Consider the following 288,358-nt stretch of genomic DNA (forward strand, 5'->3'; position numbering starts at 1 on the left):
TAACAGAAATTCTGCAAGATCAGAATTTTCTTTCTATTTCTTTAGAATAAACAGAAAGTACATGGAAGTAAAGTAGAAATAAATTCTGAAATACGACTCCCACTGATTCCAAAACAAGTTTCTCTTTTATTTTTGCTTCAAAGAAGAAAGGTCAATGCGGACTTCTAGGAAAGGATTAAGTAACATGTGAATAAATCTGCGCTTCAGAGAAAGCAGAAGTTGCCAAAGATAAAACTGGGAACGGCACTCTTATCCTGAGAGGGTGTTGTCTGGTATGTGTGCTGTCTTTCCTGTTGCTGGGCACTATCCTGAAAGGGCTTGAGAACGTGGGAAACTGCACTTGGAACTTCTGCCTTCCCCTGAAGCACTGCCCTGCCAGCCTTTCACTTGTTTTGTTCTCCTTGTCATTTTCTTCCCACTACCCTTCCTCCTCTTCTTCCCTTTACCTTCTTCCTGCTCTTCCTCAGCTTCCTGCTTCTCTGTCTTTTCCACTTTCCTCATTATTGCTCCTACATTCCCACAGCTGCTATTCATTAGAATACAAACCCACTGCCTATTAATTAAAGGATCTCTATTAGTTAGCCTGGTCACCTGCCAATACTTTGAAACTTGACTGTTTGTTTTTTTTTTTTTAATTTTCCAGTATTACTATATAATATTAATTGTTCTGGAAAGAACGATGCAAAATTATTATATTAGTCAGCTCTGTGTAGAATTATGTGTGAATTTTTTTTTTGTTGTTCTTTTCTGCTTATTTGTAATTTCTTTTCATTCCCCCTAGCTTTTAAGAGAAAACTATTAAGTTCTAAGCACTAGAAACTCAAATTTGAATCTTAAAGCCATGTTACAGGGAAATATGTCTAAACTGTCTCCTCTGGGGAAAAACATACTGTCTAAACTGTGTTTTTAAAAAATAAATCATCAAAAAGTGGTTTTAATATTGTTTTTCACATTAATAATTTCTACATTTTTCCAAAGAATATCATGTCATAACTTACATGGCCATTCTGAAAGATCTCTCGAACAGAATCTAATTCCCAAAGGATTTGCTTAAACCAGAGTTCATAAGCTGTTAAAAAAAAATCTCAATTTGAAAATTACAAGAAACTCTTGGACGATAATTATATAAAAGATACATTTAACATATTGAAAAGAAATGAAAATATAACTTTAAAACCAATCAATATCAATATAGACCCATTTAGGCTATAAATATTAATGTTAACATTATAATAGCCTCCATTTATTGATTGTTTTAATATGTCAGGCCTTTTACCTATATACTTTATATTTACTATTATTACACTAGTTCCTCTTAACCAAAATATTGTTTAGGTCTTTTAGAACATAGCATGCAACCTAATTCTCACTTCTTATGTGGAAGCCACAGGCATGCAGGGAAAAAGCAGTGATACTCAACTTCAATTACAAGGTGAGAAATTAATAATCATTAACTTAAATGAAATAGTGTAGGATAGTAAAATTGAAAAATTAAGGTTGAGTTACTTAAAATGCTCTGTTCTGTTTATTTGCAAAAAAAAAAAAAAAAAAAAAATCTAGCAATTCACAGGCACAGGACAAATGGGAAAGTCACCAGATGTTTGTGGTAAAATGATAATGACAAAGCTTTATATTAGTCCTAAGGATAATTCCAGGGGCAACTTCACAGCAATTGATTCATCATTGTCCAGTACATCTTCTCTGATCAAACTCATTTGCTTAAGCCAGAGTTCTGTCAAAGCATCTCTGTTGGAGGATTTAAGCAGGACCTTCTGAATGAATTTGTTTTCCCCTTTCATGGGGAACCACAACAATAAAATTGTCATTAAAGAAAAATGACCTGGCTGGGGATGTGGCTCAAGTGGTAGTGCGCTTGCCTGGCATGCCCAGGTTCAATCCTCAGCACCACATACAAACAGAGATGTTGTGTCCGCCCCAAAAAACTAAAAAATAAATATTAAAATTCTCTCTCTCTCTAAAAAAAAGAAAAGAAAAATGACAGATATACAATCAATCAACAAATATATGAAAAACTGCTCATCATCTCTAGCAATCAGAGAAGTGCAAATCAAAACTACTCTAAGATATCATCTCACTCCAGTCAGAATGGCAGCTATTATGAAGACAAACAACAACAAGTGTTGGCAAGGATGTGGGAAAAAAGGTACACTCGTACACTGCTGGTGGGACTACAAATTGGTGCAACCAATTTGGAAAGCAGTATGAAGATTCCTTGGAAATCTGGGAATGGAACCACCATTTGACCCAGCTATTCCTCTCCTCGGACTATACCCTAAGGACTTAAAAATAGTATACTACAGGGACACAGCCACATCAATGTTTATAGCAGCTAAACTGTGGAGCCAACCTAGATGTCCTTCAGTGGATGAATGGATAAAAAAAAGTGGCATATATACACAATGGAATTTACTCAGCATTAAGAAAGAACAAAATCATGGCATTTGCAGGTAAATGGATGGCATTGGAGAAGATAATGCTAAGTGAAGTTAGCCAATCCCCAAAAAACAAATACAGAATGTTTTCTCTGATATAAGGAGGGTGACTCATAGTGGGGTAGGGAGGGAGAGCATGGGAGGATTAGATTAATTCTAGATAGGGAAGAGGGGTGGGAGGGAAAGGGAGGGGGCAGGGATTTGCAAGAATGGTGGAATATGATGGACATCATTATACAAAGTACATGTATGAAGACTTGAATTGTGTGTCAACATACTTTATATACAGAGATATGAAAAATTGTGTTATATATGTGTATTAAGAATTTAATGCAAAAAAGTACATGTATAAAGGCATAAATTGGCATGAACATACTTTATATACAGAGATACAAAAAAACTGCTCTCTCTATATAATAAGAATTGTAATGCATTCCACTGTTGTCATGTATTTAAAAAATAATAAAATGAATAAAAAACAAAAATGACAGAGCAAGGGGTATTGGAAGAAGCACAGTTAGAATCAATGCATTGGAAGTTATTAACAATTGTAAGTGGGGTGGAAATCTTAATTTTCCTTAACTTCAGTTGACTCACTTGTACAATGATCAATTAAACACCTACACATAAGCCTATGTTTCAAAATATTAAGGCTCGTAGTAACATGATGGAAATTGGAGACATTTTGAATCCTTTGTGTCACTAGACTATCCAGGATAAGCAAAAATGGTTCTCTCCATTAACTTATCCTACCCATAATACTCGAAGTACCTAGAAAGTACAGATTTTGTCATATTCATCTAATATTTTTCCTCAGTACTTAGCACAGTGTTTTACATAATATAAATACTGGGTAATTGTATAACAAATAAATTAATTAAATAGTCAGTCAATGTAATAATTAGTGACCACTGAAGTCAATTATCTTAGATGTCTCTGGTGCATTCTATTTAGCTCTATCATATTGATAAGGGATATGTTTCTATGATAATGGGAAAATCCAGTTATAATCTCAATCTATGTTTAAGGAGATATGGGGGATCTTATTTTCATGTTTGGGTAAAGAGAAAATATTTATTGATAAGATTATTTATCTTCTGTATCCCTTTTTCAGGTCTCACCTTGCAGGTGGCTTGTCCCATAACCTACTGCCTATATACTATACTTAAGGGTGGAAGGAAAGTGTCCCTTTCAAATAATGATAGCCACCATTCATTGCATGCTCATTATGTGCTATAACTCAGGCTAATTGCTTAATGAACATGATCTATTTCATTTTCCTAGAATTTCTATAATGGGAACATACAATTATTCTCTCCATTTTACTGATGGGGGGAAAAGAGGTTCTCAGACCTAAGCAACTTGATTAAGGTCATATAATAGTAGAGATAGTATTCTAAATAGATTCTGAATTCCAAGTTTGTGATACTATGCCATGATTCTTCTCTCATTGATTTTCCCCCCCCTTTGGTATTAGGGATCCAGGGGCCCTTTACTAGTAAGCAATATTGCCAGCGCTTTGTATTTTTATTTTTAAATTTTGAGACAGGGTCTCACAAAATTACTGAGTCTCTTCCTGAGTTGCTGAGGCTGGCCTCAAACTTAAAATCCTCCTGCTTGAGATTCCCAAGTCTCTGGGATTGCAGGTGTGGACCACCATGCCTGGCTTCCTATTGATTTTGTTTTAGGATAAGCAACTAGTAAAAACACACATATAAAAACAGGATTAAAACACATAAAACCAACTATTTTACACCTTTAGTTTCTTTACTTGGCAGAGTTTGCCATTTTAACCGGCCAGTGAGGCAAGCACCAATTTGAGAGAAGAACACAATGAATTAGTAGGAAAGGGGAAGATGTGTAGACATAGGACATGGACAAACATGAGTTACTGGGTCCTGGTCGATACAGGACTGTATTATGGCACTGACAATCATAGAGCAAGTGTTCGTGATATCTTGTGTCATAGAACTCTTTAAGATACATATTCATGGAAATTTGCACACAATTTCAGAGTGCAGGGAACTTCCAAATTTAGAAAGTCTATAACTCCTTAAAACTGCTGCTCAGAAACTGGAAATACATAAAGGATAAACACATTTGATAATAGATTCACATTTTTGCCCAGTACCAGATTTTTCTAAAATTGTGTAAATCTTCAATAAATTTGAATGATTTATTTCTTGAAAGTAGATTTTTAATGTTACAAATCAAGAAATAGCACCATCTTAACTTGCAGATTCTTTGTGAAATTCCAAGCGATGAAAAGTCCCCTTGGAGTTAAGGATAAAACTGAAGTCCTATTTGACCCAATTAGCAGTAAAGGGGCATAAAAATGACTATTGTGATGTCCCAAAAGGATACTATGAGAATTAATCTGTCAGCAAAATATTTTCAAACACCAATAACAAAAACAACTCCTTGATCTTTCACCATCTTCTAGATAAAAGATGGTAGCTGTCCTCATTTTCAATAATAAATACCCAACAAATATTGTCCAGCCCTTTGCAACTTACCTTGATGAGTTATGATAAAAAGATGTTCATCATGGATTTTATTTCCTTTCATTTCACTTTGAAGTTCTTGTGCATTCAAAACTTTATCCAACTTTAAATGAAAAATAGGAAGACTGATTTTAGAATTACAGAACTTGAGTCTTTTTAATCAATTTTAATAAGAAGTAGAGTATAACTCTGGAAAAGGTCCCCAAAGTCCCAGATTCTCAGAAACCAATCTAGTTTCTTTCAAAAAAATGAATGTAGGAAGTTTCATCATAAGAAGTGAGTTGAATTTGGGATTTTTGTCCTTAGAAAAATTTGATTTGGTAGAACTTTGTCATAACAAGTGCTATAACATCACTGAGAAGTCTCATCTTGCATGTCTCATGATGGGAGTGTGACAAAAGCTTAGCTGACTACATCTTCCTGTCCTTTGTTCTTTTATTCTACTAAAGAGCCTGGTCTGCGAAGGTCTTAACATTCTTTATCAGTTCATCCTTAGAAGCCCATTGATGAAAGCATCAAAGTCCCTTATTTTTGCTTTTTTAAAAACAGTTAAAAAGACAAACAGGATGAAATTTAGCTCAGAATAATATCCACATACCTCACTTGTTGAGACTTGAGATTTCTCTTTTATTTACTAATGATTTCAAGAAGATTCTCACTGATCTTTATATTTCTCCTTTAAGAAGAGAGTGTATAAAAATAATTCATTTTTGAGATGCACTTCCATTTACCTAGGTTGAGATTCATTGACCACGTCTTATTTATCTACATTGTGCAATGTCTGCCTGTTATCTAAACTGCAATTTATCTTTTATACTCTTCTGCCCAGATTCTGGATTCTGTGCTTTTTACTCTATCAGAGAGGTGACTTTTCATCTAGAATCTCTTTTTTTTTCAATCAGAAATTGAAAAAGCATAAATTTTCATGAAAATAAGGTATCTTTAAGTCTGGTCTATTGATGATGCATGAAAAACAAAGTCATATAGCAGAATTTAGAACCTAACCCTGGAAGTGAAATATCATTAGGACCCTGCCGCTTACCTGCAGGTAGTCCCCATAAACGAGACCCCCTTTGCTGGCTTTATTAACACCAGCTTGTGATTTGTCTTCTTCACTGCCTTCTATAGATAGATTTTTAAAAGCATATCTGTGGATTTAATAAATGAGGAGAAAAAAAAAACAGAGCTTGAGAAAACACAGTTAACTAATAATTGAGTGATTAAACTTCTAATTTAAGAAAGGTGATAATTTTCAATTCTCCTTAAATTCCGAGATTAAAAATGATCATACCTGGCACCTGTAAGAGCTAAACTCCGCTTAGAATATAGGTCAATACTCACCCAAAGTTGTTTCCTAAAAATGGGCACCCACTCATGTTAAAAAGACACTGAGGAGCAGGGAGTTGAGTCTAGATGGACAGTATCATTGACCTACCCAGATGTTATACAGCTGCCTTTTATGCATCCTGCTTACTGTGACCCAGCCAATCAGCATTCTTCTTATATTCCCAGCTAGTTTCTCATTTCTACTGGTACAGAGAGGGAAATTCAGAGTGGACTTTTATTGGGCACAATTTGTTTGCTAGTACAGCAGCTATTCTGCCAAACTTAATCACCTGATTTGCTAAGTTCTGCTTTTATTTTCAAAGTGAAAAAAATAAATTTAAATAAATCAATAGTCCAATTTAAAAAAAAAAACATTCATTCAGTTTCAAGTAACAATTTGGTGTAGTGTTAGGGTTTGTAATGATGATCAGATTATAAAAAAGAAACAAGTATTTATTTATTCTTTCATATTTGCTTATTCTTTTGAATTTTAAGCCAATAACTGAATTTGAATGTCTCTGGGGAAAAGAAAGCACTCTACAACAGAGGCTAGTACCTGCTCAGAGCTCACTTGCATTTATTATCAGAGTTATCCTGGCCAAAATCTCCTCTAATAATTAGGAGCAGTTAAGCTCTCAACACATTGCACTGTAATTGAAGTGGATTGCTTCATCCTGTCACACCAATGACAGGTAATAGGAGTCATCCACATCAGGACACATTGTCTATAGAGAATTTAAAAACAATAATAGCTGTGGGTCCACAATTTGAAACAATGTCAGCAATAAAAAAAAATGCTTTCTAGAAACAATGAGCTAAATTTCATCCTGTTTGTCTTTTTTACTTTGCTTTTTTTAAAAGCTCTAAAGAATTGTTGTAGGGACCCTCACATCAGGGCAGAAGCTCTTAGCCTTGACCTTAGCCTGCCTTGGCTGCTGCTCACTAAGAACTGTCCTCGGAGACAGCACTTCCTATTTACTCCCCCCCCCCCCCCACTAAAATGATAGGTACTTTTCCACTTTTCCAAAGTCAGAAACATCTTTTCTAGTCTTGACCTTACCATTTACTGTGTGATATGGGGAAACCTGATTAACTTCTGTACCTATCAACTTCCTCAAGAAAAGGTAATGAAAGTGTTCGAATTAATTGTAATTTTGAAGATCCTGTTATACCCTAAAGTGTTGATTTGTATAATAAATTATCATTTTAATGTGTAAACATTGTCGAATAAACGGCATAAAAATGCTATAAGAGAAGCAGGAAATCATCAAAATCATATCCTACACCGGTCATAATTCCTTTGGGATTTTCAGACCCTGGTAATTGATTGCACATGGGACAGGAACTTACATGGGAAAGGGATGGCATCACTGTTCCTTTTTCTGGTGTCCTGGGCCACAGTTTTTGAAAGCAGAGAATATCTGATTGTCCCTCTTTCTCCATTTGGTTTTGCAAGTAGGTATGTGCTTTTAAAGAACAGAGCTAAATAATTTATTGCACTCTCCTTAAGCCTTTTGAGCTGAGAAGTGCTCTTCCCCTATTGGTAAACATACTGGTGAAACTAATAAGGAAATTGGCTTTTCCCCTATAAATTAGAAAGAAATGGATATTCTAGGAAAAAAATAACTTGCCTTTTTAAAAAGTAGCTTTCTACTTGCATCTCCCAAGTGGTATTAGTTTAGTGGTGTGCTTTTATAACTACAAAGTCAGCCTCTCCAGCACATGCACTCCTGTTAATTTTTGTCATTGCAAGCATTATCAAATTTATGATTGGTTATATTCTGGTAATTATCTAGGCAATACAGAAGTTTTTTTAGTTGGAACCCAATTTGTCAATCTGATGTGTACCTCAAATTGGGAGATTTTTCTTCATGATCATGTTTTAAACTTCTTTAAACAATAATATCTACTGTTCCAAGTACATTTCATATACTGATTTTTTTTCTTTATTGCTGGAAATTGAACCCAGAGTCCTGTACGTGCTAGGCAAGCTCTCTATCACTGAGCTACACCCTTAGCTCTTATAATGGATATCTTCCACAGACATTGTGAAAATGCACTTTAACTCATAGAAGCAAATCTAATCAGAAACCTCAGGCATTCTAACAGACTCCAAAGAAAATATGAGTAGAGGCAATGATCTCCAATAATCTTCTAAACTTTTTATAATATATCCACATGCACTAACTCTGTGTACAGATGGATTATGGAAGTAATATGCTAGAAGCAAGACTGGTTGATGATCTAGCTTGAAGAATGCAAATCACAATGAATTCTGGGCTCAAATGGTCCCCAGAAACCATCTAATTTGTTTCAGAAGTAAAACCCCTGAAAAGGTAAGAGATAAAATAACTTTTTTCCTCAGATATGCAGTAAAAGTATCAAAAGAATATGAAAAATAAATTAAGCCCATTAAAACCAAAATGTTCATCTCATGTTTTTATCCTTGTGATTTCTTAAGGCTATGCTATAGAACAGAAGTAAGCTCATGAGAATAGAGCAGAGAAGAATTAACAGAAATTGGTCTTGGGGCTAAATTGGAATGTAAATAGGAATTTGCAAAAACTACTATTTTTTTAGCCATCACAATATTTGTTTCTGCAAAAATCATTTGTAATCTATTGTATTAGGTACATTTTCTTCTTTCATCTACCCCTGATGTATTATAACTGCTAAAATGCAACCCCACCAACCCAGTTGTCCAAATTTTTCCTACTCAACAGGTCACAACAGTCTCAGAAACCTGCCCAGAGGAGCAGTCCGGTGGATAAATGATCCTGTTTTCCAGAGATAATTCTGAAAGGACTATGTTTTAGTCAGCTTTTTGTCACAGTAACCAAGAAATCTGACAGGAACAACATAGAGGAAGAAGAGTTTATTTTGGCTCATAGTTTCAGAGGTCTCATTCCTCAGATGGCTGATTCCAATGCTCTGGGCCCACGGTGAGACAGAACATCATGGTGGAAGGGTGTGTTGGAGGAAAGATGCTCAGGACATGGCAACAAGGAAGTAGAAAGAAAGATCCACCCAGCAGGAACAAAGTGCATACCCCAGTGAACCACCTCCTCCATGCATACCCTACCTGCCTGTAGTTATCACACACTTAATCCATATCAGTGAATTAAGCCATTGATTAGGTCATGCCTCTTATAACCAATTAATTTGCCCCTGAATATTTCTGTATCGTCTCACATAGGAACTTATGGGGAACACCACATATCCAAATCATAACAGAACCTTCCTTCAAATATCTTTGAGGAACTCCTAGCTGCTCACAGTATTGACATAAAGAATTTATTCTTATTTTGCTTTTCCTTCTTGTCTTCCTATTTCTACTTCCCTATCCTTTAGGATTTCTTCCCAGAATCACCTCCTAAATAAATTCTCCCTTTAAGTCCTTATCTCAGGGTCTGCTTGGGTGAAAGCCAAACTGATATATACTTATTTATACTTAGATCATACATTTAGGAATTGAATGGTTACTTTTCTTCAAAACATTTGCTCTTTCTAAGCAAAAAAGCATTTATGAACATAGATGCCATTCAACAAAGTTTACCTGGGACAGTGACTCACCATTTGTCGTGTGAAGTCATTTGTTATTAGTGGTGTTATGTTATTGTCTCATGCCACATCTCAGAATCTGAAGATAATGAAAATTCCTTAGTTAGGTTTTGCCTTAGTCATACATGTAAGAGCTTTTCAAAGTCGTACTTGGTAAAGTCCAGTACCAGCCATTAACAAGTAATGTTTTTTGTTTTGTTTTTTAAATATTTTGCTTTAGTTGGACACAATACCTTTATTTTTTATTTTTAGGTGGTGCTGAGGATTGAACCCAGGGTCCCACACATGCTAGGTGAGCGCTCTACTACTGAGCCACAACCCCAGCCCTAACAAGCATTTTGCTCAGTGATAATCATGGCCTACTCCAGAAAAGGCAGATATCAGCTGTGGGAAGCTGTCGCAGGAGGATGGAAAATTTTGTGGCTACCCTGGGCAAAGTAGTGAAATTATTACAAAACAAAAAACAAAAAGGGCTGAGAACGTAGCTTAGTGGTAGAGCATACCTGAATTCAATACCCAGTCCAAAAAAAAAAGAATTTAGATACTGATTTCAAGTGAAGAGGACTTGCATTGCTAACCATAGATCAATTACCACACCATTTCTTTACTGTTTTCCAAAGGTGGGGGGAAATTCTTGGAAGTTGTGTGTAGATAAGGTTAACTTAAGGAGTCTTATATATAAAGAAATTCAGCTGGGTGTGGTGGCACATGCCTGTAATCCCAGCGGCTTGAGAGGCTGAGGCAGAAGAATCACAAGTTCAAAGCCGGCCTCAGTAACTTAATGAGACCCTATCTCAAAATAAAAAAAATTAAAAAGATCTAATATTTCTCAGTGCTTAAGCAATCCTAGGTTTAATCCCTGGTACCAAAAAAAGGAAAAAGAAAAAAGAAAAAAAATTATATGCCTCACACAGCAAAAATACCACACATACACACACACACACACACACACACACACAAATCTAAATACGAGAGATCCTTTTCTTACTCTGAACTGTGGAATATGTGTTTGCAGATAAATACTTACAGATAAACTTGTATTTTTCTTCTTAACTTATTAAAAGCCATGAATATTACAAAAATAATTCCACTGAGATTTGAAATATAAATTGCAGCTATTTCAAACACAGGCTTATGAAAATTGCTTTTGTTTGCTGTTGATGGAGCACTTTGTGGTAAAATTCGAATCAACATTCATTTTTTTCAAGCCCTACATTTTATATTGCCATTTAAAACTTTCTAATAGATAATGTTCTTCATCTAGTTGATGAATTTTATAAATAAATATATACATTTTCAATTTAGTAGAATTTTTAAAATGAATGTACTATTTGTAAATCAGAAATGATTAAAATTATCTACATAAGGTAAACTGTATACAAATTAGTTAGTATGAAGTTTTCTTGAACTTGCAATCAGATATTATGTAGTTTTTAAAGCAATAAAAAGCATCTTTGTTATCAAAATAAAACTAATTTCATAAAATATGAATAACTATTATGAATTATAAGACAAATTATTTTATTATTATAAAAATCAGAATGATGAAAAAGTTTCAGTCTTGTTGTCATAACATACTGTTGGAAACATATGAAATTTATAACTTAAAGGCCAAAATGTTTAAATATCAGTGATTTCATATGATTCATCCTATTATTACTATTACAGTCATAATAAACATGACACAGGAAAAATAATATTAAAGGCAATTTGAAAGTCAAGCATATTTTCATAGGGCTCAAATAGAGAAGTTTGTTTTTGAAGAGGAAGGGGAAAGCATATTTTGATGCTTCCATGATAAATTATCTCCTTAGAAAATCAACAAAATATGCATGATACCCACATGCATTTAGCAGAGAACCCAAGACTTCTCTCTCTTATAGTAGACTGCATAATTTTCAGATCTGTGTTAGTTAGCTTTTCACCTCTTTAACCAAAATACCTGACATAAACAACTTGAATGAGGAAAGATTTATTTTTGTTCATGGTTTCAGAGCTTTCAGTTCACTGTTGATGGGCTCCATTTTTTTCTGGGCCTGAAGTGAGGCAGAAAATCATGGCAAAAGAGCCTGGCAGAGGAAACCGGAAGCTCATGGCAACCAAAAGGAGAGAGGTTGGGAGGAGAGAAGGAGGAGGAGGAGGAAGGGAGGAGGAGGGGGGGTGAGGGGGAGGAGTGGGGAGGGGGAGGAATAAGAGGAGAGGGAAGAGTGGGAGGAGGGGGGGAGGGGGAGGAAGGGGCAGGGGGAGGAATGGGGAGGGGGAGGAATAAGAGGAGAGGGAAGAGTGGGAGGAGGAGGAGGAGGAGGAGGAGGAGGAGGAGGAGGAAGAGGAGGGGGAGGGAAAGGGGGGAGTGATGTTGAACAAGATACTGTCCCCAACAGCATGCTCCCAGTGACCTATTCCTCCAACTATGCCCCACCTGCCTACAGTTTCCACCACCTCCCAATAGTCCATTAAAATCATAAATCCCTCATTGATGAGTTCAGAGTTCTCTCCATCTGATCACTTGCTGATCTCCATCTGAACATTGGTGAATTAGGAAACAAGCTTTCAAGACATGAGCCTTTCGGGAACATTTCTGATCCACATCATAATGAGATCTTATTTCCCATGGCTTCCCAGTGAAACACCTGATGATGAACCCAGAATATAAGGACTAAGTCCTGGAATCTTCTAAATTCTTCATGCTTAGATTGACCTCCTTCCATTTCATCTGAATTTTACTGTAATTAAAATACATTTCAAATACCCTTTCACTGGGATGCTTTCCAAGGTGCCTCCAAAAAGAGCAATTTCTTCCCTAGTGATTCAGCAAACTTGGTTCCTATTCAAATTCTTAGCACTTATCACATTTGATTCTCATCTTTTGGTTTGTGCCTGACTTGCTCATAAGCCTATATTTCCTTTTAGTCAGCACTATGCATCACTTTTCTTTGAACTCAGCAGAGGTCAGGTATATAAGAACACAAAAAAATTCTCAAGAAAATTGAATCTCATCTTTCCATCACTCTTTGTTCAAACAGAGTCAGGATGAATTCAAAAGCCTCATTCTGCAGCATGCTAATAATATTTGGAATCCTGGGAAGGAATAAACATGGGGACATGCAAAATACATCAGCTGAATTTTGTTTTAAAGTTATGAAGCTTCAAGCATAATGGAGCTCTGTTTATACATAACATTGCAGAGTGGGGTGTCAGTAAGTCTACAACTTTTGCTGAACTCCTTCTCATTAAAAGTTCAGATATAATTAACTCTGATTTGTGCATTTAAAATTCTCATAAGTAAAAGATTAAATTGATTACTTTCAAATAACTGGAAATGTGTGAAATTATGTGGACATATTGGTGCAGAAAATTTAAAAGTGGAAAAAAGAACTATATTTTTGAAATCTCTTTTCATGCCAGACACTATGATAGAGCTATTTCATATGCTCATGCATTTATTTATTAATATAGGTTTTCATTTTTTTATTCTTCAGATGGGGGCTCATTGTGTTATCCAGGCTGACCTTGAACTATCAGGCTCAAATTTTAGCTTTCCTAGTATCTGAGGTATATACCACAGCAACCAAATATATATGTACACTTAGAACTCTCAGAACTGACTTTGTGTGGGTTATATATACGTGGTGCTAATTGATGGAGTCAGACATAAACTTAGAAATTTCTCATCTGAAGTCTGTATTCTTTCTCCTTCAAAGGTTGCCTTAAATTCCCAACTGTTAGACTTCATGACATACTTTTCCAGATTCTGTTACCTGCTACCACGCCAGGGAAGCTGACTAGATCTCAGCTGGCTAGATTGGGTTGCCTATCCCCATAAGAAATAAACAAACAATGTAGAAAGAACAAATAAATATAAGGCAGTTTGTTCAAAATTGGGGAGACTCAGTCTGTCCCTTCTCTGGTTCTATGGAAACAGGTACAATTTATAGAAACAAGAGCCAAGAAATATACATATATAGATTTAACTAGGCCGTGTTAGCCAGAAAACACATTATGAATCTTGTTTTTCTATTCTTGCTGGTACTTTCCATACGTTGAGGTCAAATTTTCACCCTCCACTGAGATATGGAAAATATAAAGGAAAGAATAAAACTTGGAACTTTTAATTTCAGTGGGGCCCTGTTATCATTTTTTGTATCCAACAATAAAACCCAGGTTTTATATTGCTATACATCTAGGAGTATTTCTAATGACCTGTGTAATTTAAAAAATACATTTTTACAATGATTATTTGCTCATTTGACTTAGATTTCAATTTTTATTTATTGCATGATCAAATTTGTAAGATCCACAGTCTCGTTCATATGACAAGTTCACTGGTGTTTGCAGGAAATAAGACATTTGTGAAAAAATAAGTCTCATTCACTCCAAATTTGCCTTAAGAGAGCCTTGTTTAAACAGCCAAATGGAGAGAAATGTTTCCAATGTTAATCGAATAAAATACTAATAGGACACCTAAAGATTCATGTTTCTGATACAATAAAACGTGAGCTGGTTATTATTCTGTACATAATATTACTTTGTACTTTTTAGGCATTTTAAATATGTCACAGGTTGTAGAAAAGTTCATGATCTATCCAATAATGGAGAAACCTTTAAAATAATGTATCAAAATATAATGTGTGTGTGTGTGTGTGTGTGTGTGTGTGTGTTACAGGAGATGGAAGTTAAGGCCTTGAACATGCTGGGCAAGTGCTTTTCCCCTGAGTTACATCTTTAGCTCATATTCTTATGTGTTGTTTTAAATTATATTTCTATTTACCTACAAATGCTATGATTTTTGTTTTCTCTGATATAAAGAAGATGATTCATAGTGGGTTTGGGAGGGGGGAACATGGGAGGATTAGAGGAAGATGGTGGAATGAGATGGACATCATTACCCTAACTATATGTATGAAGACACAAATGGTGTGACTCTACTTTGTGTACAACCAGAGATATGAAAAATTGTGCTCTATATGTGTAATATGAATTGCAATGCATTCCACTGTAACAGAATAAAAAATAAATTAAAAAATCAAACAAAAAATAAATTATATTTCTAAAATATAAATATAGATTTTTTTATACCATGGATCAAACATAGAGGCATTTAACCACTGAGCCACATTCCCAGTCCTTTTCATTTTTTATTTTTTATTTTGAGACAGGGTCCCACTAATTTGCTTATGGCCTCGCTAAGTTGTTGAGGCTGGCTTTGAATTTATGCTACTCCTGCCTCAGCCTCCCAAGCTGCTCAGATTATAGATAGATTTCTACTAAAAATATACACTCAGCTCTTAAAGACAAGCAACCTTCCAGATCTTAAGATTAAAAAGATGAAGCAAGACAGGAAAATAATCTATTCTATCACAAAACTAAAATCCATGAGGGAAATTACAATAAGCTAAGAAAAAAAAAGAAGATGACTTTAGATTACAGTATAGCTATGAGAAAAATGAAACAGTGGATAAGATGAAATAATAGGGGTCAAAGGAGATGAAGAAAGTTCTCTTAGAGAAGGACCCCAAAGGATTAGGAATCAGCCTGGCACAGATCTGAGTGAACATCAGATCCATCAGATCAGATGGAATGATGCTAGTACCTTTTATAGCATTTTAATGTCAAAGCAAATTTATAAAGAAAAGATATACATAGAAAGTTGTACAATCGATACATTTAAATTCACAAATATAATGTCTTGTGTGGTGGAACTGTGGAATAAGCCACAGTGTGACTGTTTACACATATTGCAAAATAAGTTTTCCTGTCCTATAGTAACAGGACCACATGACATCTCAATTATCTCAGTACTTTTGTCTATTCATGCAATTGTGAAACATCTTTTCTGTTAAGGCACAGTGTTGAGATCTGGCTTCTGCTTGCTGTGGGCTGTCATATACCTACTAAGTTCACCTATGTTGTTGCCTCATTTTCCCAGAACAGTTTAGAAATAGGCCCACTGTGTCACTGATAAAATGTAACTTGAGCTTTTCTCTGCCAACATAGAGAGCATCCTCAAGGCTGGGAAGGCTAGGGGAAGAATTCTCATTAGCCCCCATCTATTTGCAGTTGAACATTCTTGGTCATTAGCAGGTATAGTGCAGTCAGCTAAAATGCTGAGACTGAATAAAGCACAAATATTGCTGTTTAGTAGGAATAATCATTTTAATGTCATTTTAATTCTTTTATGCTAGTTTCACAAGAATTTAAAGGTGGAAGAAAAAATAAAGATACTGTTTCTGAAGATTTCCAAACTACTCATTGCATTTCAGATATTGGCAATGAGTTATATGTGAATTTTCACTTATTTATTTTTTGTACCAGGGATTAAACCCAGGGGTACTTAACCACTGAGCCACATTCCAAACCTTTTTTATATTTTTATTTACAGACTTGCTCTGATGAAGTTGCTTATGCCCTTGCTCAGTTGCTGAGGCTGAGGCTGTCTTTAAACTCATGATCCTCCTGCCTTGGCCTCAGAGCTGCTGAGATTACAGGTGTGTGCCACCATGACTGGCTACTGTGAATCTTTTTAAAAACAATTCTGATTCAATGATAACTTGTTTTTCCTTGCTCTTGCCAAAACAAAAAACAAACAACAACAACAAAAACCCCAAGAAATAAAAACAACATGTATGAAGATTTGAATTGAAGTGTCAACATACTTTATATACAAACAGAGATATGAAAAATTGTGGTATATATGTGTATTAAGAATTGTAATGCAAAAAAGTACATGTATAACTGCATAAATTGGCATGAACATACTTTATATACAGAGATATGAAAAATTGTGCTCTATATATGTAATAAGAATTGTAATGCATTCCACTGCTGTCGTGTATTTAAAAAAAAATCAATAAAAAATAAATAAAGCCTGTACAGGCAAAAGGGAAACAAAACAAAAAACTCAATCTATAAAATGTCTATTTAGATAGTTACTAAACTTTTTGCTAACTCTAAGTTACCCACATAGCAGACCAACCCTATTTCTACCCGACATCTGAAAAAAGTTAGCCCCATCTTATTCTATTTTCTTCTCTACACTTGAGGCTTCATTGTGCCTATCAGGCAAAATCACTTGCTCTGTAATCTTTAAAAGAAGTTATCTACTTCTAACACGCTCACTCACTGATAGGAAATGAAAGCCCAGAGAATTTCAGAATAGCACATAAATGCATCAGCTAGGCAGAGGAGGAACCAGAGACAGTCATTCAAAAATGTTCTGGATCCAAGTGCGCAATGATCATTCTCTGTTATCCTCCTTTGCTAAAAGGACAGAGGGCTTCTTAAAGAAAATGTATGTATGCAGGTTCTGTTAAAACAGAGTTGTTGATCATTTATACCCTTTTTGTTCTCCCCCTCTCCCCCCCAAAAAAAAAAGAAAGAAAGAAAGAAAAAGAAATCTTTAAGGACATGTGACAACATACATTTAATGAATATGAAAAAAGAAAAAAATCTAGCCAAAATAAATATGCACAAGGTTAATACCCTTCTGTCTTAAGCATGTAACAAATTTTGTGTTGTCTTTTTCCTATCAAAAAAATAGGCACATAAGGAGGAAAGGGCAAAAGAATAATGAATGTGGAAAAAATATAAATAAATGAGGAATAAGATTGCTGTGATTCAAGATGGAAGAATATGGACAGTTGGTTAGTCATGAGCCACAATATTTTTTCCAGTTTTCTAGAAGCCAAATACAAAGAAGAAAATTGCATAACTATATGATTTACTGTCATTAGAATGAAAACAACCCAATTGTCAGGAAATCCACCAAAGTTACTGCTAGGGATACAAAGTAAAAAATTCTTGTCCTATAATGAAGATAATACTTAGAATATTGGTGATTCAGGCATTAATCTCAATCTGTAGCTCTCTCTTTCTGTCCTCTCTCTCTAACCCAAAACCTCATGTAGTTTAGTCAAGTGCTCTAGCACCAAATTACATCCCAAATCCTCAATTTCTGGCTATTTTTTTTAAGGGTTATGCCTCAAAGTTTTATTAATATGCTATAGTTTTAATTCATTATTTTAGGGAGGGGTCTGGAAAAGGATTTGCCCCATTACCTTTAATAGGAATTATAGAAATAAAGGCTCTATAATCGAAGGTTGGCTCTACACAAGTACACTAAGATCCTGTGAGGTTTCTTAAAACCTTTATAATTGCCAAATATATGGTGAATCTCAAATTTAGGAACTCTTATTTAAAAATTCAAAGGAATTTATCAATGAACTAGTGTTGTATTGGGCACAACTGGGGTAGTCCTCTACTAGAAATTCTAAATACTGCCTCTCTCACATTAGAACCTTGGCATCTCATTTGTAAATTTACATTTTCCTGTGCAGGCAGGGTAAAATAAATGAAAAAAAGAAAAAGGAGAGGAACTATGATTATGCTCCTATTGGTGATTGTTGGTTGGGTGCTGTGAATTTTTCTCCAGGAAGCAGGAGGAAAAGGCAGGGCTGGAGCTTTCTTTGAGAAGTAGGAGTCTCTGGTGTTAGCAGCTTGAATTCATTGGATGTGATCTCCTTTGCTGCAGAAGGAACAAATCTAACCTTGGAAAAGCTCTTCACGTAGTGTGAAATAGTACTGATAACTTTCTAACAGTGTCCTTAACTCTCCAGGATGTGGTTGAAATCCTTCCTTTACCATGATGTCTTCTTGTAGCACCACTAACCCACAGGGAAACAGCTCCAGACTTCAGAGGGCACCTACTTGTAAAACTCATCTGGCAAATGTTTGCTTTACCTCTGGATCCTGAGAGCAGTTTTTGCATCTCTTGGTGAAGACTGAGTTGTTGTTTGCACTGTATAGACTGAACACTCAGAATTGTTATTGACTACCTAGTCATTGTGGTTGACTTTGTATGTATTATCTGAGTGAGTATTTAAAAACGAAAGCAAACTCATTCACTTAGAAATGCTTTTGAAATCCTCAGTATTTCTTCAGGTTATATGAATTCAAAGAACTTCAAGAAAAGACCTGCTATTTGAATTTTTTTAAATTATTGAAACACAAATATACATTTTATGATAAAATAGATTAAAAATATACACAATTTTGAAAATAGAAGTTTCCAAAGTACCACCTTCCAGAAATAAGCAACTATCGAGTTCATTCTTATCTTTTCCAATGTTTCATGCTTAGAAAAAACAATTATTCTTTTTACAGATTAATAATTATAAGAAATTTTATATGATTATAATTATAGGAAAATTTTCATTTCTGTTAAAATTTGTAAAAAGCAGCTCAATTCCTAATAGCTTAGCTATGGAATCAACCTAGGTGCCCTTCAACAGGTGAATGGATAAAGAAGTTGTCACACACACACACACACACATACATACACACATCCACTCAGTCATAAAGAAGAATGGCTTTATGTCATTTGCCCATAAAGGGGAAGGATCTGGAGACTAGCTTGCTAAGTGAAATATCCAAGTCCCCAAAGCCAAAGGTCAGATGCTTTCACTGATACGTATAAGCAAATCCATAATAAAGGTGGGGTGAGGGGGAAGAATAGATATTCATTAAACAAAGAAGAATGAAGGGAAGAAGCAGAGATAGAAAGAGGAAAGTCTTTCTTCATTTGCATTCAAGAATATTTCATTTTCCTGGTTATTCTCATATCTACTGGACATCACATTAATGGTTCTTCCATTTTCCCATAGTATTTTGAAATGGGGGGTTCAATGGTCATCTTCTCCAGTTACATTCCCTGCCTTGGTAATTCATTTAACTAGCCTCAAATCCATCTATTTTCCACCATCTGCCAAATGTCTATCTCCACCTTAGACCTCCTCTTTGGATTCCAGAATTATCTCTCCAACTTTCAACTCAACATCTCTACTTGGATGACTAACACACATTGCAAGCTCAGTGTGTCTAGAATTTAGTTAAATTTTCCCCTTCCACAAAACCTACTGTACAGAAAGCTTTCTCTATTTCATTTAATTTTAATTTTATCTTTCTGAATTCTCAGGTCAGAAATCCCAGACTCAGGGGCTGGGATTGTGGCTCAGCGGTAGAGCACTCCCCTAGAACCGGTGGGACCTGGGTTCCATCTCAGCACCACATAAAAATAAAGGCAAATTGTGTTGTGTCCATCTACACCTAAAAAATAAATATTAAAAAAAAAGTTTCCCAGACTCAACTTGAAGCAGACCCCCTTTAAAATGAAAAGCTCTGAATTGTTTTAATTGTTTCTGGACTTCCTCATAGGGAGAATGAAGGCTGAGGGGCTGCCTCCCGGCCTTGACAAGTGCCAAGGGACTTGAGATTATGACATGTTTCTGATTAATCTAGTCTAGCTAAATCTACACAGTCTATTCCCTAACTTTTGTACCTCTATATGTTCTCTCCTCTTATAAAATGCTAAACTGAGCCCTGGAAGATTGAAATTTAAGAAATAAAAATGTCTCCTATCTCCTATCTTTCTCAAAGACTGCCTTAAAGAAAATTCCTTTTTTTCCCATGTAAATTTGTCTCTTGATTTTTTCATGGGAGCACAAGGAGCAGTAAAGTCTACCCCATCACCCCTCATTCTAATTCCTAACTTGTTTCTCATACAACTAATATGTAATTCACCAGAAAAGCCTCCTTGCTCTACCTCTAAAAATGTATGAAGATTTTTCCCAGAGTGGTGGTGCATGCCTATAATCCCAGGGGCTTGGGAGGCTGAGGCAGGAGGATTGAGAGTTCAAAGCCAGCCTCAGCAATTGCAAGGCGCTAAGCTACTCACTGAGCCCTGTCTTGAAATACAAAATAGGGCTGGGGAAGTGGCTCAGTGGGAGAATGCCCCTGAGTTCAATCCCCTGTACTCCCCCCAAAAAATGTATGAAGTTTTTAATAATGCATTCTCTCTTTCTCTGTCCTCAATAACCCAAGAGTAAATGGAAATTGAATCATATCATTTTTATTTAAACAAACTTTTCAAACAAAGTCAGTAAATCTGACCTTTGGATACTTGTCTGTTCTTCTCTCCTTTCTGTTACTTACTTACTATCTTCCAGTCATATCAGCTTCATTGCTCCTCCTTGAAGCCTGATATCTCCACCCCAGGGCCTTGGCTCTAGCTCTTCAGTGTCCTGGAATGCTTCTCTCTGTTAAACAATTCCCTTGACTCATAAGAATTTTCTCAAATCTCACCTTCCCAAGTAAACCTGACCACCATAATCTGCATTGTCGTCTCAAGCCCAAGACTATCTCTCTCCTACAATGTTACACTTCTATTTCTATAACATGTTCCATCTTTTGACACAGTGGGTCATTTATTTATTTATCAGGTTCAGTGTCATCTGCTAAAGTCAAAAGTTCCAGCAAAATAGAGATCTTTCTTTTGCTCACTGATGAATTCCACACAGCTGAACCCAGTATCTGACCTCCATCAGGTGTTCCATGTTTGTGAATGAAGGTAATTGTCCATGGGAATGCAATGCTAAACCCAAATAAAATGCAAAAGCATTTCACATGATTGGTGATTTACTGAAAACAAAACAAGGATTCAGGCCTCATCCTGTGACTTGAGTGTTCATGAACCATTTCTTGTCATTACATTGTAACAAAATTTATTCAAAATCATTGTGTCTGTATCTATCCCTACATTCTACCAGAATTCTTATGAGTTTTGCTCTGCAGCTGTGCAAGGGATTCATCTAACATAAAGCCTCAGTGGTCATCTTTAAAAGTCCTAGCAAAACTAGATTATATTACAGATAAAAATTCTTACAGTTGCCAAAGGGACTCAAATTGTTTTTTGACTCCCCAGTTAAATTCCATCTGCTCTCTCTTCAGAGAGTGTACTACATTTTTAGGACTACTGTAATAAATTACCACAAATTTGGTGGTCAGAAGTTCAAAATTAAGGTGGCCAGGAATCCAAAAATCAAGTTGCCACCAGGACCATCCTCCCTCCTGTGACTCTAAGGAGGGTGCTTCCTTTGCCTCTTCTAGCTTCTGGTGACTCCTGGTATTCTGACAGGTAGCAGCATTAATCCTAGTATCTGCCTCCTCTTCTGTATATCTATGTTTCCTTATCTCCTTCTCCTGACCTGTCTCTTCTACAAATGCAAGTTGTTGGATCTGCAAGCCACCATAAATTCAGGATGAAGTCCTTAAATAATTATGTACACAAAGACCTTATTTCCAAATGAGGTTCTGGAGAGACATGAATTTTGAGAGATACTATTTCACTATGATGTATAAAATTTACATGGGAAAATTTTAAAATCATTTATAGTATATTATCCTCCATGATTTGTGACTTCTTAATGTTCTATTTTTTTTTATTTTGCCTTATTTTGTTGTTGCTTTGTTTCGTTTTGTGTGTTTCAAAAAAGGAAAATAGCATACTTTATTAGAACAGCCTCCAAAGATTTTAGAATAACAACAAATCAATATTTTTGTTCTAAGTAGTTGGAAGTAGGTAAATTTCTCCCAAATGTTCTATAACCCATAAATAAAAGAGCAGAGTTGAGAAAACAGGGACATAAAATTTCAGGGAGAATACTTGGAGAAACCCTGCTCAGGCAACCTTGACATATGATGTCATGAACTATACAGAGACAACATTTTGCAACATCATGGGTCCCAGGTTAAGCATTAGCGGAGTCCTTCCCCCTACCTTGACCAATGGCAGGATCATTCTCAAAATTCCATGGGAAATCACAGAGGTGTTTAAACAGGAGCTTTCCCATTATGCTTGGCTCTAGCTGAGTGACAAACAGAAACCTCCCACAGACTGAACCAATAGCAGACCACGGCAGAGACCTGGAGTGATAAACCCCTCAGCAGAGTCCCAAAAGCCTTTCATTTTCAGAAGATTGGGCACAATGTCTAGGTATGGACTTTTGGGTTGTACAAATAATTAGGATAAGTCCATGGCACATTCAACACACGTTTATTAATGGCAATGTCACAGTTATGTAATGTTTTCCTATGTATATTACTCTTGTGTATATTATAAAAACAGTTGCTTTCTATATTGAAAGATCCAAAGATGAGGATTTTGTTCAATAAGAATATTCAAGTATAATTGAGAACAATTCTTTTTGGATAGCAAGTTCAACATCTTGTTAGTTACAATGATGTAATAAAAATAGAATAAAGAAATAGAATGAGACTCATTTTTATTCTGACCTGAGAGAGTTTAGAAGTTGGGTTTCTAAACTTATCTGATAGAAAAGTATTATATATATTCTCATAAATATAAATTTATTGAGTTATTTAAAAGAAAATCCAGAAGTTCTTGTGCCTATGTGGAGTCTTATATCTCCATAATCACTCAAATAGGTGAGAACTAAAATGTTCATGAATCCTGTTTCTACAACTAAATATGTTGGTGCTTTAAATTGGTTAACTAGAATGTAAAACATTACAAATTTGAATTCTCAAATGATCAATAAGTTTCTTCTATATCATATTTGAGTTATTTACTATTAATAGGTAATTTGAAAAATAAGACAGCAGTAAGCACAATAAACTTATTTTAATTAGCCCTTTCAGGAAAAGTATCAGTGGAAATAATCTCTTAAAAATTCATTAATGAATTAGGCTACAATGCATAAAACTGGGAAGTAACCCATGAATCCACAAATAAATTAAATTTTGTTTTCATCAGGAAGACCAGAAGATAAAGCTCTTCTTTACAAAAGCATGCCAAAAATACATACAGAGAACAACAGAGTTCAAAAACCATTTTGTGAACACCGTAGTAATAATTCTTTCAGATGAGATTCATTGATTTATACGAGTATTATTGCGTAAAAGATTGGGAACAAGATATTCTTATTTCAAATAACATCCTCTGCAGATTACTTATTAATTACAAAGGGTAAAAGGTACATTCAAAAAGGAGAAACCTGGCAGACATGTCCTTCACGAAGGGTCCAACTTAACCTCCACTAAATGTAGGAGAAACTGAGACCAAACGTTTTTAGACATGAGGAAATGTGAGGGCTACAACAGCACCTGACACCTACTACAGATATTTGACTGGTACCTAATCATGAAAAAGAAACTGCAGGACTCAATTGAAAAGTGTTCTGCAAAACATCTGACGTGGACCCTTTCAAATAACAATGAAAGGAGAAGATAGAAAAACAACAACAACCAAAAAAAAAAAAAATAGATTAGTGCCTGGGGATGACCTCTGGAATATAGAATTGCATTGACATGAAAATTAAATACAATTCATGTTCCATTATTGGTTCTTGGATTGGTGAAATTAAACATCATATGGTTGATTTGGGGAAGAACTTAGAAAACTTGAATACAGATTGCATTTTAAACACTAGTGCTCTGTTCAGGTCAAGTTTTCTGATCGAGATTCTTATATTGTATTTATTTAGGAGGATGTCTTTGCTCTTAAGAGATAAGACTATGCATTTTGAGGTGAAGATAAAACAAAATGTAGGAAAAAAGTTAAAAATTGGTGACTCTGGTGAATTTTGTATGGATATTCGTTGTGTAATTTTTCAGGAGAAAAAGTGAACAGAGTTATTAATATGCCAAATGAGAAAAATCAGATCATAGGGGATAAATCACAGAAGTGTAATTTATTAAAAGCCCAACACAATTCAAAAACTTAAATACCCCTTTTTCTATAGGGCAGGGGAGAAAAGAATATTTCAGAGGAATGATAAATGAGACTCTTATGGGGAGCTTGATGGGTTTGGAAACTGTACACTCTGCTGAGACAAAGTCCATTGGGGCCACAGAACAGAAGATGGATTGTAAGGCTTTTCTTAGACTGAAAATAAAAGGATAATGGTATGTGACAATGTCTGCTCAGGTGTGTTGAGGGAACTTAATCTTTCTTCTTATGATATAAGTTTAGTTAATAAAGCCCAGAGAGGAGACTGTAGAAAATTTTTTCTTCTTGGTGGGTCTGTACTTTGGGCAAATAAGAGAACCCTGCAAAAAGTTTCTTCCTGCACCTTGATTCTAAGGGACCTGGATTCCAAGATTCCAAGGCTGGTTCTACAAGGTCTTTTAATTTCCTTTAGCTCAAATTGCTCAGAGTGAAATACATGTGTGTATATACTATATATTATAGGTGTATATTATAAAAGTATTCTTTACTTTTGTGTATGTTCCCTGAGTTCTAACAGTAATCTTTCCTCTGTTTTTCTTTCACTCAATGTAGTATTTTTTAAATTCACTCATTCTTTTCTTTATATTCACTTTGTTCCTTATTTATCCAAAGTATTCCCTTGTATGGGAATCAACACAAATCATTACCATATAGATGACTTTTATACCAAGCATCTATCTCTCCTTTTTACAGATAAACAGTCAAAAGGAATAAAACTGAAGCTTGGAGAGGGAACACCAGATTCCAAAATGGATGTAAGCATTATATGATAGTAAAAATGAGCTATATGCAGTAGTAATATGAGCTATATTTGAGGTTCCCAGAATGCTCTTGGGAACATAGGTGGGATATATAGTGAACTGGAGTGGAGGGTGCTACCTTACATAAGTTAGGACCACAGGCTCAGAGGACTCAGGCCATCTAGATGAAGTATCCACATGTTGCTGGGGAGACAGGTCTTGGCTCCATCCTTAGGTAACTGGTGGTGTTGAACTTCTTGCTTTTGCTGAATTCTATTAACTTTTGTTTTCTTGAGTTTTTTCCTGTAGTTCTTGAAGAAAACCTGCAGTATTGTTGTATCTATGTTCATCTTTGTGGCCATTTCATTCTTCATGCTGGGGTCTGGGTGTTGTTTTCTTTCTCTTTGTGAATGATTCCAGTCCTTGCCTTTAGGGAGGCCCACAGAGCCTGATATCTTCTCATTCAGATAAGTTTCTATGTTTAGCTCCAGTGGCAAGCCAATTTTTGTAACTTTGTTTGCACTTTTCAAAATGAAATGTAGGAAAAATCACAATGATTTTCTTTAAAGTATTTAATGGAAATAGAATGAGTCTGGAACAAATTTCTTAGTCATTCAGTAAGTTATCTATTGATTGTCTCCTGTCTGCTATACATTTTTCTATACAGTTGGATAGATCAAAAAATAAAGCAGACAAAATACTCACCTTCGTGGAACTTCTATTCTTTCTCCTTATTTCTGAGCTCTCTTGTCTGTTAAATGGGTGAGAATGGGTGATGGCAATAAGGGTTGGACTAATGTCACTTATGCTTGAAACACTATCATTTCAGATACTTGAATTTCTTTAATTTAAATAGATTTGATATATTGGCTAATTTCTTTCTCCTAGTCTCCTATAAAAATAGTATATAACAAACACACTTATATACAACCCACAATAGAACATCATTCTGTCATTCTGTCAGCTCCACTTTTTATCTTATTATGGACCAAATGAGTGCACTATCAGCTATTTATTTCTTTAAACATATGCTAAGCTGTGAGTTCACTTTGGTTTTCTTTTTCAAGATTATTAAGAAAAATAATCTATTTTAGGAAAAAGTAAAGTATTATTTACCTTGTCTAATTTTCCAGTGCCTATAGTCTCAAACTTGTCTGTCTAAATCTAAAAAGAAATAGCATCACTATTAATGGCCATGTATTACCCCTAAGAGAAAATAAAATACAAGATTATAATTCAAAGCCAAGTGTAATAGTAAATCCAAAGATGAATATTTTTATACATTTACATATTTGTTAATTCAACAGAATGGAACTTTTTATTAAAGCACATTAAAAATTAACAGGAAATACTTGTGCTCGAATAACACAAATTTGCTTGTCTGTATAACTTGTACTGGGCCAGAATAAATATACTTTACTAGACATTGCATATTGATGCTCAACTTTGTTAATGCCCTAAGTTCAAGGGCAAGGTCAGATAAAAAGTTTATTTCTCTGTGCACTCCTTTTAGTTCCTCCTTTGCATCTAACAATAGTAATGAGTTGTTTTTTTTTTTCTGTTGGTGCTACTAGTACTAAAGTGGTGGATGATATAAATGCAGAACTCCTTCAGTTCTCATTGGATTCAGGCTTTTAATTTAATTATCCACTATTTGTTTGTTGTTGTTCTTCTTTTTACTTATACCTGACAGTAGAATCTATTTTGATATAGGAATACAAGCACAAAATATATCTTATTCTAATTAAGACTCCATTGTGGTTGTTCATGATGTGCAGATTCACTGTGGTGTATTCATACATGCACATAGGAAAGTTAGGTCAGATTTATTCCACTGTGTTTTTTTATTATGTAGGTATGTGGGGTCGGAACATGCAGGGGAGAGGAAGAAACTTGAAATTTTATCTTACATCATGTGCTTGCTACTCAAATTAGCCATCATGATCAGAGAAAGCAAAAGGCAAGAAAGTGTGAGCTTCCATGTTTATTTTTATGAGATATTGTAGAAAGTTATCAAACTTGTGTTAGCAAAGGAACAAGAGTTAAAAGTGAATGGGGTCCTGAGCTTTGATGTCAATGGAGACAATGTGTGGAAAATAGAGGGGATTTCCTAACTTGTGTTGAAAGTTGAAATTTAAATTTACTAAAGGCAGTAATAAGGTAGGGGTGAAGAGGGTATTTTTTAAATTTAATCATTTTAGATATATATGACAGTAGAGTGTATTTTGACATATTATAGATACATGGAGTACGATTTATTATAATGAGGAACCCATTCCTGTGGTTGTACATGATGTAGAGTTTCACTGGTGGTGTATTCACACGTGAATACAGGAAATTTATTCATATATGAATATAGGAAATCTATTGTCTTTCTTATTTCCATCCCTCCCTTCCCTTCATTCCCCTTTGTCTAATCAAGTAAACTTCCATTCTCCCTACCCCCTTATTATGTGTTAGTATCCAAATATCAGATAAAAACATCTGGACTTTGTTTCTGGGGGGGAATTGGCTTATTTCATTAGCATGATAGTCTCCAGTTCCATCCATTCATCGGGAAAGGCCATAATTTCATTTTTCTTTATAGCTGAGTAGCATTCCTTTGTATATATGCATCACATTTTCTTTATCCATTCACCTGTTGAAGGACTCCTAGGTTGGTTCTATGGTTTAGCTATTGTGAGTTGAGCTGCTATAAATATTAATGTGGCTGCATCACTGTAATATGAGGATTTTAAGTCCTTTGGATATATATTGAGGAGTGGGATAACTTGGTCAAATGGTGGTTTCATCCCAAGTTTTTTGAGGAATCTCCATATTAGTTTCCATAGTGGTTGCACCAATTTGCAGTCCCACCAGCAATATGAGTGAACCCTTTTTCCCACATCTTCACCAACATTTATTGTCACTTGTACTTTTCTTTTTTCTTTTCCTTTTTTTTTTGATATGGCAAAAAATATTTATTTACTATTGAGATTTTTCTTTTTTCTTCTATGACACATTGACTAGAATATTTATTTTAAAACTCATTCAAAGCTCATGATCATATTTTGACATATTATATATACATGGAGTATAACTTTGCATTCTTGTGGTTGTACATAATGTGGAGTTACACTGGTTATGTGTTCATATAAGATATAGGAAAGTTATGTCCAATTTATTCGACGGTTTTTGTATTCCCATTCCTTTCCCTTCCCTTCATTTCCCTTTGTTTAATCCAATGAACTTTCTTCTTCACACCCCTTCTCACTTGTATGCTTGATAATTGCCATTCTGATTGGAGTAAGATGGAATCTCAGTGTAGTTCTAATTTGCATTTCTCTAATTGCTAGAGATGTCAAATTTTTTTCATGTATTTGTTGACAATTCTTATTTTGTCTTCTGTGAAGTGCCTGTTCAGTTCCTTTGTTCATTTATTGAGTGGGTTATCTGTTTTTTTGGTCTTAAGTTTTTTTTAGTTCTTTGTTTATCCTAGAGATTAACGCTCCATCTGAGATGCAGATGGCAAAGACTTTCTCCCATTCTGTAGGCTCTCCCTTCACCTTCTTGATTGTTTCCTTTGATGTGAAGAAGCATTTCAGTTTGATACCATCCCATTTATTGAATCCTAATTTTACTTCTTGTGCTTTAGGAATCTTGGTGAGGAATTCAGTTCCTAAGCTGACATAATGGAGAGTTGGATCTACTTTTTAAAAATATTTTTTTTAGTTGTAGATGAACACACAGTATCTTTATTTTACTTTTATGTGGTTCTGAGGATTGAACCCAGTGCCTCACACATGCAAGGCAAGCATTTTTTAATCACTAAGCTACAGCCCCCGCCCTGGGCCTATTTTTTGTTCTAGTAGATGCAGGGTCTGTGGGCTAATTCCTAGTTTTTTGATTCACATTGAGTGGAGTTTTGTTTAGGGTGAGAGATAGGGGTTCAATTTCATTCTACTACATATTGATTCCAGTTTTCCTAGCACTATTTGTTGAAGAGCCTATCTTTTCTCCAATGTATGTTTATGACACCTTTGTTTAGTATGAGATAACTGTATTTATGTGGGTTTGTGTCTGTGTCTTCATGTTTGTTTTTGTGAGGATGCCATGCATTTTATTACTAGAGCTGCGTAGTGTGTTTACGTTCTGGTATTGTGAGACTTCCTCTTCACTTTTCCCTCTAAGGATTGTTTTGTCTATTCTGGACCTCTTATTTTTCCAAATGAAGTTCATCACTATTGTTTTCTATCTCTATGAAGAACATCCTGGGAATTTTAATAGGCATTGCATTCATATAATTTATACAGTGCCTTTGGTAGAATGGCCATTTTGACAATACTACTAATTCTGCCTATTTAGGAACATAGGAGATCTTTCCGTCCTCTAATCTCTTGTTCAATTTCTTTCTTTACTGTTCTGTAGTTTTCACTGTACAGGCCTTTTACTTCTGTTGTTGGATTGATTCTCAAGTATTTCATTTTATTTTTTGAGTCTACTGTAAATGGAATAGTTTTCTTAATTTCTTTTTCAGCTTTTTCATCATTGATGTATAGGAACACAATTGATTTGTGGGTATTAACTTTATATCCTGCTCCTTTGCTGAATTCCTTTATGAGTTCTAGAAGCTTCCTGGTGAAATTTTTTGGGTCTTCTAAATATAGAAGCATTTCCTAGGAAAAATATGGATAGTTTGAGCTCCTTTTTCCCCCTATTTTTTGTCTAATTGCTCTGGCTAGGGTTTCAAAGACTATGTTGAATAGCAGTGGTGAAATAGGGCATCCCTGTCTTGTTCCAGATTTTAGAGGGAAAATCTTTCCCCATTGAGAATATTGTTGGCTTTGGGTTTAGCATATACAACTTTGACAATGTTGAGGTATATTCCTACTATTCCTATTATTTCTAGTGCTTTGAGCATGAATCAATGCTATATTTTATCAAATGCTTTTTCTGCATCTGTTGAGATAATCATGTGATTCTTGTTTTTAAGTCTATTGATGCAATGAATTATGTTTATTGATTTTCATATGTTTAATTAACCTTGCATCCCTGGGATGAACCCCGCTTAATCATGATGCACTATCTTTTAATATGTTTTCATATGTAATTTGCTTTCATTAAGAATTAGTACTTTATTAAGAATTTTTGCATCTATGTTCATCAGGGATATTGTTCTGAAATTTTCTTTCCTTGATGTGTCTTTGGTACTAAGGTGATACTACTAGCTTTGTAGAATGAGTTTGAAAGGGTTCCCTCTTTTTCTAAACCATGGAATAATTTGAGGATTGGTGGTATTTCTTCTTTGAAGGTTTTGTAGAACTCAACTGAGAATTCATCTGCTTCTGGGCTTTTCTTTGTAGGCTTTTGATGGCATCTTCACATTTCATTGCTTAAAATTGATCTGTTTAAATTTTCTCTGTCTCTAAATAAAATACAAAAAAAAGGGTTGGGATGTGGCTCAGCAGTTGAGCACCCCTGTATTCACTCCTCAGTACCCCCCCCCAAAGAAAAAATTCTATGTCCTCCTAATTCAATTTGTGTAGGTCATATGTCTCTAGAAATTTGTTGATGCCTTCAAGATTTTCTATCTTATGGAGTATAAATTTTCAAAATAGTTTCTGATTGTCATCTTTATTTCAGGTATGTCAGTTGTGACATTTTCTTTTTCATCACTAATTTTTATAATTTGAGTTTATTCTTTCCTTTTTTTCATTAGCATGGTTACGGATTTGTCAATTTTACTTATTTTTTTCAAAGAATAAACTTTTTGTTTTATTGATTTTTTTGAATTGTTTTTGGTTTAATTTTAATTATTTCAGCTCTAATTTTAATTACTTCCTGTCTTCTAAAGCTTTGAGTGTTGGTTTCTTCTCCTTTTTCTAGGGCTTTGAGATGCAAAGTTAGGTTATTTATTTGTTGTCTATTGTTTTCATGAATGAGCTCAATACAATGAACTTTTTTCTTAGAACTACCTTCATAGTGTCCCAGAGATTTTGATATGTTTTGTTGTTATTTTCATTTACCTCTAAGTATTTTTTTTTTTATTTTTAAATCACTCCTGATTTCTTCAGCTAGCCACCGGTCATTCAATAGTATATTATTTAGTCTCAGGTGTTAGAGTAGCTTCTATTTTTTTTTTTTTTATCATTCACTTCTAATTTCATTTCATTATGATCTGATAGAATGCAAGATATCATCTTTATTTTTTTGCATTTGCTGAGAGTTGTTTTGTGGCCTAACATGGTCTATTTTAGAGAAGGATCCATGTGCTGTTGAGAAAAAAAGTGTATTTCAACATTGATAGATAAAATATTTTATATAAGTCTAAATTATTAATTGTAATTTTTTTAGTTTTACAACTTCTTTTTTTAGTTTCTGTTTGGAGGACATACTCAGTGTGAGAGAGGTATGTTAAAGTCACCCAGTATTAATGTGTTATGATCAATTTGATTCTAGAAATTGAGATCTGTTTGATATTTGCAGATATCTAATATTTGGAGCATAAATATTTATCATTCTTTGTTGAATGGCAATTGCTCTGAAAATTTTAAGTCAGCTCACTCCCTGGCCCTGCTGGTTCATGGTGGGAGACTGCCCTCTAGGAAGTTCCCCTGGGTTTCACTCATGGGGTGAAGGAGCTAATCTTTGTTCCCCCAAGTCACTCCTGGACCCTGTTTTCTGGTCTCAGGTTTAGTCTTCAAAATCAGTCGATTCCTCCCCTGCCCTTTAGAGTTTCAGCCCAGGGTCTCTCCTATCCAGTCCTTCAAGTGGCCAGTCTGGAAGGGTAGATTTCCTTGTGATGAACCCAGCCTAATTCCATTCTAAGATTGGAAGCCATCATGTCACAAAGTCAAGAAAAGTTGATTTCTGTTTTACTATAAATTACTGAGATTTCTGAACTTGTTTGGAATTCCTGCCTGTGTTCTGAACTCATCTGTGCCTGGCTCTCCTTGACCATATAACAACCCTCCCTAAAAACTTAGTGGCCCCTCATAAAATTCTGGCTCTCCTTAACCAGATAACAACCTTCCCTAAAACCTCAGCAGCACTTCATAAATTCTGATGTTAAAATCTCAATTTACTCCCTATCTTGAAATGTTAAGCCATGTAGATTATTAACCTGCTATCTGCCTTTGTATTATGCTTGCCAGAATCCTGTTAGCTGTAAATTCCCAAGACATCCCCCTTTGTAACTCTTTGTGCTATAAAACTTTTTACCTAGAGGCTGGGCTGTTGATGTCTAGCCCAGCATTGGGAGAGACAGTTGCTGGTCAGCTTTTGTGTACACAATACAAGCTTGCTTTAATTTGATTTAAAATTGGAGTTGGTGGTCTTTTCTTTGCTTTGTGGCTCAACACTCAAGCCTGTATTCCCATGTGTAAACCTCTCTCCACTTTTGACTTTCTCCTGGTCACTTAGGTTCATTTTATGTTGTGTAGTATGGGTTTACCAGGCCTATATTTTGGGCCATGCTCAGATGCAGGGAAATCATATCCCAGAGCTGCCCCTGCTTCAAAATGGTTCCTTCTCCCATCCTCCCTGGCAGCCTGGAGAGATTCAGCCTCTTTCCCACACCAGGACATTGTGCAGCACAGCTTCCAGGTTAATCCAGCAGTGTCTTTGATCTCTGATCTCTCCATACCCAAGATGTGCCTCAGGACTCCTAGATATGCAGATTCCTTTCATTGATTTATTCTTCCACTATTTTTGCTTGTGCGTTGGGGGGTGAGGAATCACATCTGGGGATTTCTCTTTATTTTGTTATATCCAAACTCCAGAGTCCCCAGTCTGATTGGAATGTCCAGAATTAGTTCCCAGGGAACTCCCCCATTCTCACCTTGCTGCAAACCTGCCTGTCTGCTTTCTTGGTTTCACATCACAGAGCAGCCAGGAAAGCGACCTTCTCCACTCCTCCATTTTGGTCTTCTGGGGTGAAGTGATTTTAAAACTAGAGACAGAAGAAGAAAAGGAAACAGTTTTGGAAAGTTCACTCTAAAGTAAAAGAGAAATGGAAAGTTATCATTGGATCACTGTGATTAGGAGCAAATGCTTTTATTATTTTTTAAACATCATACATGAGAGGAACACGTTTGAACAAGTAAAATTAAGAAGTAGCTTGTTTTCTTTTATTTTTTTTCTAGCAAAGGATAGGCAGGAAGTGGGGAGACCTTGGTGGCATGCCTTTTTTTCTACCTTTCTCACTTTTTTCTCCCTCTTGCACAAAGGAACTGTGAGAAAGTGTTGACAATTTGGGCCAAGAATAAAGAAGTGAAAAGAGTCAATGAAGTTTTAGCCAATCACACTTCTGCCTGAGCTTTGGTTAAATGACAAAGTGTATAGGGTGCAGTTTTGGGGAGGCTCTGTGGTGGTTTTCCTCCTTGGGAGCCCCAGCTGCCTCCTATCTCTTTGTTTCTGTATCTCTAGCCTGGCTGGCCCTTTATGGACTTGTCTTATTTCCTACCAGCAATCTCCAAACTTAGAGCAATTAATCACTCTTCCCCAGAAGGTCAAATGGCAGATAACCAGTTGACAATGAGGCCTACTGAGCATACCAACATATAACTTCATGCATCATAAGGACTCCACCTATGCTGGGGAAAGATGGTGGGAAGGATAAAGGAAGACAGACAAAGCAAGGAAGAGAGGATGGGGAGGTGAGGTGCTTGTTGTTCCTTTAAGGAGTACCCAAATTCTAAGGTTTTATGTCAAGATTTATAGCTTGAACTCAAAGGAGAAATATTTCAAGGAGAGACTCATATATTACGAGATAGACCCCATTCCTGAATTCTTAGAGAGTTGAGGAAGTCCCTCCACTTCAGCTTAGTTTGCCTGCATGTAAGGATAATTTTCAATGTGTAACACTTGGAATTATGAAATTTCCAAATATATGTAAAATATATGTAACCATATCAATAATATTTAGATCTTTATATTATCATGTTAATGCAACAAGATGCAAGTAGAGGTGCATGCAGTTCCTGACATGCGTCAACAGATGGCACCATTTATACATAATTTATTACTTAATATAAAATTCTAAAATTCTCAAAAGGATTAATATAAAAAACTCAAAATGATTAATACGAAAAAAAGAATTAACATGTTTAGTTAAATTTTTATGCTCTCTGTATTCATTTCTTCCAGAGGTAATGTTTCCTGGTCTTTTTCCCAGCCATTGGCAACTACTTCTGTTACAAATAGCTTCATCTGATACTAAGAAAGAAATGTCCAGGGAAAGATACTTTTCCCAGAACACATTTTTTTTCTTTCTTTTTTATCCCACCGGATTTTGATTCACAGTTGTATAAAGATAGAGATAGATATAGAAACTGAGGAGATTTCCAGATTGGCCACTTAAGTACCTGCCTGGTTAGAGGCCACTATTAATGTAGACATTTGACAGGGATTATTCCTTTACTTATGAGAAAATGATTTCCTAATGTTAATTTTTAAAATTTTCACTCTATGATAGCTTCTCATCAGTTCATAAAGTCCCAGAGCTGATTCAGTCAACATTTTTGGTTTGTAGATTATGTGCTTTATGAGGCACAACATAGCAACACAAATATTTAAATTGCCCCCACATTTTACAACCTCAACCTCTGTATTTTATATAAAGGCCACAAAATGAATATTGTCATAATGAAAATTTGATACACCCTGAGGACTCCTGCTTACCGAAATCACAAATGGAGCAGATGGAGAAATCAAAAGGATATGCTGAGAAAGGTAGGCAAAGAGTAAAATCTTCTGAACAGTTTCAATTTTCATTCCTAAAGGCTAAAAATAAGCAAAGGGAAAAGGATTTTTTAATCCATGTAGGAAATTTGATTTTCAATATTATGTGAACATAATGTAAGTAATATGAATTTTTGAAAATAAATAATAGAGTTTTACTCACTTTTTTTTATTGAGAAACTCAAATTTGTATTGAGAAACTCAAAATTAGTTTTAAAATATTATTATATGTTAGAACTCGGTTTTGTTTCTTTCTTTTGGTCTCTATTTGTCATGTGCTGCAAGTTTCACTTTAAATCCAGAATAATTGTGTGATGTTCCTTAAAATGATTCTGTGGTGATCAATGTTCTATGCCAAACCTACCTGAAATACTTACACAGGACATACTTCAGTCAGGAGAGGAAGATTCTGCTTTGTGGACTGGTGGGCAATTTATTTAACCAATTCTGATCTTCCTGAAAGGCATACATCACCATATTTCTTCACTATTCTTCTAAAATAAAAGTTTTGCAAAAACCTTTACTAAATCCCTAGTCAATAGCTGAGAACACTTCAGTAAGGCTAATTCAATGGTTAAGGAGTAGATCTTTATTCAATGAGCTGATTTTTAAAAGCAAACTTGAAACTAAAAATAAAAATTAAACATTACTACAAATAAAGCTTTGCCTTTCCAAGACAATGTTTACCAACAGCTATACTTTGCTTGACCAGTTACTGGTTATTAGACTACTTTTCCTCTTCTCGTAACTTTAATCCCTATAATAAGAAGAATGCTAGTTGCCTAGAGACTGAGTTGACTTTTTATCAGAATGAGTTCTTCATTGTAATTGATGACTAAATAACACAAAGATCATAATTAGATTTACCTTTCTAATTAGTAATGACAATGACTTTTTTCACACTGCCAATTTTTCCATGGGACTCTGTCATATATTTTATATAGATTGCCTAATTTGATACCAAAAATATTATATATTTGTAATATATAATATTACTATATAATATTTTATAGGTATTATTATAAGATTTAAGTACAACTTCAAGCTAATGATATTAATACAAATTTTCCTGCTTAGTGCATAATATCTTTAAAATTATAATAAAATAATTTACAAGTGTCCAATCACTAGACAGTTCATGTCCAAATGAAATGTATCACTATTAGAAAATGTTGATAATTATTTTTTTATGTATATTTACATATCCCATAACTGTACAAAAAGTTTAGTTTATTAAATGCTATTAATTGCAACCTTTGGGAAGTAAATTAATAGTAAATAGTTGACTAAAATAATATTTTTGAAACAAATTATACAAAAGTTAAACATATTGTGAGCATCTTGTGACAATTAAAAATCAATTTTTACGTGAGAATTTTGGGTAGATTCCAAAACCCAGGATATTTTAGCTTTTACTGCATTACTACTAAACTAGTAGAATAAAATTATCAAATACTACTGAGTACTGATCACGGTCTAGGTAATGTGCCAGCCATCTCCAAGTATACTTCAGTTAATACAACAAAGTCATGAGGTCGATGCAATTGCTGCCATTTGATAGAAGAGACATGAGGTTAAGAAACTCAGCTGAGGTCATGCAGGTTGTGAGAGGTGAGGCCTCTGTCAGAAGCCAGAACTTCCCATTGCAAAAGCCATATCATCCTCTTAATTAAATAGTACTCTTCTCCCAGCCAACAGTGTCTTTTCATCTTCTACTGAAAAGCAAAAACAAATTAAACCAAAAGAAAATTCTGAATGTTACATATTGTCAAAAATATCTTAATGCAAACCTCAGTAGTCCCTTCCAACTTATGTCAATAAAAATATTTGATTAATTTTTGATAGCACTGAATGGATGAATTCACTTTCTAAAAAGAAAATAGATTACATAACAAATGATGCAATTTTAATTTAAAACACTAAATAACGAAGAAAGAAATAAAATAGTTCTTTACCAAATCTTACAAAATATGGAAGTTGCAATCACCATAAATTACGACATTGTTGGACAAAGATTAATTGAAGAAGTGACTGTTTAGAGCCTCACTTATTCTCAAAATCAGAATGAGCCTGATTTTTTTCATGACATCTAAAGGATCTTGAGATTCACTAGGGAAAAACACTACTTTAAAAATTCACCCTAATTTTTAAAAAGATTATCATTTATTGTAAGCAACCAATTCAAGATGGATTGATTTTGAAGCTGCAGGTAACAATAATGTTATTAACATCTTTGCTTTAACATTGGGTATTCTTTGAATAGCATTAGCATATTTTCATTAGACCTGACACTAGACTTCTTGACTTTTGAATAAATCACCCAATGAACAGGACATAGAATAATAAAAAGGAAAAAAAAATAATGACAAGGAATAAAAAGAATTGCTTGATCAACCACTTGTCACTTGTGTTTTTCACAGATAGCATTAAGGTTTCCTAACTCATGACTTTTTGTTTAATTATATTTTGGGCAAAATCTTAAGGACTCTTAGGAAAGATAAAGCTTTACCTTTCAAAGAAACCACTGCCATCTGCCACTGACCGAAAGAAGTTTGACCATGACTTTGCCATCTCCACTTCGTTTCACGGGGTGCATAATATTGTTCAGAACCGAAGCAGAATTCGCAAGGTGATCTGGTTGGTGGTGGTGTTGGGCTCCGTCTCACTAGTGGTGTGGCAGATCTACAGCCGCTTGATCAACTATTTCACATGGCCGACCACGACATCTATTGAGGTTCAATATGTGGAAAAAATGGAGTTCCCATCTGTGACATTCTGTAATTTGAACAGGTAAAAATTATTTTTTTAATAATAATTGGTCCTTATAATTTTGCTAATATAACTCTGACAGTTTTCTTATGCAGCATTCCCCATATGTAAATCCAAGGAAATTCTTTAACTATACATAAAAGCACGTGTTTAGGGAAGTAAAGAAACTTATTATCTTCTTTCACTTATTTTTCTTATTGCTTTCCTTCCTCCACAATTATATGCTAGTTTATGTAGCAAGCCTCATGGTTTAAAAGATGTAAAAGTCTTGATTCCTGCACTTAACAATTTTTGTCATAAAAAGGGGAATATGAGTCATTGTGATGCAAATGATGAACACACAGAGAACAGAGGGGCAGTTACTGCCTGGGGTATGGAAGTCTAGGTGTAAGGAGGACTAGAAGATGCTAGGTAGAGATGAGGAAGGACTGAGAGAGGTGACAGGCATGGAAATATGAAAAGTTCTCTTGTACATATGATGACATAGTCAATGTAGCAGACACAGGACCAGCTCCCGGGGAGTTGCACAGGGGCCTGAGCTTAGAAGAGCATTACCCTTGACTTTACACTCTGCTTTCTTTCTTGAGTCCTCCACTGTAGCTCACTGCAGAAAGCTACAGTTCATTGACTGCACCAAGTCTGCTGAGAAAAGGGAAGTTTCCCCTGTGAGGCCTGCAGCCCTGTAGCTGCCTGTGGTGAAACTTAAAAGATTACAAATAGGATTTTTGCCTGGGTAGGCAGAGGAGCTCCTTAAGAACCCCCACTTATCAGCTGTTTGACCATGAAGAAGTCCCTTAATCTTCTTAGCTTCAGTTTTTTCAGTGTGTCAAGTTACAAATCATCTGCTTTACATACTTGCCATTATAGCAGAGGAGGTGATATGTACTTCATATTGTTTTATTTTGGGGGATAATTCCAGGAGAGGTGCTCAATTTTCTAGTATGTGATACAGCATGATTGTGTGACTTAGTATCTTGAGAACTTAAGGTGTATCAAAGGTAGATCAATCCTCTCCCAAGAAAAAGACTTTCAGTACTCACCACCTGTTTTAAATGTGCTCTAACAAAGTTTGTTTGCAGCAACCCTTGTTTGAAAGCAAACGTAGATATCACTTCCAGAAGTACTATGTGAGGGATCCAGATTCTCTCTAGGGAAACAACCATGACCGACTAGTGAAAACTACTTTTAAAAGCAACATTTAAAGTATTTGGAAATATTTATTCAGTAACATATGCTATCTCGGTAAAAACAGGATCTTCAGAACTGGAACCACACACCTGTTTTCTTCCCCCTTTTTATCTCAGAATGACAGAAAATATACTCCAGCTGGGTTTCACTGAGAAGACAGGGCCTCAGTTCCCCTCAGCTCCTAGCCACAGGCCACAGTATGCCCCCCCGGGAGGTTCAGGCTGCCAATATGACTCATCCAATTCAGCTTTGTAGAGAGTAAATTCCCAATTGCAACAACTTACACTCTTCCTCTGTGTGATTCCCATATACACAGTGAGATTATATGAGGAAGAGTAGGAGAATACTCTCCCTCACTCTCACCCAAACCTGCTTTTGTGGAGGTCAGAAGAGGAGAGCCAAGGTCAGAAGACCACAAGTCACTACCCAACACAGAACTTCTAAATATTTTTCCTGGAAGGAGAAGCAGGCCAAAGGTAGAGAGAACTTCAAAGCTCTCCCTAAGGGAACGGATTTTGTAATTGAGTTTGATGAGGTTCAAGTCTAAGGGCACACTTAAAAACCAGTATAGCCAGGAGTGCTAGGGCTTACTTGAAACCCCAGCAACCAAGAAGACTGAGGCAGGAGGATCGCAAGTTCGAGGGCAGCCTCTGCAAATTAGGGAGACCCTGGCTCAAAATAAAAAGGGTTAGTGATGGAGCTCCTTGGTAACACACCTCTGGGTTCAATCCCCAGTGTGGCAAAAATAAATAAATATTAAAAACAATATATATATTTTGGTGGTAAGAAATTAAGAGGAACCTGATAGCTTCATGAGAGCAACAAGCTAAATCATAATGTATCAGTGATAATCTAGGAAAGAAGAGCCCATCTAAAGTCAGAATAACTCTCAAAGCCTGGTCCCAAAAAGTACCCCTGCAAATTTAATCAGATCAGACTCTGGAGAAATTTATGCCCAGAGTATTGGTAAAAACAGCAAAGCTTGAAACGAGTAGATCCTAACAACTACTTGTGCACCCAACAGAGGCAGATAGCTACACAGGTAAATTAGGAACACAGATTAAAATAAACCCTAGAACAAGAGGGTTTATTTTTCACTATAAGCACCAAAGGCTATTCAATAGATTATTTTCTAATCCTATCCTCCCCTACATGACAAAATCATTTTAATAGTCATGCAAACAAGTGATGACAATGTTCTATATACCTTTATTGCAATAAAAATGTTTAAATGAAAATAAATAATATAAAACAAAAATAAGGGAAACAATGCACTAATACTTTCTAACAATCCTCCTGCCTTAGCTCCTGAATCACTAAGATTATAATCATGTGCTACTGTGCCAAAGCCAGTAACAGTTTATTAATGAATACTACTTTAATTTTGAAATGTTTCGTTCATGTAAAGCAGTGCCTATTAAAATAGGAAAACAAACTCATAAAGATGCATTTGTCAAACATTCATTAAAATCATACTTCACAATAAATTCCAGAAGTTGAAATATTCCATGCCCTTTCAAATACCTCTGTGTCAAAAATTTCCACTAAAATATCTTTGCCACAAAATTCACAATAAATTTCCATTATATTTAGTTAAAATTTCTGAAATATATTTTCTTCTATTAAAATAAGAGAAAAAGGCAGATGGAGTGAGTTCTGGTATAAATTAATCCATTATTTTAGAACAAATAACTTCTGTAACTGTATTTTTACAATCTGTGGGCTATTTTCATTGGTTCAAATCTGTGTGAATGAAAAAAAATGTGTGGGTATGCATATTAAAGGAGTTTTAACAAAAGTAAAATCATACCTCTGATACAAATATAAAATAAATGTGTCAAAGATTTTGTCAGTTAATGAAAGAATTGATAAGATGCTGAAATTGGTTCAAAAAGGAATCTAAAGAACAGATATTCTTCCCTATTTTTCACTCCACAAAATTTTCTGTAAAATATAAATTTCTTGTTAATACATGATACACCTGAACCTGGCTTGGCAGGGCTCAATGAAAGTCTGAGTCAGGCATCAATTTTCATATCAGATGAAATTTTGCTTTTGGATCATATAATTTGGGGAAGTGCATTTAGAACCATTAGTTTACATAAGAAGAACAAATCTAGTCTAGTTATTAGTTCACCATTATTAATATAATAGAAATATTTTTAAAGGACATTTTTTAAATGACATCTCTTTCAACAGTTTTACCTATTGCACTTACACCTCCCACAAATGTGGTAATTCCCTCATTTCTCTGCATAATGGTTTTGACAAGAATCTATTGAACTTGATGTGAGGGAGGACTGCCTCTTAGCCTATGCAAGATTCCAAAGTTGCAGAGCTTTGGAACAGATCCCTGGCACCCTGTCAGTCATTCAGAGTTAGGAACTTGAAGTATCTTAGTGGCCCATCCCTCAATACAGAGTTAGCCCTGCACTTTTCTCTCAAGTCTATTGCTAATCTAAACTTGATTCCTGAAAAGATCCCCAGAAATACTTTCAACCATGAAAAGTAAGATTACTAACTATGCTAAGTTAGAAAAAGTTCCACCATTATATAGGCTACTGAGGAAGGCAGAGGAGGTTATTTACAGTTTTTTAAGATGTGGACTGGCTTTATGAGAACCAGAGCTGGTTATATAAGGCACAAATTAAGTGCTTATCATGAAAATAGCTTCTAATCTCTGAAATATAATGTTGGTGTAGGGTTTTGTTTTCTTCTCTCTCTTTTTCTTTTTTCTGTTTTGTGGATACCCTCTCTTGACCAGGAAAGAATTAATCGTGGCTTATATTAGAAAGAAAACTTATGTATGTACAAAAGATAATATAAAGGAAAATGAAAATAAAATATAAGATATAACCATAATGAGATATCAACTCATTCTAGCAAGAACTGATACTAACAAAAATACAAAAGATTATACATACTGGTGAGGATATGGAGAAAAAGGAATCCTTGTCCACTATCGGTGGGAATGTGAATTAATACAGCCATATGGAAAGCAGTGTGGAAGTTCTTCAATATATTGAAAACAGACCTACCATCTGATCCAGCAATCCAACTACTGGGTATTTTCCCTAGTGAAATGAAATCAGTATGTTGAAGAGATATAAAAAATCCTCAAGTTTATTGTAGCACTACTCACTATGGCCAAGAGATGGGAATGACTTACATGCCCATCAGTTGATGAAAGGATAAGTCAAATGTGAGGCATGGACACCATGAAATGCTCAGCCACAAAAAGAATGAAGTTCTGGCATGTGATACAGTGTGGACTTAAACAGAAATCATGTTAAGTGAAATAAGCCAGGCACAGAAAGAAAACTATCCCATGATCTTACTTACATGGAGAATTTTTTAAAGTGATCTCATGAAGATTGAGAGTAGTTACCAGATTCTGGGGAGAACATGGGGGAGGGAGGGATGAGGAATGGTTGACCAGTGGGTACTAAGTTACGCTTAGGAAGAAGAAGTTATGGTGTGCTGTTGCACCAGAAGGTGACTGTAGATAACAATAATGTAGTATTTGAAAATGAGAGAAGAAAGGTTTTGAATGTTTTCTCCATAAAGAAATAACAAATGTTTGAGGAGATAGTTATTTTTAACCTGATTTAAACATTACAGAAATATACAAGTGTTGAAACATCATGTTACTCCATTAAAATGTATAATTTTCATGTACCAGTTGAAAATACATGTAATACTACTTTAAAAAAAAGAAAGCAAAAAAAAAAAAAAAAAAAAACTAATGTAGAAAATAAAGGAGATCCTTGAATGACACACAACTTGACCCTGTAAACTTGCTAGGAGTGGACAACATATTCTGTTCTAGGCTTTATATCAGTTGGAAGAGACAAAAATCTGTTCAAGGTCAAAATATATAATATCCATAAAATTCTCAATTATATTTTGAAAGAAACATAAGGCATGCAAATAAAGAACTCTTTGTAACTATAAGGCAGAATTTGCTTAGCAAAACTAGAGTATTTTAAGGTAATATGGTGGTTGGATTAAGTAGATCATTTCTGCTTTGATTGCCAAGAGGACACTTTGACAATAATGAGACATTTATTTAATAAATATTTACCTAACATTTATTATATTCCAGGCACCTGTCTAAAGGCTTTAAGAAAAATAATTAATTTATAACGCATTGAGGTAGGTTATATTAACATGTATCAATTTTACAGTTGAGAAAATGAAGTGGTAAAAAATGAAGAAATTTGCTAAGTGATACCATTAAGTAGCAGTAACAACCAGAACTCAAAGAAGAAACAGCACTGCCAGGAGTGACATACAATAAAGAATTTACAATGGGGGTTAAGCCCTACACAGTTGTAGGCCTGTAAGTAGCCTTTGTAAATCTGTTGCTCCCGTTTCTGGTGCTGGGCCTGCTCTGGGCAGAAAGAAAAATGGATGTGAAGTGGAGAAAATAAAGAGTAAATGGAATTATGTGCCTATTGTTCACCACTGCCAATCTTCATGGCCTGAGTGACTCAAGAGAAGTTGGCACCTTCATCAAGTTGCACTGTCTCACCTGACTCAGCATTTGATGTGGTTGAAGGGGAGCATACAGGACTGGAAGAATTGCCATCTGGCTGCTGCTCCATTCCAGCAAGTTGAGTTGGTAGCTAAGCTATCATGTTTTGGGGTTCCTGCCCTATAATTCACTTCAGAATGTAGCCACACACATACAAAGAAGGGAATGCTCAGAGATATAGTGACAGCTCAGCTAAGCAGATGTAGAACTAAGATATGAATATAGCAGAGCTGGGATTTGAGCCCAAGAAATATGGCTTCTGAATATTTGTTCTACTTTCTCAACTCTGCCTTTTAAGGAAGAAAGAATTAGGTCTAAGATCCATTAGGATTCATTCAGAAAAAAGGTGTGAGAGGTATTTCAGGGGATTAAAATTATATACTTAAATACAAGATAACTTGTACAGTGTGTTAAAGAACAATTGACCTGAATATCTTGCAAAAGTGAAAGAATGTAGAAGATATGAAGAAATTAATAGAGTCCAGATGTTTGGTTTCTGTCTTCTAGATTGTTCCAAGTCTTTATTTTTCTAATGGTTGCCTTATTCCTACTAATAGGTTCCAAACAGCTGCTGTAGCCAAATTTGGAATCATTGTTTTCTTATGGCATACTGTATCCAAAGTTCTCCATCATCAGGAAATCGGTGCCAATTCTACTGGTTTTAAAGAGGCTATTGATTTTATTGAGAGTCACCAAAACTTCAGTGTCACAGATTTTATCAAGAATAATGGTTTTTATCTCAACAATAGCACTTTGCTGGCATGTGAATTTTTTGGAATACCATGTGGCCCAAAGGTAATGATTTGATAGTTTATCATATGATGAATATAATAAGCTGCTTTTTGGTACTGTTTTACATTGAGATAAAGTTTACTTGCTCATAACACATGTAATTCTGTTATCATCTATGAAATTAATCTACATTTAAGATAAAAAGTAGAATATCTGGAGTCCGCTAATAAAGAGATTTGAAGGCAACTTGGTCCCATATTTTTACTCCACAGCCAATTCTGAAGTCTGTGTTAAAGGAGTCTAAGTAAACTTCACAAATTCATAGTTCTGGGGTACAATTCCTTAACCTTTTGGTAGCATACAGTAGACAAATAGAAATGCCTGAGAGATGGCTGTCAGAGATGAATAAATTGACAAGATATATCCTATATTCTTCTTAAGGAGGTTTTTCTATCTTGCTTTTTACTTACCAATATATTTCAACTCACCACCAGGAAATTTTGTACCAGAAATGAGTTTTTCAGTGGCATATTACAGAAACCCAATTCTGGTAAGCTGAAAAGTACAAGGAATAAACTGGTTTAATTGGGTACTCCTAGAGGAGGAAATAGGTTCAAAAATGGTACATAAAGGGACTACAAGGTTATCCTGTACTTTCTATCATTGTTTCTGTCTCCTAACACAGGTTGGCTTCTTTCTGTATGAGTTCTCCCTCCATAGAGCAAAAATGGCTAAAGGGAACCCTTGACTTTCATTATGATAGGCTAGAGCTCCAGTTTTCTTTCTTTCTTTCTTTTTTTTTATTGGTTGTTCAAAACATTATAAAGCTCTTGACATATCATATTTCATACATTAGATTCAAGTGGGTTATGAACTCCCAATTTTACCCCAAATACAGATTGCAGAATCACATCGGTTACACATCCACATTTTTACATAATGCCCTATTAGTAACTGTTGTATTCTGCTACCTTTCCTATCCTCTACCATCCCCCCTCCCTCCCCTCCCATCTTCTCTCTCTACCCATCCACTGTAATTCATATCTCTCCTTGTTTATTTTCCCATTCCCCTCACAACCTCTTATATGTAATTTTGTATAACAATGAGGGTCTCCCTCCATTACCATGCAATTTCCCTTTTCTCTCCCTTTCCATCCCACCTCATGTATCTGTTTAATGTTAATCTTTTCTTCCTGAAGAGCTCCAGTTTTCAATGCAGTAATTCTATGGAAGATTGATTAGCTCTTATAAGGACACATGAATTCATGAACCAATCACCAAAGCCACAGGGTCAGGGTCAGGTACTGAGATCAGCTCAGCTTATATCACATGCATGCCTCTGGGGTGGCTGGAGGAGGTCAATGGGTAGATAATGTGATGGACACCTCCCCCATAAACCTATGAATGAAGGACAGGTGATTCCTCAAGTGTGGATTATCGAAGCTGTTCTTCACCAGCAAAAGCATGTTTCCAGAAGCCTTGGTAATAAGGTAGGTAATAAAAAGAAGTAATTTCTTAGTAATTTCATAAAAACATGTTAATTTTATGTGAAAATGTCTCATTTAAGGAATAACATGCAAATTCACAAGTATATATTAAAGAGAAATAAAAATTATTAATGAATACACACATAAGTCACCAGAACATTCTATCTAGTATTTCTGTATTGTTTAGACATCATGATTAAAAAAAAAAAAAAAAAAGGTATGGCAATTTAAACCTTAGGAGTGATGAAAATACCCAACTGATTGTGTTGTATTTGGTTCATTTTTATATTGGAGGACTTTAAACATGTCTTCACTGAATATGGAAATTGCTTTACTTTTAATCATGGTGAAAATATCCAAGGATGGAAAAAAGTGAGTGTCTCTGGAAGAGGCTTAAGCCTGCTCTTCGATGTCAATCAGGTATTGAATTTTCTTCAATCTAGCCAGGATTCCAAACAAATAGGGGACACATGTTTGTTTGTTTTTTAAAATATTTTGCCCTGTCAAATATCTCTTAACAGTTGGACATTATTTCTGTTTTTATCAGTTCAGCCTAGTGTCCTCTGGGTTCAATGTAATAATTGACTTAGAGATTAAAAAGGCCTAATTTTGAGGTAGAACCTTAAGAGTTTTAGTTGTCCTACTTATCTCTGTTAATGTAACTCCAAGAATTCTTCTTGCCACAAAATAAGGAAACCAGAGATTTCTAAGTTGCAATGTATAGAGTTAATTTAAGATGACTCTATGCATTTAAGAAATAATTTTGGTTAAGATTTTCATGCAGTATATTTTAGAGAGGAACCATATATTCACATTTGATAAATCATAGAATCTGAATCTGGAAAAATTGATGAGAAAATAATTGCTATTCATATATTATAGACTGGACTTTGCTCAAGTCTAGTTTGGGAAAGTTATAGTTGGACTAAGACATTCTATGAATCTAGACCTCAGAGGCAGATGTTGAGACTCCTGAGAAATGCAGTGGTGATGTCTTCAAGAGTGCCTGGTATAGCTCCAGTTCATGGTTGATTCTCACTTTGTGTCTTGCGAACTTCTTCCACTATTACACATTTAGAGGTTTTCTACTCTGTAGATTTATAAACGAGGATTATAAAATACTTATAGGTTAGAAATTCAGAATTATGCAATCAATTAATGGCAAAGATGACAAATAACCCTGGTCTCTTGAATCCCACCAAATTATATAATCTCCTAATTGACATAAAGGAAGTCATTGGCTATTTTGTTTATGTATGTATGTATGTATGTATGTATGTATTTACTTTTGGTATGGGGAATTGAATCCAGGGGTGTGTAAACACTGATCAACATCCCTAGACCTTTTTATATTTTAATTTTATTTTGAGACAGGGTCTCCCTTAATTGCTTAGGTATTCACTGAGTTTCTGTGGCTGGCTTTGAACTTTTTGCCTCAGCCTCCATTGGCTACTTTTAAGGAATTTCTGTTAAGATACTTGTACTCACATTTTGTATCCAATTAAAGATATTTTTATTTATGTCCAAATACAACACTGCACACTACAATGCCCCTTCCTATACATATATTTCATATATATATGTGTGTGTATATGTATATATATTTGATCAATATTTTCATGTCATTCAAATATTAGCCCTGAGGTCAGTTCAAATATTAATTACAAATTTTACAACCTAAATTTCTTACATAATTTCATAATCCAAATAAAATATACATCTTCAATGCAATGCTGCATAAGTAATCAGCATTGAGATATTTTTCCAGACTTGCCACTTAACTGCTTTTTAGAGGGTTATAACAGCCCCAGGAGATATAGCGTTCTGTGTTGTAAATAAAATATTAAGCCTGTTTATTAAAGTAATTACATAAGCAGTTATTCACTGAAAACAAATCATCTTATCCTCAAGTTTATTCTTGGTACTACGTACAGTCTAAAAGTACAACTAATGACAAAGTCACTGAAAAATCATCTTAAATTTCTTTATGGGGTAGAAATTTTATATCAAAATAACACTAGTGTTACAGAATCAGTGTCAACCTTCACTAACATGGGAAAAATAAATTTGAATTTTGAATAAGGACAGGGTTTTAATACCAAAACAAGTGACAAAAGATTCTCTAAAACACATGAATCAAAGAGAACAGCCAGAGAAAGCAATGAAATGGCAGCTGGGGAGGAGAGGAGCAGAGGAAATCAGATTATTAGCCATGACCAGGGTCCCAGCTTCCAGGTAGGGTGAAAAGTAGAAAAATGCAGAGGTCGAGAGTTGTGATTCAAACATGGAAAGTATGTCGTAGCCATTTAATTTTCATACCTTTTATATAAAAGATTGAATTGGAATATGAAACAATTGATTTTACGTAAGTCCAATACCATCATGAGATTTGATGAAACTCAAGCTGTGTAGAACTGATTTAATTACTCTGCAATTTGAGGAAATGTGCATTTTCATTTCAGGAGGAGTTTACTGACTCCCCAGGCCTGGGTTTTGCTGATGCTGGGATCATCTTTGTTATTCACTCACCCAAGAAGGAGCCACAGTTTGTTGGCCTAGGGTTGTACTCTCCCGTGGGAATGCACACCCGGGTAACAATCCGCCAGCTGAAGGTAAAGATGGGACGGAGAATGAATTAATTTTGTAAAGAGTACTTTTTCACTAGAAATCCTTTTCTTTGTGCTTTTAAACCATGGTGGGAAATTCCAAAGTTTTAATTAAGTTCTTTTCCTCTATCTGGAGACAAATATACAGTAAAAGCAATGAATCTACCTATACAACATAGAGAAAGTTGGGAAGCCTATCCAAACCAAGGTGACTGAGCTTCATTAGAAATTAAGAATGAGGATAGTCAGGAACTGGTGGCACACACCTGTAATCCCAGCTGCTCTGGAGGCGAGTTCAAAGCCAGCCTCAGCAAAAGTGAAGTGCTAAGCCACTCAGTAAGACCCTGTCTCTAAATAAAATACAAAATAGTACTGGGCATGTGGCTTAGTGGTCAAGTGCCTCTGAGTTCAATCCTGGGATCCACCTACCCATGTTCCAAAAAAAAAAAAAATGAGGATAGACCTAAGCTGCTGTGCTGAACTGTGTGTTCTCATTGGAACTATGTGGGAAGGAGAAAATAAAAGAGACAAGTTCAGGCAATCTTGGAGTTGGGGCTGGTCCTCCAGGTTTCCATTTTCCAGCCACTTACAGTCATTTATTTCCTTAATTATATTTATGAGTTTTTCATCTCTTCTCTTTTGCAGTTGAGGAGGGTAATACTTCCCTTTCATAAGTATATGAAGCTTAAGTGAAGTAACACAAAGAAAATACTAGCTTTATTGGCTGGCATATAATTGGTACTCAATAAAAGCTTTTTTGTTTGCGATTTTGGTTTTGTGGTTGGGCTTATCTATATGCTAATATAATATTTACATAAATGAGTTTTTTTTCCTTCTATGTGTCCTTTTTTGAATGATTAGTCTGCTGATATTATAGATTGGCATTTGAGAAAAATGTCAATGAAAGACCACTAAAAATCTTCTGGGACATTCAGGTTAATTGGGTAGAAAAAACAGGCAAATGTACCACATTTAAAAACATCATGGAGCTCTGAGAGAAAATTTTAAAAGTGTCTGGCCTGGTACCATGGTGCATGTCTGTAATCACAGAGGCTCTGGAGGTTGAGATAGGAGGACTGAAAGTTCAAAGCCAGCCTCCACAAAATTGGAAGGACCTAAGCAATTTAGTACAATCCCATCTTAAAATAAAAAGGGCTGAGGATGTGGCTTGGTGTTTAAGAGCCCCTGGGTTCAGGTTCAATCCCTGGTACTACCCTGTCCCACCAAAAACAAAATTAGTGTCTGCTGTCTCTCTAATGGAAAATGGGTAGAATGAGATAAATCTCCTGCTGCATCAGGTCTTAATTTTGATCTTAAGACAGTTCACCAAGAATACCCTTGGGGAGAATGCAAGCCTAACATCAAGCTCCAGAATTTTCGTCACTACAGCACTTATGGTTGTTTGAAGGAATGCAAAGCCCAGCTCATAGAAAAGCGATGCGGATGTTTGCCTTTCCTGCTTCCAGGTAAATAAACAGTGACCCTCCCACACTCAATTATATTTGCTTAATTTGATCCTTAGGAAATCAACATGTAATTAAATTGTTTTCCATTCTGGAAAATCATTCACTTGCCAAATGTAATCTCAACTGATAAATTTGAAATCCTGGAGTCATTGCAGAGATTTAGGGAAAAGAAAATTGTGTTATCAGGATGGATCCTATATTCTTATTCCAAAGGTTAAAATTGGATGCTCTCAAATATTTAAAACAACCACATAAAGGTTTTCATAATTTGAAAGAAAAATAAACTCATGTATGTAGAGTTTTTGACCCTGGAGATTTCTTTGTGAGCGTGAAGGTAGCTTCAAACCTCCTTTGCATACAATTGGAGACATTTCCAGGATCAGGGATATGAGGCAGGCCTTGAAGAGGGGCAGGAGAGCAGGATGGTTATAAATCAAATCCAATTGTGAGGCATCTCAGCCTCACAATTTCTGATCTAGGTGATCTTGACCAAGTCATGTAACCTCTCTATGCTTATAAAATGGGGAGAAGGTTTTTCCACCTTATAGGGTTGTCTCAAAGACGGAAAAAGCATGTAAGTGGTTTTAAAAGTGGCTGACACGGAATAGAATGGAGTCTAGATAAATGCTGGGCATTTTCATTCAGTTTTCTTCACCTTCCTCATGGAGATGGGGGCTGGAGTGGGGCAAGACCTGTTTGGCTATACCAGTTTGCCATTATGCACTCTTTGCTTCCTCTCCCTCTCTCCCCCTCTCTTCTTCTCACACACATACACAAAGACTTATAATAATGCTGCCTCTTATAACACGACTATGTAACTGGCAAACTTTTCCAGGGAGTTCAAATCATCATTTCCTTCCTTCTTTCTAGAATCTAGATGACTTATCTCTGAACACCACCCACATCCCCTGCTCCTCCAAAAAAACTGACGCTTTATAAAACTTCTGTCTCTGGCTCTGATATGCCGTTCCCAATTATATTGGAAACGTTAGTGGAGATAAGTCTGAATTGGTTCATGCTGCATGATGTTTATATTTTGCTGAGAGCCACAGCCGAGTCGGAATGGCCCCTGGCATTTTGCCAGTAGTATTGATTGACAGGCGAGGCATTACTATCTGCCTCGGCCGGCCGCTATTTTGCAGTTCTCACGCTACTTTGGAGTTCTCCTGGGGATTCCCGGAGAATTCCCAATATTTTAAAATTTATTATGTTTTACAAAATACAAACTGAATAATTAATAAGAATCAGCAACTAGGAAAGATGCTGCATAAAATACAGAGCATGGCATCTGTGTGAACCTCAGGATGCATGAAGTGTTTACAGGACTATCATGTGATTTGGTTAAATCCTCACATATCCCTCCCTATACTTACAGAAGAGAAAACTGAGACTTATAAAGTGAATTAGCTAAAGTAACACCGTTAATAATTTGAAGAAGTGCAACCCCAAATCAGACAGGTAGAAAATCTGAAATTATGTACCTTTTATACTGCTGCCTCTAATACATACATCTCAGTATTCCATTGTAAGGTGGGAAACTGATTAGCTTATAGTATTATATTGGTTTTATTTATTTGTTTGTTTATTTATTTATTTCTTGGGTACCAAGAATTAAACTCAGGGGTACATCAACCAATGAGCCACCTCCCCAGCCCTATTTTGTATTTTATTAGAGACAAGTTCTCACTGAGTTGCTTAGTGCCTTACTTTTGCTGAGGCTGGCTTTGAATTTGTGATCCTACTGTCTCCCTCCTGAGCCACTGGGATTACCAGCATGCACCACCTTGCTTGGCTTGTTATATTTAAATATGACTGAGAAACGGAAGTTTTGTGACATTTGGCTGTTCCAGATTCCCTGAGATATGAATTGTTTCCAAAATTCCATTGTCTCTTATCATGGAAGAAATATTATTGTGAAAATTAAGGAACAATCTGGAAAAATCAGGTTTTTTACTGACAATGTCAGAGGCAGATATTCTGTTTTTCATTTCTGGCAGTTCCTTCTCAAAGAACACTTTCTTGTAGTGAGGCAAGCATTTCACAAATTGTTCACAAATTCTAAGCGGACAATATCCTGATTTTCAGGATTATTGAATAAACACTCTGGCTAACCTTAGAGACCACATGGGTTATAGCAATAGAGAAATATTAAAGTTCAAAGTCTAAGGATTTAGAATCATCCCAGGGATAAAACTCAGTTTTAATGTATATTGATTTTGTTATTTATCTCACGATCCACAAAAGGTGCTTAACAAATATTGGTACTTTTCTGCCTCCATCCTACCCCTAGAAGGACCACCAAGCAAGTTGTGTGTGTGTGTGTGTGTGTGTGTGTGTGTGTGTGTTTGTGTGTGTGATGAAGGACCAAGAGAGATGATAACTCTGAAAGCAATTTTAAATTATTATTTAAATATTATCAATTTTAAATTATTTAATTTAAAAATTTAAAAATTTTTAATTATTTAAAAATATTATTCCCACTTAAAGGTTTTAGAATTGTCTAGACAAATGGAAAGAAATAATAAAAAACTATTTTCCTCTCAACTTTAACTTTCATTGGATCCTAACATTTTTTTCATACTCACATTACATAAATATCCATATGCATGGATGGAATCGGTGGATGATTGGAGGGATGTGGGTATGAAATGTATTTTTGCATTAGGCTGCTTTATTTTATAAAATGCAAAGTTCTAGGCCTGGAGGTGTAGCTTAGTGGTAGGGCATGAGGTCCTGGGTTCAATTGCCAGCAGTCAGTCAATCAATCAATCAATCAATAAAAAAAAAGTAAATATATATTACTTGTTTTTAAGGAAATGGGATAGAATGTGACCTACAAAAATACTACAACTGTGTTTCTCCTATGCTTGGTAAGTGGCTTAATTTTTGTTTTCAGGATTTATATTAATGTTACTTAGAGTAATATAAGACCCCAAATCATAGTTTGGATAGCCCAAAAATAAAATAGAAAATAGACAATAGCAGGGAATTTTTAACATTCTTAAACAATTTACATAAACATAGACAAACCAACCAAAACCCCTCTGATTCCAAGAAATATGTCACTGAAATATGCACAGAAGCCAAGTAACAGCACCAGTGTTCTGGCTTTTATTTTTAAATCTTCACGTCGTTTTTCAATTTTTGTTCTTTTAAAATAATAAAATAGACTTACTTTTTACATAAGTAAAATATTTTTGTGAATAGTTTAAATATTACCAAATAGAAAATAAATTATGTAAAAATCAATAGAAGCTCTATCCCTTCAGGAATTATTCTGAGAATTATTCTTTCATTTATTCATTTTATTATATGTTCATATTACATATGAAATTTTTACATAAATGAAATCATAACTGCACACACTTTATTTATTGGGAACAGCTTCTTCCTAAATAGCCTTTTATTTTTCTTACATATCTGTCTTAATTTTGAACCAATGTTAACATTCTTATGGGTTCCTCCATAACTTTCTCCAGATATATAGATTCATATTTATGACCTTAAATCATTGGTTTTTTACTAAATGGAATCCTAATACATATACTTTATGAAAGGTGGTTTTCTAATGCATTATGGAAATATCTCCCGGACAGCAGGAATAGATTTAACAGCTTCTTTTAAATAACTAAAACATTTCAATATATCAGTATGAGTAGAAAGGATCTTATATTTTTCTATAGCCCACAAGCTAAATGTGCAAAGAGTTCAAATTATGTTGCCAAATTTCTTACAATTTCCCATCCCTGTTGGAGGCTGGAAGGAGAGCTGGTGGTGGTGGTGGGGTGTTGTTACTCCCTGTAAGCATTTCTTCAGGGATTGTTGTGGGATGACAGGGTCACAAATGTGTAGGGAGTGTGTGTGTGTGTGTGTGTGTGTGTGTGTGTGTGTGAGAGAGAGAGAGAGAGAGAGAGAGAGAGAGAGAGAGTATGAGTGTATAAGAATATATTAGTGTATGTGAGCATGAGTGAAAGAGTGTAAGGGTATGTGTGCGCATGTGTGAGTGTGTAAACAAACATAGTGACAGTGTGAGTGTATGTGAGTGTAGGCAAAGAGTGATGATTTTACTAATAATCTTAAAGAATAAGAGGATGTATGCAAAGTTACACACCAAAGGAGTATCAGTGTTAGAGAATGGAAAACAAGCCCAAAGGTGGCCCCTGATCAAGGGGTTTTGGTGAACAACAGGTTCACAAAAACAAAGGTTTTCTGCATTAAAACCAAGAGAAAAAGGTGAGTCTGAGTAGAGACAGGGTGAGGAGCAGTGAGAATGGGCTCTGGGAGGTGATGCAAAGGAAACACCTCCTCCAGAGACCCCCTTCCCTCCCCCCAGACACATGTGCATTCATGGCTTGGTGGAACTAAAGGACAGAAGAGAATCTAGTGGCTGATTGAAAAGTTACTGGTCCACAGAAATAGCACTCCAAACACCGGCAACACTGTTTCACACCATTATGTATTGAAACAAGATGAATTCATTTTGTTGAAACAAGATGAATTCAGTTTAAACCCAAGTCATTGGCTTTCTGATTATATTTGAAAATTCCTCTCAAAGTAATACAATGTCACACACACACACACATAAAAAAAAACAAAACAAAAAAAAAACTTCTCATCCCTCTCTTGTGCAAATAGCTGATATTTTATGGAAATATACCCAGACATTTGCTGAAAAGACTTTATTTCTAATGAAGTTTCCAGTGACTCAATGAATTCAAAGTTAGCAACTCTTTGTATCCTGTCTTCTTTGCTGCATTAACAGTGAAATATAAACACCATTTGTTAAGAAAGTAGTGACAATATCTGATACTTTTTTAAAAATTAAAAGTAAAATTAACATTGGACTGGGGTAACATTGGACTGCTCTGTGGTAGAGCAGGCTTGCATAAGGTCCTGGGTCCAATCCCCAGTACTGGGGATACACACACACACTTTTATATATGTGTGTGTATACAAACACACATATATAAATAATCGTGTGTATACATATATAAACATATATATGTATATATACTTTATATATAGAAACATTTTTACATTATTTATTTTAAAAGTTCTGTTCTCCCCATTGTGAAATATTCTTCCCTAATATCCTGTCCTGATTTGCATTTCAGACCACATTGAATTTAAGGGATTATGTACGATGGGAACCCACAATTCTAGCTGCCCTGTTTCTTGTGAAGAAACTGAATACCCTGCTACCATTTCTTATTCATCTTTTCCAAGTCAAAAAGCTTTAAAATATCTTTCCAAGAAGTTGAATCAAAGCCATGATTATATCAGGTAATCTTATTAGTCTCATAAATCATTCATTTTTATCTTCATTGAAAACTTCAAGTTTCAGAAAATAAAATGCTGATCAATCAAGGGAGGGAGTGGCTTACAGAATTGAATTAATAATGACAGCATAGAAATTTATCAGTAGGCAAGATCATGTCTTTCATCTCCTTACTTTAATTGTGTGAAAATCAACTGATACTTGCTGAAAGCATTTGCTCAGTCTGTTATTGCCCTGGACCCAGGAACTTCTCAATCTTCTGCCCTCTCCTGGTGCCTTTAGCTCTATCAAATCATGAAATCATGTCCCAGGACAAGGGCTCTGCTTGTTGATGTCATTTAGGAGGTACAAGATCACACTTTCATCGTCCCAACTGGGGAAATAAGAATGCTAACTAATATCATTTTGATGCCTAAAAATATGAAAATTTCCTAACTTTATATTTTATAGTTTGAGTCTCCTAAGAACTGTGTAAGGTAAATTGGAACAGAAATTACTATTGTCATTGCACAACAGAGGAAATTAAAGTACACTCTAATTCAAGTAACTGACCTATCAAGATAGTCAATTGCACAGAAAGCAATTATGCTTGAAAACTTATCCACAGGTCTTTTTCACAAAGATACCAGATTGCAGTTTCCCTGGTTAACTGAATATTAAATTCTCCAGTTATACCATATTGCTCTTAGAAATTATAAATGAAATGTCTTATGGATTTCTTGCTTATTCTTTTAAACAAGGGAGTAAACTTAACATTTTTCTTTGTTTCTCATTTATATCCTAGACCTGAAACAATGACAATTGCATATTGGTATTTATAATTTTATCTATTAAAATAATTTAATATTAACTAATTTAAACTTGATTTGTATTTGCACAGTCAAGTAACTAACTTTTGAAAGCATGTTTTGATTCAGCTTTACCTTGGAATTTATTTTAATTAAAAATTTAAAAGTTCAACCATGTAAGTAGACAATAAAATTATCTTTACAAATCAGAAAGAAAAATGTATTTGTATCAAGATAGGGCTCTTAGGGTATGATTTCAAATACTTAGTATATTAAATGATAGAGAGGTAGAAATTTGCAATTAGTCTTTATTTATAGTGCTAACTCCAATACAGATATCTTTTTCTATTTCATTTTAATATGGGGAACTGATTCATTTGTAGTATTATGTCTGTTATATTTAAATATGTCTTAGATGATCTCAGCTATTAGAGATCTCCTGAAGTTCAAAATTGTTTAATTTGCAAGGAATGTAGGCATGATTTTGGAGACTTACTGGTGAATTAGAAAAGAAATCCATGAATTCAACAAGATGATACTAGAGAATACTGAACTCAGATTATTATGAATAGTTCTCTAACTAATCCTATCATTAGTGACTTGCAGGGAACTCAGTGGTTGTGAGTAGTGGAGGCTGTTACCACAGGCCTAAGACAGATAGATAGCTGAGCAAAGGTGTGGGACTCAGGGCTTGCCCTGATGCTAGACAGAGAAACTTGTCTGTGTAGTGTTAGCGGAAATAATAGAGTCATAAATCGGCAAACACATATACAATTAGTCAGGAGAGAAAACATGAAATCTTAGCAGAAATATGATTTAAAAAGAAGCAATCTCTAATTTAACAGTTAAGCCTCTGTATGGCAGAAATCAACCCCAGACTATGGCAGTTCCGGGTTTCATGGGGCAGCTGCTGAGCCTCATTATTAAGGGGAGAAGATCAGCCTTACAGAAGCATGCAGTGTGGAGGTGACTAAAGTGGTAAATTTGGCTGAAATAAAATTGATTTCATCAGTTATACAAGTGAAGTTTTAAGGTTTTTCTGTGTTAACAAATTTTTAAATTAAAATTGAATGAAATCAATTTTTACAAAACCAGTTCACTCCCTTTAATGAAGCACTTATGTTCAAGAACCTGGAAGCATTTCCTCTGAATTTGGTAACATAATAAATACTCATTTTTATTTGTTCTCTTTGCCCTTATTAAAACCCAGATTTTATTTTATAATTGTGCCTTTCAAGCACATGTTATTGGACTTCATTGAATAAACTCACTACTACCAGGAGTCACACGTTTGGTGAGACTCAATTATTGGTCATATCAGCTGTCTGAGAGAAGTAGAGTAAATATCACAATATTTTTTATAGGAAAGGAATTTATCTTATATCAGAAACACAGATGGATAATGCCTGGAAATGATTATGAATGTTGTGCTTGTGAAATTAAACAATATTATCAGGGTACATGCAAATTAGAGTACAATGGAGGACAAAATGATTGGAATATTACTAAAATTTCTGAACTTCCAAGACAACTTGATTATTTCTTTCACTTTGCCAACTGCTTTATTATTTGTAAACATTACTATCCCCCCTGATTATCTCTTTAAACGTTGCAAATTCTTCTGTTACTCATGGTTACACCAATGGAAATTAAGTACACATATTAATGATGCATTTTGAATTAAGTGTATTTGGGAATATTGATTAAAAAATCTGTAAACAATAAAGAAAATGATTTACAGCCACACTCCTTAGATATGATAAAGAACATGACATAATTCCAGGAATCATTACTAATAGGATCCATTCTCAGTCATAACTATTATCCAGCTAACAATCATGAGGAAGCTGGTTTCCAGTTCTGCTTATCACATGGAGAAGTTAATATTTATCCACTCATATATTGGTTTCTTCTTTAACTTGTTATCTTCTACCATTTAAAAAAATTTTTAGATGTTGATGGACCTTTGTTTCATTTATTTACTTTTATGTGTTGATGAGGATTGAATCCAGTGCCTCACATATGCTAGGCATGTGCTCTACCACTGAGCCACAACCCCAGCCCATCTTTTACCATTTTTACAAATATAAATGAACACCTCTTATGTGTGTTAAAATTCAAGGGATATTCTAGGCATTAAGGATACCTCAGTATAAGAAAGATAAGAATGCTGCCTTATTATGCCTGATTCCTTTGGGATGGAAATAGACATGAAGTGTACATACTCACATTAGATGGCTCTAGTTGCTATGGCAGGAGAAACGGTAGAAAGTGGTCTAGGAAGCCAGAGTCAGAGAACGTTATTCTTAGGATTATGGATTATGATCAGGAAAGACCTTCCTGAGAAGGTGACAGTGAGCAAAAACCTGAAGCAGTGGTTCTCCAAAGTTCATGGAGGAGTTTCATTAAGATTACATGGGAAGTCTCAGGGCAAGGGTTGGGTTGAGCAAAAGTGTTATGATCCAGCAGTTGCAGAAGTACATTTTGGTTATTATATAAAGAACAGAGCATGTGTATTTGTTGAGATAAAGTACCTTAAAAGTGGAAGTCAGAAGGCTAATGCAAAAATCCAGGTGAAAGACTAGGGCTGTTTGAGCAAAGATGAAGCAATGAATGGGCTGTGAGCTGGTGGGACACTAGAGGTATTCTGAAGATGAGACAAATAGGATTTCCTGTTGAATTGGCTATGGGGTGTGAAACTTTATAAATGGGGAAAATATCAGGAGTTTAATTGGAATGTGTTAAACTGTTAGGCATACAAGTTGAAATACAGGAAGCATTTTAATGTGTTATTGAAGTTCAAAGTAGACTTTTGCAAAAGAGTGAGGATCTCCAAATTATAGACAGCTCTCATTTGCAAATAATGTTTAGCCACTCTGGTCACCTGTAAAGATTTCCAGAGGACATTAACAAAATGGTCTTAGCTCAATTTTATCAATGAAAAAAAAATCAATAACATTTATGGGGCATTCACTGTATGCCATGTTCTTTGCCCATTCTACATATACATTAACTTAATTTCTCCCCAACACAACTGCAATTTCACCTCAAAACTCCTGACCACTGATAAGGAAACCAAGACTTGGGTAAAAATGTGATTTCTCTAGGGTCACATAGTCACAAAGAAAAAAACAAGGATTTAAATTGAAACTAAACACACACATAAATAGTTGTAAATACTTCTTCATTCTATTTACAATTAATGTCTTTTTCTGATAGCTCAGGAATGAGACATGGAAAAATTGTTGGGTCTGGAAAAGAATGTTTCTCTTAATTCCAACAAGACCAAAGTGCCTTTGAAATGATGCTAATTTGAATTAATGATGGATAGACATACTGTGTCTAATTCAACATTAAATAGCATCTGAATTGAAATGAGTGCTACTTTTGTAAGATAGGAAATAAAAGTAGAGCTGTCAGTCTTGAGCTGCATTAATTCTGTTTTCATTCCCAGGGAGAATCTTGTGAACATTGAAATAAACTATAGTGACTTAAACTATAAGATAACTCAGCAACAAAAAGCAGTGAGTGTATCTGAGTTACTTGGTAAGCATTATTTATATCTTCCTGGATGTTCCTCTATTTTCTATTTTCCTTTCATATTTACAGCTTAGCTTATCAATGGAGGAGACATAATCAATAGTAATGTCATTTGACTGCTTTTTAAATCCAACATTTTTGCACTCCCTAGAAACACTGCGAATTGATCCCAAAGGCTTTGACAAAGAAATGGCTGATGCTCAGTATTTCAGACTCACATTTATATTTTATTCTCTTGATGGACAATCCTGTCATCAAGGGTATTGTAATGTTTCAGCAGGAGGAATTCAGCCTCTGCATACCCCTACATGGAGTTCCACCCCAGGGTGGGTTAAAAAGAACATGAGCAAGCAAAATTGGGCATTTGGTTGAACAACCACTGCTCATTTTCTTTCATTATACATCCCCTAACCAACATACTTGCTGACTTCCTAGATCTCATTGCCTTTTCAAGGAAGCCACATAGAAGATAGAAGACAGCATTACAGTCAGGCAAAATACAGCACTCTGATCTAGCAGCTGAGACCCAAGATAGTGAGGAAGTTTACAAACTCTCCAAAGCTCATGGAGAAACCTATACTTCATTACCACACTTTACAAAATTGGCAAGATCCCGAGAATGACTCGTGGCAAGAAAGTAATGATTAATAAAGTAATGTGCGTGAGGAGGTAGTGTTAGAATTGTCAAATTCACTGAGACAAAAAGTAAAAGGGTGATTGACAGGGACTAAAGGAAGCTGGGAGTTACTGTTTAAACAGTTTCCATTAGGGAAAATGAAAATGTTTCAGAGATGCATGTTGGTGATGGGTGTCAAAAAATACAAATATAGTTAATGCCACAGAGCTGTACATTTCAAAATGGTTAAAATGGTAAAATTTAAGACATGGATATTTAATCACAATAAAAGCATAAACAATAAAATAAACATAGATTTAAAGACATTTAGAAAAAGCAATGCTGTGTTGATATATTTTAGTTCAACTAAATATTATAAATGTCTAAAAAGAAATAAAGTATGGACTTTTAAATTCCCAGTTGCTTGGAAATTAATTTTCTAGAAAACTCTAATGTCATATGGATGTCTCATTTCTTTTCATTTAACATATAGAATTGGATTTGAAATTATCTAGGAACCTTAACGAATTTACCTTAGGCTTCTTATCTTCCAAAGTCTGAGTTAGAAATTTGGAAATTTTATGTTTACCTTAATTCTCCATTTAAAGGTGGTTTGGACTAATATTATTGTCACCTGAATTGCTATTACTTTATTTGTACCACATTTTATGGTAATACAATTAACCTATTTTCATATAATGTTATTCATTAGTTTAAAATAATTTCACTTCTAACAATGTTTAATTTTCTTTCTATGAAAAACCATGACAATTTATGTATTGATTTTGATTACAGCAGATGTTGGCGGTCAGCTGGGGCTGTTTTGTGGAGCCAGTATGATCACAATTATAGAAATTATTGAATATTTATTTACCAATTTCTATTGGATATGCATTTTCTTTTTGCTGAAGATACCTGAAATGACTCAGAGGCCTCCTCCATCTCAGAATCATCTGGGGAATAAAAATCAGATAGAAGAGTGCTAATGTTCAGTTAGAATAAATCAGATAGAAGAGTGCTAATGTTCAATTGGAATAAAAGTCTTTGTTTTTTTTTCTTCTCAGTACCTTCAGATTTTTCATGGCTAATTCATTGTTATGTTACTTTATGCGATCATTTTGATAGTTCAATAAAAGGCATTGAAGATATCTATATGTACTTTTATTGTTTTAATTATAGACATAAAAGAAAAAGGCCTTGTCTACATTTTTTTTCCTTAAATGATTAAGGGTTAAATATTTTGACTGTAAACAATAAAATGGAAGGGACTATTTAGAGATGGTGCTAATCTTCAGCTTGTTACAGTACACACAGCATTCAAATAATTCCTCAGAATTTTAAATACATAAATGTTACCATTTAAATATTGGTGAAAGAATCCAGGGAGTTTGTATTTTGAAAGGCAAGATTAAAGTTCTCTTACCTACAGAAAAAAATGGAAGAGATTTATGAAGATTTTAAAATATCATATGTACAAAAGACCTTAGGTTTACAAGATTATCAGCAGTAAGTCCCAGTGATATACCCTGAAACAAACATCATTAGATATCATAACAAAGATAGAGCCCCTTATGCAACACACCTCATAAGAAAAGACGGGTCATATCATAACCTGAATCTGTGAATGACCTGCTGGGCGGCTGCTATGTATATGAATATTAACCTGTAAAAACCAAAAAGACTTGAGTCAACTAACAGAAAGAAAATGTCTGACAGAAAAGCAAGAAAAGTAATAAACTGGAATAAGAAATAGCAAAAACAAGTGGAATTTTTGAGACAGTTGAAAAGGAATGGTATACAGACAGAAAACTGAAAAGATGGTTACAACAGACCCAGTGATGCTTCATTGTCACAATTTGTTTTTCTTGTTATTTGGGGTTTTGCAAGAAAGGAAGAAATCCCATCTGAACTTGGACAATTATTTAGTCTAAAGGGACACATCACATTCATCAATTTACCCCCCATGGATGAATTTAAATATGGTGGTACCAAAGTATAACAGAGAGAAAGGCTTTAGAAGCTGGAGCTATATATGACATGAGCCTAAGTGGACCCAGGACCCCCCCCCCCCCCCAGGAACAGCTTCTCATGTGCTGGAATAACTCTGGGTGATTGTGAAGGTCCTCATTTGAGGCAATCAATTAAAATTGAGTGAAAATTGAAATCGCTCCAATTGAGACTTCAAGCCCAATATGGCAAAGCCCTTACTGGCTTTGCTTGTGCACTGGAAAGCATTGGAGCTAACAAGCAATTGCAGCTTGAACAGGAAGAAAGCAAAAGATACCTTGTGGTGTACTCAACTGTACTCAAGCCCATACATGAAATGTATTCATTATACAAATAGAAGGATTTGCCATTCCTGGCTTATAGTCTTAGGTCAAATTCACTTTTCACTCAGTTTTAATTGGTCACATTAAACAAGGATCTTCACAAATTCCTGCAATAATTCCACCACATTAGAAACTATTACTGGAAGTTGTGAGATTGCTAAAGTCTTTGGTGTAAATTCTTCATTGTTGTGAAGTGTGTATCTCATCTCTAATCATGAAATCTTCCCCTTTCTCCTGGATATTTTCTCCAGTTTCTCATTTTCTTTTCTGCCCCACTGTCACTATCTAATTCCCACCTGGAATTTGAAGCCAATCCCTTGGAACTCTTCATTACTCCTCAGCAATTTATAGCATGTGTGGAACAAGTTTTTAAAATGTTTCTTGTATGATGACATTTCTCTTATTCCAAATCATTTTTTGGCTTTAAGTTTCTTATCATCTTTTATTAGCTATCTATTTTAGATATTCAGCATCATCTTTTACCACTTTTCCCAACATACTTACTCAGACCAGTTCTTTCTCATAGTTAGTCTCATTTCTCCCCTTTTCAGTTATATCTTTGTCTTTCATGGAGATACCTCCACTTGCCCATTTTGATGCTTCCCTGATACATTTCTCCCATTTTTTTCAATCCCAATTTAATTCCTTTTAGTCTAAACATAATACAGTATTTAATTGATACTAAACATTTTAAAAATTTATTTAAATATTGCAATAAATCAATAGATTCAATTAGCTAATTGAATACATTTTTACTTAGTTATTAACAGAAGATTCAATATATACCAATTATGCTTTCTCTTCTTATTTGTTGATTATTTTTAAAAAATTGAAAATTTAAGAAAATAATAATATAAACAGCCACATACTCACCCTTCAGATTTAACCATTTTATGTTTTGACTTATTTCCTTCTGATTTTTTTATGTATAAAATTATTCTATGCATCTCAATCTGAAATTTCATTGACATACTTTTCAATGTCATGTTTACAGTGTATTCATGCTAACACATAAAAGTATAGTTTACTACATTATTGCACAAAATTGCTTCAATAAATATGCCCCAATAAATAAAATAAATTTGCCTCAATAAAAATTGCCTCAATAAATAAATATTTATTTTTTCATTTTCCCTATTCATCTATATTTATATAGTTTCAAATTTTCATCTCTAGCAAAATTCTGAAATGAAACTGTGTACATTTCTGCTTGGTTATATGCCCAGAAGTCAAAATGCTGACCTTTTTTTTTTTTGTTGTTATATTCACTTTGACTATATATTAGCCAATTATCTCTGACATAGGTGATCCAATTTATGCAACCAATATTGGCATAGAATTCAGATTGATCCATTATCTTATGAGACTTTCAAGGCTTTTTTCCCCCCAGTCTGATTCTGATACATTGGCATTTTTGCTATAAGAATACAGGGGGCATTGTTGAATGGCAGGCAGGATGGAATTTGAAATGTCCTAGACAACAGGTAATTGTGGAAAAGTACTAGAAGCTATAGCTGAAAAATGAGTTGGTATTCAAATAGTTTTGAATTCAGAATTTACGAAAGCTGCCTGAAAGGTTGTGATGCCAAAAGAGTGAACAGAGTAAATGACGGTCCCACTAAAAGCTCCATCCTCTTTAATAGGATGCAAGAATGTACTGTTTGGCTCGTGAGTAGGTACCAGTCAATCTACCTAATATAGATTTTAGCCACATTTTTGGGTTATTTCACTGCAACGTGAGAAAAACAATCAGGGTGAATGTCACACATTCTAGATGGAAAGAGTTTTCCACAGAAGAATTGATTCCAGAAAAGTGTTGGTGAATGGTCTGTGTTTTTAACTATTCTGCAGGGGTTTCTGAAATTAATTATTGTATAATAAATAGAGAAGAAGAAGAAACTATACTCAGAGAAAGAAACGAATATTTTAAAGCATTCAGAAAATTAATAAGTGATATGGGTCAGCAAGGCTGGCTTTGGAAAAGATACCTAATGTGGGGACTGTTGTTTTGTGTTTCTCATCTTAATAAGTCATCCCATTATTTAATTCTGAAAGACTGTTAGAGTTTCACTACTGCCTTGAAGACCTAACTAATGCTAGCGTGTAAGTTACTACCTTTAGACTTAATTAGATGGAAATTTTTCTTCTAAGATTTGGCAGGAATCAATCAATGTCTATCTTCAAAATAATAAGGATGGGGAATGGAAATAACAAAAATCAGATAGAAAGGATTTGTATCTTTAAATATTACTGAATTAATATTTACCATATTATACGAGAGGTACAAGTTGCGGTTCGGGGTAAGTAAGAAAAAAATAATGTACTGCCAAAGATGCTAACTAATTTCCATAATTAATTTAATTACCCTATAACAGTGCCCAGCAAGTTTTATAAAAATCCATTATCATATCATATGTTATATGCCTGTTTTAATTAAATGCCTGTAAAAAGAAGTCTGTAAGTATATAAACTCATGTCAAATTTAAATGATATTTAAAAATTTCATAAGCTAACAAACCATAACATACATTCATTTACATATGGCTTTGTCAATGGCTATTGAGATTTCATTAATAAATTAATGTTTTTCTAAGTCACTAGCAGAGTTTGTCACTTTAATAAAAACAAGTCAAGCTCTTTTTTATGACATCTTGTAGGTGATCAGCTGTGTGATATGACCTGGATATTTCTTTCCCAACTACTGGCTATGAGGTACTTATTGAGTGGATGATCAGCTCAAACTTCATACTTTTTAGAAGCATATGGCCACAGAAGTTGCTGCTGATGCTTTGGATGAAAAATAGAGTGGTTATGTTTTCAAATTCTCTGTGGGAATGACAGACAAGATTTCCCCATGAACAGATTGTCTTGACCTATGATCATGGCTGCCTGCTACTGAGTAAGGGGTATTCCTGTTATGGACCAAGGAGAACTGGAGGGAGAAAATGCAAATCTCTTCAGGGTTGCATTGTGGATGCCAATCTGATGGTTCTCAATATGGTTACTGTGAAAAAAAAGAGGAAAGAATATTTGTAAAGGACACTACTGTGTCTTGTCACCTGGGACCCAAAAGAAAAAGCAGAATCCTCAGACTTTTTAATCTGCCTATATGTTGTCCAAAAACCTTGAAACAAACAAGATAAGAAACCTAGGACCAAAGCATGGAAGATTCAGTGTCTTATTATTTCACAGTGTCTTGCAACACAAACACCAACACATTACTCTGAAGTAATAGTGTAGGAAAAAAGTGCCCAGAACATATTGCCAAGAGTTGTAGGCTGTCCTTTCTGAGAGCTTCTACTCTAAAATCTGAATGCAGTCAAAAAATTAAAAAAAAAAAACATTTTTTAGAGTAAGAAATGTAAAAAATCAAACAACCTTTTAAAAACTTTAAATAAATAAAATAAATAAAAATAAGCCAAAGCCACTTTTAGGCTACATGCTCCTTATTTAGCTGATTCCAAAGAATTCTTGTTTACAAGAATTATATTATTCTTTATATTATATTATTCATTATATTATATTATTCATTATATTATTCTTTCTCCTGAATTATAGTTTCTCCTGAAGTAGTGCCCTCACATAGAAAAATATTTTTAAAAGAAGAATAAAAAAGAAAAGAAAACCAACACATGATTAAGTTCCAGAATATTTATTGCAAACACAAAATGTTCAAAGAGGTGAACAATTCCAGTTCTTGAAGTACTTGAAAGAGAGTTAAATCCTAAAGATCAGTTTTCCAAAGGTAGATAAACATTAGAGAGAGGCCTACAAGAAGCTTGATAACAAATGTTAGTAGCTGCACAGATGTGTATTTTTATATTGTATATTTGTGTAGTGTGCTTGCAAAACAGCAAGGAGATTAGCTTTGAGGGAGTAGAAGGGAAATTATTAAATTGAGGACTTGGAAATCCTTTTGGAGTAAAAGAGAATGATGGTAATCCTCGAATCATTATGTGTGATCGTCACATTGCAGCAAAGTAAAAAAAAAAAAGCTTGATAGTTTATTGAATGGGGTACTTAGACTGTGGGTGATGCCAAAAAGGAAAAATAGGCAATATTTTATATCCAAGCATTGTCAAAGAATATGGGAATATGAGAATCCTCATGCATTGGTGAAAGTAATGTCCACAAATACAGCCTCTGGTAGTCAATATACCAGTACTTACGCAAACTAAATATAGGAGCCAGCAGTATTACCCTTGGAGAACACACACACACACACACACACACACACACACACACACACACGACCCTGGAACTTGGTGAAAAGAGACACTAGAGAGATTGAAATGAGGACTCATTTGGCAGGCACTATACTGCTTGTGATTGAGGATAGCCATGTTATAAACTTAAGAATAATAATAGCTTTTTGTCTTTTTTGTATTTTGTATATTTAATATCTCTGACTCTTCTGACAACATCCTTCAGGTCTTCCATGACTCTGTTAAAAAACTACAATTTGGTATGGGTTATAGATGTGCACATGTGTGCTGGGGGAAGGATGTTCAAATAAATAATCTGTAGTCAGCACAAGAAATTGACCACTAATTGGAAAACACAGATGCTTTACATATTATATAAATAATTTATTTTTCTCCTTCAACTGGTTCTACAGTATCTGGGAAGGACCTCTGACGATCCTAAACTCCTTCTGTGTGGCAAGGCTCTGTGTTAGGTGCATGGGCCATGGAGTGGATGTGCAGTCCAGACCCACCTTCTTATAGGGTCTATTGGACAAGAAGATAAGAACATCAAAATGATATAAAGAATATATAATATACCAAAATACACTCTACTGTCATTATATGTAAAAAGAACAAATAAAAAATATACAGAGAGAAGAATAGCAATGGTATTATACCCAGGTATTCTAGGGACACAGACCAAAATCAGAGTGGGAAATGATGAAATTTTCATGTGTAATTTCTGGGACATCTTGTTAGAAGAAAGAAAACCCAATCCAAACTAAAAAACAAAAATGCTTCTTTGGTCAGAAATCTCTACAGTAAGACTTGAATGCTAGTCAATGGTGGCAAAGTACAGAAGAGCAAAGATGACCATCTTCATGGAAGATTCCCTCCACACTCTTAGCAGAAGTTTCACTGAATGGTACAGTAAATGCTATTCTTTCTCTACTTCTATAGTCCATCAGGGTTCACAGTTGAGTTGTGAACATCAGGATCAGTTGGGTTTTCACGCCGAAGAATACAAGCCTTTTATACTTATAGGGGCCAGTTAGTGTTGAGATGTCTTTCCTATGGCACATCATTTGGATTGTTCTGATCTAGCCCTTATGATTGCTGTCATGTGACACACATCTAGTTTCATCCTGTTCTTCTCTAATTCAGCTTTGATTCCTGCCTTTGCCCTGAGCCTCTAAATCTTGTTCTTCAATGCTAGTCCTAAGATGCAGGATAAAGCCACCTGCTATATCTTCTCCGAACTCTTTGCTCACCTGTTTGACTAGAACTTCTGCACCTGAAACATAATCATCTTATATAAAGACACCCACCAGGCATTTACTACTGTTTGCTTGTTTCAGATTCAAGAAGCGTTGACACATGGTTGGAATCCAAGCTCTAGTATCCAGTTGCCAGATACTGACTGGATCAGTTACTGATTCTGTTTGACTTTGCAAATTACCCCAAGTTCATACACTCCAGTAATATGAAGACGATAATGATAATTTCTATGCAATGAATTGCTACAAGGATTAAACACATGCAAAATATGCAAAACTGCATTTGGCACATAGTGACTATAGCTTTGTTTCCTGATCATCAATTTTGCTGCTGATCTAGAATTTCCTAAGAGCTTAAAGGGCAAGAGGGATTCTGTCCCCATTTATTGCAACTCACTCATGCCTATTAATTTTGATTATATGTTACAATACAGTCTAATATTTAAGGATACGTATATTTTTAAAAAGGAGCTCTGTGACTTTTATTATAGTGTTAACATTATTTTTTATAAATTCTTTTTAAAAGGACTTTAAATGTCAAGAAATACAATGAACAGTATTCCATGAATTTTGAATCTCAAGCATTCATGAATCAGGAACAAATATTGGTTAAGGGTCCCAACAGGCATGTGGTCCCTGAGGTAGGGGCACTTGCTCCCTCTGAGATTTCTATAACTTTGGAATATTTTGTTGAGTGCAAATCAAGAAGTGTGTAAATGTTCTAATATTCACCTTTTGTATAATGCTCTCTCAGCTAACACTTGGGTAATATTCCTCCTGTCAAGTGCAGAAAGAGCAGGTTGGGTTGACAGGGAAAGGACAACCTTTAACAGGAATACAAATGAAAAGAAGAAATATAATGTGGGTGGTAATTGAATGATGAACTAGATCTTTATAAAGAGCCTTCACTTTGTCAAAAGATAATAGGTGTCGTTTAGTGCTTTGTAATTGCTTCTCATTAAAAAATTGCAAAAGAATTGTCAAGTGAAAATGTAAGATCTTTTATTATCTCAAAATATTAAGTTGCTAAAGTTAGAAACCCATAAATTTCTTTTTCTTAAATATTTTCCTAAAATCTCCCCTATATAACCATTTTTAAAATATTCTTCTTATCACCATTTATATTACGTTGAGGTATATGGAGTTGAAATATTCAAAGTAAATGTTCAATTTGGAGCTACATATTATAAATCAAAATAAAAAGTGCAAATATGTGTACATATTTTTTCTTTATGTAATAATCATTTTCCCTTTCAATTACTCAGGTAATTTTCTCCTTTTGTTTTCATAAATAACAAAATTGACTCAATTTGTTGGCATGAGGAAATATATATGTAAGATATCTTTGTTTCTTATGGAAGATCTGAACAGTTGTCTGTATTACATCTAGTCCAATATGATGACACCTAGTTTCGTGTGACCAGTAGGCATGTGGAATGTAATTGGTCTGAATTTATATATGCTGAAAATGTAAAATACACAATGCATTTTAAAAACTTACAACAAAATAAAGAATTTAAAATACCTGGTTACTAATTTGAAATTTGTTGCATGCTGAAATGATATTTTGTTTATATTGTGCTAAATAAAATATGTTATTAAAATAAATTTCTTTTCTTCCTTTCTGTTTTTTGAAGTGTGGCTACTAGAGATTTTTAAATTTAAAAACTCACCATGTCATAGGTGACTCTTTGTACCTTACCTTTTATTTATATTAGACTATTTGGATAGAAACTACCCTTATAATTTTCTAGACAGACTTAAAAATTATTGTGATTTGAAAAAAAATTATACTAGTGTATCAAGGAATGATATACACCCTGTTATTTAATATCATATCTCATATCTACAGTGGAAGACATAAAATAATTAAACAGTTATTATCCAAGAACATCACTGTACATGCAAATTGTTACTGTCTAAAAAATTTTAAATGCCATACACCTGAGTTCCAAATTTCTACCTGCCTCTAGCACCCTAAGCTAATGACTTCCTTTGATAGGTTATTAGGCTTTCTTGTCAGATCCTGAACCCAATTCTTCATATTCCCTAATACTTGTTTTCTTCAGGTCTTATTCTCACCTTCTCTCAGATTCCAGGGCATAAACATCTCATGGGCCCCAAGTCCCATGTCCATGTAATGAATTTTGCATAAAAATAAAGGAACTCTCTTCAGCTGTGTTATTTGTGCTAATACATTCAAACTTAGATGTACAATGTTAGGTGTGTTGTTGTCCAAAACTTTATGATTACATTTTCTTTATGGCTATATGTGAATTCTATTAAAGTGTATTCATGTGATGAAGAAAGGAACAAAAGGAACAGTATTTATGCATCTTTATCAGGGATGTGTTTTGTGAGTTAATACTAGACTTTCATAAGACTCTTTTCCCCAAAGACTCAAAATTGTTTGGTAGACAACTTCAGTCATCACTCTCCAAAATAGGCAATCTATTTCATTAATCATAGTAGTGATGATGCCCAACCTTTATACCCAATTTTTAAGAGGTAGTTTCCAATTCAGAAGGATGACTAAAATTTGATTACTTGAGCTCTGTCTGGGATATAGACTGTACCAGATACACCATATGGACTGGAAAAGAATGATTGAATAAAAGGACATTTTACCTTTCTATATAATAAAAAAACATAAACCTTCATTAAAGAATTTGAACTTAGGTAACATAATTAGGTCAATATCATAGGATACACTTTTAGCAAAAACACCTATATTAATACTCATACACTAATCTAGTCATTCTGACTTTAGCTTGAATACAAAGTCCTCACCAGATTTGTTTATTTTGTTTATTTCTTAGAAGCTGGCTTTCAAACCCTTCAGTAGATCTACTGGATATTTCAAGACTGCTAAAATTAGTATAGTCAAAACTTAAGATTTTATTATGAAAGGGTCAGATCAAAGTCATAGTGCACCAAAGTCAAGGTGCACTGTCATTTTTACTGCCTACCCTCAACCCCTACATACAAAAAATGAATTTTGGAGCAGGAATTAACTCTACATACTATCTGGACTGGAAATATTTTTACAGATTAGGAAACTGAGTGATAAGGAGTTAAAAGACTCAGGGCTGGCCTTGCCACATTGAATTCAGGGTCTTGCATCCTGTCCATTGTTTTGTTTTGTTTATCTTACTACATTTCTTCTCTTCAATATAGTAGAAGTAGTAAGAACTAGAAATGCAATTTTTATAATGTAAAATAGGAGAGTTTTTAAATTTTATTCTTGTAAATCAGCAGTAAATTTTTATTGGTGTCTGATAGCAGATATGAGCTATCAGCAACTTAGTTTGCTTATAATAATACTGTACAGATCTACTACTTCTGTTATAGGTTACTTGTTCTAGAAAATTTATACAACTTCCTTCAGAATTAGCTATAACTATTTGATTGCAGTTTCTGAACAAGTTGTGTGAATGGATTTGATGTAACACAAATGGACATAAGGGGTGGAAATAATTATTTTTGAACCCATTAGGGAGTTAGGAGTGAATTCAAGTCTGCACACAGAAAGTGACAGTTAATTGACAGTTAAGATGGTGAACTTTCCTATCACAAAAATCTGTTCTTTCTGAACTTTGATTCCAAATAGCATTATCTGCTGCCCTCTGGTGGTCCTATGAACCATTGTCTGGGACTACAGAAAAAGTAATTATCACCTCTTCGGTAACAAAGAAAATATGAACGTGACATTTCATAAATCAGTAATATATTTCTTAAAAATGAAGCAAATGCTTAGTTCTTAAATTTTATATATATATATATATATATATATATATATATATATATATATACATATACATATTTAATACACATATCTATGTGTATTAAGTATACTATATATGTGTGTGTGCATTCAATTATGAAAGCATAGAAATACACACATTTAAAAAATTTTTTTTAGTTGTAGATGGACACAATACCTTTATTTATTTATTTTTATCTGGTGCTAAGTATCAAAGCCAGTGCTTCACACAAGCTAGGCAAGTGCTTTACCCCTGAGCCACAACCCTAACCCCCCCCCCCGCACCCCCCCATATCTTTTTAATTCAAACCAATAAACTTCTGTCTTTCATCACATTTGATTTTAGTTTTGGGCAGAGTTTCACTGGGTTTGTTTCAGGATTCAGCAAACTTAAAAACATATTCTCTGTTTTTTCTCATTGACCTTCTTGTTTTCTCATGACACGTGCTGTCCCTGATTTAGCTTTAACAATATCTTTTCTCAATGATTTGTAAATTTACATTTCTTCTAATAACTCCCAAAATGGTAAGCCAAAGTTCTAACTCTTCTGATTTCTCTACATGTTAATTAGACCTAACAGGAAACCTGGTGAGTGTTTACTGTAATTCCTGTTTTAACAATGAGAATCATTTTGAAGAAAAGATCTGAGACTTTAGGAGAGGTTATAGGGCTGGTAACTGGCTGTCTTGAAATTTGAGTTGGTGCAATTGGAACAGAATATGCTCTTTTCTCTACACACATTAATGCCACCTACAGAGAATAGCCATTTCTCTCTTAAACATATTCACAAGAACTTCAAACCCATGTAATAATATTCTATCCCATAAGCTCATTTCCCCATCTTTATTCTCCGTCCTGTTTAATGGCACCATCATTTACTTACTAATCAAGCCAGCAGTCCTCTACTTGATTCTTACCTTCCCCTCTTCCCCAGTAACCCATAGGTATTATGCCCTTTTAATTTTGAGCCTTGATCACTCCTCAGTTAGCTTCCTCCCCTGCTGTCACCTTAAAGTAGGCCCATACACAAAGTACAAACAGCACCATAAATACACACTTGCTCCTTCCTATTAAACCCTACACCAATGACAGCATGATTCTTTGCATACACTAATAAAATAATGGAATTTTAAAGTCTCCTCTTGTTTCCAATATCACTTGTTATTCCTTGTCCCCTTCAAATCTACTATTTAGTTCCACTGCTCAGAATAATCCCTCCATCCCTTCACTCAACAAAAGTTTGTCAAGTGCTATTTTTGTGAAAGATTCAAGGGATATTAGGGAAAGAGCCTTAAGAAACTTACAGCCTAATAAAAAAACAGATGATGTGTTAACCATTCTAGGTATTGCAGGACAACAAGGTACACAGAATCTACACTTGCTTTAGAGAGTTTGGAAAATCTCCAATGAAACGTTAAGGAGCTAAGTGCTTAAAGAGAAATAAGAGTTTGCCATCAGAGTATGGACATAGCATTTCCAAACAGAACAAATCATGCTTGCAAAGGTAGCAGTGATCAGAACAGGCTGTTAAAGGTGATGATTCTTGTATCTTTACTAAGTGGAACAGCAATGAATAATAATCATATGACTTTAGGTAGCAGAACAATTTGGATTTGTGAAAGATTACTTTCTCAGCAATTTGGGAGTGTGGAGTGGAGAAGGTAAAAACAGGAAATAGAGAGTTTATAAGGAAGATCTGGCAATTGTTCAGGAGATGATGAGTGCCTGAACTAGGAGACTGTAGGCATAATAAGCAGATGTTAAGACACTTCCAAGAGGCCAAAATTGCAGTGTTACTTCCTCAAAGGTAGCAATGATTTACTCATCAATACACTCTGTTGATCATACTTGAGATAATTAATAAAGGAAAAAAATATTTTGGATTATGGTTTCAGGGGTTTCAGTTTGTGATCTCTTGTCCCTTTTACTTTGGGCCTATAAGAGCACATATATCATGGCAGGAGCACATAGCACAGAAGATCTGTTCACCTCATGTCATTCAGAACACAAAACAGAGTACAAGGAAGGGGCTGGGGCCCTAATATCCTCTTCAAAAAAAAAACTTCCTCCCACCAGGCTCCACCTCCTAATGGTTCCAGGCCTTCAGATGGCACCAAGCTGAGAGTGTAATACATGAGCTTTTAGGAGACACTCCAGATCCATACTATGGCATGACCTAACTGCCACAATGCCAGCCTCAAGTAAATGCTCAATAAATACACATTGGATTCTGGGAAGACAGAAGTATCACTGGAGTTGTTTTAATCCTCCTTAATCTCTCTTCCAAACAGACATAATGTGCATTTTCATCTCACCCATCTTCTCTCAAGTTATTCATTCCCTAAGTATTCATTCTTTACCTTGAAGACATTTCATGATTATGAATATTAAATATCTTAATTATTTGTACACATCTGTTACCCTTAAAAGTTTGTGAGCTCTTTAAGTACGCTGATGCCATTTCATATTTATGTGTGTTTGGCTTCTGTGACTAGCCTTTTTCTTTTTTTCCTGTCACTTTGTTGATACTAAAGAAAAATAGCATTTAAGGCTATTTCTTCCCAAGATGAGCCATTAAAAATTTATGTGTACAATGAACCAAAATGCATTCTGCTGTCATATATACTTAATTAGAATTAATTAATTAATTAAAGAATTTCATAACTGAAAATGTACCCTGTGTTCAGAGTATGCACCTACCTAGCAGCAAAAAAATTAAAGTTATGACAATAGTAAATATAAATTAAACTTTAAAATAAATAAGGTTATAAAATAACTCCAAAAATAACACAAATAATGCACATGATGACATTGATATCATCCAACTGAAATAAAAACAGTCTAGAGAGAAGTGGAAAAAATAATTTATTGCAGATCTTTTACACAATAACATTGAACATTTATACATATATTGAGTGTGCTGATTTGAAAGACTAAAGTTAAAGATATTTTTACACAAAAGTAGTTGCACTGTATTTTATAAAGATAGATATTAATAAATTAGCAGACACATTTTAAGAGTAACAGGCCAGTTATTCCAACAGGAATGCATTCTAGGTTGAAATCAGACTAACAATTCTGAACATAGTGCCCTGGATAAAATCACATCCTTCTGAGTAAAAAACAACAAAAAAAGCAAGCTCATTTCTGGAAGTGAAAGGTTAAGAACAGCTCTATAGCAGTACCCATCAGTGTATTTCCAGCTTTATTCCTAGACATAGCTAGAGTCCCTGACCTGTAGCCCAAGCCAATGTGACATCTCGATGTGAAAAAACAGCTTTTTATAACAGCTGCAAGTGGATAATGTGATTTTATATAAGGGATACAAGAGAAATGGGAGCACTTTAGAAGAATTATGATTGCCATGTGATCTGAATGGCCAACCAAACACTTTAATAGCAGAAATGTATATTTTGTATTTCCAAAAGGAAATTATCATACTTCAAAATAGTCACTCTTAGCGTGGTATATTCATTATTACTTTGGAAGTCTGAAAAATAAATCACATTTTTTCCTAAAACCTAGAATTCAGTCCTTTAGAAAATGATTTCTATAATGACATACACTGACATGATATAAACTTTGTTCTATGTTATAGTCATTAAAATATACATATAGATGTGGAGTATTGAACAGATTTGGTAAATAATTTTATATATATATATATATATATATATATATCTCCAAATACTGCTCTGTTTCATTTAATTAAATTCAATAACTATTTATTAGGTGCCTACTACTTGCAGATCACCAGTAGGTAATGCTCACAGTAGATTTTGAGACACATGAAGCTCACATCATCCACATCAAAAGCCAAACTTTAGACAGTATACTAAAACCTTAAAAATAATCAAAAGCAGAGCTAAAGTTGAATAACAGAGCGAGATATATCTAGGAGAAGTGCTTGGGATAATCAGATAAGACAGTGACATCTGTGTCCGTCCATAGGGAAGCATGGCTCCTTTGCTTGGCACATATTAGGAGACAATGGGAACTTGATCTGCAGTTCTTTTCATCTCCCAATCTGAGATTCAGTTATCATCCTGATTAGTTTCCTTTAAAAAGTGAAAGAAATGCAGAATTAATTTGTAGTGATAATAAATCTTGCAGCATCCCTCTAAATACATTTTTGTGTCTCTGGCAGTATGCTTTGCATTCATATCTACAGTGTCTATAAACCATTTACAATACAATTCAGAGAAAAATTATTCTTAGGGTCACCCAGCTAAGAAGACTAACACTTGAGATATAGTTTATTTTTGAGAAAAAAATAAAAAGGTTCATTATCATGCCAACCTCATAGGCAAATTATTTAAAAGTAAAAACAGCTAAAAAATAAATGTTTAAACACTTGGCATTCCATTCTCTTTGAGACTTGCTATACTCTAAAAGTCAGTTTACATACACAGAAATAAATATGATTAAGTAGTTTCACCTGCTCTGAATAACCAATAACGTAACAGGGGAACAGAATGTCACACTTGCTTCTGAGGCTCTACCTCGTGAGGTGGAAGAGGCTAGATGTGCCCCTGGGATGAACTAGGCCACTGCAAGGGGCATGATTCCACCTTGGGTGTGCTCAAGTCCAAGGGCTCTGGATAGAGTACAACCACAGTACTTGCAAACTCCTAAAACTTCCCTACAGAATTATTTAGAGTCTGGCAAAACGTAAGTCATTCATTCCACTGGAAGAAATTCAAAATGGACTTGAACTTCAAAAAATCTCCAAATGCCCCACAGGGAGATACTGTGGACCTTAAGCTTCATGGTTAAGACACCTCCCAGGAACTGCAGCCCTTACTTAGTCCTGGTGGTGATCTTAGAACTAGCCCAGGTCTGAGGGGACCTAGTAGGGAGGGTGTCCCTTCACAGCCCACTCAGTCACATCTGAACTAAATTAGGAAAAGCAAAAAAGGCAGTCCTTCTCAAGCTGGTGCTTTGGTTTTAATTTCATTGGAGAACAACCATAAAGTATCACCTACAAGGTACCAATTGATCTAACTGGCTCATATAATGTTTCAGTTTTTTAACCCTGTCTTACTTAAGAGTTAATTTCTATAAACAAAAATTCTTTTCAAATGAAACACACTTCTAGGGATTATGATTGAACTCCCCATTTTATACTCTGTCTTTAAAATCAGGTTCGTCATACCTCTGTTCCTGTATTTTTTCTGGAGAGGAACCAAACTTGCATTGGTTCTTTTTTGCCCTTCATGGACACTGGGCCTCTGTGCTCCAAATGGAATTGTGGATCTGAGTTTTCTGGAGACATAAGACATCTAAAAGAGAGGGGAGAGAGAGTAAAGAGAGAAGTAGATAAAGATTCTTGGGAGAAGGGGTCATGTACCCCCATTACAAATTAAGACAGCAAAAGTTTCTAAAGTTGTATTTCAAGACACTCCAGGTTTTAGTAATAATGATCATGTCAGGAGTTCCTAAGATGGTGTAGAATCATTTCAAATGGGAACAATGACATAATCTTCTTAAATGAAAAATAATCCCAAATGCAGGGGAAAGAAGTGGAGGTGATAACCACTTGAAGATAAAGAAAAAAAATCACTGAGTTAACACACATGCAAGAAACTCAGTGAAACTCAGTGAATACCAAGGCTTTTCCCCTTACCTGTAAGTATATTCAGAAACATTTATTTTCCCCTTTTCGCCTGTAGTTTCTGTTCTGCTTGTGAGGTTGACCGTGTTTCCAAAGAGACAATATCGGGGCATCCTCTGTCCTATGACACCTGTCACTACTTCTCCAGTGTGTATCCCTATTGTTATCTGCAGAAACCAAAGCTTTGCTTTAATAACTTTGATCAGTAATATATGCATTTTTGCTTATGTTATGTTATGGAATGTAGAATCATCATATAAAATCATAAGAATTCTCTATAAGAATTTCAAGCACATTACAAGCAACTTCAAAAACTGTCACCAAATCTTCTGTCCCAAGAGAAACATTCTGCTCCAAAAGAATCATTTGAAGTCTGAAGATTGCAAAGATGTGAACGCGGCCACTTGCAAGACACACAGTAAAGAGATTTTATGCAATAAAACAGAAGAGATAAGAAGTTTAATCTCATTCTCATGACTTTTCAGTACATGGGACAAATGAGATAATTTCCAATATGAGAGAATGTAATACAATGGTTTTAATAAAAATACTCTGGAATTTATTGTCAAGATGCCCTTCTTTGCACATAGTAATGATCTTCTGCACAAGAATATAAATTCATTTCTCTCAAAGGACTACTACCAATATTACACACACACACACACACACACACACACACTCACTTATTTATAAATGTTTTTTTTTTTTTTTACTAACCTGAACAGATTCACCATCTACTTGAACCTGGCCAGCAATTTCCATCATGTCCAAGGCCAGGTGGCAAATGGATCGTGCATGGTGGATGCAGGGCTCTGGTAAGCCACTCACTGTCATGTACTTATCACCAACGGTCTCCACCTGACACAGCACACATAGTCAGATGTCCACTGGTTAGCATAAAAATGACACTTTCATTTGTTACTATAATAAAAGACAAAAATTTTCCCAGGGTTCTCAATAACTTTAAGCTCTCCTTCCTCTTAACTCTATTAAAATCCTAATAGATTAAATTCCAACAAGAAGAAATCCTGGAATTATTTGAAATTTATGCACTCGGTACTTGGAGTTATTAATGAGCAGAGAAACAATTGGTTTCCTCTAGTAAGCAATTAGTTTCCCACATGAGATCCCCTTCTAATTCAGTAGAATAATGTATTACCTTATTTTTCCCTGAAATGTGAGACATTTTGATGGCATAAGCGCTCCATCTGAAGTTCAGTGATTTATTATGGTCCTTAACCATTTATTCTTATGATATGCTCAACAAGTGCTACATTGTACCTCAGAAAATGACTATAAAATAAATAGTCCCTGTGAACTTATGTTACCCTGGATGCCTAGAGATGGTTTAGTTAACATTCTTGCCTTTATAAAGCACTATTCCACTGACTTTCATTTTTCCAATATTTTATTTGTTTTTAGTTGAAATAAAGGGCAGAAACACTGAATAAATGTTTATCTTCAAATTGATATTATCTAAAAGCAAATCTGAGTCCCAAGGTCCTGTCTAAAGCTCCCCGACTTCTTTACTATGCAAGGCATTTATATAATTCAGTAAAAATGTCTTTTACAGAGTATTAAAATGAATGCTATTATTTCTACTAAATGTGATAAATGACCTGCATGGTTTTGTTACTCAAGTGCAAATGAACTGATGAAGATTTTCTTTTAACCAGGGAATCTTCTGCTCCATAAAACATTGAGCTTGGTTACATGAAAAAGAAAGTTTTATAACAAGAAATAATTATTTAAGAAAACAGTAAATAGTGACTACGTGGAGGCTTACTGACCCAAGACTGCAGCTATGGTCTGAGAATAGGGATAGTAGTGCTTCTGAAGGGGAAGTTCAGAGCTCAGATTCTGAACAGCACTGCAGTGGGTTCTTATAAGGACTTGCCTTATAAACAAAGGGATTTTTCCGTGAATCTGTCAGTGTGTCGAATCTGGTGTAGAGGTCGTTGAGAAGGTTGACAATCTTCATGGCCCCTTCTCCAGATGCATGCTTGCTACAGAAAGCATTGAAGCCCACGATGCCACTGAAGAGGATGGTCACGTTGTCGTATCTTTTGGCAGGCACTGGACGCTTATGCCTCAGTTCATTGGCAACGGATGGAGGGAGGACAGAATACAGCAATCTGTTTGTCAGGGTTAGGAGAAAGCCACTGTGAGAAATGCTGATAATACTTTAGTATTTTTGCTGGTCTTTTCAGAGAGCACCAATGCCATTTGCACAGGGTTTTGATAAAAAAACTTCAAGATTAGTATCACATTCTCTCTATATATGTATATACATATATAACACACACATACATATGTGTACATATATATATATGCATATGTGTAATATATGTATACATTTGTGCATATACATATATATATACATATAAATGTACATGTGTGTATACATACATATATATGCAGAGACAGGAGATATAGAACATATAATTTGTTATTCTAATCACATATATTCCTAAATCCAAGCCTATTCAAACCAAGTCAAAATAAGCCAAACAAATAAGTAGGTAAAACAAAGGATTGGCAATGGAAACTCAGTTTTCATTTATTTTCCCATATATCCTGTTCCTGCTATTATGACATTCACAGTTTGAAAGTGGTCACTATCAGTGCCTAAAACATTGTATGTAAAACACAATAATAGAAACATGTTTACTTCTCATGAAAAAGCAATTCATCTCAATCTTTGTAAAGTAATAAATGAAACAGCACTATTCTGCAGTCTCATTCACACCTCACTTCTTCAAAGAGGTCATTGACAAAACAGGTGGAAATTGGTTTAGACAAGAAAACCTCTTCTTTCTGTAAGCAACACTGAAAATACCACTGTGGCATTGAGGATTGTCCCTTTAGGGACAATTGTGGTGAGCACACAGGTGGAGGAGGAGAGGTGATAGATTAAGGAGATGAGCAGAGACTTGTGGGCTCTTAATAAAAAGAAACAGGAACAAATGAGGTAACCTCATCTTTTCCCTGCCCAAAGCCAAAGGTGAAGTTTAAATATACAAAACAGAGCTGAGCTCTCAATGTTTCTTCTAGCCATAGTGGAATGTCTCCAGTCTTGTATTTCAACATCTAAACAGATAACACCTTATAAAATATTAAAGCTATCTTTGAATAGTAAATGCAAACAGAGTAGAATTATTTAGCTTTAAAGGAAATTAATAGTGACTGGTTTATAACAAAATCACCTTGGAAACCCAACATTTTGTAATCTAATCTAATCTCATGGAAGGATTCTTGAAGTGAAAGAACTCTAAAGATAAAAAAATAAAAAAATAATTTCAGAAAGTCAAACCCACCTTGGGGAAATAAAACAAAGAAATCACCCTGTGATTAGTACTTATCAGCTACACAATTCAAAGACAAGTCGCCCTTGTTCCAGTTCCCCAAACTCTCTGGTTTGGACTCCAGGTCTAGTGTGGTAATTGAAGGCTCTATTCAAATTGACAATTTAGGGGGAAGTAAATTAAGAGCTTTTTCAATATATTATATAGGTTACATAGACATTACATCAGTTTAAATATACATTCTTTGGATTATTAGTTATCTATGTTACTGCTATTGTTTGGAACTGACATTACTATCTTTCAGATTCATAATTCCCAGGCCCTACACTAATTTAGAGTACAAGAAAAGACATCTTTGAAATAAAACAATTAATTCAAAGTTCATTGTTCAGCACCCACCCAACCCTTGGACCAATGAACGTGGTCAGGATACAACTTTTGCATGAATTCAGAATTTGATTTGGATTATTTTTACACTTTTCTGAGAGATATTCTGACCTCTATTCTTTACCTTGATTTCTAAAAATAGAAGACATATTTTTCTTATCTTTGAGACTGATATATTTTCTTATTCATATTTTCTTTTTTTAAGAGAGAGAGAGAGAGAATTTTTTAATGTTTATTTTTTAGTTTTCGGTGGACACAACATCTTTGTTTTGTATGTGGTGCTGAGGATCAAACCCGGGCAGCACGCGTGCCAGGAGAGCGAGCTACCGCTTGAGCCACATCCCCAGCCCTCATATTTTCTTTCTACAGCAAACTATGGCTGGCGATGTAGCTCAGTGGTAGAGCAATTGTCTGGTAGCCATGAGACACTGGGTTCCAGCCCCCGCATTTAAATAAATAAATAAATATTAAGTAAATAAATAAGAGCAAAGTAGAAGATTTTACCTACTGTTCTAGATATACATCAGTCCCATGATTTTTTAGCCTTGATAGCAATCTTAACTATAGTATCATCATAATATGAGTAAAACTTTGTCCTTATTTAACCATATTCTTACGTGTCTGTCTTTTTCTTTTCATCTTCCAGGGCTCTTAATGTGAGCTGCAGTCTGTCCGTGAGAATTTCCAGTTCTTGGGTTAGTTTGTATTCCTCCCTGAATTGTTCTCCCAAGAGAACAAGGTCGCGGGTGGCATCGTGCAGAGGGATGTCACTCAGATACAGACCTCTCCTTGTCAAATCATCCAGGTTCATCACACTGTCATATAGAGAAATAAGACAAACTCACTCCCAACTTGTTCCCGTGACAAGATCAGCCCTGATTACTGTCACGGAGCATCGTCCTGATAACTCCTACCATTCAAAGGCAGGGTAAAGAAAAAAATGATGGAGAATTGAATTAATAATATGACTTTAGTAAATTAGATATTTAAAGATCTATCAAAAGACAGTGAGCTCGAGATGCATTTTCATCAGGTTGTATTTTTTGGAATCAAAGAGTGTGCAGAAAATGGGTCTATGGAATATGCTTAATATGTACTTAATACAAAGTTGCTATTTATAATTTTCTAGAATTTTTCCTTATTATAAACAAAGGAGGAAAAATCTATCTTAGCAGAAATGATGCTTCTTTTGAGAAACTAGTTCATTTTTACCTATGGGTTCTATGAATCTTATAACTGGCTGTATTTCTCATTTGAACACAACGTTTAAAAGTTTACAATATTTATTACCCATCTTCAACATATATTTATGTACTTAAGAGACCTTTTGTGCTATTCTTACTTTTTGTTTTCAGTTCTTCTTCGGTGCTTATTCTCTTTGACTAATTTTTCTCATTTTTTGAAGCATTATTTGACCTTGCTGAATCCTACTGCACTCTTTGTAACTTGTTATATTTGGAATGACTTAATAATGTTTATTGAGTCAGCCAATATCTGGTAAGTGAAAAGTTCACGGCTCTTAAAAATTCAACTCACACATCTTAAGGTTACATTATTGCTTTGAATTCTGTAAATGCAAAGGAATTCTGGTTACTCTGAATAATAATTTCTCTAAAATGACAAAATCAGGTTATGACTTTACTAAACAACTTTAAATTAACAGAAGTTTCTCTTGCAATAAATTATCAGCAGAAATGTCCATAAATCTAAGCAAAAATTAGCATGGCAATATACAAAATAAAATAAAGATTTTATTAATGAAGTAGTCTCTTTAGATATTTTGTTAAATGGAATAGGTAAGATGAAGCCCACTTGCAGAAATAAACCTATTTAGAAAAAGGCATTGGCCAAATGGTATGTAAGACCTGCCTATAAGCAGAGAAAAAATGGATTATTATAAGTTTAAAATGGAAATGATTGGTAAAAAATGTTCATAATGAGTTAGAAAATTTAATCAAATTATAAGTATCTCACTGTCTTAAAAAAGTTATTTTAATGAGCTAGCAAAACATTTTTTCTTCAATTTAAACCAATCATTCAGAAATTATTTATCATACAAGTAAGACTGCTTTACTTAATCTCTTGGTTTATATAATGTGAGAACAATCTTTCTGTGCACATGAGCAGGTCTAAGAATGTCTCACTATAGGACAAATTTCTAGATATGGCAGTGAACAAATATACTCAAAGCTGGTTGTGGTGGTGCAAGCCTGTAAATTCCAGCCCCTTGGGAGGCTAAGTCAGGAGGATTGCAAGCTCAAAGCCAGCCTCAGCAACTTAGTGAGGTCCTAAGGTCATCTCTCTAAACAAAGTATAAAAAAGGTCTGGAGATGTGGTTCAGCATTTAAGCCCCCCCAGGTCCAATCTCCAGCACAAAACAAAACAACAAAAAAACCCCAAACAAACAAACAAACAACAACAACAAAGAAAAACAGAGTACATGCCAAAATTTCTGCTTCTGCTTTCAAAGACACCTTTCTTTCCATGAACAGAAATTGTACCTATTCATGAGCTGTTATTCTACTGAAGCTCAACATGGAAAGAGGCAAAGGAGAAAAAAAAATACTATTGATAGCAGGTGAGATACTATTAGATCAATTTAATTTATTTACACCCCATAATTTTGTCTCTTTTATTTCCATAACATGTAATTTCCAGAAAATATCATTATTATTCTTATATTGTCATATATATTAACATTTGATTGAATAATATGTAATTGATATTTAATACAATTAATTGTTTAATAATATATTGTTCTTATGTGTTAATACTACAGTTATAATATTAAGAGAGGTTCTTACTAAGTTTGTTAGATTTTTCAGAAATTATAATGTAGCATCTTTTAACAGAAAGAGATCTTGGTGAAGTTAAATTAAAAATTTAACCAATAATCCACCAAAAAAGTGCTTTCTCAAATGTGTTAGTAGAGAATGCACATGCATTTTAGTTTTACAAAGTTAGAAATATACAAAATATCACCTAATAACAAACCCCCACAGTTATCTTTTCCTGTTGTTCTAAAGCAAATTTAGATATATTTTTATATTCTGGATTCCCATGCATCTTTTAGTAAAATATTTCTCAAACTGTAAAAATACCAATGCATAGATTTGTTCCTTTTTGATGTTTATTATAAACAACATATTCTACATAAATTTCAATTTAACAATATATGTTGACTAGTGTATCTTATAAAATCATTAAATAATTTTAATATGAAATAACTGAAATCCAAAAATCATTAGCATCCTTCTACAATTTTTGCCCACATACTATAGAAAGGTTCATTTCTGGGTGCCAAAGGTATCCATGTCTTTATGCCATCATATTGGATACTTTTATTTTTAATCAAATCTCTTGAATATACAATAATATACAATTAGCTAACTACAGATTAGATATCCCATGATACAGTGGCATATAGAACTTTGCAAACGGATTTAGACATGACAATAGATTGTGTGACTTCTTCTGAGTGCAACAAATGTTAAATGAGATCATTTTTGTTATGGAGAAGTATAACAAAGGTTGGAAAATCCTATTACACTTTAACATAGGTAAACATGATGGACTATAATGTTATTGAACTCCTGTTAGCTAAAGATGGTACTTATATCTGTAACGATCAATCAAAAAATATTACCTTGGTGAACACAGAAAAAGTATGCTGTCTGCTTCAGGTAAGTAGATCATTTGACCCTTGAGACGTAAGCAGCTGATCTCAGTCCCAGTCAGTTCATCCTCACATTCTAATTTCTCTACATCCAGTAATCCTTCCTTGAAAAGGCAAGACATAACCATTAAATAGTGCCTTTCTCCCTACGCGCAATTCAGCAACAAGGACACACATTCCTCATTTCCCCCCATGCATAAAGAAGAATAAGTGCCTCATAGCAGGAGAGGGCATTTCAACAGGTGATAAGCATAAGTGGTGACATTATGATAGACACTACAGAAAAGTGAATGGATGGTCTCTTCTGAACTCACAAAAGTGGTATCTACTGCTCATATATTTAAAGTTTTCATGAATCTTGTTTTCCCTTATTTTTCCAGTATGGCTACAACATATATTACCAGGTTCTACCAAAGAATAAACCAAGCCAATCCTGTATTCACAGAGTAGCTGAAAGCAGTCAGTTCCAAATATATAAAAATGTATAGGTATGGCCTTAGGGAGAGATTTAAGAAGGATAAAATGTATCCAAGGTAAACTACCTTTGCTATAATTATTCCAAAAACACAAACTGTGCGATCTGGACACTATCTTAATTATCAACCACATGATATTTTATCTCTTTTGTTTTCCCACAAAATGGCACCAAGAAAAATAAACAAGTAAGAATAAATGGCTTAGGGTGAACTTCAAAAAAAATCAAAAACTGTTCTTCTCATTTCTAAAATAAGTTGTCAACACTGCATAGGGAGTAGAAGATGATGATTTTACTATGATATGACACTGGACTATCCCAGTGAAACTTCTAAAACTCAGTTCCATAAATTTTGATCAGATAATACAGCTCATGTTTCTTAGCCACACTTCAAATCACTAACATCACCTTTTAGATAAGCATGTTTTTGAGGTTTGGCTTTTATCTTGCTATAACTTCTCCATCTCACAGAATGTCACAGTAGATAATTTTCTCTTCTGATCATGTCTAATTAGTGACACAACTAACTTATACTCTACAATGTCTTTAATGCAATAAGATCTTATTACCTTGCTTCTCAATACAAAAACGGTATTGATATGTGAAAGGATCCCATGGAAACTAATATCAATATGAGGACGAACCAGAGAGAAGACAGACAGAAGGCTGCAGTTCCCAGGCTGGAGCTAGAATGTAGATAAAGAGCAAAGGTTACTTCAGTAGTTGAAATCAATTTTATGATTTTGTATTAATAACTGCATTAAACCAGCTCAATTATTTTTTTAAAAAAAAATTGGAACTACTGTATAAGAAACATATCTCAACAATGGATTCAAATCCCCCTGTATGCAACTCAGTGGTCAAGTGGACATCAAGTAGTTGCATTAACATAAACCCTAGTGTGGATTCAGACAATTAATATCCAAATATAAGCTGATGCAAATAAAATAAGCATTTTCAGAGGAACAAATAAGGAAAATCTGTCTTCAAAATCTAGCATTATATGTTAAATGCCTGGTTAAATGCCCATGTCCTTTGATGCTTTTTCTTCTAAACCCCATGACAATCTTTGTTCTTTTTTTTTTTAATTTTCTTCTTTTATCTGAATATGTTAATGGTTGATTTTCAAAGCTGTGTAGAAGGTAGATATGCAATAAATATTTACTCAATAAATGAAAAAATAAATAAAATCTGTTAACAGCAAGTTCCCCATTTTGTAATTAAAACTAGTTATATTATTCTCACAAATATTTCCTGTTGCCCCATAAGTGATCAAAGCAGAAACAAATAAACAAATTTCCTAAGGAAAGTTGCAGTATTTCAACTATATTGTTGATAAAAATTTATGGGATGTGTGATATGCTTCATTACTTGATATAGTCAAAGGGTTAAATGAATGAAGGGCCACATGTATCAAAGCTACCAGGTCCCAAGGCAGTAAGCCATCATTTTACCTGGGGGAGCACTCTGTATATGGCATTGCCACATTGAGTGACCACTAGGTCCCGGTCAAATATTATGTGAAAAGGAAAAGCTTTGCAGAAGGTATATGGGCTGATGCGTGATTCCTGGGTACCATTTTCTTCAAATCTGTCAAGATCTTCGTAAAAATCTTCTTCTTTTGACTCTTTTTCCTCAATTAAGAATTGAGTATGATCACATTCTTCATTTCTCTGCTGAATAACCTAGATGCCAAAGAGGGGAAATGACATTAACTGTCTGTATTTCAGTTGAGATAGCACCTCTAAATATAAGAAACTGGTTATGAGAATTACATTTAGAAGGTTAGTTGTAAAATATTAAAATATATGCAAATATACACATGTTTAAAACAGAAAATATTTCTGAGCATTGATGTATGAAATTTGATGATTGAATAATTGTTATTTACAAATATGGTATCTGCTCTCCCCACCCTGTGACCCATATGGCCTCTTAGGGGTAGAATTAGGGGAAAACACACTCCTCAGACTGGTGTTTTTTATAGGCACATTCATATAATGAAAAACCTACAAACCCCACAAGGAAACAATACTTAATATGATAAAAATAATATTTAAAGACAGTGAAAAATTAATACAGAGAGATGTATATTTTAAAGTATATGCAATGTCCTTTTTAATTTGTCAATTAGCAAGTAAAAAATCACAATAGTCTAGGTAGGGTCCTAAAAAGGAGGCAACAGTAAAGACATCTGCATTAAGGCTCACTTGGGCTAGATGTATTCATTTGATATCAAGATTTTAAAAAGGGGATCTCATGAAAATAGAGAAAATAGACAGCAGACGAACAAAGTAGAGGAAGATGATCGGGAAGGAGGGAGAAGGAAAAGGAAGGAGGGAATGAAATCTGCCAAAATATGCTATTTTCATGAGTATACCACAGTAAATCATATATATATATGTATATATATATATATATATATATATATATTTATAATGCATAAATTACAATGATAATAATAATAATAAAATAAATAATAATAAAAGAGAGATCAATAAAGCAATTAGATCAGGATAGAAAAGAGGAAAGAGAAAGGAAAGATACTGGGGAATGAAATTAATCAAATTAGGTTATGTGCATATATGGATATGGCTAATGAATCCCAGTATTATATATAATTATAGTGCACCAATAAAAAGTAAAGTAAATGTATGAAGTATCTAAGAATAAATCTGATAAAAGATGTGAAGGATCTGTATAGAGAAAGAAAACTATATAATCTTACTGAGAGAAAGTAAAGAAGACCTAAATAAATGCAGTGAAATGCCATATTTGCATATCTGCAAAAAAAAAAAAAAAAAAACGAAGATTGGAAATGAGATGCATATACTATTTTAATTTTATTCCAGTAAGATTTCCATTCATGGATGTATTTCAAACCTCTATGCAAGGTTTTAATTTTTAAGTGTATCTGGATTTGATAATGTCACATTACACATAGTGCACATTCTAAATGGATAAAACTAAAGATGCACCCGCAAATCACCAACAGGTAAGAACTGACAACTACCAAAAGAAAATCATATATTTTAACATGACATGACTAGATAAAATACATGAGATACTTTTCTAACATAATCAGTTTAAATGTTGCAGTTTTATTTTGTATAATACTGTAGTTTGAAAGTTTGGGACTTTCCATGGTATTAGAACATAACTATGATAGCTAAGAAAGTACTGCCCATTAGATGGTCATTAAAGACAGTCAAAATAGGATATCTCTGTCTCCACGTAGTTCAAATGTAGGCTCACTACAAAATGCCACTTGAACTTGAATATGCTGAACACATAAAAAGAAGCTCACTGGGAGAGATTATACTGACAGAAAAACAATGATTCCCTTTGTTGCAGTTACTCTATTATTGCCTTGAAATTAGCACTTAAAACTAGTGAAGTATATTATTAATAGTAGTTCAAGTTTTGAAGTTCCAGATCTGGCTTCTTTGACCAAAAACTTTTTTTTTAAAATGCCAAAATTTCAGTTGAAAAGAAGAATAAAACATTGCAGCTATATTTCAAGGCAAAAAAAAAATCACCCCCCCAAAAAAATCTGTAAAATAATATCTAATTTTATACTATGGATATCTTGCAGGCTGAAATCCACAACTCGGTTAGTTACACAATCTCCTGCTTCCCAGCTGGTGTGTGTGTGCTCACAGGGAATGCAAAGAAATTTCTTCTTGCCTTAAGCAATGTATATTCAGAAAGAAACTCTGCTGGCACAAGCAATAAAAAAATATCCAGTATAATGCATTCTAAGGCCAAATATAGAAGATTACTGGTGTTTTCACTGTTCTAGGTTACACATATTTCTAGTAAAGTCCATTAGCATCAATCACAATAGGTAAATTCAGAATATTGATTTTAATATATTTACAAGTGTCATATGTGTTAAGAAGAGTCTCCAGCATGGTGCATTACCTTCATGTCAATTTCAGTTCCATGTATTTGCTGAGCTACTGTTTTGATGATTCCAATGACAATATCCTGTAGTCCTTCTCTCTCTGAGTAGTAGTGAAGAATGAGTCCCTTGCCCTTTTCTGCATCAGTGCACCTGAAGGAAGGTGCCCGCATACCTGGGTAGATGGTAGCAAGATGGTCATGCAGAGCATCAAGATTCTGCAGGGAAGAGTAAAGAGGGATGGATAAAAAGCACTTCCACAATGACAGTGAACTTCAGAAGAGCAAGATACGGGAAAAAGGCTCAAAGCTGAGTTTATTTGTCAGCTCGGCAGAGCAAACATTCAGATGGCACATTTTTCACTTGCTACACTGAGAAATCTCCAGGGCAAGTGCCACAGGAAATTGAAACTAAAATAGTACAATTAAAAATATATATCTATGGCCACTAATAGCACACTTTAAGAATGGACAAAGAAATGGCATGTAAAGAAAATGCCTGACATTGTCACATTGTCTGTTTTCACTTTTCAAAAATTTCTCTCTGCTGTGATGATTCTGGTGAGGATTAAATGTTAACTAATCCTTAAAAAAAAAAAAAAAAGAAAAAGAAAATGCCTGAGCCAGATAAAAGATAGAGTTTGAAGGCTAAAGCAAAGATAGGCATATTTTTAGGAGTTTTAGGTAGTTGTATATTCATCTTGTAATAAGCAATAGGGAATACCCTTCAGTTTATACTGTGATCCTCAGACTTAGTTTTTATTTTAATATCAATCTTAGAGTGGTGAGGTTATGAAAAATATAAGTATATTATTTTATGGAGTGATATTTTAGAAGTTTAAAGCACATTTTAGAAATGAAAGGAGCATATTTCTCCACATTCACTAACAGTCTTCAATAAAGATAAAAAGTCATGGAAAGCTTGTGAAATAATTAACTTTTGGAATTGAGGTCTTGGAAAACTGATAAATTGGCTAGTAAATATTTTCTATTCTTGTAGACTTACATTAGTTTAGAACATGCTAAATTTCCTAGAGTCTTATATTAGTCATATACAAAACTGGTTCCTATAAATATTATCACAATAAGTGATGCAAACTATACTTTTAACTTGGTCCAATGTGACTTTCAAAATAATAATTCACAATTCATGTGTAAGTGTGTGTGTGCATTGCCCATAATATACACACACAGCCAACATGGTCACGAAGGCTGTCACTCTAATGCTCAAATAGGTAAATCTGGTGTCTTTTTGTATTGCCTCATCTATACAGTGCTTTCTCTTTTCTTCCTCAATATTACATCTGTTAAAATCAAGTCAGGCTAGTTCTTAACAAAAGCATCAAATCATTCTAATCGCTTCTAGAGGCTGCAGTGGCTGTGTAAAGATAATCCAATGTGGCAGACAACAAGTGTTACACAGCTGATATTACTTACAAACCCTTGAATCTTAAATTTATATTTTGTTCAGTTGAATGGTACAAGGCGTTCCTCCTATGACAAGTTCTTCTCATGGGGATTCTTCCCTGCCTGAGAAGGGACAGCTTGAGGGCTGCACTTCATGACCCTTGAGATCCTTTTCACTTATATTGATGCTGGGAAAAATCTCATGAAAGATAATGTGCTGAGAAGAAAAAAATCGCCAAAATATGTTTTTCCTTTTAGCTTCATGTGCCACAAATTCCTTCTAAATCAAAATTGAGTTTGTGGCTGAATTAAGGGCATTTGTCTAATATAGTCAGGCTCAGAACTATGGTTTATTTGAAAGAAAAAAAAAGACTCAAGCAAGCATTTAATTTTTTTTCAATTTTTTCTTTATTTCATAAGACAATAGGCCCATACCACTTTCATACCCACCTATTTTCGTCTTGTGTCATATGTATTATTAGCACATTTTTACACAAATCAATGTCTATATAAGAAATGGTACCATTTCTGTTAGCAGTAACCCTAATGCTCAGGCATGTCAGAGACTGGATACAATCACCCACACCTGGTATTTGATGGGTCACTAAAGATAGGTACTACACCATGTATGTGGGTGGAGCCATTTTAATCTAAATAGAGTTACTGATAATATCAAGACCTTAATATTGGTAATAAATTCTGCTTCAATTTATCACTTAAGGCAAATAGAATACAGAAAAAAACTGAGTGAGAATGTTCACATTTTAAGTAACCAACTTTTCTGTGGTAACAAACTCTCTGGAGATTTGCTGTTTTATTGAATTTACTATTAATTAAATGGACAAGTAAAGTGCTTTTCTGGAGCATAAAAGATTTAACACCACTTTGTAATATTGATTTTCTTTAGATAGTCTCTAACATAAAAAATGCCCCTGGGACTTCTTTAGTTACAGCTTTCTTTACTTGGTTTTACTCTCAAAATTAAAGTGATTTCCACAGCCTGCCTACTTGAAGAAACAGGATTAATGATTATAAATTAAATTATTTTATTTGAGTGTTATTATACTGCTAATATATGTACCACCTTCATCTTTAGGACCACAATTATTGTGGCAGCCTCAAAAAGGTACAAAAACAGTTTCTTAGAATAGCTGAGACAAAACCTTTTCTACATTTAATATTCTATCTAAATGAAGCTGATTATTAATCACTGTGTGGTTACAATGTATTCTGAAGAAAAACAGTTTCATCTCAAAAATGATAATCTGTATCATTTCTAAATATACCCATGAAAGCAAGTACACTAAGAAAAGAGCTGTGTAGTCTAATACAAAGCACACACACACACACACACACAAAAGAATGAATTACACATATACACATATATGAATGAAACCCAAAGAGAAATGGAATATATATATATATATATATATATATATATATATATATATATATATATATATACACACACACACACAAACACACACCACACACTGCAGTACAGGTAGGTTTCCAGGAAATTAAAAGTATGATTATATTGATTCTTCCTGCTTTTGTGAAATAAATGAGAGAAAGAGAATGAGAAAGAGAAGAGAGGAGAGGATAGAGAGGAGGTCCATGCACCTATTTTATGTTGAGATAATGAAAGGTTAGTCTGAGAATTCAATTTCATTTCAAATTGTTTTGATATCATTTTGCTGTTCATTCTACATCCAAAATGAATGTACTTTTTTCTACTCAGGAATGCTTCTACCCAGAAGTTCATATTACCCTGTCACCTGACATTTATCATTTGTAAAAGAAAAATTAGTTTCCGGTATCCTGGGAAACTATACTGAAGTTCCAGATTTAGTATGCTCCACCGATTTAGGAAACAAAAGACAATTTATTATTTCTTTGATAAATGCTTTAAAGTTAAATGTTTTTAAAGATCTCAGAATATTGCAAAATATGTATAAACTTCTTTTTTTAAATATGCTTGCCAAAATAAGCTCAGACATAATTACATGGTATGAAGAAATTCACTACTTCATTTTCTTGCTTCCTTTATATATAATCCAGAATTCCTAAATGATCAACAGAAATGAATTTAATAAGACCTTGCCTTGAAATTTTTAAAAAAAAAAAAAGAGATTTTTTTTTTTTAGTCTTCAAGAATGGTAACCTAGCAGATGAGGAAAAGGTAATTGTCTATATTGAGATTAGTGAAGTTGAGATCTGAAATAAACTTAAAAATCAATAATTACAAATCTCTCTGTTTCTTTCTCTCTCTGAAGGAGGATGAAACACATTTCCTTTGTTTTTATTCCTCAGACCTCTGAAAAATAGGACCAGCACCAACCTTTTAAAATGAGAATCCTGGGGTGAGGAGCAGGTAGGGGGGCAGGAAAGATGGTGGAATAAGGTGGACATCATTACCCTAGTACACGTATGACTGCATATATGGTGCGATGCTACATCATGTACAACTAGAGAAATAAAAAGTCATGCTGCAATTGTGTACAATGAACCAAAATGCATTCTGCTGTCATATATACCTATTTATTAAAATAAATTATTTAATTAATAAAAAAATAAAATGAGAATCCTGTACCTTAAAAATCATTGTTTAGGTTTTCTAAGAAAGAAGTCATTTTGGAAATTGAAGATTAAAATTTTCAACAAACAAGACCTAAATAAAATGGCAAACCCAATCCTGGATAAAGGAAATTGCAAAGGATATAGAATAAGATGAAAGCAAGTAAGAGGTTAATGCTTTAATGACACTTTTCTGAGACTTTTTCCAGCAAGTTTTAAAAGAAATATTTCCTTAAGGAATAGGCTTCTACCTGAAAAAAATTAACAAAGTAAAAATCCCTATTTGAAAGAAATTGTACCAATCATTAAAATTATTTAAATTGGAATAGGTTTGCATTAAAAATATTTATCATTACCACTCTTGACATGCATATTTTAATTAAAGAATAATGAAAATAGTCAAAGATCTATACATATGTAAGATATTCCACTTACTCTTGTGCTTTTAAACCCATGTTTTAAAAAGATCCTGCATATATAATATGACATTTGACAGTTAATTGATGGTCTGTGAAAGTATACAAAAGATATTCAAAGAGCAATGTCTTCTAGTTCTAAATTATTCTTTTTCTTCCATCACAAGCCTCTTAAAAGAAAACTAAATCCTCTTGTGTCAATTTTAAAATTGCAGGCTGTAGAAATTGACATTTTGGATACTAATTTGGATGCTAAGAAAACAGTTTCTTTTAAAATTTAAAAGTTAAAAATAAAGTGAATAATGCATTCTTTTCTAAGAAATATAAATAATTTAGGGAAGTATTAGAATTTTACAGCTGTTCAGGAAAATCCTCATATTTCCCAAAATAGCCTTTAGCACAAACATTTAAGAATTAGATCAGTCATCAATCCCAGATTGTTGCTGGTGGGCTGGCCAAATCACAATGTTGTATTTTCTAAGCCAAAACCTGGAGCCAACTGGATATGAAGAAAATCCTTTTGCAGGCTGAACAGAGGCACTGAATGAAGAACTTGAATATTGGTTAGCTAAGAGAATCAGTGAAACTGTCAAATGGTCACTATAACCAAGATCAATTTAAGGACCCAGTATCTCCAGCCAACAATGAAAGAATAAACATTCTTTTAAATGTTCAGTTGAGACCCTTATGCATATTTAAACAGGACCATAATTTAAATCCAGACTGGCCTCTAAAATTGCATTTTGCCTGTTTAATTTTCAATAATTAACCTGGCAGCCTTTGACGCTCATTTTAATTTCATCTTAACTCTGTAAAATTCTTGGGGAAGTAAAGAATCTACAATGTAATTGAGCAACACCACTGAAATTGAATTGGCCATCCTGTTTAGGGTCCCATTCTCAGAGGTCATATATCATCCTAGCAAACATGGCTTATTCAAAGAACTTGGCTCATTGTACAATTGCGCGTGCGCGGGCACACACACACACACACACACACACTAGCACAGACTTAAAATATAAAGGGAAAATAATATACACACTACTGTTTCAGTTATACATTGTTTTATATCAAACCACTGCAAAACTTACTGGCTAAAAACAACATTTTATTATTGTCTTGTATGGTTCTGTGGGACATCTGAGAACAAAAGTTCTTGCACTGGTTTGGAGTCAGTTGGAAACTGGGGCTGGGGTTATCAGAGTGCTGTAGCTGGCTACTTTTTCAAAATAGATTACTCAAATGGCTAGTATTTATGGCTGGCTATTTGCTTCAGCTCAGCCAGGTCATGGCCTGTCTATGTGGCTTGTGCTTCTCATTTCATGTGCCTGGGTTCCTACAGAGATCATCCCATGAGCAACTCCTCCCAAATATCCAGGAGGCAACCTCAAGATTTTTTCTCCCGTTAACTAGAAAGTTTCAAAATGACACTTTGGTCATATTCCATGGGTCAAACAATAAGTAAAGCCAACTCAGATTGATGGGAAAGGGAATCACACCCCTTGATAGGGGATAGCAAAAATCATAACTGTAGAAGTGCAGATGTGGTAAGAAATGTTGCAGCGATTTTTGAAAAATATAATCTCCCAATATGCAATGAAACATTTGAAACCATGGATTTAAAGTGGAAATACCACCAAAGTGGATATTTCTTATTGACTACTTTCTTATGGAGACTTCAAATCCCATATATTCTCTGCAGTGTTTTAATCAACATACTAGAAGCTTCAAATAGAAATTTATATAGCAAAAGCATGGGACCACATAATTAATTGCTTATTTAAACATAAGAAAATGGAAAAATAGACAAAATTTCATGTTGAATATGATCTTACCTTTAAAAGAATATATAAAATTAAATATTTAAAATTTAATATAAATTAATATATAAAATTCAAACATCAAAATAAAAAAACTTATTATTTCTTTCTCATGTGGATATATATCATGTTATAATTAGTTTCAACAAAAATAAAAAAATTATTACTTTACTAAATGGTGCAAAATTAATGACTTCACAGAAGGTAAGTAAAATCAATTCTAAGCTATTTAATGTATCTAGAGCAATGTATCTCAAAAGTTCCCTCTAAAATATTTCTCAAGTTTATTATTGTATTCATTTATAGTTTTAGCTATATTTTTAAAGTCAAAATGGTAAAATAAGTCAATTTAAAAAATTGAATGTAGATGCACAAGAATGACTGTATACACAAGGTCATGAATTTGATGTTGGAAGCAAAGTCTTTCAAAGAGATAAAATATATATTAGTTTCCATTGTTTCAACCAAGAAACCAAAGGAGATCATAAAATACATGTGAAAAAAAAAAAACATTTTTCTGGAACTTAACCACAAATACTACCTTTACTTTTTGTCTTTAAATATAAACTTTGCATAAAGGAACTGAGATATTATCACAATATAATAACCATATTAAGTGAAAACTATAAGCCCTTCAGAATTAACTCTTTGGTAGAATGCATGAGTCAGTATTGCCCAGCTAAAACATGGTCAAATATTCTCATGTGTTATGATTTCAGTTACTATTTTATTATTCTGTGAAGACTTCAAATGGAAATATTAGAATGAATATTTAAAACACCAACAGATACAAATAATGCACCTTGAAAATTTGATATTGAACAGTAATCTCCCTTGTGTCATTCCTTTTATGGCACAATTTATGCTTCATCTCTAGATAAAGCTATGTTGTCTCATTTCAAATTGATCATCCTTAATAAAATAATTCATCTTGAACTATTAGTGAGTTTGCTTAACAGTGTTCCCTTACTATATACTCAAATAATGAATATCCTTTTTTTTCCCCCTAAAAGATATTCCTTCATCCTTAGACACACAGATTGAATCTGTGGAGATATAGTCATTAACAGATTATGCATGGTCTTTGGTCTCCTGAAGTTTACATTCCAGCTCAACAAACAGGAAATAATAATGCAGCGTGAGAACAACTGTGGCTGGGAAATAGAGCGTGCTATGCAAGCATGAGAAAGCCAATCACCCTGACTTGGATAGCTTAGAGATTGGAGAGAGGAGGAAAGTCATCCTGGGAGAAGAAATCTGATCTCAGGATAAAGAAGATTTTTCTAGATGAAGAGGAACCAGTGTAACCTTCCATGCAGAGGGAAAAGCATGTGCCAAAGCTGAGAGGACAGAGAGAACAAAATAAGGATTCCAGAACAGGTTAAGTTTGGCCAGACTGAGAGAAAGGAAGACGAGAAATAGAAAGAGGATGGAAGTACTTTCAATTATCTTAAATGTTTGACTTTTTCCAATGATCAATGAAGAATTACTCAAGGTTTAAGCAGGAAAATGGGATGAGACAGATTTTTATTTCGGGTGAATCTCTAGGGTTATAGAGGGGAGAAGATATTGCTGTTGTTAAGAAAAGAAGCAGGAAAGACACCTGATCTCTAGATGAGGTTAGACTCTCCAAAGAGAATTAACTCTTTGGTAGAATGCATGAGTATTGCCCAGCTAAAACATGGCCAAATATTCTCTTGTGTTATGATTTTAGTTACTATTTTATTATTCTGTGAGGACTTCAAATGGAAATATCAGAAGTATGTGGGAAATGAAAAAAATGTAGCGGAATCTCAAAATTCAGCATTTAGGTAATAGAGCTTAAAGATTTGGTGATTGATTCAATTTAAATGGGTGAAAAAGAAACAAAATCCTTTAAAATCTCTATAACATGAGACCCAATTTGTCTTAATCCATAATTAAAGGTTGAAGTTCACCACATAAAGAATATTTTATCACTGTGTCTAATGCAAATACCAATTTTTATATCTGAGCTAAGTTCTTAAAACAACTCATGAAAACTGTTCAATTTATAGTCACATACAGAAAAAGCTCCATTTAATTTCTCTGTAATATACCTAATGATGATAAAAATATTTACTTCTAAAAATTTCAGAACTCTAACATAATCAATTTGTCATGAAGACGTACCATTTCAGAACCAGAAAAAACAATGGATGAAAAGTGGATAATTTCAATGAAAACTTTATAGTATTCTAAATATCTAGTTTCCTCATTAATCATTGGGGGAAAATAAAATTTGGCATAATCTAAAGTCTTGTTTTATTGCATTTTAATATAAAATTATTCACAAACTGGGTGTAGTGGTGCATGCCTGTAATCCCAGAAATGGGAGGCTGAGACAGGAGGATCTCAACTTTTGAGCCTGAAGCAGGAGTATAACAGGCTTGAGACCAGCCTCAGCAACTTAGGGAGACCCTATCACAAAACAAAAAATGAAAAGGGATAAGGATAATGTTCAGTGGAGGTGCACCCCTGAGTTCAACCCCCAGTATATATATATATATATATATATATATATATATATATATCCCCAGTACATATATATACAAGATATATAAATACTATATATGTTTATTATATATATTTATATACGTGTAAATGTATATTCTTTCATACTGTCTTTGAAATCTGCTGTATATTTTACTCTTATGGCAAATCCCATTTCCAAGCTCAGCAGCGGCATGTGGCTAGGGGACTCTCCTACAGGACAATGCAGCTCTGGAACACAGAGAAACACACCTAAACAACTGCTTGCTCTCTCACAGTGCCTAACAAGGTCAGCAGATGGTGATAACGAATGGAGTTTAAAAACAGAATTATTAAAACTTTGTGGTGTTGCTATGATCATTGAGAGACAATGTTAATATTAAGAGAACAACTGAAATCTGCAAGTTTACTAATGAAGTGAAAATTATCAACAAAAATATTAAAAATGGTACATGTATTCTAAAATTTTAAACCCCCAAATACTTGAAAGTACCAAACTTTAATCCATTCAAAATGACCCATTTAAATGCTGCCTGTTTAATTTTATAATTTTAATTTAAATATCTTCCTGCAACTACTTTGTTTGGAAGCAGTATTTTTTTTTTTTTTTTGACAATGGTGGTTTAGTAAATCCACAGCAGGAGATTGCAAACCAGTTTCCATCTTGATTTAATGCTGTTTTAAGTTTATAAGAAAAATGTCCCTATGTAAACAACAGACATTTTTGATTAAACACTAAAGTTCTTATTTTGGCTGTTAAATCAATAAGGCAGCTGGGCTGAGAGTAGTTTACATTCCCTCAAAGCTGGGCTTCAGTTCAGTGGGTGTGCACTGACATCATTTTCCAGCAAGGTCTGGCTGCTCTCAGCAGCCAGCTTAGAAATATTCTTTGCGAACAACTACATAATTTTTTATGTTAACACATTTCAAGATGAGGGTCTCACAAAGGCCTGTGCTTAAAATAGCACAGTCCATCCAGAAATAGACTTTCATCTAATGGGGTAATTTACTAGTAAAAAAAACTTGTAAATTTTAACAAGACTATAAGATAAAGGCCTTTGGTGACATTATTTATCTTTTTCACTCGACACTGACTTTGAAAGGTTTCCAACTTTCCTCTTACTAATAGACTTATTAAAAGGTAACTCTACAGCAAGTATGCTCAGTATTTGGGGGGAGGTAGATACCTAAGAGCCCTGATCCTTTTTCCTAAATGACAAGTTCTAGGTAGGACTTTGTAAATACTGATATACTGTTTAACTAGACTCTACTAACTGGAACTATCTTACAAAATGAAAATAGAACAATATTATATGTCAAAAACTTTAAACTACAAACTTTAGCATGTATAATAACTAAGAAGCCATTGAATAGATCATAATAGGCCCTGTGAAGTTTAAACAATATTAATTTATGACTTGCATACTAGAAATGATCAGCAACAAGAAGTTAAGAAAAAAATATGAAGTAAAAGTGCTAAAATATGTTCAAGACCACCCAATAAACGTGGGAAAGCCCACTATGATTCCATTTTAGCAGCATGAGACTCTTGTACAGATGGCTGAACAAAAGCATTCTAGAACCTCTATTTAAGAAACACAAACTCATAACTTTTACTGATAGAATATGAAATTGCTTACCTGTAGAAATTCTCTGACATTAGATCCCAGGACACGCAAAATGGTATCATAACCAGATTCTTGACAAAAGACAAAAAACATCTTCCCAAACATTTGGAGGATTTCGCCAGCATTGAGATCTGTTTTATGGTTTGAAAGAGGTAAAAAATATATACATATATATATTACAGGTAGAATACTGTTAACAAGAAGAAGGAGGCTAAAGGTATATTAAAATGATTTAAAATAGCTATAATTTTTGTGCAGAGTGAACACAGTTCAAAAGAAAAACATCTGGCCAGGACAATTCAATGCATTCTGAGAAGACAATACTAACATATTATTTAATATGTATTAATACATTAACAGACAGTAGAATCTATTTTGACATATTTACATAAACATGGAGGATATCTTATTCTAATTAGGATCCCAGTCTTGGGGTATGCACAATGGTGAGACTCACTGTGGTGTATTCATACATGTACAGAGGAAAGTCATGTCAGATTCATTCTACTGTCTTTGCTTTTCCTGTTCCTGCTCCCTTCCCTTCAGTCTAATCCCTTCCCTTTGTCTAATCCAATAAACTTCTATTCTCCCCTACCCCTTGTTGTGTGTTAGCATTCACCCTTTGGTTTTGGGGATTCACTTATTTCACTTAGCATGATAGTCACCAGATTCAGACATTTACTGGTGAACATAATAAAATCATTCTTCTTTATGACTGAGTAATAGTCTATTGTTTATATAAACCATATTTTCTTTATCCATTCGTCTATTGATGGGCACCTAAATTGATTCCATAGCTTAGCTATTATGAATTGTGAATTGTGTGTAAACGTTGATGTGACTGCATCACTATTGTATCCTGATTTTAAATTCTTTGGGTATATACTGACTGAGGAGTAGGATAACTGGGTCAAATGGTGTTCCATTCCCAATTTTTACTGCTTTCCAGAGGGGTTGAACTAATTTGTAGTCCCATCTGCAATGTTTGAGTGTACCTTTTTGCTCATATCCTCACCAACATTTATTGTTACTTGTATTCTTTTTCTTTTATTTAATACCAGGGATTGAACTCAGGGGTACTTGGCCCCCAAGCCACATCTCCAGCCCTATTTTGTATTTTACTTAGAGACAAGGTCTCACTTGTTACTTCTATTCCTGATTGTTGCCATTCTGACTGAATTGAGATGAAATCTCAGTGTAATTTTAATTTTAATTTATCTGATTGCTAGAGATATTTAACATTTTAAAAAGTCATCTTAATTAATCATCAGATCAAAAATGTGAAGTGACTTCTTTCTCCTTTAATGCTACTCTTGACTGCATAGATATTTCATTTTTTAATAACTACCAAGTTTCAATTTTAAGTTATTTCATATTTTGTTTCAATTTTGATTACTAATGAGGCTGTATAGTTTTCTTATTATTAACCACTTACTTATTTTTTTAATCCTGATGTACTGTTGATCAAAGCTACACACTTTATTGTATTTTATGCAAACTACAGCTTAAGTTATGCTGTGGGAATAACAGATATTATCTCAAGTATAACTTTCTCCATGAAACTCTTTGCCTTTGAAGAACATATGGATATCAATGGTCTTTGCCTATAAGTCACAGTTTCCTGTTTCTTTTATCAGTAGCTAGCATAACTTGCGATTGTAAAAAGAGATTTGGGAATAGTTTCTGCATACACTTGTTAATTATGCTATTGCTGACATCATAATTAAAGTTATTACATTAATTATTGATATAGTTTTTTCCTTCCTCAGTACATAGCTTTCTATGGGGAGGCACATGGAGCACATTTTCTCTTTTCCATTCTAGAAAGAGCTTGTAAAGGGAAGAAGAGGGGTGGGGGATAGCCTGACCCTATCATTACATATGAATGTGCTCCCCATCAGGGTTGTGATACTGAAACATACATTCCTTTGGGCTTCTATATGTATCTGAACCAAAGAAAAAAAAAATTCCATTCAACTTACTGAGAACTTTGCTTGCAGCAGCAACCAAATCATAAGTTTTGGAATCATCATATATTATTCTGACAAGAAACTGTCCTTCTTCATCTAACTGCGCCTCTTTTCTGGAAAATAAAAATGAGTGAGCAATGTGGGGGAGAAGTTGAAATAACAAAGTAGCTACCATAGTCATTCTATAAGCAATGGTTTTTATATCTGAAATAGGATTTGTTTTATTTAAATTTATTTAAATCAAGATAATATATTTAAAAGTTTAGTTATAAAGAGAAATTGTCACATCCCTTTTCCCAAATTAAAATATTTTAACTATGTTTTCATACAATCAACATTTAAATGGTACTCTAATATATGTAATTATAAAGCACCAGTAAAAAATGAATAAAACACTTATTAGTACTCTAATGCCCAATATAATACTTGACCCTGAACAAACATAATCAAGAAGCAACTTTTGGTTTAATAAAGATTCATCAAACCTTCATTGTATCCCTGTATGTGCTGAACATTGATCTAGACGCTAGGGATAAAATCTTCAGTGAAATTGACAAAAATCCCCAATCCCTTAGAGTACATATATTCTAGTAAAGGAGATAGATAAGGCATAAAGCTAATATGTAATATAGAAAATGAAAATACAGAGGGAAATAAAGCAGAGTAGAGGGATGGATGTTCAAGCACAATGGCCAGGCCTTGCTAAACCTAGAGTATAAGTGAAGTCTAAGTGATCGTGAGCCATCTGCGGGAACTGTGGTCAGGGCAGAGGGAATGGTAAGTGCCAAGGGCTGGGGAGCATCCTCAGGAATTACAGAAGCCAGTGTAGATGGAACAGAGCAGAGGACCAAGAGAATGGGTCAGAGAGGTCACAACAGGCCACCATATTTGGATCCAGTTAGTCACTGGGGTGACTAACATAACTTGAAAGAGATGAAGAGGTTCTGGCCCTTGCTATGTGAGAGGCTAAAGAACTGACATAGGTTCAATGAATGAGGCTAGCTGCTGCATTGAGCATGGAACAAAAGCCTGTAGGACACATTGAGCAGGCCAATTAGAAGGCTACTGCAAACATTCAGGTAAGAAAGACTTCAGGGTGGGAGCAGGGGAGTGGACGGGCAGTGGTTCAAATCTCCATGCTTGTTCCACAGGATTTGCTGAAGGACTGGATGCAGAGTGTGAGAGGGAGAAGTCTAAGGGATGACACCAAGGTTTTTGGACTGAGCAACTAGAAGGATGTTATCATCAGTAGCTGACTTGAGAGAGACTACTGGAGGTAGACTGGTGGTTAAGATCAAGAGTTATGTTGTCAACATATTAAGTTTGAGATGCCAAGTGGACTGATAAAATCCTCAAATATATCCTTTGCTTATTAAACACAGTAGCTCGAAATGTACACAGTATTAGTGGAAGAAAATTATAGTTATCATTTTTAATAGTCATCACAATTCTATAAATACATTTATTTTGATATTTGGATTACTTTTCTCAAACAAATGTCCAAATGAGAGGGGGAAGCCATTCTTCAAAACACTGTTAGGTGGAGAAAGGAGCTGACAAGCTCCCATATATCTTTTCCAGTGTTAAATTCATAAAAATACACGGAACTTGGATATCAATCTCTGACTCTTAATCCAACAGATCCAAGTCACTGTCTGTTGCCAGGAGAATACAAGGAAAGCTAGACACCGACACCATACCAGGGGAAATTCAAGGCAGGACAAATCACTTTCTCTCCTCTGAAGCTTCCTCATTGCAGATGCATCTCAAGAGAAAGTTTAAAATGGCGGTACAGCCTATGCCACCTTTAGCTTGGAGATATTCCTGAGAACACCCATTGTTCTTCAAAGCATATCATTTCCTGGCCACAGACATGCATTCAATTTCTTTGAAACACACCCCAATCCATAATAAGCCTTGAATTTAGAACGAGATCCAAGTAGAAAACATAGTTCTTTTATATAAAATGGAGGAATACCCATTTCCCCAGAAATCCCTTAACCATGAGTCAAAGCATTCCTTCTTTCCTTTCTTATTTAAAAAAAAAAAAAAATAAGGTGATAAGGTGAGAGAGAGGGAGAGAGGGAGAGAGGGGGATGGGGAACAAGGGGAAGGGGGAGGGGGGCGGGAAAGAGGCGAAGGGGGAGAGGGGGAGGAGAGGGGGAGGGGGAGGGGTAGAGGGAGGAAAGAGAGAGAGAAAAGAGGGGAAGGGAGGGAATAATGGGCTGGAGATGCAGCTAAGTGGTAAAGTGCTTGTCTATCATGTTTGAGGTTCTAGGTTCTATCCTCAGAACTGTAAAAATAACAACAAAATGATTTTGGTAAGCATGGTGAAGTATGGTGTTCTGAATTTCAGAATCCAGAATTTACTAGCTAAATAAATTTGAAGAAACAATATATATAAGCATGAGCATTAACCTTTGTTTTCTAAAGTGGGAACAAATATATAGCTCACTTTCCACAACTGTAAAAAGAACATGTGCAAAATTATGTTCTAAGTAGTTGAAGCATTAATGCACATTACTAATAACTACAGCGCTTCCTTTGCCTGCATATTCAGTGTAGAGGTATATGTAAAATGTGATCTCCTTTCCTCCAAACATAGGTAGCTATTATATTAAAGGGACAGAGCTATTCAAAGACTTGACTCTTTTATATCAAGCTTCAGTAGATATCCAAAACTCATGAACACAGAATGTACAAGCACCAATTTATCCTTTGAGAAATGCTATTGTATATTAATGCATTTCTAATTTCTAATTGTAAAAATAAATAAAGTACAGGAAAGGAAAAACTAAAAAGAAAAATAATCCTCTCATATCCTGAGATAACCACTGCTAATATTATATTTAAGTTACTCATGCTTCAATATCATATATATATATACATATATATATATATGTATATATATATATGCTTTAAAATCTCCTTTCTTAACTTACTATTTGATGGATATATTTTCATATTAATAAATATATTTTTGTGCCATGACTGAATAAAATTGCATTGTATAGGCATATTGCAGTCTTGGTAAAAAATTAGATGGCTTTTATTTTTTTCCATATGTATGAACAATGCTTTGCTGAACATCTTTGTCGTTAACTGTATTTCTATATAAAAATAAAATAAAATCCTAGAAATGGAATTTCCAGTTTAAAAGTCATAAATATCCTGATTCTTATTTTTGTCATTTTGCCTTTAACATTTTATTATGAAACAACACTAATCTACAAATTATAGTTTTGGAGCCCCTGATTTAGTCCATGCTGATAAAATATAAGTAAATGCTAATTTAACATATGATAAAATTAATTAATTAATTCAAGTTTTCACCATGCTCCATTCTCTTTCTTCCAACCCAAAGAAATAAAAGTCACCAATTTCTATAATAAACGCAGTTTCTCTGAAACACACACAACTCCATAACAAGCCTTAAATGAGTGGGATACAAGCAGAACACGCAGCACCTGTGCATAAAATGTAACAGCCATTTCCCCAGAAATCCCCTAACCACAAGTCAGTGCATTTCTTTCTGTCTGTCTTTTTATTAAAGACCTTTATCTTTCAAGCTTTAGCTTCTGAAATGGCCCACCCAAACATGTTTCCTTGTGAACAATAGTACAATGGCAAGAAATAATCACCTTCTCTTACTAATTTCATACCAAATTCTACTGAGTTATTCAAAATTACTTAGAGCTCTTTAATTACATTTATCTTAAAAACCTGTGGGAGTATCACACATGTTTTTTTCTTTTTTTTCTTCCTTTCTTTTTTTCCCTAGAGGGGTTCTACCACACATATTTAGACTTTATTTAAATCATTGCATTACACAAATAAATTATGTAATTTCTTCGCCATTTAAACTACACTTAGTATACACGTGAGGGAAACCATGGTTTCTCTGAGAACCCTAATTAAAATGTTCTCCCTAATGAAAGATTTTGGATGTGCTTTTATGTTTCAGTTGTTAGGTGACAAAAATATACTAGGTAATATGTAATAGGCAATAGGTAAATAGGATTAAAGTGCATTATACACCTTTTCATCTATCAAATAACCACCAACAGAAGTGCTATCTTCATATGTAGTCATTTCTTGTATTTTGATGTTTTTGATGATGATGATGATGATGATGATTACTATTTAAATCTCTTGGGTAACCCCAAATGAACAGTTTCTACTGTGTTCAAACAGTATGATTTTCAGGGCTTTCTGTTATCTTTACCTTATGTACCCAATGACTCTGCTTGGGGTAAGCATCAAATTCTTCTACTCAGTGCATAACTCCAGGAAAGCAGTCAACAAACATTAACAAATATTTAGAGAAGGTTTATTTTTAATGTGGCCTAAAGTTTAGTTTTAAAGTGGTCTAGGATGAGGTGAAAAGGGCATTTTCTTTGGTTCACAAGTAAACCTAGATAGAGAAACTCACTTGGTTTCACCCATAAGTCACACTCCAAATAAGTAACTAAACTAATCCCATATGCAATCACACTGAATCTGGACAGTTTGCCTCTTGGTGTTTAATTTCCTCCTCTGTAAAACAAAGAAATAGCACTATTTACCTCCAGTCATTTCAATCTATGTAAAGGGCTTAGGATAGTGCTTCTCACAAGGTGCCCAATATGTCTGTTATGGTTTGAATGTGAAGTGTTCCCTAAAAATTCATGTGTGAGACAATGCGAGCAGGTTTAGAGGTGAAATGATTGGGTTATGAGAGTCCAATCAGTGAATTATCCCTGATAGGATTAACTGGATGGTGACTGAAGGCAGGTAGGGTGTGGCTGGAGAAAGTAGATCATTAGGGGTGTGGGGTATATATTTTGTATCTAGTGAGTAGAGTGTGTGCATCTCCTCCCCTTCCCTCCCTCCCTCTCTCCCTCCCCTTCTTGGTGCAATGCCCCAAGCCATGTTCTTCCACCCTACCCTTCTGCCAGGATTTCTCCCTTATCTTGAGCCCTGAGGAATACAGCTGGCCTTCTATGGATAGAGACCTCTGAAACTGTGAGCTTCAAAATAAACTTTTCCTCCTCTAATTGTTCTTCTCAGGTCTTTTGGTAACTTCAATTAAAAGGCTGACTAAATCAACATCTAACAGGTGACCATCATAGTATTGAAGAAAAAGATGAAGGAAGAGGGAAAAGAGGAAGAGGAAGAACGGATAAGAGGAGAAGAATGAAGATAAAATCTTATTAATTCTCATTCAGCATCAGAATAACTTAACCAAACATTTACTTTGTTGATTAAATGATACAATTTATGAACTAAACTTGCCAAACCAAGCTCTATCTCCCCTATCTTAAAATCATGACCAAATGATAACAAATTCTATGCATTATAGCTAGGATTTCTCAATAACTACTTAAAAATTAAGTATTTTTAAATGAATAATTTTCCCAGTAGAAATTCATTTCCTACACTGTTAGAGACTATTGGAGCTTAAACCAATCTTTTGTTTTTTCTTATTACCTTCCCCCCCCAAAAAAGTGGTGTTTTTGGATTGGGATTTTTGGATTTTAATTGACAACTGGTACCTAACTCAAATGTGTGAAACAATCTTGTGCTAAATAAATGTGTGCATGTTTTAAAATGAGGAAATGAATTAAATATATTTCCCCACATGTTTCCAAACACCCTACAAGCAATCAAACATAACTGGCAAAAGTCCACTGCTTACTTTGAAAATTCACCTTATTTTGTGATATTCATTTTTTTTAAAAAAATAGACAATTTGTCAAAAATGTCCAAGCAAAATTTCTCATAAATCTTTACTTACGGAGATATTCCTTAATTACCATATGTGAACCTAAAAACAAACTGAATCCATGTCCTGACATTGTGTTCCTGCTACTCTCTACTTTTTCCCACAAGCACATTTCAAGGACTGCTCATCTTGAGATAAAGAAGTTGTTGTGGAGCTATGAAAACAGGTGTTCTGCAATTGGAAACCCTAAATATAGATGTTAGAAAACAGAGTCTCAAATGAGTAAGTTCTTGTCTTGGACAGTTCCAAGGAATGCTGATCCTGTAAGCATTATTGGAGCTGAGTGGTATTAAAAGACAATACACAGAAGTCTGGATAATAGTTCCTTGGATGGTCCACTGGAAAGAGCTAGGATACCATAATATTGTGTGGTGTCCAATCATTATTAAAATTAAAATGTCCCATTATAAACCACAGATAATAACTGTACATTGCATCTAAAAATTAAAAAATTTATATTGCTTTTTTCTAACTGCCTGGGATGCATGAGTATCCTCTGTATTATTACTGTTTCTAGTAAGTCTGAACTCCCAAAGAGAGAATCTAGCTCAAGGAGGCTGCCCAGGAGAAGAAGTGCCCTTTAAATCCATGAATAGCTTCAAGATCTTTCACTAGAGGTCAATCCCTGTGAGTCTTGTGTTCATCCCTCTACACTTTCATGAGGGACACTCATATCTTAGGTTTTTGTTTTTTTTTTCCTGTGACTAGCCTGGCATGGGAGACCCTGAATAGCAACTTCCTCATTTTTTAAAACATATCCACAATCATTTCAAATGAGCCCTTATCAGCAACTTCATTCTTAACCCTGGGAGTGCATCAATTCGTAGCTCTTCTCAAAAAAAAAAAAAAGTAAATAAATAACTTCCTCAAAAGTTTGGAGGTTGAAATTTCCTTGAGTGCCTGTGATGGTTGATAAAATAAAACTGCCTTTAAAAATATTATAATTAAAATAATCTGTGCAAGTGCCGGAACATTCCATAAAAGCAAAAGCAGGCAGTACTAACACACATGTACATCACCCATATCCTTCCTAAATTGATTGGCTTTGGGAAGGAGAAAGTTGCAGGTCCTGCTCACTGGGAGAAAGCACATAGTAGATGGTCACAAGCCCACCTATATCCAAATCCCTGATCTGATCAGTACAGCTACATGGCTTAAAGCAGTTTTTGCTAAGGTTTCACAGTCTCAATTCTCCTATTTATAAAATGAGAATAATGAGCGCATTATTGGTGGAATGAAGATTAAGTGAAATGAGGATGAAGCACTTAGGACTGTGACTGCAGATCCATATGGTAACAGTCTAATATAAGTGAGATATTACATTCAAAACAGAATGACACTCTGAGCATTCCCATCTGGTTTTCAAATTTAATTTCAGTAGTACAGACATTTATCTACTGTCTATGACATTGACTTGAAGCAGTATCACACATACCTGCCTTTGAAATGCATGCTAAAGGATTCCGTCATGTCCTGAATTCAATCCAGTAACTGCCTTTTCTCATAGGAAATTGGAAAATCCAACAACAGCATTCATAAACCTTCCAAAATGTCCATAAGACAACATAAAGAACTCCCTCCCTTCCAAATGGATATGCTATCATTAATTAGCATATCTTTTGCCTTTACTGATATAAGAATGATTTATTTTGTAAAGTGAAACTAGTTAAGAACATTATAATGCATATTTGCAATTTGCTAAAAGGGTGGATCTTAAGTGTTCTTATTACTATAAAGGAATAACCATAAGAGGTGAGGGGTATGTTAGCTTGTCTGTGGTGATTATTCCTCAGTGTGTACATACATCAAATCATCAAGTTGTATACACTGAGTACATACAATTTTAATTTGTCAATCATATCGATAAAGGTGGGTGGAAAATGTCTATTTCAATAGAAAATATATCTTACTAAATAGGGTGAAGATGTTATAATTCCAACATTATAAATTTCGGTTGCAGAAAAATATCTGTGACAAATATGTGTTCTGTGTTCTCTGGAAATTAAGAATATAAAAGGTAATTCATACATAAGAATTTATACATATTATATTTACAGAGAGTGACTGGTAAAGTATTGAAAAAAAGAAACACATAACATTTTATCGACATTTCTCCTAGGGGTAGTTAAGGAGGGTAGACAGACATAATTATAAAGTCTTACGTATACTATGAAGGGAAACTACAGTTTTGAATATGAGATGTTCCTTTACCAAGTAACATTTGTTGTGACCATTCAAAGCTGATACCTATATATTTTTATAGGAGGAGGTAAAGAGAGTGAAGAAAAGAAGCCCATTCCAAGTGCAGATGTTACTGGGACACATCTAAAAATTCAGTATGTTTGAGGAACTGAACATGGGCAGGAGTGGTAAGAGTAAATGTGACATACAGACTGAGAGGTAGCCATGATTAGGTAATTTGAAGATGGACTAGTAAGGATTTCAACAATTTAATATTTAATGATTCAGCATGAATGGCAAGTAGATCAGAATTTGCAATAATGACCAATGAAATACTCTCAAAATATCAAAATATCAAAAACTTCAGAATATTTAACCTAGTCTAGAAATCTCTCTGACCTCAATATCTTTTGATGTAGTTCATATAGAAAGAGGTGCTACATTTTGCTAGACACAAACAACAAAGACACCATTTTCCTTACTGTTTCCTCTTCACTAGACAAGGAGACAAAGTAGCAAATGCAAAAGCTCCAGGTATTGTTGTCTTCTGAGTTGTCACCATGTGAATTAGGCCAGTTGAGGTTTCTTTATAGTGTTCATTTACTTATGTGTGTTTTCCTGTTGGGTCTGTGAGACTGCACAGTATCAACCCATAACTACTGCTGTCCAACACATTAAAGAGAAACATTTGCCAGAGTCCCTTATTCTGGAGAAAAGAAGACGGTAGAAAGGACATTGTTCTTGTAAACAGCAGCCATCTCTACTTAATATTTGCCATCACCATAACTGGATATATAAAGAAGGAAAACAGATCTCATTTTTTCTTCTGGTGCTCATTGTAATGTGTGGAGTTCCTTTTCTGACACACTAAATTAAACACTATAGTTCTTTGATTTTCTTTTAATTTTCAAAAATTGCAGAATACAAAGAAAATAAAGATTTTATATGGATTCTTCAAATCATAAAAAAAATAAAGATGCAAAACAAATCAAAGCACTTGAGATAAAGTTCTGACTAGCCTTATCACCAAGGGCCACGTTGCTCCCCAACATAGTCCAGGTTCTGGGAGAGCCTCATGCAAAGAGCTCACTGGCAATATGAAATGGTTTATATTTAGACATCTAGTTCCCCCAAATTGCTCCAGACATAAGTAAGTTTCTTCAGAAAAAAAAAATCCTGATCCTAACAAGGACCTGGTTTTCCTATTTTTCTGTCTGTTAGGAAGTCTTTCATAGTTCAAATAGATATTGTAACACTCAACTGAAATGGTAGAGAAGAAAGGATTTTGGACATTTTAAATAGCTTTATAATATAAAGAACCATTAACATTTGAAAATATACATAGGTTTATTCCTACTTGAGAACAGATATGAAGAGGTATACCTTAACTCATGTCTTCATAAATATGAAAATTTAATCAAAACATGGCAAAACATGATGACATACTTGGATAGATGACTACAAAGGATTGTAACTAGCTCATAGCAAAGCATGCGCTTCTTTTAACCATAATGTCTGAATTTGTTTTAATAAAATGAACACTCAGAGAATACATGGTGTTTTCTGACAATCAATAAGCACTAGGGGCAGGGAAGTGGTTTGAAGAGTATAACATGAGACTGACTCCAAAGTAGAACTTCAGCTGGAAAATAGAATAATGCAAATAATATTTTTCCCATAATCCACAGGATGTATAGAAAGAGAACTAAACAGACTGAGAAGAGCTAAAGAAGGACTTTTTGAGGAATGCAAGGGAAGGTAATATGAGCCAGAAGTAAAGAACAGAGGTGTCTAAAAGGCACTTCAGATTCAAAGTTACTGGTACCAGTTACAGGAAATGGATAAGAGAGGGAGAACAGACAAACAAATAAATAAATAAACACACATTGTAGTTACCACTTATCCTAGAGTGATATGGAAACATTTAGATGAATATATAGTTTGTAGACTGCAACAGGCGTGTGTGTGTGTGTGTGTGTGTGTGTGTGTGTGTGTAGACAGATAGATACATAGATACATGCGTAGATATTTTTTAAATCGTTCTGGGGATTAAACCCAGGGCCTTGCACATACTAGGCAAGCACTCTGCCACCAAGTTAAATCCCCAACCACTCCAGGTTGCTACTATTAAAAGAAAATTTCATATCTTTCAGATGAGCTGGGGAAGAGTAATATTGAAAAGCACTGATTTTACAATAAAGTGATTAAAAAGCTACCATTAATTAAGCTGCTATTTAAGAATTGCACTAAGCATTTTGCAGACATTATTATTACAACAACCCTATTATATATATACATATATATATATATATTTTTTTTTCCTTTTGAAGTTGAGACTTAGAAAGTGTAAGCAACTTGAGAACCACATAATCATTTTATAACAAAATGTTTGTTTACTTGAACCGCAATGTTGAATTCATGATTAACAAATTCAACTGGAAATGTTAATTTAAAAACTGGAAGATCAGTATATGTTGTCTAACATGTAAAATGTTTCCATATTTGAGTTTCAGACAGGAAAAGTAGGGGGAGAAAAAGACCAAAAATATCCTGATATCTCTAGACTCTCTGAAAGCAATGGATTACATCATTTGCTTTTCTATCCTCAGTGCTTGAAACACTAAACTATGCTCACTAAAGATAAGCTTAACGATATATGAAAGAGAAAATGAATCAATGCATGAAAAAGTATTAGGCCCTGCTATAAGGAAATCAGATAAAACCATACGAAACAATTATGTATTCTTAACAGAAGGGAAAATAATTGACAACCCTCTAGAGGAATTAACTACAATATTTGTCAAAGCAATGTCATTAAATTATTATCAAACTTATTTTCCTCATATCAAAATCTTGATCCAACTGTTTATCTTAGATCTTTTAGTAAAACAGAGTAAGGCTTATCAATACTTTGTGTAGCACTTCATAGTTAAAAAGATATTCAGTAGCCTGCTCAATTCTAGGTAAATGATTATCGATTTTAGAAAGGTGCTATTTCTTATTAAAATTTTGTGCAGTTTGGGGGATTGAAATCAGGGTCTTGTGTGTCTAAGCATGTGCTTCACCACTAAGCTAAATCTGTAGAATGTGTTATTTGTTTTTTAATAGATTTTTAATCATCTTAGATTTTTCAATTTTTTGAAACCATCTTTAAAATCCATATGTTCCAGTGAAGTTAGAAAAATCTAAAATTGAACTCAATGAAATAATTAGTTTATCCAGTGCTGATGCAAGGTTTAGATAGATGGTTAAAACAAGTATTTAGATGCACTTTTAATATAAATAAATCCTGACTTTATGTGTTTTCTAGATTAATCATTGATTTTTCTCCTTATTTAGGAAGCATGGCCTCTTAAAAGGACCATAGGAAACTTTAATGGATATCAAAAAAACAGGATTTGAAGTAGATTTAAAGGTCTCTTTTGTTTTTTCGTGCTATTTAATGTGTAGATCAGAGGTAAGCAATCTGTAGCCAGTGGGTTGAGCCTGGCCCAGTGCATTTTTGTTTTCTGGTCCAGGAGGTAAGAATGGTTTTTACACCTTTAAAGAGTTACATTTTAATATTCTGTAGATTATACACAATGTCTTCAATTTTTATTTGGTCCATAGCACCTAAGACATTTAGTATGTGGTCCTTCAAGACAAAGTTTGCTAGCCTTTGGTTTGGACAATTTTTCATTTTCCTAAGAAGAGGAATTTAATGCCCCTGTGAAATGGTTATACTGTTGGTAAGAGTAAAGTGGATGCTGAGTTTACAATGAAGCATTTTTGGTTTTATCCACTAAGAATTTTCTGTCTGGATTCTGTTACTTAGGGTTTTATTTGTCATTAAATGTTTGGCATCCTTTCTCATGAAGATGGATGGCCATTTCCTACTAAAACAAAAAAGTAGTATATAAAATATTTGAACATCTACTTAGTTTTTCATAGGCCAAAGAAGAAGATAGAGCAGTTTGTTACTTATTGAGACAAAGAAAAATGTTTTCTTACATATTAAATTTCTCATTATAAAAAGTTCAAGCTGAAAGTATCTTCATGATTTTCCTTGGAGTGGAAGGTGGAATAGGGAGGAAGGATCAGAATCATTTTAGCAGCATTTTTCAATTACACTCCTCTAATTTCTCCTCCTCTCTCCCCAGGCGGTGAAAATTTCTGCTGAGGTAAGCAAATAATCTTCCAGTGGGCATTTAACAATCCCTCAGGGGAACTGGGTAGGAGACCAATTCCCTCAGCGCAGAGCTAAACCAGGGTCACTTGCATTGATATTAAACTGCATCCCCTAATACAGGCTAGGATCCACCAAAAGAATGCTTCAGAAAAAGGAGGGAGATAGGAGGAAGAAGAGAAGGGGAAAGAGAATGAAAATTAATGTCTGGATTGCCCATACTAGTTCAACCAACAGTATTCTCCTTGCTGGAAAATAATCCTCTAAGGTATTTTAAATGAAAAAAAATAATACCCTATGACCTGTTTCATTTTTACAAAAACAATGTTGTTTTGATGACTGTTATTACCACTTGTCACAAAATAAAAACTAAAAAGAGCTGAGGAGGTGGAGCAGCAATAGAATGTCCCTGGGTTCAATCCCCAGTGTTGAAAATAAATGAATAAATAAAAATTAATAATTTTTTAAAGTTGCACATAACTTATTATTCTTATCATAATTTGGAAATTCTCATCAATGAAATTTGTGTTTTTAGATTTTCATCCCCTCTGAGGAAAATGTGATCAATATTGATAATTGTTTTGATCATTTAAATTTTTTAAAAGTTTTGGAAGTATAAGTTTTCATCTCTATATTTACCAGTTATCTGAACTGATGATGGTAATAGATAGGACATACATTCTAAATGTGGTTAAATTCTGTAAATACTGTTTAATCATCATAGTCATCTTTTATTATGCTCTTGAAATTATAAACATTCATTGTCATAGTATAGCCACCAGAAAATCTGGAAATTTCTGTTTTACACATGAGAAAACATTATATGTAAGTTGCTTTTATAAATTTACATAGAAAGTAGCTTACAAATAATCCTGTATTTAAATTACCCTGTTTAAAACCTTGTTCTGTGTGTTTGCCTTTCTATAACTGTCTACCAACCACTGTAAACGTATAAATATATTTAAAAGGTGGAAAGAAAATCAAAGTCTCAAAGTAAGCCTTAGGGCCTAGATTATTGTTTGATTTATAATAGCCAAATCTCAACATCTTTTTGTAATATATAGATGCATTCTGTGAGTAATGTAAATGACGTATGAAATAAGAAAAAATGCTTAATGATTGCAGATCCAGGGAAAGATATTGCATTCTAGGGATGAATTTATAACCTCTGTCATTTCCATGGAAGTATATAATTCTAAGAAGTCACTATCCTATTATTGCTTAATAAGACCTGTTAGAAATGATTGATAATATTCACAATGTGCTTACCAAACAATAGCAAGGAGTTGTTACCTACATGAGATAACAAAATAAATTCAGTGACTAAGGGAAATCAGAATATATAAAAATGTATTTATCTACTTACAGAGGTAACCTTTCTCTCCACCACCATTAGAATGTGATAGAATGTGATAGGCTGATTATTACTCTAAGATTATAATCTACAATATGGTTTGGTATAGCTAGTTGGTGGTGGTCAGTTATAATATTAGATGCAAATTTCTTAAGTGTGGGAGAGAGAGGTAACTTTTGGTAGACTGAAATGATTCAGGGGCTGAGATGATGACTCATCATTATAACAGGTTCAAAATCACAGGTGTGTGATATTTCAGTTCATATCCTCAGTACTGGGCTCCAGGCTCTAGATTGAAACCACAGAACTGTCAAGCTTCATCACGAAACACAAATAAATTAGGTCCCAAGGGAATTGTGGGGAAATTAAAAAGAAAGTATTCCAATTACACTTTATTTCAGAGGAATAAATACATTTGATGCACTTGCTCAAGAAATTGAGTGCATTTTAGCATACAAAAAAAAAAAAAAAAACCCCTTAATTTTATGTGTCCACGCCATGTGTAAATCATAAAGGAGCTCAGGTCTTTCGTTTATTTTTAAGGCCTCTGGTAACATTTGCCTCGCAGACAGGCCTGTGCAGTCCCTTGGGCCCCCTCTCTGCGTGGGAGCTGACCAGCCTGCTGGGCCTGGGAGCCATAGGCTCTCTTACAGTGTTCCCACGCTCTGGCTGGGTCTGGAGGCCGCATTGACCCCAAGGAGCTCCTTTCGGTGGCTCTAGTCCTCCCAGCCCCGCCCCGGCCACCCCTCCTCTCCGGGTCCCAGTTCGGGGCGTGGGAGCGCAGCTGCAGCCAGGAGAGGAGCATAAGGGCGGGTGGAGGCAACTCCGAGGATGCGCACCCGCCACCCCTCCAGGAGGCAGGCAAAGAAGTCATTAAGTGCGGGGGACCATGCTAGGGGCCTCTCATCAGGATCCCCCACGCAGGGCTCCAACGCGCGATCCCTGATAGAAAAGCCGGTCACTTACTTGATGTCTTCCCACACTTCGGGGCCATAATTGCGGATCACCAGCAGTTCCAGAGCATGATTCACAAATCCGTACTGTAGGGAGAAACCGGAGTGTCAGGGGCCCGCGGGCTGTAGGTGGAAGGAGCTTGGGAGCCAGGCCGCTGCATCTGCTTCCACTGCGCCCTTTAACCTTTTACCCAGCCCTCCACCCCGGCTCTATTAGGGGTACTCTATTATACCAACGGAGGTGGATCGTCGCGGGCAACTCCCCTCCCCCATTAGGGGCAGATTCTCCCCTTTACCACCCGCCCTTTCCCCACGCCATCTTCTCACCCCCACTCACCTGTCAACTCGGGAGACAAGCTGAAGACCCGGCACAGAATGCGAAAGGCACCCGGAGCCTCCCTCTCTCGGGCGCTCAGCCTTCCCTACTCGCTGGCCCTGCGGGAGCCGGGAACCACCCGCACCTCGGCCGCACCTTCCTTTCCCGAGCTCGGGAAGCTGGGGCGCCGCTCAGAGGACCGGCTAGGGAAGCAGAGGCACTGATCGCTCCCGAAACTACCCCTGGCATTCCCGTCTCCCCCCTGGAATGCGGGCAACCGAGGCTTCCCCCGCGGCGCGGCGGTGGTGCGCGCCTGCGGACCCGCATCACGCTAGACAGCCAAAGAGAGCCTCCGACAAAGCGCGAGGTTCCTACCTGACCCGGCTGAAAGTACTCACCATGGTGTCTGCGCCCGGAGCCCAAGAGACAGCCTCCAGGCAGAGACGGATGGAGGAACCCAGGCAGCGGCTGCAGCGGCGACAGCGCAACCCGACCGCGGTGGCAGCATCGAGCTGAAGCGAGCGCATCAGCCTTGGCCCGCCCTGATTGCCACCTCTTTCCAGCCAATGGCTAATCAAGCTGCAGGGGGCCGGTCGCTGCTTTCCAGTTCTCTACCAATCAGTCATAGAGGGGGGAATTCAGATGCTCTCTGTGCTGCCGCGCTCCAGTGCCTTCTCGCCCCCGTCTGGTGACAAGACCTTCATTTGAGGCCTTAACAATGAGGATGAAGAAGATCCAGCTTTGCTGTTTGCATTAATTTCAGGGTAGAAGGGGGGAAAACAGCTTTTATAACCCCAGAGATCTCCCCTCAAGAATAATAAAAACTAGGGTGAGGAGGGGACTGTTTGAATGTGGCTGTGCTTATGCGTGTGTTTGCAGGGGACAATCCTTAAACAGAATATACACTCCTGGAGCTCAGTATCTTCATGTATATTAGAGTCTTGAAGATAAACATTTCCTTTGTAGTTTGGTCCCACAGTAATTTATGGCAGATTGAAAGCTGATAAAACGGAGCTAAACATATTTTATTCTCAGTTAAAGAGACTGAATGAAATGTTGAGTGGCATAAGGATACTTTGGTGAGCAACATGTTAAAACCATCTCTGGCCCTTAGTAACCTGTTCAAGATTCAGCATGTTCTGGGCTTGATCCCAGGGGAACTCCTGACCCTACAACCATGGCCAGGAATCATGATTACAGGAAGTTTTGAAGTCTCTAAAACTGGCCTTTGTTGCTGTTTCTCAGGGATAATTGATGAACTGAAAAGGCCCTGTACAAAATACACAAGCTTTTAATTTATCTAATGCTTCCAGCCTCAGCACAGGCAGAAGGTGAGAGCAACAGGGCTGTCTGTTGCCTGAAGCTATTGTGCTTTAGGTGCATGGGTACCAATTCACACAGTGTAAGGTCCAAAGTGAGGTTATCAGTCTCCAGTGGACTTAAGAAGCCAGGATGGCATTCTAAGATGTGAATAGTTTGCTGTGAGAGCAATTTCAATACGCAGAGAGAAAATGTCAAAACAATACAATTGTACTTGAAGATATATGTTGACATATAATTGATACAGAAATAATGATCTAGCACACAAAACAACCAAGAACCTAAAAAATTTCCATCAATGATGTTATGATTAAATAGTCTTTCATAAAATGGGACACCTTACTTTGTACACTTATTAAAATATTGAGCCATTATTTAATACTAGTTTTTTAAATTTTTATTGGTGCATTATAATTATACATTATAGTAGGATTCATTATGCTGTAATTGTATATGCAAATAATTGTTATAACCTTTATGTTTTAAACCCTCCAAATGGCACATTAAACTATGAAAATGCATGAAAGAGATTTGATACATAATGATAAAGAAAGATACATTATTAGGTAAACAAAAGACACATGAATGGAGTCATCACCAATTTTTAAATGGATTGTGAAGAATAATGTGCTATTTGAGTGAAAAAAGCACACATGGATATACTATGTACTAAACATAACCTGCCAGAAGGAAACATTGGAAAGTGTTGATGTAACTATCATCTAATTCCTGGAGAGACCAAGGCACTTTTTACATTATAATTTTCTGTACATTTTGATTCAGCATAGATGTAAAAATGTTTTTAACCTGTTAAAAAAAAAAACAAAAACTTTTTCTTAACCATGTCTTTGTTTTTCTTCCTTTGAACAGTAGTGTAGCCATGGTGCCTCAGTCTAAATTGTGCTATGGTCTCCTCCATCTTAGACTTTATATAGGTGAAGAAGGAGAGAAAATTGTTCTCTGGGGATGAAGAACAGGGAAAGTTCACGTGGAAAAGCTATGAGGGGAATTGAAAACTGAGTGTTCCTACTAATCTCTCTTTGTCTTCAATTCAAATTTCCACCCTCATTGTTTCTTTTGTCCAGTATATTTTTGCACTTACTGTCCTTTGGCCCAACATATATTTGCATTTGTAAATATTTACACTGTTCTGTTTTCTGTCTCATATTCACTATGAGTCTAAAGAAAGTTCTGTTCACTAAACCATTCTTGACTTTTATTTGGCTTACTAGATTCCACAAAGAATGTGACATGAAGGAACAGAAGGGTTCCTGTCAGCCATGGAAGAGCTCAACAACGGGTCACCATGCTTCTTCAAGTCACCTACCCAATGTCACTTCTGCTGACCAAGGAGCATAGGAATAATATCATGAATTGGATTATGCCATATTCTCGGAAACAATACATTTCATTCTTCTAGGTGTGTCTCCAGTCAAGGAGAATCAATTAAAGAGGAAAAGGAGGAGCTTAGGAATGGCTCAACCAGCACTAACGTCAACACTGACTATTTGAAGATCAGTCTAATGAATGAAAAACAAATACATATAAGGCAATATGTGGCTTTCGGAAATGTCAGATGAAATGACTCACATTTGCAGCTAATAAAAAATTAATTGTATGAGTTACATATTAAAGTATAGTGACCATTGTTTTTAAAACTTTTCCAGTCAATATAATAATAATAAACCTTAGATTGTAAATAAAGAGAGGCACAATTATAAGGTGCTTTCAGGTCCATGCAAATGTTTTTCAAAGCTTGGCATTTTTCCCATTTTTTTCAATCATGGATCCAGGTTTCTGTTATGGATCATTCTTTTAGAGTGGCATGTTCTTTAATTTCAATAATTTTTAACAAGAATTTGCTTTCAGTTCACATGCTTCTTTAATCTGCATTGCTCAGAGCTCAATTATCACTTAACTTGAAGCTTCTGGTTCTAGTATTTCATGGGTACACAATAATCATTCCTCTTGTCATATTTTTTTGCTGAAACAATAACTCAATACTTGAAGCAAAAAAATTAGAATGCAATGAGCAAAGAGAAAAGCACAATCAAAATGTCATTCTATATTATGGTTCTGGATATATGGGGAAAAAATTCAATAAGTCTTATTTCTAATCAAATTTCTTTTTTTTCTTCTTATTCTCTTCCTCCTTCTTATTCTTCTATATTAACTGTAATCTTTGTCACGCAAAAAGAGGATTATTGAATATTTTTAAACTGTCTTGCTAAAGTGACTTTTTTTCTATACCAAATTCTTTTAAATGTTTGTTTTTCCACCAAATGTATCTACTTTAAGCCTGCTAGGCATGCACTCTACCACTGAGCTACATCCCTAATCCAGGAAACCGATTTAATGTACCTTTCCTGTTGAGAAATAACAAAAATAAAATAAAATAAAACCTTCACCAAGAAGTAATATAATGAATTGTTTTTCTCACAATCCTGAAGGATTTTGAGATTTTAATCAAGTTAAATGAAATATGATCTTACCTATTGGTAGTCAGAATCTAGCACTTGAGCTACATGGATATTTAAAAAGCAGTCTGTAACTCTTAAAAACCTCTAGATATCACATTATAATGTTGTTCTTCTGAAGTGAAAATTCAGTCATATATTATTATGCATATAAAGAGAAATTCAAACAGGAACCACAAATTCAAGTATTTGTTTATTTCTCTTTTTATCTTGTCTCCATTGAAAGAACAAAGAATAAAGTTAGCTAAGGGGATAGCATAGTGTAATGGTTAATTGCAGATTTTTGGACAAGTTACTTAGTTTCTTTTCAACTATAGTTTTCTAACTTGTAAAATAAACTGATAAATATTATTTGTGAAAATAACAGGTCAGCTCTGCTCAATGGTGCACACTTCTAATCCCAGTGGCTTGAGAGGCTGAGGCAGCAGGATCATAAATTCAAGGCCAGCCTCAGTAAGTTACTGAGGCCCTGAGCAACTTATTGAGACCCTGTCTCAAAAAAAAAAAAAAATGACAAGGGTAAAATGCCCCTGGGTTCAATCCCCAATCCAGAGAGAGAGAGAGAGAGAGAGAGAGAGAGAGAGAGAGAGAGAAAGAGAGAGAGAGAAAAGAAGAAAGAAAAAAATGGGTCAATATGCTCCAGTGTTAAGAAGATTAAAAACTGTACCTAGCTCTCATGTTGGTTGTTACCAGTGACTGTTTTAATGCAACTATGATGCTTAAAGCTGTAAGTGGAAAATATTAAATACTCAAAAATTGTTATCTAATTTTGTTTTTAAGATTGCTGCTATTTTGGGATCAACAATTAATGTAACTAAATCCTTTTTGTCTACTTTATAGAGCTGGGATCTGTCTCCTGGTAGTAAATGCATGGTGAAAAGAGCTGAAACATGGTGATTAGATCAGCCTTGTAAGTTACTTGCTTGGCCAATCAATGGAACGTCTCATTTTAATGCAATAACTGCCTGACTCAACTTCTTCCATAAAGGTACTATGAGGATCAAAGAAAACAGCACACTTGACACTTTTCATGACGACTACACAACTCTGTCACTGATTGCATTGGGATTACTAACTGAATAAACCAATGACTCACATATGAAGGGATGGAGACACTTTGCTTGGCCAAACACCAGAAAGCCTTCTGGATTTTCAGTTAATTCCATCTGTGCATTTTCTTGTAAAATGGAGTTTTGTGAAGAACCTGCTGAGTAGTTTAGAATCCCTTCCTTCTCTATCTGACCACTCTATATATTCAATTACATTCCTTCTCCTTCACCTTTGCCTGAGTGATTTCTAGTCATGCTGGTCTGTCTTCAGCAGGAATTCTGTTAGGTCAGTTTAGCCAGAATCTCCATTATTCCTGATGTTTCCTCTTAGTCATTTTTAATTCTCTGACCCCCTGCATATCTTCTTGGCCAATTTCCACTTAGCTCTGCTTTATTCAGAGTTGAGCCCCAGCTATCTTCCCTACTGCAGGACCCCACTTAGTGGTTCCTAACCTATAAATTACTGAAACTATCTATGTCTCAGTTTCCTCTCCTGAAAATAAACAATGGTGGAGATTAAGTGTGATAACATTTGTAAAGGACACATATTACAGTGCTTGACACATGGTAGATATTTGTCAGATGTGAGCTTTATAATTCATTTAAGCAATGTGTTTATGAAATATATAGATCCTTTTCACATGTGTCATGTTTGAGTTAAAATAATTTGCTTAAATCCAATGCTCACATTATAGAGAATATAAGACACGATTCCTGATCCCTTCTCTAATTATCATTCCAGCCACACAGATGGGCACCAAAGTCAACAGAATAAAGCAGCCCCAGATGTTTTCCATTTTATTATTCCAAAAGAATGAAAATCAGGCCATCCTGGAGTATCTTATTATGTTTTATCTTCTAAAATAATAAGCCTTTAGTTCATTGAAATGTTTTTATTCTTTCTTCTGTGTACTTTGTTACTTTCACTTTCATCCCTGCCAAGAGAATAATAAAAAAGTCTGCAAATAATTGGCCATAATTTCCAAGGCAACTCAGACCTATTTTTTTGGTCTGCTATGGAAAACTGTGGTTTCTTCAGTCTGATCCTAGGTAAAACTGATTTTAGTAACTCTAAGGTTTTCTCACATGAAAAAAATAGCATTATAGTGTGAAATGAGTTAAGAAATCCTGAGTTTTGATCTGGATGTTCCTACAGATATAACCTTATGAATGCTATGGTAGACAGAATAATACTGTCCCCTTTAACAAGATTTCAACATCCCAACCCCCAGAACCCATAAATCTGTCACCTTATGCAGCAAAAGGGACTTTGTAAATATGATTCAGGGAGTGATATGGGGAGATTACACTGAATTATCTAAATGGACTTAATTTTATCACCAGGGGTCCTTATGAAAGAGAAGCAAGAGAATCAAATCCAAAGAAGCAGAGTTTAAAAGATGTAAGGGAGTGGCCATTGAGCCAAGAAATGCTAATGGCCTCTAGTTGCAGGAAAGGGAAGGAAGTGAATTATCTTTTAGAACGTTTAGGAGGAAGGTAGCCCTGCTGACACCTTGGTTTTAGGACTTCTGGACTCCAGAACTGTAAGATGAAAAATTCCCATTGTCTTAAGCCACTAAGTTTATGGAAATTTGTTACAGCAGCAATAGCATACTAATACAGTACACCAATCTTTTCTAAACCAAATTCTGAGATCTCCCAGATACCTTTTTATGGTCTGAGTATTTGTGTCCCTCTAAAATGCATATGTTGAAGCCCTCACCACCAGTGTGGTAGCATTTGCAGTTTCTGGGAGGAAATTTGACTTAGATGAAGACATGCATATTGGGTCTCCAAGATGGGATTAGTATCCTCAAAAGAATAGTAAGAGAGACCAGACCATCCCCACTACCATGTAAGTACACAACAAGAAGGCAGCCTTCAGCAAGTCAGGAAGAGGGTCACCAAAGGAACTGAATCTCTCAGCACTTGATCTTAGTCTTCCCAGCCTCAAGAACTGTGAGAAATAAAAGTCTGTTGTTTAAGCCACCTGGTCTATGTGATTTTGTCATATTGCTCCAAGCTGACTAAGACATATCTACAAGTTCCATTTCTATGTTAACTTTTTAGAGATGTCAATATGATAGTAGGAAGTCTCCCCATGTGCCTCCACACATATCTTATTACTGTCTATCAATCCCCTGTTCTCCTGGGGGCCAAGTTGTATTTCATTGTTTAAATGACCATATTGCTATAACCAGTACCTAAGAGAGGACCCTCTTATCACAGACAGCCATACTCTTTTTTGAAAGTAAGCATGTCTCCCCAGGATTGTCAGGAAGGTATTGATGTTTCCACCATAATTCTGCCTTGCAAACAATAGACACCAGCTGTGATTAACTTAAACAACAACAAAAAACTTGTGAATTTTGAGTAGCTCACAAAATCATGAAGAAAACTGAAAAGATAGTGAGAAAAGCATAAACTGTGTAAATCCTACACATTTCCTCCAAGAAAAGGGATGCAAAAGTAAAGAATGTGGATTGGTTGTTCTGTCCATCTTATAAAGTATTAAAATATTGGAAGTGAATTTTTACAAGGAAATAATGTTATTTGAGAACCTTTTTTTTAATTTGGGAAGTTTTAAAAAAGTATTTTTGATTTTCATTATAGGTAGGTGCATTACAAATCTAAAGATTTTCCTGCCTGTATTCTCTTTTCATGGCAAGAAAACCACTTTCAATCACCATCAAAATCCTTAATTCAGTAAATGCATTGAATTGGAGATCATCGTGCTAAGTAAAATAAGTCAGACCTAGAAAAAAGAAAAAAGAAAGTCAAGGGTCAAATGCTTCCTATCATATGTGGAAGCTAGACCAGAATAAGGGAAAAAAATAAAAAGACCAAGACAAAGAAAAAGAGGAGGAGAATCCCATGAAAATAAAAGAGAGATCACTGGAAGAGAGGAAGGGGATTGAGGGAGAGGAGGAGCACAGGAAAATGAAGGAACTATAGAATAAAATTGATCAAATTAAGCTATGCACATATATGGCTACACCAGAATGAATTCCACCTTTACATATATCCATAATATGGTAACAAAAAATTATAAATGAACAGAAGAAAGAGGGAATGAAGTAGGAAGGAGGAGAGGGAAAGGGGAAGCAATGTAGAATGAATTGGAGCAAATTATATTCCATTCTTGTATAATTTTATCAAATGAAACTGAATATTATATATATATATATATATATATATATATATATATATATATATATATATATATATATATATATATAATGAACTAATAAAATTGTGTGTGTACACATGCATGTATATATATATATAATAAACTAATCAAAAAAGATTCTTGACCTATTTCCCAGCATTCTTTATTTCTTTTTTTATTTTCTCTTTACATTTAGATACCAAAGTGGGTAGACAGATGTGGTTCTTCCTGGGAATTGAGATTTTGGGTTGAGAAAACAAAGTTATAAGGCTGGGAAAGAAGAGGGGAGTGCCATATGTTACTACTTATCTCTGGTCTAGGGGAAAAGATTCAAAGTAGAAAAATTCCTTTTCTGTAATAAGCCTGTGAATGAAAATCAAGTCTGTTATTTGTCATGTCTTACTATTAAATATTATTAATTATACAATTGAGTATAAATGCAATAAGACCATCATAAGCCAACTGATTGGCTTTTCTAGATTTTATCTTTACCATTCTTCTTCTAGTCAAAGTCTTTGCTATTATGCCTTGACATAGATTCTTGATAAGAATTCTTTATCTTTGGTCTCAAAAGTTATATTCTATACTCTAGCCTCAGTATATTGTACCACACAAATCATCCCCCTAACCTACTGGACTATCTTAGGATGGAAGGAATCCTAATAAACAATACTACTTGGCCCTTATCTGTATGCCCATGGTTCAGGAAACAAGGAAACAATAGACTGAAATGCTTACCTAGAAATACTCAGAGAAATGATAGCAGAACTTGTCATCCAGGTTGTAATCAGGAATAGAGTTACCCTAATCCTTTGAGAGGGGCCAGAGTAGTCTCCAGGGATTGAAAACTCTGATGAAAATCTCTTGTGGAAATTCTTTTAAAATGCAAATTCTTATGCTCTAACACTGTTATTATAATTGCTAAACATATAGTTTTATTCAGGAATTTGCACTATAATTCTCATCCCTCTTCCTCAAATGATTCTTAGGCAGGTGGGCCATAATTAGAGGTACTTTGTTTGATTTCTAGGTGAAGTCTAGTGCATAATACTCCTTATTTCCTTTCACCTGATCTCAAGTTTGAGAAATGAAGGGTACCTCATGTGCAGGGAATTCCTCTGAAAATATACAAGAAATTCCTAAGTAGGTTGCATCAGCTACAAGAAGATTCTGTACAGACTATTTTGAGTTCTCACAGTAATGAATTTCTCTTAGCAACTGCTTGGCCATGCTCCTGCTCTTTGTGCAAAAATCTTCCTGAATAGAAGCTACCTTCAGTATGTAATTGACTGTGTGGGAGATAACCAAACTTCAAGGATTGATTGTCAGGAACCATTCTCCCAAAATCAGACGTGAAAGAGGATGGAAGGAGCCCTTCAGTCCTTTCTAGGCCCACCCTGCACACATTATTAAAAAGAGAGCTGGAACTAGCATCCATCGTAAAAACCTGCAGGAGAAGATATCATCCTACCTTTGCCAGGTGATAACAATCTTCTTTGTTTGGGTGTGATCTCTTGGGAATGGCTCACCTTCCCTCTGAGAACAGCCAAAGTATGTAATAGGGAATTTCTTGCTCTCAAATCAGGTGTCTCTCATTCTTCCCCGGGTGCGAAGAATTGTAGGCTATTGTCTAATTGGCACAGAAAATGAGAGACAAAACCTAGAGAGCACCATCAATGGTTTTCCTGATTTGGGAGAGGAAAGAACTTCAGACTTTCCCCATGGAGGCTTACGTGTGTCACCACATTAGGATTCTTCCTTTGTTATCACTTATCCTCAGTACTACTTTGTTTCCAGGCTTAAAGATGGGCACCTTCTGGACAAAACTCATCAATCTCCTGATTAGGTGGGAATCTGAAATAATGAGTAGCACAAAGTATAGAACACTGTCTGGCAATGAGTAGACCCTCAAAAAATATTATAGCAGGGATTGTGTTGATCATTCAAATCATTCTCATTTCTTCCTAGCATCCCTTGCAGTAAGCTTGGTCATGTCATTGGAGTGTGGCAACCCATTTGGAAACTCTGCTTTCCCAGCGAAGAGTCATCAGTAACCAAACATCTGTCCATGAAGCTGTCTGTGAACCCTTCTTTTCCTCTCCTCTCTTTCCTCTTTCTCTTCTTCATCCCCCCCCCCTTTAAAATGCTAGGGATTGAAACTATATGGTCTTGTACATGTTAAACAAACTACCATGGAACTATACCCCAATCATCTTTATTTGATTTTGAGTCAGGGTCTCACAAAGTTGCTCAGGCTGTACTTGTGATGGCCCTGCCTTAGCTTTCCAAGTAGCTGGAATTACATGTGTGCACCATTGCACCTGCCTTCCTACTTTCTGATACTTGACTTGCAACTCTCTTCATTATTCTTCACTAGTGGAAACAAATGGAGAACTATTCCTAACTCTGTTGAACATACATTCTGGTCACCACATTTTCTAACAATTGCATAGACTTTTTCCTCAAACACTACGTATGAGCCCACTAGACTTCTGGAAAGCCAGGTTTCTATCCTCATTGCAGGAATAAATGTGAAGGGTCTGAGATTTTCCCAGTTAGCAAATTAGAGTGACACAGCTTCATGGTTGCTCACAGAAGATGCAATTCTCCTGGATCAATGAAAAAAGATTAACTCACCATAATATCACCAGGAAGAGGGCATCAGTGTGATCTTGCACTGATTTCCTAGGTTCCAATTTCCACAGGACAGTGTCAAGAGAACAAGTGACACTGATGAACACAGTGCATTGCTTTATAGGAGAAAAATTCTGAGTTTAGGAATACACATTTTTTGAACTAAGATAGCCAATACCTTTTTTTTTTTAACAAAATGGTAGGGACTGATGTAAAATTGTGTCTCAGTAGAGTATAATGAAGACAAATTGATCCTGCCTTGTGCTATAATACAACACCACTATGTTTGTATAAGCCAGGGACAATTTTATTTCTAAATTCAGTTTTATTGAAATTTGATTTTATATGTGATTTCAAAAACTTAATGAATTTTGTTGAAACGAAAAGATTTACATCCCTAAAGGCATACATTTTGACTATATGTATATCTTTTTATAACTTATTTTCTGAGAAGGGAGTTTAGATTCATTTACATGTTTACAGCAATAGCCTGACATTAAAGTTCTTAATCTGTTTGTCCACACTGTTGTGTTGGAGGTTTATTCTGCTATCTCACGCAGCAAGATCTACATGAGAACAAATCTATTTGCATAACTTGGAACAATATTATTTTTACTTTTATTTTTCTTTTTAAATAGAACTCATTTCAAATTTTAAGAGGATTTTTTTTTTAATTTAAACACTTTTATTACCATGTTTATATAGCAGCAGTATCTAACAAACTTCTGAGACACAGAGTAATATTTTGAGAGACTTAAGAACTCTTCCAGAAGCAAAACCCAAAATAAATGTGTTATTTAAAGCAACTGCAAAAATAATACTAAAAGGAGTATTGTTAGTATGAAAAAGATTTTCAATGCAAGGTGAATAGCCATCTTCCTTTACATAGAGGCAAAATTACAAGAATAACAAGTCAGGGAAAAAGGATACCTATACAATGCATATTTACCAAAAGCTAGAAACAGATGTAGAGATGTATGTTGAATATTGGCTGAAAAGAAAATCTCATCTGTATGTGAAATCCCATGATCATTATAAAGAGTAAGACAAGAAAACAAATTCCCCTTTTCCCTCAAATTTCAAAAATGGCCTCATCTAAATCAAAGTCAGAGACTTCTAGGAACTGATATGATAGTTCTAAATCCCATGACTAAGGTGACCACAGCTTTCCAAAGAGCTCCAGTTTTGTTGCTCTTATTCCAGGTAAATCCTACTTAACACTGGACTGTCCAATTTGTATAATAGAATTTTCTTTTGCTTTGTTTCATTTTAGTTTATTATGAAGATACCTCATAGTTCTTTTCTCAATAAAGATGACCTAGCAGCATTTCAGACTAAGTATATATCTTAGCAGATCCATTAGGATTTGGGTATTATGCAAAATAAATTTCTGCCAGCCAATTTTATTCACAAGTTGGAAGATTTTTGCATAGTGATTTAATTTTCTGATATTATATACTTAAAATTTTAAAAGTCTGAAAGATAAGAGGATAATTCAGGATGAAAAATAATGTGTGGATTATGTGGACTGGACAAAACAGTTTAATCAGCTTATTCAGGTTAAACACATGCAGGTGTAGCTAAGAGCAAAACTGTTTCATGGAAAATGCAGATGAGCATAAAGTGAACAGTGTTTGAAGTGGCTTAAAATAGGAATATCAAATGTATGCATATCATCAAGATAATAAAAGAAGCATTCAAAAGGGAGCAACACTTCATCAAAAATCTAGAAGCTGACATGCTAAAATCAGATGGAATCTAAACTCAACAGGTTACAATAAACTAATTGCTTAGATTACCATAAGCTCTTGGCTTTCATAACTGAAGTGTTTTTCTCCCCTTCTTACTAAAGGACATCAAGATGTTCCAGAACTTGCAATGTATCGCAACAAAACTGTACATGATAATATTGTAAATTTTGATTGAAAATGACATTTTGGTGTTTTCGGCTAAGTAAGACAAGCCTCTAACTTGGATATAGACAAGAGAATCACAATCATTGTTTTCTCTGCTACATTAGATTTGTTATGGAGAAAATGGTATGGCCCTCTTTACAGGAATGGCAATGCGTCTTGCTGAGGCCTCCCTGTGGCTTCTTTCCCCCTCACATGTCATGCCCCCATCCCTGCATCCTTTACATCTTTCTCCATTTAACTGTCCAGGTCCTACTATGTGAAGAGTGAATTAACACCAAAGTGCACGATTAGGTGAAATAAACTTCTGTGTTTGTTCACTAAAAGGTAGTGATCTGTATTAGTTTGGTTCTTGAACATCCCACAAAGGCCCATATGTTAAAGGTTTGGTTTCCATCCTGGGGCTGTTAGAGGAGATGGAACCTTTAAGAAATGGGTCCTTGTGGGATGTCTCTAGGTCATTGGGGGCTTGTATTTAAAGGAGACTGTGGAACCCCCAGCCCCTACCTCTTCTTCACATCCCAGCCATGAGGTGAATGGTTTGCTTTGCCATGTGCTCCCACCAAAATGTGCTTCCTGCTTCCACCAGAGGCCTGAAAGCATTAGTTCTGCCCAATAAGGAACAAAATGTGTTAAACTGTGAGCCAAAATAAACATTTTCTCTTCAAAAGTTGATTATCTTAGACATTAGAAGAAAGCTAATACATGATCTATCAAGCAACCCTAATGAGTATGCATCAAAAAGACACATATTAATAATGTTACTTAATAATAATAATTTATACAGTTCAAATACATACACTTAAAACTGTTGCAGTAATTTCTCAACCCATTCTCTTTGGGACTATAATAGTTGCTTGAACAAAGAATTGAATGAAAAAAATATGTGTGTGTGTGTGTGTGTGTGTGTATTTTCATGATACAAACATATCAAGTATATATAAATGTATGTATATACATATACATATTCACTGTACATGTGTGCATACACATATGTATATACCAATTAAAAACAAAATAACACTTAAAATAAAAGAATTATATTACCTTATAATTCACTGGGGCTTTGCATGTGAAGCTCTGTTTGGGCAGTTTTCCAGCTAGGTTCAGGTCTATGCCCAGCTGATATTTGGAGTAAACTCTCCTGCTCATTCTTCTCCTTCATTTGCTGGGCTCCCCATAGAACATATTACATCCTACGCTTTCCTCTGACCTGACCCCAAAACAGGCCTGGTCAGGGTCTGCCTAGATGTGACTGGTAACATTAGGAGAAGAAATTTGGAAGACAGGAAAATACTAAAGCAACTCTTTTTCCCTAGCAATGGATCTTATGAGCTAATGGTCTTGAGATTGATATGAAATTGTTATACCAGACATCCTGGTTTTCTGTTTATATTTATGGTAAAATACCCCAACTACAGCATGAGTCACACACAGACAAAATGTTCATGTATTCCCCTATGCAGGTAAATATTCTTATCCATATATCTGGTCCAACCACACTCCTCCTTAAGATTTGACATTTCCCTTGTCCTAGTAGCTTTAAAACTCTTGGAGAGGAAAGCAGAGTCAATGGACCATCTTCTTTTCTGCCTTGTTTTTTTCTTTTATTTACTGCTTTCCATAATTAACAGGATTTTTAAGTTTGTCCTAGGGAAAACTACCACAGATTATTTTTCCCAAAAGATGTTTTGGTAAATTTTTATTTGGATAAAATGCCAAAATTATAGAAAAGTTACAGGAATAGAACAAGGAATTGTCATACAGTTTTTTACCCAGGTTATATATGTTTCCCCCCATTTATGCTGTGTGTGTGTGTGTACATTTACATATCAACATCATATACACACACACCCACATGAAAGATACTTTCTTTTATGCTGTTGTTTTGTTTTGTTTTCAGTACTGGGGATCAAACCTAGTACTTTGCACATGCTAGACAAGATCTCTACCACTGATCTACAACCCCAGCCCTGAACAAGACACTTTTGAATTCTAATTAACTTGTAAATTTTTAGAGCACAAATTTTTACAATGAAATCATGACATCATTTTCTTGGTAAATACTTCCAGTCTTTTTAGAAAATACCATCAAGATAGTCAAATCAAGTTATTTCAAATAGAAGTAAAATTTTCACAATCATATTTTTAGTAGGATGGAAACTTGATTCATAATATATATATATATATATATATATATATATATATATATATATATACACACACACACACACACACACACACACTAAAATGTTCAGCACAAATACTTAAGAAAGCTGTTGAAACAAATGATGAAGTATTATATATATGATAAATACAGCATTGTATTTTATGGGTTTTTAAAAAATTTCTTGGAGCTCCTATTATTTTCTCTATAATAAAGTTTCAGGTCCAGAAAGAAAAAGTGTATTTTCATCAACTTCATATCATTGTGACATTGAAAATATATTTTCTCAACCCTGTAGCTCTATATCAGGGAGAAGTGTTTATTGAGACACATCCAGTCCTAAAAGACATCAAGTTTCATTGAATAAATAGTAATCATTGTACTATCTATAGTGGTACCCTTGGGATAGTAGAGGCCAATCAGAAATGACTTTTATTATTAATGTTACTATGGACTAGTCTGGGGACTAATGGTGAAAATTAAAGAGCTTTTAAAATGAACTACTTCTTGGAAACCCAAATAAGAGTTAACTGTATCTATGGATCTGCTAATGCTGACTTAAAAACTATAATGTTCAGTTTTCTCGTGGTTTCAAGTTGATCTCTTTTGAAAATAAAATCCTTTTCCCAAACTAAATTGTGCATATTTTTTCATTTCATCAGAGAATTTAAACTGACATAATTAAAAATAGAAGTTTAAGCTCTATTGTTGGGCTTATAACTCCACGGTAAAGTACTTGTCTAGCAGAGATGAGACATTGGGTACCACAAACAAAACAAAACATCAAAAAACCTTCAAATTTCAGAAAACTGTTCTGAAATTTTCACAATGAAATCATGGCATCATTTTCTTGATAAATACTTCCAGTCTTTTTAGAAAATATCATCAAGATAGTCAAATCAAGTTATTTCAAATAGAATAAAAAAATTTCACAATCATTTTTTTAGTAGGATGGAAACTTGATTCATAGTATATGAACACGAAAATGTTCAGCACAAATACTTAAGAAAGCTGTTGAAAGAAATGATGAAGTATTATTTTTCACTTCTGAATTTCAGTTTTCTTCTTGGAACTTTTTTGGCTCAGCATGTCAATAGAGGATTCTGCTAAAGAAGGTCTAAATTATTCCAAGCATATGTGTGTGTGTGTGTGTGTGTGTGTGTGTGTGTGTATATATATAATGTTTTATTATTGTGCATACTTGAACCCCATATCACTTCTGGCTAAATTAAATTAAAATATTATTGCCTCTTAATATAGACTAAAAGCCTTTTTTAAAAAGTTATGAATAGTTTAATGATTTAATAGAATCTTAATGATTTAATAGAAATTAAATTGCTAGTGTGAATTAAAAGAGCCTTTGCCATATGTAGAATAAAAAATTAAACAAAAGAAAATATTTATTGTATGACATTGTATTGTGAAGAATATTTTTAACTTCAAAAAATGAAAGTTGTTCTTTGATACTTAGAGAACTATTTTATTACATATTGCTTCTGACTGCTTATTTTCTAAAAAGAGAGGAACAACAACCACAAAAAATATAAGATGCACAGAGAAAAAAAGCTCAGCTTATTTTGTTATATACACTAACAGATAAATGAGAAAATGCAATAAAATGAAGAATTTGAAAGGTTGAAAAAACTTACAATATTTAGGACTGTAATTTCTATTCAATATTTTTTTAAGGCAACACTATCACAAATACACTTTAGTAACCATGACATTGCACCAGGACACAAGATTTCAGGTGACTGCATCACTCTGTACAGTTGACTACAATTGCCTGATACATGTACAATGCGTGCTGAATTCAGAGTACAGGCAGTTAAGTGATTGTTATATTACAGAAATACACCTTCAGAAGTCACTGATTGAGGTTTCTCTTAGAAGAATTGAAGTACTGAAAGGAATACATTTTTGTCATGTTAAATGGGGAAAGGGTAGATTATGACTTAGCTCCTGAAATTTTAATACTGCTCTTGAGTCTCTGCAATTCTAATGTGCTTTCAGAAACTCTACACATTCTTGAAGGAGTCAGACCCAAAGACTAACAAGCTGCTCACTAATCTATTCCTGATGCTTTGCCTAGGAAATTGGCATTGCCATCTTCAACGTCTTTCTTTTGGAAGCACGGTTTTGAATTTGTTCCTTGTTGATAAGAATCCAGAAAATGACAGATTCCAGGAATTTCACTGGGGAAGTTTGGTGGAAGTTCCTCCCTTGATCGAGGGGTAAACACAAAACCAGGGCAATCTTTGAGTAATCTGAAAAGGTTAAAATAAATATAGTAAGAGTTAATGCTGATATAATATTGGGCAAGCCAGGAAAAGAAGACAACATAAATAAATGAATGTAACTAAACCAGCCATTTCAGGTGTGATTGACAGAAAGATTTTCATGATGTTAACAGACATCTTCACTGAATAAATACAATGAAAAATAAAACTCAAAATAACAAGAAAATTCTACTAATATATTTGACTCTTATTAGAAATGAATAAAATATTGTGAAATATTCTGAGATATAATTTATATAGCAGTGTGATTCATGGTATTAAAAAAACAAAGATCTAATAACAGCATAATTAAAATATTATTGAATAAGGCTTCTTAAAATGAAAAAGTGTTAAGTCATGGTCCCTTTATCAATTCATGAACTGTGTATATGTAACTTAGAAAAATCATGGGCAAGAACTCGTGAAAAAAATGGTAATAGTGATGTCAAAATAAATGTTGGATATTTCAATAGAATTTTTACGAATTCTAGATTAGTAGAACTCAAATGAGATGTCATTGAACATACTCACTGTGTACTTTCCATTTGGTATGTATTTATAGTATTTTCCTCTTAGGTCCATCAGTTCTACCAAGCCTTATTATTTGTTACTTGTCCATTATGATAAATTCATTTTAAATTAGAACCTTACTGATTAAGTTACTGACTTCACTTCCCATTTTCTTTCCTAGCTTTCTATCAAATGCAAAAGTCATTAATTATTCTCTCTAATTTATGATTCAGGCCATGGATAAACTTTATTGAATAGTTCTGGGACCTAAAGTAATGCTTACAGAAAATCATTTATCATTTCTGCTTAACAGAAATGGCTATTTTTTCTATTCACCCGTCTGTGGTGTCAGGTCTTAAGGAAATCTGAATTAGATTTTAGTGCAGTGATTTTCTTCTGTGCCCTGAAAAACCCAACTGAATTGGATTTCATGTCTGAAGAAAGAGTCTAGTATAATACAACACACCAATATTCTATTAACTGCTAAAGTACATCAATAAAATATATCATCTGTAAGATAGGAAAACTAATAAAAATTGTGCTTTTATCATAAAATCAATATTTTAAAGTGGCTGTAATTTATAGGGCATAGTATCTGGTGAATCCACTCTAATATGACTTGAGTAGAATAAAGACGCTGGCTTATACATATCATATAATACACATTATATAACAGAGCATGCACATAGATTCTGGCTTACTTACACTCTAAAATACATATTATAACACTCATAATATTCACATAGAGTGACATGCTAGATCTGGATAGCACTGTCTTGGGAGCCAACTTAAACACTATTTTATATTTGCATAGCATCCAGTAAGTGTCTACTGCTTGCCTTGATTAACACTAAATGTATACCCATTATTAATCAAATTTCACAAAGCATAGATATTTCATTGACATTTCAATTTTCTATTCCCTTTTAAGTTTTCATGTCACATTGAAAAATATTGAAATACCACTAAATGAATCTTAGAATATTGTCAAATGTCTTTCACATTACTTCTTGCACAAATAAAACATTAACTATTTGGATAGGATACAAGTATTTCCTATATAAGAATAAAGTGAAAGTCAATTATCATTCAAATCCATAAGAAAAGAAAAAGGCTACACCCTATTTTTCTACAAAAAAAAAAAAGGAAGTGGGGAGAGTGGTAAAGCTGAAGTGGTCTAGCTCAGGTGGGAGAGAGAATCGTGGCATGACTTGGATGGTAGCACTGAGAAAGGTGAGAAAAGCTGTATTCAGGATGTAATTTGTAGGTGGACATGGTGAGACGTAAGGAGAAGAAAGTAACAGCCACTGTACAGTTTAGTGTCTTGGTGAAAAGGTAGAGTGGTGTCCTTTTAAGGTGATTAGTAAAGCTTAGCTGGGTGGGAAGTGAATTTCATCAGGGTATAGTGTGTTGGAACTCACTCCATTAAGTTCATTTTCCTCTGTCAATTAGTCATCTAAGAGGAAATAAAGGATAGGATGTATGAGTCTGTAGCTCAGTGGAGAATTATGAAATGGTCTAGAGTTTAAAAAAAAAAGATGAGAGTCATAAAAGTTCATTTTAAAATTTAATTAATTAATATTTTTTTCTTAAGTTAGGTTCTCATTGCGCTGACCAGGCTGGCCTTGTACTCCTGGGCTCAAGCAGTCTTCCTGCCTTAGACTCCTAGTAGCGGGGACTACAGGCATTCACCACTGCACCCAGAAAGTGAGTCATTCATAGACTTTCAGACACAGAAGAGAGAAGGGACAGAGCCTGATGCTGCAACTTTCAAGGGTCTGGTGGGGAGGACTACACACAATAGACACTCAGATGGTGTAGCCCTGTGGTAAAAAGAAAACCAGGTAGATGTAGAATAAACTTTTTAAAGAAGGGAATGCTCCCTAAGCCCATTCAATTGCTATTGAGATGATATGGAACATAAGGAGAGAGAAATGACCATGATTTTAGCAATGTCCACTGAGGATCAGATAAGAACCATTCCAGTGAAGAAGGGACAAACATTGAAAAGGGACTGAGTTAAAGAGCAGCAAGAGAGAGAGAGAGAGAGAGAGAGAGAGAGAGAGAGAGAGAGAGACAAAAGACAAAATAGAGAGACTGAAGACAGATGGTTCCTTTTTTTAAAATTCATTTTTTATTTGTTCTAATCAGTTATACATGGCAGCAGAATGCTTTTCTATTCGTTGTACACCAATGGAGCACAATTTTTCACTTCTCTAGTTGTACACGAAGTAGGGTTGCACCATTTGTGCAGGGTAACGATGTCTGTCTCACTCCACTGTCTTTCCTCTCCTCATTACCCCTTTCTTCTCCTCCCTCCCCTTTTCCCAATCCTCCACTTGTCCCATGCATATCCCCATCATGGATTAGCATACACTTATCAGAGTAAGCATTCGGCCTTTGGTTTTTTGAGACTGGCTTACTTTGCTTACCATGATATTCTCCAACTCCATCCATTTACCTGCAAATAGCATAATTTTACTCTCTTTTAAAAGAAGAATTATATTCAGATGGCTTCTTTTTTGTTTCCTATGTAAGGAGCAGAAATACAAGATGATAGCAGGAGATGAACTTGAAAATGAGCGAGTTTTTACGTTTTCAAGAGCTTCATTAGTAAGATACGTTTGAAGGCTGTTGGGAATAATTATTTCATTCAAGAGAAATCGATCATGGAGATAAGACAGTTATTTTTCTAGCAGGAAAGTTCTGGAGAAGGTGACAGGAATAACATTCAGAGCAAAACTATTTAAACAGGAGCAAGGCAGCTGGCCCAGTGCCCTAGGAACAAGAGCTGAAGACATGGGCACTGAGGTGGTGGTGAGGATAGATTTGACAGCATGAAGATGGATGGTGGAGTTCTCATCCAACTGCTGAGAAATAGTAAGCAAGGTTTTTAAGGGAGTCTGGGTTGGAAAGCAAATACTGCTGCGGATTTCAGGAGAAAAAAAAAAAAGATGCTCCAAAGGAATTATCTCTGAGAATAGTAAAACAATTTGCTTACTGTTTTGGCTACCATACAGTTCTGGAAAATGTTTTTGCTATTTAATAGTTTTGATTATAATGTTTTATTTGAGTGTGACAAAATTCATAAGACCAATATATTTCTATCAGTACAGAATGGTTTATTTTCTGATTAAAGGTGGATAAGAAATACCCCAATGACAGGTTTTGTTCACTCAGGTTGTTCAGGGCACGCTGTCATGGAGACAAGTACTCTTAGTGCTAGATAACACATGGCTCATCTTTTACTATGTGGACATTACCTGCTTGTCCATAAGACTCTGCATACCTGGGAGATGTTTAATAACCTGCCAGTTTTCCTCTGGGAAACTGTCCACTGCTATAGTTAGGGAATTGCATTGATCCCAGTCCTTGGTTTCAGGGAGCAAGTTTCCAAAACTCTTAAGATTTCCTAAGTTATAGGAATGTTTTTGCTTTTCATGAGCCTTTGGATCACACCTGAGTTTATGCTAAGAAGATGACTCTAAATGGGGGCAGAGTTCCAGAAAAGACAAGTAGGTGATTAGAAGACTGAAAATCTGGGGGAGAAGAAAGAGTGGTTGGAAACTGAGTTCATATAATGCCATTGAGTAAATCAGTTATGTCTACATAATGTAACCAACGAGTCCAGACACCAAAGCCTACAGCTTAGTGGAGCATCTTGGTTGGTTAACCCAATGATATGGTAAGAGGGTAACTTGTCCTGAACCCATGGGAAGGTGGCATGAAATCTCCATAGTGAAGATCTAATTATTTGACTTGAGGGGATCTTGGGAACACTGGAATTTGTAGCCAGTCAAAAGTGCTGGTAGCTTGAGGACCTCTGAAGTATGGCTGGCATCTGGTTTTTAAAGACAGTATTATTGGGAACTGTGTCCTACCGTGAGTCTATGCTAATTTTGGGTAGTTAACACCAGAATTGTGCTGAAGTACCCCAACCGATGTGAAAATGCCTGTTGATGTACTTGAGAATATTAATATATGCTTTTTAAAAAACAGTAATGAAGGAAGATGTGACGTCTGTCAAGAATTACAATTGAGTCACAAATATCTCATGAAGCTAATGAGTGATTTTAAAACAAGGTAGGGGGGCTAGGGTATAGCTCAGTGTCACAACACTTGCCTAGCATGGACAAAACCTTGGGTTTGATCACCAGCACCACACAAAACAAAAAAAATAAATACAAAATAAAACCAGTTAAAGTGAAGATGGTTAGAAGCTATTGCTTTTCTTTTTCCTTTAATATTATCTATGCAAGAAGAGAGTTATGGAAAATGAATCAAATCAGTAATATAAAAATGACAATTTTATATAATAAAACAATATATTTCAGGTGTTTAACACCATTAGTACCTGTAGGTTGTTGGACTAACATTGATTTTTCGTGGCACACTGCAGGACTCAAATTTGTTAGCCAGAGTGACATTATTTCCAAAAAGGCAGTAACGGGGCATTTTAACTCCAACAACTCCAGCAAAAACAGATCCAGAATGCAGTCCAATTCGCATCTGAAAGTTAAAACATAACAATATTCCCAGTTACTGGTAAACCACTTCCTACTTGTCACAGATAAACCGTTTCCTACTTGTCAGTGTTGTTTGAATGTCTTGTCTAAATTATTTTTACCAGTAGCTCTGACCACACCATTGCCTTCCTTAACACTTCCTTCTATTTCTCACATGCAAGTAAAAATTACTAGTGAGGAATCAGTAGCCTCCCCCTTACCTCTCTTCTATTTATATGGTTAGGTTTCTTAAGCAGACCACGTTTATTACCTTAATTTCTGAAACACACATACCCTTATGGTCCCTACAGCCTCGTAACAAGGAATCTGTGGGCTGTTTATGTAAAATAAGCTCTGTCCATCAAGTGAGAAAGATATAAATTCTGGACTCTGGGAGTTGTTTCTCAAAATAGTGACAGAGAATGGCAAAGGAAACTAATACTCTAAAATGGAATTTTTCAAAGCCTGGCAAGGTATCACATATCTATTGTCCCAACTCCTCCAGAGGCTGAAGGCAAGAAAATTACTTGAGCTTGGGAGTTAAAGGTACCTGGGGAACATAATGTGGCTGTACCCCCCAAAAAGATTTTTTTAAGGATGTTTCATTTAAAAATAATTTATGTCAAATGTTATCCCATTATCAAAATGACTAACTATGGAAGATAAATTGTAATATTTAAGAAAAAAATGATACAGGAAAATAAAAATTAGAATTGCCAGAGATAAGATCCCACTAACTATAATCTATATATTCTACACACACTGAAGTAAAATTCAGGTTCATGCAACACCAAAGTTGTGCCATGTCTAGAAAAAGAGGCAGCCTATAATATGTTGGCATAAAAGTTGAAGAGTTGTGAATGACTGAAGGATGCAGTGACATGGAATATTTTAAATGGAATATTCTAAAATATCTAATATTTGATGATCTAAGAAAATGTACAAATTCTTAACACTACAACAGTGAAAGTTAATATATTTTAAATGAGAATCAGATACCATATAAATGTTTTTCACATTCTATGTGTAGTTGACCATTTGAAAACATTTTATTAGATATATGCATTTTAAACAAAAGCCAAGGACTCAGTAACTTGGACACAATTTAAAAAATCTGAGAACTTTGGTTCCCTAGCCTATCTTTTATCCACAAATATAAACCATGATTTCAGCATAATTGATTGAGAAGTTATCACTCTCTTGGGGATTCTTTTAGTCAAACCAAATTTTCTCTGTTTACATAGTTATTCTAGCTTTTTATATGATACACATACCATGGCATTTAAATCTTCTTATTTCATAAATAATATGTAAATACATTCTCCTCAAAGCCAAAGCCAAAGCTCAGAGAATTCTTCCCATGCCTGTCACCCTTCCTCCCCTTTTCCAGTTCTCATATCAACCCCAGAGGTTTTTTTTTTTTTTTTTTTTTTTTTTTTTTTTTTTTTTTTTTAGAGAACTTTCCAAATACATGAGCAAGAAAATGATCCAAAGTTTAAAATGCACATCATGCCCTGAATGCATATCTTTACACTGGAAAAAGACTTCTCTGGAAACAATTAAAGAATAACAGACTTCTGTCTCCCACTAGAAGCTGAATTGGGATCCTATTGGGAGAGTTTCATATTTGGGGACCACTTTTGGCCTAATTAATTACTTATTCTAGGCTTCTGGGAACAGGAAGGTGGAGTACCAAATGTTCGTTTCCATGTTCACTAACTTAGAGACTCTCACAGTGACATTCAGCACTTCAGTCTGTCTTCTGTCCACTACACTTATCTAAGCTGGAGTGGATATACTTTAGTGAAGCTGTAAATAGGAAGTGTATCAGTGAATAATTTGCATATGGGATGTGTTGGAAAAAAGCACAGAATTTGAAAAGGAGAAAAAAAAGTTTTCATTTTTTTCATTTCAAGTCCATTCCATGAGGTAACCAGGTAAGAAGTAGAAGTTTGAGATTTGAAGCCAAATGGACCTGACTCCAGCTCCTAATTCATAAAAGATTTTACTTTTGTCCATCTCGGTGAATTGTGGCCTATTCTTCTTAATGTTGAAGGTCAAATGAGACACTGTTTAAGCCACAGTATGCTCCTTTCTGATACATATTTATGTTCCCTTCCTACTAAAAATGCTTTATACTCTGGCTTTGTAATGTTTCACATGCATTTTCTAAAACTCACATATTTCACAGGACTGCCAGTAAGAACACATAAAATGATGTTTTCTGTCACTTTACAGCTCAAAAAAGCTAATCTATTATTACTCAGGTAACTTTGTTAAAGCTGTTTATAAATAATTCATCAAACTGAAAAAAATCTAAAAAATACAAATTATTAGGCAAATAATAAAATTCATGCCATTAATCCCACCCCCTAAAGCACATTTTAAGTATAAAATTCATTTATGTGGAAAACACCGGTTTTCTATTTCAATATTTTTAATATTTACTTTATTGCTATGAATACTCACAAAGAAATAGAAAGAAATGCATAATTCTCCTCTAAAAATGCAATTAAAACACAGATGCAAATTTCATGCTCCTTCTATTGAGACATGGTGTCTAAGCTGGCTCTCCTCTGGGTAGGCATATGATTAGTCTGATCAACAGTATTCGGCAGAACTGTCATTGTGTATCTTCCAAGGCTGGATCATAAAAGGTCATGCAGCTTCCATCAATTTTGTTAACTAGCAAGTAAGTCACCACCTAAGAAGTGGCTACTCTGAGACTGCCATGTTTAAGTGTCACATGTAACATCTGGGCTGATGGTCCCAGCAGAGCTCTAGCTGTCTGCCATCTTCACCAAGGAACCAGGTACATAAGTGAAGCATCATCTTAGGTCCACCTGCTCCAAGCAATACAATACTAAGTATTCCAGGAATCCTCTACTTCTTGTGTGTTTTCCGAGCTAAGGTCTCAGATCCTGTTAAGCAAAGACACCCTAGTGTTCCTATGCCTTATCCAGATTCCTAGTAAACAGAATCAATGCATAATATATTTGTCTAATACCACTAAGTGTAGGGAAGTATGTTAGTCAGCAACATATAAATGGGATGACAGAAGATTTCAAAAATAGTGGTGAAGGCTTGGGCAGATGGCTTGGTTAAAGAAAATCAAGGCTAAATCTCTAATTATTACAGTTCTGGTTTTCATTTTTTTCTTTTATTTTTTATTGCACACAAGATGGGATTATACATTACTTTAAGGGGCCATTTCTAAAGGTCCCAAATTGAGAAGTATTCTATAAAAATTAAGCAGCAGATTCATTGCCAGTGGAAAAAATGAATGTGATTCACTCATGTTATTGAACAAATACCTGCCTTGCTGATTTTATTTCTTCTCTATAATAAGATATTATTTCTGAGATCTGGGTCATCTAAATTTTTTGAAATGTTTTATGCCTTGGAAAATATTGGTGGATGCATAATCAACATTCATTGTAACAAAATGTCCTTCCCTACAGGTGCAGGTGCTATCCAACTAAAAACTACATTTTCCAAACAGCTTTGCAACTTCTAGATGCAGATAAGTTGGTGAATCAGATGTATTTACATAAGATTTGGAAGACAAGATTTTCATTGTGATTGTGTTTCTTTTGCTTCCAGGTGCAAACACAGTTGTGGAAGCTTTTGCTTTTCTTTGGGATGCTTAGTAGAGAGTCCATTTTCTATTAAAGTATCTTGTGATGGTCATGATGTAGAATTTTCACCTTGCCGAGTGATATTGTAGTAGGTACATTTTTGCTCTGTAGCCAGTAGTAGAGAAAGCAGCTTTGTGAACACAGTAGTTTCCTGATGGTCACTATGATACAGTTGATCTGGAATCAGCTTTCAGACCATGAAAAAAAAAGATCTGAGACCTTAGCTCGGAAAACGCACAAGAAGTCCTGAAGTTTGTTTTGGAGAGTCAATTTTTCAAAGCCCAAATTATAAATGACTTCTCCAGTCCTCTCAATAATTGTTAAGCCATTTAATATTCTTTAGTAAACTTCTTCCTGCTTAAACAAGTAAGAGAAGATTTTGCTGTCTGCAATAAATCCTGACTAATAAATACACCATTCTTTGATAACCAACCCCTAAGCCTTTGGTCTCATGACATTCCCTTAACAATATATAATCTGTCTTACCTTGATAGGTTCTCCATGGGGAGACATGACTTCGTCAGAGAGCTCCATCATCTTTAGGGCCATCAGGGCTATCTGGATAGCATGAGTATCACTCTCTCTGTGTAATCCCCCTGCTACACAATATGCATCACCAATGGTCTCCACCTAGATGTAGAGTATAATGTATACTATAAATAAAAACTCAGGAAGACCCACTGGCATATATTATATATTGGAAATCAAGAATCAAATAGCAGAAATCTTCCGGGTGTGGTGTTGCATGCCTGTAATCCCAGCAGCTCGGGAGGCTGAGACAGGAGGATCACGAGTTCAAAGCCAGCCTCAGCAATGGGAAGGCACTAAGCAACTCAGTGAGACCCCATCTCTAAATAAAATACAAAACAGGGCTGCAGATGTGTCTCAGTGGTTGAGTGTCCCTTAGTTCAATCCCCAGTACACCACTGCTCCCCTCACACACACACACACACACACACACAAAAAAAAAAATAGCAGAAATCTCAAGGCTCAGGCCCTATGGAGAATCAGGGTAAATCATGTACTCTCAGAAGAGAGTTTCCCTCTCAGGAAATTCACAAAGATTAGACCTCTTACATTGGGGCACTGCAGAATCCTGTGAAATACAGTGTCAGGCAGCTTCTATTCTAGAGTTGCAACTAACTTCCTAGGTCGTTTAACCTATTTTTCCCCCACCATGTAAAGCAGCTTGTGTAGAAACAGATGAGGTATATTAGTTTTATAATAAATTGCTTAAAACATTAAAAATATTTAGTCATTTTATATCTCCCTCATCATAAAACAGTGTAGGATGAAGTCATTCTCAATAAATGTCATATGAATGTAGTAAAAATGTGTAATGCAAAACTAAGACACTAATAGTCTTAAGAGTAAAAGAGTCCTTTTTTTTCCTAAATGACTTTTGGGGCTCTTACAGCAATTACTAACAGTATATGTGCATATTAATCACAAAAGATAGAAAGCAGACGTCAAATCAGAAGATAAAAGTAATGATGCTTGGTAGGCTACTGAAAATCAAGCTGTTATATAAACTCCAAGTACCACCACCACCATCATCATCATCATTATCATTGACACTGGCAATTTTTTTATCTGTCTGTGATACTGGCCACAAAGAACCCCTAAATATTAACTTAAAAAATAAATATTTTCCCTAATTCTAGTAGTTGCATTTTCTTCTTCTCTAAATATTTATTATAACCTATTAGACCATATTACTCCGAAGCCTCCTCAATGAAGGGATAAAGTTGAAGAGGGGACAAAAGAGAAGCTTTTTGTCCTTGCCTTTGGTAATTTGCTACACACTCAGAAGCCTTATCATGCCATCACCAAAGTTGTTCTTAACCTTTCTGCTAATCTCTGACTTGATCTTCCAAACCTGCCTCTTGCTCAAGTTGTTTTCATGGCGCTGGCCTCCTGTTATCCCTTAAACATGGTGTTCCAACTTCCTATATCTTCTCCTGGAACAAACTCTCTGCAGATAAAATTTGACTGCCCCTCAACCCCACCGTTTCCTCCAGTCTCTCTTGTAGCATTTTATTCCTACTGAGTAGAATCGGGCATCTGTCACGTCATGTAGAAATCTGGCATTTGTTAGCTTTGCTCTTTTCTCCCTCTCTCACCACATATGGACCCTTCTCCTCCTGGTTTGTTCTCTCCTTCTTTGTATTCATTGCCTACCCAAAATGGAAGAGGCTGTATAACCAATAAAATTTTGCTAAAACAATGGACCAAGGGATGCAGGAGTACACATGGCAATGATTGAAAGATTGAGACAGAAAGAAAATGAAATTACATAAAGTCCTGGTACAACTGAGTCCTGCAATAAATAAGGTTGGCTATTCCTTAGAGTCATTGCACTTGGAGGTGAGCCTTGGTTGTGCATTTTGGAGATCTTAATTTAGCTGATGGCTATGACCCTTCCTTGTTTACTTTCAGCTCTCTCCAGATATTTTCATGCAAAATTAGAAATGGGGGGGGAAATCCTGGGAGAGCAGATGATTTATTACCTAGCTCCAGCTGCATTTAGACTAACCAGGGAACTCTATGGCTGCAGTGCTTGTAGGAAGGAGCACAGTTTCTAAAATTCTTAATTGGGTATTTGGAGACTACTCTGTAGCCTTAAAGGAATTATCAGAATAGAAGAGGGCTACTTCTGCTAGCAATCACAGCAGGTTAAATGGAGAAAATGACACCTTCTCACAGCTCGGGGAGAGGAGACATTCTCAAGACAGAAAATGACTACAAATAAATATAGCAAATTCCACAAGAGGTCATCAAACTTAACTGAAGCCAATTATTTTATCTGCAATTATACAGGGACTCCCTACCACCACCAAGGGAATCATAGTACTGTTTGGAATTTCCTGTTAGAAATTTCAAAAAGGAAGTTCTTGCTTCTAGCATCTCAAGTAAAACAACACAAGGGTTTATGTATTCCCATAAATAAAATTTGTTTCCTCCTCAATATTTTATTTATTTCATGTTCAAACTCTGGAATGCCAGATTGTTATGTGGCAAATTAAGCAGATGATTTGAGACTTACAAATGAGATGAGTGCTTTATTCTTAATGCCAAAATCCATAACAAGGCCAGATACTTATATTTCATTTTTTGTGGTCCTGGGAATGGAACCCAGGGCCTTGCACATGATAGACAAGCACTCCACCCTGTAGCTACATCCCAGACCCCAGGCAATATAATTTAAACCAATATGAAACTTTAAATTCTGACGAAGCAAGCAGAATGTGAAATTTCTTCATTAGCTCTCTTCCTAAAAATAGTTAGACTCCTTGAAAACTAATTTATTAGGTGTCAGAGACAGTCAATGTTGTATCCTCAGTGTTAATTATAATCATTCAATAAATCCTGAATATCTCATCCATAACTCTATGATAACCTTTGTAATAGTCTTGTTCACAAAGTTTATGGGATGTAGTTAGTGTGTTACTCATACATATAAACTCTAGGTGGATATTTCTCTGTTGCAGAATTGAGAAAAGGTTTTTCACTTGCTCAGTTTATTGTGTATGCAAGGTAGAGAACAAATTTGAAGACAGATCTGTCTTATTCAAATGTCTACCCTTGACCAAGCTGCAAAAGTGCCTTAAGTAGGTAATTCTGATTTCTGTTAACTGGCTATCAAAAGTGCCATGTAAACTCTGTTTACATGAATTAATCTATTTAAAGGGAATTTTTTTATAATCATCATGTTTTTTTTTTACTCTTTAAAGACACAAAGGATAAAGTTCTCCTATATGAGTCATACCCTGAAATATCTCATGCTTCATAATTCAAGTCGGTTTGCACAGTGAAGTGGCTGCTCTCTTGACTCTTAAACTCTACCTTTTTACTGTCTTCCATTCAGCCTTTCTCCCTCCTCCATTCTATGCTTATTCTTTGAGAGGACAATGTGGCAGTCCTTTCCTAGAACAATTAGCTCTGTTTCTGTGCAGATCCAAAGCTATTTTGGGCTGGAGAACACCCACATAATTGATACACAAAGACTGTTCCAGGGTATAGCTTTCCTGACCCTGCAGAGAAAGCCTGTCATTTACATTACAATTCAGATTCTAGGCACAGTACTTTTTTCACAGTGACTTTTGCCTGTAAATGACCATTGCCCTGCCCCACCCTTACCTTGTACACATCCAGCTCTCCACACTGTTGGTCAAAACGAGTGTAGAGGGCATTGAGCATGGTGATGACCTGCAGTGGTGAGCACTGGGAGCAGATGGCAGTGAACCCAACTATGTCTGAGAAAAGCATGGTGACATTACTGAACTTCTTGGCTTGCACCACCTGCCCTTGCCACAGTTGTTGAGCCACCTCAGAGGGGAATATAGAGCACAGAAGGTCTACTGTCTTTTTCTTCTCTTCCTCCAGGGCTTGGTGGGCTTGCTCAAGGGTGGCCTTCAGCTTCCCCAGCCTCTTCTTCAGGCCATCTTGAGCTCGAGCTTGTTCCCCTATCAAGACCACATCCCTCAGTGCGTTGTGAATTGGGATGTCTGATAGGTAGAGCCCTCTTCCTGTAAAATCTTCTAATCTGTCCACACAGGGTGACCCCAAGAACAATATTGCACTGGATTCAACAATGTAGATCATTTGGCCTTTGAGATCCATAACCTGCAAAACAAAGGAGAACCCAATTGTTTTGGTTTATTCAAGTTTGCAGCATCTTTCTGAGACAAAAGGAGAGGAAGTACATACAGGGATAATCACTAGGCATTCAAACTCTGTTTTTTAACCTAATGCAAAAGAATAAAATGCTTTCTAAAAGTTCCAATTTGGTATAAGTTCTAAAATGCTTGCAGATATTTGAAGAACATTTTGGTGTATGCACTACACAAAAATTATGATTTCCAATGGACAATTCAAAACATTGAAGGCTTTCTTGGCTTCAAGGCTTCCTTACCAAGAAGCATGCTGATAATTTTGCTAATATATTCTTTTAATATTTCCCTTCTTTCTTTTTTATTATTTATTTATTTATTTTTAGTTGTTTTTACCTTTATTTTATTTTATTTTTTTTTACGTTGTGCTGAGGATTGAACCCAGGGCCTTGCATGTGCTAAGTGTGTCCTCTACCGCTGAACCACAACTCCAGTTCTATCTTTCTTTCTCTTTCTTTTTCCTTCTTCCTCCTTCCCTTGCTCCCTCCTTTCCTTTCTTCCTTCTCCCCACACCCTCTCTCTTTCTCTCTACAAGTGATTGAACCTACCATATCCTGAGCCCCTTTTATGTTTTATTTTGAGAAATAATTTCACTAAACCTGGGCTACCTAAATTGCTAGGTCTACCTAAATTGCTGAGGCTGTTTTCGAACTTGCAATTCTCCTGCCTCAGCCTCCAGAGCTGCTGGGATTACAAGCATGAACCACTATGCCTGACACTTTTGATATTATTTATTGGCTAATAAATAATTAGTCTCTCCCAGAGACTTCACTGGGAGAAAGCTGATCCTATAGAAAAAGTAATGTCCCTATTTCAACTTTGCCTGTAGCACTTAACCAATGTTGCCTTTTATAAACACAAAACAGAGAACCAACCAGCTAGCACGATGGGGGCTTGGAAGAGATGATCAAATTGGACCACAGAAAATTGGTGCACATGTGCACAAATATGTATGTGTGTCCACTGAAGCAGTTATTTGCAACACAAATATTCTTCAATGGGAGACTGGTTAAATAAAGTAGAACATGATCATCCAATGGAATAGCACAATTTCCAGAAAAGTGAAATAGATCTATACCCAATAATATGAAAGGATGACCAAAACATATTGTTTAGCTAAAAAAAGTAATTTTGAAATAGTAATTTTGCTGTAAACAAAAATGTAAAAAACTGATATTTTCATAATTTTGCTGCAAAGAACATCTTTGTGTATTAGCCATTTAAAAACACATGTAGATATGTTAATTTTACTATAAAAATTAATATTAAAGCTGTTTCAGTGTTAGAAACAGTGGTTGTCCTGGGGTTATAAGCATTTAAGCCTCTCAGCTTTTTTTACACTATCAACTATGACTGTAAACTTTCTTTCCTGAAACTAAATAATTACCAAAGTTCTCTACCATGTGTCAGAACTCATCCCCTACCACACTCTCTGTAGCAATTAATCATATCTATTAAGTATTGATTAAAAATCAATTTAGTGGTTGGGGAATGTAGCTGAGACGTAAAGCATTTGCTTAGCATGTTCAAGGCTCTGTGTCAGATCCTCAACACTGCAAAAAACAAACACATAAATAAACATTCATTTAGTTACCTCTTACAATATGTGGTTTTTCTTTACTTATTATAAAACAATATTTTTATTATTCAAACTAAATTAACTATTTGATAATAAAATAATTTTATATAGACACTTATCTAATTTAAATTTAAATACCCAATAAGGATTTTGAAAGGCAAATTATATTCAATAAATATTTGTGAATTAATGAATCAAGTAAGCAAGTAAATGAATTCAGAAAGGATTTTGAGATTATTACAGCCTCAGAAGGGAGTTGTTTTAGACATAAATGTGTAATCAAAACATTTGAAGTGATGCAATGGTTTTTAGTACTCAAATATAAAATAACAATTTATATGAAAGATAATATTGAGCTTTCCTTACCCTTGAAGCTTTCTTCACAGAGTTGTCCCATCTCCTCACTCGTATGACAAATTGCATATTCAACATTGTCATGATCCCACTAAAGGTTTGGTTGATTTTGGGAGTCAGAATTTCAAAGTATTCTTCAAAATTTGGCTTTCCTTGAAAGTCCCTCCTGTTCATCAGTCTTCTAATGCCATTGCCAAGTTGCAGAACGGTCAGATCTTTGTCAAACATGAAATGGAATGGGAAGGTCTTACAGAAGAGCGATGCGGGAATCACCAGGGAGGACTGGGGTTTCCCGGGGGACAGAGATGGTTTGGTGCTTTTCACGTGGACAGAGTATAACAAATAGGGCTGATTGACGAATTCCGTGCAATCACTCCGGAAACAGGGAGGCATCAAGGACACGTCCACTTCGGTCTCATACAGTGTGTGAGCAGCTGCCTTAATGACACCGGGAAGGATCAGGGACGTGATTTTCTTGGGGAAGAAATAGTAAACATTTAAGAAATCATGCTCCTTATCCAGGCATAGAATGGAGGCGTCTTCAAGCCTGCCCCTCTTTTCTGCTTCCTGGCAATGGCTGCTCTGTTTCAGGAGGGTGCTGAAGCTGTTTAAAAAATCTTTCAGGGTGCCTCCAACCACGCCGAGTATGTGTTCGTCTTCCTCATAGCAAATTTTAAAGAGCTCTTCACCGAGGGATTCTCTGATGGTCTCCGCTGGAACCCCTGACAACACAGAGCACAAGTTCTGCCACCTGGGAGAAGTCAACTGGGTAGGGCTGTTCTGTCTCATCTATTTTCAACCTGGTTTCATTTGTTTATTTAGTTTCCTCTTTATCTATTTCCTCTAATAAGAGTTCCAACCAAAATCAAATAACTAGAGTCAAATTATCAATACCGCTTAGCTTCTAAAATTCTGGTAAAAATTCTGAGTAAAAATCCTCAGAGTTATCTTTTTAAATGACCAATTTAGTGTAATAAACTACCTTTTAATCTCTATTAACTATAAGACAACAATTAGAATCTCAGGATTAAGTCCACTTAGAAAAAGCCTTCCCATCTCTCCATTAATGACAAAAACCTTATGAAATTTGCCTCACCCCCTCAGAGGACCTCCTGTAGTGTGTCAAACACTGGAATCAATTTAATATCAATGGTGTTGAGACTCAATTTTGTGTGGAGATAATTATAAAGCATTGTTTTTCCTCTGAGCAGAATGAACCCTTGTTATTTAATATTACTTGGATGAATATTTGTTTTAAATATATTATTTACTTTCTACAGCTTCTCCTTCCAAAACCTCTGTGTACCACATTTTCTCCTCTGTGATGCAGGAAAAATAATACTAACCACTTCAAGACACTATTGTGATATGTGGAGATGATGTTTAGAATAATATCTGGCTCCTAAGATGGGCTCAATATAAATTAGCCATTATTATCATAATTCTGTACAAATTGTACTTTTAGAAAGAGGCAACCTCTTGGTCCATGTATTCAAATTTGAAAAAGGCAGTACAATAGTCACTCGTCTATTTTTTCCCCCAAGCTAGTTATTAACGTGGGAACACTGAAAACCCTTTCTCCCATGATTGATTTCAACCTTTAAAAACATTCTTTATTTTACCTTGTTGAGCAGAATTTCTTGTGTATAAATTAGAAATGCTTGGGCTCAAGACCAAAGCCTGTGAATGTCTGTAAGTCAGTTTCCCATCTAGCCTTATCTACTTCTCAGTCAATAATGATGACAAAAAGAGGACATGTTTGAGATCAAACAATAACATATAATACATCACATTACAGTAACACAATGTAAAATATTGACCACTTCACCCACAAGTAAATATAAGTATTTTTAAGAAAATATTTCTATTACCTGCTGCAATTGCTTGATCTGCAATTAGTTTTTCAAAGTCTTCTCTTTCTAAAAATCTCCTGGAAATAATTCAATATCTTAAATTATAAAATGATACATGAATGCTAAAAATTCATATTATAGGAAACATATAGAAATTATGACAGGTAATAGCTTTGCAGAAACAAATTTTGTCTAGCAACTTTGCAGGAACAGAGCAGTGACATGTACAGTCCAAAGCAATGTTGGGAAAGTCCAAACTGTATGTGAACTGCACATGACATAGAGTATTTCCTCATCTTTATTGAAGCATATTTGCCTTCGATGTTCATTTTACATAGACTAATACTAAAGGAAATATGCACTGGCAGAGAACCAGGAGTGTGACCTGCTCAAGAAGAGGTAATGGGGGCTGAGATGTGACTGAGTGGTAAAAAGCTTGCTTAGCATGTGTGAGGCCCTGGGTTCAATTCTAGTAACCCCAGCTCTCCCACACAAAGATAGTAATAAATCTTCAGAGTTTTCTTATCATGTATCTAAAAAAAAAATCCACATACAGAGGGATTTTACTTTTAAGTATCACTGTTGCTTTGCTGTTTTTTTCTTAAACAAATACACAGTATTTCTTGCTTTTTGGGTTTAGAGCTGTACATATTTATCTCAGACATCATCAAATTATACTTTCATTCTTACTCTTGTATAGAAAATTAGTAACCAGAGAAATATAGTATTTAATCAAACTGCACTTATAGCACAGAAATTCATAACCTAATAGCAGACATTCTGATTAATAAAAAAAATATTTCAGTAATTTCAACAGGATAACCTGTCAATTTATTAAGTTTTAGTGTGGTCATTATGTCACTCAGGTTGGTTGCTCAGAGAGCTTTTGCTTTGTTTCTTCTTCTGGGATCTTCTAACTAATCATAGCATCATTTGTATGAATTCATGGGGAGGGTGAATTTCTGACACCCATGATATGATTATAACAAAATCTACTAAGTTACTGAAGCACATTAAAAGACACCCAAGGTTCTATTTGTGGTTCAATTTGCCATTAGATGAATCAAGTTTACAATCAGGTAAATTTAAATTTTTAAATATAATTTCAATATAATGTTGAGAAGTTTTCACAAGGAAATATGTTCAAGAGGGAAACTGGCCAGTTCAGTAATTTGTCATATAAAGGTATACTAGTTATAACTATTTACAGTATTAGGTAAAAATATTTTATTTAAATGGGTTGAAACTCACCCTATGATTTATTTATGTATGCATGTATACACATATATGAATATGTGTGTATGTATTATATGAAATTTGGATCTAGAGATCCCCAAATCACTTGTTAGATATTTGTCTATATTAATCAATTTTTTTTTTCATAAAGAATGAGAGATTTCCTCACCCTGTGGTCTCCTTCCTTCCTTCCTTCCTTCCTTCTTTCCTTCCTTCCCTCCCTCCTTCATTCCTTCCCTCCTTCCTTTGTTTTTTGTATCAGATATTGAACCCAGGGGAACTTAACCATTGAGCCACATCTCCAGTCCTTTTTAAATTTGATTTAATTTATTTATTTTTAAATTTTGAGACAGGGCCTTGCTAAGGTGCTGAGGCTGGCTTTGCTCTTGTGATCTCCCGCCTCCACTGCTGGAGCAAGCTGCTGTCAATGCTGCCATTTCCTAGCACCCATGATATGAGATGTGAACAGAGGTTAGTTTGTCCAAAAAGCACATACTGCAATTCATGCACCTGAATTTCTTCAAAATTCATCTTCAAAAAATATAAGCAGTCATAATCACTTGCATGTGTACCAGCAAATGCATGTATGCAACACACACACACACACACACACACACACTATACACACCCTACCCATGAATTCATATAAATGATGCTATGATTAGAAGATCCCAGAAGAAGAAACAAAGCAAAAGCTCTCTGAGCAACCAACCTGAGTGACATAATGACCACACTAAAACTCATTCTCTGAAACAGAAGAAAGGTAATGGTAGTGGGGTGGGGGATAAAGAACTTCAGTCAAGGGCAATTTCCTGTTTAATATATTGGGTATTTTTGTTGTTGTTGTTTGTTTGTTTTTCAAGTTCCAGAAAATAATAAGCCGCATAAAAAGGGTTAAGTTGTGTATATCCATTGGCAAACAGAGAACAGTGAAAATGATATGTGACTTGTCAATGAGCAAGTGAAGGAGAGAAACAGAAACGAAAAGAGAGTGCCCAACACTTAAAAAAAAAAAAGCAGAGCAAAGAAGAGCCATTTTGCTCATCAGCAAAGCAATCCTAGGATTAACAATCCAATTAACAATTGTTAACAATTAACAATGATATCATTTAAAAGGACAGTTATCTTTTTGTCCTGTAAGAAATAGGGAAAGTGGTAAACTATTTTTCAAGATTTCCAAATAAAATGATTATTGTTTACCAAGTGGTGAGATTTATTTTAAGAGATATGGCCCTGGGAACACATCCTTTCTGCATATTTGCCCGTGGTTGTCAGAATATTTCAGGACGCAAAGCCCTAAGAATAAATTTCCAGTGAACTGGCTGCCAAGGACTTAAGCACACAGACACAGTAGCAGGGCAAGAATGACTTGTGGCTATCTTATCAGTCTGACTGAGAATTAAGGTCAGAGGCCTTCTGGAATGCTTTTCATATCACTTGTGTAAACAAAGCTTCTGTCAGACACATAGATTCACACTCTCTCCTTCTGAACCTCTCCCTGACCCCATCTTGGCTTATTTCTGCTGCCTGTAGCCTGGGACCAGTCAGTTGGCCAGGAAAATTAAGCCCAGATAATCCACAGGACAGATTATCCACTCATGGGTAGGAGATAGATGAATGCATTTATAAAATATCCCAATGATGGTAACTGCTTTGCAGAGTTCCAGTGTTCAATTCTGCAAATCTAACTCAAATATTTATTGTATTATTGACAAATTAAGTTATCCTTGAAATTTCAAGGTATCAGAAATAAATAGGGTTGATCAAATTATTCACCAGCCATAAAGGTGCTGAGAAATGGATACATGTCAGCTTAAAAAAAGAAATGTCACCTTACATTAAGTCTCCTCCAAAATCTTTTCAAGGAAAAATTTAAAAGAGAGTACACACATACACACAGAATATGATCATATTCACTAGAGCAGCCAAACTGATTATGAGAATGCTGATACTGAAGAACTTCCTTAAGAATTAGTAAGTAACTTAGCTTCTTCCCCAAGCCTGGGTCCTCCTCCTCTTACCATCTTGATATACATTTGCTAAAGACTGAACATTTTGAAATATGTGTGTTAGGGTAAGAGTGCCCGCTAGCACAATACTTGGACCTCTGTTCTGATTTTTTTCTGTCTATGCCTTACCAAATATTTTGCTAAATACTTCCTAAATATTTTACACATAACCCCTTAGTATATATGAAAGTATAAACCTTATGGGAGCTTGTTGAAAGTAGAAGTATATGGAAACATGGTTAAAATCATGAGCTGTAAAAAAAAAAAAAAAAAAAAAAAAAAACCCAAGCTGAATTTCAGCTCTGCATTCTCCTACATAGTTGTAAAATCCTAAAACTTTTGCATAAACCCTAATTTAGTCTTCTATGAAATGTGAAAAATAAATGTACTTACTTTCAAATTAGTAGCTGCTAAAATACTTAGCCCATTTATGGCATATAATAATGATTCAATAAAGGTTGATGCATGCAGTAAGTACTGGCTACTTTCAGTCATATTAGTAGTTATAACAGGGAGTTCACAGAACTAAAGTGGTTCAACTTACCTGCTTTCTTTTATTTTATGCTTTGCCAATGTTCTCTGAAGTGCAAGGTTCAGCCGTTCAAACTGGAAATTGAAAAGAAATGTTTTAAACATTTCCTTACCTAACAATTCATTTGAAAAATGCAGATTTTAAAAATTTCATTCTGAAGGTTTCTAAAAAAGGAGAAACTTTCTTGCCTGAATGATTTAATATAGTGGGTTTACACTTTGGAAGCTGGGACTGGGTTGCTATGTGTTCTTCTAACTTGGGAAGAAACAATGAGCTCAGACTAATGTGAGTTTGGCTGTGAGGTTGTACACAGGCTTTGCCTCTTTAGCCATGATCTCACTGATAGCCACAGGACAATAAAGCTGAGTCTGCGTCTAAACAGATGACTCCAGTTTGGTAATGTCAAGTCTTCTATAGAATCCATAGACATCACTCATTGGTTCAGGAAATTCCCCTAGATGCCCTGCCACTACTTAAACCACAGCATCAAATAACTCATTATGTCTCTCCAGTATACTACTAATGCTTTTATTGGACTTTGATACTTTCTTTTTTAGGAAAATGAGTTCTGATCCAAAAAGGAAAAGCTGGAATACACCTGCTTCACCAAACTCAGCTACAGTAGGAAGAGGGACCATTCCTCCTCCCTCTCTTATAAGGACAGCAAAGGTTAGAAGAAAATGACCAATTTTTTATTCCCTGCTGGCAATGAGAAGATCATGATACACCAAAAAGGGTCTTGACTGAAAGACACAAAGGGATAGCCCTGAGGAAAAGGAAGAAAAAAATATTCCAGTGACAGAATTGTTTGCATTTCTCTCCTCATCAGGAGTTCCTGATTCAGAATAGGTGTAGCTCATTGACAGAGCACTTACCTAGCAAGTGCAAGGCCCTGGTTTTGATCCCCAGTGCCAGAAACAAAACAAACAAAAAACCTTCTTGATCAGAGCAGCAATTCATATATAAACAAGATAATTCAACTTAGTTTAGTTTGGAAATAATTTCTAAGAAATTCTAAGAGTAACATTCTATACTTGACTATAACACTTCTCTAATAAAATTTTACAGATTAAGCATTCAAAACTTTGAATAGTGAACAGAAGGAATGTAACTCATTCATTCAATAAATATGTATATTCTATCTACTATGAGCGAGTGCTATTCTAGGTTGTACACTCATCCCAGTGGAAGAGACAGGTAATAAAAGTAAAAAAAAAAAAAATTGAGTAGCAGACACTATGAAGAAAAACTGAGACCTCATTTACAAAGGCAGCAACCCTGAATTATTTATGAAACTTTTTCCATATTAATATATTTTGCAGAAAGAAAGAACTCACTCAAGCCCATGGTTTTATGGATTTATATCCATTTCAACACTCTGTTACTAGTAATATCAGGGTAATATTCTGCTCTTGAGAAATTCAGCTTTTTCAGCACTCTAGATGATGAACCTCATTTACTGTCTCACCAGTTGAACTAGTTCCTGTGTTATGAATGCACTCTGAATGAAAATTTCATGAATAATTGCTATTTGAGGCAAGATGGAGGTGACTTTGGATGGCCAGAAACTCTGACTTTCAATGTTCAGAATTTCATTGTCATAGTTTTTGGATGTTACTATTTCAATTGGTTTTTCACTTGTATACAATTTTTAATAGACCAAGTATACTTTAATTCATAAGGGTAAATTATAACACTGTTCCTTTTTTTTTCTCCTTACAACCCAATATTCTGGAACATATGTAGAACCCCATGATTCTCTTCATATCCTCTTCTTCTCTAGATCTGTGATATGGGGTAAAACCATTTATGTGAGCATATCTAATGCAATTGATTCAATTCAGAAAATGGATCTGATTTGCTACAAACTCCATTAAAGCTCCTTAGACTCTATGACTGAGGAGCTCACAGGATTATCAGGGGGCAACATCTATGAAAAAATAAGCAATATAATAGTAAAAGACCAATAAATGATTGAGATGCAAAGAGTTTTTCATTACTCCGATTATGTTTTTTTAAGTTTAAACTGGTATTTTAATTTTATGTGCTTTCAATTTTTTTTCAGACAAAAATTACAAATTTGGACGTAATGATCAAGACTTTTTAAACTAAAATATTCCACTACTCTGGATGAACAGCTCCCATTGTAAATTTTCTAATGATAATGAATTTTAATACTTGCCATCCCTCACAAAAACGTAATCAAAGAGTTAAATCTGATTACCTAAAATAAGAACTATGATGTCAAATACTATTTTGAGTTTCTTCCTTTGGATTATTGATAGAACTGAAACTAAAACAGGCTGAACATTAAATCTGTCAATTTGAAAAAGAAACAGTGAAAAATAGAGGTATATATCAAAGACAAACAGATGTTTGGACAGCCAATGATGAAATTCAGATTGATTAGTACACATTTCAACTGTTTTCAACAATGAGGCATTTACTGTCATATGGCAAATGACCTCAGATGGAGAAGAAGAAGAGTCATACTATAGCCTTGTCCTCTCTGCCACATGACACTAGTCAATTCTTTGAGTATTTTTGTGAGTTCATGAAAAAACAACACAGTTTATTCTAAATAAAGATAAAGCAAAAATATAACCTATATTTCATATTCCAACCTAGCATTTCAGAACATTTCATTAAGAAAAAAAAGTAGGGCAGTTTATAGTGGCTCACACGTCTCAAAGAATAAAAGAATTCACACAATCCCGCGACTTCTCCAAGAGAGCGGGAGAGAAATGGAACATGCACATCCATTGAAAAGGTTTCAGAAGGTCACAGAATCTCTGTCTTGGACAGTTGTTGAAGGTATTTCCAATACCTTTAAAGCCAGCTCATAAAAACTCAAATGTATAGACACCGAACAAAGCTATAAGGAACACAAAGAGTCAGGGAAATGTGACACAACTGAAGAATAAAATAAATGTCTAATAACCTACCATCAAGAAACAAGGAACTATGAATTACTTGACAAGAAATTCAAAATAATAATGTTTGCTCAGTAAGCTATAAGATAGCACAAATAGACAAAGTCAAGAAAACTTTGTGAACAAACGGAGAATAAAAGCAAAGTAGTAGAAAATGTAAAAAATGAACCAAACAGAAATTCCAGAGTTCAATAACATATTACCTAAACTGACAAATAAAGAGTTTTAGTAGCAGATTTGATAGAGCAAAAGAATCTGCAAATTCAAAGATAAGTCATTTGAAACTACTCATTAGAAGATCAAAAAGGAAAAAGAATGAGGAGAATTTATGGGCCTTTTGGAACACTATCAAGTGAATCAGAATGTTTCAAAAAGAGATTCCAACATGTATATATTCTTAATGTAGCACTTCAAAATTTATCCAACAAAATAATAAAGCTAACGTGACAGAACTCAGGGAAAGGATGGAAACAATCCAATTTTCTCATGATCACCATCTGTTCACCTCTGCGCATTTCACTCTATGCTTAGAAATAAGAGTATTAACCACTTCTCAGACTATGATACAAACACTCCCTGAGAAGGGCTATATTTCTCATCCTAGCCAAAGCTGGTTGTCTTATGACTGAAGAGGAGTGAACATAATTAAATATTTATTTCAATGATCATGAGCCAAGATACTATAGTGATGATATAATATTTGTAGTAAGCTCCCTCAACTTTCAGCTAGTTCTGATGCATCTTCCTTTAAGCTTCAATTTGTCTCCTCTTTCTCAGTAATTCTACCCTTATTTTCAAATCAGTTACTGCTCTAACCACTAAAAGCTGCTTGTTTTTGGTTAAGTCACTAAATTTCTCTGATACTTCCTGCCTGCAGGTGGAGGGAGGTTTCTTTGAAATTCCTTTTATATCTAAATGTCAGTGAGTCTGGGTTCTTTGGTGCTCTGCATCAGTAAAATGTTGATTTTTGTATTAATTAAAATTATCAACATATTATGGTAGCTGAATTATGACTATGTCAATGTCCAACTTTATAGATTAAGTGAGTTTATATAAGCCTATGAATATCGAAAAGGGATGAAGGTATCATGAGAATTTTCAACTGCTCTTCTCTTTAGCCCTGTAGGGAGAGAGGAGCTCTCCACCTCCATTTCTTAAATATTTGACTTCCTTTGGTAAATACCATGTTCTAAAGTTTCCTTTAACCCTCTCTCTCTCTTTAATATAAAGATATTTTAAAAATTTAATTGGTGCATTATAATTGCTATATATAATGATGGAAATCATCATTACATATTTGAACATGCACACAATACAACAATATAATTTGGTAAATTTCATTCATCAATACCTCTTTCCTCCTATCCTCCCTTCTCTAGTTCCCTTCCTCTACTCTATTAGTCTTCCTTATAGTTTCATAAGATCCCATCCCTTTTTCCCTCTTTTTCTCTTTATATAAACATTGACTTCCTAGTTTGGCTTATTTCACTTAATATAGTATAATGCTCTCAAGTTCCTTCATTTTCCTGAAAATGACACAGTTTCATTTTTCTTTGTGGCTGAATAAAACCCCATTGTGTGTGTGTGTGTGTGTGTGTGTGTGTATGTAGGTGTGTGTGTGTATATATATATATATATATATATATATATATATATATATATATATATACAATTCTTTTTTCATTCATCTGTTAACAGACTCTTAAGCTGGTTCCATATTTGGCTATTGTGAATTGTGCTGTTACAAACATATACAACTATAAATGCTAACTTTAGTACTTGAGGATAAATACTGAGGTGTTATATAACTGGATCATATGGTGGTTCCATTACTAATCTTTTGAGAAACCTATATATTGATTTTTATAGTGGTTTTACTAATTTACAATCCCAGTAATAGTGCATAAGGATTCCTTTATCATCACTCCTGAGTTAACAACAGTGAGACACTGAAAATCACAAGCTCATGTCTCTGAGCCAAGGGAATGCCTGGTTTAAACCTAATTTGTACAGTTTTTAGATTCAGAGCCAATAAAAAAAGGAGATTTCCAGACTTCTGCAAGTTGGCAGGGAATAAATGATACTCTTTGGAATTAGGACAGGAAAGCCTGTCAGAAAGCACATTATTCTTCAAAGAATTCAATTTTAAAACAATAGATAAAGCTACTGAGAACTTATGGTATGGCAAGAGCTACGGATGATTCCACTTAGTACTCATAAAATTCTAGGGACTAAATAATATTATTATTTTCATTTCACAGATGAGGAAACAGAGGTTATCAGGAGTTAAACAGTTGCTCAAAGTGATAAAGTTTGTCAAAATTCATAATCTTTTTTGAAAATAATTCAAGATGTTAAACGTTTTAAGACTAAACAAAATTTGAAGCATGGTTCTTCTTAAAAAGTGTTTTCATGTTTTAAGGAAATATTCTGTATTTAGTATAACCTTAAAAGTGATAAAGCAAGTGTTTAAGCATTTTCCTTAAACCATATGTGAGTGTGTGTGTGTGTGTGTGTGTGTATGTATGTATTTACAATTTCAAAATATCATTAACCTCTCTAAAGGACATGCACTCACTCACCTCTGGGAAAATCAGTTTGCAAATACTCTCTGCCAAAGTGTGAAGATAGACTCGGCTCCGACTGGTCTTTCTTTGTGGAAGTGCTCCTTGTATATTCTTCTCAGGGATGTCTTGACAGATGGGCAGGGCTGCTTTGCAGCTCTCTGCACCTCCTGCTACCTCCTCTGCTGGATCTTTAGGAACCTGACCTGGGGCCAGTAAGGAGAAAGGACATTCCCCTGTAATCTTGAGATCCTTGAGCTTTGTGCAGAACATGATGCTGGCGCTGTCTCTGCTGTGATTTCCTCTGGCTGAACTGCTGTCCTGATAAGCAACAGCCACTATCAATTCAAGGACACTGTTGACCGGTGTGTCTGTGGGCAAAGAGAACAGAAAGAGGACTAAGAGGAATGACCTTTTACACTTACGAAAACAAGAGGAAGACAGGTGCCAGAAAATAAAGACCATAGAGTCATATCATTTTCAAGTAAATAATTATATATATATATATATATATATATATATATATATATATATATATATTTTGCAGGTACCAATTACAAAATGGGTAGAACATCTGGCAAAGATATTTAATATGTGCACATTTAATATACTACTGTAGTAAAATACTTGCTTTTAGTATTTTAACATTTGTCAAATAAAACGTTTTTTTCTAAAATGTTCTTAACACAAACTACTAATTTTTATTTTTATAATCCATTTGCTCTAGTTTGATTCCTTAACAGTGGAATACCATGCCAAAAATTTAAGTCTAAATCTATATTTTATTAGTTTTATTACTTTATTCCATCATTATTCCATTCTTCTTTCTAAAAAATTATGAATTGTATGAACCAATATCTCCTAAAAAATACCTAAAGAAGAAAGTATATATGGAAAGACATAATGATGCCCAATGTTATGTTTTTGGACCTGGAATATGGAATTTCAGATGAAAAACAAGATTAGTAAAAATGACTACTGCAAATGAAAATATTTATCACTATAAATAGCAAAATAACTTTAAAATATTATCATAAGAATTAATTTCTCTTCAAAGAACTCCTCATGACTAAGAACATATGGAATTTTCAGGTGTCTGACGATCCATATATAGAGAACACTTGGATAAATCAAGAAAGATTCTCTTTCCAGGCCCACTAAACTCATATACATCTCCATTCCTGCATATTCTCCCTTCTACTTTTTTGTCGATGTCATGGTTGTAAATCGCCACATAATTCATAACTCAATTATTGCTAGTTAATTGTCACTAAAACTGTCTAGTTTGAATTCAACACATCATTAACAACACTAATGATCTTTGACTGAATCCACCAACTCTTTTCTACTCTAAAGAAAAAAAGAAAACCTTAAGGAATAATGGAAAAGAACCCACAGCTACAAATTCCCTACAATGTGTGTGACACAGTTTTGGGACTCTATATTTATAACTAATCCTATCAGCAACCATATGACACAGGTATTATTATCCCCAAAGGGCCAGAGGCTCCAAAGCTCAGGTCATTTTCTTGCAAGTGAAAAGCTAGAAACTGACAGGGCTAGTGTTGCAATTGTAGGTCTATCTGACTTCTGAGCCAACCTGTTTTCTATTACCCAGACTAATTCCAAGTGACACCAATTTCTACATAATCAGGCTTTAGTCTATAAACTAAGATAAGTTTACCTGAAAAAAAACATGGCCTACAAGTTTATATTAAAATCAATTAGGAATCTGTATCTTCTGTCATTTGGGTAATGGTATCTGAATCATCCAACACACAGTTTTATATTTCAATCTTTAGTACTGGAATGTGATCTTTTTCTTTTTCTTTTCGGTGTTTTTCAATGACCTGATATATTCTCAGTATGTACGTAAATTGTCACAGGTAAGTTATCTTATCAGATCTGAACAATGGACAATTCATTTTTCTGAATGGAGAAAAATAAGAAAACTAAATTCAACTCTGGACACCCAGGAGGTGACATGCATATCAGATACAGGGACACTATGGATGCTGCCAGAAGCTATCAGAATGGGTTGTCATTTAAAGTTATACCCCAATTCTGTGATCACATGCAATTTATGAATCAATAGGGCACATAGGAAGATTCTATGTGTTCAAGAGCAGGAAATATATTCTGCCCAAAGGGAATGGAATTATTTATCTCAACCATTCACTGAGGCAGGCCAAAGGTCATAAAGTGATGGGGAACAGCTATATGAATTCTCAAAGACCTAAAAGTCTAAAGTTTCCAGCCACATTCCCTTTGAGCCTTCATTCAATAAAAATCCATATCTCCATTTTTATCACATCTCAACATAATGCTAATATTATCTTACTATTATTGTTTACTGACTTTTAAACTTCTATTTTTTTATTTTTACTAACTTCTATTTTGATTTATGGTCTAAATCTGTAATGAGTAAACATTTTCTGTAAAGGGCCGGCTTTGCAGGTTATGCAGCCTTGTTTGCAACTACTAAATTCTACTGTTGCAGCATGAAAACAGCCATGGACCCTAAACAAAGGAGTGAGCATGGATACATTCCATTAAAATCTTATTTGTAAAATCAGGCTGCAAATCTGATCATTTGCTGACCCCTGGTTGTAAAAAACTGAGTAAGTTAAATGAAACATTTTGATCTGACTATAAGGCCAGAGTTACTTTTTCATATTCATTTCCTGCTTTTTTTCTTTCCAAAAGAAGCAACTATGTGCATCTAACTCTTGTTGTTTGTAGTGCTAGGGACTAAACTTGGGGGGCCTCCTCCATGCTTGGCAAATGCTCTTCCCCTAAGCTACATACCAGGTCTATGGATCCACTTTTTGTAAAACTTGAAAATAATCAAACAGATTGTGGTGGATAATCTTAAATACCTATTTATTTTAAAAAATAAAAATGCCAATATTTGCATCAATGCTAACAAGAAAGAATGGTAACTGAATGTCATAATTTCAATTATCTCAAAATATAACTACAAAGACTAGCAAAAGAAGATACTCTAAAAATGAAGGCAATGAGAAAGAGAATATTATAGATTGCATCTGACAAAAAATATGGAACTTCTTTCTAAAATAAATTATTATAATACATATTAGAATTCTAGTATTGGACTTAGATGTTTGGCAGAATACAGCTTATGATAACTCTTCTACTAAATTTAGTCTCTCATTCACATTGGATTTCAACTCTGGGAACCAAACTCAACATTTTAATTCTTATCTGTCTACTCATTCTGATTCTAGATGTATACAACTGACCAATCAACCTCTCTCGAAATTCTTTCTTTTCCTGTATTGCATAGTACACTAATTTACAGAAAATGTCCCTGTTTTTTGTTTTGTTTTTAATCAACTTAAAAAGGGCAATAGGAAATGAGTTATGCTTACTTCAACATTAGTTAAGTGTTTAGTCTCATTAAGTCACATGCGTATAAACAAATAAATTAGCATTCTTCATGGTTGTAATTTCTGGTGAAATTACACACGGACCTTGTACAGGAAACCTATGTTCATCTTGGTTTCTTGGTTTGTCAATGAGGAATTTTTGGTTTCTTGGTCGACAAACCAGGAATACAGAGTACATTCTTCCGTTAAACTAGTGATGATTTTTATAAGTAACATCAGCAACAATTTCAGAAATGGTTCCCTGAGTTGATGAACTCAGAACACAGAGGATTATAGAAATGTAGTAACATGTTAAGGGGAAAAATAAATTAGAATAATAAACTTGATGACAAGACACTGATGAGCAGCAGGATCATTTGTTCTCAGAAATGTAGAGAAGTACTTGCTATCCCAAAAGTTGAAGATTAAACCATTTCCAAATATAGTGAATGTTTTCTCACTTTTACTAGTCAGTGATTAACTTTGCTGGGCTGGGAATAATGACCCAGCTACCAGCCTTATCCTCATAATCAGAGACATTATTGTTCAGGTAAGGGGACTCTCTACTGAAACTTTAATTAACCATGAACACCTTGTTTACTTCATGTAACAAAATCATGTGGACCTGAGGAAAACACTACTTGGGTACTCTGACACTAAATGCCTCTTTTATAATAGCAGATTTCAAAATTAGAAATAGGTGCTTGGTGCTGTGGCACAAACCTGTAATACCAGTAATTCAGGAGACTGAGAAAAGAGGATTGCAAGATTGAGGACAGCCTGGATAATTTGTTGAGACCCTGTCTCAAAATAATTTTTAAAAGGTCTATGGATGTAGCTCAGTAGTAGAACATTTGCCTAATACACATGAAATCTTGAGTTTAATCACCAGTACCATCACCAAAAAAGAAAGAAAGAAAGAGAAGAAAAGAAAAGAAAGAAGAAATGGGGCTTGAGGGGTGGGGTGTGATGGCTGGACAGCATTAGAACTGAGTCTCCATCGTAAACGCAAGTAACTATATCCAATGTTTAATATCAGACCTAGAGCCTGAACATGCCAAATCTTGACTAAAGAGAAAATATGTTTTACAATCAAATCTCAAAGTCCAGACGTTTAATAGCAGCCAATAGAAGAACTCAAGACCAAATTGTTTTGGTAAGGATAAAATTTGCATACACCAGGACAAACCATAGCACCTGTTTTCATAAACAAACATGAGAAAAAAAGAGCTTAATTTTCAGGTAGACTGAAAGTCTAGAAAGTTTTCCTTCCTTAAGTATTGAAAAAAACATGCCAGGTATGGTGGCGCACACCTGTAATCCCAGCAGCTTGGGAGGCTGAAGCAGGAGAATCACAAGTTCAAAGCCAGCCTCAGCAAAAGTGAGGGGCTAAGCAACTCAGTGAGACCCTGTCTCTAATTTAACACAAAATAGGGCTGGGGATGTGGCTTAGTGGTCAAGTGCCTCTGAGTTCAATTCCTGGTGCCTCCCCCCCCAAATAAGAAAAATAAATAAATAAAATCCCCAAAATAAGTCTTTTAGAATTCACTGTGCAGTAGGAAATGTTTACAGAACTTTCTATGTGCTATATCAGGAAAGCAGCACAAAGTAGTAGAAAAATTGGAGAACGTCTCCAAGTTTCTCCAATACTAAGTTTAAAAAAAAATTTAAAAAGCAAACCCAATTCTGACTCCTTTATCTTGTCCTTCCTTCCTAGCATTATCATTATGTTTTATTGTTACACTTCTTGAGAGATCATGCCTATGGAATCTGTTCAATTCTTTAATTCATATTTATTCCTAAGTCTAAAACTCTCTGGCTTTTGCTTCCAGTGTGTTACTGAAACCACCGTGTTAAATTCAATGATGCCTAAAAGTTAAAACTCAAGAATCTTTTGACTTTTAATATACTTGGATTCTCTATTCATTTGTATTTTCTTTTTCATAATCTTGACTCCAGTACAGTTTTTGATATCACTGGATTATCTCCTACTTCATATAGTTCATTCCATAAATATTTACAATGCCCTGCTATGTACCAGGCATTCTGTATCAGCGGGAGATGCACAAGGGACTTCCCCTGCTCTCAAAGAAGTTTGCATCCCAGTAGGAAAACTATTTCTGGGACATCAGTCCCAAGTGTGGCATGTGCCACAACGAGAGGAAGCACACAGTGTTCTCTAGGAATGCAAATCAGACATCCAAATTTATTCCCATAAGAAATCAGAGCCAAGCCAGGGGAAGAGTTCCAGAAAGAAGTGCATGCTTGGAGATAAAGACACATCCAGTAATACCTAATCTGCAATATGAAATGAGATAATTCTAGGCTAATGGAAATACAGTGTGTGAGAGAACAAAGTGATAGGACTGAGAGATAAAGAGGTCAGGATTTTGCAAGGTTCTGAAAACCACATTAAACAAGTTGAAACTCCATTTTATGGGCAATCAATTAAATAAGTGAGAAGCAAGTTTGTGAATAACTTAGGCTGTATTTTAAAAAGATGTTTTGAGATATATAATGAAAAATGATTCAAAGTTGGAGAGATGGCAGACCTGTGTCAGGATGAAATGGTGACCCTGAGGATGAGAAAGTAGACCAACTGCAGAAAAAATTTTTGAGAGAATCCATAGGTCTTGCCTACTAACTGGCTATGGGTTCCAAAGGAGAGGAAATCACATCATATGACTTGCCTTCTCAATACTACAGGCCATGAAAAAATCGGGGGACCATTTTAAACACTCAAGATAAAATATAGTATATTTCCTATGACCCTGGTTATTAAATAGTAACCATGCCCAGATTTGGGAGTTTCAAAATTATATAATACCTTGAAGGAGGTATTATATTTTTCCTGTTAAAAATTTTTTTGGAAAGTTATCTCTGCTGTTTCTTCAAAAGTTAACATAAGGGAAAACAAACTCCAATTTATGTTACTGAATAGAACATTCACATTTTCAATAGACTATATCGGTATTCAACTAGAAGCTGTCTCCAGATAGTTTTAAGAAGACTGGAGGGTACCTCTATTGCATTTCTGAAACTAACGAAGTCTTCCAAGACAAAGAGGTCAATGACATCACTTCCAAAGATCAAATGCAGCAGGTGTCCCCTCCCAGTCCAATGGCATCTGCCTTGCTAACACTACATTAGTGAACACAAGTTATGTTTAATTAAAACATTAATTCTTCATTAAAAATAAGATGAGTATAATCCTCAGTCTTTTTCATCGTCCTCTGACCTCTCTGAATTTAGTATACTATATGATAAGGAGATAACTCTAAAACATTTTCTGGTTTTCAGTCTGGTTATCAAAATGTTTACAGAATGTTTTATAACTAATTAAATATCAGAACCTGTGGAAGTATGAATCCTAATTATATATGTTTATTAAACTAATGTGATTATCACTTATACATATACTTAATACATCTTTGAATTAGATATTATTGCCATTTGTGGTGGGTCATGTAGGCTTTGAGGAAATTGGGTAAACTTTTCAATATTTTATTCCTAAAATATATAAAACAACCTCTTGTGGTCCTTGCTATGGTTCTCATCATAGTTATATTGCTAAGATAGTTCTTTACATATACTTTGGCATTTAAAAATATAGTTACTAAAAATGTACTGATTATTTTGAAATGAGTTAAGGAGAAATATAATTCCTTTTAAATCCTACAAAAGCCTTTTTGTTTTCCACTATTTGCAAATGGGAATCATATATTTCTATAATGTGAATTGGCTCAGATGCAACTATAAAGAGGGAAATGATGTCAGTATGAAGTGGCACTTGCTAGATCTCCTTCACCCACACTCATCGCCTGAGCTGTATCTGACCAGAGACCCTATCTTGGAAGTACTTATTACTATACTGTAGTCTTCATTAGAATTAAATTGTCTTTCTACTAAGTTTATACCATTTTTAGGATTGTTATCACTTTACTTAGTGCTCATAGATATTGAAAGGTTTCACCCAAAACATTTTCTTCCCATAGTCCTTTTATTTTTAGTGCATAGTTTTGCAGCATCTGAGATTTTCTAAGAACACATATCACATTACAGCAGAAATGTCTCCACCCTCAACAATTTTGACTTACATTTGCAAGCAGGGCAAAAAGCCAACTTAACTATCTGGAAAAAACTGTCAATACAGTTCCATTTTCTAAAATCCCACAGATTTGACAGTGACTTAATTAAAAAAACCCTTCATTAGTAAACAATTGGTCTGACTGATACATTTCATTTAAGGGACATTATGAGTGGATGATCACAAGACTTTGTAACTTCTCCATTTTCTCTTCTTTTAAATTTTTCTCTGACAGGAAGGCTTGGAAGTACACCCTTTAAATCGGTGACATCAATATATATATATAATACATAAATATCAACATAAACACATACTTCAATACACTTATTTTTGCTCTTCTTCAAAGGGGACTTTTTTGAGGCTCTTGAAAGTACATGTATGTGTGTATGTGTGAGTGTATGTGTCTCATGAATGCAGGCAATTAGAATGGGAGACTTTATGATTTGGAGGGATAGGTTCACATAAAGGTAGATATCATGCTCAGAAGTGCCCTGAGCTAATGGGGTTAGTGCAGAGGTTAAGAGTTTAAAAGATCAAATGTTCCTCTGCCATGTACTACCTTTGTGATCTTAGTCAAGGTCTTAGCCAAATTCACCTCAATTTTCTCCATCTGAGAAGTAAGAATACTAATAGCAACAATATCATAAATGTGTTATGAGATTAAACCAAGCAATACATAGAGGAGCTGGGGATGTAGCTCATTGGTACAGAGTTTGCATAACTTGTGTAAGGTCCTGTGATTGATCCATAATATCACCAAAAAATACCGATGTGATTCTGCAATTCGTATATGGGGTAAAAATGGGAGTTCATAACCCAATCGAGTCAAATGTATGAAAGATGATATATCATGAGATTTGTAATGTTTTGAACAACCAATAAAAAAAGTGAAAAAAAAAGAAATTCTGTGGGACATGCAGAATATAAGGGCAAGGGTGAGATGAATACTACTAATAATAAAAGCCAACATTTATTAAAAAAAATATCGCCAAAAAATAATAAAAAAAGGACAGAAGAAAGAAAGAAAGGAAAGCAAAGAGCAATAAAAAACAAGAAAAAAGTCCTAGCATCCAGAATGCACTGAACACATTTTGACTATCATAATTCCTATTTGGGAGTAGTATAGCATTGAAAAATTTCTTCACTTCACTGTGCTTCTGCCATCTAACCTCCCAAATGGTAAAGTGGTGATGAAACAGTGTTAAATTATGGATTAAAGAAAATATACGTAAGATGGTTAGTTTTGGCTGGCACCGACAGATCCATAATTTAAAAAGAAAAAAAGAAATCCATTCTTGTATTCAAGTCTTAAGTCATTTGCTTTGCAAAACATATGATGCTTCTTCTCCTAGGTATGTAGTCAATTTTCTACAACAGAGATAATATTTATCAGTGTCTGGCCGATAATTTTAGAACAGATCATGCAATAAATGCTTTGGGTACCTACAGCCAACTGGAAACGCTCACTGCATTCTGCTGATTTTAACAGACATCACTAAATAAATAATTAACACATTCATGCTATCTTCTCAGGAAGATCCAGGAATGTTTTATATCACTTAGCAAAGCCTATTTAAGGGTACTGTGATATAACCAAGTGCTTTGTATTTTACAAATAAAAAAATCTCCACTGAAGAACATTAATAAATACTAGGAAAGTAATATCTATGTCAATAGTTATTTTTGTTTTACATTTATTTTTTAGTTGTAGTGGGACACATACCTTTATTCCACTTATTTATTTTTATGTGGTGTTGAGGATTGAACCCAGGGCCTTTCTTGTGTGAGGAAAATGCTCCACCACTGAGCCACAACTCCAGCTCCACTTTTCCTTCTTTTAAATGGCAAAATAATAGAGTTTATAGCACAGCTCAGAGCAGGAAGATCTCATTTCAATTTTATCCTATATAATTCTTTTAACTAATAAGTTATATGTCAAATTTATTTCAAACTATGTTAGAATATGGATGCTAGATTTTCAAGCTCTTTCCTGCTTATCAAGCCAAAACTGTTATATAAATCATGGAATTCTTATGAAATTGGAACTCATAGTATTTACTATAAATCCACATTATCCTCAACATGGCAATAAAAATCTCATGATAATCAAGTTTAAGTAGAATTTCTGTGTTTTATGATTTTCTTTTCCTAGAATGTTAGATTGAAAAATGATTAATATTTGCTATACAAACTGTTGGCTCTAATCATTGCTTTTTACAAGATGTGCTCAATATCAATTCACCATTAACTTTTCTGTATACTTACTTGCTTAGTACTTGCTTATTTTGTAGAAAGGTTTAGGTGAAGGCCAAGGAAAGATGGGACATTAAATTGACATGTTCATTTTACAGCATTTGTAAGAATAAGAGATGCAAGTGTTCCTGGTCAGGGTAAAAAGATTCTGCCATTGATCACACCTGTAGAACATTTGTATTAGCATTTCAAACACTGGGGAGATATGAAGACCATCTCATACTTGATGGGAAAGTGAGGGTGATCTTAGCATAGAACTCACCAAACAGTAAAGTAAAGCCAAGTTATTTGGGTTCTAATCTGTCCTATTTGGAAAGAAGATTCTGGAATTAGAGACAATAATGATGTCTATGGTTCTTCTAATGCAGCCATTTGAACCTTTCCCAAGTTTCTTGACAAAAAGAATCACAAGCTAAATAAATCATGAAAAGAGTTCATGAAAGAGTTCCATATATTATTAGATAGAATCTTATACAACTTAGTTAAGAATAAATTAAACAAGGAGTTGAACTGAAAAGAAAAACCGAGGATAACGAGAACAAGTGTTTCAGTGGTAGACACAGACAGTAGAGAAGGTGGATTAGAGTCCTGGAAACCCAGGGGAGGAAGTGTCTCTGGGAGTGACTAGGGCACAGGCACCCAGTAGCTGGACACCATGTGTAGTCAGGGACCTTCTCAGGATTTCAGGTATAAGAATGGCTCTTTCTGATTCTTGACAAATGATCCTTTGTCTCCAACACTGGGAAACTGGGACAAGGCTTCCTAATGCTTATGTTGAAACCAAGCTACCAATAGACACGCACCAAAATGTATTTCATTTGATTCACTATAATTTTAATAAAGCTCATTATAAATGTTAACATAGTGATTAGTTTCAAAAAAATGATGTGGGGCTTCTGACCATGTATTTTGCTGGTATATATCTGTATACTTGGAAAAAAACATGTTGAGAATGTTTTCCCATTTAATGTTTTCACATTAAATCCAAAATCACAAACCAATTTTTAAAATGCCCTCTAGTTGATTCAAAATAGGGTGAGTTAAAAGAAACCTCCCAGACCATCAACCCCAAACGATTTTCCTCTTATTCCAGTGTGTATCTCTTACATAAAAGCTAACGTAAAAACATAGACATTACATAATAAAAGTTTAAAACTGGAACAGATGGTAGAAATTACTTCTTGCAATCTCTCCTCTTTGTAGATGACAGAAGACTTTAGTGACTTGGCCCCAACCCCAAAGCTCAATGGATGTAGAGGTGAAACAGGGATTCAGAAAATATGACAAAACCCCATAGCTCACCCTAATGTATCGGTATCACCTCCTCAACTGAAATGCAGAGAAACTCTCCTCCTTCTATATGCCCACAGTCACTGTATGAACAGCTTGGGAAAAAAAAAATAACACTTAGTTCTTTTATGTGTTTACTTATTATTACTTATCATTATTTGTGGTGCTAGGGATGAAGCCCACAACTCTGCACATGCTACCAAATGCTCTACCACTGAGTGATACCCAATACCCCCATTTAGTTTTGTTTTATTTAAGGTCTCTGTTTAGTAACTTGTGAGCATTATTATAAATGCTTCATCTTCATCTCAGTCCAATCAGATGACTGGATTTCTTCTACATGTGACAATAACATTGAGCACACTGCAAAATTGTTCTGGCTGGCTATAGTTTCAAAAATAGTTCTTCCAGATTCCTTTTTTTCATAATTTTCTCATCATCCGTTGCATTTTCTCAAAAAGCTATGTTTAGCCTCTTTTTCAATTCTGCAAACAGGTTTTCTACATAACCTTATTGTCCCATCTTAGTCACTTAATCAAATGTTAGTTATGTTTCCACTCTGAATCTAGCCAGCCATTGCCAGTGGATCACCATTTATCCAACCTTGGACTGCCAGTAAGTTTTTTTCTGCTCCAATGAATAGACAGAGCTACTGGCTACATGTCATCTGGCATGAACATTGAGTAAGTATAGTTGACCTAAATCTTGAATTCATTTGGTCTTTTCCCTTTACTTTCCCTAGATCTTTTGTAAATGAAATATAAACGCACACATGAATGCTACGCAACTTGAGAAGAAAAACATTTTAAAATTTTTCCTTTATATATATTTTCCTTTTCTATTTTATCAGTTTTAGGTCTGGATTTTTACTTCTTTTAAAAAGGTGAAATCTCATTGTTTATAGAAGTTTATTAATGTCACTAAAATTGGCGGTTGCTCATGAAGTCAGTGATGCTTGTGTAATTCCTTGTCATCCACTGTGAAAGAATCTAAATGAAAATCCACACATGCTTTCTCTAGTTCATTGCTTCCTCACAGGGTTCTGCATCATTGGGAATCCAACAAATGCAACTAGGGCCAATAAAATATGTCAATATTAGACTATTAACCATAAACAATATATGGGGTGAAGTGCAGGCAAGCAAAACTGTGACATATGAATAAAATGAAGCTTGATTAAAGCCTATACTGTATTTTATTTCTTGGAAGCACGTTTTAAAGTTGGCTGTTAATAAATTCATTTATATTTCACTCAAAATTTATTGAGCTCTTTAAAATAAAACCATCCCTTCCTGTAATTTTCTTCCAGATGAAATACTGGATAAACACATGCACAAACACACACACACACACACACACACACACACTGAATTTTCTTAAGTGGCTATAATAAAAAGTAAAAAATATGCAAAGAGAGAGTTAACAATGTTAATAAGAAATATTAATTTTCAGTGGTGGCAGCAGAAGGACAAAGGCTTTTTGGAAAGTATAGAATTCAAGCTTGTTTTTGAAATTGACTGGGGTTTAGACATTAAGACATTGCAAAAAGAGCATGCCAAGGAAGGGAAGAGCACAGAGAATGCAAGTAATGAAGGAAACTGTGGGAAAGAGGCAGGAAAGGATGGGAGCTTGAGATATCATGAAACTAAAGCTGATATGAGGTGGCCACTCACAGATGTGAGGCACACAACAATTCTGAGGTTTGGTTTACAATGATAACAGTGACATTATTAGAAAGAGGTAGCAGAAGTCAAGCAGTAGGTCCAAAAGGATATTGAATTTTGTGTTTAGCTGTTAGTGGGGCATCTATGTAGAGAAGATGCATTTGAATATTGGAATCTTCAATTCTGATGCATTCAGCAGGCTACAGATATGAATTCATGGTCATCTAAATAGAAAAAGTAAAAAATGGGCTTCATTTAGACTGTTCAAGGTCAAAGTGTTACATGCATACAAAGAAGAGGGCCAAATTTGGTACTGTGAGGAACAGTCACGTTTAAAGATTGATGAAGGATGTTATGATTAACACAGAGAAGAAGCAATTTAAAAAGCATGACAGGAATTAACACAGAAGAGGACAAGTTTAAGAAGAGGTGTATGTTGCAGGAGGATAGGGGAGACTGAGAAAATACCATTTGATTTTTGGAGTAAAGGGAATTGATGACCTGTAAGAGAGAAAATTCTCTACCAATAATGGAGTGAAAGTAAAAAGAAATAAGTGAAAAGAAATATAAATAAGGAGTATGATAAATGCAATAACTGAGCTTAGATTATGTTAAGACCAATGGATTAACGAATAAAAAATTTGAAAGAAAGGATTTTCTGGATAGGGAATCTCTTTTGCTTTGTTAATCTATACTGGTAGTTTTCTAGCAATAGAAATAATCACTACACAGTGGACAAAATTAGTTTCATTAATGTTATAGTACAGGGTCTTTCATTCATGGTTTAGATGCAGAAAATCATCAATCATAGTTTTTTTTAATCCATCAGAAAATTTCTATGAAAAACTACAAAGTCATACTTAACAATGAAACACTTTTCAGGCTCTCTTCAGAAACAAAACTCTTCCCAGTCTAATGAACACTGTACTGAAGTTAGGCCCTAGCCATTGCAAAAACTTAAGAAAATAAAACACAGGGGGAAAAGGTTGGCTACTTGTTCTATATGCATATCATTTCTCATGTAGGGATTCACAAAAGCTATCAGAGCAACAAAATAAGTTTAGCAAGAATTCAGAATAGAAGGTTACATACAAAAGTCCACTGCTATTTCTATACTAACAGCAAATATTGGGAAATGATCATTTTTAAAACTCACTAATGATTGTGTTGATAAACATAAAATAACATAAAAATAAATCTGACCAAAGAATTGCAAGATTGCTACACTGAAAATTAAAAACATTGATGAGATAGTTTAAGTAAAGCCTCAGATAAGTGGAGACAAATTGTTGTTAAGGTCAGTTTGGGTCAGCTAAGGTCAATGTTCTTAAGATCAGTTTTCCGTAAATTGGTGTATAGATTCAGTACAATCCCAATCAAAATCTGACTCAAATCTTTAGTAGAAATTGAGAAAATGATGGTAAGATACAAAAGAAGATACAGAATAGACAAATCAACATTAAAGAAGAAAAGTAACACAAAAGGAAGCACACATATCTGATTTAAAAGTTATCTTAAAGCTACAGTCATCAAAAGTTTGCAGCTGGGTACATGGCACACACTTATAATCCCTACTACTTAGAGGAATGAGGTACAAGGATGGCTTAAATACAGGAGTTGAAAACAAGCCTGAGCAACACAGAGAAATACTTTCTGGAGTTGGGGGGTGGGAGGGAAGACTGTGGTATTGGTTTAAAATGAGTGACATAGAGATTAATGGAATTGAATCCAAAAACAAATCTAAATTGCATTGTCATTGATCTCCAACAAAAGTTTCAAGATAATATGATACAAAAAGAAAAAAATGTTTTTAAATAAATCATGTTGGATAATCATAAGGAATAAAGTCAACTTTTACCCATACTTCATACCATAGATAAAAGTTAATTTTAAATAAATCACAAATTTAAATGTAAAAGTTACAACTATAAAACTTTTAGAAGAAAGCACAATAGAAATATTTTGTGACTATGTATGAGGTGCAGATGCTTCAATAGGGGAGAAAGGCATGAAACTTAAAAGAACATGATAAACTGTACTTCATCAAAATTTTAAGAAAAATTTTTGTTCTTTGGAAACTATCATCAAATACCAAAATGACAAAGTCGAGGCTCCAAGGATATATGCAACATAGTCATCAGTGATAGCTGAATCAACAGCACACAACATTTTACAAGTCAGTAAGAAAAGAGAAAATTTGATTTGAAAATGATTGAGAAATCTGAACAAATAATTTACTAACGAAGATAAATGACTAGCCAATAAACATTTATTTGTATGTAAAATACAAATAAATGCTATACATTTACAAAATACAAAGTAATGCTATACATTTATTTGTATAGCATTAATAATTGAAAAAACTCTATTAGTATGCCTAAAATTAAGAATTTGAGAATGTCGAGTTTTTGTCAATGTTTTATTCCAAAAACTGTAATGCGTACACTGCTCATGGGAAAAAGGTGCCACCACTTTGGGAAAAAGTTTAAGGGTTTCTTAAAATGTTAAACATTCTCTGTCATACCACCCAGCTATGCCATTTTTACATGTTATTTGAGAGAAATGTAAACATATTCTAATACAGATTTGCATGTGAATGTTCATAGCAACTTTATTTGCCATAGTACAAAACTGAAAACAATTCAAGTGCTTATCATTATATGAATCTATAATCAAAGTCCTGTAGAGCCAGGCATGCATAGGAATATCATTCAGGAGATGCATACAACAAGACAGATGAATTTCAAAATCTCCATGCTGAATGATACTCCACACACAAGAGACATACTATAAAATAGCTTTTATATAAAACCTATAAATCTATTAGAATAGAAAGCAAATCAGTAGCTACCTGGGATCAGAGGAGGAGGGAGGGATGACAAAGAGACACTCTCTGAGGTGATAAAAATGTCTGGTATCTCAATTGTGGTGGTGGTTTCACAGGTTTATACATCTGGCCAAATCTCAATAAACAATATTTAATATATATGTGAATTTTGTATATTAGTTTTACCATGGCCAAGTTATTAAAAATGAAGAACTCAGAGAGTTGATAAACTGAGCTACATTCCATAAAATAAAAAGCCATAAGGACCATGAGATTCATAGCCATGTTCATCCCTGATGAAGTGGTGGAAGGTGACAGAATCTCAGATAAGAGAAACTAGTTAAATATTGATCAAACTTTGGGCCTCTACAGGCTAGCAGGACATATGAGAATCTTGAGGAGTCCCATCTAAATGCCAAAGGCTGGCCTTCATCAAGGGCAGGAGGCCAAATGTTGGAAGCAAAGGAGGAGACTTGAGAAATTCTCTGATCTGTGAGACTTTCCTCAAGAGCAAATCAATGGATTGCTCAAGGCTGTAAGGCAGACAGAGGTATTCAAAGCCTCAACAAGTATAAGGCAGTGGCTGCTGATGGATAGCAGGGCAAGGAAAGATCTCTCAATAGAAGAAAGATAGAAGAGAAGAGAACTCCCCAGAGACCCAGAGAAAACAAACTGTTGTCCACAGAGCATACAAGGATTTCAGATATGTCAAATCTTAAACCCTGCTTAAGAGAAAGTCTTAATCCTATCCTCAAAACATTTGAAGGCATGGATTGAACATAAGTAAAGCTCTCAAGAAAGCTCAAACTCAGATGCACTCAGTACTAAATGTTTGCTGCCTGGTAGGAATAAACAGAGAAGGAAAAAGAGAGTACTGAAGTCAAGAGAAGAAACAGTTAATAGAAACAGACCAGGAAATTACGACCTCGGCAGCAGATAACAACAAGAAAAAGAGAAGGACGAACAGAAAACAACAACAATAAAAAAACACTTAAACAGATAGTGGCTAGGAATTTATTGCATGTATTTGATGGCACCATTATTTCTAAAAATCCAAGAAGCTAAGTGAACAATAAATACAGGGAAAACCAAACCCAGAAAAATCATAGTGAAACTTTGAAACTCCAAGATTGAAACAACAATAACAGAAACAAACTTTAAAACTAGCCAGAGAAGAAAAAAAATGAAAAGAAAGAAAATGATAAAAATATTACTGAGTTCTTATCAAAGTAATTTAGTCTAAAACAGAAACAAAATAAAATTTTATACCTTAACTTTCACACCCAAGAAAATACTCTTCAAGGAGTAAATGAAAAGACAAAAAAAAAAGTTTCCCAAATATTTCAGTTTTAAAGAGCATTAGACAAGGAGGGAAATCTGAAGATCATTTATTTATTTTAACTTGAATGAATTTTTGTCAAAGTTCTTTCAGATGTATTAACTTTGTTCTTCTTTTATGTATTTTATTTAGAACATCACAAATTATTGAAACCTAACTACAAGTCATATGCTAGAAAGGGTAGATAGACTCTGAATGGTATTCTTCATATGTAAAACTTGACTAATTTTGAATCATCAGGAAAACTTGAAAGTGGACAGAAAAGTTGTCTAGCACAGTAATCAAAAGGATGGACCTTGCCTCAGGAGGGACACTGGTACCTCCACTAATGCAATGTGTGACATTTAGGCAAGTTACTTTTTCACTTGGTCCTCCATAAAACAGTGATGAGAACAGAATTTCTCTAGGGGTTTGATTAAGGTAATGAAATTGAGTCAGTGCTTGAACATATTATAAGCTTCATAAATGTTAATTATCACCCAGATTTTATATAAAATTATTGCAGCACCTTTATGATTATCATGTTCAGGACATAGCAGACCTATAGACATATTTCTCCACTGTAGTCTGAAAATTAATTCTAGGAGATACCCTGAGATCTTTTCAGAGGATCTGCAGGGTCAAAACTGTTTTCATAATAAAACTCTGATAATGTGTGCTTTCTCACTCTCATTCTCTCATTTAGTAGAGTGAGTTTTTCAAAAGGCTATATGACATGTGATGACTTAATCATCCTAATGAAATTTTTTATGTTTTTACAGAATTTTCTAAATTAGTACTTTTAGAGTGTAAATGCAGATTTTTGGAGATTAATGAAGTTTGTTCTCAGAACTTCTGTTTTGCTCTTCCTTGCTATCACCATACTTGCTACAGCATTTATAATCTCTTTATTGTCCAACAAATCAATATTTTGAAATCCTGAGTTTTCTTGCACTCACATATAAAAATAAGTTAACTGTAGTTTCGTGTTTTTTTCTGCAATAGCATTAAGTTGTTATAATTCTTCTAAGTTTTTGATTTTTCATTTGAGCTGCTATTAATTTGGAACTTAATTATTACTTTAAAGGAAATGTATTTCTATTTTTCTTATATTTAAAGAGAGGTTTTCGCTGTAAAAGAGGGAAGAAACTGGAAAACATTCTCAAACCACAAGGAGCCTGATGGCTTTGTGATACTTAAAATTTCCAAAGTCAGTGGTGAAATTAATTAATATGAGGTTTTGATACTATATAATGAAGTGTGCCACCATTTGGAAAATCTGTAAATTTCAATGGACAAATATTTGCCAAATGACCATCATGTTACATGATCATGATGTAAAAGAATCATGCATGCATAAAGGATCTATTCAAAGAACCTGAAAGAGTAATGGATAGAATAGTTTTGTACTGAACATTATAAGTTAATCTTCAAGAAATTATCACTTTGCAATTTTGGTGATAACCCAAAGAGTAGGTAAATATTTTTAATATTTTTAATAATATACACTATACTACCATTCTTCTTTTTAAATATGTATTAGTGTAGGACTAGATTTTCTCATGTACTTCAAACAAAACAACATGGATTTATTCAGCATCATAAACATTATTTTATATTTCAAAAAATGATATGATGATTGGATTCTTTTACCAAATGCCTAGTTACTGCTCAGGAATTTTGTGCTCTAAGTTTATATCTCACTAGACATTTGTGTAACTGATTTTTTTTTATCCACCAATGCAGCCTTGTCATCGATATTATACAGGACTCTTTCCACTTTTTTTTTCTTTTTAAGTACCTTTATTTTATTTATTTTTATGTAGTGCTGAGGATCAAACCAAGTGCCCCACACATGCTAGGCAAATGCTCTACCACTGAGTTACAACCTCAGCCCTAGAATACTCTTTTGTAGTAAACTGTATTCCTCCATTTATCAATCTCAGAAATTCAGCTACCAGAACTACTGATTTCAGGCAATTGACAGTTGAATTTATCTACTGTGCCTTGAATATCAATTAATATCAAATAATAGCAATTATTTGAAAAATTCATGGTATTTTCTGCTATGTCTCCAATTGCTATCCTTAAAAAATCATCATCTTAGCATGTTAGCACAATGCTTAAATGTACTAGGCCCTTAATATGGAAAATTTTTTGGAGGGGGTACCAGGACTTAAAACCAAGTTGCTTAACTACTAAGTCACATCCCCAGCCATATTTATTTACTTATTTATTTTACTTTTGAAAGAGGGTCTCATTAATTTGCTTAGGGCCTCACTAAGTTGCTTAGGCCGACTTTGAACTTCCAATGTTTTTGCATCAGCTTCTGGAGGCACTGAGATTACAGGTGAAGACCTCCACAACTGGCTGGAACTTTTAAACTTTCTAAAAACTTTCCATAAATCTCTTACTCTCATGTCAATCTTAGATTTCTTCCTGTGATAACACAACTATCTCTCTGTCAAAGTAAGTCATGAGTTTCAAGTAAGTCATATTTTAAGGTGCCTCCTAATATATATCTTTCAATAATTCCAAATGTTAACATTTTTACTGCTTGATACATTAGTATTTTTCAAAAAATATATACTTTTATACATTCACAGTAAACTTAATAACTTTTTTTTCAGACTGGTTTTGTGATTTTATTTATTTATTTTTTGTGAGCAGAGATTTTTTTAAAAATTTATATATGACAGTGGAATGCATTACAATTCTTATTACACATATAGAGCACAATTTGTCATATCTCTGATTGTATACAAAGTATACTCACACCAATTCATGTCTTCATACATGTACTTTGGATAATAATGATCATCACATTCCACCATCATTTCTAAACTCATGCCCCCTCCCTTCCCCTCCAATCTCTCTGCCCTATCTAGAGTTTGTCTATTTTTCCCATGCTCCCTATCCCTAACCCACTATGAATCAGCCACCTTATATCAAAGAAAACATTTGGCATTTGGCTAGTTGGGATTGGCTAAGTTCACTTAGCATTATCTTCTCTAACTCCATCCATTTACCTGAAAATGCCATGATTTTATTCTCTTTCATTGCTGAGTAATGTACATATGCTACATCCTTTTTTATCCATTCATCTATTGAAGGACATCTAGGTTGGTTCCACAGTTTAGCTATTGTAAATTGTGCTGTGATAAACATCAATGTGGCTGTGTCCCTGTAGTATGCTGTTTTTAAGTCCTTTGGGAATAGACCAAGGAGAGGGACAGCTGGGTAAAATGGTGGTTCCATTCCCAATTTTCCAAGAAATCTCCATACTGCTTTCCATATTGGCAACACCAATTTGCAGTCCCACCAGCAGTGTATGAGTATACCTTTTCCCCCACATCCTAGCCAACACTTACTGTTGTTTGTCTTCATAGTGGCTGCCATTCTAACTTGAGATGAAATTTTAGAGTGGTTTTGATTTGCATTTCTTTAATTACTAGTGATGATGAAAATTTATTCATATATTTGTTGATTGATATCCTCTTCTGTAAAGTGTCTGTTCAGGTCCTTGGCCCATTTATTGATTGGGTTATTTGTGTTTTTGGTGTTTAACTATTTGAGTTCTTTATATATCCTAGAGATTAGTGCTCTGTCTGATGTGTGAAGGGTAAAAATTTGCGCCCAAGATGTAGGCTCTCTATTCACCTCACAGATTGTTTCTGATCTGGACTTTATCACATCATATTTTCTTTAGAACCTTCTTTTGATAATGACTCTACCTGATTTTATCAGAATCTGTTATCAATCTATTCAAACATTCATTCATTCATATACTTCAAATGTACTTATTAAGTTCCTATTATTACATTTTAAGGAATGGTTTTCAAGAACAAGCCAATCCTAGATTCTTACAGAATATTTCAAGCAAGTTTTGGAGTAGAGAAATAAATTCAGTTCATTGTGATATCATGACAGGTCCTGATGGAGACACCAAAAATCTGCATCTAAATTCTCCTGGTACATTGTCAATCAATTTCCCAAAAGAGTCATAATTAAGGTGAATTAAATAGGAAACAGTGAAAACAAGTAAATGTATTCAGAAGTAGAAAAATATGTATAAAAGATGAAGGCATGAAAACTAAAAAGAATTTGACTACACATTGTAACTAAAACAACTGGCTGAATGCAGTATTTGAGAAAGAGATCTGAGGCTGCAGTGTGGCTGTCACATTAACAGCCTGAGTTATGAACACAGCATGACTGGCGTGACTCATAAGCCACTTAAAATGATCCTGATATATAGCATGCAGCAAAAATTATTGAGATCTGTATTTCCTGACCAATTATCATTTATCAAAGACAGTTAAAAAAATCATAGCCAAACACAGCTACTAATTTTCACTATGCACTGAAACAGATCCAATATCACAATAAAAAGAACTAAACTCATTTTACTCTGATTTGATTTAGATAGATAATTAAGGCTATGACATGTTGATGTGGAAAAATTGTCCTAATCATCCACAGTTATGAAGAAAACTAACAGGCAGCAAATCTATGATAAAACACCTCTTTTCACTATCCTCTCTGGTTTCTTTGGCTTTCCTTTTCCTGGTTGGGCACCATAATGTTGTATACGTATAGATCCTATTTGGTTCTACTTTCTTACCTATGTCCCACATTCTGAGACTTCCTTTCTTAACTTAAAAAGTCTATGAGGCAGGAGGATTTCAAGATAGAGATCAGCTTTATCAACTTAGCAAGGCCCTAAGCAATTTGGTGAAACTCTGTCTCAAAATAAAACATAAATAAATAAATAAGCAGAGCCAGGAATATGACTCAGTGGCAAATTATCCCTGGATTTAATTTCTAGTACCAAAAAATTTAAAAAATAAATAAATAAAAATTTAAAAGTCTATATCCAAGTACAATGCTCTTGATTGGAAGGCAGAAGGCAATGTAGTGAAAGTAACTTTTGCTATTGGGAAAACAATGTTGTACTACTCTTATGAAAAAGCTATCCTATGGAATCCTAGAGATACAATCCAGAATACTAAATCAACTCAAAGAAGTTCAGGCACAGGTCAATACTAGTGGGAAAACTTTTGTGGAGGGTGACTTGGTGATACCCCTCAAATGAGACCTTCTTTATCTTGAACAAGCCAGCCGTTGAGCTGTAGGTGTTAACCAGGTTAAGTCAAGGTGAACTCTTACCTTCAAAGAGAAGAGGAAAAAGGAGGGAAAAGAAAGGCAGCTCTCCAAGCAAAATATAAACTCTTATTAAGGAAAACCACAGCTCTCCTACAAACTCCTGCTCAATATTTTAGCATGGGACTACATAGCAAGAGCTTCAGAACCACTTTGAGCCAGCCACCGCAGAAAAGAACCAGAAATAGAAGCTTTGGCATCTTAAATTATTATTTGGAATAGAGGTGGACAAGGGGGGAATGCTAACTATAGTTAGTGTCTGTAAATATTTTAAAACTGCAAAAAATGGAATTTTACCCTAAGAGGTTCCACTGGAAAGACAATCTTTTGGTAACCACTATACAGTTCCATTCCAGTGTGAGAAGATTTTCTCTTAAACCTTGACATCTCAATTATTGACAGTTTTATTGTCCTTATCCAATTCTTCTTCCTTACTACATTTGTAACCTCCTAAATACTTTGCACAGGGTTATATTGAGTAAGCTTTAAGCTCACAAATATGCAACTTAAAAGTTCTTATTATACTGATGGAATATTGATATTACTTGTCCTTTATTTTTTTAATTGAGCAGAATAGCAAGCCCCCCCCTTTATCTGTGGGGATAAATTCCAAGATGTTCCATGGATGTCTGAAACTGTGATAGTACCAAAATATGTACTATGGTTTTTTCCTATACATACATATCTATGATAAAGTTGAATTTATAAATTAGCGATTAAGAGATTAACAGCACATTGATTTACAGCAATAACTAATAATGAACTCAAACAATTATAATGATACATTTAAAAGTTATGAGTTGTTAATCTGGAATTTTCAACTTAATATTATCAGACTGCAGTTGACTGCTGGGAACTGAAACCACAGAAAACAAACCATGAATAAGGGGGACTATTGTAATAAAAAGCACATATAATTTAACTACTTAATGCACACATGAAGCTGTAAAATGATTGACAATTGAGATAAATAGATAATTCCTCTCAATATGAATATATATATATATATATATATATATACACACACACACACACACACACACACACACACACACACACACATATAAACAAACTAATTAAATACTAGTTCCTAGTAAAAACATAAAATCAAAGTCATAGGGTTTCACAACTTGAAGGATGAATACTATGTTCCATAATATAGATTGAATGTTTGCGTTTCCTGGAAAGTTTATATTTTGTAACCTAATCCTCAGTGTGACAGTATCTGGAGGTGGCACCTCTGGAACATGACCAAGGCATGAGGATAGAGACTTCATGAATGGATATTTGGCCCTTATGAAAAGGACACTGGAGAAATCCTTTGTCCTCTCTACCTTATGAAGATGATGGACATCTGTCCATCTATGCATTAGTAGGCCCTCACCCACAAATGATCTGACAGGCTCTTGATCCTGGACTTCCCAGAAACCAGAATTTTGAGAAAGAAATCTCTTTTGTTTATGGGCCACACAGTATACCGTAATTTGTTATGGCATTCTGAATGGACTAAGACACAGGATAAAAATGCTAAATAATTTTCTAGTTAAATCTACAAATGCATTTCAAACTCCAAATAGTCTGAACTTATCTACTTAAAAGTAATGCATCTGTCATATATTAGTTCTCCAAAATTCAAAATAGCATAATATAGGTTCCACATTACCTAATAAAGCAAAAGACTAACCTGACATCTTTGTCCTCTTGTAATCTAACTCCTTTTTATCTTAAATATTTTGTGCAAATAAATATCCCCCAACATAATCTCATTGCTCCAAGAAGGTCCATATCAGAGCACACATTTTTATTGAGTGCTTACTGAGAGACATCAAATAATTCTATTAGGTGTCTGTGCATAGAATAGGGAACTAAACCAAAATAATTCCTCTTCCCACATAGCATCAGTCTAATGGTGAAAACAGATGATTCAGCTTACAATCATCAGAAAGTTCAATAATAAAGAGTATTCAAAGAGCTGGATTACAAAAGTCTGGTGTTACTCTTTCTGCCTCCATACCTTGATCACACACACACACACACACACACACACACACACACACTCCACATACACACACAACTCCCTTGCTCCCTTCAGAGCCTCTTATCTTTTTTTCTTTTTTCTTTATTTTATGCCTGGAATACTCTACCCTCTATTTTCTATAATTTAAATCATAAGGGTCTTATTCTGGGCTTGTTGTAAAATCTCAGCTATGCCCTAGATCTCTCTGGAAAGTTTTTCTCAGTGTTCCTATTCTGAAGGACCACCTCCCTTCTGAATTCCTTAGAACCTATTAAAACTGTCCGACACATGTCAAGTTCATTGTTAAGTGCTGACACATATAATCCTGAGCCCAGGTCTTGCTTTTGTTTTCTGTCACGTGCAGACTTTAAATTTTTTAAGTCAGGAACCCTGTTATAAATGTAGTCTGTATCTCCTCCCAGTGAAAATCATAATCTGTAATATTTATTGAGAGAAGTACTGAAGGGTGGCACATTGTCAGAAGAGAATCATCAACTGATAAACATGAAACAAGCTAGAGTTTTAAAAAATTACAAAAACAAAAAGTCCTTTAAATTTCTGGCCAGAACAGAATGATAGCATTTTTATTAGATACAGTAAATGCATACTGGATTCAGGGAATGAAGAAATCCACTTCTTAGAAGATGATCAGACAAGCTGTCCTTGTTTTGTTTCCTCCCTATTCCTCAAGAAAGTAATATTCATGTAGATTTTTTAAAAAAGAAAAAAATTAAAATGGCAAATTCACAAATCAAGCTATAATATGATGTTAAATGATTTAAATTGATTTTCTACCAACTAATATGGAGAAATTATACTATGGATCACTGAAAGTATTTGTCAATAAAATAAGAGAATTATTAAAATCATCTTTAAAATATTATAAAGAGAAGCATTGACAGAAGATGAGGAATCTAGCCAGAACTTTAATTTTCAAAATATAGAAGGTGGATTCTACCAAATTCAGCCCAGTGAAGTTAATATTAATTTCAGGCATTAAATGAATTTAAATGAATTCTTAAAATACAGTATGTGAGCATTCAAAATGTGAAGGGCTGCCAAGCACAGTGGTGCACACCTGTAATGTGTGCAACTCAGGAGGCTGAAGTAGGAGGATCATAAGTTCAAGACCAGCCTCAATAAGTACCAAGGCCCTAAGCAACATAGAAAGACCCTGTCTCGAGATAAGAAAATAAAAAGGGCTGGAGATGTTGCTTGGCAGTAAAGGACCCTTGGGTTTCATCGCTGGTACCATAAAAAAAAACAACAACAACAAAAGGTGAAGGTGAAGTACTGTTACCAACAAAGCACTGGAGAGCACAGGGGCATAGCATTATAACAGTGTTAGCTCCTTTTGTCTTCAGTAAGGTTACTTAATATCTATTGTGCAGAAAGTGGAAACATTGCAGCAAGGAATTTGACCAGGTCCATCACAGTATACTCTTGGGCCACACAAAGGAATGTAAACTTCAAGAAGAGTTATTTAACTATGCAACTGGTTGAGCAGCCTTATAAAGTGGACTAATTCATGGGCTAACTGAAGCAGGAAGAAGGTGTCTAAGATCATACCAAATGTCTTTCCAGTTCAGCATTTTACAGTTATTTGGATGAATATACTAATTATGTACTGATGTGTAAATGCCTCTAAATTGGGGAAATGGGTCATCTGCTTTATGGAATCCAAATTCAAAAAGATCTTGACCTTCCGGAACAATAAGCTATCTAAAGGTAAAGGTTACATTTAATTACAGGAAGTATTTTTTAAAGTCCCAAATGAAGTAGTCAAATGTAAAATCAGGAAGAAATGTAATTTTAGAAGAATGAAAGCAAAGATGTGTAATTAAACACTGCAGTATGAATACAGAGAGAGATGGGGTAGGGAAGAGATATAAAAAAATGAGGGAAAAGTTAGATTAGAATTTAGGTGATCTACTATGCACTATGGAAAGGAGGTAATCCAGTATATTCGATGATATTAGGACAGTTCTCCGTTCAACACCAGGGATCACATTTTAAGAAAAATAGGAGTACATTCAAAGGAGAAAATCTCTGATGGTAATGCGATTCTTAACCCATATTAAGTAAGAATGGTTTCAAAGAATTAAATATTGTCTGAGCATTGCTATATGTAAAATACTTCTGAATGAGTACTAAAAGTGGTAAAAGTAGAATATGAATATTATGGAGACAAATATTATAACTCAATTTAGGAAAATAGTTCTTATATTCAGAACTGGCCAAAAACATTTCCAAATTTGTCCAAATTTACCTTAACAGTCTCTGTGAATTAGGGAGTATGGTTTTCTACTCTAACAAAGATTGAGAATAACTGGAGTAAACTAAAAATACCTCTAAAAATCCAGAATACTCACTATCGACATTTGATGAACAATTAACCAGGAAAGAATAAAATAATTTCATAGCACTGTTAATCTTCCCTTAAACTGAAATTGGTGTGAATTAGTTTGTAGTTGAACAAAAGATACAGTCACATACTTTGTCCAGCTAAATCCACAGCAAGGAAGGTAAAGCAGACATTAAATTGAAGCTGAGATTTAGAAGGCAGGTTCTGATAGGTTTACTAGGAAGAGATTTGAGGATTAGAGCAGAGTTAAAATTGCTATTCCAAGATGCATGTGATAATGAGAGGAAAACAATAAAATGTTTCTAGGAAGCAAAAATGAGAGGAAGGTGTAGGTGGTGACAAGTGAGGAAAATTTTTGGAAGGATAGGTGGTTGTGATCAGAACGCTCAGATTTTTCAATTGGGGAAATATTAAATGATAAGAAGACCCAGGGATTGGGGTGTGTTAGAGGGTCCCCAGAGGGAAGCAGAGAAAGTTAAGGTCAAAGTCAAAGAGTCAAAATCAAACACCTAGTTACTTCATGGAATCCTGAAAATGCTAGCAGATCAGTGTATGTAGAAAAACCTTGGTTATTTTAGATTTCTAGGAAGGTGGAAAGTTTCAGAGGCCCATACACACTGGCAAAGAGGAGAAGGTAAAATAGTGAAAGATCTAAACTCAGAAAGGAAAAGAGTAATCAAGGGATGGTGACAAAATGCTCATGGGTTTACAAGCAGTTAACAGACTGCAAAGCATGTAGGAAGGGTCTCTGCATGACCAAGGCCATAAGATTCTACGTGAGGTCCTCACAAAACAAATGTTGTGCTTTACATTGTATTCCTGAACAAAATTACTTGTAGCATTAAGACACAAAAATTCTTAATTAAATAATGATGGGGACGGCATTCAGCTCATGAGATACTTAGTATGGAACTCTTTGAGCACCGTGAATCCAAGGATGGTCATCCTGAGGGAAATTTGAGTTTGGTAGGAAATTAAGACATTTTTAAAAGGTATTTTCAGTATACTGTGGTATAACAAGAGAGAATATAAAGATAGGTAGGCTCTAGAAAAAAAAAATCAGGATTAAGTAGTGAGTTGGCCTGACTTCCCTTCCTCAGGGTGTTCACTGCTAGCACCATTGTCTTGTGTTGACTTCCTGCTAATTCTTACCATGTGAGACAGAGGAGTTGGTATGTGAATTAATTAATTTGAGTTGGCTTCAGTTTCATAAAAGGGAGGGTTTCTGTTCATAAAAGATTATTAATGGCCAGAGGGCATTGCCAGGTAAAAGAAGTTACAACTACAAGCAGTGAGAGTCACATTTTTTGAGGCAAAGGAAATCATGCCCCAAGAGCCACTCAAGTTTAAAAAGTAGTATTCTTCCTCACGTGGGCTGAGGGAGAACTCAAATAATTCTTCGCTTCTATAAGCTCCTACCCCCAGATATAGTAGAACGAAGCCTGCTAACCTGGACTCAGGCAAGAGGGGAAAAAATATGAAATAGGTGCATTAGTTCAAAACTGTTTTGAAAGAAAATAGAAGAATCATATGTGACTCAGGATGGCCAAAAGATTACACCAGCAATGAGTTTTTTTTTTTTTTTTTTAATGGTTTATAGGAAGATAAATTGGTTCAACAAAAGAACTAAAGATTGCCAAATTTCTTCTTGTATCAAGTCGATATGGAGACATTCAAAGAAACTATTACAGGGCACTTGACAGAAGAAATCCAGAGGCCTAGAAAGAAAAACTTTTGCAATTACTGATGCTTTAGAAGGGAAAGTATTTGTTTCTACAAAGGCACAGGAAAGTAATAAATAGGAATGTTTAAGGAAAGTTGCTTGGATAAATATTTCTAATTGAGTGGGATAAAAACAGTGCCATAAAATTAAATATCTTAGCAAATAAAAGCCAAGCCACTTCCTAGTGAAACCGACATGTTGAAAGTTGTTCAAAATCACATTTTTTCCCCATCAGTAACATACTTGTCAGTGTGTTTTGTCTAAATACTGCTTTATCTTTCCATTTCCTCTTAACTTACGAGATTAATTCTTAACCTAATTTGATATCTATTTCTGAAGAAATATTAATCAGGGATTTTGGAGTAACATACCATATTATCTTAAACCAACTTGTAAAAAGGAAAGAATATTCTACTCTCACACAGTCATTAAATTGTTAAAAAATGTAAATACAACAATACTTTTAATATTAATATTTAAAAATTTTTTGGTTAGTTGTAGATGGATACAATATCTTTATTTTGTTTATTTATTTTTATGTGCTTCTGGGTATCCAACTCAGTGCCTCCCATGTGCAAGGCAAGCACTGTACCACTGAGCCACCACCCTAGCTCCTTGTTGCTTTGTATTATTTTGAATTTGAATAATTTTGAATTTTATTTCTGACAAAATTCAAGATTTATAATATCTTAATGAATGTGTCAATAAGTGATGTTAGCTGAACATTTAAATGTTTTGATGTTTTTTGAAAAATATCTGACAAAATTCTTGAAAGTTAAAAATAGTATTGATGTATTATTCTTAAAATTTTATTGTAATGTTATCACTTAAGTTTATGCTGAAGCATATTAATTATAACAACTTTTCAAAATGTTTTAAAACAAAATCATCTAATAAGAATATTTATGAGATAAAAATACAGAGCATTGAGAAGTTTCCACACTTATTTGTGTGTGTGTGTTGCCAGAGAGAAAGAAAGTAGTTTGTTTCCTGCCTTTCCCTCAAATGACAGAAAACTCTCTCATATGTTATTTTATACCTGAACACCTAGAAAGAAGATCTTTAAGGGCTTGTTCAGTTTTCTTGCAGTATGAAGCACCATATCAAACCAAGGACTTTAGAATTCAGGTGGATTTTGAGAGAAAAACATTTTTATTTTCCACATATACTAGAAAGATCCTACAGTACAAGAAGGAAACAGAAGATGCCCATTTCCTCATTACAAATTCCTACTTAATAAAGTTAACAGAAATAAGTTTGCTGATGTATTTTAAGACTTACAAATGAGTCTATCTTATGTGAAACATTTACTCTTTCCTACTAGTCTACCACCACAATCTTTATGTAAAGTCTGTTGTTTTGACAAGAAGCAGCATGGCCTTCCTGGTTGAACTTCAGGCTTCTTATTTTTCTAATGGGTCACAATTCCCTTTGGGAATTAGTGCTATCTCTCTAAAAATACAGCAACTCAAATGTTTGAGAACAATTTCCAATACTCCATGACTGCTTGAAATAGATCCATAGACCCAGATGTTTAATAACTGAACAAAGCAAAGAAACTCAACCTGCACAGAGAAAGTAATATAGTTGAGATGGCTTTTGGACAAATTTAAATTTTGCTTTGGAATTGTAGACACTGCTAGAGTTACATTGTTCCTATCATGATTTCTACCACTGTTAAATAAAGTGATGACTCCTGAAAAAAATGTATATATATATAGCCATTTTAGAAAAAGCAACAGATTATTTTTCCATTATGAACCAAGATATAAAAATCACTATCATCACATGCTTCAACACTTACCCGTGTGTAAAGAAAAATGCTAACAATATTTATACCAGGTCCAGTTCTAATAAAGTAGATAGACATTTAATGAAATCACCATTGGAAGATTGATCCTTAAGAAAAAGTCACTAAGGATGCACTATAAATGAAGTTCAAGAGAAAAACAAAATATTTCCTCTTTAAAATTCAGTGGGTTTTAATATCTTAAGAACCAAGATACCTCCAACTAGTCTTCTCATCATAAATAAGTGGTACAATATTCTGGTTTCAAAAGATGTAAAATGTTTATCAAAGGTAAAATAAAGGAACAGCCATGTGAAAACCAGTGAGCACAGGAAAGATGCATGAAATCCATACTCTGAAATCACATGACCACATTAGAAGCCAGACCCTTCACACAAATGTCACAGCAGATCCTGTACAGGCTGCCCACACAGACAGAGGCAGTGTCGATGGTGACCCCCCCCGCCCACCGTTTTCCAAAGTGTCACCTTCGTAATAAAACAGAAATGAGACAGTAAAACACACACACACACACACACACACACACACACACACACTTTGGTGGAGCCCTTGAGCAACCCTCTGGAAGTTTGCTGGCTGCTTTCTGAAGGCAAAGCAATGACCACAGAATGTAGCCCAGGAGCAAGGCGAATCGCTTACCCACCCTGCAGCCTGCAGGCTCCAGGGAAGCCCAAGCGCGGTCCCCAGCCCCGGCGGGCTCTAAGGTCCAGAAGAAGCCCCTCTGCTGCTAGGGGTCGCCCGCTGAGCGGGAGGCCGGGGAGTTCCGCGGCTCGGGAGGGCTCAGCAGCCCGGCGCCCTGGCTGTGGGAGAGCAGCTGCCTGGCGCGCTCCGCACGTTCTCACGGCCCGGCCCCGCCAGCGCAGCCGCCGACGCGGCCACGCGCCCACCCGGTCACTGCTCCTCCCTCGGGCGCCGCGGGTCCCCGGGGCCCTGAGCCGGACACCCGGGCGTCGTCTCCTTTGCGTCCTTGCTCCTCCCCAGCGTGGGAACAGGGCCCGGGCTCCCTGGGGCTGGGCAGCTGGGAGCGCAAGGAAATCTTCCCAGGAAGGGTAAAAGGAAGAGCCCTGGCCAGGGGCCCTAGAGACCCGCAGCCTCCCCGCAAAGCCTCGACCCCCCAGGGTTACGCCGCGACCACTTACTTAGCGGTTTCCCAGACCTGGGGACCGTGTTTCCAGATCTGCTGGAGCTCCGGGGCGCGCCTTGCAAATCCGCACTGTGAACGGAGAAAAAGAGCGTCAGAGGCGGGAGGCAGTGGGTGCCCGAGGGGTCCCTGCAATGGCACCTGTCAGTCCCCGCGCGAGGGCACGCACCGCACACACAGCCGCGGCGCGGACTCACTTCTTCAACCTGCTCAACAGGCTAGGCGGGACGCGACGTGTCCCGCAGACACGATTGTTCACGTTGCTCTAAAACAATCCGCTCTCGCCTTTGCTTTCCCCCGATGTCGCTCTGTAGCTCTCTTTGTTGACCCCAAAGGATCCCTAGCGGTTCTTTTCCCTACAGCATTCTATTTCTTTTGAGACCTTGCCCCGCCTCCTCTCTTTCTCTGCACAACAGGACCGCAAAAGAAAAAGAGGGGGCCAAAACCCACCATGGTGAAGTCACGCAAACCCTGGGTCACTCAGTCGCAGGCAGCACACACTCCCTCGCAGGTGTCCTTTGCCAGGAGTTCCTTCCCAGGCTGCTCGCTGGCTTTTGCCTCAGGATCTAGTGCAGGAAAAGTGTAGGAAAACTCTGCATAGGAACCTGATAGTGGTTTGACTCTGCGCTGAGTCCCACCCACTATTCTCAGACTGGGGCAGGGGAACTGAGTCCTGGTCTCTGCAGCCGCCCAATCGCCATCCTAGAAATTACCCTGGGGAGACTGACTCCAAAGACAGGAGAAGAGAAGGGGAAAAGAGGGAGGGAGCTCCAGGAACATTTGGCACACTTAAAAAACAAAAACAAAAACATTTCCTCCACTATGCACTGATCCGAAAATATTGTACTTTTCCATAATTAAAAATTCCACCATTTCTGCTGGGAAGTTGATATATGCTTGGATGGTTTTCTTGTCCTGGTTTTCAAGTTTGAAGCCAACATACTTCTTTGTGAATGTGATTCTATGGTGCAAAACTTTTGTATCTTTGGAGAAATTTTTTCTTCTTTTGAGAAGGTCCTGCTTCTGCTGGGTTCAATACATTTAATTCTAATATATATATATATATATATATATATATATATATATATATATACATATATATATATATATATACACACACACACACACATACATATACATACATACACACATATTTGTTTTATTATGGATGTTTTTATTAGTTGCCTTTCTGACAAAAAAAAAAAAATGGTGCTATTCATTGTGAAGTCACAGTTGATCCTGATCTCTTTGGGATCTGTTTTCAAACCTAGGAACCCTGAGACAGATTGTTCATATTTACCTTCTCCTCTGTGAGCTTCCCAAGTCTGTCATTTAGTTTGGTCCTGGTTTAGGCTCTTGGCATTTATACAGTTTTCTCCTAGTCTTGCTTACTATGCTCACCCCATAGCAACCATCAGTCAGAATCAAACAATAAAAGGATTTAAGTAAGTTAGGAATAGGCTTTAAAAGCAATGCAAAAGCAGGTAGCTGAAGAAACTTTTGCTTTAGAACCAGGCAAAATTTCAGAGTTGTCAGGCTGCATTTTTGTTTGTTTGTTTTTTATTTGTTTTCTGCCATCTCAGAAACTTCCTTTACCTTTAATCCATGACGCTTTCTTAGATCAGTAGACCATTCATATTTAGAGGAATACAAACTTAAGACCTAAAAGGAAAATTAAAAAGAATTACATTCATAAATAAAAGGGATCATCATGTTATTAAGTAAGTTAAATTATATGAATGATCAGAGGAAGATGAGCTAACTATCTTCAGAGAAGGGAAATAGTTTCCAAAGGACTAGCATTAACATTAATGCTGAAGATTTGCTCATATTTGGCAAAAGATTAAATAGAAGCTGTTTTTGTGTTTTGTTTTGTTTTCTAGCACAGGGAAACTCCTGAGCAAAGAGTGCAAGATTGGTAGGCTTGGCACTGATCCTCAGCAAATAGAGAGTGATACCATTTGGTAGAAATAAAAACTACACAAGACCAGGCGTGGTGGTTCATTCCTATAAATCTAGCGGCTCAGGAGGCTGAGGTAGGAGGATCATGTGTTCAAAGCCAGCCTCCACAGTTTAGTAAGGCCCTAAGTAACTTAGCAAGACCCTGTCTCTAAATAAAAATGTAAAAAAGGGGCTAAGGATATGGTTCAGTGGATTAAGCACCCCTGAGTTCAATCCCTGATATTAAAACAAGAAAAAGGAAAAAAAAATCTACATGAAAATAGTTTGTCTTACAATTGTTATGAGTTGTGGGTTTGTATAAAGACTCTTTGGAATTGTTATCTTCCCCTATTGTCACTCACTACTGTGGTCATTATCACTTTCATTATGGAATACTATTGCTTAACCCATTCATTTTTGCCTTTTTGATGCCAAAGTTTATGGGTCATCCAAATTCTGCATTAAAACTATATTTCCTTGATATTAGGGAAATAATCTTCACAAACTAATTAATGAGCATGATTTGTAATGCCGATTCAATGAAGACTACTGAGGGCATAAATGAATACTTGAACACTTCATCTTCTTCCAGAGCCATTTGTCTGTCATGATTGACATGTAGTTAAAGCCTTCCAGCTTTGCCTTTCTGAAGAGAGAAAAGTCATCATGACTACTTAACGCATATGTTAAAAGGGGCAATTAATTATTCAATGTAAAACCCCTGTCCTATGGCTTTGTTGGGTCTGGCTCAAAAGCCCAGTAGGTTTGTGTCTCTTTTCAAGATTCTTTGTTCTTCCTGTACCTACAACTGACTGCACTGCAAAAATATTCAAATGTATAAGAATATTTTCACACTTGCAGATAAAGTGACAATGGCACCAAAGATGTGATTTAAGCCCTCACTACTTCAGGTGTGGTTTGTATATTAGCAACATACAAACATGACTTGGCATCTTGTTAGAAATTCAGAAACTTGGGCACCACTTTAAACCAACTGAATGAGAATGCTACTTTAACACAATCCTCAGGGGCTTCTTATTCATCTTATTCATATTAAAGTCTGAGGAGCACTGACCTGAAATCAATTCATTAGGTATGCTCAAGGTCAAAATGGGCTTTTTTCTAAATCCAGGGATTTTAAAGCCACTATCTACATTTTTTTCTAGGTTACTATTGCTGTATCTGTTCAAAGTAATGTGAATAATAGGTCATTTCTACTGATTCCACAGACCACAATAAGTTTATAAACTTAGCAGAGCTGAGAGATCAAGAGAGATCTTTTTATTTTTTAGTAAACAAACCACTAACTATATTATTTACCAATTTGAGATGACATCAAACATGAAATATGAAGATAAACTTCTACCTCTTCATTACTGTTTTTCTTTATCCTCTTAGTATTACTATTTTCAGTCTGTTTTTCACACATCTTATTCGATAAATTTTACACTGTAGTTAGCAATAACTAAGGCCATGCTAGCACTCCAAAATGTCTCTTTTGGAATATGAAGTTTTAGTTAGAAATAGCAGACCATTTTGGTTACAGTCTATAAATTTCAAGTCTTATTACATACATTCCTGAAAAAAAAATCTGAACTTAAAAGAGATTCTGATGATGACAGACCTGTTGTCCATTATATTTTGCCAGAAGAGTGGTGTTTGTTAGCAGTAAGTAGAATGGTAGGCAGAATAATGACCTTCCAAAGACTCCTATGGCATAATTTTCAGAACTCGCAAATGTGCCATGTACTATGTGCTAAAGGGGGAAAGAAAGGATGCAGAGGAATTAGAATTGATAATCAGTGTATCTTGAAAGAGGGGGAAGTTATCTCAGATTATCTGGATGTGCAGCCAATGTTATCAGAAAGGTCATTAAAAAATAAAGATGGATATAAAAGTTGTTACTAAATAATTTGAAAAGAACAAAAAAAAAAATAAAGATGGAGGCAAGAAACACAAAGAGTCAGTGGCACAAGTGAGAAAAACTGAACCAGCAATTGCAGACTTAAAGAATAAAAAGGGGCTTTTCCAGGAACACGTATCACTTTTTGGAGCTGGATAAGGATAGAAAATTATTTCTCTTTTAGTGTCCAGAAAAGAAAGCAGTCCTGCCATCACTGTGGTTTCAGTCTAGTGAGACTCATTTCAGACTTGTGACTTCCACAATTGTAGGATAATTTGTGCATTTTTAAGTTCTCATTGGAGTAACCCATTAAGGCTGCAATAAGGAAACGAGTAGAGAAAGGACACTACTGTAACAAGCATCTAAAGATGTGGAAGTGTCTTTGGAATTGGACAATGGCAGAGGCTAGAACTTTGTAGAACCAGCTTTTTAAAAGACTTGATTTCTTTGAAAGTAATTTTTAGAGAAATGTAGATGTGAATCCTGTTAGTGAGGCCTCAGAAGAATCATAGAAGAGAAAACCTGTATCATTTAGATAAGATATAAATCATCATTAACAGATGGCTAGTAGAAGTATAGACGTTAAAACTACTGGTGGTGAGGACCCAGATGGAAATGAATAAAACATTACTGAAAATTTAAAGGAAAGTATATCCTTGACATATAGTGATAGAAATTGTAGCTGAGTTGTGTACCAGATGTGTGGAAATAAGGATTTTGAGTATTTAGTTAAGGAGATTTCTATGTAAGTGTTAAAGACATGGCCTGCTATTTATTGTAAAGAAATAGATTTAAAGAAGAACAGTTTAAGCAAAATAGAACCAGAAATTAATTACTAGAGAAATCAGCCTGTCTAAAACTCAGAATGTGCTGCATTATCCTTTGCTCTGATGAACCTATTATTGGTATACATTGATAAGACTGAGATTTGTCAATTCAGAACTCAGAAGTTTTATTTGCAAAGACTGTTAAGAGAATTGGCACAAGAGATATCTATATTTTTATTTTTTTAATTAATTAACTTAGTTTTATTCCAATTATATATATATATGACAGTAGAATGCATTGCAATTCATATTACACATATAGAGCACAATTTTTCATATCTCTGGTTGTATATAAAGTATATCACACCATTTGCATCTTCATACATGTACTTAGGGTAATGCTGTTTATCTAATTCCACCATCTTTTCTACCCCTATCTCCCTCCTTTCCCCTCCCACCCTTTTGCCCTATCTAGAGTTCATCTAATACTCCCATGCTCCCCCTACCAACCCCACTATGAATCAGCCTCCTTACGTCAGAGAATACATTCGGCATTTGTTTTTTGGGGATTGGCTAACTTCATTTAGCATTATATTCTCCAACTCCATCCATTTACCTACAAATGCATGATTTTATTCTCTTTTACTGCTGAGTAATATTCCATTGTGTATATGTACCACAGTTTCTTTATCTATTCATCCACTGAAGGGCATTTAGATTAGTTCTACCATTTAGCTATTGTGAATTGTGCTGCTATAAACATTGATGTGGTTGTGTCCATGTAGTATGCTGTTTTTAAGTCCTTTGGATATAGACTGAGAAGTGGGATAGCTGGGTCAAATGGTGCTTTCATTCCCAGTTTTCCAAGGAATCTCCATACTGCTTTCCATATTGGCTGCACCAAATTGTAGTCCCACCAGCAGTGTATGAGTGTACCTTTTTCCCCACATCCTTGCCAAAATTTATTGTTGTTTGTATTATTAATAGCTGCCATTCTGATGGAGTGAGATGAAATCTTAGAGTAGTTTTGATTTGTATTTCTCTAATAGCTAGAGATGTTGAACATTTTTTCATATATTTATTGATTGATTGTATATCTTCTTCTGAGAAGTGTCTGTTCAATTCTTTGACCCATTTATTGATTGGGTTATTTGTTTTTTTGTTTTTGTTTTGTTTTGGTGTTAAGGTTTTTGAGTGCTTTATATACCCTAGACATTAGTGCTCTATCTGATGTGCTTGTGGTAAAGATTTGCTCCCATTCTGTAGGCTCTCTATTTGCCTCACTGATTATTTCTTTTGCTGAGAAGAAGCTTTTTAGTTTGAATCCATCCCATTTATTGATTCTTGGTTTTAATTCTTGCACTATAGGAGACTTATTGAGGAAGTTGGGGCCTAATCTGACATGATGGAGATTTGGGCCTACTTTTTCTTCAATTAGGTGCAAGGTCTCTGGTTTAATTCCTAGGTCCTTGATCCACTTTGAGTTGAGTTTTGTGCCTGATGAGAGATAGGGATTTAATTTCATTTTGTTACATGTGGATTTCCAGTTTTCCCAGCACCATTTGTTGAAGATGTTATCTTTTCTCCAATATATGTTTTTGAGACCTTTGTCTAACATGAGAAAACTGTAATTATTTGGGTTTGTCTCTGTGTCCTCTATTCTATACCATTGGTCTACAGACCTATTTTGGTGCCAATATCATACTGTTTTTGTTACTGATGCTCTGTAGTATAGTTTTAGGTCTGGAATAGTGATGTCACCAGCTTTACTCTTCTTGTTAAGGACTGCTTTGGCTATTTTGGGTCTCTTATTTTTCCAGATAAATTTCACGATTGCTTTTTCTATTTCTATGAGGAATATCATTGGTATTGGATTGAATCTGTATAGTGCTTTTGGTAGTATAGCTGAGTTGTATACCAGATGTGTGAAAATAATTATCTTACGTATTTAGTTGAAGTTGTCATTTGACAATATTAATTCTGCCTATCCAAGAACAAGGCAGATCTTTCCATCTTCTATGGTCTTCTTTAATTTCTTTATTTAGCATTTCTTTAGTTTTCATTGTAGAGGTATTTCACTTTTTCATTAAGTTGATTCCAAAGTATTTTATTTATTTATTTATTTTTGAGGCTATTGTAAAGGGGTGGTTTTCCTAGTTTATCTTTCTGAGGATTTGTCACTGGTGTACAGAAATGCCTTTGATTTATCCATGTTGATTTTATATCCTGCTACTTTGTTGAATTCATTTATTAGTTTTAGAAGATTTCTGGTGGAATTTTTTGGTTCTTCTAGGTATAGAATTATATCGTCAGCAAATAGTGATAATTTGAATTCTTCTTTTCCTATTGATATCCCTTTAATTTCTTTCATATAATTGCTCTGGCTAGAGTTTCAAAATTTCTCAATAAAATGTAGACAAATTGAATACAAAAATAAAAAGATAGTGCACCATGGGGCTGGGGCTGGGGCTCAGAGGTAGAGCACTCGCCTAGCACATGCGAGATATTGGGTTTGATCCTCAGCACCACATAAAAATAAATAATAAAAATAAATGTATAAGAATATTAAATTATCACTATTTGCAGACGACATGATTCTATACCTAGAAGACCCAAAAGGGTCTACAAAGAAACTACTAGAACTAATAAATGAATTCAGCAAAGTGCAGGATATAAAATCAACACGCATAAATCAAAGGCATTTCTGTATATCAGTGACAAAACTTCTGAAATGGAAATGAGGAAAAACACCCCATTCACAATATCCTCAAAAAAAAAATAAAATACTTGGGAATCAACCTAACAAAAGAGGTGAAATATTTATAGAATGAAAACTAGAGAACCCTAAAGAGAGAAATAGAAGAAGATCTTAGAAGATGGAAAAATATACCCTGTTCATGGATAGGCAAAACTAACATCATCAAAATGGCAATATTACCAAAAGTACTCTATAGGTTTAATGCAATGCCAATCAAAATCCCAATGGCATTTCTTGTAGAAATTGATAAAGCAATCATGAAATTCGTATGGGAAAATAAAAGACCCAGAATAGCAAAAGCAACTCTAAGCAGGAAGTGTGAATCAGGCAGTATAGTGATACCAGATTTCAAACTATACTACAGAGCAATAGTAACAAAAACAGCATGGTACTGGTACCAAAAAAGGCAGGTGGACCAATGGTACAGAATAGAGGACACAGAGACTAATCCACAAAGTTACAACTATCTTATATTTGATAAAGGGGCTAAAAGCATGCAATGGAGGAAGGATAGCATCTTCAACAAATGGTGCTGGGAAAACTGGAAATCCATATGCAACAAAATGAAACTGAATCCCCTTCTCTTGCCATGCACAAAAGTTAACTCAAAATGGATCAAGGAGCTTGATATCAAATCAGAGACTCTGCATCTGATAGAAGAAAAAGTTGGCTCCGATCTACATATTGTGGGGTCGGGCTCCAAATTCCTTAATAGGACACCCATAGCACAAGAGTTAATAACAAGAATCAACAAATGGGACTTACTCAAACTAAAAAGTTTTTTCTCAGCAAGAGAAACAATAAGAGAGGTAAATAGGGAGCCTACATCATGGGAACAAATTTTTACTCCTCACACTTCAGATAGAGCCCTAATATCCAGAGTATACAAAGAACTCAAAAAATTAAACAATAAGATAATAAATAACCCAATCAACAAATGGGTCAAGGACCTGAACAGACACTTCTCAGAGGAGGACATACAGTCAATCAACAAGTACATGAAAAAATGCTCACCATCTCTAGCAGTCAGAGAAATTCAAATCAAAACCACCCTAAGATACCATCTCACTCCAGTAAGATTGGCAGCCATTATGAAGTCAAACAACAACAAGTGCTGGCGAGGATGTGGGGAAAAGGGTACTCTTGTACATTGCTGGTGGGACTGCAAATTGGTGCTGCCAATTTGGAAAGCAGTATGGAGATTCCTGGGAAAGCTGGGAATGGAACCACCATTTGACCCAGCTATTGCCCTTCTCGGACTATTCCCTGAAGACCTTAAAAGAGTGTACTACAGGGATACTGCCACATCGATGTTCATAGCAGCACAATTCACAATAGCTAGACTGTGGAACCAACCCAGATGCCCTTCAATAGATGAATGGATACAAAAAATGTGGCATTTATACACAATGGAGTATTACTCTGCACTAAAAAATGACAAAATCATGGAATTTGCAGGGAAATGGATGGCATTAGAGCAGGTTATGCTAAGTGAAGCTAGCCAATCCCTAAAAAACAAATGCCAAATGTCTTCTTTGATATAATGAGAGCAACTAAGAACAGAGCAGGGAGGAAGAGCAGGAGGAAAAGATTAATATTAAACAGAGACATGAGGTGGGAGGAAAAGGGAGAGAAAAAGGAAATTGCATGGAAATGGAAAGAGACCCTCATTGTTATACAAAATTACATATAAGAAGTTGTGAGGGGAATGGGAAAAAAAACAAGGAGAGGAATGAATTACAGTAGATGGGGTAGAGAGAGAAGATGGGAGGGGAGGGGAGGTGTGATAGTAGAGGATAGGAAAGGTAGCAGAATACAACAGTTACTAATATGGCATTATGTAAAAATGTGGATGTGTAACCGATGTGATTCTGCAATCTGTATTTGGGGTAAAAATGGGAGTTCATAACCCACTTAAATCTAATGTATGAAATATGATATGTCAAGAGCTTTGTAATGTTTTGAACAACCAATAAAAAAAGAATATTAAAAAAAAATTTTAAAAGATAATGCACCATGATCATATAGGTTTCATCCTAGAGATGCAAGTTTGGTTCAATGTATGGAAATAAATGCATGTAATTCATCACATCAATAGACTCAAAGATAAAATTCATATAATCATCTCAATGGATGTAACAAAATACAGCACCCCTTCATGTTCAAAACACTAGAAAAATCTAGGGATATAAGAAACATATCTCAACATTTTAAAAGCTATCTATGCTAAGCTACAGGCCAACATCATTGTAAATGGAGAAAAATTGAAGGCATTCCCTCTAAAAACTGGAACAAGACAGGGATGCCATCTTTAACTACTTCTATTTAACATAATTCTTGAGGTATCTATACTTTTATTTATGTAAAAATAATATTTCCGTTGAGTTAGCAATATTTATCCAGATATCTTTAAGAAGCTTAGTGTTCCATAAATTGTTTGAACTGTAAAAGAAAATAAAATGGTACCCTGCAGGCCTTGATACATTTAATGCTGCTAAAAAATATTGTCTTGTAGTGAGAAATTAGACTCCATTGACATTGGGAGATTGAAAGGGCAGGGAGATTGCAGGGACCTATAGACAAGTAAGATGAATATGTTAACAGATACCACAAAATAACCATTGTGAAACTTGTTTAGAGAGTGTTTTTGACTCAAGATATTTCAACACAGATATCTCACATAAATACAATTTGTGTTTAGAAAGAATGATTCAGCCAAATAGATACATGTCTATTAAAATAGGAAGGGGAGTTCCTCATTCTAGTTGGTTCAAGCTCTCATTCTAAGACGGTTCAAAAATTTTCAATATTGATTTTTCTTTTCTTAATTTCTCTCCCTTCTACAGTTTTTCTGTTCTCTTCAAAGTAATAGCCCATTTGAAGTCAGATTCTGTTTTAGGAGTTTTTGACTCTCTTTTCTGTATAAGAAATTAATGTCAGTTGCCAACAAACATATAATCAAAGAATGACCAATGATTTTTTTCGTGTGGTTCTAATATTTCTACTCTTCAGGAGACAATCATAATAGCCAATGTTATAGGATGCACACTTTGTGCCAGGCACTGTTCTAGGCACTTTACATGTATCACATTATTTATTTTCCTTAGAGACACTTTGATATAACTGCTATTATTATATCAGCCTTTAGAAAACTGAAGTATAAGGAGATTAAATGTCTTTCCCAAAGTCATACAGCTAGCAAGTAGTATAATAGGGACTAAAAATCAGGAAATTTAGCTCACTCTGGGGTATACTCGCCTTTGAAATTTGGAAAAGAGTTTGTGAATTATGAGCATAAAGATCCCCAGTCTACAGTTATGAGATCCTATTCTTAGTTTACTGATAGGCTACAAGAATCTGCAATCTGACAGACATCTTAGGTCATTTTGATGGTTGAAGATCACACTCATAATCACTGAAATTCCAAGGAAGTAAAGCTGATGATTGAGTATGTTCTGGGACAGGTACACAGTGGTGATGACATTATGTAACAGGCTTTGGTTCTCAACACAAATGATTCAAACTGTTTCTATTTTCTTGATTTCTTTGCTTGACATTAGTTTAAGCTACCAACTGATTGGAGAAAACATGAATTTTGATAGCTTGATTTCCTAATGGATTGGAATAACTCACAAACTCTTCTTAAAATTATAAGAGTTACTAACACCCCAGAGTGAGCTAGACTGCCTGAGTTTGAGTCCTATTTGCTACATATGTGATTTTGGAAAGAAACTAAATCTCCCTATACCTCAAATTTCTCAAAACTGACACAAAACCTTATGTCAAAGGATCTCTAAAGCAAACAAATAATGTAATGCATATAAATTGCCTAGAACAGAGCCCAACACAAAATTAACATCATATGGTGTCAAATATTATGATTATCTCTTGACAACTGAAGTGTTAGAACCACAGCAAAGAACTCATTCATCATTCTTCTGAAAATCTGTTTATTGGCACCAGCATAAAGTTGGTTACCAAATAAGGGCAGTGCTATTGTCTGAATTCTCCCAAAGGCCCATGTGGTAAAGACTTGATCCCAAGTGTGGGACCACTTGGTATGGTGGAATGTTTAAGAGGTGGGGTCTAGTGGGAGGTCTTTAGGTAATTGGGGTGTGTCCTTGAAAGATGTGAGAAATTCAGCCCCTTCTCTTTCACACCCTGATCATAAGGTGAGCAGTTGTGCTTTGCCACTTCCTCCTACCATGTCGTACCATCACCTGCTCAAAGCAACATGGTCGAATGATCATAGACTGAAACCTCTAAAACTATGAACCAAAATAAACCTTTTCTCTTTGAAAATTGATTATCTCAGGTTTTTGTTACAGTAATGGAAAACTGACTAACACAGATAGTGTGTTTTTATCTAACTATACTTTTATAGAAGGAGGGAAGGATGGAAGGAAGGAAGGAATTAGTTTAGTTTATAGAAGCAGATGGGCAAAGCATTATAAATATAGACCATAAAGCTATATATAAAAGAAGTACCAAAGAAAATAATAGAATACTTTCTCTCAATTCCTCCAATTTCGTAAAAGTTGTCTTATTCTTGCTTCCTTTCATGACAAGGTCTATTTAAAAATAATCATAGATTAAATGTAATGCCTATTAAAGAGAGTTGTACATTCTCCAACATCTTTTATTTTTGGACACTGGAATGTAAACAACCCCAAAGCTCCTGAGATTGATGTTCCCAAGCATCCTCTAGAAACATGGCTTCCTTCTATTACAGGGGATTATTGTATAGCTGAATTAAACAGAGTTAAAAAGTCCAAGCATTGGTGGGACTGCAAATTGGTGTAACCACTCTAGAAAGCAGTATGGAGGTTCCTCAGAAAACTTGGAATGGAACCACCATTTGACCCAGTTATCCCACTCTTTGGTATATATCTCAAAGACATAAAATCAGCATACTATAGTGACACAGCCGCATCAATGTTTGTAGCAGCTCAATTCACAATAGCTAAGCTATGGATGCCATTCAATAGATGAACAGATAAAGAAAATGTGGTACATATACCCAAGAAAATATTACTCAGCCATAAAGAAGAAGGATATTATAGCATTTTCTGGTAAATGGATGGAACTGGAGATAATCATGCTAAGTGAAAAAGGCCAATCCCCAAAAAACAAAAGTGGAATATTCTCTCTGACTCACAATAGGCAGAGAGAGAGAAGGAAAAGTGGAGATACACTGGATTAGACAGGGGGGAATGAGAGGAAGGAAGGGAGATGGAAATGGGAAAGACAGTAGAATAAATTGGGCATAACTTTCCTATGTTTACATATGAATACACGACCAGTGTAACTTCACATCATGTACAACAACAAGAATGGAAAATTTTACTTTATGTATGCATAATATGTCAAAATGCATTATATAGTCATATATAACTAAAAAGAAAACATAAAAAAATTAAAAGAAAAATTCCAACATTAATAGAATATCACTTTTAGAAGGACATATTGACCCAAAGTTAGGAATATTTTTAACATGGAGAATTATGAGTCCTTAAATTTTTTAAATTTTTGCAGTGTTGGGAATCAAACCCAAAAAATCAAACTTGCATGTTAGGCAAATACTCCAGCTGAACTATATCTTCAGCCCTTAAATTTCAAGAAACATTCCAAAGGAGCAGAATCTACGGTCTTGTAGGAAGGAGAGATCATCCTCCTACAGTTACTAGTTTGTAACAGTAAATGATAAAAATAAAAGTACTCTTAGGGCAGTAATGTGTCTTCTCTCATTTTGAATTCTGTAATAAATAAGAGCTTTTTCTGCCTTTTAATTATATTTTATAACAATGCTGCAAGTTTTTTTTAAACTATATAGCTCTAATAAAACACTCCAATGGGAGTAATATCTAGTCATTTTACTTATTCTCTCACTCACCATCTAGGATGTTTTGTATTACTGAGATAATGCAAATGTTTCAAAAATATCTAATGAATGAATATTGATTTTGATTTTTGACTCTCAGTTTCCTTCAAAACTCATGATGTTTCTTTTGAAGCTCATTCATAAATGTGTTTAATGCATGCTTCTTCTCCAGGATACACATAGATCCCAGACGGGAAAAGGCAGCCAAGAAGGCAGAGATGCTCTTAAATTAAATTGATGTCTCATCAGGTAGGGTCAAAGGCATATCTTGAGCCATGGTTTTAAAGAAGAAACCGATTTAAGTTTCAAAGTAAAAGGAACTCTGTTTTGACATAAAGAAAATGGAAATTGTGCAGAGGCAGACTTGTTGAAATCTCATTTTAAGAAAATGACAGTTATGGCTGCTACTCTCATATTTATAAAATACTTTGTTTAAACAGTTGACAGTATTACCTAAGGGAAATAGTGTCTTACAAAATCTCTTTCTTATTACTCTGTGTTCTATTTCAGTCTGATTTTAAAGTTAACACAAGGGCTAAGGAAGATGGACAGAGAAACATTTCCAAAACCAAATGCCTGGAAAGCTAGATAAAAATTTAATCATGCTTTTATGGCTTAACCAGGAAATGTCCAGAGAAAGTAACAAGATGAGATGAAAAATAATGAGATAGATGAGACAGTCAGGGGTGATCAAGCACCATGGCTGGCAATTTTCCTGAGGTCATTGCCTATAACTGATCTTTAGGTACTGGCTCAGAATGGCGCAGGGAGAAAGCAAGTCTTCTGAGAATTCCTGATCACCAGTCTGTACTTCCACAGTTTGGGGGTGGAAACTCATACTAAATATGTAGCTGGAGAATCCTCAGGCTAAATCTGTATTTTTAAGTGGTCATGTGTTGAGGAGAGGCCCCAGGAACCTGGGAAAAGAAAACACAAATCTTCACTGGGGGAATTCACTTTAAAGATAAGTTTCAAATACTCTGTAAAGATAAAGTCCAAAGCAAAATGAACCAGTAATAAAAAGTTACCAAATATATAGAGGCATGAGCCATCTTAAATGATAGACAAGTAAAACTAAATAAATTAAGTTAGATTTACAAGGACCTCCAAAGTAGAACCTGTTAGCTTTCTGCTGTTGGTCTGGCAAAGTATTTGAGATAATCAACTTAAAAGGAGGAAAGGTTTATTTTGTCTCATGGTTTCAGAAGTTTGGATTCATGGTCTGCTGGCTCCATTGTTTTGGGACCTGTGGTGGGTCACAATATCATGTCAGAGAGGTAGTGGAGCAAAGCCATCAGTGACCTCGTGGCAGCTAGGAAATAAGAAAGGAGAGATGAAGGAGCTAGAGTTCCAGTATCTCCTTCAAGGCCATGCCCCCAGGACATCTCCAATAACTTCTTTGAACTAGGTCCCACATTCTAACAGTTCTACCATTTCCCAATGGCACAATAAACTGAAGACTAGACTAAGCCTTTCACACACGGGCCTTTGGGGGATACTCAAGAAGCAAAAATGACATCATTCAGAAGAGAATTAATAAGCATACTTCAAAATATTTTTAAGATGGCATATTTAGTAATACGTACTATATTTTATACTATTTTACTCATATTATTATTTCATATACTATAACATACTTTAAAATTAATACATCACATTTAAAAGTAAAAAAAAAATTAAAGTAAAATAATATTCACAGTATAAGAAAGGCGCCAGTATATAAAACTTGACCAGACTGAAACTACAATCAAAATGAATTTCCAGAAATGGAAAATACAATAACTGAAAATAAATTCTCATGAATAAGCTAAAATCACAAACTACATAAAACTTAAGAGAACATAATGACCTGGAAAATACTTCTGAAGAAATAATCCAGAATTTAGACAAAGAGATAGATGATAGGTAAAGATGTACGAAGGAAAGTAGAAGGAGAGAACTGAAATTTAGGAAAAAGACAACATTCAAACTGACAAGGCTGGAATTTTCCAGAATTTAGTTGGGTCGTCCTAAGGTTAGTTGAACAATTTCCAAGAAGAGTAACTAAATTTTTAAACATCCACTTATAAATTCTTTTGACCAACTGACTAAATCAAAGGTAAAAGAACTCTTAAAAACAAGAAGAAAAGTAAGTTCATCTACAGGGGAATATTTTAGACTGGTAGCCAACTTTGCTAACTTCTTAAAATGAATAAATGGATTTGTTCATGTGCCTTATAATTTCCTTTGATGCATTCCCAGGAGTTGAGAGTTTAGATAAGTTATTTTATGGTGACTGATAGCACTTTCCAGAACACTTTCTAAGTAATGATCAGTTTATAATCTTGTCAGTTTTGTGTAAAGGATATACTGCATGCTTGCTATTCTTTTTCTTAATTACTTAATGTTAGCTATACTTTGTGAAAAGTGAATCTCAAAATATATCAATTCCATAAGTGACTTGTAATATTTCATACACTTGCTTGGCTATTTTTACATTTGTTTGAATGATCTGTTTATGTCCTTTGCCCTTCGTTGAGGTAGTAGTGTTTTTCCAGTTCATTTGAAGGAAACCTTACATGTTGAGAATATTTACTTGAGACATCAAAATAATGAAACTCAAAATTGAATTTCTTTTAATTAATATTATAACAAACCTTAGATCACAATAGAATTAAGAAGAAATCATCAAAGAACATAGCGCTCAGTGCAGGGCTTATTGACTTTTTCCAGAGAGTTAAATAAAGACTTATATTATGGCTACCAGAATAGGACAATGGAAGAACACAGATGGGGGACTGATCACATAAGGAAAAAATTATTGGAAAGGAAAACATGCATCTGTACTTCTTCTTATCACACTTGGAGTCCTTTTTCTATTTGTTTACTGACACTTAAAGAGAAGGAACATACATTCTCTGTGGTAAGTTAATGAATGAATCAGACATTATTGCCCTATGCACATACATAATTGCATGACCTGTGTAACTCTACATCATGTACAACCAGAAGAATGAGAAGTTATACTCCATTTATGTCTGATGTGTTAAAATGCATTCTACTGTCATGTATAACTAATTAGAAAAATAGAAAAAGAGAGTATTAAAACATTAATTCATTCATTATAATTCTTTCATTGAATAACAGTTACATCCAGATGTGATTTTAGAAATTGGGGAAAATAAAAACTAGGATCCCTGTTGTCATGGCACCTTCACTATGATAGGATAGACAATTAAAAAGACAGGATGTCAGATGGAAATAGATGTATCGTGAAAAATAAGCAAAGATGAATGATTGATAGGAGAATGGTAAGGTAGGATGTGTTCCATCATTAAGTTGTTACTTTTTAAAATCTTTTTGGTATAAACTATTTATATTTTGACATAATCCCTGTGCCAGATTTCTTTTTCTTCAGAAAAACAGAAATGACTTCATGCATTTCAAACAAAAATGGGTGCTAACAGAACTATCAGAAGACCTGGAAAAGGGATGCAGGGATGAGAGGAAAATACCATTGATGACATCAGCTGCCTGAAGCATTCACGTGGGTGACTGAAACCTCAAAACCCCTTTCCTCTCTGGTATCTACTGCTGCCAAAGTAGAATTGTGCTTTTTCTTTTCTCTGCCATTTAAGTGACACTTTGTTGGCAAGGGATTCCAGGAGCTGCCTTTTCTGTGCTCTCAGCTTTATTTGCAAAACTAGTATAGAAAGGGGCAGGAAAGGTGCTGAGCTGATAATAGATAATCTGATAAAATGAGAAAGCATGAAAAAGAATTTATTACTGCAAACAATGTAAGTTTGCTTTTATCCAACTAGTCTCTATAATATATCTTTATAGTATACTGAATTTTATCCAACTAGTCCATATGGCATGTTTATTATAGGATCATGAAGTATAAAGATATTCACCAGTTTTCAGTTAATTAACCAGAAATTTGGAGCATAGAGAGATGGTATTAGGGTAAGAAAAGGCTGAATGATGAATAAGGTAGAGAAGTAAAGATGAGACTGAAGGGAAAGATAGTTTTATTTCTTTTATGAGTTGTTAGGGAGATAAAGTAAGGTTTAAAAAATTCAGGAGTAGCATGAACTCTAATTAAATTGATTATATTTCATATTTATGTATTCTATACATTTAAACATTTATTTCAACTTTTCATGATATGAACATACACCTTTAATGATATGCTTTAATCTCTTTAATTCATTTATTCATTCATTCTTTTTTTCATTTCATTCATTAATATATTATGTATATATATATACATATATGTTTATGTATATATATATATATATATATATATATATATATATATATATATGGAAAAATATATGTGACCTAGTCATGGTTCTTCTGTAGTTCAAGTCTAGAGGAGGAAAGGTAAATTGGAAATTAATTGCAATACAGTGACACAAATGATAAAACAGAAACAATCATAGGATTCCTTAGCAAACCATGAAGGGTCATGGATAATTTTGAAAAATTTAGATCACTGAATGAAGAATTCAAGTTCCCTAGTCACATTTCAAATAGAAGTATAAATTGTTATCCCAATTGTAAAGATCAGGAATTTGGAGTTCAGAGAGCTTAAGTAACATTTTCAAGTTATGCAATGCCCAGCATAATGCCTGATTTTCAGGATAATGTTCCTACTATATACATGGGCTGTGTATGTGAGCTATGTGCATTTGAGCATATGAGGGGACTGTCTGGTATTATGTGCTTCTTGGTCTGTGCGACCACATGTGTGCCTTTTCTCCCCCTCTGCCTGTGATCCCTAAAGCACCTGAGATGGGTATGGCTTTCCAAGATGTCAATCAACCTGCTGACCACAAGATATCACCAAGCCTCTCTCTCTCTCCTCTCTCTCTCTCTCTCTCTCCCCTCCCTTGTTCCCCTTGTTCCAGCGAGGGAGGTAACACCTGAGGTCTCAAAGCCATCTCTGACCCACCCAAAAGGTATTTCTGTGTTTGTGTGTTTTTTTAGTTGCCAGCCCTGCTGGCTGGTGACACCTGATAAGATATAGAAATTCTTAATATCAATATTTGTTAAGTGAATGCAAGCGTGAGGAGGGATTTGATGTCTAGACAAAAGCATATGAGGGTATTCTAGTGTTTATTAAAGTTTTCTAAAGTGTGTATCTTCAAATTTCAGAAAATAAGATGCTTTATAATGGGTTCATGTTATTGTTAAATCTCTAGTTGTATTTTAAGAGAAGGAAGGTAAAATTCTTATTGTAAAAGAACATGTCAAACAATACTAACAGTAAAAACAACAAAACACAAAACTGCTTAGTGTCACACAGAATTAAGTCAAAACACAAAACAGCTTAGTGTCACACAGAATTAAATTCAGTGAAACTAACTTTAAAAAAGGAAACTAAGGGAAAAGGGGAGCCAGGTGTGGTGGTGCACTCCTGTAATCCCAGTGATTCAGGAGGCTGAGGCAGGAGGATTGCCAGCATCAGAAAAAAAAAAAAAAAAGGTGCTAAGCAACTCAATGAGACCCTGTCTCTAAATAAAATGCAAACAGTAGTTGAGTGCCTTTGAGTTCAGTCCCCAATACCAAAACAAATAAACACCACCAAAAGAAACGAAACAAAACAGAAGAAAGGGGAAAAGATCTGAAGAATATTCAAGTATATTCAAAAGCTTTAATTGTGTCTTTTTATTTATTCAACAAATATTAGTAAGATTCCCTAAATAATTTATATCTGCTTTCTTCAGTGTTTGTAATAAAAATTAAATCATATAAGATAAAACATAAAAACTGAGATATTAAATTATTTTAATTCCTTTTATGAAACAATAATTTTGGTTTACAAGCCATGGAAAGTAAATAACAATGTTTAGGCTCTTTTAACAAGATATGTAGTGGTCTTAAGTATTCTATTCATCGTGAGCAGTAAGAACATTTATATTCTATTATCTATCTGCTTTCTTCTACAAATTATTTCTGTTTTGTTTTGGGATTTAATATAATTATAATTAAGATATAAATTATAATTAAGATATGAAAAATAAGTAATTATAAGATATAAAATTTGATACGTTATAGAACAACTGTTTGCTAGATTAAAAAAATCATAACGGTAGAGTTGTTACATCTTAATTTCCCTTCCTACCACCACACAAAGTGATCTTGGTCCATAAACTGGAATTGATTTTAAGGATCTTAACACCATCAGCTGAAATACAGAAATAATTTGTCATGTAAAATAATTTGACATACTTGGTAATAAACACTAACTTGTAATTTTTATATCAGAGAAATAAAACAAGGCAAGTACAGTCAGTAGATTAAAAATATCTTGGCTTTATTAAGTTACCCATTAAATGAAGGATATGAGTACAAATATTAGAGTTAATTTGAAACTCTAGGTTCAGATGTCACTAAGAGACTTTGGTCACTTAATTTCTGTGTAGGACAAGTCATATAAAATCAGCTACCTACTGATGTTTTAACCTTGGATAAAATTTAGGCTAATAAGAAAGGGAAACACTTCAGAAAACAGACACCTTCAGCATATAGATGAACAACAAAAAATTGATGCACTTTTGAGAACTGGTCAGTACCAAATAAACAGTTCCTTTTGTTTAGGCCAGAAAATAGATTATTTATGCCAATGTTAAGATAACAAGTCTAATGTTCATTTCTTCTGAACTTAATTGTGCTCCCCGCAAATAAGTAAACAATGTTCCTATTATATAAGATATTTATTTTAATATTTTCAAAAATATTGAGTTATAAATATGAGGATATAAATATTTTCCAGAAAATCTTATTTGTTAACTTGTAAACTATGTTTTTGTCACCAGAAGCAAATTTTATTTACCAACTTTTTGATAATTAACATACTTGTTAATCATTGGTCTCATGTCAGTGAATTCAACCTGCATAAAAAGTGCAGATCCCTTTTATACTGGAAGTATTTAACAGTAATTCTCCTTTTTTAAAGGGAATTTTATAAGAGACTCTATTATATGAACATTAAAATAGAACATAGGTCCTTGGCCCATTTGTTGATTGGGTTGTTTGTTCTCTTATTGTCTAATTTTTTGAGTTCTTTGTATACTCTGGATATTAGGGCTCTATCTGAAGTGTGAGGAGTAAAGATTTGTTCCCAGGGTGTAGGCTCCCTATTTACCTCTCTTATTGTTTCTTTTGCTGAGAAAAAACTTTTTAGTTTGAGTAAGTCCCATTTGTTGATTCTAGTTATTAACTTTTGTGCTATGGGTGTCCTATTGAGGAATTTGGAGCCCGACCCCACAGTATGTAGATCGTAGCCAACTTTTTCTTCTATCAGACGCCGTGTCTCTGATTTGATATCAAGCTCCTTGATCCATTTTGAATTCACTTTTGTGCATGGCGAGAGAAAGGGATTCAGTTTCATTTTGTTGCATATGGATTTCCAGTTTTCCCAGCACCATTTGTTGAAGATGCTATCCTTCCTCCATTGCATGCTTTTAGACCCTTTATCAAATATAAGATAGTTGTAGTTTTGTGGATTGGTTTCTGTGTCCTCTATTCTGTACCATTGGTCCACCCGCCTGTTTTGGTACCAGTACCATGCTGTTTTTGTTACTATTGCTCTGTAGTATAGTTTGAAGTCTGGTATCGCTATACTGCCTGATTCACACTTCCTGCTTAGCATTGTTTTTGCTATTCTGGGTCTTTTATTTTTCCATATGAATTTCATGATTGCTTTCTCTATTTCTACAAGAAATGCCGTTGGGATTTTGATTGGCATTGCATTAAACCTATAGAGAACTTTTGGTAATATCGCCATTTTGATGATGTTAGTTCTGCCTATCCATGAACAGGGTATATTTTTCCATCTTCTAAGAACAGACACTTCTCAGAGGAGGACATACAGTCAATCAACAAGTACATGAAAAAATGCTCAACATCTCTAGCTGTCAGAGAAATGCAAATCAAAACCACCCTAAGATACCATCTCACTCCAGTAAGATTGGCAGCCATTAGGAAGTCAAACAACAACAAGTGCTGGCGAGGATGTGGGGAAAAGGGTACACTTGTACATTGCTGGTGGGACTGCAGATTGGTGCAGCCAATTTGGAAAGCAGTATGGAGATTTCTTGGAAAGCTGGGAATGGAGCCACCATTTGACCCAGCTATTCCCCTTCTTGGTCTATTCCCTAAAGACCTAAAAAGAGCATGCTACAGGGACACTGCTACATCGATGTTCATAGCAGCACAGTTCACAATAGCAAGACTGTGGAACCAACCTAGATGCCCTTCAATAGACGAATGGATAAAAAAAATGTGGCATTTATACACAATGGAGTATTACTCTGCATTAAAAAATGACAAAATCATAGAATTTACAGGGAAATGGATGGCATTAGAGCAGATTATTCTAAGTGAAGCTAGCCAATCCCTAAAAAACAAATGCCAAATGTCTTCTTTGATATAAGGAGAGTAACTAAGAACAGTGTAGGGACGAAGAACAGGAGAAGAAGATTAACATTTAACAGGGATGAGAGGTGGGAGGGAAAGGGAGAGAGAAGGGAAATTGCATGGTAATGGAAGGAGACCCTCAGGGTTATACAGTGGAGGAGGTAGAGAGAGAGGAGGGGAGGGGAGGGGAGAGGTGGGGAGGGGGGAGGGTGGAGGATGGGAAAGGCAGCGGAGCACAACAGACACTAGTATGGCAATTTGTAAATCGATGGATGTGTAACTGATGTGATTCTGCAATCTGTGTATGGGGTGAAGGTGGGAATTCATAACCCACTTGAATCAAAGTGTGGAATATGATATGTCAAGAAATTTGTAATGTTTTGAACAACCCACAATAAAAATTAAAAAAAAAAAAAAAAAAAAAAAAAACTTAATAATTTAAAAAAAAAAAAAAAAAAAAAAAAAAAAAAAAAAAAAAAAAAAAAAAAAAAAAAAAAAAAATAAAATAGAACATAGGACCTCCAATTCCCATGAGGGTTTCAAAGAATTTGGAAATGATTAAGGATTGATGAAGTAAAAAAAAATTATCATTCAATCTCTTCACATGCAGTTAATTATTCTTTAATAAATATTCTCTGTGAATCTTTAATGCAGCTCTTTCATGGGAGTAAGAACAGTTCAAATAACCATGATAATTATGAACATTAGCCAATCCCAGAAGAATCATGTTTAAAATTTACTTTTGCATTTCCTTTAAATATGTACTTCAATAAAAGAATGCAAGAATTTTCAGAGGTGAACTGATTAGTCTATGAGATATATAACCCAATCAGGGTGTTAATCCACTGACATGAAATAATTGTGGTAACTACAAGCAAGGTAGTGTGTGATTGGAGGAAGCAGGTCACTGGGGTGTACCTTTTTGGTTTATATTCTGTCCCTGTGACTTTCACTCTATTGATGTTTCCTGGCTGTAGTGTCCTGAGCTGCTTTCCTCCATCATACTTTTCCACCATGAAGTTCTGCCTCACCTTGAGCCCAGAGCTGTGGGGTAAGCTAACCTTGGACTGAATCTCTGAAACTGGGAATCAAAATAAACTTTTCCCCTTCTAATTGTCCTTATGAGGTCTTTTGGTCACAGTGATGAAAACCTGATTAAAACAAGGGGCAACTCCAAACTTGAATTAGTGAAACAATAATTAATATGGGATATATAATTAAATATAAATTTTATTTTTATTCTTTCTATATAAACTTTATTTTTAGATCATGCTTAATTTAAACCTGATTTTGTTTCATAACAAAATAGAATGAATCCTTCCAAATTATAATACCTTTGTACAGTTGTATTCTCTTGGGGCTTTTTAAATTGCTTAGTAAATTAAATAGTCATACAAACCCTTGAAATTCTCTTCTACTTATGTTTTAATGACTATCAGAAAAGAAAGAATGCTTTTTGTTAATTTCAGGAAAGGCCACTATTCATCTTTTTGAATGTTCTCAGGTTTGTTTCGTGTTTTCCTCTCTAATAGTCAGAAATTCATAGTGAAAACACAAAGGTACCTATATTATTTCCAATGAGTACTATGGAATACGTAAATGTTTGGCGCTGAGCTTATGATGATCAGAGAGCAGTAACTTTTTCAAATCATAGGACATAAGTCCCACCAAAAAGAGAGGCAAAGTCAACTCATTACAAACAAAATGGGAGATATCAAAATTATACAAATGCTCAGCTGTACTGATAGCAAAACTGAGTCATCCAGATACCCAACATTCATCTCAGTCAACTAAATTTAATCAAATAAGCATTAGCCTCAAGATAATTGGAAATTTCCTTGAGAGCAGCCTCTCATTTTACATATTTAAAAAGAAAACAAGATCAATGTCTGTAGGCCTTTCTTAGATAAGGCCTATTCAACTTCACTCATGTTCCATGCCACTCAAAAATAGGTGCTAGAGATTCTTAAATCTATAGGCCATCTATTCGCCCCATGTATCTAATAATTTCCATATGTAACAAATGTATTTACCGGGTACCATAACACATTACCACAAATTTGATGGCTTAAACCAATAGAAACATCTTTCTCACAGTTCAGGATCCCAGGTGTCTGCAGGATTGGGTCCTTTCGAAGGGACTGTGGGAGAATTCACTCCATGCCTCTCCTGGGGCTTCAGTTGCTGCCAGCCACGCTTGGTGTTCTTTGACTTGTAGTCATATCACTCCCTACTCTGCCTGTAGCTTCCAGTGGGCTTCCCTTCTATGTCTCCATATTTTCTCCTGTTATGTGTACTATAGAGTCATAGAATGTAATGCCTCCCCTAATCCAGGATGAGTCATCTCCAGAGTCTAATCTTAATTACAAATGCAAAAGTCCTCATCCAAATAAGGTAAGATTCTGATGTGCCAGATGAACATATTTTGGGGCAGCCACCATTCAAAATATTACACCATAGTTGCCAATAATCAGACACAGTTTTTATTTAAATTCTATTAGTGTTAGTGAGGGTTTTCAGGACTATCTTGCATAACACACTGACCATTATGTCATTTGCAACATGTGTGGTCTCATAAATGTGACCTTCATTTTGTGCTGTTTACAGAAAACAGAAACAAAACCTGGTATTTATTTTTTTCTCTTCTATTAACATTGTTTGTATTTTTATTGAAAAGCTCATAATCTTCCCAGTAAGCCTAATCTCACAGAGCATCGTCATTTTAATGACATAAAGAAGCTTGCAATGGTTAATTTTATGTGGCAACTTAATGGGGCTAAAATAGTTCTACACATCAAATGTAAACTATTATTAATTAAACCATGATCTTGTGTGTGTGTGTGTGTGTGTGTGTGTGTGTGTGTGTGTGTTTATGGAAGAGGTTAGCATCTGAATGGGTTGGTCAGAAAGACTGTTTTCACCAATGTGGACTGTCATTATCCAATCCCTTGAGAGCCTAAGTAAACAAAAAGACCCAGTATGGGTGAATTCACTCTCTCTGCTTGAAGTGGGACACCCATCTCCTGCTCTGAACATCAGAGCTCCTGAGACTTTTCAGACTCTGACTGGGCCTCACACCATCATCCCTGCCTACCCCTCCTCCATCTCACATATTTATACTAGAACTGAATTACACCAGTAGTTTTCCTGGTTCTGTACTTTGCAGCTGACAGATTGTGAGAATTCTCAGCTTCCAAACCATGTGAGCCAATTCCTATAATAAAACTTTATATATATATATCCATAAAAATTCTATTGACTCCGTTTCTATGGAGAACCCCAACACAAAGGATTATGGAATAGTTTTTTTTTTTGTCTAAAGCAAAAATTTATTAATTTTAATAATTATTATAATTCTCATTCAAAAGTAAATATTCAAAGTGGAAAGTAGGTAATAGTATTTTCAAGTGGCTTTGTTTAAATTTATAATAATATCAAATCTTGGGTCTGTCCTTTATTTTTCAGCATATTTTGTTTTCTATATTATTTAAAAATAAATTATTGCCTTACATATGTCTTTTAGGCAGAAACTTCTTTTAAGAAGTTTTAAAATTCTAATTAGCAAACTAAACTGGGAAATCTTTTTGAAAGTGTAAGAAAATTGGACCTGGAGATGTAGTTTACTGCTGGAGCATGTGTTTAGCATGCTCAATCTCCCGTACCAAAAAGGAAAAAAAAAATAAATTTATTCTTGTATTCCCACTTGTATTGGTATATTCTTTCAAGCATGGATGTAGATATGTATATGTATGTAGTCACATTTACTGATCTTTAAATAATACAAATTTACTAATGATACCATGTTCATTTGAGATTAAATAATATTTTGTAAACTGCACACTTATAAAATTTTTTTGTCTCAGAGCATTCTTTTTCTCTCTCTTCCCCATGTATATGTAGACACCTACCATGTACATATCACATACTATATATTATACATAATTCAACATATAAAAATATATAATCATTTCCATATAATATATAACTGCCTTATATATGACATATATAAATATTTCTGTATAAAGATTTGTGTATTTATCTGTATTAATTATTATTTCTCTAATAAAATATAAACTTTTAAGAAAAGCTGTCATTATAATTATTATCATCATTAATTTGGTGCTGGGATCAAACCCAGGGGTGTTTTACCACTGAGTCATTTCCCCAACCTTATTTTTATTTTTTACTTTGAGATAGGGTCTCACTGGGTTCCAGAAGCTGGCCTTGAACTTACAATCCTCCTGGGTCAGCTACCTATTTTTAAATGTGTATTTATGCTAGTCTCCTCAAAGTAACCTTTGATTTTGGCGAGGTTACAATTTTCTTACCAGTTTTTATTTAAAAGCCTATTCTCCCAATACATTACCAGGCAGGCAGACCTATGCTTTCTCTCTCTCACTTTTTTTTTTTTTTTTGGCTTACCAACATTTTCCTTTGAACTCTACATAGAAGTGTAAGTCAAACAGATGCATTTGTATACAGAACCATTGGCCTTTTATATATTTCCTTTTTTTTCTTTTGATGGCACTGGCTACTGAGCACAGGGCACTTTACCTTTGAGATGTCTAATGAAATACATGGGGTTACAGCGGAGGGCTAAGGTGTTGAAATGGAGTGGCCACCTGGAAGGGATATGGGCCTACAGTATCCCTGCAGGTGCTTGTGCACTAGGTAGGGTGAAGGACCCAGCTGGCACCAGCCACCCAACCTGGTCATCACAGAAAGAGCTGCTGTTATTCCTATTTACACAATGCTCTGTGCCTGTTCCTGCCCAAGCCCAGTATGAAAAATATCTTTAATTATAGACAGGGAGACCTGAATTGCTGGGGGATCCAGTAACATGTTTTGTATATCTCTCTTCCCCAGAATGAGTCTGGCCTTTGGAACTCAGTGAATGTGGTGCAGAGGGCACCAAATCAATAGGGACCGGAACATGCAGTGTTTCCATAAAAAGTTCCATTGCCATTTGAAATTTTGTTTATCCATATACAAAGTGGAACCCTTATGACAGCTATTGTGAAGGACTGCATCCAGGATAAAAATCAAAAGATGCTAGTAACATCACTTTTGTGAATTTTAAAAGTCTCAATAAAGGATATATAAGACAATAAGTCGTCATGGGGGCCTCTTCTCAAAAAGAGAGTAAGTAGTTAACATTTTGTTGTCTGGCTAAAAGCAGCACACATTTCCTCCACAAAATGGTATTATATAATCGAGTACAAGCAATCTGTACCATTAAAATATAATTCTTCCCTAGAGATTCCAAAATGTCATTTTAATTTTGAATGGGAAGCAAAGAATCCCTTAAAATACTTTTCCTGAAGTCAACTTTGTTCCACATAGGTTTCCTTCCAGTTTGTTTAAACATCCAAAATAGACTGGTTTTATGCTACCAGAAGAATTTTAAATGGACCTAACAAACCCCAGAAGAACTGAGGTTTTTATACATTAAAAACTTGCCTTTTTAGATGTGAAGGAGACCTGACTATACCAAAACTATACATTCAGAAATTACACATAGCATTAGACCCAAATCACATCTCCCATGGAACTTCTCAATATCAGTTCTTAAAAGATGAATAATTCAGAGTAATGAATGCCTTCATCATACTTCATTTTTACTGAACATTTAAATAAAGATGACTTTATGTTTAGCTAATGTATTTTAGTTAACCATAAATTAATTGTCTAATATATTTATTTGTCTAGCACTATGATCTCTTCTGAATGTTTTATTATTTTAGAATTTGAATGTTATAGACTATTAATTAAACAGTTATTTTAAAGAGGTCCTGTATTTATCTTTTAACAAGACATCCGAAAATTTACTATTGTTAACATGAATAAAAGGTATTCAAAAGAGGAAAAAATTAAAATTTTAAGCATTTAAAAATCCTATAGCCTTTTGAATTAGTCATATACTTGTCTATATTTGGAAAATGTGAAACAATTATACTCTACTATTGTAGAGATTTTGTGCCATATTTAAAGTAGTGTTTTACTGAGCTTAGTTATATATAAGATTCAAAACACTACATTATCAGTAAAAGAGATTTTATTCTAATGATATTTGTAATCCTATTTGGGAAATGTATATAAGGCATTTTATAGAACATTCTTTAAGGTTCAGCTGAATAAATTAATCTCACATTCAGATATTCTAATACATTTAATGTTATTTATTTAGATGGAAAATGTCTTTAAAAACCATTATTGTAAATTTCTTTCCCACTCCTCTCTTGAATTATTTCTTGAAGTGGGTGGGGTTTAACTTTTTTTTTCCTCACAACGTTAGCACATGTTATAATGAAACCAAATCTCATTTGAATTTTGTCACACAAACCGTGTACTCCTGTACTCATTGTGTAAATATTCATTAGCAAAAGAACACAAAAACAGCTCTTATAACCTAGCCTCTAAATTTGATTACCTTTCCCCTCCTAGAATGTATAACCACACTGGGCATTACCGTTTCACTAGTGGCAGATGTCAAAATATTCTAGCAGAAGAATTCTCTTCCCATTATAGTCAGCTTCTGGCAACCAGAATTCTACCCACTGTTGGAAACAGAGCCATTTAGGGATCAAGACTCAGTCACCACCATGGAGACACTAGGGTTTACTGAAGCAAAAGTAGAGAATGCACCTATCAGATTTCAACCAGTTTTCATAGCTTGAATACTACTGACATGGCTAGTGTCAGCCCATGTCTATAACTCATTCAGCTAATTAAAGAATAGGGAGATAACAATGAGAGGTTTACCAGAAATGGCCCCTGGGACAGTTCCTCTTTATGCCTATTGTTGCACTGTTACACCTGGATTAGAACTAATCCAGGTTTTTGGTTTGTTTGTTTTTAAATGCAGCATTGCAACTAGCAGTTACATTGTAATGATTTGAGGGAGGTTTAGCAGCCCATCACTTTGTGCAAAAGGCTTCTGCCTTTCTGCCTTATAGTGATGTTTCTCCTGCTGCAATAAAAAGACTTCATTTTAACATGTAGAAGAATTTGAAAGACAATTTGTATCCTACTTCAGTTGTAATGTAAGTGGTATCCTTCTATCAAAGCACAAAGGCACTAGCTCACAAAGTCCTATGCTCAGATCATAGATGGTTATTTTGAAGAAGATTATAGGCAATTTTATAAAAAATTAAAAGCAATAATATTATATCATAGACATGAATTCTTCAAAAAGTGTGTTGTGTGCTGTCTATATAGAGTTGTTAATGGTACTTCAGTGTTTTGAATGCCCAGAGGATCAATAATAATCATCTTTATTTCCTGATATTAGTGATTTGCATCTCTATATTTTTGTCTTCATTAGGCTTACTAGATAGAGGGCTCTATCAATTTTAATTATCTTTCAGAAGATGGGTTATTGAGTTTGTTGGTTTTGTCTATTACTGCCTTTTCAATTCACCAATGTCTGCCCTAAGTTTTATCATTTAATTTTTTTCCTTTGATTTAAGTTTAAATTGTTCTTTCTCTAGTCTCCTGGCATAGAAGTTTGTTATTTATTTTAGTAGATCATTTTTCTTTTCTAATATATGAGTTTAATGTTATAGATTTCCCTCTCTGGATACTTTCATCATACCCCATATATTTTGATAAGTTGAATTTTGATTTTCATTTAGTTCAATATATTTTTAAATTCCTTTGGCTCATCATAGTTTGAATTGTGTTATTTAATTTCCAAATGTGGTTGGGCACAGTGGTGCATGCCTATAATCCCAGCAGCTCAGGAGGCTGAGACAGGAGAATTGAGAGTTTTGCCATCTTCAGCAAAAGTGAGGTGCTAAGTAACTCAATGAGACCCTATCTCTAAATAAAATACAAAATAGGGCTGGGGATGTCGCTCAATGGTTGAGTGCCCCTGAGTTCAATCCCTGGCACTCGAAACCCTCAAAAAAATTCCAAATGTTTAGGGCAATTTTAAGCTGTCATTGTTATTAATTCCTAATTTTGTGTTGTCTAAGAAGAACATATGCTCTATGATTTCTATTCTTTTAAATCTGTTAATGTACATTTTGTGACAAAGAATGTGTTTTATGTTTGCAGATGGTCCACAGGGGCTTCAGATGAGTTGATTATTATATATGTGACAATAATATTGAATTGATGAATAGTCATATTCAGGTTAAGCCTATTTTCATTGATTTTTCTGCCTGTTTAATCTATTAATTTCTGACTTTATTCATTTTCTACTGTTATAACAGAGTACTACAAACTGGGTAATTTACAAATAAAAGAAATTTATTTGTACAGTTCAAGAGGATGGGAAGTTCGATGTGGAAGGGCTACATCCATTGAGAGTCTTCCTGCTGTGTCATAACCCGAGGTCAGACACCACGTGGTGAGGGAGCATGTGCGCAATATGGGGAAGATTTGGGCTTATCCTGCCCCTTTATCAGGAGTCCACTCCTGTGACAATGGCATTGTTATGGCTGGATGAGGTGTCCCCCAAAAAGCTCATGTGTGAAACCATGCAAAAACTTACAGAAGTGACATGGTTGGGTTATGAGAACTTTAACCTAATCAGTACATTAATTCACTCATAGGGATTAACTGAGTGTTAACTACAGGCAGGTGGGGTGAGGCTAAAGGAGGAGGGTCATTGGGAGCATGTCTTTGGCATTTATATTTTGTCTGTGGTGAGGGGAACGGCCCTTCTCTGCTTCCTAGCTCCATGTTCTGAACTGCTTTGCCCCATCACACTCTTCCACCATGATGTTCTGCCTTACCTTGGGCCCAGAGCTATCTTTTTTTCCTACAATTATTGTCTTCTCTCTTGGACATAGCAGTGAAAAAGCTGACTAAAACAGGCATTAATTCATTCACAAGGATGGGGATCTTCAGCAACCCTTAAAGATCCCATTCCTCAATACTGTTACAATGGCGATTTAAATTTGACTTGAGTTTTAGAGGGAACATAGCAATTATTCAAATGGAGACATTGAAATTTATCAGCAATAGTAATGGATTGTCTATTTTTATTTTTGGTTTTACCAGAATATTCTTGTATATTTTGCTGTTTTATTCATATGTTCACCACTAGTCCTGATACACTTTTGTGAAGAGTTGACCCTCTTATTATCTAAAGCGACTTTACATCCTTGATAATGTTCTCTACACTGAAGTCTGATTTGTCAGAGATTAATACAGCTATTATAGTTTTCTTTTTATTAGTATTAACATGATTTATCTTAATCCATAGGTTTGTTATTAACTGACTGATTGATTGCTTGGTATTGAATAGGGCATTGCACATACTAAGCACATGTTCTACTGAACCATACTCTGTAGTTTACTATAACATCTTTTTCTTCATACTGTGTTTCTGGATTTCTTGCAGACTATGTAGCTGGGTATTTTTTAAAATTCAGTATGACAATCTCTTTTAATTAGTGCATTATACAGTACACATTTGAAGTGTTCATTGATAGTTGGAGTAATATTTACCATATTTGTAGCTGTTTTATATATATTGCATTTAATTATTGTTGTCCCCATTTTTTCTGCTTTTACTAGTTTTAACAAGCCTTTGGCATGATTCCATCTGATCTCCTCTTATTAACTTATCAATCACACTTATTTTTAAAAGATTTTTTAGTATTTATCCTCAAGTTTCCAAGCATACATTTTGAATTAATCTGTTTATTGACAAAAAACACTACACCACTTCACATGTAGTGTACTGACCTTACAACAGAATATTGCCAATTCCTGCATCCCATCCAGGTGACATTGATGCCATTCATGTCACTGGTCATGTTACAATCACTCATTAAACTCTTAACACTATTACTTTAAGCAGTTTTCTATTATACCAATTAAAACAAGAAAAAAAGAAAAAAGCCCTTCATATACTATTTCTTATATGTTATTTATGTAGACCCAAGTTTCTGTCATTTTCTTTCTCCCTAAATAACTTCACAGTTTTTAGCAGACAGATCTGTTAGCAGTTAAATTGTTCAGTTTTCATTTGTCTAAAAAGTCTTTATTTTTTCCTTCACCCATTAAGATTAATTTTGCCAATATAGAATTCCAGGTTGGAATTTAAGCTTTCCATTATTGTAATAAAATATCTGAGATAAATAACTTATGAGACAGAGAAGTTTGTTTTGATTTTGGTCCCTGCTCAGTTGACCCCATTTCTGTCAGGCCAGCAAAGAGTTGTGGTAGTAAGTGGTTGAGGATAACTTCTTATTTCATAGCAGCCAAGAAGCAGAGAGAATAGGAAGGAGTCGGATTCTAATATTACCTGCAAGTGTTTGTGCCTTATGACCTGATTTTTTTCTACTGAGTCTCACCACTTAAAGGCTCCACCACTTCCTAACAGTACCAATCTAAAGGCTAAGCTTTGTTCTTGTGAGGTCTTTCGGTCACAGAGGTGAAAAGCTGATTAACACAGGGGGTCGCTTATGCAAACCACAGCAAATGCTTTAAACATTTTATACCATGCTCTTCTCACGTGAATTCAAATGAGAAGACCACTATAATTATTACCTTAATCTTATATTGATAATAGTCCTTCTTCTTTCTCAGATTTTTTAAAAGATTTTAAAGATTTTTTTTGTATATTTGTATGTTGACTATTACATGCATAAGTATATATATATATATTTTTTTTGGTATTTATCTTGCTTAGTGTTTTCTGCAGTTTGGAATCTGTCAAAAACTAGGGAACAATCATAGCTTGTAGATATTTTTTCGTCAGATATATTCTTCTGCTCTTTTTTTCCCTTCTTCTAACATCCCAATTACACATATGTTATACTTTTTGAATTTGTACCTCAGTTCTTGAATGTCCTGTTCTATTTTTTTCCAGTTTTTTTCTCTTTATATGTAGTTTGAAAAGATTCCATCACCATGTCTTCAAATTTCTCAATTATTTGATTGCTCATACACTAGTCTACTAATGAGTCAATCAAATGCATTCTTCATTTCTATTACAGTCTTTTTTGTTTCTACCATTTTCTTTTTATTATTCTTTGGAGTTTTTTATGTCTCTGTGTGCATTACCCATTCATTCTTGCATGTTGTCTACTTTTTCCATTGGCGCCCCTAACATATTAATTTGTTTACTTTAAATTCCAGATCTCTTGACCCCACCTTCTGTGTTACATCTGAGTCTGCTTCTAATGCTTGCTTTTATTCTTCAGGCTGTGTTTTCTATTACTGTTTTGACATGCCTTATAATTTTTGGTGAAATCTGGACATGTTTTATTGGGTAATTAAGGACTAAGGAAAATAGTCATTTAATGTGAGGATTTATGTTAAGAAAGTTTTTGGTTGTGTTTGATGTTTGCTTTAGCTTTATGTTCCAGAGGTTTCGAATCCCTTTAGTGTTCTTGGATTTATCATTCTCCTGGACTCTGGGCTTCCCCAAATACTCATCCCATCGAAAGTCTATGTCTTACAGCAATTTCAACTACAAGCAAATATGATTGTGCAGGACCTCTGCTGGTGTGGTGTTAAGGTGTGGAAGGTGGGAGAGAACACCATAATCTTGACAGGCCTGTTTGCCTACTGTGACATAGTTTTAATTTCTCCCTAGGTGAAGCAGAAATGGTGGAGAAAGAAGAATACTTTTCTTCTTTTTCCACCAGGATCTGGAAAACCCTTTCTCACGAAGAGTAGAATTTCCCTTATGAAAAAAAAGCAAAAAAAAAAAAAAAAAAAAAAAAAAAGCACTGTGGCTATTTCACAAAGATTTCTATCTCCCTTCCCCTACTAGAGCCAGGAAGGGAGTTTTCTTGGACCTTCATAATGAAATCTGATGACATTCCTGGAGATAAAATCCACTAACGTGTGGGGACCCTTACAAAACTGTCACTCCCAGGACTTTCTTTTTCTCACTGTAGTCCACACTCAGCCTCCTGCAATTCATCAGTTACCATTTTTAAATGTTCCTACACGATTATAACTCCAGTGGCTTCTGTTGATGGTAAGTAGATCCTGGCCGAGATCCTCTGAATTTTTCTCTCTTTCTGATTTCAAGGTTTAGTACTCTGAAGGGTTTCCAGAAAAGTAGTTGATTTTCAGTTAGAAATTATAAAATTTATAATTACACATCTTAGAATTATAAAATTTCAATGAATTTAGTACAGACTTGTGAATTAATCTTTCTTAAAAGTGTTTGATTTGAACTATGAATTTTACAGAAAGAATCAAACACCTACAGTTATAATTCCCTGTATAAGTGCTTGACTTTAATTTCTTCTGAACCATTTGTAAAGACTGCCTAGTTACCATTGCAAGGTTTAAATGTGTTCTAATACAATCATATCTTAATTATTAAACTCTGTAACAATTAATGTATACTTGCCTATATTATGTATGATCAGCAAATATCCCATCACATTAATGAGACTATTGCTTAATGTCTATTTCTCTAAATTAGATCAACTTCTAAAATGAAGAGTTTTCTTTGATTTGTATTCAGTTATTTTTATTGCTAGGTGGGAGTAGATGTTAGCTATAATAATTTTCTTAGAAGTTAGGAAAAAGGAAACATCTGACTTCCTCTGTTTATAAGAGAAATTTCCTATGCCCCACATTAGAAGGACCTATGGTTCAGAGGTCTTTTCTTTCTCAGAAGAAAATTTTCATTTCTGCCAAGTTAGATAAATCAAAAGAACAGCAAAGATGAGAAAGTTGATTTTAAAGTCCCCCCCCCACCACTGCCCCTAAATCTTATGCTTAAAAAAAGATTATGCTAAGTGAAGTTAGCCAATCCAAAAAAAAAACAAATGCCGAATGTCTTCTCTGATATAAGGGGGGGGTGACTCAAAATGGGGTTGGGAGGGAGAGCAAGGGAGGAAGATTACCTCTAGATAGGGAATAGGGGTGGGAGGGAAAAGGAGGGAGAAGGGGAATAGCACGGATGGTGAAAGGAGACCCTCATCATTATACAAAATACATGTATGAAGATGTGAATTTGGTGTCAACATGCCTTATATATAATCAGAGATATGATAAATTATTATATAATGGTGTGAGAATTATAATGCAAAAAATTAATTAATTTTTAAAAAGCAGATATATTTCAACTTTGGATTTTTGAAAAAAGAGTTGAGGGTACAGTGGGGCAGATCTAACATATTTGATATGAATCTTCCATTGGGATTCAGAAATAGAGGTTACACTAAAGTAGAACAAGAGAGGAGAATGTCAACAGTAACTTTAAAAATAAATTAAACATATACTCTTTATTTATGAAATAAGACCGGGACTAGAAACTTGTTAACAAAACATACAAACATCTCCATGTTATGTCAACATTAGGGAAACATTTTTGTAATATTGGCTTTTTACATTAAAACGTTTTGATGAAATTAAAACTAGTCTTTTAAAAAATAATCTTCATCTAGAGCCCAAATGTGGATTTGTAATCTGACACTCTAGTAAAACAAACCAGAGCTCAATGGAGAAAAGATTGTGGCTAGGTCTAAGGCAGAGAATATTCTAGACTGGAGCATCTTGTAGGGTCACAAAGAGAAAGTGTTCAAACAAGAACATGGTGGGCATATGTCAGAAGGTCAAAGGAGTGATCTGAAAGATCTTACAGGGTTCAAACATGGATAATTTTGAAAAAAATTAAAAATTAATATTAGGTTATAACCTAAAGCACAAAATAGTCATGAGTCCATGATGATATAAATTATTAATCTGATAAACATATAAATGGGTGACAGTAGACAAATGTCCAATAGAGGAGAATCCTAAATAAATGATGTAAATATTCCGCACTCATTCTTGCATGTTGTCTACTTTTTCCATTGGCGCCCCTTAAATATGGGCTATATATAGCAACTTCCTTCCAAAAAATGAAAAATAGGAAAGAAGAGATATGAGAACTTTACAGAGGAGAAGCATGGCAATCATCACTTCAACGAAGGGGTCAAGGTTCACATTGACATTGGTAAGTCATGTTAGTAGTTTGCACTCTGGATAGGATTAGAAAGGCACTTTTCTTCTGTGACCTTCCACCCCAAAGCCTGTAAACTCCCATCTAAAGATTAGAAAGACATCAAAGAATGCAAGTTGTGGGACAGTCTACAGAATACCCGAATAATATTCCTCAAAATTTTTAAGGTTAGCAAAAGCAAGGGAAGCCTGTCACAGTCAAGAGAAGCCTGAGGGGGCATGAGTACTAAATGTAACATGGATTCTGCCTGGGATGCTGGAACAGAAGAGGGTCATTAGGTTCACACATAGGGAATTCTAATAAAGAATGGACTTCAGTTAATAGGGATGCATCAGTACTGATTAGTAAGTTGTGAAAAATATCCCCTTATACCCTACTAGTGTAAGGTGTTTATGGGGGACAAACAAAACAAAACAAATAACAACCAAAGGGAACCTGTGAGGGGGATACAGGAATTCTTTATTATATGTAATTTTAAAACTATTCTAAGATAAAAATGTTTTTTTGAAAAAAAATCAATAACACATTTCCAAACAGTGTGTAGAATTAGCTGGAGGAAGACTAAGAAAATATGACAATTTGTTTAAAAAATACTCCCATTTTCCTTTATTTCTCCTACAATGAGAATAAATGTCCACATTCATTCATTTGATCAACAAATATATTTTGAATGCATACTATGTGCTAGGTTCTTTGCTAGGTGGGAGATATAAAGTGATGCACAAAACAGTTCATATTTTGGTCACTGATCCATAGTTTGTGAGAAGGGAACCAAACTAGGCATATGATTAAAAATAGCCATCTAGCTTCTATGAAAAGATTCTACAGAGACCTTCTAAAGGCAAAGGTGATCTCTGCAGATGAAGTCAAAGCTGAGACTTGAAGTGTGCATGAGAATGGAAGGGAGTGCTGGGGAGGAGAATGTTCCTGACCAAAAGAACAGCAAATGCAAGAGCCCTCAGGAAAGGGAACTGAGTATGTTGGAAGGACTGAGAGGAGATGAATGTGGCTGGAGTGGGATCTGCAGGAAAAAAGAATGGCCTTGGGCATGGAAAAGAACAACCTTCTCTGGTGCTGCTCTGCCTTTTAAGGTCCAGTGGTCCAGGAAGGAACAGGAGGACACTTTTCATAATCACCACACTCACCCTGGATCCCTGTCATACCCTACATTCTTACACTCTTCATAGAAGGCACTGCCACCTTCAGGATATAGACAAAGCTGCTCTGCTATAAGGAAGCCCAGTCCAGGCCCATGCAGATCCTTGTATGGAGATTTCCTCTTTTCATACTCCACAGATAAAAGAATCCAAGGATGGTATTGACATTTTGCTGGATCCCAACTGTCTTCTCTCACATCCTCTCAAATGTGAGTTCCTCCCTTCCTATATGTGCACCTTGAACAAAAACAAATTTTATTTCTTGTCTGGTGTGTGTGTGTGTGTGTGTGTGTATTCAGGATTCATTGCCATATTTTGCTTACTTCCATCTGTACTACTTGACTCTAAACTTTATGAGGATAAGAACCATATCCTATTTAGTAGCAATTAATAAATATTAATTGAATGGAAATAAATGAAAGTCATGTAATCACTCAAAAGTCCAAACTTAGATGTGAATTTGTTCCCTTTAGGCTTTATCTGAGCTGAGTGGCCCAGTTAGCAGGTGGTCTCATCTTGCTATCATCATCAAGAGGTGGCCGTCCGAGGCATTTAATCTGGCCAGAAGCCTCGTGTGCTGCCTGTGCCTGTGGGTATCAGGGTTGTTTCTTTCACTTTTCCATTTTCACATGGAAGTATGAACGTCCTCTGGCTACTCTGCATGTGGGAGTTCAATCCATTCTCAGAGTACCTGTCCCTGAACATAGAAAACAAACTGCTGAGCTCCGCACATTCCCCTGTGTCCACAAGAACTGTGGTACAGGTGAGAGACAGCAAGGCTAGCAGAGCCCCCAAGGTGATGGCTGTGACTGTCTTTCCTTCTCTCAACTTCAAGAAAACACTTTGAAATGCAAATGACAGTGACACTTTTGTAGATAACCTTGAATTCTTTCTAATCTGTACTTTAAGCAATTTTTTTCACATACTTGAGAGTTTTATTAAAACTAGTAATATTTTTCATACATCTCTCAAATATGTTTGATGTTGACAAAATAAAATTATGTTTTTATAGTATTGGAGATTGAACCCAGAGCCTCACACATGCTGGCCAACAAAATTCAGAACTTCTATCTCATTTAATAGAAGCACTTTGGGGTATATTTGCTATTGGAGTAACTCTTACCAAATTGTTAGAGAATATTTTATTTTAGAACCAATCTTGACATAAAAGTGAGACTCACATCATGATCATACAATATAATTTCTATCATCAAAACTCTTAATCAAAATATTTATATGAGCCGGGCATGGTGGCATATGCCTGTAATTTCAACTGCTCTGCTCGGGAGGTTGAGGCAGGAGGATTGGGAGTTCAAAGCCAGCTTCAGCAACAGTGAGGCACTAAGCAACTCAGTAAGATACTGTCTCTAAATAAAATACAAAATAGAGCTGGGGATTTGGCTCAGTGGTCAAGTGCCCCTGAGTTCAATCTCTGGTACAAAAAATATATATATAAAAAATAAAAATTAATATAACACCACTTACAGCCTCTCAGAACTCCATGTATTGCTGTCTTGATTGCACACTTCACAAGCCCAGGAGAATTAGTCACATATGCTGTTGACTTGTGAAGTTTAACACCATCATTACACACAGGGGCTCTGAAGGCCTTTACTAGGCTATTATGTGGTATGTTGATGTCAAGTTACTGATCATAGATTTATGAATACTGGACTCCTAGACAGTTGTGAATTCAATCATTAGATTTGTTTTCTATATTTTACTGAGGAGACTATTATTTGAGGAGAAATCAAATTATTGGTTATAGTTCATTTGTATCCATCAGTAAATATATTAAAACTTTTTGCTAAAATTTAAAATGGTTCTTTGCTCATATGATTGTTTTGTACTGACATTTCACCAGTTTTATTGTTATCCAGTGAAGTCTTAATAGCATGTCATAAAATTCATTTAGAAACCATTAAGTCATTGATTTCTGGTTCTGAGAGGGGAAACTTGTATTTTTCCCAGACAATATGCTTGACTCATGGGAATTAGACCTCTTTAGTTCTCTGGTGTTCATCAATGTCACACAATTAGAGTATAAGTCATTTTAATTCTCCAGTGGGATATGTGGCTTTTTAAGAGAGATTAAAAATGCTGGGGATTCTGAGTCTTTGTGGGTGGCATAATATTTTCTACAGTAGAATCAGTGAGGTTCTCCTTCCTCTTTTACTGGGCAACAGGCTAATTTGCTCAGTTAATTTTGTCAACTGAAGAATTACTAGATGAAAAGCTTTGATTCAACTAAGTTTTAATACACTGACTATTAATTATTTGCTTACAGAGGGGTATTTTATAGGTAGTCATAAAAGATTTTCATAGCAGGGACTCATTAGGTTAACTCTGAGTGAGTTTCAGATATTGGCTCTCTTATAAAAAGAGAGATTATATGCTGATACAAAACACTTTAGATGCCAGTATTCTCAGGCTTTATGGTTTGGATATGAAGTATCCCTAAAAGTTCCTATACCCAGTGCAGGAATGCTAAGAGAGAAGATGCAGGTGGAGCATCACCAGAGGGTTGGGTCACTGTGGGCATGCCCTAGAAGGGTGTATCTTTTCTGCAGCCCCTTCTCTACTTCCTCTGTTTCCTGCCTTTCATGAGTAGAGCAGTGCTTCTGCCATGCCTTTCCGCCATGATGTTCTGCATCATCTTGGACCCAGAGCACTGGAGTTCACTGAATATGGACTGAACCTCTGAAACTAAGAGCCCCAAATAAAATTTCCCTCCTCTTATGTTGTTCTTGTCAGACATTTTGATTGCAGTAACCAAAAGCTGAATAACACATCAGGTGTTTACGAGAGCTTCATTTTGTAAAATCACACATTATAGCGGTAGATGCAGTGCAATATTATCTTCCCCACCCATGGCAGTTAAACATCTATTTCATGCTGTCAAATAAGAACTATATGTTCTAATAAATATGAGTAGTGTGCATTATATGACGTCCAGCAACCATGTGATCACAAATGTCAAAACTATACACTACCAGACATTTACTATTAAACGAAGAATGACCACAATGAATTTGTTGAAGATTTGACTTGATAAAGGGAACAGACACTAAATGTGGCCCAACAGATGGAACATTTAAAACCCAAACATCTGCTTATTCTCAACTTGTTTTCCTTAGCAGATCTCCATTCCTACTCATTAAGACACTTTTTTCAAGGCCATGTACAATACTTGAAATATCTGTTTTGTCAACACACATCTGTGTGATTTCAAAGGCTACCAGGTGTGACTTTACAATGCAATTAGTGCAGTCTCATTGGACGAGAGTCTTGAGGAATATAAAAAAAGAGAAAAATGCCTTCCAATAAGAGTCAAAAGAATGTATCCTGGAAGAATAATGATAATTTTCCACATTAGGGGCATAATAAATATGTGCTTTGCTATTGTTTTACACATAGTAATGAAAAGATTAGCAGACTTTGAAAAAAAATAGTCTATAGTCATGGAAGTGACAAAACAAGGTTTGCATAGAATCTCAAAACCAACATACTCTTACCTCTCTAAATTACCAGTTTATTCAAAATATGTCTAGTGATAATTGCTAAATGAGCATTTACTAGTTGGTAAACACTTCCTCGATTTTGCATGGTAGTAAGGAGTGAAAGGACAAATAGAGTACTAGTAGGATGGTAACAATTATTACTCATAGTAGTGTTAATACCTATAGAAAAGGAGATAGTAGCCTATATGTTAAAGTAATTGTAGCATATGATAAGTTACAGGAAGTTTTGTTTAATATTCAAAAATAAAATTTACATGGGAGATGTAGCTATTGTAGATAAAGGAGGAGAAATACATTTGATTCTTGCTATTTATCACCTATCCAGACTGTTGGCCTCCCAGGTGGTAAATAGTTTTTTTCTCCAACAAAAATTATAATCGATCGAGAGTGACTACTTGGAACATTGTGTCCAGAATGATTCTGAGGACTCATTGGAAAAGTGGATGATAGGTTACTGAAGTTTGAGGTGGGAGTGGCCTGTTTTAGTCATTAACTGTTGGTGTAATGAATACTGAGACCGATCCATTTTAAAAGCTGAATGGTTTCTTTGGGCTCAGAGTTTTGGAGTTCCCAGTCATTGATGGGCTGGCTCTGTTGCTTCTAGGTCTATGATGGAATACTCCTTCAAGCATGGGAGCATGAAGTGGAAGCAGCTACTCTCCTTTTGATGAAGGTAGGAGAGAGGAAGGGACTGGGAGTCCAATATCTTGTTCACGCCTCCCCCATGATTTAACTTCCTCCTACTAGGCCCAGCTTCTTAAAGGTTTCAACACCTCCTTAGAGCACTACAGGCTTGGAATCAAGCCTTTAACACATGGGTCTTTAGAGGACATTTATCCAAACCAGAAGATGGCCCATGAACCTAATGTTTACTATGCCTGGATCAAATATAGCTTAGAAATTAATGAAACAGAAAAAAAATCCAATTCCTTATATATTCCTTAATGCATAATTAACATTTTATCCTATACAACCTAAAGAAATATAAATATGTTGTGAAATTTGTATTATTGTTTCTCTTTAATTCATAGTTATTCCTTTCTGTGATGCATGATGCTTTGTGGGGTTTGTTTTATTTTTTTTTTCACCTTTGGGACACTTTTTGATTGTACAAAGGAAATGAAGAGATATAGAAAACCTAAGTTCTATTCTTGGCAGAGTATTTTTAAACTAAGACTTGCTATACGACCATGAGTCAAAAATTTATCTTAAACTACTTGAGTAGTAAAGTTTTAAACTGGAGTTACAAGAACCCAAACTCATACACAATAACAGTGAAGTTTGGCTCTCATTCAAATAACTAAAAATTGTCAAAAAGAAAATGATATTTACAGTTTAGAAATCTCAATTATAGGGAATACATTCAATAGGGTCATGGGCATTGTAAGCTCTATAATACCTGGTGTCTTATGTCTATACAAGTCTTCTGAAATTTATATTTCTGTAAGCATAATGATGTTCAGCTTTTGTTTAATACTTAGAGCTCTACAAGAAATACTGTACAGTTGTGACATAATTAGAAATTTTAATCATTTTTACCACCATAAGATGTGTCTGCATTTTTTTTCTTTTGTTTTTTTTTTCTTTTTTTTATTATTAGTTGTTCAAAACATTACAAAGCTCTTGACATATCATATTTCATACATTTGATTCAAGCAGATTATGAACTCCCATTTTTACCCCGTATACATATTGCAGATTCTGTGTCTGCATTTTATGGCAGTAAAATATAAAGATTAGGAGTACCTCTGGGATTGGGAGATGTATACGCTAATTCCTGTATAATTTAGATTCATGTATAATTCATGTATAATAGACACACCCAAAATGATCCACATGGAAAAGTGTGACTCCAGAAAGGCTTTTTTCAAAGTCTTATTTTCCAAAAGCTTCTTTTTTAAAATGAGTTGACCCTTATCTGATAGTTGGTGTTCAAAAGAAGAATGAGTCATATCCAAAATGTTGTCAATTTTGCTTTTATGAGGTTTGGCACAGGACTTTCTATTTTCTTTATATTTTATGAGATCTCAAAATAGATTTAGGAATTCCCCCCTGCACTAACGTGAACATTATAACACTAACTTGTATTTTAAAAGTACTTTTCAGTTTCCAAAGAATTTTTCAACTAGATTATGCAGTTTTAGCATAAACTTCCTGTGTATAGAGTGGAGATATTTGTACCCTTGCTTTACAAATGAAAGAATTAATACATAGAAGATGAATTGTTTTTTTTTTCTAAGGGCACAACTTTGCTATAAGACTAAGCTGAAACTAAAACTCAAACTGTCTGACTCACTACTTAATTGTTCTTCTGACCACTTTATGTTGAGAACTGTGGGAGGTCTTGAGGAAGCACAACCTCTGACCTTCCTCAAGAACAAATGTTCTTCTTCTACTTACAGTAATAAATTTATAGGCTGTTGTGTTCTTAATAAAAGCCCCAGAAAATCTCTCCATGGGAAAATTTGGGGTATTATGCAGGATAATTTTTTCTCCTTTCTCTTTTTCTCATTTCTTACAATCTCCCTGGATGCCATCAATGTCTTAGCCCATTTTATGTTGCAATAACAAAATACCTGAGACTGGGTGTTTTATAAAGTAAAAGATTAAAGTCCAAGATTAGGCAGCCCAATCCTATGGGCCTCTGGTGATAGTTTTCTGACTGTGCCACAACATGGCACACGGTTGGAATCACATAGTGGCAGTGTGCATTAGATATCACACAGTGAGAGAGTAAAGAAGAAAGTCCTGAAAAAAATTACATTAATCCCTTCTGACAGTGCTGCCTATGACTTAATCACCTTCCACTAGGCCCTACTGCTTGAAGATTCAGTGCCTCTCAATTACATTGGAAACTAAATTTCCTTCCTGTGAACATTGGGGGACACACTCAAAACATATCCAAACCCTAGCAGTTAGTTACTCCACAGCTTTGTTTAAAACCTATATTTGGTGATTCTCATATTGATATATCTAGTTCACCTTTCCCTTATTCCATAGTGTCAGGCCTGTAGGATACCCCGACTATACTAGAATGCTGGACTCCAAATGCTTCAAATGGAATTTGCCATCTTTTTCCCACACTTGCTCACCATCGGTGTTGTCGGCTTTGGGATCGGTCCCACCCCTTACCAACAGAGCAAAACCTGAACTTCATCCTTCCTTCTTCACTGTTAGGCCCTCCACCTCCCAGCATTTCACAATCCTTTAAACATCTTTAAGTCCCATTGGCTTTTCTCCATCCGTACCATCTCTGTCTAGGTCAGGCCCACATGATTTTTAACTTAGATTAAAGCCTATACTTCCTAACTGACCCCTTTTCCTCAAACCTGGCCTTTCTTTAATCTGGTTTTCACTTCACAGTCAGCATCAATGGCTACCCAAGGCAGGTATCGTAAAGCTTTACCTATTTAAAGTGACCTGGCTCTTGTTTACTGACCCAGCTTCAGGCCCCATCACTCTCTACCTCCCATGTAAGCTTGAGAGACATTGAAAGAATTCATTTCAAGTCTCAAGTTATGACAAATTATTTGTTGCATCTCTCCCTTTATACCACTGTTCCAAGTTTTTTTTTTTTTTTCTGTCAAGTTCAGATCATATTATTGTGATGCTTCTTCCTATACACGAGGGATTATATGCCCTTGGCCTATAGATGTGGCCTGGTGAGCTGCTTGGCCTAGTGAAATGTAAGCAGACTGCATTACAATTTATTGCTTATTTTTTGTGTCTCCCACTAGAAGGTTAACTCCGAGAGAGCATGGCCCATTTCTTTTTGTTTATTCTATTTCTGCTTCTTAATACCTACTACCTAAATGTTATGCAATAACTATATTATACGAGTAAATGAAAAATAAATGAATGAAAGACCTCAAGAGTAATTAAGTCAGCTGGGCACAGTGGCAGACACCGGTAATTCCAGTTACTTGAAAGCTGAGGCAGGATGATATCAAGTTCAAGGACAGCCCCAGCAATTTGGCAAGACCATATCTCAAACGGAAAAATAAAAAAAGTTTGTGCACTCCATCCATTTACCTGCAAATGCCATGATTTTATTCTCTTTTAATGCTGAGTAATGTTAAATTGTGTATATATACCAAAGTTTCCCTATCCATTCATGTACTGTCTGGCATCTAGGTTGGTTCCACATTTTAGCTATTGTGAACTGTGCTGCAATTTACATTGATGTGGCTGTGTCCCTGTAGTATGCTGTTTTTAAGTCCTTTGGATATAGACAGAGGAGAGGGACAACTGAGTCAAATGGTGGTTCCAGTCCCAATTTTCCAAGAAATCTCCATACTGCTTTTCATATTGGCTGCATCAATTTGCAGTCCCACCAGCAATGTATGAGTGAGTGTGCCTTTTCCCCCATATCCTTGTCAACACTTATTGTTGTTCGTATTCTTAATAGCTGCCATTCTGATTGGAGTGAAATGAAGTCTTAGAGTAGTTTTGATTTGCATTTCTCTAGTAGCTAGAGATGTTGAACATTTTTTTCATATATTTGTTGATTGATTTGTATATCATCTTCTGAGAAATGTCTGTTCAGGTTCTTGGCCCATTTATTGATTGGGTTATTTGTTATTTTAGTGTTTAGCTTTTTGAGTTCTTTATATAACCTAAAAATTAGTGCTCTGTCTGATGTGCAAGTGGAAAAAATTTGCTCCTAAGCAGTAGGTTCTCTATTCACCTCTCATTGTTTCTTTTGCTGAGAAGAAGCTTTTTAGTTTGAATCCATGCCATTTATTAATTCTTGATTTTAATTCTTGCAGGTACATGGATGGAGTTGGAGAATATAATGCTAAGTGAAGTTAGCCAATCCCCAAAAACCAAATGCTGAATGTTTTCTCTGATATAAGGAAGCTGATTCATAGTGGGGTTGGGAGGGGAAGTATTTGAAGATTAGACAAAATCTAGATAGGACAAAGTGGAGGGATGAGAAGGGAGGGGGCTAGGGGTATAAAAAATATGGTGGAATGAGATGGACATCATTTCCCTAAATACATGTATCTCTTACCATTTACCTATAATATGTTGCTCAGATTCACACACACACACACACACACACACACACACACACACACACACACCAGGAGTCTATTGAAATTCTGTGACAACATTTTAAGGGAGATTTCCTCAAATCTATCTTCATGCTTACAGTCTATATTTTAAAAAATTCTTTATATTATGATATTTCGATATCTTAAAAGTCTTTCTGGCTATAAAAAAAGACCCCCTCCTGGGGCTAGTAAATTCCTAGAAATCATAAAGGGCTCAGCCTGGAGCTAGCTTTTCACACGCAAACCATTCAATCCAATCCAGACCTTCTCTGGCCAGTGCACCCTGGGAGGTACAGGATTGAGCCTTAAGCATGCCAAGGCCAGGCAAGCAGGTACCACCCCTAACCTAGTGAAGTTATTCTAATGACCCGGTCCTGAACTGCTTTCTTTGCTTTGCCTTTTCTTTCCTAAGGAAACTCTCCAAAGGGCCCTGACCTAATGCTTTCCCTTGCCTCCTGTCTTCTGCCACCTGACCTACACCTAGTGCTTTCTGTATGGCCCTGTATGGCACTGCAGTGACCTCCTCTCTTGGAACTATAAGAATAGCAGACTTTGTTTTCTTGTGCTTCCCCTGTGTGTCTTCTTCTGGTGATACTCAATTTACCCTTCCACAAAAGCGCACCATCGGTGCCGTGTACACCCCTCTTTTGTCTCACCCTCCTAGACTGCTGATTGGGTGGTCTACTAGGCTTTTCATTTACTTTCTTCCTAAAATAATATCTTTGATTCCTCTCTGTGCTACTCTTATAAGTCATGGTCAAGAGATGTTTCATCCTGTAATGGATCCAGGTTTCCAGATTCCGCATACCACCTTTAGCTCAGCATTTCCAGCTCTGATTTCTTAGAAAGGGAAAATGCCTCAATCACATGCTCTTTCCGTTTCCTCCAGTACTGTGAGCATCACTTGGGCCTTGCTGGGAACTCTACTTAACCCTAGGGGATTCTGATGATTCAGTCTAACAAAAGTCATGAAGCATCAAGACTGGAAACCATCTTATGTCCCACAGACTAATGCCTGTTCTCTTAAATGAAGATACATAAAGACAGAGGTTGATTCATGGTTAGAGCTAATTAGTGAATAATCATGGACAGAAAAAGCAGGTCAATATTATGGCTTAGATATTTAATGTCTCCTGAAATGTTTTGAAAGTATGATCCCCAATGCAACTAGGTCCAGAGCTTTTAGGCCATGGTTGGGGCTTTGACTTCATCAGTGGATTAACACATCCCATGGATAAATAGCTGACTGGACTACTGTGCGGTTACCGTAGGCAAGTGGGTATGGCCAGAGGAGGCAGGTAACTGGAAGTGTGGCTTTGGACCATGTCTGCAGCTTGCCCCTTTCTCTCTCTCCCTCTCTGCTTCCTGGCTGCCATGAATGGAGCAGCTTTCCTCTGCCAAGCCCTCCTGCCATATGTTCTGCCTTACCTCAGGCCCAGAGCAATGCAGTCAGCCAACCGTGGAATGAGACCTAAAACTGTGAGCCAAAGTAAATTTCTTCCTAAGTTGTTTTTATTGGGTATTTTGGTCACAGAGATGAAAGAAAAGCTTACTAAAATGTAAAATAGAGTCTTAAATTTTATTGAGTGCCTTTTATTTATTTATTCCACCCTATATTTTCCTTCCTTTCTTCCTTCTTCCCCTTTCTCTCCCTTCCTCCCTCCCTTTTTTCTTCTTTTCTTTGGTTTATATCTTTCCTTCCATCTTTCTGTTATTTCAGTGCCTTTTCTTAAATAGTTTCTGGGCCTCATTGTTCTTACTGTTGTTTGCATTTTAAATGAAGCCCACCAGTGGACCTGTTGCTGAGCACCCGGTATTCTGCACCTAGGGGTCACTAATGGAAAGCATGTTAAATAAACTGATATCCAAGACAAATGAGTTGGAAGAGAACATAGGAACTAGAGCACTGGTTAACTGAGAATTAAAAATAACTCCAGTTTTTCAGCTTGGTGGAAAGCCAACAGATAGCATGAATGTGCTTAGGATAGTACCATGCTGAGAAGTTTTCTTTTCTTTTTCTTTTTTGTTCTATCTTTCTTTTTTTAATTCTTTTTAGAGGAAGGAGAGGGAAAATGATCAGTTTAGTTTGAGATGAGAGTAATTCATCTAAGTGGAAATATCCAACCACTAGAGGAAATTAAACAGATAAATGGGAAACCAGAGTTGATAATACATGTAGAGAGGCAAGTGGTATTTTTGAAGCATTGAGTGTGAGTTTGAAAAAAAAAAAAACACTATGGAGACAAGAAAAAGAGAATTGTCTGGGCTTATAATTAGCATTTCTAGCAAAAGAAGCCAAGGAGTGGCCAGAGGTGTTTTACTCTAAATAACACTAAAATGGTTCTTTGGTATCTAAGTATAGAGAGAATACGTGGAAACAGCCAGGATTGGAAGTAAAAGGAGATGTGGGAAGATGCTATAGCTTGTCCATTGAGATGCTTTCCCTAGGACTTAGACTTTGGTTGAAGAAGTAAGACTTGACTCTTACATAAAGTTTGGAGGTTAAAATAAACACAGTGTCTATGGTGTGATAATATCAGGCTGCTTCAGACTCTAGGAACTAACTGCTGCCAAGGTGCCTTTGTGCTGTCCTGTTTCCTTGGCCAGGACCTCACCTTCCCATTAGCTGTATGTTCCCTCATTCTTCAAAAATTCTATCTCTAGTTCAAGGTCACCAGGGTCAGTTTTTATTGTTTGCAACTAGGCATCTTATGTAGCACTTGTGAAATGACTTCATCTTATTTCTAGGTCTAGAGACATATTTGTTTTCACAGGTAGATTTAGTACTTGGGATACCAGGGAACTGGGCCATATTTAAAGATAAAGATGTCTTTGGTGGCACATGCCTGTAATTCCAACAGCTCAGAACCCTGAGGCAGGAGGATCGTGATTTTAAAGCCAGCCTCAGCAAAAGTGAGATGCTAAGCAATTCAGTGAGACCCTATCTCTAAATAAAATACCAAATAGGGCTAAGTATGGCTCAGTAGTCAAGTGCTCCTGACTTCAATTCCTGGTACAATTCCCCTGACTTCAACGTGGTAATCTGGCATGATCAAGTTCAATAGTCTATGGAAGATCAGATGTTACATTGTAGCCAATCAGGGAATAGTAACTGACAGTTTAAAGGAAGCTGTATATATGGACAAGTTTGAGCAATTCTAAAATATTAAGAATCTTCACAGTTGATATTGGATAAGATGTACACATATGGGATAAAGGAAACATTTGTCATAGAGAAAAAAATGAAAAATAAAATTAAAAAGGCACACTGTGTAAGTCAGAGTATGTGGGTAGGGATAGAGTAGCTCAGAGTGGAGAAGGAAACTGTCATTGCATGGGGTATTCTGAATGGTTTAATAGTAAGCTTCTACATGATTCATCTATAGGTGCTAAAGAGATTAGGCTTAATCTTCCCTGATAGCATTGACCACTGATTATATTTTAGGATTTACAAAGTCCTTAGTATTTTTCTCTTCTTTTCCAATCCATACAACTTTTGGTTCAGACAACTGACGATGATGAAGATCACCATTATCAAAAGGTACTTTTGGAAACATTAGTTGTTAAGGATGTGGGGTGTGGGTGTATGGGGAGGGGCAGAAAGGAAAGCTCCTTGCTAATTGAAATGTTAGAGATGCTGGATTCAACAAACGTAAAGCATTTGTTTAGCACAGTAAATTTCCAAGTCATTAAAGACTTAACAGCATTTATCAATCATTTTTAATCATATAATACTAATACCCACAACTCCCTACCCCCACCACTGTGGACACCATCCAAATTCTTTATGGGACTTTAGCGTCCCACTGACCTCAATGTGGATAATGCTGACACACAGGCCAGAAAGCTGTTGCCCGGTGCTGTGTCCAACAGATCTACAATCCCACAACCTCCTAATCCCCATTACAGAGCACTTTTGAAATGTGTCCTGGTTACTGCTCTTCTGTCAAATGACCTTAGCAAACCAAGAACAAGACTGAAATAATTCACCCCCTGATAGTATCTTATTCCACTCCTTTTTGCAGGATTAGATTGCTTTACTTCTTCAAACCCCAGCTGCTCTCTAATTTCTATCCAAAGTGTCACAGATAATGTTATTATTTTGTTTTCTCCTGATTTAGGAAATGAATTCAAGTCGTAAATTCTTATATTTGCCTCTGAGGACTATAAAAAAAGTTTTCAACCCATTCAAATTTCCCCTGAAAACTTTACAATTTAAAAGGTTTTCTTCCTGTGGACATTTCCTAACATTCTTACATTCTTTTACTTATTGGTAACCTGTGAAGGAAACAAGTACATTTTTCTAGATTATTTGATATTTTCTCTGTTGTGATTTTTTTTTTCCGGTTTGGATCTCCCCATGAATGGGAATTTCTGCTCAAGTACACTGGAGGGAGGAGAAAAGGAAATTCACTAATAGGAATGCAGTCAAACTTAGGTTGAAATTCCTAATTGCTTTCTCACCTAAAAAGGAAATGATATCTAATGATTGGCCTTTCATCAAGTTATCTGGCAAAATGACTGAGTTAACCACAGTTAGGGTATTGTTAACATTACAATTTGTTTGGAATGAAGCTGTGGGAAAAAGGAGTTTCTACAAAAGGAGTAAAGCCAAGTTAAACAGAGAAGGAAAAAAAAATACTGTTATTCTCTTTACTCCAAGTCTGGGTTAAAGGGTTGATTATGTGGGAAGATGCCAAAGGGTCAGATATACAAAACCCATGGAATCTGGCTTCATGACAAATACCTAAATATAACTTATGGTTTCAAGTACATTTTCCTATTTTGTTCCATTAATGTGGGAATTCTGGCATAGATAGTTATCAAAACCCAAAGGAAGTAGTTTATTCTTACAAATGGCTTAGATGTTTACAAAGTAAATAAAAATTAATATTATAATATATCCTTCCATAGATGTTTGTATGGTTTTATGGACATCATACTTTTCAGCTGAAATGGATTCATTCTTATGTATTATCAGGAAATTGATTTAATATGAAATCATTTGATAATGTAAGTTATTGGAACCAAGCTGTAGGAACAATTGCTGCAGCTGAAATCAAGGGTCAGCTCAGTGACATTACCTCTGTTGTTAACGGTTACTTACACTATAAAGCAACTCTTCTAAGGTCAACTATGTGTTGTTTTGCCTTATTTTAACACAACTTTGGGTCCAATAGCTACACTGTTCTCTGTTGCTCTATATTTATCCATATAAACATGATGGTTTTGTTGGTCTAGAAGATCCCTCATATGTACTGATTATCTTTCTGAAAAAAGATAGTGTTTCTTTTCCAAGACTCATACTGCTATTATTTCCATTTAAGCTTTATATTCTTTTGGTCATAAGTTTTAGACTTGAAAGAAATCCCATAAACCCACTTGATACACAAATCAAGTTTTTATTTTCCATTTCTTCTTCCCAACCCAATGCCATATGACTTCCCTTATTTAAATCTGTTTTGAATTAATTGTTCTTTGACAAAGAGCTAATAGGTTTCCCCAGAGTCCACTCACCTTACTTGCCTATTTGAGGAAGTTCAGAATGTTTTCATAAAAGATTGGACTATATTTTAGCTAAGAATGATCAAGATCAAGTCCCTCATGGAAGATGAAAAAAACTTGTTGATATTAATGATCTGGAATCTAATTAGAATGCTTTCCCAAATATTATTAGTCCTCTGACTGTAAGCAAACAGATGCCAGTGAGTATGGAGTAAAATTCAGCTTCTAGGTCTATAATTTAATGCAAATGATCAGGCCATACATATTGCTTTACTTAAAAAGAAAACAACAACAGCAACATAAACTTCTTTCAATATGTATTATTTGGTTGCCACTCTGGAAAATGGCCTGTATTGTATAATATGTGTTGGCCTCAGTGAAATAATGGAGATTCAGGATTGACTTATTAACTGTGATATAAATAAAGATGTTTCTTAGATAAAACTAATAACTTTAGATGGAAGAAATGAAAGACAATTTTATTGGTGCGGAGAGTATTAAGAAGCACTGAATTCTATAATTAACTATCTATATCAGTTCCTCCATTATCAAATAGAAAATTGGAGAAGTTGGAACTATTTTCTTTCTACAAGCAGATTGCTGAGACTTCAGGTAGCTCTGAGACTCAGAAAAGAATATGAAACACAATTGTTTTGTGTTTCAGTTTTGTAGAATTTATTTATATACACTTCATACACAAGATGTGAAGACAATACACAATTTAACACAAAATTTTGTACTCAACTTTTTATATTCTCTGACACATCTTTAATTTTTAAACACAATTGAGATAATGGACCTAGACAAAATATCACCCTCTCTAAATACAAGTTCTTTGGAATGTCTGTGTATCCAGAATGGGATCCTTAAACTTTTGAGTGATATATGCTCATTGGAGCAGTCCAAGTAAAAACTAAAGGAAAATAAAAGGGAAGGTGGAAGTGAAAGAGACAGATGAGATGGAGAATAAAGGAGTAGAAAAAGAAAATTAAAGCTAAGGAGATATGATAACAAACAGGACAGGAAAAAGGATGTTACAGCTTGGACCTGCAATGTTCTCTGAAAGCCAATATGTTGAAGGCTTGGTGCTGTTGGGACATGGTAGAACCTTGAAGAGATGGGGCCCAGTGGAGGGTCTTAGGTGGATGGTACCAGTACCCACAGGGAATTATGGGACTCCAGTCTCTTCCTCTCACTCTCATTGTCAGTAGACATTGTATTGCTGAATCTCCTATTGAGGACTGAAACCATACTCCTTCCCATCAGGGAAGGTGGGAAAGGTCAGAACTTGTTATAGTTTAAATATTTGTCTCTTCCAGAATTCATATTGTGCTTTAATATCCATTGTAACAGTGTTAAGAGGTTAGACTTTTAAGAGGTAAATGGGACCTTAGGGCTCTGCCTCTTGGGTGGAATTCATCCATTATAAAAGGGCAAGTTCATCCCCGTTTGTCTTTCTCCCACCCCATGTGCTCATTGCCTGAAGCATTACATCATGTGACAATGCAGAAATAAAAGTTCTTGCCAGATGCTTGTATCTTAATTTTGAATTTCCCAGTCTGAAGAATTATGAGGAAATGAGTTACCCATCATTACATATTCTGTTCTAGCAGCACAACATGAGCTAAGACAGTACACATCTGTCACTTCACTGAATGCATGAATGCCCATGATTAAATTTGTTTCCTGGGTTATCAGAGAGTTTTCTCTCCTGGGTGTTGTGAGTCTGACTGCTACCAATAGATATGTTTCTAAACTGAGCAACTGTATTTACAAGATGGTAGCTCAGCTGCCAGGTCCCTTGCTCAACTTAGAGAGATATCAACTCTCCCTGTGACTAAGGAGAAGGATGTGCTAGGATCTGAGTCCACTGATTTTGCTTAATATTTAAAGGTATTCTGATCTGAAAGAAAGTAGAGAAAGTCATTGTAAATTAAGAGTGAATGCAGTTAGGTTGTTTTTTGTTTGTTTGTTGTTGTTGTTTCTATTTTTTTTTTACTGTGGCTTGGACAATAGTCACAATTACCTTCAATATTTTATCAATAAACAATTTAAAAGTTATTAGTACCCATGGTTTCTTCCTAATGTGGCATGCTACAGATATTGCAATGTTCATTTAAAGTTCTTTCAAGATTTGGGAAAGCATTCTAATTAGATTCCAGATTATTAATATCAAAAAGTTTTTTTCATCTTCTATGAGGGACTTGATCTTGATCATTCTTAGTTAAAATATAAGCCAAATATTTTCAAACTCTTTTGCAAAACTTAATAGGTATTTTTTTTATCTAGGACCAATATCATTAGTGAAACAGATTCACCATGCTAAGCATTAAAAAAAGCTTTCTTACACTTATTAATTTTTATTAGAAAAAAAGGAATAAAATTAAATTTTAGTCATCACAGAAGGTCTTTTTATTCATTATCATATATTAAGAAAGTAACTTGTTTAAAAATTAAACAGTATGCACATTTAAAAAAGTAAAACAGAAACTGGTGTATCATAATAGCTGTTGAAATTGTTCTGTGCTAGTGTTCAAACTTCAGAAAGGTAGTCTAACCCACCTAAACATAGATATCTAGCTAGATTTCATGGACAATTTGTATAACAATGAATCTTACCTGTATCTCTCAAACTACATGATATTTACTTATCCAAATTTACAGATACCTTCCAGAAATAACTTCCCTTCAAATAACTTGACTGACAACTTCTAATTTTCCTCACTGTCCTTTGAAGCAATTCACATCTGCATAAACATATTTTTAGCATTAGCAATCTTTCCTGTATATACTTACACACAGAAAAATGAAATGAAATGTCCTTATGTTTCTCAACTGATAATGTTAGCATTTTCCAACTTGAAACTGTACTGTTAATTTTGAGTACAGACCATACAAATAGGCATTTTGTGTTACTTTTATGGAACTTATTCAAGTTCAGTTGCAAAATGGAATTTCTTAAAGTTTTAAGATTAGACTGTTTATAGACTCACAGTGCTTTTAAACCACATGAATTGTCATTCTTATTTAGCAATGAAGTAATTGAGAACTAAAGAAGTTAAATTTCTGGCAAGCACAATTACTCAATGATTGTATATTAGATCTTCAGGTTTTACATGGAGTTACTAAGAATTCAGATAGACTATTCACCAAGAATATATGCCTGACTATATTTTAGTAAGTTTGTAAATCTAAAATTAAAATTAAAATTCAAAACAGTATTATATTTAATATCATAAATCACTTATCTTCCTTATTTATACAAAAAGCAGAAACTGTGTTCAGGACATCTCTTACTAGAATTCTCATCTCCAAGAATGAATCTTACAACACCAACTTCATTATATTCAAATGGCCAGTGGTGGACACAGAGATAGAGGATGAGAAACAAGTGGAGGGGCAGGACTTGTCCCACTAAGATATTAGATTTATCTTCTTTCCTGTCAGAGCACTACTCCATATTTTAGTTTATCATCTACAGAGTTGTGTTCCAAGTACAAATTAATAAGAGGACAGAACGAGAACGTGCACTGAACAATCTTGCTAAAATGCCAGAATCACAAAGAAACAGTGAACCTATTAGAAAACTCATGTCTTTCAGTTGATTCATTACTGATTTATAGAAACACATTTGATTTATGGGTGTTAATTTTATATCCTGCTACTTGCTGAATTTATTTATGAGTTCTAGAAGTTTTTCAGTGGAGCTTTTTGGGTCTTCTAAATACAGAATCATGTCTTTGGCAAATAAGGATAGTTTGAGCATTTGTTTTCCTATTCGTATCCTCTCAATTTCTTTTTTCTGTCTAATTGCTCTGGCTAGAGTTTCCAGGACTATGTTGAATAGAAGTGGTGAAAGAGGGCTTCCCTTCGTGTTCCAATCTTTGGAGAGAATGCTTTTAATTTTTCTCCATTAAGAATGATGTTGGCTTCAGGGTTAATATATATAGCTTTTACAATGATGAAGTGTGTTTCTAATATCCCTAGTTTTTCTAGTGTTTTGAACATGAATGGATGCTGTATTTTGCCAAGTGCTTTTTCTATATCTATTGAGATAATTATGTGATTCTTGTCTTTAAGTCTATTGGTGTGATGAATTACGTTTATTGATTTGAACTCAAAGAGAAATTAGAAAATCTATGCCATTCACAATAGCCTCAAAGAAAATCAAATGTTTGGGAAACAATTTAACAAAAGAGGTGAAAGACCACTACAATGAAAACTACAGAACAGTAAAGAAAGACACTGAAGAAGACCTTAGAAGATGGAAAGATTTCCCATGTTTTCAGATAGGCAGAACTAATATTATCAAATGGCCATACTACCAAAAGTGCTACACAAATTTAATCAAAATCCTATTAAAATTCCAATGACATTATCCATAAAACTAGAAAAGGAAGTCATGAAATTTACTGGAAAAATAAGTGGCCCAGAGCAGTCAAAGCAATCCTCAGCAAGAAAAGTGAAGAAGAGTCACCACAATACCAGACCTTAAGTTATACTACAGAGCCATATTAACAAAAACAATATGGTATTGGCACCAAAACATACATGAAGACCAATGGTACAAAATAGAAGACACAGAGACAAACCCACATAAATACACTTTGCTCATACTAGACAAAAGTGCCATAAACATACATTGGAAAAAAAGATATCCTTTTCAACAGAATAAGTTGGGAAAACTGGAAATTCATATGTAGCAAAATGAAATTAGACCCTTGTATCTCATCATGCAAAAAAGTCCATTCTAAGTGGATCAAGGACCTAGGCATTAGATCAGAGACCCTGTACCTACTAGAAAAAAATGTAGGCCATATTCTCCATCATGTTGGCTTAGGAACAGAATTCCTCAACAAGATTCTTAAAGTGGAAGAAGTAAAATAAAAAATTAATAAATGGGACAAATCAAACCAAAAAGCTTCTTCATAGCAAAGGAAACAATCAAGAACGTGAAGAGCCTACAGAATGGGAGAAAGTATTTGCTACCTGCACCTCAGATATAGCATTAATCTCCAGAACTCAAAAGCTTAAAACCAAAAATTCCCCCAAATAATCCAATCAATAAATGGGCAAAGGAACTGAACAGACATTTCACAGAAGAAGAAACATAATTGGTCAACAAACATATTTAAAAATGTTCAGTATCTCTAGCCATTGGAGAAGTGCAAGTTTAAACTACACCGAGATTTCATCTCACATCCCAGTGGCAATTATCAGCAATACAAGTAACAATAAATGTTGGCAAGGATATTGGGGAAAAGGCACACTGATACATTGCTGGTGGAACTGCAAATTGGTGCAACCACTCTGGAAAGTAGCATGGAGATTCCGCAGAAAACTTGGAATGGAAACCACAATTTGACTCAGTTATCCCACTTCTCAGTCTATACTCAAAGGACTTAAAATCAGCATACTATAGTGATGCAGCAACATCGATGTTTATAGCAACTCAATTTACACTAGCTAAGTTATAGAACCAACCTAGGTGTCCTTCAACAGATGAATGGATAATGAATGTGGTGCATATGCACAATGGATTACAACTCAGCCATAAAGAAGAAGAAAATTATGGTATTTGCTGATAAATGTATGGAAATGAAGATGATCATTATAAATGAAATAAGCCAATCCCAAAAGACCAAAGTCTGAATATTCTATTTTGTGGATACTAACTCACAATAAATGGGGGAAGGGATGCAAATTCACTGGATTAAACAAAGGGGAATGAAGGGAAGGGAGAAAGGAAAGAAGATAGAATGAATTGGACATAACTTTCCTAAGTTCTTATAATCCATATAATATACAACAAGTGTAATGCCACATCATGTACAACCACAAAAATGGGGAGTTCTACTCCATGTGTGTATGATTTGTCAAAATACATTCTACTGTCCCATGTAACTAAAGTGAACAAAATCTTTTTAAGAAAATTAAGGTCATATTTTTTCCTAATACTTGGGGTCAAACATATTTCCACATGTAAATGATTTCCATTCCCAATATCCATTTCTCATGTCTGCTGGTGTGAAGACTTTGGACAAGGGAATCTAGTTTTATTATTATTTTTGTTGCACTGCAAACTGAACCCGGGAATTTTATCACAAAGTTACATCCCTACAGAATGGGAGGAAGTCTTTGCCACCTACGCCTTTTTCTTTCATTTTTTGAGATAGGATCTCAATAAGTTGCTCAGGACCTCACTAAGCTGCTGAGGCGGGTCTCAAATTTGTAATTCTCCTTCTATGCCTCCTAAATTGCTCGGATTACATGTGTGTACCACCATGCCCGGTTAGTTTTAAAAAGGAGACAAATTGGGATCCAGGATAGGAAGACCATGTGTGGAATCATCCCTTTAATCGATTGTCTTTTATGGTTGTACCCAGGATACCTCTGCTTCTACTCATAGATGTGCCTCTACTATACATAGAGTAGAATTTGTTGAATATTTTTTATTAGTGCATTATAGTTATATATAATATTGGGTTCATTTTGACATAATCATACAAACATGGAATGCAATTAACTGATCCCTCAAATGCACACATTTCTGAGATGGCAATCTTTTTATTTATTTATTTATTTAGAGAGAATTTTAATATTTATTTTTTAGTTTTCAGCGGACACAACATCTTTGTTTGTATGTGGTGCTGAGGATCGAACCCGGGCGAGTGCGCTACCACTGGAGCCACATCCCCAGCCCTCTGAGATGGCAATCTTAAGAGTCTCTCTTCACAAAAAATAATCAATTAATGGATGGGATAATTCCACAACTGGAGAAATTGTAAACTGATTGAATAAGTTTCTTAATAAGAGGACAGAATGTACGAGATTTTTAAGATGTCAATTGTTTATACTTAATATATTTTTAAATCACCAAGTAGATTGCTTCTTAATGTTTTGGGTTCTGCATTTTCATTCAAGAATCAGACTATGTTGTATCACTTATTTTGTACATTTGCATTAAAATTTTTAATGTAATTTCTCTGTTGTACCTTAGACTCTTATTTGGGAAATAAAACTTTGCAGGTGCTAGGATATAGTGGTAAATTAGGGTGAAGAGAATGGTCTCCTGGAACTTACATAACATTGGGGATAGAAAATAAATAAGGAAAATTAGCAAAAATTTCTAGGCTGAAAACTGAGAGCGCTGATGTCTAAGGGAAGGAGGTAAAAGATTCTGCTAAAAAAAAAATGAATTCACCTTTCTTTTGCCTCTTGTTTCTATTTGGGCCCTCAATGGATTAGATGATACTCATCCATATCAGAGAGGGTGAATCTTTACTCAATCTACTGATTCAAATGCCAATCTCTTCCAAACCACCCATACAGAGAAATCCTGAAACAATGCTTTACAGGCTATCTGGGAATCCCTTAGCTCAGTCACATGGATACATAAAGTTAATGGTCATAGCTAAAAACACCTGTGTGGTAGCCAGAGATTCAGGTGTATGAAATTGATACCTTTAAAGGTTTAACATTTATGGAAATGACAAGTGAATGACTGAAAAAAGTAAAAAAGACAAACAATAGAAGAGAGGAGGTGAGTAATAGAGAAATTGTGATATTAGACAAATCACTAAGAATGAAACTGAGTTCACCAATAATTGGAACATAAGTCGAAGAAACTGTCAATGAATGAATGTTTGGTTGTTATGTAACCCCCCCCAAAAAATATTAACTTACTACAGTAAATTATGATCACCACTGGCACCTGACATTTTCTCCTGGGATGTTCACTGAAATGGTAGTCAGTTGTTGGCTGGAATCTTTTCAGGACTATTTGCTGTGGTGCATTCTCATGACCTTGCCATGTGACTAGGCTTCCCAAACAGGTGACTTTTAACTCTTCACCTTTCTTACATGATGGCTGACTCATAAGAGGAAGGAAGCAGAAGCTTCCAGTTAGCTAATGTAAGGGGAAGCTAATGCGATAGTGACACTTTCAACATATTCGGAATGATCAAAAGACCAACACATTTTAAGACAGTAGAGAAATAGACTGTTACTGATTGGACAATGCAAAGTTCATATGGCAAAAACAATGCATCTTTGGAAAATACTGTTATAGACAGGAAATAAATTCAAAGATTACAGGATAGTGGCCCAAACTTGCTGGGCATGGTAAGAGTAATTACCTAAAGACTGAAAAATGGAAGCTATGGCAAATATGGCCAATTGATTCTCAATATATTTTTCCCTCACTTTTCATAATACTATTGTGAATCTATTCATTGAGACATTGTGTCTTAGTATGATTTCATTTACCAGCATCACTTGAAATAATAGATAAGTGATTATGTAATTAATTGTGACCAATGGGACATTAACAAAAGGTATCCAATAGGTCATCAAGGGAACTTCTTTTAAACTGACAAAACATCTTATGTTTGCCACTGTTAGCTCTAGCTCATTCTCTTGGAATATCTCTCTCTCTCTCTCTCTATCTCTCTCTCTCTCTCTCTCTCTCATAGGCATGGTAGTTTTCTTTGCTGCATAACAAATTGTCATAGACTTAGTGGCTGACAGAAGTATGCATTCATTATCTTTCAGTTTGTGGATCAAGAGTTTGAGACTCAGACACAGCTTTAGAGTCTCACCAGTTTTTAGTCTTCAGTCCAGCTGTTGACTAGGACCAATGCCTCACTATAGGCTTACAGAAGAAATCTCTTCTAAGATCCCTCAGGTTGTTGGCAGAGTTCATTTCCTTGCAACTGCAGGTCTTATGGGTTGAGTTTCTTGCTAGGTAATCACTTTCAGCTCCTAAGAGCTGCCCATAGTTTTTTGCCATGGGACTTCTCCAGTATGGCTTCTTACATCAAGGTAGCTTGCATCTTCAAGATGGGTAAACAGAATACTCAAGAGTCAGCCCACGAGGCAGACAAAGTGTTCTATAATGTATTGTAACCATGGGCCTGGAATCCCATCACATTTTTCATGTTCTATTGATAAGAAGCAAGACACAGGTCTTGCCCACAATCCTGGGGAAGAAGTTGTATAAGGGGAGAATATCAGAACCCACAGAATGTAATGATTCCCTTTAGCAGTTCTGTCTGCTACAATGTATGTAATGATTATAATTCCCATAACTATTTTGGGATGTTGAAGTTGGCAGTTACTTGATAAGGAAGGCAAAACTTAGCCCCTGAGGACTTCACTGTGGTGCTGAGCCAACCTTGGAATTCCTACCTCTGGTCTTATTACATGAGAAAATAAATCTCTACTATGCATAAACCCCTGTTGTTGTTATTGTTGTTGTTTAATCTCTACTGTTAGCTAGTGAACAAAATTATTTCCTGATGTAAGGACTATTTCCCTTTTTATCACTTTTTGAACCATGAATTAGGCAATAATTGTATATATCATCTTCTGTTTTTCTACCAGAATCATAAAAAGCAGTTACATTTCACTTTACTGATGAACACATCAATTATAACAACTTCCATTATTAACTATAAACTGAAAAGTCCTCAAATAATAAACCCCACTATCCCTAATCCAGACCTCTAGATTTCTTATCTTTGATATAATAAGATACTGTGTATTCAAAGTTACTATTTTTTATTTTTTGAATTTGCCCAAATTGGAAATATAGGGATGTCTCCTCAAGATGATTGAACACAGTTCCTCCAAGGTATACCTGAACAGTGCTCTGTTATGTTACTGAAACCTGAGAAAAAAAATACATAGTGTTTTAGTATAATAAATGGCAATAGTTATGCTTGAAGAGAAACATAGATCTCATCTATAGAACCCATGCGGGACATTGAAAGAGATTAACCTTTGCACTGGAATAACTCTGCTATTCCTAGATGTTCTGGCAAGAGTAAAACAAACAGAAAAGAAAAAATAAATAAAAGCAATCTGTGACTACAAGAGTAAGCCAAGCACATTCCAGGACTTGAAAAACTACTTTCTCAATCAGGCAGCACAATTAGGAGGGAAAGAGAACAGTTACAACTCAGAGTACCTCTGGATCAGGATTATCCAAAGGAATTATCTGCAATGATGAAATTCTCTGTGTTTGCTCTGCCCAGTATGATAGCTACTAGTGACATGTGGCTACTGAGAAATTAAAATGTAGCTAATATGACTGGGTGCACTGAACTTGTTATTGTTAATGTTGATGTAATTTAGATTTAAATATTCTTGTGTGGATAGGGGTAACATATTGGGAAAGATAGCCTTGGAGACTCAGAAGTTTCCTTTGACCTCTTAGGGAGTTGAAGTGTTGCTTGCTACTGGATAAAGAGCATGAACAAAGGGTCATGCAAATCCTACCCTAATGGGCAAAGAAAGGAAAACATTATGGCATTTGATGAAAGTTAGAAGGGGGGAGCCTTGAGAAAAGAATTCCACACTGGACATGTCCCATGCAATACTTTGTTGGCAAATGGAGTTTGGAAAGAAAATTAGTATGTTTTTGAGCTCCTATGTGTATATTGTTTTATTATTCTAATGCCAGTTAAATAATCAAAATAAAAAATAATAACAAAAAGACTATGTGGTCCCTTCACAAAAAAAATTTAAAATTGACCTTTTTTTATAAATTGTAAAAATAGTGACAAGTTATTGGAAAATATAGAAAGTCTTGGAAAATATAGAACATTCTAAAGAAAGAATATGTTCATCACCAAAGGTTAACTTCTATTAAACTTTTGATATAGAAAATAATCATCCAATTTTTTTCTGTTTTTTTTCTTTTTGTATTTATGTGTCTGTATGCATTGTGTATACATGCAAGCATAAGTATAGAGAGATATATAGATGTGTGTAACACATTTTACACACAAATATATTTAAAGGAGGTGATCTAACACTGATTTGTCCTTAAACAATAGATCATGAACATGTTAATAAGGCTTCTCATTTATCTGCAATGTGATTTCAAATGGAAACAACATGATGTAGTGTTTAGTCATTTGGACTTTAGAGCTAAATTACCTGGGTACAATTCCCCATGTGTGACTGTATGGCCTTGAATAAGTTTCTTAATCTCTTTGCATCTGGGTTTTCTCACTTCAAAATGTCACTGTGATAAATAAATAAGTTAGTACATGTACATTATGACATCTGGCACATAGTAAAGGATATGTATTTATGAGCTACTTTTATTATCATTATTATTGGCTGACTACTATCTCATTCTATGAATGTATCATAAACTGAATAACAAATCTCAAAATATTTAACCCCCATAAATCTCTCTTATTTAATACTTACAAAGCGTAACAGAATATTCCAGCACCTCTCCAAGTGTGGTCATTGCTTTAACCCATTGAAATAGTGGTTTATGTTATAAAAGATTAGAAAAAAAATGTTAATGAAGTTAGTTTAATCCATTTGAAAGTAGATATTTCTTCAAAGTAAGGTATAAAATCAGGATAATTATTTTCTTGCATATATATCTAGAATATATTCATTATGTTGGCACCTTTTACACTATTGAAATTTCAGGATATCATATGAGAGAGAAAAATTGCCATGGATATGTTTGCACAGGTGAGTGGATATTGCACTGATTATTTATATTCAGGATTGATGATTTAAATAATGTCATAGAATTAATATGGCACTAAAAATAACGTGGTTGTGTTCAAGTAAGAAAATAAGAACCATACCCAAAGAGCAGTTCAATTGGGAAAAACCTCCACAGTAAATTGGTTTTGAGACTATATAGTTCAATGGACATATGGATCATTTGTAAATAAGTGATCCCTTGGAAATAGTTGAAATACATATCTCTGTTGCCATGTGCTGACACTGATTTTCTTTTTTTTTATTAGTTGCTCATGACAATACAATGATCTTGACATATCATACATTTGAATCAAATGGGGTATAATTTCTCATTTTTCCAACTGTACAGGTTGCAGAATCACATTGGTTATACAGCCACGTTTATACATACAGCAATACTAGTGTCTATTTTATTCTGCTGCCCTTCCTACACTGATTTTCTTTTGCTGTAAATGGAAACATAGACTAAGAGAAACAGTGTGACAAGGTGTATGAGCAAACACACTGCTGGACAGAAAAACAGAAGTGACCTTTCAGTGGGTGTCCTCTGGTATATAAATATACCTGTCCTATGTGGGAGATTCCCAAAGAGCTAAGGGTCGGGGTAGGATATAGAAATCACATCAATTACAAGCTCCCATTTGTAACATGTAAAGTTAGTCTAAGAAGTAGAAAATTTCTGACTCAGTGGACGAGACCTGCTAAGTAGTCACCAAAATGAAGAGCTCCTCTGGATAAATGTAGTACAGAATAGGGGGCCAATTACCATCAGGAAGTACGTGTATCCCAAACCCTCTGTTTACATATCTCTTCTGTAGGCCTTTGCCAAATTCATAATTATATATTTTCCATGCTTTACATTAAATAATTTAACAGTTTTGGCAATGAATCAAAGCCTAAGACATTTAGGAAAAGGTCCAAGTGTCTGTGGTTTGTTGTGTTCTAAGAATATAAAAGCTTTGACATGAGATCCTAGGGCTGTTGGGATGCAATTGGTTTACTTGAAGTGATAGTGGTCATCATGTTCTGTCTACTCACAAGATCTGGAAAGCACAGAATTTCTTAAGTCTAATCAGCTTTTAAACATGATAATTCTGTTTTTCATGTTTTTCCCTTTCAGAAAGGTTTCTTGGTAAGCAAATAGCACTGGATAATTAAATAAAGTTGTCTTTCTTCCAAAATTTTACTACCACAACCTTTGAAAGGAATAATATAGTTTTTCATTACTATAGCAAAAATATCTGAGAAAATCAACTTAAAAAAAGGAAAGATTTCTTTTGCTTCACAACTTCAGAGTTTTGAGTATGTGAACAGGTGGGCTTTTGGTGGTCTAATGAGGCAACATATAATGGTGGGTAGTGGTGAGACAAACTGTTCATCTCCCAGTGGGTGAGAAGCAAAAGCAAAGGGGATTACATGTGTGCAGCGAGGGGAGCTCAAATATCCCCTTAAAGGGCAGCCTACAGTGACTTAACTTCCTCCTGCCAGACCCTACCTCCTAAGGATTCTACCACTTCCCAATGAGGCTGCAAGTTGGAAATAAAGCCTTTAACACACAGGCCTCTGGGGGACACTGACTAAAACCATAGCAATCAGAAAATTATTACCATAAGTGACTGTGGCCTTTAATACATAAATGATACAGGAAACAGCAGAAATCTGCAAAGCTCAGGCCAAGAGGGAAAGGCTTTCATGACAAGAAAAACAGATATAACATGTTGGGCCTTTATGTGGCTCTATCCTTGCTTGTGATGCCCTAAAGTTTTCCCCACTCTCTTCTGTGTTTTCTGCTTTCAGATCCTTTTCCCTCCCTCCCTTCTTTCTTCATTCTCTCTATGCTTCCTCTATTCAATCCTCAATGATTGTTTAGTGAGATCATGAGATAGTGTTTGATCTCACTTTAATTCATTCTGAAACCTGAGCCTGAAGTCATCACCCCAATCTCCTTCTCATTCCCACCTGGTCCCTGCTACCAGTGACACTCCTGTAAGGTCCAACAGGCACACTGATGTGGTCCAATAATGTAGTTAATTTCTCTTGAGCTTAGACAGTTCCTTATTCTAATGATTTATGGAGCATAATATCCAACAATAATTTTTAGATTGAATGCATTAGTTTCCTAACTCAGTCCTTAAGACCATCATGACACATTTGGGTGTAAGCCTTATAACTAAAAAAAAAAAACTAAGAATTCCCTGAAGAATCTAGCATAATTTAAGATGCAGTCTTAGTTTAATGGGAGGGAATATATCATGTCTCAGGATAGCATGTACAAATGTAGCATATGTAAAATAGCTACTGACGCTATTGATGCTATTTTCTTAATGAATCAATAAAATCAAATACACTAATTAAAGAGTAGGGATGAGTTAGGGGTCATGGAAATGATGTTCTGACAATTTAAGGCTCCTAAATCCAAGAGCAGAACTGATGCTTTATAATTCATGATAACAGAAGAATCTTATCTGCATGCCAGACTGAAATAAATAGCATATAATGAATTTTTCTTCCTTTTTTTTTTCAGTGTTTCAAAGCATGTACCTTATCTCAAGGGAAATGTCTGCTACTTGCTTGTAGTCCATTTACTGATTAAAGGAAGGAAAGCCAGAGATACACACGCTCGAAATATGTGCGTCCAATTTGGCAACTCATTTTGCATTACATAGACTGTGCTCTGCCCTGGTGCCCCAGGGTTGCTGTTCTCCATGCAGTGACTTCCTTACTGGCAGGAAAATCAGCCTCATAGCTATGTTCTTCTCTCTTCATGTTAAGAGATAAATTGCACTCTTAAAGATAAATAGCAGCAACTCTTAGTAGATGCTGAACTTATATTACTAACTTCCACATACTTACGTATAATCTTTTAAAGCATCAATATGGAAAACAATCTTACATAAAGGAGTAAAATGCAGGAATAGGTAAAGCTTATGATAGCACGCAAAACCCAACAAAACCAAAACAGGAAGGGTAGAGACTTGTGATCAGTGACTTGCTTGGGTTGTTAGTAACCAGGCAAATAGCAACAAGATGGTCAAGATTTATGGATGCCAGTGCACGGTTTTCCCAAGGCACCCCTTTCGAACCTAGAAAACCAACTTATCAGAAGAATTTTTCCCCTAAGCTCTTTTTTTCACACTTGTCCACTATTGTGTTTCACCAAGCTGATCCATTCAGCAGCCATTTCTGTACCTTTCCTTTAAATTGACAGGTACATCTGACTCACTGTTAACTCCCACTGCCTTGGTCGCTTGTTAAATCTGACTATGGTATCCTGGTTAAAGAGTTTACTCTGTAAACTCTCCACTAGGAGTTTCAGCCCAGGTGAGAAAGAAATTAAAGTCTCATTTTATAAGAATCGTCATTAATTTGGTGAAACCTAAAATAATGATACATATCATCTCCACAAATAAACTTACACAAAACAACTTGGAGTTTGATAACCACAGTGCCTTGCTAAACAGCATAATTCAAGAGTGAATGCTATATAGAGCATCCTGAAATAAGCTAAACACTATCTGTACATGAAATTTATATGAATAAAAATAGGACATTCTATTTCTTATAATCTAAATAGTTTCATTGCAATGAATATTCTTTTTAATTGTGGTATGGCAAAAAAATAATATTCTCCATAACACAAATTCATCCTCCCCCAAACTTCCATAATGTATGTTGTTAAAGCAGCCCTTAAAAGTCAGTAAGGTTTTAAAATCCATTTTGAATCAGCAGAGATATCAATATAACAACAGGATTCCATTTTGGTTAGAATTTAATACTCTGAGGAAAAAGGTCATTCATATAGTGTCATTTTCCAAAAATTGTACATTAAAATTTTTATTTATTTTTAAATATGAATCTCCCTTAGAAATTTTAATTCAGTGGATCTGGTGGAAAGACAGAGATCTGGATTTTTAACAGATTCCCCAAGTGATTGTTTTGCTCAAGATAACTGGGAAACAGATGTAAAAACTATACCTCTCCATTTAGAATAAGCTGTTTGCCACATAGGTTGGAAAGCATGTCATTCATGCTACCTTCTTTTGCAATTACTGAGTAATAGGAATTTTTATTCTTGTAAGATTCAAATGCTTGAAGGTTCTGCTGCCACCTTGATACCCTCCCTACCATTGTAAGATCTACCTTTTGACACCTAGCTGAGAGTAGGCAGTGGACTATTTACTATAGGAGTGACATCTCCTAGAGGTTTGGAATGCTTAACTTATTTCTACCAATCCCTATGGGGAAAAAAACTGTGGGGGATGGGGTGGGGGGAAATCCCTGAAACCAAGCTTTAGAAGACTTTTTCATCCCCAAAACAAAGATTGGTTCAACAAATAGATGATCAACAAACGTTAATTAAATGTTTACCATGGACATTTCACTTAACACAAATGTTAGAATTTTGGATACTGAGTGTGTGTGTGTGTGTGTGTGTGTGTGTGTATGCGTGTGACTGTTCTCTATTAAACTTTGGATTTGCTCATTTTAGTGTAAGATTTAGTAATAGGCATAAGTAATAAACATTTGGTTATTTAACACAGTGAAATTTATGCAAACATAATTTGAATATTAGAGTACAAATAGGGAGAAATGAAGCTTTTAGAAACCTATGAGCTGGTATTAATATTTTTAAAAAGGTAACTTTACAAAATAGGTATATTTTAACTCTGTTATTTTATAATAGAAATAGGCATATAAATAATCAACTATATGAAAAGAAAAAAATAAAAACTGAGAGAATTATTGATTCTGAAATTAAGGATAATTTAGCTTCATATTCCTTTTGTATTGCATTTTAAAACTTTTAACAATTAAAATGTGTTAAATATACAATAAAATTGTTAAATTATATTGAAAAAATAATTTTTAATATTTTTTTCACATTGCTTTCCCTGAAACATTATTTAGAATATGTTTTGGGACTTGCTTTTGATTTCCTCCTTTAAAACAGACCTTGGAAATTTCTTCATATATTTTTACATCAGCCTAAGCAGTAAATTTATGCATCAAAATCAACTGCAGAAAGTTCAAATTGAAGGGTGTATTTGATAAGATGACATTAATAATATATTGTCAATTCTATATTTATAGATCTACAACTCTTTTGGAAATTTTTAGCTCCAGGTTAAAACAATTCAGTCTTTTATTCAAAAAGAAAATAGGAGCAGTGTTGTGTAGAAATAGTTTAACAAAAGTATGAGGGGAAAGGTCATACATATAATAGTCTCATATATAAGTGATATTTGAAAAACTCCAAATTACTTATATTTCACACAAAAATGTCCTTTTGTTGGCACAGTTGTTTGTACAGAAATTATAGTTGGATGTGATGCATTAGATTCTAGTGTAGACATTTCCACTAAATAAGTGGTGTGATTATAGATAAACATGGATTTTCTCAAAGGTGTACTCTGAACATAATTAAGCTCTCCTTAAATAATCTATAGAGGTTATGTAAAGATGAAATTAAAATAGAGAGTATATTAAAATGTTAAAAGTACACTCTAAAATCCATACATAGTTCTAGTCACATTGAACTAAGATGAACCAGATTTACTGTGGTCTGAGAAACAAGTAACGAACTGAAAAAAAAATTAAATAAGGTTATGCTTGGAGATTGACATCAGGCAGAATAGGAGAGTTATCTCTGAAAGAGAAGGAATAAGCCTGATATATTTATAAACTCTATATTTATAATAATCAATAAACTCTGTCTTAATTTATTAACTAGACCCAGACACTGGAAAGAAAATCAAGACAGCCTCCTAGTCTCCTTGAGTTGGGGAGTTGTACTGAAAGTCTGTTTCATACATTCAAGAAGGAAAAACAAAAACAAAAACCTGTCAAAGAGATACCTGAAAGATTAAAAATAAATAAGCAAACAGAAACCATTGAAGTCAAACTTCTAGAGATGTAAAACCTGAGAAACAAAAATATACTGACTAGGATTCATAGATTAGACACTGCAGAATAAAATATTAGTGAACTGGGGACATAGTAAAAGAAAGTTTTAAAATTGAAATAGAGAAAAAGGATAGAATGAAGTGTACAGAGTATCAGTGAATGAGGAAAAACTCCAAGGTACCTCAACTATACGTGATTAAAGTCCTTAAAAGAGAGGGAGAGAGGATGAGGGAACATGACAATTTCCAAATTTGATAAAAACTGTAGAGACATAGTCTAAGAAGTTAAAAATCCCAAGTACAAGAAATGTGAAGATAACTCTTTCAGGAAACATTGCAATCAATAAATTAAAAATCAGTGATTAAGAGAAAAACATAAAAGCGGACAGTGAAAAGAGAAAAAAATAGGTACAAAAAGATAAAAGTAAGAATAGCAAAAGACATTTCATGGGAATCAAGTGCAGAAACAGTAGTGAGAGTCACCAAAGTGCTGAAAAGGAAAAACCTAAGCTGGCAAACTAGAATTCAACAGTTGGCAAAAATATCTTCAGAAAACAAATGCCAAAACCCAAGATTTTTAGATGTATAAAAGTTGAACAAATTTGTCACCATCAGAATTTCACTATAAAAGTGTTGAAAGAAATTTGTCAATCAAAGAATAACATCAGGTGGAATCTTGATCCACATAATTTAATGAGAAACAGCAGAAACAGTACTGATGTGGGTGAAAATAAAATGCTTTGTTAATATCTAAATCTCCTTAAAATACAATTGACTCCTTACAACAAAAATAGTAATTTTTTGAGACTGTTGTATATAGAGATCAAATGTATGATAATATTAGCCCAAAGTTAGTACAGGAAATGAAAACATTGTGCTGCAAAGTTTTACTCTATGTAAAGTGTAATAGTATTTATTTTTTTTTTCATTTTTTATTGATTTTTAAATAAATGACAGTGAAATACATTATAATTCATATTACACATATAGAGCACCATTTTTCATATCTCTGATTATATATAAAGTATGTTCATATCAATCTGTGTCTTCATACATGTAATTTGGATAATGATGTTCATCACATTCCACATTCATTGCTAACTCCCTGCCCCCTCCTTTCCCCTCCCACCCCTCCACCTTATCTAGAGTTCATCTATTCCTACCATGCTCCCCCTCCCTACCCCACTATGAGTCAGTCACGTTATATCAGAGAACACATTCAGCATTTGTTTTATTGGGATTGGCTAACTTCACTTAGCATTATCCAATTCCATCCATTTACCTATAAATGCCATGATTTTATTCTCTTTTAAAGATGCTGAGTAATATTCCATTGTTCATATATGCCATTTTTTTTATCAATTCATCTACTGAAAGGCATCTAGGTTGGCTCCACAGTTTAGCTATTGTGAATTGTGCTGCTCTGAACATTGATGTGGCTGTGTCCCTGTAGTATGCTGTTTTTAAGTCCTTTGGGTATAGACTGAGGAGTGGGATAGCTGGTCAATGGTGGTTCCATTCTCAGTTTCCAAGGAATCTCTATATTGCTTTCCATATTGGCTGTACCAATTTGCAGTCCCACCAGCAATGTATGAGTGTATCTTTTTTCCCCACATCCTCACCAACTAAAATGTAATATTATTTTTTAAAGGTAGACTGAACAGTAAGTGTGATGCAGCCCAGCAGATCAGGTAAATACTTTAGGCTTTGAGACCCTACGGTGTCTACTGCAGTTACCCAGCTTTGCCATTGTAGCAAGAAAACAGACAATAAGTGCATAAAGACTTTATTTAGAAAACAGAGGGTGATCTGGTTTTATGGCTTTTAATTATAGTTTGCTAACTCCTTAAAGAGCTCATTAAAAATAAAAAGGAATTAATAATTGAGAAGACAACAAAGGAGATAAAATGAAAAAGTAATAATAAAAATGTATGTTAATCCAAAGGAATAAATAAAAGAAGAAAATGGGAACAAGAACAGATGTGATAAAGGGAAGCCAAAGAGTAATATTTCAGATTTAAACTAAAACATATCAATAATCATATTAAATACAAATGTCATAAAAATTAAATTAAAAGGCAGAGATTTCAGATGACATGGAAAAGAACATTTCAACTAAATATAGTCTATAAGAGCCTTCATTTTAATGTAAAAACAAAAGTAAAAGATGAAAGTATAAAAATATTTTCTGTAAAAATACTAATCAGAAGAAAGCTGGAGGGGTGATACATGAGCAAAGATTTCAGAGAATGAAATTTTCCAGGAACAAACTTGTTTAATTCATAATCATAAATATCAATTCATTAGTCTTAACAACTTCAAATGCTTTTCCATCTAACATCAGAGCTTCAAAATATGTAAAGAAAACTGATAGAATTGAATAGAGAAACAAAGAAACCTACAATTTTCAGCAGATAAATTTAAGACTCTCTCTCGGTACATGAGAGAATGAGAAGATAGAACATCATTAAGGATACAAAAGACAAATGTTGTTTTGTTTTGTTTTGTTTTGAGATGGGTCTCACTGTGTTATCCTGATTATCTTCAAACTATATCCTCCAGTTCTGACCCTCCTCAGTCGCTGGCATTACAGGCACACACCATGGCACTTCACAGTAAGACAAACTTCTTAACACCGTTAAATGATTTGACCTAAGTGATATTTATAAAACCTTCCTATCAATAACAGCAGAATATGTATTGTTTCTGAAGTGCATGTAGAACACTTGCCAACATAGAACATATTTTGGACTGCAAAATAAGTATCAGTAAATTAGAAAATATTCTAGCCATACAGAGTATATTCTCTGATTATAAGTATATAAAAGAGACATTAATCCCAGAAATATATCTGGAAATTCCCAAATATTTGCTACATTCCAAGTCACTGGTTGGTTAAAGAATATATTAAGATATATTAAGGAGAAATTAGAAAACATTTTGTTCTGATTGATAAGGAAAAGCAGGCCAGATGAAATGGCATGTGCCTGTAATCCTAGCATTTCAGGAGACTGTGGCAGGAGAATTGCAAATTTGAGACCATCTTGGGCAATTTAGCCAGGACTTGTTTCAAAATTAACCAAAAAACAAGTAAATAAAGGGGGATGAGAGATGTGGCTTAGTGGTACAGATCCCTGGGTTCAATCTCCAGTAGCACGCACATACACACACACATACACACACACACACACACACGGAAAAAATAAAACAGCTACATATAAAAAACTAAAACAAACAAACAAACCCAGAAGGAAATTTACTGCTTAAATGCATGTGTCAGAAAAGAAAATACCTCTCAAATAAATTATCTCAGTTTCCCCCTAAGTAGAAAAGAGGGGCGGTGGGGAGGGGAAGGAAAAGGAAAAAAAGAAAGAACCAAGGTTATCATGTCTCAGTATACATAAGGGATTGTGGGGGATTGGTTTCAAGAACTTCAATGATACCAAAATTTGCAAGTGTTCAAGTGGGTTTATATAAAATTTTGTATTATTTGCATAAAACCTATACACATCCTCCTGTATACTTTACTTTTCTAGAGTACTATTATAACTAATGCAATGTAAACACTTGTTACACTGTATTGTTTAGGTTATGACAATAACATGGAAGTCTGTATATGTTTGATATAAATGCCATGTTTTTTTCTTGAATATGTTTATCTGTGGTTGATTGACTCCATTGGTGCAGAACCTGTGGGCATAGCAGGTCACCTGTAATCAGAAGAAAGAAATAACATACATTAAATCAAAGAAACCAAAAAAATTGATAAATTATAGAAGAGAGAAAACCAAATGAACCCAAAACCTTGTTTTTTGAGAATATTAATTAAATTGATACACTTTTTGTCTCTAATGGAAAAATAAAACAGATAATGCACACATTGCCAGTATTAAGAATGAAAGATGACTCAAACCCAATATGAGCAAGCCTATACTCTGCATTATCCTGTGGATTGTGCTTCCTTTTAATTATGCCCACTTTTCCATTGTTCTTCTTATAGCAATTGAGCTTCCTTTCATGCAACCCAGATAGTCCAAGTCCTGATATTTTATGAGTTTCTTTTTTTAAATTTTCTATTCTAATTAGTTACACTTGATAGCAGAATGCATTTCAGTTCATTGTACACAAATGGAGCACAGCTTTTCATTTATCTGGTAGTATACAATGTAGAGTTTCACCATATGGACAGTCATAAATGTACTTAGGATAGTGATGTACATCTCATTCTAATCACCCTGTCTCCTCCTTTTTCCTCCCTCTCCTTTGCCCAATCAAAGTTCCTCCATTCTTCCTATGTCACCCACCCATTATGGATCAGCATCCACTTATCAGGGAGAATATTCAGTTTTTGTTTTTTGGGGGGGATTGGCTTACTTCACTTAACATGATATTCTCCAACTCCATCCATTTACCTGCAAGAGTCATAATTTTATTCTATTTTAAAGCTGAGTAATATACCATTGTGTATATATACCAAAGTTTTTTTATCCATTAATCTATTGAAATGCATCTAGGTTGGTTTCACAGTTGAGCTATTATGAATTGAGCTGCTATAAATGCTGATGTGGCTGTGTCACTGTATTGCTGATTTTAAGTTCTTTGGGTATAGAAAAAGGAGTGGGATAGCTGGGTCAAATGGTGGTTCCATTCCAAGTTTTTTAAGGAATCTCCATACTGCTTTTCAGAGTGGCGCACCAATTTGCAGTGCCACCAGCAATGTATGAGTGTACCATTGTTCCCACGTCCTCACTTACACTTACTGTTATATGAGTTTCTTAATGACTTTAAAAGATTGTTAGTCTTACTAGTTTTCCAATTTAGTTAAACTTGAAGAACTTAGAAGTTTTTGAGAACTGTTTTTAGTATCATACAGATAAATATGTAGATAGTGATATAGATATAGATATAAATATGAATATGGCTATAGATGCAGGGACATAGAGTAGCTGAAAACAACTATGGGGGAAAAATATTGAAAAAAGATACAGGGTGACATATCCACACCAACATGAATATAGCTTTAGCAAAATAATTGAATTTTTTTAGCTATATTTATAACTTTTAGAACAACGATTTGGAATTTTGAGAGAAACTATGGATCTCTCCATGTAGTATTCCATATTATGAAATCAACTTCTATAATAATAAGTACTATAATTTATAAATCCTATGTTTTTCACAAGGAATTCAGGAGAGTTCACAAAAGATACATACATAATGAATATATTACAAATTTATGGAACAGAGAAACAGAATAACTATATATATGTGTATATATATATGCATATATTGATACACACATATATATGCATATATTGATATCCCAATATTTGAGATAGACATTATAATAAATAAAATATTGGCCGATGTGATTGTGGAGGCCCATGTGATTATGGAGGCAGAAAGTCCCACAATTGTCTGTCCAGCATCCCGAGACCCCGGAAAGCCAGTGCTATATTGGGAAGGCCTGAGAGCTGATTAATGTTCATTCCAGCCCCAGTTAGAAGACCTGAGAAAAAAAGGTGCAGACAGCAGGGAATTGATAGCCTATCTCCAAAACCAAACTTTCCTCCTTCTATTTCTTCTATTCACGTGATCAGCAGATTGGATGATGCCCACCCACATTGGGGAGAGCTATCTATTTTTCTGGGCTTACCAACTCAAATGTTTAATATCTTCCAGAAATATCCTCACAGACACACCATGAAATAATGTTTAACCAGCTATGTGGACATCCTGTAACCTAAGCAAGTTGGCACAGAACATTAATCATCATTGTAAGACAATTAAAATAAAGTTTCTAATAATTCAGAGGAGAATTATATTGAAATCTATGTTAAAATAGTGACTGGGGATTGCCTTCAGGGCCCCCGTCAGGGGATGGGAAGGAGAATCAAGTGGTCTGAGCCATCAGGCTATCCTTCTGGGGCTGATCTCAGAAGAAATCTATAATCAGAAGCACAATCTGAAAACAAGAGGAAAGTTTTACAGTGAGAAACCAAGTAGGATGCAATAATTTGTGTAAAATTCATAATACACAAAAGGGTAGGAAGTCAACAAAAAGAAACAGGAAGTAAAAAAAGGAGTGAGAGAAGAACTGACCTAAATATTGTGCTTATCCAGAGTAACTTTGAGGTGAATTTCATGCACACTGAACTCTTCTTGATGAACCTCTGTAGGATTCATTATTATATCTCCTTTTAGACTGGGTAAAGATTATTAACATGGTAATCAGGACAACCCCAGGCATGGGAAATAATTTAATACAGTTCTATAATGAGAAAATGGAAATGCAATGCATTATTTGATTTTGTTATCACCTTTTGGATCTATGAAGACAAACCACTTAAATGTCTCTATATAGAGAGCATGAGTGATAGACAATGCTGTTTTAAAAGGTGAAGTATAACATTATATTTTTGTGACCTTCATTTCTTTTTCACAAAATTTTAATCTTACATATTTATCCAGACTGAAACATTGGAACAATGTTGGTATTCAAAAGACTTTATTTATTATTTATTTATTTGTTCTTTTTAGTTATACATGAAAGCAGAATATATTTTCACACATCATATATATGAAGTATAACTTCCCATTTTTGTGGTTGTACATGATGTGGAGTTATGTTCGTCATGTATTCATATATGAACATAGGAAAGTTATGTCCAGTTCATTCTACTGTCTTTCTTATTCCTGTCCCACCTCCCTTTCAAAATATTTCAAATATTAGTTTTCAAAAACCATTGATTTTCTTTAAGTTTCATATGCAAATGATCCTATTCTGAGTATCAGGGATTGAACTACCCATTTCTCTGGCTAATAGCCATATAGCCTATAAGTCAGATTAAATAAATGACTTTCAAATATCATGAGGATATATAAATCTTAGTCCTGGGTGTAGGTTTTTACAATATTTATTTTTTCTATGTATTTATATAAAACAATTTATTTTTTCCCTGAGGTCTCATTCTATTTGGATGTAATAAGCCTAGTTTTACATTTCCCCAACTTCAATTTTTCTTCATATCCCAAACTATGTGATAAAGTACTTTGTACATGGTTGGACAAGTGTAGCCATCAGAGCATCATTGGAGTCTCTGTGAACCCAAATATTGCTTCTCAGATTTGAAAACACCAATAATGACATCTATTTCCTGGATGTTTCCAAGCCTTCCTGACTTTAGACAGCATCAAAAGAGGGGTAGGGTTATTTCAAGACTTCTAGCAACACATATTGGAAAGTCCTGTTTCATTCCTCCCTGACAATGCTAAGAATTAACTAATTGTTTTTTTTCTATTAGGTATTTTCTCTGCAGCTCCTCTGTCACTCCAATGTGTTGCCTTCATCAATTTCTCAATTACTATTGGCATAATACAGGGCACAGCAAAGACTAAATACTGTTTATTAAACAAAATTTTTTAAGCCAGTTGACCATTGGCAGATTGCAGTGGAACATAAAGCATAAGTATCATCCTGAGTCCATGTATGCAAAATTGGAAAGTGACCTGTTCTTCAGTGTTTGCACATTGACTCTGCATATGTATATAGTTTGTAATACATTTCCCAAATAATCCATTTACTACATGATTTTTACTACAGATTGCACTAGGACTTCTTTTCCTATTGGATTTGTATTTTTCTTTACTATGTAAGTTGAAAAAATGAATCATTTATAAAAAAAAATTGACGATAAAGATTCAGAAAAGTCTGAATTTAAAACCTGAATTCAGGGGCTGGGGTGGTGGCTCAGTGGTAGAGTGTTTGCCGAGCATGTATGACACACTGGGTTTGATTCTCAGCACTGCCTATAAATAAATTAAATAAAGATTCATTGACAACTAAAAAATATGAAATAAAATAAAATTAAATTACACCTGAATTCAGTTTCTATACTTGAGCCTACCATATGAAATACTACTGTAAAGGAAAAATTGGCATTCTTTCACACATACCTTTGTTAATAGGAAAAAAATGATTAAGTGCTTGCTTGGGTTTTCAATGATTGGCCTCATATTCTTGTATAAAACAAACAACAACAACAAAAAAGAACAAAACTCTGCATTAAGTAAGATTTTTAAGGATCTTCATAGGAATGGTAAAACTGGAATGTGCCTTTTGTTTTCCCACAAATGTATAACCTTGTTTAGTGTTTTCATTTCTTTGTTTTGTTTTGCTTCTGGAGTGATTGTTTTTATTTTGTTTTGTTCTTATTTTTAGTTTTGGTTCTCAGATTTGAACACAGGATCTCACATATGCTAAGCACACATTCTACCAAGGAGCTACACCTCCCTCTCCTTTAAGGTTTATATTTAAAACCACCTTATCTTCTTCCATGGAAACTTTATTTTCTTCCTTGGAACTCTTACCTTCAAAGCATGCCAGAGCCTTTTTCCTATTAACTGGCTGTTTATTACTCTGCAACACTGATCAATAGTTCTGTAATACTTACCAGTCTAAATCTGGATTTTAGAACAAAATTTTCCTTTTTTTTTCTTGCTACATGTTAAAGAGCTTTGCTATGGAAAGAAATTTTCATTTTTTTCCCCACAAATCCATCATGAAATGATTCATTCCTTAACGGTGTGCACATGATTGTTAGCAGAAACACACATAACCCAATAACTCAACAATATACTCATTGCTGCTCATATGCAGATCAATCACTTTATATTCCAAAGTGGCCTCGCTTCACCCCTAGGAGATTACTAGAGGGGATGCTCATTACCAGAGGGATGATAGTTCTATACAAACTGAGTTAATTCTGCAAATATCATAAGAAAAATATTTCTACAGAATTTAGGTCTTTCTGGAAACAGATATGTCTCAATGTTACAAATATCTGATCATTTTTCTTTTACTCAATTTACTAGAAATCAGTTTATAGGTGAAATTACTTTTTAAACATATTATTGCACAGCCAACATATTTCTTACATTCTTTCTGGAAGAGAATCGTGTTTCATTTTATGCCATTAAATACCTTTCTTTAATCAACCAAAATGGATCTATTATTTCACAGAAGCAAAATTCCTTGATATTTTTTTCCCTGGAAAATATAGAAACATAGCCAAGGTTACAGAAGAAATATTCAGTAGAGACCCAAGAAATCAAAAAGACTGGAAGACACTTTTTAAAATGTTTTGAGGATACAATCAGAATATGATTCATAACTTTGCTATAAAAAGCCAAAAATGTATGACAATTTACCCTCTTAATGGGGAAACTAATTCAACCGAGAACTGTGTTTTGCCCTGGAGATACTATTTTATGTGAGCCAAAATCATAATGAATATTTCCTTTGGAACCTTATGAGTCTTGGTTAGATGAGATGAACCAAATATACCTCAGGCAATTCAATCAAATGAGTATCTGGAGGGCCATTCAGAATAACTGTTGCAATGGTCCTTCAAAATATACTTGACTAAGTTATATAACATAATGAAAAAATTCCTAAGAATCAGGATAGTAAAAACAATCCATTAAAATGATCTATATTAGCCTTTATAGCTGACAGATTTTGTGAATAGTACCCTCATCAGATTTTGTAAATATTAAAATTTAGAGCAGAAAATTGCTAATGCTCATTGGTCAAAAATGCTTTCTTTCTTTTCTATAGTTGTAGTCAAAAGCAGAGCTGTGTCTTTGGAGCACAGACCAGGAGTCTATGCTCAAGTGTCAAACTCAAGTGTCAGAGCATGCTAGTCATGTAACAGACTACATTGAAGTGGATAGCATATAATACATCTGGTGCCATTCTAATTAACAACAAACCCAAAATATAGACAAATAAAATACCTGCCTGTAAATCCAGTGCTTGCAGTTTCTTAGAACAATAGGCACCTGTGTCCCTACAAAACTGCTTGAACTAAAATTGCTCTTGACAAATATTTGATGTCAAAAGTTGGCTCAGCTGCGCATGGTGGCACACACCTGTAATCCCAGATATCTTGGAAGGGCTGATGACACAAATTGATTACATACTGAGCTTCTTACATTATTCGCAAGACGTCTTTTCAAGGGAACATAAGGAGATTCAGCTACTGCAAGGATTTCAGAAAGAATCCCTTCAAGTCATGCTCAGTGGACCATGTAGCTTACCCAGATATTTCTGTCTACTATCCAAGTGAACAATGACTGATTTGGACACAGTGCTGGAAATCTTTACTTTTCTCTGTGTCCTGGGCGCCTGATCTTTAAGAAACGCCTCAAAAGTCTTTCTGTCGCTCTGGCTTCTGGATAAATTTAAGAAATGAGGAAAACTGGGAAGAGATCAGAGGGATAGAACAGCATGAAATTCTGGTATTTATTTTCTTGGCTTCCTCTTGTAGGGGTTGCCTTCAGTAGATAGATTGCATCATTTAACCAGAGCACACAACTCCCAAGAAGAGGCCTTTCTTTTTCCATTCAGCTCTGGAAGTCCTTGGACCACAGTAACATCTCCCTTCTTTGCCCCTTCCAGAGGGAGAAGAATGATGATTCCCCATGGGAATCCTCATAGGAGAAGTCCTGGTCTATCCCTGATGCTCTCACTAAATCCTGTCAATGTGTTTTAAATAGTTCTTATTAAATGCTTGTTCCTAAGATAAGCAACTTAAATGTGCCATTTACTTCCTGTCAGGAGTCCATCTAATACACAGGAAGTATATTAAATATTTTGTACTTTTCTGAGTGATCTGCAAGGTACCAGCAAGAAGGTATGTGTTTGATGGTTCCAAACACACCAGACCAAAAGAAGAAAAACTAATGTAAAAGAGTCCCAATAATTCTCTGAAGCTTTTAGCTAAATTCAGTAAGTCACATTCTAAAATCTCACGGTGAAGTATAGCTTAGTTTGATTATCAAAATGTTTGTAGTCCAACCAGAAATAAACTTTAAAAATGCCTTCTAGTTTATATCATTTAACATAGTAGTAAGCAAAGAATGAGCAGAAAAGGATAATGAGAATGTAGATAAATACGGAGAAGAAGAAAACACTGGGAAAAGATCTGATGTTGAATGAGTCATGAAGTTGTAAACCGCTTGTGGCTTTCTTAACGTGATTTTGCTGAAATAAAAAACAGAAGTTCTGTGCATTCTGTGAGAATGCATTTTTGAAGATCCCATATATGAAATCAATTTAGTTCTGTCCCAGTGTACATTTCCTTGGGAGGAGTGTAAACAAAATGAACCAATTTGCAGATTTTCTATAAAACATGAAGAATGTATGTATTAGGAGAATTATGCAAAAAAAGGTTCTGATATCAGCAGGCATGTCCATCCACAAGCAGATTTAACATGTGCACAATGGGTGGGAAAGCTAGCCAGGACTGTGTGAATCAAATGTGCTTAAAGTCAGGCCTGTTTTGTATCTTCAAGAGCTTCACTTTAATGATGATGTTTCCCCAGTTGAGTTCTTCCAATCTGTTAGTTTTGCGATTCTATTTTTGTCTAAGCAAGTTTCATTTGATCAGAGAAATGTTAATAGCTAAGCACTGCTTCTGATCCATTCTCTAATGAGCAGTAGTGTTTTCTTGATCACCACTTCCCAGACAACAGAGGAATAAGTAGATGTTTGCATATCACTGACTTCACGTTTCATTAAGCTTGATTTCAGAAAACATCTCTCTCATACAAATATGTAACACTTGGAAAGCTGAAATGTGCTGGAGAAGATGGAAATGTCTTACCAGTGCAACCAGCTGGACTCTTTCATGGCTTGAAATGTGGTTTTTATTACAAATGAATTGGCCTTTGGGGAGAATTTTCTCAAGGATATGAACTCTGATTATTTAATATTCCAGTAAGCACAAATTAAATAAAGTAAGCTGCGTAAATGAAGACTGTGGATGCTGGAATCCACTATGGAATACATTTCACCTAGATATCTTTGTGCATGTTTAAAAATGTGTGTGTCTGGGATTACTCAGACTGGGATGTGGTAAGTCACCAGGCAACCTTTTTTTTTCACACAGTTGTGTCTGTGCGAAAAGATAAAGAGAAAATATTTTATTTTCTTGGAGCAAATGTATATTCCTATAAAAAGGTGGACAGTTCTTTCAGAGGAGTCTCAGAAAAATGTAGTTATATTTCTGAGTATAAATTAGTGTGGACTTCTTCAGTCCAAAAAGTAGAATAGAGGTAACCTGAGTATGTTATGAGTCCTGGTTCCCTGGGCCCCAGTGACATTGCCTGCCCTTATCAACTTGGAGCCTCCACCATATTTGACTTGTAGTTTAGAGTCTAAAGCCACAAACATGATGCAGCCTCTTTGATGATATTAACCAGCTTATGTCTCCATGATGCTTAATGTTCTGCGGGAGGTCCTCCCTTTCTTTCAAAGCAAAGGTGAAGTTGCCCCACTCAAAGTCCTACTTCCACCTTTTGCCTCCCTGATCTAATTCCTTATTAGTATTCTTTCCCGGTGCTCCCCTCTCATCACCCTCACTCCACTCAAGCCACATTGGCTCCTGTCTCTACACAAACTACTTAGGCACAGGCCTTTGCTAGCTTTTCCTCTACCTGGATGGTCTTCCAAGATACCTGCACAGCTAATTCCTCTTTCTTCCCAGTCTGTTTAAATTCACCTTCCCAACAAAGTCTACCTTGACCACCCTATTTGATAGAGCAAACTGCCATTCATACTTCATTCCAACTTCTTGTCCTCTTGTACCATCTTCTACCTTTATTGTTTCCAAAGTTTGTTTGTTCTCAACACTGCATAATTTATTTATATATTATGTTGATTTCTATTGTGCGTCTCTCCCCCACTAGAATTTAAGTGGCATGGTGTAAAAAGATCTTCGACTTTGGTTTACTGAAATAAAATTGGCACATAGAGGAGTGACCAGCATGTAGTAAATGGCAAAGAAATATTTATCTTAATTAAGGACCTCTTATGAATACAAGGACCTCCATATTAAGGTAGACATCATGTAAACCAGTGTATTCCAAATTAATTTTAAAATCATAAAGCCTAAAATAGATCAAACACATGAATTCTATTGAGAAAGGCACAGGTTTTAAATGGGTGCTATTTGTTATTCAGAGCAGTGGTCATCAAACTATGGCTTGGTCCAAAAGTGTCCAGCTACCTTTTTTTTTGTGATCAGAGTATTGTTGGAACACAGCTGCCCCCGTTTGCTTGTTGTGCTCACACGCTGCTTTTTCTCTGCAGAGTTGAGAAGTTGCAGCAGGAACCTGCTGGCAAGTGAAGCCAAAAGCATTACCTGACTGGACAGTTCACCTACTGACTTCTGATCTAAATCAAAGTTGCTGACATTTGGCAAACAAACTGGTTTCCAAATGCCAGCAATTACCCAAATAAATGTTTCCAGCTATGAGTTAAAAGAGTTGAGGGACTTTAAATACGAAAAGCTGTTTCTCATTACAGTCACCTTTCTCTCTTTCTGACATATCTCAACTATTTGGATTTCCCCAATCATTTATGGACTTCAGTTGAAATTGAAATAAGCCAGAATTCTAAACTAAATGACCTCTTGAAGTCCCATCTTAACTTACATTATGATTCAGAATTCTCCACATCCCATCTTATTTTGCATTTAGTTATACATTCTATTATGCTGTATTTTGGGAGGGCTTACATGTCCTTGGTGTCCTCTTCCTGCTTAAAACCAGTCCCCTTGATGTTCTCTGAAAGGTATTGTCAGACATTATTATACTATATTTATTCTCTGATAATTTTCTTAAAGGAAGATGTAATTTTCCTTAACATTTAATTCTAGATGTAAAATTAGTATACCTTATTTAGCAACACCATTGTTAACCTAATAGCTGCATTATAATTAATGATAGAGAAAGGCAGATTAAGATGACAGATTTATCATTATGCTTAGCAAAACATATAATACCAGTGCTTTTAAGGGAATGCATTTAGGTACTATTTTAAATAACATTTAACAGAATATAGTCAAAGGACTTTTCTTAACAAAAATGAAAGTCAACCAGAGGCAAGTTATCTGTATAATTTAAATAAAACCAATCTTTCCTTAATTCTGTAGATATTATTTAGATTATTTTGACATGTGTGATGTGTGAATGTATATGGTTTATATATATGTCTGCAAAAAAAATAGATGATTGATAGATGAATAGGAGATACAGAGAGAGAGAGAGAGGGAGGGTACAGAGTATTTACCTGGAGGATGAACTATAACAAGTATTCAATTGATATAGCATTGTACATTCTTTTTTTCTTGTACATTCTTTGCCTTACCTACAGATATCCGATGTTGAGAAGACCTTTAGAAAATTCTTACTTGTATAATTGATGAAAATATACAAATAGGGTAAATATGACCTTAAAAATTTTATGTTAGATCAGAATTATACAGCTTTTTATATGAACCATGCAACCTGACAAATCACCTACTTCATTTGGAATTCTAGAAATACAGGCTTAAAACAACATATTTTAGGGCCAGTGAAGCCTGAGAACATTGCTGTATTCTTGTCATAAATACCATTTTTCATATCATTAAAATATTAAAGGACATGTACATCAGATTCATAACAAATACTTATTTAGTGCGTAGCAATATCAGATGCTCTTATTAATGTGTTAGTAGAATTAAAATTTAATAATGTGTCTATTCTGTTGTTATTAAGTATGTCAATAACATGAATATGTTATTAAATTCCCTTTGAGGAAAATAAGGCCAAAGTGGTTTAGTAGAGTGTGAGTTTCTAAAGAAAAGAAATATTACATGTTACAACATGTTTCTCCAATATTTACCACAATGCATAAGATATAACAAATAATACATTTTTATTGCATCAGTGGGTGTAGCTGGAACAGATATTGAGAAACTGATGTGACTCCATTTTTGAGAAACCAGCCTCTACTTCAGAGCAAAGCCTGTCCAAGGAAGAGGGAAACCCACAGAGCTTTCTAGGCAGATAGCCACCCTCCTGAGTTGTTTGTCTGCAAATAACAGGAGAGATCTGCAGTGCCAGGTGTCCCTGACTCAGTTAGGCTAAGTGAGGAACCATAGCAACCCCCTAGCAACCACCAATCAGCATGAGACAGGGAAAATACCTGGGATGCCAGATGACCCCCCAGTAGTTTATGGTAGTTGATAACATGTAGTTTAGCACGTACACCCCTCGTAGCTTAAACCAATCAGTTCAAAGGAATCCCCCTATTGTACTAACCAATCACCCCTACCCAACTTGTTCCCGCCAGTGAATCTGCTAATCAATGTTAAGAGTGTTTTTTATTTTCCCGTGGTATGGAATGATTTGCTGTGTGATGTTGTGATGCATAGAGTATTCCCCAAAACCTATAAAAACTCACTGAACCAAGGACAGGGACTCACTCCCTGGGAACAATTGTGAGTCCAGGCTCAAGCTTACAATAAATACTCTTGTGTGATTGCATCAGAATCAGCTCCCATGAATCTGGCATTACAATATAACTGGTAAAAGGAAGAACCTAGATTTGAAAGTCATCTCTTGATTTTAGAACCAGTATTTTTTTTTCTAGGATAAATAGGAGTATTCTTGCCAAGGTTAAAGGAAAAAATAAGTATATGTATTATTATAAACTTAATATTTCATACCTCAAATGTTTGTTGAGTTGATAGAGGTCACCAGGTAAGTGACAATAGACAAGATTTAGCTTCTTAAAATAAAAGAAAGTACTAATGAATGGTTCAGACTGAAGTCAGAGCTACCTGTAGAAAATCATATGAAAAGGATAAAGAAGTTTCTAGAAATAACGTGGGACACTTATATTTAAGGAAAAGTTGTTGCTGCAAAAAGTATGAGAGTTCTTGGCTTGACTGTTCTGACACCATTAGTCGAATTGCTGGATATTACAAGGTTGTGCAATCAGGAAAATTCCCCTATGCTGCAAGACACTGGGATGTGATATGGTACAGACCTGAGCTGTGCAGAAGGAACAAACAGAACTGAAAAGGAGGCTGAAATGAAAAGAAGTGGACCTAGGGAGTACTTGACATGTACCTCCTTTAGGCTTTGTCCATTATTTTGAATTTACTTGTGGGTTCTTTTAATTCATCCTGGCTTCCTGCCCATTGCCAGAGCAAATGATGTGGTTTTCCCAGCCCCAGGATATGTTCAGAAAGCTCTTTCTGAAGCCAGAACTAGACAGGCAGTCAGTGTAGATAGATAAATCGAGTCAGGTGGGATCTAGGAGGCCAATTTTGAGTGAGTCTGGGAAGTTGGAGACTGTCCCCTGAGGGATCTTATCAAGAACCTGCCCCTGCTCCAAACTGTTGCCAAAGTAACCTGTGCCAGGAATTTCCCTTCCCTACAGGGAGCTATAAGGAGATTAATGTGTCCTTGGCTACTCCACCCTGCCCTTCCCTTTTCAGCCCACCCATTTCCCACCTTTTGGCCCTCCAAGGGAGCAATCTTGGGCCCAGTCCTGTAGGCAGGAAGGAGAAAGATAAGGGGGAAAAGGCAGGAGAACAAAGGAATCCTAGGACATATAAAAAGGGCAGAACACATCGCTTCTTGTGGGATTCCATGATACCAGTTATGGCCTCTTTCTCCCTCCTGGGAGAAGTCTATGTTACCCCTTTTCAAATAAACCCTGCTTCATATGCTTGCCTTGGTGTGCTTCTCTAATGTTCAAACTTCAACATGTGGGGAAGCAGGACTCCTCACCAATAACTGGCAGTATCATTTCTTTTTGTCCTGTTAACATGGTTTATTCCCACACTCCTTTAGTTCTCAACTTCTGGGTGATCATCTTCAACTCCTAAAATGTATCTGTTCCCCCAAATTGTACTTCTATGCCATTTTTTTTCTCTTTTAGTTATGCTCATTTTTAGCAATAGGATAATCTCCATATTTATTGTCAAACTCACTTTAAATACAACATTTTCACTGCACTGTGGCACAGGTTAAAGTCTTAATAAATACATGACAAATAAAAAAAGAAGATATCAAGTGAGAGTGCTGTGTAAGTTAATTTTTATTTCATTTCATGTGGGGTGTGTGTGTGTGTGTGTGTGTGTGTGTGTGTTTGCTGTGGGGATTGGAGGCAGGGATTTGCACATGCTAGGAAAGTGCTCTACACTGAGCCACACCCTAGCCCGCATGTTTGATATGTCCATTTAGGTTAACTGAGATGCAGACACTAAGGTAGGATCAAGAATGAAAGAGAGTTTTGGAAAAAGGGAGCAAGATAAAGAGGAAAGTAGTTTCAAAGTATGATAAGTTCTGACTTTTATTAGAAGAGAGAAGGAAGAGACAAGTATTGGGTAGAAAGAATGGTATACAACAGTGCAGCTCCAAAGCATTCTTGACCAGGTCAGTGGGGAGTCCTTGAATCAATGTGCCCACTGGGTAAAACCTGTGTCTTACCAAAGCAGGCGTGCCAGAGGACTCCCACCACAGCACACTTAGTCATTGTCTAGGAACAACCATGATAGCAGATCCAGAGAGACAGCAGCTGGGCCAACAATCAATTATAGTTTTTGCAGGAGGAGACCAGGACAGCACATTTGGATGGCTGCCACACATGGTGAGATGGAGATCTCTGACCAAGCTGTCATTTAGGATATGCATTTATACAAAGTTTCTGAAAATATATGTGAATATAGTAAAAGTAGTCTAAGTTTTATTTGCTATTCTAAGGCAAGATATTAATCATTATGTCTAATTTAAGCATTGGTATCTCTAATCTAGTGGTGATAAAGCTTTACTTCTTGTTTTTGTTTATTCAAAATCAAAATAAAATATTAAACTCTTTCTACAAGATATGGGGAAAAAAGGTCAAAATAGTATTCATAAATAATAGCTTTGGAAACTTTTCCAGAACTAGCCGGTGTTATCCATTTACTTAAGTTCCATCAGTAGAGCAGGGATTTTTATTTTCTCATTAATAATCTATGATGTACATTTGGTAAATTCACATAAAAGACAAGTTAGGACAGAATAGCCTTCACAACACCTTTTGAGTCAGTGAGTAACCAGTGTGCCCAGGATATCTGGGATACCCTTCAGTCCTTGAGCATAGTTGCTGGTCCTTTAACAAACTAGACCATTTGAAACAAGACAATGCATTGCCTGTATAACTAGGTTTATTTATCCAGCAAGTGAAAAATGATTGTAACCAGTATATCATCTCTGCTCATTCATTCTGTGACCTTCCGTAAGAGGGGAATGTCCCTGAAGAAGACACCTGAGGTTGTTCTCGTGACAGTTACCAAGCGGATAAGTCTAATTTCCAAGAAGTATTTATAAGTCTACTTGGCCACACATTCACAACCATACTCTACAGTCAGCTTCATCAGTAATGATCCTGGGGTACTGATCTTTTTATTTGTAGTTTCTGATCATATCTTTTACTGACTTGACTGACACAACCTTCCAAGAAGACAAAAAGAAAGATAATAAATACACTGCCTTTAAGATCTTGTGAGGACTTGTAAGCCATAGGCTGACAAGGCTTCATGTAGGGATCATTGCTTTACTCCACAAGGCTTTTTAAATTCTAGCAGTCAGCAGTGACCTTGAGGAATTTCTCTCTCTTATTCTTTACCACCAAACTATATTCCCAGCCCTTTTTATTTTGAGACAGCCTTGCTAAGTTGCTTAGGGCATCTCTACATTACTAAAGCTGGGCTTGAACTTATGATCCTCCTGCCTCAGCGTCCAGAGTTAGCTAGGAAATTCTCTATCTTATTCAGAGTGTGTTAATTATGATGATGTGGGCCTTTGTAGATGCAGCTAAATTCAAAATGCTGGATTCACTGAAAAGATTTCACATCACACTGACATGATTTGAAATTACTGCAGATTCTTTTTTTATAGTAATTGCATGATTGACTTTTAAATAGTCACCAAAGAAACCAAGTTCTTCTGGAAGCTTCTACTTTATTCAAGATACAACAAGACCATGTGTACAGCGACTAATGCCTATGAATTCAAAGAAAAAAATATTAACTTTGACTATTTGATTATTTTCTTCTTATGGAAAGAGAATATTTACAAAAATAGATATGCAAATATGATTCTGAAATAAGGTACATGAAAGAATCATTCTCAGCACCCCTGAATAGTATTTTTGAATTATTGCAAAGTTTAAAAAACTGAAGTATAAACAAACAAGATGCAAATTTTAATGTATTTATGACCATAGTTCTTTATGGTTCTATTTGCCACCCTCTTCCTTGATTGTGATTCCATCACTCCATTAGCCATTTTTTTCTTTAACTGAACACATATTTATGAATGCCAACTATGCGCTAAATACTATTGAAGGAGATGGGGATATAGTCAGGAAAAGAACACATTCCCTCTTAGAGCTTAACTGTAGGGAAAGAAAATAGCCAGTACTCAAACATACAAGAAAAGAAATCATATGCCTACTGTTATTAAGGGTTATGGAAAAAATAAAGAACAATAGGGACTAGGGGAGGGACAGCATGGATGTTGTTTCCTAAAAAGTCACTTGGACAGGTGCAGTCATTGTAACATTTGCTCAGAGATCTGAATTAGACAAAAGAGAAAGATACTCATATACTAGAGAAAAGAGTGCAGAAGAAAAGGAAATGTTAAACTCAAAAGCCTGGATCTAACAAGTCAGAAAATATGGAGGAGCCCAATATGGCTAAAGGGAAGTGAACAAAAAGAATAGTGATAAAGATACACTTTTATAATGGAGGTGAATGTGATTTATGCAATAAAATTGCTAGACTCTCCCAGTTTTACAGAACTTATGGGTTAGAGTAAGAAATCTGACAATAATTTGTTTGTTTGTTTGATTTTGGTACCAAGGATTGAACCCAGGAGTGCTTAACTACTAAACCACATCCCTGGCCCTTTTATCTATCTGTCTGTCTATCTATCTATCTATCTATCTATCTATCTATCTATCTATCTATCTATCTATCTATTTACTTGGGGCAGGGTCTTGCTAATTGCTTAGGACCTTGCTAACTTGCTGAGGCTGGGTTTGAACTTTTGATCCTCCTTCCTCAGTCTCACAAGTTGCTGGGATTACAGGCATAGAACACCAAGCCCAGTTCTGAACATGGTATTTCAGAAAAAAGTTGAAACATAGCCTACACTACAGATAGGAAGGTGAAGATTTAGAAACTAATGAAACAAAAGCACGAGATTGAACTCCAGCTCCCGAGGTGGGTCATTCATAGGTGCTACTTGAGGTGCTTCCCCAACATGGCTTGGTTGAAGAATTTCTCCTCCTACGTTTGGTATTGCCCATTCTGGTCACTGTTGGAGTTATCATGGCATAGTGTTGCCTGATCTCTCAAAAGTTCTAAGACGAACTGCATCTAAAACAGGACCCTCTTAAGAGTGAAAGAGGCTGCAAATAAAAATTATGTCAGAATAGCACAAAATAAGTCGTGACAGTTTCAGGAAAATGGACATCATGGTCATTCTACTTAAGTCTAGGAAATCAATCTTTCAGGGCAGCTTGAGTTCTGGATTCTGCTGAAGCTCTGAATTCTGAGCTGAGTGCAAGACTTGTCAGAGGTACCACTCAGTCATTTCTCCAGGTTTCGCTACTCTGATCAGGTGCTATAAAGGTCCAGTGTACAGATCAACAGTACTAAACATCTTGTGAACTTTGCCTCTGCCCCAAACAAAAGGAACCTCATTATTCATCTCTGGGCTTGAGCTTTGCCATCTTCAAACTAGTAGGATTCTTTTATCCCTACTTATATCCTCAAGCATTCAGGCTGTCAAGGAGGGCATCATGGGGAACACCTGTAATCCCTATGACTATGAAGACTGAGGCAGGAGGATTGCAAGTTTCAGGCCAGTCTCAGCAACTTAGAGAGATCCTGAGATGTAGCTCAGTGGTAGAGTACCCTGGGTTCAATCCTCAGTACGGTGATAGGACAGAACTGAGGTGGGGTTAGGGAGAGTTCAGGCTTTCAGAAAACAAAAGCTAGAAAGAAGAAAATGTCTTTAGATATATTTACTTTTTGCTCCATAACATAGTTTAGCTCTTTTGTGGGAGAGGCAAATTCTTCCTTTCTTCTCATTATTTTGGAGCCATCTGAGATGTGATCAGAAACTACAAATACAAAGATCAGTACCCCAGGATCATTACTGATACAGCTGACTGTAGAGTATGGTTGTGAATGTGTGGCCAAGTAGACTTATAAATACTTTACCTCCTAGAAACTAGACTTATCTGCTTGTCAAGATGAACAACTTCAGGTGTCTTCTGCAGGGACATTCCCTTCTTACGGAAGGTCACAGAATGAATGAGCAGAGATGATAAACTGGTTCCAAATGACAGAGCCTAGAAAATATTCCAATCTTACCCTGCAGATGAATTACTTCTTTTATGATGGGTGCTATGGTTTGGATGTATGTACACTTCTATAATTCATAAGCTGGAACTTAAACCCCAACATTAGCTATGTCATGAAGGCTTTGCATGAATGGACCAGGTGAGAAAATAACAAGGGGTGCCATCTTTGAATCTGAAAGAGGAATCCTCACCAGACACCAAATATGCTAGTACCTTGCTTTTAGACTTCCCAGTCTCCCCGACTATTAAAAAAAATACAATTTTGTTGTTTATTAATTACCCAGTCTATGGTATTTTTAATAGCAGCATGAATAAAATAAGACAGCTATAATAATTCTAGTGTGGAAGGAAACAAAGTATCCCTGAGGCTCAAGTTCCTTAATATGAGCAGATGGTAAGAGAGACCTCTCTGTAGGAACACTCAGTCTATGCTTGGTTGTCAGTGGCAAAACCAAAACACAAGTTAATAGCTCAGTGCATAATTTTGCCTAAAGTGCAAGATTTATCTGTACAAAGACTTAAGAAAGAATTATCTAATGTAGCTACTTCTCGGTGAGTTTTCAATAAATATTAACTCTTTATGTTTTCATAGACAGATGAATTATGATTGATTCATTATTATTTCCCTGCCCAGAAACTTTGAAATTACTCACTTTAATTTCTAAATTAAAGTTAGATTTTCTTATCCTATAATGTTATGCTTTTATATATTTGGTCCTAATAAAGCTTTCCACAATGTATTCTGTACTTTCCCAATAGGGTCTTTCCATTCCAGACAAAGGACCAAAGGACGCTGATGAGAATGAGTTGTGGAATGTTCATTTTTATTTCTTAGTTGTTTGGATTAAATTACTGTTTTCCTTTTCCAGTCCTATCCCTTCTGTAATAAATATTCAGTGCAAAACTTAAAAAAAAAATCTTATAAATTCCGAATTAAGCAAACCAAAATTTTCTTTTGTTCTCTGGACTACTGGAAGTTTTACTGACTTGTACAATTCAATAATTACTTTTTTTGTTCTAATTAGTTATACATGATAGTAGAATGCAAGTTGACACATCATACAGAGATGGAGTATAATTTCTCATTCTTCTGGTTGTACACAATGTGGAATCCCACAGATTGTACAGTTATATATGTACATAGGGCAATAATGTTCGATTCATTCTACTATCCTTCCTACCTCCATAACCCCTCCCCTCTCTTCACTCCCCTCTACCCAATCCAGAGTAACTCCATATTTCCCCAGCACCCCTCTCTTATTGTGAATTAGCATCTACATATCAGAGAAAGCATTTGGCTCTTGGTTCTTTAGAATTGGCTTATTTTGCTTAGCAATGTATTCTCCAGCTCCATCATTTACCAACAAATGCCATTATTTCATTCCTATTTAAAGCCAAGTAATATTCCATCATATATATTCATTATATATATATATATATATATATATATATATATATATATATATATATATATATATATGATTATCACCCATTTATCCATGGAAGGCCCCTAGGTTCATCCCATAGTCCAGCTACCATGAGCCCAGATGCCATAAACACCAACCAGCCTGCATCACTGAAATATGCTGACCCTAAGTCCCTTGGGTATAAACCCAGGAATGGGTCAGCTTGATCAAATGTTGGCGCCACTCCAAGTCCCCTAAGGAATCTCCACACCAATTTCCTTAATGGCCACACCAACCTGCATTCCCACCAGCAATGCATGAGTGCACTCCCCTCTCCTCCCCTAGCCAAAATCCACCATGGTTCCCATTCTTGACAATCACTGCCCCAACTAGGGAGAGATGAAGTCCTACAGCAGTCCTGATCAGCATTTCTCCAGTTGCTAAAGATGTTGAACATTCCTTCATGTATTTATTGATCAATCACATCTCTTCTTCTGCTCAGTTCCCCAGTCCATTCTCTGATTGGGTCATTTGCCTCCTTGGTGCTAAGTTCCCTGACTTCATATATCCTGCAGATCAATGCTCCATCCCGGGTTCATGTGGCAAAAAAAAAAAAAAACCTTCTCTCATTCTGTAGGCTCTCTCTTCACATTATTGATTGTTTCTTTTGCTGAGAAGAAGGTTTTTAGTTTGAATTCATTCCATTTATTGATTCTTTTTTTAAGTAGGTAAAAAATTTCATTTTATTATACACTGAATATTAAGTCTTTCAAATAATAATGAAATTGTGTATCTTTTTTATTATATTTTTGTTTTAATTAGTTATACATGACAGTAGAATGCATTTATGCACTTTGATTTATCATACATAGATGGAATATAATTTCTCATTTTTCTGAGTGTACATGTTGCAGAATCATATTGGTCATACAGTCACGAATATACATAAAGTAATAATATCTGTTTAGTTCTACTATCCTTCCTTTCCCCACAACCCCTCCTCACCCCTCCCTTCACTTCTCTCTACCTAATCTAAGGTAATGCTATTCTTCCCTAGTGCCCTCCCCCACCCCCCCGCCAATTTGCAGTTCCACCAGCAATGTATGAGACTACTCTTTTCCCCACATCCTTGTCAACGCTTATTATTACTTGTACTCTTGATAATTGTCATTCTGACGGGAGTGAGATGAAATCTTGGAAAAGTTTTGGTTTACCTTTCTCTAATTGCTAAAGATGATAAACATTTTCCATATGTTTGTTGATTGATTGTATTTCTTCTTCTATGAAGTGTCTGTTCACTTCCTTAGCCTATTTATTGATTGGGTTATTTGGGTTTTTTAGTGTTAAGATTTTGTATTCTTTATATATCATAGAGATTAATGCTTTATCTGAGGTGTATGTTGTAAAGATTTTCTCCCAATCTGTAGGCTCTTTCTTCACATTATTGTTTCTTCTGTTGAGAAGAAGCTTTTAAGTTTGTATCCATCCCAGTTATTGATTATTGATTTTACTTCTTTTGCATTAGAAGTCATTTTAAAATACATTTTAGTTGTAGATAGACAGAATACATTTATTTATTTATCTTTATGTGGTGCTGAGGAGAGAACCCAGGGCGTCACACATGCTAGGTGAGTGCTCTATCACTGAGCCACAATCCCAGCCCCAGGAGTCTTATTAAAGATGTCAGATCCTATGCCAACATGGTGAAGATTTGGGCCTACTTTTCTTCTAATAGATGCAGAGTCTCTTTTCTAGTGTTTAAGTTTTTGATCCACTTTGAGTTGAATTTTGTGCAGGGTAAGAGATAAGGGTCTAATTTCATTTTGTTACACATGGCTTTCTAATTTTCCAAGCACCATTTGTTGAAGAGGCTATCTTTTTGCCAATGTATGTTTTTGGTACCTTTCTCTAGTGTGAGGTAACTGTTTTTATGTGGGTTTGTCCCTGTGTCTTCTATTCTCTACCATTAGTCTACATGTCTGTTTTGGTGCCAATACCATGCCATTTTTGTTACTATGGCTCTGTAGTATAGTTTAAGGTCTGATATTATGGTCCCTCCTGCCTCACTCTTCTTGTTGAGGTTGGCTTTGGCTATTCTGTATCTCTTAGTTTTCCAAATAAATTTCATGATTGCTTTTTCTATAAAGAACATCACTGGGATTTTTAATATGAATTTCATTAAATCTTTTGGTACTGTGGTCATTTTGACAACATCAATTATGCCTAATTATGAGCATGGGAGGTCTTTCCATCTTCTAAGGTCTTCTTCAATTTCTTCCTTAGTGTTATGCGCTTTTCATTGTAGAGGTCTTTCACCTCTTTGGTTAGATTAATTCCTAAGTATTTTATTTTGTGTTTTAAGGCTATTGTGAATGGATAGTTTTCCTATTTTCTCTTTTGGTAGATTTATCACTGAGGTATAGGAACACATTTGATTTATGGCTGTTGATTTTATAACCTGCTACTTTGCTGAATTCATTTATGACTTCTAGAATTTTTGATTCTATATTTAGATGATCCAAAAAAAATCCACCAGAAAACTTCTAGAACTCATAAATATTTCCTTGTATTGTTGTGGGATTTTTCATTTGTATATTTCTGTTCTTTAAAAGGAATAAGATTCTTAAGGATAAGAAACATACCTACATTTTTCCTGCTTGCTATTGTGCTTACAAATGCATTGAGCAGATAATAGCTGCTAAGTACATATCCTGGGATATTGTTAAATAAACAAAAGCCTGATGTGTTGTATCATTTCCTGCCTGTGCTCTTCAGTGTAGTGGCCAGATGCAATTCCTTGGTAGCAATTTATGTTTCTGAGTCAAGTCATATTGTAATCAAACATCATTCAAACTAAATCAGAATTTAAACTCCACTACTGTCTTCCCCTTTTCAAAGCACAAATTATTGTTTTTCTAAGGCAGTTCTGAGAAATTGCCCTTTATCAAAATTAGCATATAATTCCATCTCAATTTAGTTGTGCACATTATGTGATAGTTCTCCCTGATTTGACTCCTAAGTCATACCATACAGCATGAATTTTTATATTTTTTGAGGACAACATAATGGTGAAATATCACTTCTAAAGTTTATAACATTTTGATTAGTAAGTTTTGTTTCCTCATCTAAGAAAATGTTCAGAATTATATACATGATTTAGCTGAGGATTTTTTTTATCATGGCATTATCTATAAGAATGGATATGTCAAGAAATAGGAGTTGATAAAATAAAATTCTGATACATGTATTATGTGTGTATGTGCATTATGCATAAAGTTAACTATGAAAACATGTAAAATAATTTTAACTACATGAGCTATGTTATCATTAAAAAATGGTTAATGAACACCATGGATAACAAACAACATTAAAAATGTAAAGCAAGTAAACATAAACTAACAAATAAAATTTAAAAAAAGGTCTACACATTCAAACAAAAGTAAAATTGGTCTTTACCACTGAATGGGTGGAGCAATACATGTTTTACTTTTTAGTTACTATTATCTTATAAGGATAATCTTGGTTAGCTTGTGTTGCTTTGGAAATAAGTAAAAGTAGAAGCCATTTTAGATTTAAAGCATAGATAATAAAAGCTGTTATTGTCATAAGAATTTGAAGAAGATCTGTATACTCAATAAGATTAAGTCTGCTTCTGAATATGCAACTTACTGTGGTGGTAGAGTGTGAAATGAGGCAGATATGCTTAGCTAGTAAACTCGAGGTCATAAAATTATCAAGGTTTAAAAATTATTCTCCGCCTGTGTTTACTGGTGGCAAAAAAGCACTTCTTTTTCTAGAAGCTGATGGACTCTCACAGTAATCTGCTATAGTGGTCTGCACAAATTTATTTGCTTCCTTGCATACTAATTTGTAATGAGAATTCCCTTCTGCATTTTAGAGGTCAAAGTGTTAATGATAGAGGCAGTTCTTCTTTCTTTGTACAAACAATGATAAACTCTCATGTTTTGCTTATTATAAATAACTTTGAAAATAACAATGAAAAATAAATATTTTAACAAAAGAAAATTAAGGCATTAAAAGGAAGAAACTGAATAATATGTTTATATAAGCAGCCTGTGGATTTTATAAAAATAATGGTTATTATTTTCATAGAACCTTTTGTACTGGCTTCCTAAGAATATTTTAAACAGTAATTAATTAAGATTTGTGAGTGAATTTAAAGCATGGCTTATGACAATTTCATTCTTTAGTGCCTAGTCCATTAATTTATTCATGTTATACATATTTTTGAGTACCTGCTGTGTATTTCCAACACTTTGCTAAGGTTTAGTGGAGATCAGTTACCCCCCTTCAGGAACTCAGTCTAATTAAGAAATGAATGAATCTCGATTTGCAATCTATATGTTTTTCACTGTTAACTAGCATTCTTGTTTCCTATACTATTCTTGTAATGTTTGCAAGGGTTCTTTTTGTAAAAAGAAAAACTTTAGATCAATTAAATTTTATAGAGTTTATTTAAGCAAAGAATAATTCATGAATTGGAGCCCTTAGAGCCAGACAAGGTTGAAAGCCCCGTTTGCACCTTGGGGTGAAGTATTTATATGGAATACTGACTGTGACTGACGGAGACACAGCTGTTACCAAAAGTACATTCCTTAATTAGGTTTGATTTATTTAATTACTAAGTTAGATTGTAGTTCTTTTCCTAAGAACTGAAATTACAGAGACAGCCACAGACCAATGTTCTTCTGCTTATCTAATTGAACTCTTTGGAAATAAATAAAATATTATAGGACTCCCCTGGTTTGCATTTTATCATCAGAGAAAAGTCTCTAAGATCAGGCCTTTATAAATCTGAGCCCCTGAGCAGACACAGAAAGATTCTTAGAACTCAGTCTTCTGAGAAACCCTAGATTTAGCCAGTTAAACTGCTATGTCTTATTGCTTTTCCCCACATTCTGCCCAATATCCAAGCTCCTTAAGACATATTCCAATCCTGCTTCATGCTCTAGTTCTTTTGACCTATCATCCCACTCCTTTGTCCCCTCATATCCCATCTCCAGGTGTTCTCTCCGGCTCCTGTTAACTAACTCCAAGTCAATGTGTACAGCAGACCTTTCCTATAGTCATAGGCATCGACTCAATGCCTCGGCTTATCCACACCCCTAAACTCACTGTGGACACCTGGCTTCAGTCCCCGCTGCTCCCCTGCCAATGACCGGAAGAGTCACCAAATCTAATGAGCATTTTTGATTAATTCTCTTTCACAGCCCCTTAACAGCATCTGTGCTTTGCAAAACACTCTGGGCTTCAATGGGTCATGAACCATATTTCCCTTCCCCCCTCTCTGTGTTTCTCCTTCCCTAATTCATTTTTTGTCTCTGAAATAGGGATGCATTACATTTTGCATTGAAGATCCTCTTCTTTTCTTACACTGTCTTTTTCTGGATGATTTAATTTATTGCCTGGTATCCATTTCTACCTATGTAGATACCAAATCTCTTTTATAGATTATCTCTTATCTGTTATCTCTCTTTTTTTTAAAGAGAGAGAGAGAGAGAAAGAGAGAGAGAGAATTTTTAATATTTATTTTTTAGTTTTCAGTGGACACAACATCTTTATTTTGTTTTTATGTGGTGTTGAGGATCGAACCCAGTGCCCCGTGCGTATGCCAGGCAAGCGCGCTACCACTTGAGCCACATCCCCAGCCCTGTTATCTCTCTCTTACATCTCATTGAAATCCCATTGAAAATCCCCAATGAATAGAGTTTGTATAGTACATTCTTTCTGTACTAAGTGGAATTCAGGATCTTTTCTCTAAATCTGCTTCCCTTTCATAAATCCCCATGTCAGTAAATGGTATCACAATCCATCCTGTTCCAGAAAGCATGGAATAGTATTTGATTTCTTGCTCACCCACACACTCCAACTACACTCATCACAGGTCTTATCAACATGTTCTTGTATCTAGAATCTGTCCATTTCTCCTTGTCATCCCTATTAGACCTGGTGCAAACCATATGAATTATTGAAACTGCCGTGAGTCCTTATTTCTAAACTAACTCCCTTCCATTTCATCTTTATAAATTTTAAATTGGATCATTTTATTTCTGTTTTAAATTCTTCAATGGTGTTCATTAACCTGTAATAAAATTTAAATAATATCCTAAGGATTATAAAGTATGATAGTGGCTCCCTATCTTTCTTCCTAGTTTTCCCAGATTTGCACAAGTTCCTCCCATTGAGCTTGGGTGGGGCTTATGTCTAACTTCTAAGTCCCAGAACATGGCAAAAGTAATTTGTTTCTGTCTTGCTAGCAGACTCCCTATAGAGACTCTCCTTGCTAAACTGATGAATCAGTGGCCAAAGTGGGGGAGTCGCATGTGGAAAAGAATTGCAAGCAACTTTCAAAAAAATATATGACTTCTAAGAGTTGAAGGTAGCATCTGGTTGCTGTAACCAGCAGAAAACCCAGTCCCTCAGGCCTATAGTTGCAAGGAATTCTGTCAACAACCTGAGTGAATTGAAAGTGAATTCTTTCCCTGTTGAGCTGCCATATGAGAACTCCTCTCAGTCTTGCAAGATCTTTGGGGCAAGGAACCTAGGAAAACCTGCTGGGCTCTGATTCCCGACTTACAGAAACTGTGAGACAATAAATATGTTGCTTCATGATATTGTGTTTGTGGGTATTTGTTATAACAGCAATAGATAACTAATACTGAGCTTCTGGTTTTTAAAAAGCAGATGGCCTTTTTTTCTTTATAGGTGCTGCCCTTGAACTCTTATTTCCTGAAGTATTGTTCCAAGTGTCATAGGATTGCTTCATTGTCCTGAAACAGTCCTCTATTCCAGCCCTACCCTTCCTCCATCTCTCACCTCTCTCTTCACATTATCCCTACTCCTCAGGTCTCAGTTTAAATGTTAATTCCTAGTGAGGGCTTCCTAGATCCTAGAGAATTTAGAACCTTCTGATGTGTGCTCCATAGTACCCTGAACTTCCTGTGATAAAACATGGCCATTTTAAAATAATTAATTTTGAAATATCCACTTTCTATGTTTTTTATATCAGTTCCACAAAAACTGAAACTGGAACTGCTTTGTTCAGTTTTGTGTGTCTAGTATAGTAGTCAGCAAAGATTTAGTACTTTGAGAATGTATTTAAACCAAA

The 288,358-nt window shown here is 35.0% G+C and overlaps 4 protein-coding genes across 9 annotated transcripts in view; 1 reads left to right on the plus strand and 3 right to left on the minus strand.

Annotated features, from left to right (window-relative positions):
* Tdo2 (tryptophan 2,3-dioxygenase) overlaps window positions 1-6,333 on the minus strand; it is a 17,952-nt gene extending 11,619 nt beyond the window's left edge. The window contains exons 1-4 of the mRNA XM_027926751.2: window positions 6,299-6,333; window positions 6,000-6,105; window positions 4,970-5,060; window positions 999-1,069 (exon numbers count right to left, since the gene is read on the minus strand). Of these exons, the coding sequence (XP_027782552.1) occupies window positions 999-1,069; window positions 4,970-5,060; window positions 6,000-6,105; window positions 6,299-6,333 (303 nt within the window). The remainder of the gene's footprint in view (window positions 1-998; window positions 1,070-4,969; window positions 5,061-5,999; window positions 6,106-6,298) is intronic.
* Window positions 6,334-34,836: 28,503 nt separating this feature from the next.
* On the plus strand, window positions 34,837-60,878 carry Asic5 (acid sensing ion channel subunit family member 5). Its single transcript, XM_027926560.2, has 10 exons — window positions 34,837-34,876; window positions 37,369-37,675; window positions 43,937-44,174; window positions 45,893-46,018; window positions 48,061-48,210; window positions 49,523-49,670; window positions 52,484-52,540; window positions 54,785-54,953; window positions 59,191-59,282; window positions 60,688-60,878. The coding sequence occupies exons 1-10, from the start codon at window positions 34,837-34,839 to the stop codon at window positions 60,876-60,878; spliced, it is 1,518 nt and encodes a 505-aa protein (XP_027782361.2).
* A 13,413-nt stretch (window positions 60,879-74,291) lies between these two features.
* Gucy1b1 (guanylate cyclase 1 soluble subunit beta 1) lies at window positions 74,292-116,369 on the minus strand. The gene is made up of 14 exons (XM_027926652.3): window positions 116,270-116,369; window positions 115,569-115,642; window positions 101,151-101,251; window positions 99,181-99,299; window positions 88,831-89,028; window positions 86,361-86,591; window positions 85,476-85,592; window positions 84,402-84,535; window positions 81,373-81,570; window positions 78,961-79,198; window positions 77,781-77,921; window positions 77,076-77,230; window positions 76,605-76,731; window positions 74,292-75,507 (listed from the first exon to the last, which is right to left on the minus strand). Exons 1-14 carry the CDS (start codon window positions 116,270-116,272, stop codon window positions 75,484-75,486), a joined length of 1,860 nt encoding a protein of 619 aa, XP_027782453.2. The 5' UTR covers window positions 116,273-116,369; the 3' UTR covers window positions 74,292-75,483.
* A 13,751-nt stretch (window positions 116,370-130,120) lies between these two features.
* On the minus strand, window positions 130,121-190,938 carry Gucy1a1 (guanylate cyclase 1 soluble subunit alpha 1). Of its 6 annotated transcripts, XM_071614586.1 has the most exons (11): window positions 190,763-190,938; window positions 190,311-190,384; window positions 189,811-189,971; window positions 159,284-159,636; window positions 153,781-153,842; window positions 150,010-150,068; window positions 148,151-148,860; window positions 145,673-146,158; window positions 142,019-142,162; window positions 137,744-137,898; window positions 130,121-132,867 (listed from the first exon to the last, which is right to left on the minus strand). In XM_071614586.1, exons 4-11 carry the CDS (start codon window positions 159,536-159,538, stop codon window positions 132,666-132,668), a joined length of 2,073 nt encoding a protein of 690 aa, XP_071470687.1. In that variant the 5' UTR covers window positions 159,539-159,636; window positions 189,811-189,971; window positions 190,311-190,384; window positions 190,763-190,938; the 3' UTR covers window positions 130,121-132,665. The 6 variants fall into 6 exon arrangements, with proteins under 6 accessions (XP_071470687.1, XP_071470686.1, XP_071470688.1 ...); XM_071614585.1 differs by lacking the exon at window positions 189,811-189,971; XM_071614587.1 differs by lacking the exons at window positions 189,811-189,971; window positions 190,763-190,938 and adding an exon at window positions 190,510-190,635.
* Between the last annotated feature and the right edge of the window lie 97,420 nt (window positions 190,939-288,358).

The sequence above is a fragment of the Marmota flaviventris genome, chromosome 7 (assembly GCF_047511675.1).
Source record: "Marmota flaviventris isolate mMarFla1 chromosome 7, mMarFla1.hap1, whole genome shotgun sequence".
Lineage (NCBI taxonomy): Eukaryota > Metazoa > Chordata > Mammalia > Rodentia > Sciuridae > Marmota > Marmota flaviventris.

Coding starts and splice junctions, on each gene's coding strand:
- Asic5 (XM_027926560.2), top strand. CDS start 34,837: ATGGAGCAGATGGAGAAATCAAAAGGATATGCTGAGAAAG. Junction 37,676..43,936: donor ACATTCTGTAATTTGAACAG/GTAAAAATTATT, acceptor TCCTACTAATAG/GTTCCAAACAGCTGCTGTAG. Junction 54,954..59,190: donor CAAAGCCATGATTATATCAG/GTAATCTTATTA, acceptor TTTCATTCCCAG/GGAGAATCTTGTGAACATTG.
- Gucy1b1 (XM_027926652.3), bottom strand. Junction 85,593..86,360: donor TATACAGAGTGCTCCCCCAG/GTAAAATGATGG, acceptor TCTACATTCTAG/CTCCAGCCTGGGAACTGCAG. Junction 75,508..76,604: donor GAAAAAATACAGGAACAGAG/GTATGACGAACC, acceptor CACTTTTTAAAG/GAAACTAATCAGGATGATAA.
- Gucy1a1 (XM_071614585.1), bottom strand. CDS start 159,538: ATGTTCTGCACAAAGCTCAAGGATCTCAAGATTACAGGGGAATGTCCT. Junction 148,861..150,009: donor AGATCAAGCAATTGCAGCAG/GTAATAGAAATA, acceptor CTGTGTTGTCAG/GGGTTCCAGCGGAGACCATC. Junction 146,159..148,150: donor CTGTGAAGAAAGCTTCAAGG/GTAAGGAAAGCT, acceptor TTTGTTTTGCAG/GTTATGGATCTCAAAGGCCA.